This window comes from Numenius arquata, chromosome 1 (assembly GCF_964106895.1).
Source record: "Numenius arquata chromosome 1, bNumArq3.hap1.1, whole genome shotgun sequence".
Taxonomy (NCBI): Eukaryota; Metazoa; Chordata; class Aves; order Charadriiformes; family Scolopacidae; genus Numenius; species Numenius arquata.
Window position 1 is genome coordinate 12,518,495 of NC_133576.1, and position 286,068 is coordinate 12,804,562.

The 286,068-nt window shown below is 42.9% G+C and overlaps 6 protein-coding genes across 8 annotated transcripts in view; 4 read left to right on the forward strand and 2 right to left on the reverse strand.

The window, feature by feature from the left end:
* Window positions 1–2,199, forward strand: part of GPR156 (G protein-coupled receptor 156) — a 14,697-nt gene extending 12,498 nt beyond the window's left edge. The window contains exons 8-9 of the mRNA XM_074155582.1: window positions 214–372; window positions 1,000–2,199. Of these exons, the coding sequence (XP_074011683.1) occupies window positions 214–372; window positions 1,000–2,199 (1,359 nt within the window). The remainder of the gene's footprint in view (window positions 1–213; window positions 373–999) is intronic.
* Window positions 2,200–24,177: 21,978 nt separating this feature from the next.
* Window positions 24,178–177,513, forward strand: GSK3B (glycogen synthase kinase 3 beta). Of its 2 annotated transcripts, XM_074159722.1 has the most exons (12): window positions 24,178–24,523; window positions 80,928–81,121; window positions 108,295–108,378; window positions 122,274–122,384; window positions 125,706–125,836; window positions 127,636–127,742; window positions 137,053–137,150; window positions 148,381–148,476; window positions 159,602–159,640; window positions 161,993–162,179; window positions 168,183–168,281; window positions 175,240–175,385. In XM_074159722.1, exons 1-12 carry the CDS (start codon window positions 24,436–24,438, stop codon window positions 175,305–175,307), a joined length of 1,302 nt encoding a protein of 433 aa, XP_074015823.1. In that variant the 5' UTR covers window positions 24,178–24,435; the 3' UTR covers window positions 175,308–175,385. The 2 variants fall into 2 exon arrangements, with proteins under 2 accessions (XP_074015823.1, XP_074015831.1); XM_074159730.1 differs by lacking the exon at window positions 159,602–159,640 and having other exon boundaries at window positions 175,240–177,513.
* A 12,620-nt stretch (window positions 177,514–190,133) lies between these two features.
* CFAP91 (cilia and flagella associated protein 91) lies at window positions 190,134–222,909 on the reverse strand. Its single transcript, XM_074159741.1, has 17 exons — window positions 222,816–222,909; window positions 221,913–221,989; window positions 219,592–219,749; window positions 216,739–216,822; window positions 215,384–215,440; window positions 214,287–214,468; window positions 213,363–213,540; window positions 212,854–213,011; window positions 212,413–212,595; window positions 212,141–212,283; window positions 204,373–204,489; window positions 201,247–201,318; window positions 199,640–199,786; window positions 196,372–196,593; window positions 194,942–195,090; window positions 193,634–193,725; window positions 190,134–190,432 (listed from the first exon to the last, which is right to left on the reverse strand). Exons 1-17 carry the CDS (start codon window positions 222,907–222,909, stop codon window positions 190,134–190,136), a joined length of 2,412 nt encoding a protein of 803 aa, XP_074015842.1.
* Window positions 222,910–239,340: 16,431 nt separating this feature from the next.
* COX17 (cytochrome c oxidase copper chaperone COX17) lies at window positions 239,341–242,032 on the forward strand. The gene is made up of 3 exons (XM_074146127.1): window positions 239,341–239,600; window positions 241,287–241,397; window positions 241,817–242,032. The coding sequence occupies exons 1-2, from the start codon at window positions 239,482–239,484 to the stop codon at window positions 241,369–241,371; spliced, it is 204 nt and encodes a 67-aa protein (XP_074002228.1). The 5' UTR covers window positions 239,341–239,481; the 3' UTR covers window positions 241,372–241,397; window positions 241,817–242,032.
* A 5,321-nt stretch (window positions 242,033–247,353) lies between these two features.
* On the forward strand, window positions 247,354–260,134 carry POPDC2 (popeye domain cAMP effector 2). 2 transcript variants are annotated; one of them, XM_074146148.1, is made up of 4 exons: window positions 247,354–248,238; window positions 251,525–251,633; window positions 255,458–255,824; window positions 259,683–260,134. In XM_074146148.1, exons 1-4 carry the CDS (start codon window positions 247,694–247,696, stop codon window positions 259,763–259,765), a joined length of 1,104 nt encoding a protein of 367 aa, XP_074002249.1. In that variant the 5' UTR covers window positions 247,354–247,693; the 3' UTR covers window positions 259,766–260,134. The 2 variants fall into 2 exon arrangements, with proteins under 2 accessions (XP_074002249.1, XP_074002241.1); XM_074146140.1 differs by having other exon boundaries at window positions 255,458–255,962; window positions 259,683–260,132.
* Window positions 260,135–262,354: 2,220 nt separating this feature from the next.
* On the reverse strand, window positions 262,355–281,387 carry PLA1A (phospholipase A1 member A). Its single transcript, XM_074168321.1, has 11 exons — window positions 281,214–281,387; window positions 279,269–279,470; window positions 275,422–275,599; window positions 274,017–274,125; window positions 271,489–271,590; window positions 270,522–270,611; window positions 269,527–269,694; window positions 268,406–268,495; window positions 267,770–267,878; window positions 264,160–264,324; window positions 262,355–262,822 (listed from the first exon to the last, which is right to left on the reverse strand). Exons 1-11 carry the CDS (start codon window positions 281,284–281,286, stop codon window positions 262,738–262,740), a joined length of 1,371 nt encoding a protein of 456 aa, XP_074024422.1. The 5' UTR covers window positions 281,287–281,387; the 3' UTR covers window positions 262,355–262,737.
* Window positions 281,388–286,068: the final 4,681 nt, after the last annotated feature.

Sequence of the window (286,068 nt, forward strand, 5' to 3'; positions counted from 1 at the left end):
TAGGGCTCAGATGGGTGGGAGGCTCCAAGCGATGCTGCTGCAGCCCCTCGCCCAGCCGTCTCTCGCCGCCTGTCTCTGCTCCGCTGTCACACCCTGCCTTTGTCTCCCTTTCTCCGTCCCTTTGTCTCCTTCGCGCTCGAGCTGCGCCGGCCTCCTGCCGCGTCGGCAGGGGCTGTGCGTGCCGCACCGATAACGCCCTCCTCTGCTCCCCAGCTCAAGCAGTGGAAAGCCTTTGAAGAAGAAAGCCAAACTGTGAGCCACATGGCAAAATATTTCACCAGCCCAAGCCGGAGCTGCCGCTCGGTGTACAGCGAGGAGCAGCTCTACCAGCTGATAGGGGAGAAAAACTCCATGAAGCGGCTGCTCACTGAGGTATGGGGCTCTGCTGGCCCCCCGACTTGGCCGCACTGGCTTCTCCCCTTCCCTTTTGTGGGCTGGAGGCTTTGCAGGGTGAGAAGCCCTTCCTTACACACAGGTCCATGCTGGTGCTCCCCCTCTGGCCTCTTCCCTCTGAAGGGGAAGAGCTGCTTTGTTTTGTCACATTACTCTGCACCCCAAAGTGCCGAAATTTAGGCATGATCCAGAGGGTTTCAAAAAAACATGGAGGGAGAAGAGCAGGAAAGCCTGGTTTCCACAGCCCAGTCAAACATGGTTAATTTAGAGGGGAGATGCTCCACCTCAGAAAAGCCCCCCCAGCCTCCTGCTCCTTCACCCACACTGCATGGGCAGGAGCACCCCAGCTCGGAGAGCCACCTGTCCCAGTGCCCCCCTTCCTGTACCCACATTTAGGGGACTCTGCAGGGCTCAAGGGGGAGGAGGAGCAGGTCACAGGCGCTGCTGGTCTGGCTTTTGCAGGCCTGCTGCTGCACTGCCTCGGAGCACCTTTCCACGCAGAGAGGGGTGGCTCATTTTTCCGGCAGCGCCTGCTTCCAAATTGGTGGCATTTTTGTACCGTCTGCCCACCCCGCGCTTGACAAAGCATATTTTGTTTTAATGCAGAAAAACGCCGTGATTGCAAGCCTGCAGGAACAAGTGAGCAGCGCCAAGGAGAAGCTAATGAGGCTGATGTCCACAGAGGGCGGCTGTGACCCCCAGGCACCACCGGCAGCTTCCCACAGCCGGAGCGCGGGGTGGAGCGGGGATGTGCCGGGGGACCGCTGCCCCCGGGATCCACAGCGGGATGGGTGGCAGCCTCCCCGCTTGCTGGGTACACCGCCTCTTTGCAGCGATGCTCAGGAGCTCCAGAAACATGAGACCCAGGAGCACGTGCGGCCAGGAGAGCCTGTTTGCTCTCGGGCACTGCTTTTTGACACGGGAGACAACCTCGAACGTGGCCCAAAAGAAGCCCAGGAGTGCAGGATGCCTGCGGGGCAGGGGCAGCCTCCGGAGCAGCTGCCGGACCATGACATCTCAGCTGGCCTGGCCTGGGAGTCGTCCCCCAAAGTCAGCTACGTGAGCAGCGAGAAGCTGAGGGAAATTTTGCAAGAGCTCAGCCTGGACGGCAAAACCTACAGCCCGCCCTTGCGTGGGGGACCCCCACGTGGCAGCCAGGGCCCCCAAGGCGAGCAAGGAGGAACGTGGGAGGCCCAGGAGGGCTACCTGGGCAACCGCACACCACTCAGCCCCTACCTGGCGAGGCGGCGGCGGAGGATACCCCTGCCTACCACCTCCACCCGCCTCCCCGGGCGTGCGTCCCCTCGTGCCGGCCGTGGGGCGAAGGAGGTGGGTGGCTGGGGCCATGAGGAGTCGGCACAAATCTCCCCGGGGAGGGAAGGGGAGGCGGCTGGTGGAGGGCTCCTTCACCCATCAGCACCATCCCCCCCAGCTATCCCTGGAGAGGCCTGCCTCCAGCTGCAGGGATGGCCGGGATGGCCAGAGTCCCAGGGTGCTTCCCCGTGCCTCCCCCGGGAGCAGCGGCGGCGGCAGGGTGCCCTGAGGGGACCTGCTGAGCCCTCCCTGCGCTCACTGTACTATTACCCAGACTCTGACTCCAGCAGCAGCAGCTCTGAGGAGATGTTTCACGGCTGCCATCGCCCCTGCTGCGAGGTCTGCTTCCAGAGCCCGCGCGGCTCCCTGGGCAGCAGTAGCACGGACACGGACACAGAGCCCAGCGAAGGCGCAGGCCACTGGACAGAGCACCACAGTGGGCTCCAGCCCGTGGTGAATTTCAAAGAAGATCTGAAGCCCACCTTTGTGTGACTGCGAGCACCCCTGCCCCAAAGGCAAGCGCCCCCCGTCCCCGAAACGCTGCGTGTTTTCAGCGATGCTCAAGTCACGCGTCTCTCTGAGGGATGCGTCTTGTTCTGGCATAACCTTGCCCCGCTCTGGGTCACAGTGTCAGCCCCAGCCTGGTCAGCGGTGACTGCGCACCGTGTTTGGCTGAGAGGGGGTTGGCAGCCCTCGGTGAGGTGGCAGTGGTTTTGTCCCAGCTGCTCCAGGCAACTGCCTGCACCCCACAGATAGCTGGCACATCTGTCTGTCCCAGTGCCGGCAGTGGGAAGACTCTGTGGGTGGCCCGCAAGAGCCCAAACTTCATAATCTCAGAGGGCTTCCCCTGCGAGAGCTGGGTGATTGGCGCCAGTGGGGAGCAGCACCGTGCCTCAGAAACACGCGTGGCTTCTTGCACACAGGAGACAGACAGACAGAGGACTCCTTCCCCCGAGGCTGCTGATGCCGAGCCTCCCACCAGCATCCCGCCTAGCTGGAGATGGGAGACAGACGGATGCCAGGAGCAGTTGTGGGCTGCGGCTCCCCTGGGGTGCTGCTCCCCGGCAAAGCAGGGACCTCGGAGTGGGGTGTCAGGGGGAGACTTTCTTTCCAGGGGTTTTTTTGGGGGTAGCATCTGAGTGAGAAAATGGAGTCCAAAGGTGACATCCTTGGAGGTGTCTTTGCATTTTGTGTATTTCAGTTGCATGGTCGTAGGTGAGACTCAGGTCAGAGCTGAAGGGAAAAGCACACTAGCAATCATAAAAGAGGATCTGAAAAGGTTTTTCTTTTTTTTTTTTTTTTGGCCTTTTTTTTTTTTTCTGGGGCTTGTGCCCTTCTGTATGTCTTTGTATGGATGATGTAGTCTGGAATGAGATTTGTTTAAATTAATATGGTCTGTTTAATTTTTATCTTAGAAATATCAAGAACAGTAAATCCAGTGTGCCTGCTTTTTTGGGGGGATATTTGTGAAGGCATTTCAGTGCATCATTGCCTCCACAGGAGAAGTTCAGGATGCTGAGGCCTGACGCCCAGTGCATAAAAAAAAACCCTCTGGAGAAAGGCTTTGTTAAAAGGGCAGGTAACAGAAGAATCCCAAACCCGGTTTTGAACAATGCACATTTGCACTGCCCTTTCTGTTATCCTTTATGATCGTGAAATCCCTCACTGCTGTGTCCCTTCACCGGTGTCACCTTTTTTTCCCCCATCGCCTCTGCAGTTTTCCGAGCTTGCTCAATTTCTAGCCAAATCACCAAAAACAATGATCTTATGGGGAGCAATATTCCCATAGCCCCTCTTCGCTTCTGAAATGGAAACACTCCAGGAGGTAATCCCAACACTTTTTTTTTTTTTCTTTTTTGGTCACATTTTGCTAACAGAAACCCGCTTCCCTTGGCTTTGACTGGGGGTGCCCTACTAGGGCAAATCTACAGGGGGGCCCAGAGACAGAGAAGTCCAGGCAGGGTGCAAGCGTGGAAAGTCTCCTGCGGTCCCAGCAGAGGGGAAGGCTGCCAGCACAGCCCTTGCTGGCAGGGAGGGATGCTGAGTGAGCCAGAGGTGGGTAGGAGCAGGGCAGGCGGGGGGTTGGGGTTTAGAAAGGCATGCCACAGCGTGCCCTTCCCCAGCACCATTTCAGGCACCCCAAAAAAGCAGTTTTTATCGTCTGGATCCACCCTGTGCCTCGTGTAGAGCCAGAAAGTGCCGTACCCCGGGGGTGCAGGAGCACTCTGAGCGTGCAGCGGCCGGTGTTTCATTTATAACCGCCCTGTAGTCGCCAGGCTGGAGCTTGTCAGCGTGACCGGGATGCCGGCGGGGAGACCCCCGGGCGGGGGCCTCCGGCCACCCCTCTCCCGGGGAGTGCGGGTGTCGGTGTCGGTGGGGCTCTGGTGGCTCCACCGCCGCCGCCTCCCCAACCCCGGGGCAGGGGAAAAAACGCCTGCAGTTTTGCAGCGCTCGCAGCAGGGGCTGCTGCTGCCACATCGGGTGCAGCAGCAAACCTCAAGTGCCCCCACGCAGCGCATCCCACGGCATCCCCACGCTAGGATAATGGGTGGGATAAAGGAGGTGGCTGGGACGCTCTAAGGACCCTACCAAATATGAAGCAAAGCCACTTTTCCAAACTGAGGGCTGGTTTCTCCTCCCATCTCTAAAGCACTTTTAGAGTAGCACTTTGCTCTGAGGCTAGGAAATATCACAGAACAGTCAAAGGAAATGATCAACCATGAAGCCACCTGGAAGCAGCTGATATAAAAATTAACTTAAAATCCACTAGTGAATGCAGAAAAATCCTCCAGAGGACTTTGAACCTATGGTTTGTTTGCAAACTCATCGCTGGAATTTGGGGCAGTTGCCTTTCTGCCTGTGACCAGTAGGCACCAAATGAAAACTGCATATCATGTGAATGTACCTACTAAGAAGGCCAACAGCATCCTGGCTTGTATCAGAAACAGTGTGGCCAGCAGGACTAGGGACGTGATTGAACCCTGCACTCGACACTGGTGAGGCTGCACCTCCAGTACTGTGTTCAGTTTTGGGCCCCTCACCACAAGAAAGACATTGAGGTGCTGGAGCGTGTCCAGAGAAGAGCAATGAAACTGGTGAGGGGTCTCTAGCACAAGTCTTACGAGGAGAGGCTGAGGGAACTGGGGTTGTTCAGCCTGGAGAAAAAGAGGCTGAAGGGAGACATTATCGCTCTCTACAACTACCTGAAAGGAGGTTGTAGCAAGGTGGGGGGGTCTCTCTCTTCTGCCAAGTAACAAGTTTTAGGATGAGAGTAAATGGCCTCAAGTTGCACCAAGGGAGGTTTAGATTGGATATTGGGAAGAATTTCTTCTCTGAAAGGGTTGTCAAGCATTGGAACAGGCTGCCCAGGGAAGTGGTTGAGTGGCCATCCCTGGAGGTATTTAAAAGACATGTAGTCATGGCACTTAGGCACATGGTTTAGTGGTGGACTTGGCAGTGGTAGGTTTATGGTTGGACTTGATGATCTTAAGGGTCTTTTCCAACCTAAATGAGTCTATGATTCTACTCTCTACACACATACAGAAGGCTGATGCAGTTTATATCTGCATGTCCATGTGCACAAATACAAACTCACTGGTGCTTTTGATGACTTCCAAATCTGGCCTCCCTCTGTATCTAGCAAGGAATACACATTTGATTCAGGTGGGGAAGAGTCAAAGCATCATACGATGTATTGGGCTGCTTGCACATGAGAGGAAAGGACCATTGCCGTTACTGTTACGGGATCTTTGCATCAGGCTTTGCCCAGGCACACAGCGCAGCACTTCATGCTGCTTAACTTCAGGCACATGGCTTAGGCACTAATTTTGGCGTTTGGTTTCCTCACAGCGCTTCATTCAGTCTTTGGAGCAGCTTGTCTTTCCCTATTAAGCAATTCAGAGCATCTTAATTAGGGCTTTGCCCTGAATCCAAGGTTTCTGAGCAGCTGTAGAAGCAGTGGTGCACATTCTGTGAAGGTGGAGAGGTAGCCCGGGAGAGCTTAGAAGGTGGCTTGTGGCAGCAGCACTGGGAGTGCCCTGATTTACAGCTATTTTTCTTGCCACTGATGATGGATGTAGCCCAAAGAGAGCCGTCTCTCCCCCAGGGGACCTGTAGTATCAATATCCCACATGAGCAATTCCATCTCCAATGTATCTGCTGCCTAAATCTGCTCCCCTTAGGAAAGGCTGTGCCTCTTTCCAGCTCAAGGCAGAAACTTTCATCTTACATAAATTGAAATGAAAGGTAAGTGACTGGAAGGAGGTCCCCTGCCTGCTCCCAGGTGAGTGCTAGGTGCTAGACTCACCGTCCCTACAAATGTCCTCACGGTACTTCAGGGCACGTGAGAAGTTGCTCCTACCCAGAAACTACAGAGCAGCCCTTGGCAACCCATCCTGTACCTCTTATCCCAGCACCCTGTCCCCATCCAAGCTGTATCTGCCAGCAGAGAGGTTGTCTCTTCCTATGACATGCAGAGCAGCCACAGCAGTTAAAGCTGATGAGGTTCTTTGAATGTTTTTAGCTTCCTGAGCTGTGCTTCCCAGCCATCCTTCCCCTGCTAGCAGTGCACATCTGCAGGCTCCAGCTCTCTGACTCCTGTTGCTGTCTGCAAACCATAAGAAGAAACGGTAAGTCCACCTCAGCCAGCATCTTTGAGCCCTGCTATGCAGTGTGACAGGAGATGCTCTGCAGAGCAGAGCCTTTCCCTGCCCATGTGCCCATTTACAGATGCTGCTCTTCTGTTTAAAAGCTCTGCCCTCCCCGTCGACTCCCCCTGACCCCAGCAATGCACCGACACCTCTGTGCCCGGTCCTTGCTGATGGCTGTTTAGGAAGGGTCCTGTCACAGCCCGTGTGTGAGGTCTCTGTATGCCTGCTCGCCAGGCCTTGGAAAGAGCCAGGAAGGCAGGAAGCCTCGAGGCTTGTGCCACAACCGCCTGCCATCGCTCAGTCTGCCTCTGTTACCCTGTCAGCTCACGACTGCTTAGGAAATAACTAAATTGATCTCGATTGTGATTCAGCTGCCTGCTTTAAAAAAAAAAAAATAAAAGGGAAAGAAAAAAAAAAGGGGCTTTGTTAGCCACGGCAGAGGGGGATTAAGGCCGGCTCTCTGGGAGAAGAATGCTGACTGTTGGCATGGAAGTTTCCCACTGCCTTGTGTTGGCATTGGCAGCTGGGCTCTGTAGGAAACCTCTTGATATGAGCTTTGTTACCAGGGGCAGTTGTTAGAAATAATGGGTGTTCAAAAGCACTGCAAGAGGGAAAACCCACAGGTGTCCTCAGCCCAGAGTAACCAGACTGTGCGACCCATGGAGATGGTGGCTGTACAGTGGTGCCACATCTGTGCAGGAACATTCCTGTGGCAAAGTGGGGAGCAGCAGTGGAGGGTCCTAGGTCTCCAAGTAGCCTGGGCTGCAAATTTTGAGGAGGTTATGGAGCACCCACATGTGTACATGACCTCCACGGGTCCAGAAGAAGCTCCAGAAAAGTCTACCTCTGGTCCAACAGCCATGAGGGCTGTGGAAAAGTTCTCTCCTCCTGAGCAATGTTACTCTCCCAAGCCCAGAAACCAGCCCTGTCTCTTATCCAGTTTTTCATGGATGCCTTCTAGTTGGCCTCTTGGAGTGGCGGGAGAATTGTAGGTGTTTTAGCAGTTGATGTTAATCACAGGAACTTTCCGCTACATTATATGATCGTGCCCTGTGAAACGATCCTTGTGCACAGCATGCACCTGGCTGAGCAAGTGCATGGGATACCCCCACATGGTCTCAAGCACTGAGGTTTTTTCCCACATTAAAATTGTGTATCGAGCTGCTGGAGCGTGTTCACCTCAGACTACGTACCTCTCAGTGCATACAGTGAGGTCTCTTGCTTCCGTGCCCATTCCACCACCTTTCCCCTGGGTAGAGGAGCCTGTAGCTGAGCCGTTTTTCTTCTAACTCAGGCATCCATAGCTTTATGCTTTGTGCTGCCAGAGTACAATCATTTATGTAAGGATTTTTTTTAATTTTTTTTTCTGTCCTGGAGGTTCGTGCAGACAGGATGGGTGCAAGGGACTTTGTCCTGCCAGGCAGCTATATAAAGCACTTAGTGATTCAGCATTTACTGCACCCTACACAGATTCCTCTGTTATCATACCAACAGGAATGTGGGGCTAGAAGGGATCTCCTAGTCATCATCATATTTCCCAGCTATGACAAGCACTGAGTCATAAAGTCCCTCTTGTTAATTTATCACAGTCCATCTTAAGACTCATTGGGAATTTTCTTGGCAGGTTATTCCAGAACCTTACTCCGACAGAAGGAAACTTGTTTCTGATTTGCAGCCCACATTTTTTCATAGCCTATTTTTATCTACTTGTTCTCATGCCAGTACTGTCTTCTAGTTAGTAGCTGTTCTTCCTTCTCGTTCTCTAACCTACTCTCTTACATGCTGATGAAGAACATGGCCTTTTCTTCCCAGGATCCCTGGTCTACTCAGAGAAAAGACTATCTATTTTTAGTTCCCTCTAGCAGCTCATACCTGCCCCTCTTTCAGTCTCCAGGGAGGTGTTGAGGGAGAGCCCCGGTTTCATCGCTACCAGGTTATACTCTTCCCGTTGCAACAATGTGAGAATGGTTGTATACACTGCTCCCTGCCTCCAGCTGCAGAGGAGTCTGTAAAGAGTTTGGCAAGATGCTAGAACACGATCACCTTTTGAAAAGTGCATGAGAAGATTACTCATTGGTAGTGAGGACATCAGAAAGGTGGGCCAGAAGCAGGCAAATTTCCTGTGGGTCAGCAGGAACTTGAAATTTTCTCTGCAAGTATGCAAGGAACATGGAGTTCCCAGCACCAGCAGGTGCTAGTTTTACCAGCAGTATTTTAATACACTTACAGATTAAGGCCTGTCCTTCCATGCTTCCTCCCAACACACCTCCTGCTACTGAGAGTACTGAGAGGTGCAACTGTGCCTGGCAGGTGCAGAAACACTGAAAAGTTTTTGCTTCTTGGAGCTTCCCATGGCTTAGAAAATCCATAAGGACTTGGCTCATTAGGAAGCCCCTGGTACCTCTCAAGGGGCCCAGAGGAAGGGAAAATGAAGGCACACCCTGAGCAGTATCCTGATGACATGATCTAACACAGGGATGGCTTTGACATTTTTTTGGACAAGGTGAATATAACTCTCAGGGCACCCTTCTGGAGTTGTGTGCTGGTTTCCAGGCAATTACATCTCGTATCTAACCCAAATGAGTTGGGCGATATTTCAAACCAAAGAGAACTGCAGGAATAATATTAGCTGATGCAATCACACCTTGAATTTACAGCAGTGCTAGGCAGATCCATGAACAGTGGGATACCCTGTACACGATTACAGCAAATTCAAGCCCTTCTTTGAAAGCAGCTGGGTTTTGGTGGTTGGTTGTTTTTTTTTTAACAGTTCCCAAATACAGGTGCTGGATAAAGACTTCCTTTCCTCTGACAGGTGAATCTTTCATTTGATGGTGGATTACGCTTTTGCAAATATCAGCTCATTTTCTCGCTATTACAGCCTTTTTCATACCAGTGACAAAAACACATACAGTGTTCTCCTGCTTCTGCAATCCATTCTTCACAACTCTCTGGCAGCCAGGTCTTTTTCCTAGTTCTCCTGATATCAGCCTGCTGTAGTCAATGGGGAGGCAGGCTCTCCTGTTCCTGGAAGCCCAGCATTACTGAGTACCTGCTGTGCCACAGTAGAACAGTTTTGGGCTAAATTCCACCCTCTGATGAAAAAGCACTCTCGGTCTCTGCTGCCTTCACCAACAGCTCCTTGAGGGCATCTGGATTTAGCCTTTAAAGCAGACAAACACAACAACAAAGAGTACCTGAGGATGACATGGGGTCTAATGTACTCAGGGAGAAGATTCGGGAGTCCAGAGCATTGTCTCTTCTACTGACTCTTGTGCTTATCTCAGAGAGAGAAATCAGTCTCTTTTCTCTCTCACTGGCACCTGTCATTCAAGCAAACACAAGGCCACCTCCCTGAGATGCATCAAGGCTCCTTCACTATATGTTTGCAAAAACAGGCTTTGGGTGCTTTGCCAGGAAGGCTTGAGAGACGGGTTGACCCATCAGAGAACAAGAAAATGAGAGCTGATGCTCCCAGCTGGGCCCTGGTTAACTTCCTCAGCCAGCAAGTCTTGGACCTCAGTGAGAATCCCAAACATTCTCTGGAAAAAGTGAGTGAGAGGCCGGGGAAGGAGTTCAGGCAATAAATTGGGGTATCAACAGTGGGGACCAATGTTTTTGCTGTTGAGTAATCAGTAGTTGCTGTATGTGGATAGTTTGTTCACAGCAGCTGGTTTTAGTGAATCGAATGATATTTCTCTGTGTGTTCCTGCATATATTTGTGTCCTTAGACAAAAGGGAAACTTCCCAGCTTCTCAGGATCATCCCACTGTCCGGAATAATTGGAATTTGACAATCATAGATTAGAAAGAGCCAAGAACCCTGCTCTCCATCAGTAATCCAAGCATCTGCTGAAGCAAGTATGAGATTTCTACCACTAAGTGGAGATTTTTCTAGATAATGACAGCATTAGAAACAACCTCACAAGCACATGGGATACATCTGGTAAAGTGCTTAAATAAAAAAAAAAAACAACTTCTTGAAACTTTTCCCTGGGAAAAATAAGTGCCCTGCTACGCAATCAGACCCTGGGCAGCAGGGGGGCCACAGTCCTATAAGGAGAGACGCCACCTCTATGCTGGACACAGCGGGGGCCTATGTATTTTGCAGAATTGGGCTATCCTCCCCCTGATCCAGACAACATCAATCTTGCAGCAGCAGCGGGAGGTAAGGTAGGTTTTACGGTGACCACCTACCTTCCGGTACAGCTGGAAATCCAGGAACAATATTGTTTCAAACATTATTCATCAGGTTTCAAGATTGGTGCCAAGCTCTGTGCAGCTAACAGCTGAGCAACGAAGATTTTTTTTCTCTCCTTTTCCAGGATTATTATAAAATAATTTCCCTTTGTGACCAGTTTAGGCTGTTCTAATGCACAGTCATAAATGAGACACTGACTTTTAAAAATCTTCCTACCCTTAGGGTGGCAGATGAAAGAACAGGTCATAGCTTTGTTCTGCCGCAACACGTCTGGAAGTGTTGAGAGACATGCTTTCATTACAGGGAAATTTCCACTGTCTCATTGGGGTTTGCAAGTTTGCGACCTACCTGGAGTATAAAGGAAACGCTGGGCTGACCAAAACAGATATAAGACATTGATTGCTCATGCCATTTAGGCAGCAATAACTACCCTACCACCTGTAACATAAACCTTGTGGCATTTTCCAGCAGCTCAGAAAGCATGCCCAAGCCCAGGGTGACATCAATTCATTTAATAAACCTGAATACCACCTTTGCAAAACAAAGTGGCCAGTGTGAGAGAAGTCTATGACACTGTGCTGGGAAGGATGTTGCTCAGACTAATTCAGCTGCTCAAGCCGATTGCTCCTTTAACACTGCCTATGATTTAAGTCTCCAGTTTAATACCACTATTTTAATGACTCTGCAATAACCAACGGAATCAATTAATTCAGGGGATGTTCAAGATAATGAGGAGTTTGTCCTGCAGCAAAAGGATCTCCAGCGAAGAGTTAAGTGTTAGAAGTCCAAAGTATGCAGCAATTAGCAGATTTTGATAATTGGTGAGAATGGAAAGGAGAAAAACAATAATGAAAGCAAGTGAAATACTTTATGACTGTATTACTTAACAGTTAACACCCCTGTGCATAGGGATGCATAATATCCCCTGCATATTAAGGCCACACAGCTTTTCCCATAAAAATATCTTGGACTCACTTTCTTATCATTTTCTTAAAGCTTAAGCATTATACAAAAATCTTCATGCTGAGCATTCTGGAAAGTTAAAATAAAAGTGATTCAGCAGGTCATTTTCAAGAACAAGGCTGACAAAAATGCATTTTTTCCCATTTCAAGCATGTCTGTTAGTTTTTTGTCCGAGACACTTCATCTCATCTCCCTCACATTATACAGATTGGAACTCTAGTTTCTATTGGTCTTGACAAAAGCCATCCAAACTGGACCAGAGTTTATGACTTTGAAAAATCACAGGCCGCACAGATCTGTGGAGGCTTCTTAGCATAGAGTGGACAAAAGGCTATCTGCAAATCATCCCTGGAAACTTCACCCTGACTGAGTATGCTCCATCTCCTTGCAGCTTCTAGAGCACCCTACACCTGGGCTGTCCACAGGTGATGGCCAAGCCCACCTCACCTGCGAGTCATTGCAGTTTCTGTTGTGGGATGGTGCATTGAGCTGAGAGCAAAGCGGGGTTTCTCTCATAAAGATGATGACCACCATCCTGGCAATGAAGAAACATGACAGAAGAAGTGGTTGTGAAAGCCAATTGTGGGAGGAAAGAGGTAAATTTAGTGGAAGAACCTGTTGTGACTGGAATGGCTGGGGGAGGAGGCAGTGGAAGAGGGAAAGATAGTGTGACTGGGGCAGAGGAGTGTGCTTCATTTTCTGAATCAACAAGGAATGAGGATGGAGAGAAGGATTAAACCACCAAGGATTCAGGGTTGGAGAGCAGCTGTTGGGCAAAAATAAGGGAAGGGAGTAGGGGAAAGAGCAGAGGTGAAAAAAATGTGTGATGACAGGACAAGCCAGGTGACTAAGAGTGGGAGGGGGACAGAGGTAGGGTATGGGTGTGACTTGAGGTGGTGTCCTGGTTAGAGGACAAGAGCGGGGAGAGGAGAGAACCTGACTTGACAATCGTGGGGCAGGGAGCAGAGGAGGTAGTGAAGGAGCTGTTTGTTTTCAAGGGTCTGGAAAAAGTGAGACTGGAGAAATCATGGGTGGAAACAAGCAAAAAGCTTCTGGTGGCTTCATGTTACCCTCCAGAGTTTGTGAGGGAACCCAGGTGTCCTGAGACTCTCATCTCATCTGCTGCCAGCATGGGGATTTGAAAGGCAAGCCTCTGATGCTGGCCAGCAGCACAGAGATCTCTTCCTACTGCCACCCATACCTTCATTAGTTGGAGAGGGCAGAGTCACCTGGGTTGCCTCTGCAAGTCCCTGGAAGAGGTCCCTGTGCTGAATCTGTTACAAGGTTGTTAATGAACCTCGTGGATGTGCATATCATGGCATCCTTGCTAGGTTGCGTTGGCTTTAAAACAAACCAACCAGGATCTTAAAAAGCAGCACACTGTAATCTGTGCCAAAAAGGCTCTGAAATGAAGCATTCAGAAGTTAGGGAAGGCCAGAAATAAAATAAGTTATGCAAATTTAATTTGGCTTAATTTTGGCATGTATGACTTTGTGGAAAACAGGCCTGGAAGAGACCTCAAGGAGCCGTCTGGGGACTCCAGTCCATCTCTTTCCCCCAAGGCAGGACCAATTATTCCTAGACCATTCTTGACAAATGTTTCTCTAATCTTCTCTTGCAAGACAGATGCTAATGACATGATTGCATACTTGTTCTTAATGGGATCCTGCCTCAGTGCATAAAATATACCGGGACCATACTGTGGAGGAGACTGGGAACACAGCTGGAAAAAGGATGTGCTCATGGTTCAGCTTGCAGACTGCTGCCCTGGAGAACTGCCTTCACTTCAGAGTTCCTGGGTGGTAATTTAAAACAGACTTCTCCCAGGTGGTCATTAATTGTGTTTTCTCCATTTTCTGGGTGCTCAGCTTGAAAATACTGCCTCTGATTTAACTGTCCCTGCTTGGTGCCCTGTTTTGACACAGTGTTAGGGCTTTAATTTTACCACCACCATACAAATAGCCCAGCCCAAGTTAGATCGATTGCCATAGACTGAGAAATAAAACTGAAATGCTTATGCACTGCGCTCAGCACTGGCTGCCATAAGTCACTTATCTCTCACTTCTTGTCTGACCTGCCCTGTGTGCTCTGTCAGCCTCCATCTCCCCACACCTTGCTTATTATACTAAAAACACGTGTACAGAGCCTCACAGTCATGAATGATGATTCCCAGTTCCTGTATTTTGTGTGTTTACAACTCCTCTGACTATTTTATTAAGTTCAGGTTTTTCCATAACCAACTCATCCTCAGAGGTATATGCATTCAGTGCTATTAATTACACCAGTAATGTCTATGATTACCTCAGGGAAAAATCAGTGAAATGCATAAGAACCGACAGCGTACAGAACACCAGGAACTGCTGTAGTGGATCACAGACTGTGAAGGATGGAAGGAACCTTTGGAGATCATCTTCTCCAACCACTCTTGCTCAAGGAGGGTCAGCTAGAGCTGGTTATTCAGGACCATGTCCAGTCAGGTTTTGTATGTTTCCAGAGACTGAGACTCCATAACCTCTCTGGCCAACCTGCTCCATTCTTTGACCACCCCCAAAGAAAAAAGAGTGTTTTCTTGTGTTCAAGTGGAGTTTCATGTGTTTTAAATAGTGCCTACAGCTTTTTGTCCTCTCAGTGGGCACCTATCTCCCTCTTCTTCCTTCCCTCCTGTCTGCTATTTATACACACTGACGAGATTCCTCCTGAGCCTTTTCTTCTCTAGGCTAAACAGTCCCAGCTCTCTGTGTCTTTCTTCACATGAGAGATGTTCCAGGCCCTTAATAATCTTCATGGGCCTTTGCTGGACTCACTCCAGTAAGTCCAAGTCTTGCTTGTACTGGGGAGCCCAGAACAGGGCACAGAACTCCATATGTGGCCTCACCACTGCTGAGTAGAGGGGAAAGATCACTTCTCTTGACCTGCTGGCGATGCTTTTCCTAATGCAGCCCAGGATGTTGCTGGCTGTCTTTGCTGAGAGAGCACGCTGCTGGCTCATGGCCAGCTTGATGTCCACCAGAATCCCTCAGGTCCTTCTCTGCAGAGCCCCCAGCATGTACTGATGCATGGGGTCATTCCTCCCCAGGTGCAGGACTTTGCATTTAGTTTTGTTGAACTTCATGAGATTCCTCTCTGCCCAATTCCCCAGCCTGTCCAGGTCGCTCTGGACAGCAGCACACCATCTGGTGTATCAGCTCCTCACAGCTTTGTATAATCTGTAAATTTGCCAAAGGTGTACTCTGCCCTGTCATCCAGATCATTAATGAAGATGTTAAACAGTACAAGACCTAGTAACAGGATATAGCACTAGTGACTGGCCTCTAGCTGGACTTTGTGCCACCGATCACGATGCTCTGGGTCCAGCCATTCAGCCATTTTTTGATCCACCTCATTGTCCACTTACCTAACCCATACTTTCTCAGCTTGTCTATGGGGATGCTATGGGAGACAGTGTCAAAAGCCTTACTAAAGTCAAGGCAAACAACATCTATTGCTCTCCTCTCATTCACCAAGCTAGTCATCTTGCTGTGGAAGGCTGCCAGGTTGGTTAAGCCTAATTCCCCCTTTGTAAATCCATGCTGACTATACTCAGCCACCTCCTTGTTCTTCATGTATCTGGAAATGGTTTCCATGATTTCTTGCTTTTTTCAAGATCCTCCTTTGTGAAGATAGGAGTGACCTTTGCTTTCTTCCAGGCCTCAGGAAACTCTCCTGACTGCCATGATCTTTCAAAGAGTGGCCTTGCAATGACAATAGTCAGCTCCCTCAGCACTTTTGGGCCCCTCGCTAAGGGGCCTGGCATTGCCTAAGGACACTCTCACCAGTAAGGCTTCCTCCTGGGTCACCTACCCCTGCTTCCACCTTTTGTACATTTCCTTTTTATCTTAGAGTTTAGTCAGGAGCTCCTTGTTCATCCATGCCATGCCTCCTGCCACCTTTGCTTGATTTTCCTCTTGTCAAGATGAACCACTCTTGAGCTTCGAGGAGATGATCCTTGACTATCAAACAGTTCAGTTCCTGGTTTCTAGTCCAATATCTTGTTCCTGATTGTGGTCAAGGTAAGATGTTTCAGAGTGTTTTATAAACCTTCCCGTACTTCCACACTTAGAGTGTGATTTGAATTCAAACTGCATGTTTCATACCACTTACCAAAAAAAGTTTTAGCACTATCTACTTCAGGGGTCAGTATTATCCAGGTACTTGCCCATCAGTGATGTCCTGCACCAGTGACTTTCGGAGTCCAGTTAGAAATATAACTGTCTTCCTGTCGCCTAGTAGGAGGCTTGTCACCCCAGAGCCCACTTACTAGGCAGGTCTTTCTAGGATCCTTCCATAGGTGTGGAGAAAAGAGAGGCTCCTCTAGGTGAAGTTTAAGAGCAACTCCACTTGAGAGCTAGGATGATCTCCTGGAGAAGTTTCTCACCTTTCAGTGACTAGAAAAAACTCCTACTTTAAGTACCCGACATATAAAATAACTGCTTAATTTAAAAATATTTCCTTCTACTGCTTTTGAAAGTGCCACCTTTCCCGTTAATTGCATTGTCCCCTTGCTCTCATGCTATGAGGCAAAGAGAATATCCTTTTGAACTCAGAACGGCATCATCAGCTTGATATGGCTTAAATCCAGTCCAATTAAAAATAAATAAATGTAGCACTTCCCTTAAGTCAGATGTCCTGAAATGACTCCTTTATAAAAAGGCGTTGTTAATCCTACCAGACTTTTACTGCTCGTAGGCTTTTTTCTTAGGGGTCATTTGGAGTGACTGCTACTCCAATCACGCTAACCTTGTTTCAGCTCACCCATTTCCTTTCCGTGTCCTTACATGCCTACTCATTGTTGCCTGTTGAGTTCAGCTTTGCTCTTGCTGCTGGCTCGCAGCCTCTCCAAGGGCCTGAGAGGAGTGCTCATCCAAGTCTTGCAGAACAGCATGTGAGCGATAGCAGCCGGGCGAGATGGGGAGATAAGCGAGATAAGCCTTGCTGACCATTAGCAAAACAATGGACTGTACGCTCAGTGCTGTTAAATATACAAAATAAACCGGGAGGAAAAAAAAATAAAACAGGTTGCTTGTAACAATCATGGTCACAAAATGTTCAGGAGGAAATGAGATTCTGGAAAAGATTTTTTTTTTATAAAGGAATGCAATTGTTTCCATTGATTTCTAGGGCTTTTTTGGTGCTTTCATGCTACTGGTTTCTTGTCTCCAGCCAGTTAGATCTTGCTGCCAGATCCTGGATCCTGCCTTGTAGAAAGGCTTTTGAATTATGTCTAATACGCTGAAGCAAAAGCAACATGGGCTGTTAGGCTGATCAAATTAGGAGGTGTGCTCTGTTGTGCAGACTGTAAAAGATTTTGCCATGTCAAGCAGTCAACAGGGAATTAGGGGAAATAGGCATTTCTAATGGGAAACACCCAGGACTCGTGTTTTAAAGACATGATCTCATGCTTTAAAGACACAGTCTTTTCTGTTCTGATTCCTATACCTACTTTCAAGCTTTGTGTTTGCAGACCTTCTAGCCTGTCCGCATATTTGCTAAATTTTTATATTAGATAACTTATTTTCAATGCCACATTTTCCCAGATGTTGTAGAGATTTCGGAGAGCACTCTCCTTTTAAAAACAGCTGTCTCTCCATTTCAGGGCAAGGACAGCTGTCAACACCAGATGTACAATGCAATATGCAGCAACAATTAGTAACCGTTTGCAAGCCAAAGATGAAGGAAGTAGTGTACGATGGTGATTAGTGAGCAGCCAGGGACAGGGATCATTAAATCAATTAGAGTGCTTGGCAAAAACTCAATCAGCGAAATGAAAATACTGTTAATGTTTTTGGCCACTTCATAATTAACTGTGTGTTTTCTCCCAGGTTCTGAGGAGAATCGCCACCTTTAATTCCCAGCTGCAAACTAAAGACCCTCAGTTCACAGGTAGGACATACAACAACAGCGCAAGTTCACTGCTGTGGCTGATGCACGCAGAACGACCAAAGTTTCATAACTCTATTCAACCATTTTGCTATACGTTGCTGTACATTGCAGAGCAATCCTGACTCCGTGCAGACCTGAGCGTATTATACTTCCCATAGTTTGCCCTGTGGATATCAGAAATGGCTCTAACCCACCAAGCACTATCGTCTCCTTCCTCCTCCAGGGGAGCTGGCTGTCCTGGGGAGACCTGTACCCATGCAGTTATTTTCAGCCAGGGTAAAAGCAGCTGCGATAGCAAGAGCTTGATGAGCATTTCATTGCAGCTAAGGATGGTAATTTTGGTCTGCAGGGAGCCCTTGCAGCAAGGACTGCATCCCAGGCAGGCCCCACTGGCACGTCACTGCTTTCTTTGCTTCTTTGGTGATGCAGATGTCTATTCCCAATGGCCCTTTCTCCTTCTGTTGGCACCCTGCACCGTATGCAATGCTCTCTTTCCGAAAACTATTTCAATAGGAACTAGCGAATCCTCTTCCTGCATTTGTGAGAAGGCGCAGTAAAACTCAACACCCTGGTGCAACATCCCGCAGCTGTCTGAAGGAGGAAGCGGAGAAAAATCTTCTTTGTTGGCCATTGTGCTTGGCTCCTTGTACAGCTTCTAGGTCACTGTGATGACTTGGAAACCCAGCCCGGGTCTTCTCCCATGCCTCTCCCTCTCTTGGTATGTCTACTAAGACCCAGTTAAAGAGTGGTCCTAATCCCCTGTCTCAAGTTTAAGCTTCCTAGCCCTAGAAGATTTTCTTGAATGGACTGAAGAGCTCAGGGATCAGGCTGGCTTTAACTCTCTTTATTTTGAAAGTCTCCTCAACAGCGAGTTTGGAAGTTGATTGGGGAGGCAGGGAAATAGTGAGCATGGGACATTCATGGGGCCTTCCACCAATACTGTGGTGTAGAGAGAGCCCCAGTAAACTCTGGGCAATGGGATCGTTTTAATTTCTTGCTGTGAGAATGACCCATCTGCTCCCTGGTATCCCCTTTACAGAAACAGACAGAGCTGCTGACAACACGGGAAAACACAAATAGAAAGCAAACGGATGTCATTCTTGGGCTGCTTGACTGAATCTAATGTGAGGGAGGTAATACACACAGACGAGCCAAAAAATTTTCTAGATTTGAACCCTCTAAAACTCCTGAGGAAATGGGCATAATTTTTGCTTTCCAGAAAACGTCTAGAAGACTTGTCAAAGGCTTATTAGACTGACAGAGCTTCTCTGGCTCTGGACATTGGTTTTCCAGGGTTATTTATGAAGAAGGTGAGGTCATACAAATGCTGGAGCAAGGGAAACTGTCCAACTGAACAAGATGTTCTCCTGGCACAGTGGGAAACCTGATGCCTCTTTCAAGAGCCAGTGGATAAGACCAACCTTAAACCTGTATGGAACATCAGCAGGGAGGACTCCCACAGAAAGACACGTTTGCCTGCTTAGTGAGTCACTGATGTTTTCTGTGTGTTGCAATGTTGCTATGAACCTGTATTCGGTGTCTCTGCTTGTTTGACTGTGCTGCAAAACCGGGAAACGGAAGTTCTGCATAGCTCCTGTTACATTAAACTGTTCGGACCACTTGGCTCTATCGGTTTTGGCAAACTTACCTGGAGTCTTGCGAGGCCTCGGTGCACCCACGCACACTCAGATCAGCAAAACATCAGCTGCTCTCTGAAGCAATTGTTGGTGATGACATATTTTGTGACAGGAAATCATTGCAAAATGCCGGGTTCTCAGGATTAAAAACTTCTGTCCTGCTCAGAAAAATAAATTCAACTGGTATGTTCTAAACATAGATTCCTTTAGATTTTGTTCTGGGACAAAAATCAAAAACACTTTTCAGGATTTATTGTCTAATCATTAATGCCTGGGCAGTTGGTAAATTTGTTACTGTTACAATCTCTGATTTTCCACTGGAAAAAAAGAGAAAAGTTAAAGTTCAACCATAACCACTGAGTTTGCTCATGCCAATCAAACAAGAGACAAGCCATTACAATATCTCACTAAATTGTTCTGTGGATAATCCCCTTGGCAATATTAAGGAATTAGACGCAAGATTGGTAGATCCATTAATATCGTTTTGATTCACTAGCGTAACAAAGTTCAAAACAGCCTTGAATGATTGCATCCTTATCAGGCTAGCGGAGGTAGCCCTCTCACTGTGGCTTCTGGTGGAATGACCCAGTAAGAGCTGCAAGGTAAGCAAACAGAAAGTCTTGCTGCTGCTCACCTGACAAGGAAGCGATGGAGAAAGAAAAAGCAGAAGTTCCCTGTGCAGGAACATGTCTACTGGTGCATGTTGGAGCATACCTATTCAGCGTCCGATTAAAGATGATTGAAGTTTGTGGTGATATATGAAATGTAAACAGAAAACTGAAAACCCCTGAACAAACAAAAAAGGCCTCCCCTCCTCTTCTACTGAGCTCCTTAAAGATTTGTTCTACCCAGAAATAGCACCAATTTTCCAATTCACTGCCACCTTATGGCATTTCAGAGAGATAACACTTCAGTAATTTCTATCGGATGCTTTGTATTTTCAGGCAGCCTCCCTGGGAACTTGATGTTACAGAAACACAGCAGCTGTAAAACTGCCCCTTCCATCCAGATTTGGAACAATATTAATGCTTGAGATGCTGGATTATATTTGCTTGTGAAAACTGATCATTAAAACGTCAATTCTATTTATATTTGCAGATTCTAGAGGGAGGTCATTTCATCAGCCAAGGGGCCAAAAATAAATATGAACTTTGCAATGTTGTCAAAAGAGAATCTTTCAGTCTAAAAAAGCAACTATCTCACTCATGACTCTCCCAAATGACTTTAATTATCAGTCCATTTTTGAAATTGAGGACAAAAGCTTAACAGATGCCCTTATCGTGTGTTTAAGGTTTTCTGAGAGTAGTCTTAGCCAAGGAAAGAATCTGTGAAAAGATTAACAGAAATTGGAAATGCTTTATAGTTTCTCATCCCTTCAAAAACATAATAATCCTCCTTTAAGCACACTTGTGTGGTTTCCTGGTAGGTGAGAAGACGCTACGGCTTAAATGGACAGGCTTTGGAGAGCTGGTTGGTTAATTATTACTTGGAAATGTGGACAGGATTGCCTAATAGGAAATAGAGCAGCTGGGATTTTTGTAATGTGCGTTCCCCTAGTGGATGAATTGGCTTGGTAATCAGAAAAGCGAGATTAGCAGTAACTAAGAGTTTTGGGTTTGATATGGATTGTTTTGGTACGGAAGAGGAAACTGGGTGATTTTAGGGCTATACCATATACAGGAGGACAAGCATGAAGTTGTTTTCCTAAGGGAGCCTTGTTCTCCATAAGTGAACGAAGTTGATTTTCCATTTTTATTATCAAGTTGTAGACTCGTTATAAAGCTTTAAGGGACATTTTTCAAATGAACACAGTGTAAATTATGCATTGGCCTGATTTTTATTTACTACCATGATGAGTAGCAACAAATGCTAAAGGAAAGAACTCACCCTCTGCCACCTGCTACTTTTCAGACCACCAACTTTTTCAAGTAACAAAGCTTGGCTGTCTCTTTTAAGTACTGTTTATGAAGTCTTCTGAAAGAACTTCATCAGAAAACAAGAAAATGCAATTTGCGCTGGCATTTTGGTGCCCGAGGCCAAAAAAAATAATTTCAAGCTCATGACTGCAATATCTGGTGGTGCATTTCAGGTAGAGGAGAGCTGGACACTGCCTAGTTGCATATTTACTTTTTCTTTTTATGTAATATCACTCTTCAGAGAACTATTCCAATCTGTAGCCCTAATTTTTGATAAATGGTCGTAGCTGGGGTCAACAGCTCCACCAAAAGTGGAGAGAAATGTCATATTCATGGTTGGCGATTTATTGAGACTGTGTCTCAGCAACGTTTGATACAGTGGTGTCTCAGAGGGGGGCTGGGATGATGAGTATGATAGGGTGGTTTAGGGGTAGCACCACTCCAGTACTGTGATTTCAGACTGCCTCTTATAGTCCTTGTTAGGGCACACCACTCTCAACTGACAGGTTTCCAGCCGTACAGAGCTGCACAGGTAGCTCATGAAGAATCAAGCCTTAAACAACCCCCGGTCCTTCGCAGTAGGTAAAACTATTCACCATTTATCAGGCAGGAAAAAAGGATTTCAGCAAACCGAGCACCCCGGGGCCAGCAAACTGCTGAACAGGACCATTGTGAGAGACCGGGTTTGTTTTCTGCTTTGAAAACGGCTCTTGTAAAGGATAAATTTTAGCTGCCTTTGGCCAGGTCTTTGTTTCCTCACATAGCAACATCGTTCAGAACAGGACTGGAAAAAAAGTAAAAAGTAAATCTGGCAATATTTTGATGCCTTGAAAACAGCAGCTCTTAGCTAGATTTTAACACTGGCAAAAAGTGCTTCTGCTAGTCCAAGTTATTTTGTTTGCGGTATAAACTATTCTGGCAAGAACACTTCTTTTTTTAATGGCATAAGCAAGCGGTGCTCAATTTTTGCTGAGGTCTGCCACGTAATTTTACTGAGGTCACAGCAGGGAGCAGCACTCCAGCGCCTGCTTTGCCAGGGCTGGGAACTGATGCCCCCAGGGATGCTTCAGAGCCCGGAAGAAGTACAAGCTCTTCCAGAACAGTGCCTGGGACTCCGGCCAAGCTCAATCCACTCATGGTGGCACCGAAATGCGGATACAAGGGCCATTTTAGCGGCTCTAATACAAATTGTGTTTCCTATGAGGTCTTGCTGATAACAGATGAATCGGGGGAACTTTCTAAGAGTCTTGATCTTTTTTTGTCCCCATCCCTCGGCTCAGTTTCTGCAAAACGGGTTTACCATCATGCCACGTCCCACCTTGGTGACTTCCAGCGTACACTTATCCTATTCTCTTTTAACAAACCACCTCACCACACCGCTTGCCACCGCATTCCCTGCGGCTGCCAGGTCTTCCCCACCAACCGTACCATAGGCCTCACAGGGTGACAACACCGCACGCTGTCACCGCGGCTGGTTCGATGCCCATCGCCTCCACGCGGGACTGAGACCCTGCCCTCGGGCTCTGACGGTTTTAGGCCAAAACCCCCCATTATTTCGGAGCTTCTTTCCCCGGCGGTGCGACAGGCCTCGGAGCCACCCCCCGCCCTCGCCCCTCAGGCGCGAAGGGCGTGCCCGTGCCCACAGGGCAGCGGCCACCACCCTGTGCCCTCGGGCACGCCCTTCGTGCCGCACTGAGCATGCGCGCCCCCCTCCCCCTACGCCGGCGCCCGGTGAGGTCATAAAGGTGAGCGGCCGTGCCCCAACGGTCCGGGGCTTCGGGATTGGGCGGCGGCGGAGAGCCGGCTTGCGTCTTTGGGCCGCCTCATCGCCGCCAGCCAATCGGAGTGTTCTGGCCGGGGGAAAGCCAATGGCGGCCCGCCCCCGTTCTCCGCCTCGGGCTGCGCTTGAAGCCGTCCCTGGGCGGTGTGACAGGGGCAGCGCAGCCTCCGATTGGCTACCCCGCTTCGTCTCTCTTCGGGTTGGTCCGGCAATATCCGGAAGAGAGGGCTGCCTTCCCATTGGCTCGCCGACCGCGCTGCTAGGGCGGCGGCGGCGCTTTCCGATTGGGCCCTCGTTGCACTTCGGGGAGATTCGGCTGAGCCCGCGATTGGCTACGACCCGTTACGGGCGTTTCCGTAAGGAACACGGGATTGGTCCCGAGGCGGCTCGGGAGTTTCCGTCAGGGTCTCGAGCTGGGGGGGGTGCTGGCGAGTGCGCCGGGCTCTTCGGCTGGCTATTCACAGAAGGTGTTTAGGGCCGTTCCGCAGCGTAGGGCGGCGACGGGCATAGGCGGCTGCGCGGCTTGGGCGCACGCACAGAGCGCAGCGGCAGGAGCCCGGCACGCAGCGGAGAGGCAGCAGCAGGGACAAAGGGACCGATCGAGCAGAAACGGGGAGGGGGGCCCGGCGGGAGGCAGCCGGCGCCGGGAGGGAGCGGCAGGAGGCTTCAGCCGGGCGGGCGAGTCCCATGTTCCTTGGGCGCCCGGGGAAGCAACAGCAACAACCGCCGCCGCCCGCGCTCTGAAGCCGGTTGAGGAGGAGCCGCCGCTGCCGTCATGGCCTGCGCCGCCGCCGCCGGCCGCCGCCCGCAGTGCAGCCTCTCCAGCCTGAGCCGCCGCCAGCTGCCCCTGCGGGCGGAATGAGGAGCCGCGCCGGAGCCGCCGCCTCAGCGCTGTACTGAGAAGCCCTCAGCGAGAGAGAGAGAGAGAGAGAGAGCGCGAGCGAGCGAGGCCGCCCGGACCGCCTCACTCCTACTCCGCCCGCCGCGGATCCCACCGCCTCTGCCGGATCCCCTTGCGAGTGTCCGCATCACCTCCTGTCGGCGGATCCGGGAGCCCCGAGATCCCTCCGCCGGGGGAGGAAAAATAGTCCCGCTCCCTGCCGCCTCCCTCAGAGGCGAGGGGGAAGGAGAGAAGAGGGGAGGGAGAAGGAAGAGGAGGAAGAAAAAGAAGAAAAAAAAAGAACAAGGAGAAAAAAAAAAACGGGCAACGGGATCAGAGGAGCCGGGCCGTCAGCCTCCGCCCCATGTGACTAGCGCCCAGGGAGGGGGCAGCGAGGCCTAGCACACCCCCCGCCATCGCGGCCGGGGGCAGGAGCGGGAGCGGCGCCGGGGCGGGGGGGCTGCGGACGGGGCGGAGGCGGCTCTGGGACCCACCGGCGCTGCCGGGAAGGATGGTTTTGTGAGGAACGGGCGGCGTGAGGAGGAAAGAAGAAGCAGCAGCAGCCGGGCGAAGAGCGCGACAGAGACCGAGAGGGGAGGGGGCTTCCCCGGGGGGGGGGGAGAGGGGGGAGCCCGGCGTTTCATGTGGCGCGTCCCGCCCGTCTCCTCCAGCTGAGGGAGCGGCAGAGGGGCCCGCCGAGGCGGAGCGGGGGGGGGGGGAAGGCCAGAAAGACAGAGAAAGAGAGAGGAGAGAGAAGAGGTGATCGGGGCCAGAGCGGGAGACCATGTCCGGGCGGCCCAGGACCACCTCCTTCGCGGAGAGCTGCAAGCCGGTGCAGCAGCCCTCGGCCTTCGGCAGCATGAAAGTTAGCCGTGAGTATCCTGCCGCCCTGCGCGGGGGTGTCTGCCTGTCTGTCTGGCCCTGCCAGGGGCTTTCCCCCTCCCCGCTCCCTCCACCGAGGCGGCGGGCGGGAGCCCGGCCCCGGCGGAGGCAGCTCCCTTTCTCTCCCCTTCCCTCCCCCCCACCATTAACCTTGAATAGGCGCACGCCGCCGCTTCGTTTGGGGCCTGTTGGACAAAAAAAAAAATGCCGGTTGGTTTGTCCTTTTCCTTAGCCTCTGATCACGGCCTTTTGGCTAATTAAAAAGCCTCCCTTACTTCCTCCCCCTCCCCCCCCCCCCCCTTTTGTGAAGTGGATTGGGAGCTCCCAAAGCCTGTATTTCCTTCTTGTTTCCCCCCTTGAAAGGAGGAAACGAATTGCGGGCACGTAGGTATGGCCGTGACATTCACGTTCATTATGTGTTTTTTTTTTTTTTTTTTGAGCACTCCTGGCGCTGAAGGAGAGAGCTTGGAAGATTTTTTCCATGCACTCGTAGATCGGGTGTGAGCACCTTTTAGTCCAGCCCATTTAAAAAAAAAAAAAAAAAAAAAAAGAAAAAAAAAAAAGGAAAGAAAAGGGAGGGGGAGGGGGGCTTACAAAAGGTGCCTCTCTAATATCCTCCAGGCTCTGGTAAAATGCTCAATAGAGGGGATAAGAAGATGGTTATTTTGACATGTGAGCCTATGGAGTCGTTATTTCAAGCTTGGCGTGCCTTTTCCAGTTTTCTGATCAGAGGAATATTGTTAAGAATGAGGCCTGTGCTTTATTCTGCATAGGCGTGTTGGAAATTGTGTTTAATATGTGCCCATCTTTCGTATTTTATCTTGTGGGATTAGCCAGTTCATGTGAATTAAAAATATGTATTGCATCTGAACAAAATGCACAGTGCGAATGGAAAAAGGCCCTGTTCTGAGTCGCTAAAGATTGGCTATGCGTGTATAATAGGGAATTTTTTAACTTGATTTGAATATGTTTTTATAAACAACTAAATTGTTCTTCCAGATTCATATTAATAGCATAGTTTTCAGAGATATTTTTCTTTTTCTTATGGAAGTGCAGGGTGGTATCTTTATGGGACCTGGAATGCTTGATATGCGTTAACCATTCAATTGATCTATTTGATACTTGCGTACGGCCACACCTGACATGGCTCTGTGTGTACATGCATGCATATATATATATATATCATATCATTTTATGCATTTCATTTCAAAGTGCTATAAGATTGTGAGCTTTTTGACAGATCAGGAATTCTGACGTTTTTCTGCACTGAAATGTCTTCCGCTGCGGTGGAAACCTTGAAGAGAGCATTGGGCTCAGATCCGTAGCCTACCTTGTATCTGCATGATCAGCATGCCTGCAGCACTTCAAAAAACATGGGTGCAGTTAACCCATATTAGCAGCATAAGAATATATATTTGACCAGGTCCAGCAGTAGCATTTATTAAGGATTCTTGATTTGTGTCGAGAAAAACTGTGGGTGACTCCATTTTAATTTATTGGTTTACTTTATGCGCGTGTGGAATAGGAAGCAGGTCTTGTTGATCGGTATTTCTGCAGGTGGCTGTCTAAACCAAGTCAGACCTAAACCTGTCATGCTCAGCAACTAGATTTGTCTTATTCAGGCTGTACAGCTTGATTCTTGAAAGGTCATTGATGCTCTTTTACCGTTTATTTGAGGTCAAAGACTAGACAGATGCTTGCCTGTGAAGAGGGTGCTAACTGATGCAGACTAACAAGTTTGCAAATATGATTCTATCCCAAGTGTACAACACTGAGGGAGAAACAAAGGCTGTAGCATAAAGCACACGTACTTGTGATAACCCCCACAGTCACTCTAGTCATGTGCTCCTGGTCCTTCTGCTGTCTGGAAAAAAAAGTCAGAACAAAGCAAGAGAACCACATACAAGGACTCTGTGGGAAATGCAGTTTATATTTTCAGTTAATCCATCTATGTGAGACAGTCCGGGAAGTTAACTTTTTTTTTTCCTTTGTAAGAGAGGAAAATTTCCATGTGTCAAAAAGGGTTATATTTTTCACGTTCTCATGCATTTTGGTAGCATTTTATGTCATGATGTAGCAAGTTATCGATTACTAGTGTTAAGTGATTTTTTTTTTATTATTATTATTATTATTTTTTCCCCCAAGCACTCGTGGTGAATTTGCTTGGCTCTTTCATTTTGCTATATATTTACAGACTGATACTTAGTTACATTCTGAGCTCTTCTGAGTGAAAGCTGAGACAAAAGAGTCTTTGTGGGGTAGGTGAAAATTGTTGGACTGGTATCCTCTGAGTCACTTGGACATCTTTAGTACCTCTATCTTGGTGCAGATATTTTTCCAAGTCATCAGGGACCAAAACCTGACTTGTTTGATGTCAGCCTTTTTGCTTTTATTTGTAAGCCTGGAGTCGAGGCAAAATTGAATGATGAAGTCACTCTTACTCTGGGGTCTCTGCAGTTATTACTGCTCCTGGCTAAGCACTGCAACAGTTATCTATGAAGGATGGATCCAAGTGATGAGGAAAGGATTGATGAAGTGGGGGAGGAGGGCTTGCTGATCCTTGTGTCACCTGGAAAGAGCAGTACTAGAACCATATGATTGTTGCGCTTCTCCCCAAAGTATATTGGGAGAGAGTGAGCAAGGATTTTTTTTTTTTTCACTTCTTCCCTGCGTAATTTATTAGACTTAATTTATGAGACTGTTCTCAGAAGTTGGTAAGAAAGCCTGAGCCTTGAATGAAAGAATGGGAGATTACCAACAGCTGCCTCTTCTCTCGCTGTTGGGAAAGATGACTTCTCGTGCATGCTGCTCTTGTTGCTCTGTAATAGACGTTACAAGTGTTTTTAACATCTCTGCAAGAGTAGGAACCCTGTGGCCTTCTTGTATCTCTTTCAAGCCATGTCAGCATCAAGAGAACCTTCTGAAATCTATTTTTTGTTTCTCTATTTATATTTTGTTGGTTTTGAAATCACTCCACCATTCTTTCTACCTCACCATATGGATTTCTACATTGAAGTAATTCTCAAGTAGGTTATTCTACGTGGAAGTCTGCATTGCTGCTTTTGTAGGCTTTCCGTGCACAAAAAAAAAAGTGTGTATGCTCCTTGTGTTGAGTCTGTTCCTCAAGAGGAGGGAGCTGAGCTTCCAGTTTTTCACTTGCTGATACTGTCAGTCTGCTGGTTATAGTATAAGAGAAGTGGCATGAGCTTGAAGCTTTCTTTTGTTCTTCACCTAGTTGTTCTTGCATTGCTTCCAGATGTACATTGTTTCTCAAATGGGACAAGAATTATCCTGAAATATAAAGGGTAGTCATGCAACACATGACTAAAAATATCTGTATAAAAATAGAAGTCTCGAAGTTTACGGTTTGAGAATTTTCATCTAATGACAGTGGAATTGATTTTATTGTTATTACTGTTATTATTTTTTCTTCCCTGAGCTTCTGGAAAATAACTGTTTCAAGTAACACCAAGTCCTTGTAGACAGCAGTGCTTATTGTAACTGTAGCCAACTATCTTGTTGGTCTGCAGTAAATAATGTCATGGCTAACGCTTGCCGTGAAGAGTTTTTTGCTCCATGCGTGAGTGTCATGGCTCTGTAATTGTTTATGCAGAATTTGTTAACTTGGAGGGTGAGGAAGGCAGTTTTACTTGCTTTAGCTAATTCTGATGTTGTACTCATACTCTTGGTTGCAAAATCTAAAGGACAATCTTGTAATAATTCATTTTGGACTCTCTGGAAGAATGTTACAGTGGTGCCAAACTTGGTTTTTGGTGAAGTTCTTCTTTTCTTCTTAGATTCACTGGATTTTTTACTGTATAATTTCCCCAAAGCACAATAGCTTGGTAAACATACATTGTTGTGTCCTGTTCACACATGATACTACTGCTGGCACTTGGGCGTGATGCACCTTTTGTTAGTGTAACATCTCTTTACAAAGTGGTTCATGAAGGAATAAAGTCTGGGGGTTTGTTGCTCAGTTAGTAGCCGCTCCACAAGCAAGGACATAAAAGTGACTGCTTTTTAGGTAGCATGTCGCATCTAGGTGACAGTTTAATACTGTGTGACGTCTAGATAGGTGTGTAGGAAGAGCCTTGGAAAAGAGTACCCTGGGCAACTTCAGTGAGAAGGAATGAGCGGGGCTGTTGAAACTGGCAAAACTATAGAGATAATGCCACCTTCTGTTTCTCAACTCAGGGTAGGGCCCTCTCTATTGCTTTGATAGCAGTTTCTGCCTAATTGGTTTCTGAAACTGGAAGCCGCCCATCCTGCTCTCCTTGCTGGAGAGAGGAAGCTCACTCCCTTCCAGAAGCCTGCTGAGTGTTATGTGTCTGGCCGTCGCTGATCCTAGCCCTGTCCAGCTTTCTGACTGCTGCTGGGTGAACAGCTTTCCTTGTGCCTAAACTTGAAAAAAAAATTGCGCTAACGGGGTTAGCTAATGACCATGTGCGCTAGTGAAAAGTGTCTCATGCTGTAGTGCCCCAAAGTCATGCCTTACAGTCTGAAAAGGAATAAAACAGCTGTCTGCTGTACACTGCCAAACTATTTTTTTTCTTTATTCATGCTATTGGGGTAGTTGAGCAGAAAAATAATAAAAGAGTGAGGCCTGCCAATGGAACCTGTCAAATGATAATTTGACTAATTATTTTGCTGTGGCCCCCACATCTTGTTTGTAATTTTTTGGATTTTTTTTTTTTCTTGCGAGACATACTGGGGTTTATTCTGAACCTTTTCTTCTTGTTCCATCACTGTTTACCGCATTTCCTCTTCCCTACACTGCTTCCTGGAGGTGATCCCTATTGTATTATCACTTGATTCACCTTTTGTATTTCTTAGCAATATTGTAACCATCTTGTTTACCTATTTACACAGCTGTGGAAACCCTTATGGGTTATGGAGTATGTTCCTTGCCTGTGTGCATCCTATCCCTGGAAGTTGGTATCACTTCATCTGTTAACTTCGTAGGGCCTTGTAGGTATCACAAAGCAGTGATGGTTTGTGTACTTTGATCTTTTTCGTGGGGAATAGGAAAAGAAGTAGTTCTTTGGCATATATTGCTGAAGACTGCTCCGCAGGCTGAAGGGTTTCCCTCTACCGTCCCAAGAGTTAATTTTGGTGTATTTTATCTTTAAGTGGTATTTGAGAGAGAACGTTAAGGATTTTCCAACACTGGTCCAGTTTACTCATTGCAGGTCTTCATAACGTTACAATTTTATGGGCTATTGCTCTTCTCTTGCCCCATGCTCGTGTTTGAACTGGATGGGTGAATGATGTGAAGAAGACTCAAAGCCTACAGGTTATCTGTGCTTGCAAAAACCCTGCAGTTACAGCTTGTGCTGTGGTCATCTCTGGCATTTTCTGAAGCAATGCTAAACCTCTTAGTTATTTGAACGCATTAGCTAATAATATGCAAGCTGGTTGGGGAACACTTGTAGCCTCTTGGTTCAAGCTGTTGGAGTCCCTTTTGTTTTGAATGACTTGATGAGTCCCGTTTTAAATTGGACGGTCTACTACCTTTGAGTTTCCAGAAATTTCTATAGACTTGAATATTTTTCTGGAGTTCTCTCCCTTTTGTTTTTGTTAAAAAAAAACAACTTTACTCTGAGAACTTTTAGTCACCATAGCTAGTGTGGGAAGTGCTAAAGTGGCTGTCTCCTGCAGAAGCTCTATGGCTGGTGTAGTTACTTGGCTGATTTCTGAATTTAATGAGCATCAGCCCAGTGTAGCCTTGAAAAACGAATAAAACTTTTAATGTCAAGCAGCTACAAAAAGGAGCTTATTGAATGTTTAAATTCCTCCTGAAACACCTCTCCTCATTTTTCTTTGATTTCAGTCCATATAAAATCCAAACTTGTGTTAGCACTTCCTTCAGTAAGCTGCACAAATAGATGTTCCTTTATCTGTGTTGAAAATAAGTAGTAGTTACAGCTTTTACAATGTGGCAAGAAAAGATGCTCCCTCAGACATAAAGGCTCAAACCCATAGAATGCTGTACAGGTCGACCCCCCTCTCTTTTGGTGCAAAACCGGAAACCTCCTTGACACTTCTCATATGATGGAGATTGTTGCCAAAGTGCTGCCATTGGGGAAGATGCAGATTTGCAGTCAGGATGGTCTATGCCACTTTGTTTTTGAATTAACTTAAAGTGTAGCCATATATTGAGTGCACTGCAGCAATCTGGTCTTAAGGTGAGAAAGGTGTGAGACATGGTAGCAAGGTACACCTCTCAGAAATGGCTGCAATATCATAGTGACGCTCAGGCGAGGTGTTCCTGTCAGCACTGCTGTATCTTATTAAACAGAAGACTAAATGAAGCTCTGCATGAAGCTTTTGCAAACTACATCTGGATAACCACTATAGGTAGAACTGCTTTGACCAAATCTTCAAAATCCATCCTACCCCTGTTGGTGCTGGTTTTCCATGCCGTAGAGAGTCAGTTATCTAGGTGTAGTATGTGGGACGGAGCATGTTTGACTCAATCCTACTCTGACACTGCTGCTGTGTGATGTTCTGTCTGCACAGTAGAAATGCTGAGATGATTTCAACAGAAATCCATGTCGGAGACCTTACTGAAAGCATTTCTGTAGCGCCCCCTGAGAATTGTCAAAAACGTGGATGCCCAGAAGTCATACTGCTGTGCCTTTAAAAGAAGTGGACAGATTTTTTTATTTTCTTATATGATCAGTGCTATCAAAGAATCTTTTCATTAGGTGCTCTTGCCACAGATGACTTGTCTGTTGTTCAGTAAAGGAAATAAAGCAAAGCAGTTCATTCTGTACTTTTATCTCTTGCAGACGGGAAGCAGATCTAAGCATTTAAGGCAATTTGTGTTCTCACCCTAGTCTGTCTTACAATGGAAGAAAGGAAAGTGGTAAGATAGCTTGTCAATGTCAAGCAATGAGGGTTTTTTAAACGAAAGCCATACAGTCAGCTTCTTCTGAAGGCATGGCACCAGTCCTTGCCTAGAGTATTACCACTTCTCCATAGCAGTAGACGCAGTATTTTCTAGTTTAGTCTCATCAGCTGATGTGCTGTAAGTTTAGTATCGGTACCAATGCTTCCTACACATGCACTTGACTAGTGAGTTGGTATTAACTGGGTAAAAGTGAGTTTCCAAGTATCTTCTATGTGATTAATTTCTTGATTATTTGGTAGGTTTCTGCATCAGTAATGTGGAGTCATTTAGCTGAAGGAATAACGCTGTGGGGTTGCAGAGGTCCTTGGTGCCTGGCATAGGAAATTCACTTCAGCTTGCTTGTAACTAAGAGCTCACAGCTAGGAAAAATATAGTTTCATAACTCTGTAATAAATCTGAATATGGCTGAGTGTCTGTCACTTTGTAGGTTATAATGACCAATGTATTCACGTTGAAAGTAGTGAATGACTGTTACGCTATTATGATAAGGCTGAGTTGAATTATTTGGAGATAGTTGCTAGTATTTTTCCTTTGTTTAGGTAGCTTCTGTTGGATTGTTAATTTTGAGTCTGGAAAAGTGTCTCTTAAACATAATGTATCACAGGAATGTATGTATGCACAGCAGTAGTTACATTGCTCAATGTGTCTCTTCAGGCAGCAGGGCAGATTTGAAGAAACTGTTAGTAGGCCAAGTGCCTGACAGTAGATGATCATAAGAAGAGACCTGCTGATCTCAAGAGAAAGGGGAGATGTTCCTGATTGATACCAATGGATAAGTAAATGTTGTAGAGGGTGTATGGGATTCGGGAATACTGTGCTGCTGTGCATGCATAAAGATAAGTGTTTGAGTGGAACGGCAAAAGTCACCACAGGCTTTTGGATCAGAGCACTTAGAAGGAGAGAAGTTGGGTGTTGGCTCTGAAGTTGTAACCAGAAGGGAAGCAGCAGCTGAATTTTTCCAACCAAGGCAGACTTTTTACAGCCACAACTGTAGAACGTCGTCTGTTTTGACTTTTTTAGTACGAATATAATTCTTGTCGACTACAAGCCCTGTAGTTCAAAGAAGCATCTTTTGCCAGGAATGCAGGCAATTGTTTAACTTTCAGACAGGCCAAGAATATGTTTTGCAGAAAGATAAACTAAAACGTGACCATTGCTGCAAAGAAGAATTTGATTTTTCTTACAGTATAGAAAAAGGAAAAACTGTTTAGTCACAGTTGATAGCATCAATCTGTTTGATTTTCTTGATTCGCACCCTGCTGCAAACAGTTACGTAGAACCTATATTATTATTTGTATCCCATGTCTCATGTGCTTCATTTGTCTTAAGTATCTATAAAAAAACCCAACATCTAACACAACTAATTGACCTGTATGAGTGGGTTTCCTTGAGGGAGGAAGGGGACACAAATTCATCAGCCTAAATAAGCTGAAGTTTTGGTTGTTGGCCAAGTAAACATGAATCATTTGGCACAGATCTGTATCCCTGTGAATGAAGTCCATAGCCATAAGTGAATTTCCCCACATTTGTGGGAGGGAGCATCATAAATAATGTTTCTTGCCTTGCTGAGAGAATAAAAGCTTTCTGGCAAGGCATGCTTTTGCAGGTGAGTAGATGTAAGGCTTCTGGAATGTTTGGGATTTTTTGTTTGGGTTGTTTTATATATATATACACACACAATTGCTCAGTTGAAACTTAAAGAAGCAGAAAATAATGTTGTCCTTGAGAAGATCTTATCTGTTGACAATTCCCTTTCTAATTTTCCAGTCTTACTCATGATTGTATCTACTGGCTTGGGAGCCACGGGTATGTATAGTGTAATGCAGTGTGGTAGATGCAAGTTAACATTTCTTTTTTTCCTGTGTTCCTCAGAGAACAGAGAAACCTTACTAATCAAATTTCAGTTTTAGAGACTTTGAAATAGGTTTACAAAAATTGCTAATTTTGGATTACACGTTTTAGTAACTGCAACGGACTGCAGAGTTGACTTGAGTCTAGGGGAAATGCTTTAAAGGCCCATGGAAAGCTAGGTGCTTTTTTTTCTGTTTGTCTGCTTTTGGTTTCCAGTGGATGAACTAGTGAATGCACTAGAGACAAAAGCATGAGGTTTGAGTAGGGTAGGAGAACTTTACTACTCAGAAATTTTGGGCCTGAACTTTAGATTATATTTGTCAGTGGAAGGACAGGGAGAGCTTTGATTGCAACTTGCAGAAGGAAAGGTACTCGTGTTTTTAGATTGAGCTCAACTTCGAGCTTGCTGTTCCTTGATCAGTGCAGTAGGCATGCATTTGGGGTTGTTCATAGGTTTTTATTATGCAAGTGACATGGGGATGGCAGTTGAGTATATTTGTTGGACTCTTTACATGCCCGAGTAATGGAGTTCACCAGCAAATTCTCTGAATGTCATTCAATCAGAGTGTGTTTTAGAAATGAAGTTGGCTTAATAGAAGAACTTTATAGGGTAATGGAATACTACCAAATCTGCAAGTCTCTTCTATTTCATGGTAGACTCAACTTCAATGGACTGAAGCTTCTCTTTGGCTGGAGTTACTAGCTTTCAGTTTCCATGGAAGGTGACAAGGACATGGCTGGGACCTGTGGCAGTAGAAGAATGATGGCTGTTTTCCCAAGTAGCACATTTGAAATGCCTGTGGGATTTTGCAGGCAGGTATAGATATTTATGAGGCAACAAACAACATGTTTTGTGTGCTGTCAGTGCTTTGGCTTTACACAATAGCCTGTGGATTCTTTATGTAATACACTAGATTATTTTTTCACTGGTAATGTTTAAGCAGTTCATGATTGACTGTAAATTTTGATTAGAGTGGGTCAACTCTAAAAGGGACTAGTCCAGAGATGTTTATGCTATGTCCACAACTCTTTGTAATTATGATACTTCAGAAATAGCCATATTGAGACAATGATGCTGCCCGCATTTCAAAATACCTGGTGAAAGCTTAATTTTCATTCTTAGTGGCATAATTACAGAATGTAAATTTCTTCTAGAGTTACTTTAGAATGTGTAGTAGTAGCTATATGCCTTTTAGTTTATTCGGATGTTGTGGGAGCATTGTTTTGAGTGGTTTTTTTTTTGTTTATTTTGTCTTTTGGTTTGCGGTTGGTTTTGGTGGGTTTTTCTGGTGGTTTTTCTTTTTTTTGGGGGGGGCGGGGTGTGTGTGTGCGTGCGTCTTTTTTAAGAGCAACTGGGATCAGGAAGGAGTTCCTGACAGACCAGGTCAAAATCAGTAGATTCCAGATAAGAACAAATCATAAATTTTCGTCTAGCAGCTTCTTTTGCTCTACTACTTTTTACATGTATTTTTGTGTAGTGACGCACGCACACATATGCATTGTCAGAAATATGATATGGAGGGGAGGAGATGATCTAGGTTTCTGAGATCTGGAATTTAAACCTAGACCATGTGTGAAGGCTTTGCTTTAGAGCTTCTGCTTTAAAGCCTTTACAGACTGTTTTAAAATGTTCTGCCAGATCTGGGTTGACTTAATTACATTTCTGCAGACCAAACTTGGGACTAATGTTTTAATACTTGAACAATAATTGTTTTGTCAGAAATAGTGAACCTGTTTCTCATTTGACTTCACATGATACATTCTGTGACTTGGTAATGTCCTATCCCACTAGCATTAACATTTAATTTTGATGCTGCTGAGGGAGCTCTGAAAGAAGCTTCATTGCAACCTAATGTGCTGATTCTATCACTCTAAATGCCTTTTTCCTTTTGAGTGTTGTGACTATGGGAGACGTCTCTCCTGGTTGCAGATTTTGCGTTTAGGTTGTTAGCAAGCCAGTTCTTAAAGAGCATACTGGTAAGGCAAGAAATGAGATTTCTGACTTGGATAAATTTTGTGATAAATCAAGATTTTTGTGTGTATGTGGCTATAAAATTAAATATTTTTAAAACTCGTAAGAGATTAGTTTTCAGGTAAGGACATAGTTGCTGTGTGACTATTTTCATTCAATGAGGTTAACAGTTTTTGATATGAGGGGAGGCTTGAGATACATTTACAAGTTTTGCAAGTATTTGCAGCACTAATTAGTGAACCTATAACAATCTGTATTGAATGCTGGGATTCAGTAGCCATGGATTTTTTGGGATGTTATTGCAAAAGCAAAAAAAATGAACACCAAAACCCCCCAAACCAATTTTAACCATACACCTGTTGTAGGTGCACATCTGTCTTTTTTAACGAAATTGTAGTCTGTCACTTTTTTTTGACTAGGTAATTGAAGCATTACATTGAACCATTTTTTACTGTAGCATGGCTATGACTAATATATGGAAAAAGCATGGGGTTTTGACAATACTGTTGATATTTCAAGTTAGTATATACTCCATTAGCAGAAACCTGTCACAGAAATGCTGCAAACCTGTGGCCTTTTCTTGTTCTGAATTTTGGGTATGTTGATTATGTACCTCGATAACGTATGAGTACAAAAGTTTATATTTACTTTCAAAGCTGCTTATGGTATTCCTGTTTGAGTATCTGGAAAGATTGGTAACACATAGGTTTTAAATTGCTTATTTTAGCTGTTCACACTGTGCACCCTGGTGTCTTCTGTACTGTGGCGCTTTCACCTCTCCGAGCATTTTTGTGTACTGCTGTGCTTCCAGTGAAGTCCCAAGGTCCTGGTGCACTGGGCTTTGCTGGTGTATGAATTCATCTGCAGGGGTGAGCAGCCCTCACCCAGTACTTTGCAGGTATGCCTTGAGTCTGTGTGAATGGAGTAAGCAATTCTGGCAGGGGAAAAATAAAAAAGGAGTGGCTTCTCTGTCTGGTGTGCTAGTATGCCAAATATTTTTCTGGGAAATAAAAGGAAGAAGCATATGAAGAATATATTGGTAGTCCATTAAATTGTAGAACAGATGCAGGGTGTTTATGCAGTAAGGAGAACAAAGTCTCAGCGCCGAGGACCAAACTTTCCAGAAGGCTGTTGTATTACAGGGTATTACAGGCTTGCTTTGAGACTATAGATGCAATTTTTTGACTGTAGTATATTTGAAAGACCTGTTATTTCTAAGTATAGTGGAGAACAAAGGCAAGTATTTCTAAAATTTCAGGTAATGTCCAGGATTTTATCAGGAAAAATAGTTAATAAAGGGGTGGGAAATTTGTCTGTAGATGAAGAGGAATAATGAGCTTTCTTCTGACACTGAAGACAGCAAATGCTACTGAACTCCTGGAGATTTGTTTGTTGAAATCCCTTGATTTGCTCTGGGCATTCTTTGTGCTATTTTCCTTTGATTTCTCATTCTGTCTGTATTGATATGAAACCCACTCAAAAAGCATGTATTGAGTCAGGTATTGATTACTGGGCTATTGTTTCTTGCCACTTTCTTCAGTCCTACTGTATGGAATTATTCGATATGTGGAATCAGCTCTGCCATATTTATTACTATTTTTTTGTGCTTCCGTGGGAGGCAAGTCATTAAACATTAAATGTACAACTACCTCGTAGTACCCTTCCTCCATTTTTAAATGAAAATACAAAAAGCTAATGCAATAATACTAGCATTCTACCAGATTTGTAAATTATATGTGAAATGTTCTCCTTTGTAAAATGTACCTCTTTGGATATCCTGAGACAGACTATATAATGTGTAACTCTTCAAATTATGTGAAAAATAGAGCTGAACTATGGAAGTAGGATGATCTGACTTGAGAGTCGGTGCTGCTACTGAAAGTTCAAGAGTGTACTTTTGTAGAATACAGGAAGGTAGGCTGGTGCAGTTATGAATCACTTTTGCTTCATCTTGGCATGGTATTAAGAAAAAAAAATATTCCTTTGTACTACTAAAAGAGAAATAGATGAAATCCTCCAGAATCCTCTGCTGAATCCTCTAGTCAAAACTGCCCTTTTAAAAAATACGGTACTCTTCAGATTCTTGCAAAGTGACTCCCTCCTCCATCCTTGGCTGTTCTTTGAAGAAAAGGATATGTAGACCACATAACTGAAACCTCTTAAAAGGACGTCGGCCACGGAACATGCTGGTAAATGGAGTCAACTGTGTGGCATGCAAGTGCTTGTTTAAAAACACGTCATCCACTAAAAACTTCAAATGTGTACTTTTATGGAATACTGTTATTTTTTTCGTCCAGTAATTCAGTCTCAGCATCATTTTCTTTTTTTTTTGGCTTTATGCACCTGAGATCTCTTTGTTCCCATAAAATGGTGTTGGCCATGGGCAACAAGATGCAGTGCTGGAGAACAATGTAATTTATTGTTAGGTAAAGCTAATGAATGTGCTTAAAACATATGGCATATGCGTATGTATAATTTAAGGCGTATGTCTGTATGCACACCTCCTGTTAGTTGGCTGTGGTGTTTGCTTATGGCTGCTCTCGAAGACAGGAGAATGCATTAGGCAAGGCCTTGATTTCACCCAGTATCTTTGTTATTACAAATGAAATGTCTTTATATTGTCTGTGCTCACTTTCGCACTTTTAAGTATTTTATATATCCTGGCAGAAACTCAGACTTTTGTTTGTCTAAGAGGGGTCTGCAGCCGTTCTAAAATAAATGTTCCTTTGAAGTTAGTGAGTACTCGTGGTCAAACTAGAAGGATGGGTCAAGGGGGTTCTGCAGAGATTTCTTAAGTGTAGTAGTAAGGTTTTTTTGTAGCAGTAAACTCTCTAGACTTGCAGATTGCATTCCTTTCAGAGGTCCTTCAAGGACTAAAGAGCACGTGTTTAAAAATGATCTTGACAAAGCAGTGGTACCGAAGTAGGATGAAATTTAACAGGGGCAGATGTAGTCTATTTGTCTTCATTAAGGCTTGCCTGTGCACATAATATGGCGGGGAATAACTGGGAAGGCAGGAGAACTGGCAGAGGAGAATCTGGAGTTAGATGTTTGCACGGTGGTCATGAATCAACTGATGTTGCAGAACTAGCAAATTTTTTTACTGAATATATTAACAGGAATGTCATGTAAAAATACATGCAGTTAGCCTTGTCACTTCTTGGTGTGCTAAGTCGTCTAACTTAAAAGTGCAGCACCTAGTTTTGGTATTGTAGTAGTGGGAGAAGAGTAGTTGCAGGCAAAGTGGAATGGGCAGAGATCTAGATGGTGTGCTCTAAGGGAAAGCCAAAAACACTTTGGATGATTTATTTTGGGAGTGAAGGGAGATTTCTTTTGATAATGTTCTCTAAGTATGTTAAAGATAGCTGGAAAAAAAAGACTAAGCTGTTGTCTTCTCCACTGGAGATGAAACAATTTATGAATGTAAGTTGCAGCAACATGCTTTAAGATGGTTGAGTCAACTTGTAAGAACAACGAGAGCACTGGAATAGATTAGGAACGCTGTCAGATTCCCAGCAGCGGTTGTTTTAAAAGTGAAGAAGTTTACCAGGTAGGTTATATAGAGAAATTTGGAGAGGTTTTAATTAAGACAGCATGTGGTCCCTTACAGTATTATTTTCTGTCATTCTGGTTATATCTGCGTGGTCTTGGAATGAATTTCAGTTACAGCGCACTGACCCTGTTCCTTTTCTCCTTGGGATGAAGTACCTGTGTGCTACTGGCAGCTTGCTGTCAGTTAGTGGTTGTGAAGATGAGGATCTGTGAAACTGGTCACAGCTTTAACACTTAAAGGCTAGATAGGTTATCTTAGAGAGGTTAGCTTCAGTTTGGAAATTTGGCACATGCAATGGCTTTTCCTAACCTGGGCACGTAACTCTAATTTTGAAAGAATCCTAAAATAGTTTGGGTTGAAATGCACCTTTAAAGGTCATGTGGTCCAACCCCCCTGCAATGAGCAGGGACATCTTCAACTAGGTCAGGTTGCTCAGACCCCCAACCAACCTGACCTTGAATGTTTCCAGGGATGGGGCATCTACCACCTCTCTGGGCAACCTGTTCCAGTGTTTCACCACCCTCATCATAAACAATTTCTTCCTTGTATCTAGTCTGAAAGAACTTCCTTAGCCTTGGAGTTAGGTAAATGTAGTGTATTTGGAAATGCTTAGTATGGTTGAGGAGTCTGTATTTTTAGTTAGAGGTTTAAACTGGCTCTGAATTCTGTTTTTTGACATAAGTGCTGTTCAAATGAAAGCTTGCTCTAGTTTGGTAGTCCTGTACTGCAGTTGAGAACCACAGACTTTCTTTGGGGGTTCTCTACAGTTTGCTTCATGTTGGTCCTGAGAAAAACAATGCTTTCCTTCAGTTTTTGATCTTGCGGTTCTTACTTCAACACAAAAGAATTTGGCGCAAGTGAAGAACTGCTCAAAGCTTCAAGCATAGACCAGGACCATATTGCATTAGCTTATGATAGGGGGTGTCCGCCCAAAAGAACTTACAGTATAAGTAAGTTATTTTGGTCTATAATGCCAGTGCATGAAGAATATTCATTCCTTAATCCATAACTGTCTATTCACAGTAGTTACTTTAGTTTTTATTTAATAAATGGGCAAGTATCTGAAGACTATGTGTAGAAACCCGATGCTGCATAGAATATGAGCCAAGGAAGAAAGTAAATTCTTGGTCTTGTTTATCTATGGAATGTAGATAGATACATGCTTCTCATTTTATTAGTGCTGTGGTTCAAAGGTCAAAAGATTTGATGTGGACTTTGAAAATCAAAGTATTGCCTTCTGTTACTTCCTTATTCTTCAAATTTTTTAGGGATTTTAATTGACTTGTACCTAACTTTTTGACATACAAGTAAGAGGGATGTGTGAAACTGTGAAGTCTAGAGTTCTCACATGAGAAACTATAAAAATACCTTAGAGCAAAAATGATCATCTGTACTGGTACGTGGTTTCCCATTTGGTGCGGAAACTTTGACTAGAAATAAACAAATTCTTTTTCTGTGCCTCTCAAAGCTACAGTTTTACTTAGTGTATATATGAGGTTACTGTGGAAGGCTGGAATCCTAAATTACTGTTAATATAACTTTTAAAATTGTATTTTGGTTTTGTAAAACTCTGTTTATGCCTTGCTTCCATATTCCAAGTGGTGTTGAATATGCAGAAATAGACAGATGTCAAAATAATTTTTTTCCCTTCTAATCTACTGAAATGAGAGAGAAGAAATGATAACCCTGAGGCCTTATGCCAAAGTCCTCCTACGGTACAGTAATAGTCCAGAATGCCTTTTATTTGTTCCCTTTTAAATCTTTGACTGATGAAAGGATTAGACCGCTAGCTGTAAGAGAGACTCTTGTTGGAGACTGTCGTACTTCATTTCTAGGCAGTGCTTTGTTTAAGGCTGTGTGCTTAGTGTTTGCTCTGACTTTGACATGCACAAAATAGTCCATCTCCTAGATGGCTTAGACTGCCGAGGCGTACAGTTCTTTTTTTGTCTGCAGCTGTCATCTGAATGATGGAAGAGTTTACAACTTAGGTATTGTGGAGAACTTGTTTCTCTTCCATGTTGATAGCTCTGAGAGACTGGGGCGCTTCTGTTGACGTTCTTCAACTTCAATGCTGTTACGATGACAAGAAGTCAACAGAATAATCAGGCATCAGAAATAGCTGGTAGGAAAGAAGTAGAGCCTAACCAAGTGGTCTTTTTTGCTTATTGGAATCATTCAGATTAACTGAGTTTTCTGAAAATGGATAAGGCTTTAAAATAAATAATAGCAAACAAAATATAATCCCCTCTTTTCCCTGAGCTTGTTCTTGATTTCAGGTTCTATTGGATAAGTATGAAACAGTTGGTATGCTAACTGAAATGGTAAGTTAATGCAGTTCTTATTATTGAAGTAACTTTCTCATGGAGAAAAAAAAAATAGAGAGAAGTACTTGTTGTTTCTCTTCCATATTTGTCAAAATATTGGTAACTTCTCTTCACATATAAAGATGCTTCTGGTTTAAATGCTCACATCTCACTTTCTTGCTCTGTTACCTTTGTTGTAGTCAGTATATGTGTTTGAAACCACATGGAACCACAGCTCTTGAATGGAGTTATCTCTGGGAACTGTTGTGTTTGTAGTGCTAGAGTTTAGCTGATGTTACACTCACAGGTTTGGGGGGTTTTGGTGGGTTTCAGTTTTATGCAAATATGCTCTACAAATATAAAAGTCTTTTTTGAGGGAAAAGAGTAAGTGGAATGTCAAACTTGAAAATGGGTCTGGTTTAAAGAATGCAGTGATGCACCTTTGGATAAAAAGAAGAAAGCAATGATAATTTGAAATATCAGATCCTACTAATGTCTTAAATGTGTTTTTTAAATGTTTCAGAGCTTTTTTTGATACTGACTTTTGGAGCTCTTTAGGACGTGGTGGTAGAAGCATATGCAAATGGACTAAGTTTCCAGATTTGCACTAAAATTGATGTGCAGATCAGTGTATCCAGCTGGGAAGTTTTTAATTAAGCATGCTAATTAAGTCATGCAGTGTACCCAAAAGCACTGCTTGGTTATAGGGTAGAAGAATATTTGCCTTGGCTGTGAGCGAAGGAGAGATGCTTCAGTGTACCGACCTTCAAACTCCTGCCAGTGGGAAGAGAATGTGAAGTCTAAAGTCATTCAAGAAAATCCGAGTAAAGCAGTAAAATTTTATACTTTTCTTATTTAGGTGCATCTTGCCTTTTCTATTCTTAAGCACTCTTTAATGTGGGACAGATTCTTACTTTCACTGATACAAAAGTAGAATAATGTACAGGAATATTTCAGTGACCATGAATACAAGTGTCTTAGAAGTAGCATGCTGTAATGTGGGGAGCTCGTATTTTGAAAGCCTATCATTTGGGAACGTGCACAGACGAGGTTTTGCATGAGGATGTTGCTGTGACTGGGACATCTGAACAATGTAGCTGTAAATGTTGTAAGTGATTCTGGGTAGTGGAGACAAGGAAATGAGTGGAGTCATCTTCGCTGCTGTTGAGGCCACATGTGGAGTACTGCACACCCATCTGATCACTTGTGCTCCACAAAAGGGGAATTCAGTCTGAAGCACAAGCCAGCATTGTCATGGGAAAGGTGAACCTGGAAGTGAAACTGATGATATTTGTCATAACTTTAGCAAAATAGTCAGGGAGGATGTTAATTGTATTTTTTTCCCCTCTGTAAATACTTGGAGGGCAGGGTGAGAAAATGTGAGTTTAAGTAAAATGCTTGTGTAAAAACAAGGACACTGAAGTTATAAAAGGATGTGTTTTCTGTCTTAAAAATCTTAAATATCTCTATTTTCTGTTCTCCCCACCCAAAGGAAAAGATATTTTTAGAATAGCTTTCCTCAAGAAAAGGTAAGCACCTTAAGGACTTACCTTGGTTGAGTATACACACTCAGGGTAGTACAATATGGTTTCCTTCAGTAGGAAGATGTTGGACTTAGGGACCTAAGATACCCATTTCATTTTTCTGCTTATTATATATTCTGCTTTCTCATATGAAAAGTTAAAGCTGAGAGGCTTTCATGATTTTAAAACACCACCACCAAAACCCTCAAAAAGTAGCTTCAGCCATGCTGAGGGGGACGCTCTGGCATATATGGAGACGTGCTTTGTTGTGGCTTGAAGAGAATGCCTTGGTTGCTCTTGTTAAAGAACAGTTGTGTGCCTTCATCCAGACCATTAAAGTGGCTGGAATAGAGCTAAAATGAATAAATAGAAACATACACGTTCATGAACAGCTAAATTAGTATGGAACGTTTCTTTGTGGCTAGTAGTAACACTAGAACAGCCATGTAGCTTTATCAGATGTTGAGTTGTCTTGACTTGTATTGGGTTTAGGAACTTTCTGTACCAGCAGACTTGTTTTCCAGTTTCCCTCCCACTTAAGATTTGCGACTGGTGCAAAAAAGCATTTTGTCTAGATGGTAACATCAACTTTCTTCCTGAATGTTTTCTGTGAGGAGAAAAGTAGTAAGAGAAACTCTACCCTGTATTGGATTTGTACAATTTGTCCAAGTTTTCTACCATTCTTTAAGTGGCATTAATTTTTTTTTGTTGTTGCCTCTAGCATATGAGGAATGGTCACAGACTATTTAGGGGAATTCCCTTCTCATTTTAAAGTCCCTAACTATTACCATTCTGATTGTAATCCAGGCTTGTGTACTGAATGAACATTACACAATGAATTATGTTTCACTTGAGGTTTGAATTGCTTTTAGCTGTCACCATTTGTGCAGCCTGGTCTGAAGTTGCATTATTTGACATTTAGAGGGGAGTTGGATGTAGTACCTGATATGAGAGAATCTTCTAGCTAGTATTACATGTTAAGATGCAGTGGTAACCAGGTTGATTTGAAAATACTCTAGACATGCCTTACCTTTTGAAACTTGAGGCACAGTTAAATTTCTGTGGAGTTCTTGAGAGGAATGGGGTTATACTGTTAGAACAATCTTCTGTAAGCCATCAACGTAACAGCTTGGATGTTTAAGTGTTTTATAGTATTTATGTGTAACGTGAATATATTGGAGAAGAATGTGGGAGAACTACTTAAAAGTCACATTTAGTTTTGGTTGGTTGTTTTTTTTTTTTAAGCGAGAAAGTACATTGGGTTTTGTGCAGAAGATCCTTGACAAACTTGTAAGCCATATAACGAAGGCAGGTAGATAAACTCACTCAAGTTCGAAGGGCAATTTTATTGCTCCATCCAGTTTTCTCTTCTATTTTTTTTTTAATAATAAATGAAGTGCCTCTTCTTGCTTTTAGTGAAACCATTGTATTTTAGGTGTGCATAGAAGAGTTCGTTCTCTGATCTTCTTGACCTCTTTTCTCAAAGGATTTTATGAAGAAAAAAAAAATTGAAAACAAAACTGTTCTTGTCAGAATGCCACACCTATTTCCACTTACTGTTCTCAAGTCTCTGGCCTTATAACAGCAAAACCTTTCCTTGAGAGCTTTTTATTTCAAGACATTAGGCAAAAATCTTGGACAGGTTAAGACTGTTAGTGTTGAATGTGTTTTGACTGTGAAAATTTGTTTTCTAATGCTTCTGGAAGCGAGGAGGTTCAGAAACATGTATGGCCAAAATCTTCACCATCTTGGCAGGGAGTTAAATCTGATCAAGTAGTTAAACATCAGTACAGTTTGTGCTGTTTCTAGCATAGGTAGCCTTGATGAGCTTTTATTTGGATTATGACTTTCTATATTTTTATTTCAAGTCCTGTTGGACTTCGGTAAAAGTGCATGGAAGTGTCTGCTTGTCATGGTTTATTTATTTTTAAGGTACCATTGAGGTACGCCAGTTTTCTTAAAGTATTTGTTTTTCTCCCTGTTGACTCCCACGTGGTTCTTTTGCCTTGCACATTTTGTCTGAACTCCTGTCCGTTGGAGGAAAAAAAAGCCAACACAACTCTTGAATGGTTAAATACAACTTTAAAGGAATCATTACAGGGAATTTAATTGTTTTTTTATTGGTTGCTGTTACGTTCCTTCAGTAACATGGAGTGCATTGTCCTTGGACAGTTGAGCTTTATTCCTTAACCAGTCTGGTGACAGTGTTAACTTGTTGCTGAAACGGAGGCATGCCTCTGATCCTGCAGCATCCTACCAGATAAACAGCATTGGGAAGACCTACCGTCAGCACGCTGAACTCTAGCTGAAGATGTATGCCTGTTCTGTGAAAATAACATGCTTTCTTGTTCCTATCAAGCAGTCCAGAGCGTGCGTGCACTTTGTTTGTAGCAGATAAAATGAAATTGTGATACTTAAAAATGAAGTACCAGTTTAATATGGTCTTTGAGGGCATTTCTGCTGCTCTTAGTTATTGTCAAGCTGTAATGCAGCAGGCACTGAAATTAATTGTATTTACAAACTAACTGCTTGGTTGTTTGGAGTAACTTCCTTAGTGTTTGGTAGCTTGATCACTTCAGTGTTTAGAAGCAGCACATTCAAGTCTTGGCACAACCCTTCAACAACTTCTTGAAAGCCTGGCAAGTCATGTCTTCTGGCTATGAGGTGCCAGCCTCTTCCAGTGCTGTCACATACATCCAGTTTATAACTGGATGTAAACAGGCTTGTACTTCTAAACCCTGGCTTAGACACTTCTTTGTTTATTGTGGTTTCTTCTTATTATTTTTTTTTGTGAAACCAAAATGCTTAGCTTTTTTGATGTAGAACCACCTGGTTTTGAACTTGAGTTACTTCACCAAATCTGCAGGCGGAATCTGAGGTGCTGAGGCATGTAAGTTGCTCCATATATCTGAGGGTGATGTTCTTACCTTGTAGTGAGGCCATAACCACACTTATAAGAAAGCTGTAAAATGTTGCATATGGATTTTGTGTGTGGCCAACCATGGCTCTCCTTTGTTTTCTGTAACAACTAGCACATTTCCTGCTGGTGGGTCCAGAAAGAGGAACTGAGGTTGTTCTACCTGTATCTGTTTTGAATACATGAATTCAGAAATATTTATTTTGGTGGAAATAGTTATTTTTAAGTAATATTTATTTATACTATAATATTAAACAGTATGATACTGCAATAACAATATTAAATATTGAAAACGTACAATTAAATTACAATATTTTTATAATATTTATTGAATGTAAAACTTAATTTATTTTTGTAAATAAGCTTTGTCCTTTATTTGCTGACCAGGCTCTCAATCAGATTTTTATGTAAAAACTAGTAGTTACAGAAATGTAAACTCTAATATTATTGGCTGATATTTTGAAATAAAATATTAGGTAAACATATTATTTTTTAAATTATTTGCAACAAGAGCTTGCTGCTTTATCTCTGTTGGAAACACTGTAGAGTTCATGGACCATATGTCCCTCTACCTCCAGATCTTGGCTTTCATAGTTCTGTGTGTGTGTGTGTGTTCAAACTCTTTTGTTTTACCTCCATACTTCCCCCAGTACACACCCATGTTACAGTTGTTATTTTTGGCTGTGATCCAGGGCTCAGAATTTATTGTTTTGCAGAGAAATAACTCTAGTCTACATAGAATTCCTTGAAATATAATGTCTGCCATCCATTGTTCTGAATGTGAGGCTGATATTGTACTTAAATAAAAATGGCCACTTTAAAGGCGTCCCATTTTCCTCTCTTCCCAAAGGAAGTACAGTTAGATTGCCATCAGATGCTATGTGTTGGTCCTTGGCATTCTTTGTGATAGACATTAATTTACTGGGAAAAACAGTTATTCTGAAAGTCAATAAATATGTATGGAGTCCCCTACAAAGAGATGTTTGCCTGAAATGTTGATGTCTGAAGTGATGGCTGTAATTACTGCTCTGAGTGTGTGAAGATTTTCAGGTCTTTCAGTGTAACTAGCAAAGAACACAAGTGTATTTGAACTTCATAATCTGTCTTAAACAGCCAAGATAGTTGGGATCTCTGGCTGATGGTGGAGTATTAGGTTTTTTGAGGGCCCTCAGAGGACTCGCTTTCCTATGTATAATATATCCACTTACAAATTCTCAGAACACAGTGTGCATAAGGAAAGCCACTGTTAATTTGTTGAGACAACACTAGTTTATTTACACTGCAGAGTGGTTGAATCCTTGCTTTAATGGTAAAAAATTGGCTGTATGTTTAACTTAAATGTGTGGAATAACAAATGTTGCTTCTCTAAACTTTAAAAATATCTTCAGTATATTTAGCTTGTCCTTAGGAAGCCTTATACCAGCAATAAACATGGTGAGTTTCTGTTATGTTTAGAATATTGAAATAATGACACACTTAATTTTCTACTATGGAAAGAGTTGTGAAAGTATGTATTACTTTTTAAGAGTTGTTTCATTGTGGTAACAGCTCTAAAGATGTTGCCTTTGGAGTTCTCAGATCATTGCACAAGTTTCTTCGAGCCTTTGTATGGCAACCTACATACCGAATCTAATGGTTGATAAAATCTTGACTTCCATTCAAGTTTCTGCCTTGTTGACTCGCTGTCTCGTGATTTATTTAATTCTATGTGGAAGACAGGTCAAAAGAAGGTAAAATACATACATTTTCTTCAAAGAGTTGTCCTATAGCATGATAAGTCTTTAATGCAAAACTTAGTTTTCATCTTTAGGGTTGCTGTACAGTAGCTGCAAGCCTTCGGATGACAGTTGAGTCGAATGTATTGCTCGCTGCCATGGAGCTGGTGGGAATACGCTCTCTTTTGGCAGAAGGTAGTGTTACTTCACTGTTGTAGTACATATTTTGAGGCTGAGAGTAGAGTTTATAAAAGTTGGAAGCTCTGTAGACAGCAAAACACCTTATTCGTAAGCAGTGGAAAGTATTCTCTTTTGAAGAGGCTCTGATCTCCTGTATTTTTTTCGTATAGATGTGCTTTACTTAGGCAGTGACAATGTTACTTCATCTCCATCAAGCCCTGCTACAGGTAGGGGAAAAGTGGTTTGACTTGGAGATGTTTAGTCTAAACTAGTTGTTCCTGAATTCGGGTGGCTAGATGGATTGATCTGTGGTTGGCAGAGCACTGTACACTGGGGAGGTTCCAGCTCCAGTAAACCTCTGCGTGGTTAATCATTTTTTGCCTTGTGGTGATGAGGGGAACCACTATCCAGCGTTTTGCCTGAGTTTGTAGTAAAATCACCGTGTGACGTTGTGATAGCTTTTTACATACTCGAGCTTGGTTTCATTTTATAGATGGGGAACATGTGAGTTTTCAGCTTCTCTGCCTGAGCATATACATTTCTGATGAGCAAGACAGCAAGGTTTTCTGAGACACTGTGTTTTCTACTGTGCTTTCTCTTTTCATGCCAAGCTTTGTATGTTTTTATATTGGTTTTATATGGTGTAACAAAGTGGTGTAGGGTGTATACATCTTATTCCAAGCCCAAGGCATACTGAGGTTGTTACAATGGTCATATTTAGAATTAAAAGATTAGGTGATGGTCTTTTTTTTTTTCCCCTACTTCAATTAAACAAGGCTTTTTTGACTTTAATCTGCAACATGTTGGGTAAAACTGCATCTTTATTTAAAAGCAGATGTTGGTTCCTTTTTTGCTTTATACTATTTCTTTTTTCTCCATCCATTCACGTGTGGTTCTATAAAACAGAAGATGAGATTTTACCACCTTTTGGAATGTTGAGGTTCAAAGTCCCCTGTTACTACAGTTTGTGTTCTGCAACAGGCAGCCATGTACATTGTCTTTAGGTGATGAAGAAACCTACATCTATCTTTTTTCTCAGACACGCAAGGATATGGTGTACCATGTATAATAGGTTCTTCTAATAGAAGTCTTACATGTGATACAGCTGAATGACCAAATCAACTAAGACTTTGATTTGAAGAAGTAATGAGAAGTTCTTTAACAATTTGTTTATGAAATGAGTAGTTGTGATACGTTTAGACAATGTTCTGCTCAACTACTAAGATAAGTTCTTTTAACTGTATAAAGTCAACCTTTTCCTTGTGGAGATAAAGCAATTGCATTGACCTTGGTTGATCAGGTCAAGGTATATTAAAGGTGAGTTGTGCATACCTAATTTGAAGTAAGAATACCTGTGTGAAACACGTCTCACTTTAATCTTATCTAATTTACTCTGTCCTCAGCCGTGTGTAGATAAGCCTTGAGGATGATTTTTGTATTTTACTAGCTCATGTAGCTGGTTATGGTGATAGTATAGGCCAGGGAGCAAATGGGACAGGCTGTCATACCTATTCCACAGAAGCCTCACAAGTAAGGAATACAGAGTGAAAGCATTCAGAGTAAATTATGCAACGTATACAGAGTGTGGTAGATGAAGTGGTTAGGCCTAATGACATAAGAAGTCATTGTTCAGTGTGTGTTTCTACAGAAGTGTGTTTCTACTAGAAGTTAAAGACCAGCAAAGAATTGAAGGGACTACTGGCTATCCTATTAACCTAATTTCCCTAAAAAATTGACATATTTTTTCCTTTTTAAAATTTTTTTTCCTTCTTTCTGTCCTTAAATTACCACTAGAAGTGGGGAAAGGGCACTTTTACATTAATGAACTGACATTCAGCTGTAACCAAGTAGAGCTGTAGCTGCCTTGAGTTGACCCTGACTGGTGACGTTAGCATGCCTGAGCTCATAGGCACCACCACGCACTTCTAAGAATGCGCCACTGTGGAGTCATTCATAGTTCAGAGTCCTCTCTGTTGAATTTCACATCCTCCTACAAAATGTTTACAGGCAGGAGCAGCAGGGTAAGCAGACAGAAATAGAAAACCAAATTGTCAGTTCTGTAGATCTTGAACACTTTAAAACATCTTGGCTTAGCTTTTGTGTGCTTAAAGCAGCAGACTGTTCTAAATGTAAAGGTTAGGAAATTACTTATTCTGCTTGCTGTCCTCGTGATTAGGAGAAACTGATTTTTTTTTTTTTAATTTTTTTTTTTTTTTTTTTTGAGATTTGTTGCTAAAGATTTCCTTCTGTCATTTGGAGCTATTTCCTGTCTGGTGGTGTTCAGTTAGATTGTGTGTGAATGTTAATTTCCCAAGCTGTGTGTAGGTTGGTCCCTGCCTGTCTCTGAAGTATTTTTCCCAGAAAAGCATGAGCATTGGTGGGTTAGTGGCTTTGCTGTTGAAGCCTATTAGAAGGCAGTAACATTAGGAAAATGAAAGTAGTCAGCCCATGGCACCTCAGTTTTGAATTCTCCATAGGGTATAGAATTGAGGTAGATTTATTATGTGTCTTATCATGCTAATGTAGATAGCTCTAGGCTGTTACCAAGTTGTTGCCAAAAATTTTTTTTAAATAGCAAAGACTATTGTATCATGTTACAGGCTATGGTTTGAAAATAAATTCTTATGTCAGAATTACATTTACTCTGCACCTTTGGCCCTCAGAACCAATATTCTGCCTGTTAACAATACTTTTGGGCATTATTTACAGCTTTAGGAGGTTTTGTAATATTTTTATCTATCACCGCTTTTATTATGGCCTTTTCATGCATAGATTCTGTTTAGGTAATAACTGGTGGCAGAGAACACAACAGTGGGTGGCCCACTGGTGTAACAAAAGCATGTGTGGGTTGTGGTTATAGTTCAGTTTGCAGTCTGAATATCCATAGTACAAATAAAGTATCTACTTCACACACAAATACATAGGTGTAAACACAGAGTGACCTTACTCCAAAAGATGTAGCTCTCGCTATTGCAAGTTTCCTAAGGGTGTGTTGTCAAGATTTTAAAGCAGGTTGGGTGAGACAGGGTGGGTAAAGAAATGAGGTCAAATGTAGGTGGAAGCAGAGCCCTGGAATGCTTTAAAGCAAAGGTTGAGAAGTTTGCGGACACGTATGGCACAGACTTCTGAGCAGTGTATCTAATGATGCCTCCTTTCTTACAGATTTGTCCAATTTTATTTATCTGTATGCTGTAACTTGGTGACCTTGGTTTCCTTCTCTCACAGGCAGAGAAGGCATGGATTTTGGCTTGTCTGGAGCAGAGCATGTCTTTGCTGGTGCCTGGTATGTGTATGCTGATCAGTTGGCTTCCTGCTGCCAACCAGTGTAAAAGAGCTGGGGGAGTGTTACCTGGCTTGCTGGTTTGACAGGGGGTACAAATTATCTCTGAGACTTCTGCTCTTTCAGACTAGGCTGATAATGGCCAATGAGGTCCAGGTCTTTTGGTGGTGGAAAGGAAAAACAGATGGGCAAAATAGTAACCACATAAACCTACTTAGCTCAGGGAACCAGTTTAAAAGCAGTGGCAGCCAAGATATAGAATGTACAGAGGAAGCACAAACCAGAGAGAAGTAGAGATGAACTTTGCTTATAATTTGTCCCTTCAGGCAAAAATTTAGGTTTTTTTACCCAACATATCAATTTACAAGGAATACTTTAATCCCTGTCATTACACTGAGTGCCTTGCAAGCAGTGCTTAACAAACTTCTCATGGAGCATTAACCTCCTAAAGAAACTGTCAGCCAGAGAGACTTGCCTACTATATGAGACTTTCAGTTCCATCCCCAGATCTATCCCAGTTTTAGTCTTGTTCTACTTCAGTCATGGGACACTTTTTTGTTAATAGCAGAAAGACAAGAGTCAGCTTGTCACAGTACTCCTGTATTACGATGCCTTTTGTGAAATGAACTCTAAACCAGCACTTGGTTGCAGAGCTGCTGCAAGCTTCTGTAAGTACTGGCAGGGAACAGGATACAGAGAACTGGGTGAAGAGCGTGAGCAGTGTCTTACATGTGAAGGAAATGTGGGTACTGACCAGTCCAGGCTGAGTTGCTGCCTCCTGTTGCTGCTGTCCAGAGACCTTGAGCAAGCTGTGTATGCCTTGCTGCCATTCTGCTAGCTTGGAGTTTTTAAGCAGCAGTGCTTATTCTGTTGAAAACTTTGGTGTGGTGGGATTGTGTCAGTATAGATAAACTTTGTATGAACACATGCAATTCTTACTCCATGTGGAAATAGCTATACGAATGTAAAAATGCCTTTGTAACCTTGTTAGTGTCCATGAAAGTGTTTTTACTGTTCAGTCAATACTGCTGTCTGATGTAGGCAGATATTGCTTTGTCCAGTGCCCCAGCTCAAAAATATGATTAATGGCCTTTTCCTATTTTACCAGATATTCTGAGAGCAGTTACAGATTATGAAGCCCTTGTGTATTACAGCAATAGGCACTCAAGGGTTATGGACACGTGAACAGTCATTGCAGGTCAACTGAGTGAAACTCTACTTTCTGATAGCTGCATGCATGTTTATTCGGAGCCCATATGAGGAAAATAAACTGCAGTGAAACTACCTCAGGGTGAGGTAGTGCAGATGGAAAGCTGCAGCACACTAATTATTCCATGTAAGTTCAGTCACATATTTTCTATGCAGTGGCTTGTTTGCATGTCCATATTCTGAGGGAGAGAGAGTCCCAGTCCACCTGAGATTATTCCTTTGTAAGGCTTTGGGAAGGGAAGTTTAGCAGCAGATTACAAGTGTTTTATACCTACGGACCTAGTTTCAGTGGAAGCAAGTCGGGGGCAAGGAGGGGAGGGGTCTGTTGTACCTAGACAAGAACAGGACACTAGCACTGCTAATATCTCCCAGGCTATACTGCTTTCTGGAGCTGTGCTCAGATTCCTCCCCTTGAGCACAGAGGTATTGGTTGCAACATGCATAGCTGTATAGGACTCCTGTGCAGCCAAGGGAGTGCCAACAAGGGTTGCTTAAAATATATACACATCTACTTTTTCTAAAGGTCATTGTGTAGCTGACAAATAGTTTATAAATAATACAAATGTGGTAACAAAGTTTTTGGTCTTTTAATTAAGTACTGAGACACTGTAACCCAATATGCATTGTTTTATACAAGTTTGAAGTAATTTAGGTAGGAAGAGGTAGGGCAGCTTCATCTCAGTACTTCTGGGAGGTACTGACTAAACATCCTCTTCCTCTCTCTGCTCCCGAATCCCTGCTGAGTACAATTACTTCATATTCTGTGTCTTTGGTCTCCTCCCCTTCTCTCTCCCACATTTGTTAGTTTTAATCTGTTTGTGGAAGAGAAGAAATATTTTGAGTGTACTTCTGAGAAGCTTAGGTGACTTCATTTCAAGCCGAAGGTCCTGCCTATTCAGATTTGCCAACAGAAAGCATCTGAATTGAAAGCATGACTGCTCAGTGCCTTTCATCTGTTCCGTGTTTTCAGTCTTGCCATACATGGTGATTTTATTTATTTTTTTTTTGAGGCAGGAGGGTGCTTTTTGGGATGGCGATTGCTGTGAACCAAAGCATGCAAAAAACATGAATATAGCTGTCCCCAAAAGACGAGATTATAGAACTTTTTGTCTTCCTATTTTCACATGCGATACCCAATTCCTTGTTTAAATGACCCTTTCTTACCAGTTGATTGGAAGTAATTTGATATATGTACTTTTAAACTTTAATAAAGGACATAGCATTTTATTTTTCTCCTTTTCCTTTTGTAACCATCCTTTTATTTTCCTTTTTGGCACATTTACTGTCTTCACTTTGCTTCATTGTTCTCTGCCTGCCTTCCACAAAACGTGTTCTTCTTTCTCCTTCAGGATACATACCACTTTCCTTTATTCAGTATCACTCTTCAGGTATCATGTGCTTCTGTGGCTACTCTGCTTTTGGTCCTTGACTTGTGATCTTGCACATCATGTTATGTTGATACTAATGAAGTTTCCTTTCTTGTTTCGATTTGTAAAGTGTGTGGGATGCCATTCTTTCAGGGCAGTCTGTTTTGTGATACGTTGGCTGTAATTTCTGTTTTTATTGCTACTTGTTTACCACTCCAAGTAAAGATTATGAGAAACGGTGTCTATACTGACTTGAGGATGAGTCATACTCACACCTAACATCAAGACAGTTTTTCATCACTTGATGTAATGAATTTTGGTCATAATAACTGTAACAAAACACTTAATGTGAAACTTCTGACGAAGTCAGTTTTGATGAGCCATATTCCACAGGAATCGGTGAATTATAATGAAATAAGTTAAAACAACAAAATAATTAGCTATTTTTCTCTGTCAGCACCTTGCTCACAAGACAGGAGAGAGCAAGCAGGTTATTCTTCTTAGCCTTTCTTTTTTTGAAAGTGACCAAGTAAATGGATGCCCTCAATAAGACATTGGAATTAGAAGACTGTATTGCCTTAATGTTTTTCTACTCATAGAGTTCATACATCCGGTGTATTTTAGGCCTAGAAATTACTTTTCTAACAGAAATACTCATGTCAGGGCTTATTTGATTTTGCCCCTAAAAGGAAGTCTTCTAAATCAATGAAATTTTATAACAGATATTGAATCATCTTCCCCGTTTTCTGTTTAATGGTTACAGATAATAGTAGCAGTAAGTGGTGCATGAGGTCAAGAATTGCCCTTATATGTTTTGGTGCCCTTTGATGTAAATATTATATTTTTGTATATAGATATAATTATATTTATATCTATGTATAGTGCCCATGCATACGTTCATACACATCTTTGGCAAGGCCTTGATTTTTCCATGGAAGTGCAGTACTAGGTTCTACTCTAATTTGATGCTTCTTTTGAATTTAATTTCTTGAACATAACTTGGGAGTGCATTTAGCTGCTAGTTGAGCAAAAGCGTCTTGTTGCTATCAAAATGGGGTTCCACTACTGGTCATATTCCTGCTACTTCCTATATATGGTCTCCATGGGGCTTACATGACCACACAGTGAGCTGGTTGAATTTGCGTAGTCATCAGAAAGTTAACTCAACATGAGAGTGAACAGTTTTCTGCCAGGGTAGTGAGTTGAATTGGCTTATTTTTGTAGTTATGATGACAAGGGATGGGACAGACTGCATGGCTGGGAGCAAGGGGGGGCAGAAAGGAGTGTCCCTTTTGATGACAGCAAAGTATTAAGTATTAGGTCACCTTAGCAGCCTTGTCTAACCGCACCCGTAACAACATAGTTAAAGACTAAAGGCACTTGCATGTTTGTCCTGGACAGCTGACAGACATCCTTCCTTAAGTAGGAGTTTCCTTCCTTAGGTGGAAACCTACAGTCAGATTTTCAGATGCAGGTCTGTGTGCAGGCAGCTGGCTCTCTCATGAAGTGGAGAGAGTAGGTTGAAACTTTCTGTGCTTAAAACTAAGGTTTATCCTGACAGCGGCTGGAAACACTACTGAAACAGTTTTTCCACTATTCCATTCCTACTGATAGCTGATTGGAAAAAAACCTGAGACAGCAAAGACTGTTTTTTGTGAAAGTGTATAGTTATGACTTGAAAACAGCAAGGTTTGGGCTTCATTCAGTTAAAACTTTTTTTTTATATGCTCTTACCTTCCCTCCCTCCTCCACAAACACAAACATATAAAGGGTGGGGTGCTTATCTCAGGTTCCTGTGAAGCCTGTGCTTGGATTGCAGATTGTGTCAAATATAAGGAAAGGAGGAGAATGGGAGATGAGTGTACTTGCTAAAGAAATACTGGCAGTACCTAAAGATCTTTGTTGGCCTCACCGTTGCTTTTTAAGATAATGGAATAGGTAAACAAGCTTCGGACAAGCCCTGGTGTGTTGGGAGCTGTTCTTGGAAGCTGGTTACTTGTAACTAGAGTTTTCTTGGAAGAAGAGCTATTCTGGTATACCAGTTGACTTGTTGGGTGTAGAAACTTCTGCTCGGGTTCTGTATTTAGGGATTGTCTTAAATGTAGCCTGATGTCTAGTCAGATACTGCTGTCTGTATATATTACATAAGAAAAATACGTTTGTGTTTTATGTATACTTGTGACTAGTTTAAAGGTGAAGTTGACAGCATTTTAAAGTTTGATAGACTTTTGGTGCAGCAATATTAAGTTAATTCTTTTTATGACAGTGCAAATAAATCCTGGGAGTGATGGTTTTTGTTTTTTTTTTTAAGGAGGAAGTGGGTCTGGTGTTCATAGGCATTTTAGATTTCCAACTTTTCGTCTGCAAGGTGGATACCTAACGTAGTGGAGATCAATTGTAAGTTAGCATTTAGAGTAATAGTATGTACATGAGGGGTTCACCTCATCAGCTGAAACTTGTACTTAAAGGGAGGAACTAGGAAGCCTTTCTTAAAGCTCATATTCTTCAGCCCGTGCTAGTAGCGTTTAGCACTCCTTGTAACTACACCCGGCTTTGAAAAATCGATTGAAAAAAGCCAATTTATGAAATTAAACAAGCAGTTCCAAAGATTATGCATGATCAGTTCTGTTGTTTGCCATCATGGAAGTAAATAGCTTCTCTGTTCCAAATTGGCATTTGGAAATGTGGGAATCCAATTAAAAGTGTGAAGTTGTTTCAGTTCAGAGGCAAGCATGAAAGTTAAGTGTTTTTCTCTAAGTAGTAGCATTAGTTCTGTGCGAGTAGCTGAAGAGTTTCTCAATGCAGGTAACACTCTTTCGTAATGGTTTCTTGATGTTGCTTACATAAAACTTCCAGCATGAAATCAGTTAATTTGACTGAGGGTTCTGCACTGCTTGGGCACAGGTCTGAGCGCTCCCCTCACACTGTGCTAGTTTCTGCTTCCACCCTAATAGTTTAAAAAGCTTTTAAAAATACATTCTCCTGATACATTTAGGTGTGTAAAATGCATGTTTATATTTTACATAACGTTGGATGCTGTGATGAGTGGAAAGGATATCTGCAGTTGTGATATGACAGTGTGGTGTTTGAGCCTGTCTTTCTAAAACCTCATCCGTATTATAAAAACATATTAAACAGCCATATGAATTATAGGACAAAGTGGAAAGTGTCTGTTAGTACAGAGGTACTTTAGCTAAATAGTTCTAGAATTCAGTATCCCTTTAGGGGGGAGATAATGTGTTTTGCTATACAAGAATAACATGTTTTGAGTCGCTTTCAGTCTGCTTCTTATGTAGAGAAACGCAGTTTATTCAATGCTTACTAGTCCATCCTTTCAAAAAACATATATGCTGAAGGCAATCAAAACAATGTTTGAAAGCTGCTATAATTGCTTCCATAAATGTGGATTAGGAGCTTTTAAGTGTCCTTTGGGTTCTGGAAACTTTACAAGCACTTGCTTAACCTCTGAAGGAAGAGTAAGTTGCAAAAATAGGTGTTCTCTTGAGCAGTAAACACATGCAAATACTAAAGTGACACAGTGCGTGATGTACCTGGACATACTTCCGTTTGGAGAGGACACCAATCTCACCAGTATGAGTGAGTTGTTGGCTGTCAGGTTGATTGCCTTTGGGGGTTGGAAGCAGCTTTTAAAAGGTAGCCAGAGGCTAAAATGAAATCCATCTCTTTTAAGTGATTTGACTTGGGTTTGAATGTAATGGCAGGCTAATAATTAGTTTTATGAAAGCAGTTTCTGGCTAGCTAGCTGGTTGCCCCCTGTCTGATGCTCACTACAGGGTGGTTATTGCAGGTATGGTTTGTTATCTCTGGCTCTTGCGTTTCAGGAGTGCCAGACCAGGTGAGGGGGCTTGCACATGCATGTGAGAGGGGTGTGTGTGTGTGTGCGTGCGTGTGTGTTCAAGGCTGAGCTGTTTTCAGGGTGAGATGTGAGACAGTTCTTATTATCAGGGTTTGCTCACCCACCTGGGTTTGTCAGTGATTGGAGCCTCTTCAGCCTCCCTTTCATTTTTCCTCTGTAGTGCTCTACAGTTTAGGAACTGTTTTTCCACACCCCAGCCTTAGGTGGGACGAATTTAAAGTCAGGGAGAATTTAAAGCTTGAGATGAGTAATTGGTGTCCCCACGCCACAGGCTATTTGTGATTGCTTGATGAATTTTCAGTAAAGTGGGGTAGATGTTCAGTAACTCTTATAGGAAAAGGATCATTCTTGTTTGCACATCTGTGTGCAGAAGTATGAGAGTATGGGTTGTGGTCGGTTCTTTCCAAGCTGCTGGATAAACACTACGTAGACCAGCATTTTGGTTGTGCGTATACCTGGACAGTGATGATTTGCACACAAACTCAGTTTTGCTCTTAATTACAGGGAGGCTGTATAGCTACAAGGGTGTCTGAGGTAATGCCGATGACAGATGGGTTCAAAGAGACAATTGGGTATGAAGAGAGATACTTCTCCCATTTGAGGGAATTGGAAGAGGGCAAACTAGAGGTTGTTACCGCAAATGTGAGTCATGGACAAGGAAAAAGCAGAAGAACAGCAGAAGAGTTGAAATGAGCAAAGTAAATCTGAAGAGACAATGGGAGTAAACAGCAAAAGGATATGGGAATACAAATTAGGGAAGAGATATAATGAAACTAGGTAAAATAAGGTTCTTACAGATGGAAGTAACTGGTTTGGAACACTGTACAAGTGTGTTTGAAAAATTAATTTTAGTTTAAGTTCAGTAACTCCATCACATTTGTAAAACAAATGTAATGCACTTTTATAAGAATTTGAACTTGTGCTTGCCCTCTGAGTAAACCAAAATGTGCTGAGCTCTAGTTGGCTATGTTTTGCATTAAAACAAACAAAAACTGCCTGTTGTACCTAATTTTGTAATTGTCAACTGTTCGCAAACAGTGCTGCCCAGTATTACGACACTCCCCTAGCGTGAGATGGGAGAAAGCAGTTTTTGTCCTTAGGGTTATGCCTCTTTGTGTTCCCCAGGGTTCCTGCTTAACCTTAACATGAGAAATGTGGGTTGCTTTTAAGGAGGGATGAGTTTATTGCACGATCAAGTGACTCTATAAAAAGAATAGTACCTATTCAAGGTAGCGATAATAAACACATGGCTTGTAGTCTTTTTAACTTTGAGGGATTTTATTATCTTTTTTTAGCTGTGTTAGTCAATTGACACAAACTCAGTGTTTATGTTACTTCCTGGACCTCTCTGCTGTTCTGTCTCTGCCCAATACAATGATAAATAATTGTATTATTTGTATTATATGAAATGAATTCTTAGGTGTTTCCTTTCCATTTTTATTGGTTTGATTTCTGTTTGGGTGTTGGCCCCCACGTTGCCAGCTCCAAAAGTGCCCCCAAAAGACAGTAAACTTTACTAAAATAAGGGCTCTATAGATAGAATGCCACACAACTAAAACAACCATGGTAACCCTTTCTTGCCAGTTCCTCAAGTTCAATATGGGAAGATAGGAAAAACTGCAGAAATAGATTATCTTACTGTTTGCTGGCAAATAACTGAAAGACAACTGTTGGTTCCTCATGTCATGGAACAAACTACTGTTTTATTTGGAGTTGCAATATTTTTGATACTCTATCTCAATTAGAAGAAGTACTTGATTTAAGTGTTGGAGGTAGTCAGAAAAGTTACGCTGTTAAACTGTTAAGGAGTATATGTTCACGCATAAGTAAAACAAGACAAAATGAGCTGAAGTCACGCAAGCAGAAGATGCAAGTGGCCTCTGGGAAAGGGTTCAGCGACTTTAGTATTGAGATATTGTAAACATTATTTTCAGGAAACTGCTTATATTTTAAGAACAAAGATGTGCAGCAGGTGTACTAAACCATGAACAAGTCAGCATTTAGTGTTAGTATATGGAAAATTCTGTGCTAATGTAATACTGAGTTATGTACTTAAAATGACTAGGATATACTGCAAAAAACCATGGTCTTAACGTTGTCCTCCACCCATCCACCAACACATTGAGGTTTTTAACAGCCTGTGAATCTGAAGAGCTGCATGACTTGTAGAGCAAACAAAAATGCATAATTTTTTCATGGTGCTTTTATTGTGACTGGTGATACAGATTTAAATTGTATGCATTTAATGACTACAAATTGGACTTCGAACAGTGTATTCTATTCATTGTTGTCTTCTGCAACATGGTCATTCCCTCTGCATCCTTGTGAAGGACTTGGGAAGGCTGTGTCCTCGTGAGACTTTTAATAAGGCTGAAATTCTTTTCATGCTTGGATTTTAAATACTCTTCAAAAGCGTTTTAAATCTAAATTTTGCAGCAGAGTGTTGCAACATAACAAACAAAAGTGATACCACTTAGTGTATCTTAATTTTAGTGGAGTGTCATTTACAATTTTTCTTGTATAGGGTCGACTTGACTTTTTCTTATTTTTGGTTTGGTTTTGTGTTTTTGTTTTTTTTTTTCCAACCCAAGGACAAGCTGAGAAAACACATTTAAAAGTATATTTGTCTTAGCTATATGTACTGCAATATTTGAGAAGTGTTGTCTTTTAAGGTGTTTTAGTTTAAATACATGGGCAGAAATAACTAATAATTTAAAAAAAACCACACTCAAATTCATTTTAATTAGTGTGTAAAACAAAACTTGTTGCTTTTATACCTGCTTGTTGCAAGCTGTGTGGATGTGTTCTTAACTGCTTTAAAATGGCACTTGAAATGTTTAAGTGTGGATGAAGCCATTCCTCGTCTTAGTGCTTTTTTTAGTACATAGGGTATTCACACTGCTATATACATGATTGACCAAGTACTGTTGTGCCTAAGCATGCTTCAGGTGGTTCTTTGTTATTATAGTGCTTCAGGCTGTGTCCTTCTTTTTGTAGCCACTTAAATGCCACTTTTTTTTTTCATTGGCATCTGAAGACGTGGAAAAGACCCAAATCATTTTTTCTTGCAGTTCCTCTATTGTTGCTATGGATGCTGCTTCCTCACAGCCTGCAAATGGAGGGAGAGATGGCATGGTCTTGCAGGTTCCACTGGTGGCCAGTTTACTCTTCCCACAGCCTCCAAGGGCCCTGGAAGGTGTTGCCGAGCCCCATCTGTAGCGGAGCTCAGGGTGCTGACCCAAGGCAAGAATTGCACTGGTTCCTTTGTTCCTACATGCGCTGCTGTTTCATGTCCAATATGGCTGGTTTGAGCAGATACCAGTTCAGGGTCGGTTTGTGTTGCCACATCTCTGCTCAGTTCAGCTCTCCTGAACTGTTTTGCCTCAGCTGTGATTCAGACTCTGAGCACTGGATAAAAAAGTTTCATTCTATGCAGCTCCTGCCTGAAGGTAAGAAGAGGTTGTGTGCTCTAGGTCTGTCTTACAAGTTGTCCATCACAATACCGCTTAGTGTCAAAAGCTGTTTCCAGACCATCTTGTAAGGAACAAGAGACCGAAGCAATATTAAGGCCTACAAATGCTTAACGTAGCGTTGCCTTTTTTGAAGAAACTTCTGCGACTGAGATACTGGGCAGTGACTCAGTTGTTTTAAGCTTGTTTTTCTGTCCCTCCTAGTTTAAGATTTGCCTGGAGAGGATGGGCCTTCATGGAGAAATAGATGTTGCCTTTTAAAGGTGTGTTTTACTGAGGGTGGAATTCCCTTGAGATGACATCAAGGAGCTGTAACTATGGTTGGTCATGCAGCTGGGGGCAGGCAGCCCACTTCTAACCTGAGCTGCCCTTGCTGACATGGAAGCTTTCAGAGATAGAGCCTGTGACACAGAGGTGTGTAGCTGTTTTGGAAGCAAGCTTTTCTAGACTCTCAGTGCCTGGAGTAGTGTATAATTGAGATAGCTAAGCTTGTCTTCTTCTTATTCATTTTCCTCCATCCCAAAAGCCAAGCTGTTCACCATGTCTGACTAACGATCTGTACTTTTCTTCTCCGAAGTGGGTCTTCTTGTAAGAGTATAATGGAAATTAAATCATTAAATCGTATTTTAGGAAGTTTTGATGGTATTAAGTCAGTTTGAAATACTTCACGTTAATATCTTCCTCTCCAGTTTTGATTTAGATGGTAAGAAATACCAACTGGATCATGTAACCAAATATGTGGTCTTCAACAGTGGCAGTGATACTGCTATTTAGGGAGAACAGGTAAGCATGGCCACTCTGTGACTCACTGTCCCCCCTACTGTTCTAGCATCCCGTCATCAGACTAGCAGCCTTACAGGCTACATCCTTGTCTGTTCCCTTTTGTACCTACTCATGATCCTGAGGTAACAGATTCCCAAAGTTCCTTGCTGGCAATGTTGCTCTTATCTGCTGCCATCAGGTTTTTGTAAGCTTTGAATACATTAAACCCTCCCACCCCTCATCATCTTGCATCCAAATTGAAGAGCCTCAGCCTCTTCAGTCTTTTCTCCCAAGGCAGCTGCTCTGTCTCTTTAATCCTTTAATTGTCCTTTTTGAATTCTGCTCTGCCCTGCTTGCATGCCGTTTTCTCCACATCTGGGTTCTTAAGATTGCAGTGCACTAAGTCTTTACATAGCAGCAAAATTACTTTCTGCCTTGTTCTCAGTTCCTTCCTGTTGATGTCCAATAACTAGATGACATTCTCAGTGAATGTTGCACACTGCGCCAGTAATTTCAGAGGACTGTCAATGATGACTCCAAGATCACTTTTTTGAATTGTAAACTCCAGCTATAAATTCAGCATGGAAGCACAACTTAGATTTAATTACTTTTTCTCATCTGTATTGTCTTAAGAACTCTCTGCATTGAATCTCATCTACTACACTCAGCTTACTCAGTTTAGTGAGGTCCTTCCAGAGTTCCTAGTCATTGCCATTGCAGCTGGCTGACCTAAAAAAGCTTAGCTTCATCTGCAGACTTGAAAAATTTCGCTGTGCACTTCTGTCCAGGTCACTGAAGATGTTGAATAGAATGATTCCTAGCAATGCTACCAGGTCAGCTCCACTATTAACTCTTCTCCATAGTGGGAAGTTGACTATTAAGTCTTACCCTTGCTTCCTAGTCTTTAGCCAGCTTTCTGCCCATAAATGGACCTTTCCCCTATAACCAAGGAACTTGACTTCTTGCCATAGACTGTTAAAGAAGCAGCCTGGGCTTTTTGAAAGGCCAAGTATGTATTTTCCTTGGATCCCTTTTACCTGTTTGCTTGGGGTGCCAGCAGGGTTTCTCTTTGCCAAAGCCATGTTCAACTTATCCTAGCAGGTTGCTTGCTGTGCCCTTATACCCTTAAATCTGCAGTCTTGCCATGGATGGAGATCACGTTTACCAGTGATTACCTTAAGATTCCCACTGGAGTCTTGAGTTTTTGGTGGTGTGGGGGGTTTTTTGTTTGTTTGGTTGGTTGGTTTTGTTTTGTTTTGTTTTGTTTTTTTGCAAGCCCACCAGGCCAATTATGGAAGAACTGGAAAGAACCATATAAGTAATGAGAGGTTTCCTCCCCTGACCCAGTATGCCCAAAAGCACAGGTTTGGGTAGTGTGAAGTGAAAACTCAGTTATAATTATAACTAGAGGCAGTCCTGCAGACTTTAACTGTACTATGTTATATGGCGTATTAGACCCAGATTAGGCACATGACTTCATGTAAATGTGTATGTGGCTTACAGTTTTGTTAATACTGCATAAATGTTTGGTTGTTGGTGGTGTGTTGTTTTGTTGGGGTTTTTTTAGTTGTGTTTTTTTTTTTTTAAACACTGATCTCCTAGCACTTGGCTAAAGGTAAGTGTTCTGATAGTGGCAGTTCCCTGTGTTAAGGCTGACAAACCTCTTACCCCTTGCTGCTTTTTTTTTTTTTGAGTACAGATTTACATTAGTTTTCTCAGTAGCAAGGCTGGTTTCCTTTTCCTGCCTGACTCTGACCTGTTTAGTCCCCAACACTAGTTTCTTAAACAGCTGTGCTGTGAACCCAATCAGTGAGACGATCCAGACTTGCAGGTATGTTTTTTAATAAAAAACATAGCTTGGTTTCCTTCCCAGATTACTTCATTGATGTTTATAGCATAGCTACACAAACAGTTTCATCAGTATGATTTAGTGTGTGATGAATTATGGTAGTAGGGAGAGGAATAAGATGCCACAGTGTGTGGGAGACTTCTTAATCTGATTTAGCTACCAGAGAAAAGCAACGTGCAACTACATATTCAACTGTATGTAAAACCAGTAAGTTAGGAGTCCTAGCAGTATTTTTCATACAAAAGTACTTTGCAGTTTTGACTACCGTGATGATTATGATATTGCTTGCATGAAGCTCACTACTGCCTTTTTGGTACAGTTTTAAGTGCAAATACGTAATACGCGATAAATGTTGACTTGTGGCCACAGGGTATAGCAACAGAATATTGAACTCCTGCAGCATTGCTTTGATCTAGAAAGACTTGTGTTGGTGTCAGTAAGTCATTATTGAATCCTGATAGAAAATAAGGAAGATAGCAAATTGGTTTTCTGTTTGAAATGACCTTTATGTTACATTTAGATTGTCCCCGTTGATGGTAAAACTGAAATAATAGGAAAGTAAGAGAACATGTGCTTGTAAGACTGAAATACGTTGAACCAGCTTGTGCTTATGTGCTTGCAAGGGATGATGTAGTGCTGAAACAGAGCCATCTCGTTGGAGATGGGAATGATGGCTGTAAAACCCTGGAGCTCAGCTTGGCTGTTGGAAGCTTACAAGCATCTGTATTTTAAACAATTCTTGTCGTAAGGGAAAAATCCTGTTAAATGTTTTGTTTCTTATAATCGGACAGGCGTAGGGTGTTTTTTAGATGGCTAGTGTGTTTTGGGTTTTGTTTTTTCAAAGATGAATTGTCTGAGTTAATATTTTGCATTGAACATGGCTTCAGATTTTTCTCTTAGTCTATTTTGCAGGTGATGTTGCACTGGTCTGTCCTGTGTGGCTTCTGTGGGGCAAATAGTAGGAGGATGGTTTGTCAAATAGGAAGGAGTAACTCACAGCTATTAAACCAGTACATACCTAATTTATTTCTTGTGCTTAAAACCACCAAAGTGGTATTCTCAGGATGCCTTTTTCTAATTGTGTGAAAACCTGTTAATTCTGAACCTGTTAATTTTGGCAACAGATGTTTTACCTAGCAATGTTTCTTAGATCAGTGCAAAGAGCTAGATGTCTGTTAGCAAAGCCTCTATTTAGGGAGCCTGTTCTTACCTTAGCCATAGATCTTCTTCTTAAACATATCAAGAAATAATGAACTTCTTGGTTTTAAGAAATGATAGTATAGTTAATTTGACAGTGCTGCTCTTATTGCATAAGCAACTCTATTATTCCAAGTCTTAAAGGCCACAGGTTCCTGTAATGACCAAGAGCATTTTCTCCTCAGGATACTGTTTCTAATGCTGTAATAAAATGCCCTGGCTTTCCACTCTTCGAGTATAATTTTGTGTCCAGGTTTTTTAGTGATGGAGACCTTCTGAAGTACTTGGAATTATGGAGGAAACCAATCTGTATTCATCCTGTACAAGTATGATGCTTCCCATCCATTTCTTCATTTGAATAACATTCTGGGGAATAATTCCGCTGCTTTGGCAAATGAACTAAGGGTGAAGGTAGATGAAGAGCCATCGTTGGGATAAGTAGCAATCAATCATTAAACCAAAACCCCTGCCTTTGAGTAATTTCAGTATCGCCATAATCTTTGGTGTTGGAAAGGGGATGACTGAGTCTGAATATTTCCTAACTGTCTAATTTTGATGGACCCACGTATTAACCTCTTCTAACCCATCTCTATATAAAAATATCTAAATTTTTTTCTTTGTTCCTTCATTTATGATGCAGGCATCATGCATTACTTACAGTAGTTCCTATTTGCTGTATCAGATGTCAGGCTCTTCGGATGTGACAAACTGAAAGGGGCAATAATTGGATTTAAAAGTAGATCGTATTTTCAGGTCATCTTACAGAGGAAATAAGTCTTCTGCAAATGCTATCGCTAATTCCAAAGTTGTGTACCAACTCAAATGCATTTCACTGGTAAAAGAGCTGTTTTTTCTTAATGGCGCACTGAATTGTAGCGCTATTTGATTTATCAAGGATCTAAAGTGAAATACTAGATGTTTCCTTATATGCAAGTGTAAAGGAAAACAGAATCCCGGGTTCATTTTTTGGCAGATAAAGGACAATTACCAATTTGATTGTTAGAAAAACATGTTTATTCAGAAGAAAAGGAAGGAAAAAAGAGTATTTTTTGTAGTAACTATCTAAACTGAAACATGAGCAAATTTTTCTGCTTTTTTGTTGGTTTTTCCCATAGCTTTTTAAGAGGATGAGTCTCATCTTGCCTTTGCTGAAGTCGTTCTGTGATAAGTTTGATTTATGCATTCATTATCACTGTTACAGTGCCAGGCTGTAATGTCTTAATATAATTTCACTGTGGGTTTGTGGGTGAGTGGCTGCTACTGTGGAAAATAACTTCTATTGAAGACTTTACTTCCTGTCTCAGCCAAAATGTGAGCAGTCAAGCATATTCTATATGCTCCTTTCCAATCTTGCTTTAGTGAGAATTACTTTCTTCTTAGCTCTTTAAGTCAAGACTACTTGATCTTTGTCTTACGTTATTGTAGTATTCTCCTGTTCCCAAACTCACGCTAAATATTTCTGATCTTACTTTATTTCATCTGTTTAAAGATGTCAGTCAGTTTTTACATTATATTCTTTCTGTCCAATGCCAAGAGGAGAGATGACTTTCTGAACAAGGTGAAGATTAATCCAATGTTAATCTGGTGCCTGGATGCTGCCTAGTATGCTCACATCTAGCTGTCCTGGACTTTGAACAGAATTGTCAGTACTTGCTACTATAGATGTTTAGGTAAAATTTTAGCTTCCTACCAGATAGTCCTGACAGTGATATGCTTTAGAGATGTCACTACTTCTGCCTGTTCAGAAATGTTTGGTTGGCTTACTGCATGTAGTATCTTTAAGATCTTGGGTTGAGTTTGCAAAGTTGGAAAGAGAAATACAGAGATACTGCCTCTGGCTTGGGAACTTCCCAAGCCATCCATGGCTGGAGGCTGGGAGAATGTGCTGGGATAGCTGTCCCTGCAAGATTGTCCTGTTCTGTACTCTTCCTTAAGTGCAGTAATAGATGAGAAAATGGGATAGATTAACTTGTGCTTTGTCTCTTATGTGCTTCTTGTATCTTGATAGTTACATTTGAGTATCATTCCTCTATCTGAACTTTCTAATAAAGGACCTGTATTCTTCAAAGTGCATTATTTGTTTATTGTAGTTACTGTCTTCTGAGTTAGGTAAATAAAGCCTTGTCTGCAGAAGAACACTAGACTGCTCCTCTGTCTTCACTCTCTTGTGAGGTGGGTGTCTGTATTATTGCATTGAAAGTAGGCTCCTTACCTGAACCAAGATAAAGCATTGCCATTATTCTTCAGTTGTAGCAGCTGTAAAGAAGCAATAGGCTCCGTGATCTCCTTCTAGAAATGGAAATCTTTTGTATGTACCCACAGTCTTGGCTTCATAATGCTTGGTTTATCTTGCTTGGATTCCTAGGATGGTATATGTAAGAAGAGAAGGAAGAGCTAGCAGTGCTGAGACCTCAAAATCCATTTTCTCTTCCCTCAAAGACAATCAAGCTTCTAATTAAGAAAACCTGCTGCACTACTGGCAAGCACTCAGGTGCTTTCAAACCTATACAGGTTTGGGACAGGAGGCCTTGAAAAACCTCCACTTCTGGATAGGTATGCAACTTTTGCAGATGTATATATGTATAACTTATCAAAATTTGCTCTCATGAGATTTTAGGCTTGTCTTCTACTTAATATCACTTATTTTCTCCTTCATCATATCTTCAAAAGTGATACTGTTTTTGTCTGGCATGGAAACTGGCTGGACTGCGGAAAGGGCTGTTTTTGCTAGTTATTTTTCTTCTTGCCTGCATAATTGAGAGGAAGTTTTGTTAAAACAGTGCTGCTCTCCTCTCCATGTTTCCAGATACCTCTCTCTATTATAGGATTTCAAACTCCAGCAGTCTTCCTTAACAAACAATTACAGGAACAGTTTTGAGAATTTCAGCTATATGTGTAGAGATTGTCCCCAAAAGCCTTGGTCTGCTTATGTGCTGGCAGAAGAGAATTGAATCCCCAGATGTCTGGGCTCATTCTTATGAGGAGAAATATTCCTTTTGTTCATGGTTTTTTTTGTGGAGAAAAAGGGATTCCCATTGTGTAGGATTTTGTTTTAGTAAAATCTGTTTATTGCAATAAAATATTTTGAAACATCTTCTGTAGTTTGAATTGCATTATTATCCTTTACTGGGAGGAAAAAAAAGAGTCTTATTGAAGTATGTGTATTGTTTCTGAGAGCAGAAAACCAAACAAACTTATTAATAGGCTTGAGAAGCCTTGGGAGAAATACTTTTGCTGAGCTCAAGTATGTATTTTAAGGTAGGATAGTTACTGCTCAGAATAAATTCCTGAACTGGTGTAATGTAACGCTTCTTGGTTTTGGTTTGGTGGTTGGTTTTTTTTTTTTTAACAATAGTTGATGTATTATTCAGTTGTTTGACAGTCTGAGCCTGTGTTTTGCTTTGAGAAAGCAGGGGATGTTGTGCTAAGGTACTATCACTTTGGTTCACCCAAGCCTACAGTTTGGTGACTACCTCAGCTTGCCCTTGACGCAGGCTGTCGTCAAGAGGAACGGCTCCAGCTTTATTGCCTGGTTCTCTCTCCTTCCTCTGGCAGCCCAAGCACTCCCATTGCTGGGGTGTGAATCAGGGCAGGGAGCCTTGTCCTTCCAGAAGCAGTTCTGACCCAGCTCACTCGCTGGTAGCAGCTGTTTGATAACCTGGTACGGGCGCAAAGCAGTGCCAGGGCAAAAGGAGGGATGGGAGGACCAGCACTGTCCTTCTGACGGCAGCCTCCTTTGCAGGCTGCATCTCCGTCGTGGCGTTGAGTCAAAGGGTGTGGTTTTTACGTTGCACTTACTGCGTGGCTTATCTGGGGGTATGGGCAGTAAGGAACAGTCCTGTTCTCCATTCTTCACCTTGTCAGACCTAACAGCTGTCTGTCTTCAAGATGAGTCGGTTCAACTTGCTGATTTGAGGTTTGTTTTATTTTGGAGGTGGATTATTTTGTCAGATCAGTGAGATAAACTGACTCATCCTTAGGCTACAAGATAGCCTGATCAAAGTGGGTGCTACTGCCCAAAAGGATGGTCTTATTTCTTACCTTCATGCTCCTGCCATAGCAAATTTGGCTATGTGTAATGTGAAAATGAGCTGTAGTTTCTATGTTTACCTTAAATAGTTTTAGAGATGTCCAACACTTAGTTCTCTTCTTGTCCTACTATTTTTATTACTTAAAAAAAACAAAACAAAAATAAATCAATCAAGACATGCCAATGATGAAAAGCTTACGCATCTACCTCCTAAATTGCTGCCTCATCTGTAATAAGAGCTCCTTCACTGAGAGAGCTATTCCTGCCATGGAGAATATCTGCATTGCATTGATGGCATGCCTACAGTTTCTTAATGTTAATTGAGATAATGCTGTCCTTGAATTCAAAACCATCTTTAACCTAAACTGACTTGTTCCATTTCTGTGCAGTTCTGTGGCATAATCTAAAGCAGTAACATGGGCAGATGCAGAGGCTGTGCAGTCTTTTTAGAGCTGGTCTGCATTCTGCATTATGAACTGGACAGTGCAGTGCAACTTGATTTTTATTTTTTATTTTTCCTCTCTGCAGAAATGGCTGTAATGCCCCTTTCACTCTTAGAATAGCGTTCAACACAGGGACTCAGATTAGCTACTACTCACTTTACTTTTTGACTTTTTTTTGCCACTGTATTTCCCACCTGAGATGGATGTTGGTTCTGAACAGCTGGCAATTTTCTTACTCCTCCTCAGCGTTAAAAGATAAGCATTAAATGAATGCCTTTTCATAACTAGCTTCATCTGTCTTTCTCTTTGGATTTTGGCTACTGTATCAGATTGCAGACAATCTGTTTCTTGCTGTGATTTCACTCTCAGTCTAATTCAGTCTCTAGGTTGGGCTCTGGGTCTGTGATGCTGTTTCCTGGTCTTCCTGGGAATAACATGACAAGCACATACTGTATTCCTGCCCTGTGTTCAGTGAACTTGGACAGTAAAATAACATCACAAAGTAGAGTCCTCTGACATCACAGAGAGTAGAAAAATGTATTGGAACACAGCGCTCTGGCTGAGAGGGGGAGAGAGCTTAGTCCTCTGCCCTCCCAGAGAAACTCTACAGGTTGAAGCAGATGTTACTGTTCGTTGCACCTGGGTTTTCAAGGCCACCTGTGGTACTGATAAATACAGAAATTGCTCTTTTTATTAGACAAAAAATTTAAGATCTGAGGGTGCAGCATTGTGATAAAGATCAGATACTGTGGCAGATAACTGCAGTGGGGTAATACAAGGGACCTTGCCAAGGAGATTCTGGCAGATGAGGAACTACACGCTTCTTGCTCTACTCCTTCCTCCAGAGCTCCACAGTCTGGCAGGGGTTGCAGAGACCTCAGGGAACTGCTGGGAAGCTCTGGTGGCCCGGACTGCCTGCAGTGGTGGTGACAGGAAGCACGTTGTTCTCTTGGAGAACTCGTTTGGGGGCTCTCTCTGTCCAGTGTTAATCTGATAATAGTCCTGCTTCAAATTCTCTTCTCTCCTTCAATCTCTGCTCTTGCTTCTGCATCTGTCTACTCTTTCTCTTTTTAGTATAGTTCTGATGATGTTCTTGGTTTTTTTCTGAGTTTTGGGTATTTTGAGGTTTTTTTTCTGTCTCTTTGTTGTTCCTTACCTTCACTATTTTTATTCCTTTTAGCCTATTTCCTTGCAGGTCTTTTCTTCATTCCTTCCTTTCCTCTCAAATAACTGTGGTGCTTGCCTGAAACAACTGGCCATTATACCATTTCCTCTGTGGGCTGTACTGTCTCAGCCTATGTCTGTCTGTCTGCTCTTTAGGCTGGGCTACGGGCGTGCTGGGGCAGGAGTTGTCTCTTACTCCCTCTGCTGTGCCTAGTACAGTGGGGTCCTATTCACACTTGATACTTAAGCACTGCTGTAACAAACACAATTTAAGATTTCTTATTTAAATCCCAATAGAAGAATGGAGACTCCCTCTAAGATGCAATAAGATGTTCTTAATTCGTGCAAGTGTGTCTTGGCAGCTTGCAGCTACTGCAGGTGGCTCTTCTGTGGGTTTTGCTTAATGGTGTGGTCTTGTGCATTAGAGATGTCTTAGTGGATGCAGAGAGATAATGAAAAGGAAAAAACAGTGACGATCTCTGTTCTCAGGGATCAGAGATGTACTTGGCTAGGTGACATGTACATTTAACTGGAAAACTATAACAAATGCAGTTAAAACTGAGTCAGAGAAGCCTCCAGCAAGTAGACAGCCTCCTACTTAAGCAATTTACTGAAAGGTTTACAGGTCATACCAGATACTTTGGTGGGAAGATTGTAGGCCTTCTAGGAGTTCTCCAAATGTGCTGTTTATCATTTGTTAGTCTTGGCTGGGGTGGAAGTTTTGGAGTCTCTAACAGTGCTCTTAAAGTGGGCATGCTAGTAGGTGCCCAGTGATGGATTCACTATAGCAGCCTCAATAGAAGATGCTGACAGACTCGTTGAGGGTCAACTGTTGAATGGCATGAACAAGTGGGTAAATACAGTCTGTTTGTAACTTGGGGCTCTCCAGTGCCCTGTCAGGGCTCAGTTAACAGGGATTTTATAAGTTATTATGTGTCAGCTGAACTGCTATAGTTGTCTTTGGCAAATGTTTGCTAAATCATGTTCCCTGATGATGTAAGAGGGAGGAACAACTAAAGGAAACTTCAGATAAGAAATCCTAGTACAGTATAGGCTGAAATTCTCAGCTGGCAATGAACTCGGCTATATAGCAAAGGGGGATACTGTTGAGACCACAGTCTCATGTTAAAATGATGCTGTTATACTGTTTCTGCTCACTCCCTATCTCTGTCCTTGTCTCTTGTGCTGCTTTTAATCTGTAGGCTCTTTAGGGCAGGAATGACCTGACCTTAAATTATAAAAACAAATGCTGTTATGATCACTTCAGTACTTGCTTCCTAATCTGTGGAATCACCTTATCTAAATTTAAAATTGATTTATATAGCTAAATAACTTTTGTGGGGTGGGTTCATCTGCATGTGGGTGGAGAGAGAGGAGACCAGAAAGAGTGCCTACTAAAAATAACTTGTTAAGGAGCATGAGACTGCTTATGAAACCCTACTGGCAGCCAGTGTTTAGATTACCTTAATTGTATGTTTCTGTATTTTTTTCCAAAACAGAAATTTTAAGTGTAAGCATTCTGGTGGATATTTTGTTTAGTCACAGAAGAAAATGTCTTTTAATGCTGTTCCTTAAGATAATAGGGCAGGGTTTTCCCCCCACCTCAGTGTTAACTGCAGCTTGAGAAAGCTCTCTTGCTTAGAAATTTATTGTGTTTGTCTGTTTGCCATGACAGAGTACTCAAAAGCAAGCTATGTGTTACTGAGAGAGATGATTAACACAAGTCTTAAATGTGCCTCAGAAAGGTGTGGACACCACTTTATGCCGTGGTAGGAAGGAAGGGTTTAGTAAAATGAATCTTCAGAAGCTGCACATAAACATCCCTTCTGGATTCAGCTGCTTGGTTTATAAGTCGGTGAGATGGTAACCTGCTGGGATTTGGCAGCTAGCTTTTGGAATCCTATCTGCCACAGCTGGATCTAGAGGAGGTCACCTGATGGCTGGTGTGATAATAGGCATCTGGGCTAGATCAACAGGGCTCTTCTCATCCTTTTTCCTCTTGCATTTTTGTTTTGTTTTTAAAATTGTTCAGAGTCAAGCTTATGTTGGGGTAGAATAGCACAACTTTCAAGTCCTCAGCACAGGAAGGACGTGGACCTGCTGACGCCTGAGGAGGGCCACAAAGAAGGCTGGAGCACCTTTCCTATGAAGACAGGCTGAGAGACTTGGGGCTGTTCAGCCTGGAGAGAGCTCCAGGGAGACCTTATAGCAGCCTTCCAGTACCTGAAGGGGGCCTACAGGAGACATGGGGAGGGACTCTATGAGGGAGTGGAGCGTTAGGACGGAGGGGTAATGGTTTTAAACTGAAAGAGGGGAGATGTAGATTAGATATTAGGAAGAAATTCTTTGCTGTGAGGGTGGTGAGATGCTGGAACAAGTTGCCCATGGAAGCTGTGGATGGCCCATCCCTGAAAGTGTTCAAAGCCAGGCTGTATGGGGCTTTGAGCAACGTGGTCTAGTGGAAGGTGCCCCTGCTTATGGCAAGGGGTTGGGAACAAGATCATCTTTAAAGGTCCCTTCCAACCCAAACCATTTTAGAATTCTATGAGCTGCATCATCAATATTGTGCAGTGCTTGCTTTGGCTTCTGTAGTTAAGATCTAAAAACCTGTAGAAAGTCAATGCCTTAGAGCTTCATGTGACCTTGTAGTGGACATTTTAACAAGCCTGTCATGTGAATGTTCCAGGACCTGTTAAGTACCCAGTTCATTTTTTAAAGGCTTGTTTATAGTCTTTAGCATTAAGCTTTCAAAGAGAGTGTATTGAATGCCCCGTCCAAAAATCTATGATTACCTCTAAAGGGAGACTTAAAGCTCCAGTAACATTTGGAATGACTGAATTGAGATGCAGTAAATCCAGATGCTGTTTCTTTACTTAAATTTTAGGGTTTTTTTTTTCCAACAGATAAATAATAGGGAAAAAAAAGTCCTTGCATCTTGACGTAATTTTATGTGTTTATTATATCAAATATAGGCATAGGAGACACCTGTCACACTTTCCTGGAACATATTTAGTTTCTCTTTCTTTGTGACATACTGACCTCCAAAAGGCATGAAGACAGAGGTCAGCTGTCTTCAGAGTTACACACTATTTCATTTTTATAATAAAGCTATGTTGCCTTTCTGAGCTGTTACTGCTGTTTTGTGGTGATGGTATAGTTGTTTTACAATAGTAGTGATTGATTTCTGCCTAGTGTTTGCTTTTTACTTCGTTTTCCAGTTGTCTTCTGCATAGATTTAGCCCATAGTACTTTGAATTTGTATTTGCCATTTTAGAAGCTATTGAACAAAATGTAGATGTACCAACATTTTGTGGGTTACAGGTTTTGCTTCCTGGAAAGTTTTGAAATTGGTTGATGTCTAAAAACCATTACTATTGTTTGATGCAAGTGGAATGAATATTTTCTTTTTTTTTCTTCCTTCCTTTGTGTCCAGCAAGAGGCAAAGGCAACTTTGATTTCAGCGTGGAGTATTTTAAAAGCGTTTTACTTTAGTGGTCTTTGGCTTGGCAGTTGTTGCTGAAATTTGTCCTGATTATTTGCCTCTGTATCGAAGTGACAATTAATAGTGACTATCATTTCATTGCTAACAATAAAGCTGAAGAATGACTGCTTTACCTTTTCATCATTTATCACTTTACTATGTTTTTGTTTAAATTGAATGCAGATTTTGACTGTTGTAGAAAGCAGCATATTCGGTGTTGAGCTATGACACCGTTGCATTAGTGTTGGGTAGAAAAAAGTGATTTATGTAGGTATTGAACCTTTCTGACCTTCTTAGACCCAGAGAGTCATTACATTCATCCTGTGCAAGTTCTCTTATTTGAAGCCTAGCAGTTACGGTTCAGCTATATTGTATGCTTCAGAAAAGATTCCAGTCAAAAATAAAAATCTGTGCTGGAAAAATCACCTTAACTTTCAGAGTTTCTTAGAAAAAAAATGGGTTTCCGTATTAATTTTGTCCACCCACAGTTCTGTTCCAAACTTCTGCAAATTCTATTTCTAGTCATTATATGCAATATCTTCTCTGCCTGCAGATCAGAGCCCTCTCTGAAATGTCTGTTCCTTAAACAGGTAGCTTTTAGATATAATCCTCCAGCTTTCTCTCTTTGACTTAAATTGTTTGAGCTCTTAAAGTCTCACTCAAAGCAATGTATTTATCTGACCTTATAATACGTCTGTGGTTTCTTTTTGAATCTCTAGTATTTTAAATCAAATTTTATCTACCAGGAGTGAGCATGCTATTTCAAGTAGCTGTTGCATGGATGCCAAATAGGAATGAACTTTTTTTTTTCTTCTTCCTGGCTGATGTTCCTCTGCTTATGTATCTAAGGATTGCTTTAGGTCTCACTAGCAGGGTAGTGCTTAGGCACTTCTGTCTGTGCCAGGATGCTTTGCAAGTTAAGAGTTGATAACCCCACTCTTTGGGTGGGTTTACTTGGTTTGGCTGTGTGGCCTATCACCTTGGGTCTTGGATCCCCCTGCTTAATTGGTGCCTGGGTTACAAAGGGAGGCCATCTGCTTTTTCTTTGATCTCTAGCCTGTGCTTAACTCTCTAAATCTTGTGTCTGAGAACATCATAGCTTTTCTTTCAGGTTGTTGATAAAAGCAGTAAGCGTAAGGCCAAAATTAATGCTAGAGGGCCCTCCTATTTTGTTATATCATAGTTAAATTGAAATTTATGGGCTAGTGTATTATAATTTGATTAATAATCATGTTTCTTTCTATATATGTGTTACTTCATTAATTTAGGATGTGACAGCAAGTCAGAAACTCTTACGTAAGTCACAGTGCTTTTGGCGTCAATGCTTTTTTCGCTCCTTTTCCAAATGAACCTGTAATCTCATTACAAAATGGAGTCCCAACAATCCAGTCTCTATAAATCACTTTACAATTCTTTATTCATTTTCAAAGTAGCTGGTATGGTACTTAATCTGAAATTATGTCAAATTTACAGTCTCATATGTATCATCCCATCCACCTTTGAATTTCTCTGGGTGTTCCAATTGCTTTCAAAAATCAACATCACTTCTCACACTTCTTAGTTATCTCTTCCAAAATCCTTGGATACAAATTATGAGATTCTTCTGATCTTAAGTAATGTCTGATGACTGCTCTTTTATTGCAATATTCAGTTACAGTCAAGAAGTCAGATGACATTTCCTGTGCTAAAACAAGTGTGTGTGTGTATATATATTTAGTGAATGCTTCTGCCTTCTCTGGGTGATGATTGGCACAATTACAGGTTTTTGTTCAATGTTTGACCTGAGCTATTTTTGAAATTTCAAGGACTCCTCTTGTTTGGGGTAAATTTAAAAACGAAAACTCATTGTAATTTGTTAGACTCCTTCCTTTGATTCCCTGAGTTTTTCTGATGTGATCCTTGAATATTCGTTTCTATCTTCTACTGTCTCCCACTAGGAAACATTCATGCAGTTCACTGATGAAGAAAGGAAACTGTCTAGCAAAACAGTTCATAAATACTGTTTTCATACTTTCTCCCCTGTACTGGCTCATAATTATTAGCTTTTTGTGAAATTGACCTCATAAAAATGTAGTAGGGAAAATAATTAGAAAAATGTCATCTAGGACTGTGATTTCTGCTGCTGACAGTGTATTGCCTCAAGCATGTGTTGCTCACACTGAAGACTCTCAGAGCAGCTGATGACCTCCTTCTTCCTTTACGTGTCATGAACAGATATCTTAGAAGCCAGGTGGTTTCTTTCATAGCCTAATCTGATGGTCGGCATCAGATCCTAGCAGATAACTTTTCTTGTGCTTTCTATTAAGACATTTGTTTCATGAAGTATTCAGATCTTTTGACCTTCTCAATTATCAATGACTGAAAAAAGCCAGTGCAGTTCTGATAGACTTCCATCCCCTTCTCGTCACTCATTTCTCTATAGATAGTTGTGTCAGCTGCTGGTTATAACCTATTCAAGTTGGCAGGGGCTAGATCCAGCAGTGTAGGATTTCTGCGGAAGTGACTTGTTGACTGTATCGAACATTGAGCACATTAAGGTGAAAGAGAGTGGAGAAGCCTTAGACTTGGGAAGAGGAGAAGTAGTCAATATTGACTAAATATTGAGCCATATCTTAATAGGGAGATGACACTAAGAAATGAAAGGGATCAATGAAGGTATTAGAATTACATGGAGGCAAGACAGCTACATGGCCTCAGACATCGTAGAGAGCGTGTTGTAGTTCTGTGAGGTTTTCTCTTAGGACTTGAAAACAACCTAAGCAACATCTAATGGGAGGATCTGTGCACGTGCCAGTGAGGAAGAGTGTAGCAATTGGAGGAGGAGATAGATAAAGTGAAAAGGAGGAGTTTGTAGGCAGTGCAAAGGATTGACGTTGCATTTGAAGTAGGAAGAAAGCAGCTGTAAACATCCTACTAACTCATTGTTTCTTCCCTTCAACTTCAAAACGTAAGAGGAAGAAGAGTGTATATATGTAGTTGAAAGAAAAAAGAATCATAGATCTCTGTCTATATGTGCATTAACGTGTGTTTGTACAGCTCAGTCAGAAGCTAAACAGCTGAAGGGGATGTAGGGCAGACATAATTTTGGACTTTCTCCAGGCTCATTCAATAGAAGGCATGGGGGGAGTTCTGATCAATAGCAAAGGACGTCTTCCATGGGCTGAAGTGAACTTTATTGATTGACAGCTACATGTAGGCACTGGCAAAAAGTATACCTGCAGTACGCTTGTAGGATGATCAGCTTTGAGCTAGCGGTTGGAATCTGTAGCTGGGGGGGTATTTATGTGACAAAATGCTTGTCCAGTAGCAGAAGCCCTTGTCTCACCTGGATACACGTTGCCACAGTTTTTTGGGACTCATACCTCTTGTTCCAAAGCCATATGACTATTTCATTAAAATAATACTGATCCATTCTCATTTTGGTTTAGTTCGTGACTTGTATAAACAAAAGACAGAATTGAATATATTCATCTTTTTTTTGTGTGTACAAAGTTCAATTAATACTCACCTTGAAAGGGTGAGTGGCCATTGCCATTAGGTAAAATGATAACACGAGCTATTCTGAAGTTATACGAAGATACTGGAAAACAGAGCTTGCCCTGATGCTCTAATAAACTGTAGTCTTGTAAGTGGAGTATGTTCTTTTCTTCCCACAAACTGATGAGTATTCTCTGCTTTCAAACCACTGACTTTAATGCTCGTGATTTGTCCCATATGGTCATTGTGTGCTAAAGGTGGAAAGTGAGCTAGAAAGGTCAGAGCATTTGGGAATTAAAATGTCTGGATTTTATTTCAGTTGCACATCAGACTTCTGGAATAACCACTTCATCAAAAAGCACCCCCTAAATACCACATCATGGATGTTAAACACCAAAACAGTGTGGGGAAATGCTTTAAGGGTTTGCATGAAATGTACTAAGTGCAAATACAAGTCTATTGCAGAGTGATAGCTATTTAATTTTACTTATGGTCCTGTCCTGGATGTTCAAAAGGTGTACAGTCACATGAATCAGCTTTTTTGTTACAGTAAAGCTAGGTCATACTGCCATTGGCACCAGAAAGCAGCAGCTTTTGGACAAACGCTAGTGACTCTTCTGATGTGAGCTGTGTTGTAAGAGCTGTTTGCTATTTTGGTGTTTGGTCCCTCCTTCCTTCCTTAGTTTTTCAATTTAATGTTTTGCTTCTATTGTAGACCTACAGTTGAAGGTGTCCAGAGTATTGTGTGTTTGACAATGTGTGCTTAGCCACTGGGGCCACGAAGTCTGACAGTCCAAAACAAAATAAAGAGGTGAAAGGGGTGAGATGAAAACTGTCTAGGCTTCTCATTGAGACTTGCTGTGGTATAATGCTTCTTGGTGTTTGCTTTGAGGGGTCTCAATTTGGAGGTAGTGAAGGTTGCTGGAAAAGGGTGTTTGCTCTCCACTATCTTTTGTCAGGCTGAGGCTAAAACTGGTATTTCCCAGAGCTGTTTAGATAACTCCTTTATATGCTGTTTGGCTGGCAAGTCAACTCTAGCTGTCCAGACAATAAAAACTGGGATAACCATTCTGAACTCTATATGGTCTTCTGAACAATACGTACATCTTTGTAGTTGAACGAGTGGCAAAACAGGCTTGGGGCCCCTGGATGCTGCTGTGTTACAAATATATATTATTTGTATATTTTGAAAAGCAGTGAGATGTTTTACTCTTCGGGATCAAAACTGTCAAAGGTGCAAGGTGAATTTTACCCCTAGAGTCATTCAGGTTCAACTCTTCTGTAATGAAATATAACTGAAACTCTTAACAGGGTTGTTTTTTGGAAGGTTGGAGTCCTTATGGTGTCTTTTGTGAATGGGTTTGCAAAAGCCATTGTTTATTGAAAGAGGGAAACTGGGAGAAACATCTAGGAAGCTCAGTGCTCTGTAAGGTTCTGGTAAAGAAACAAAGTAATTCTTGCTGTAGCTAATTAAAGTGTGGGTGCTTACATTTTTAAGCACTGAAGATTTTAACGAGTTTAGTTAAGAGCTGTTTTTCCATGGACTTAAAAGGAAAGTGTGGAAAGCTGACCAGTTTCTCCTTTGAGGTCTGGAGAAGTTGGCTGGGTCACTGCAGCGCGGTGTTGGGAAGAACAACCTCATGTGGCCTCAAATTGAGGGTTTGCTTTTGCAGTCAAGGAGACCCCTAAGTGAATTGTAGCTCTGAAGAATGTCCTTAGAACAGATTTCTTGACATCAAGTACTTCAGATCTCAACCAGTACTGCCAGAGACACTTTTTTTCTTTTTTAATCCCTAAGATTTCAGTAGTCTTGATTTTTTGGGAAAGCAAGGAACAAACTTCATTAATGGTAATCTCTATTCTTTGGCCTTGTGAGCAAGGCCAAAGAAATCCCCTGAAATACATACAAAATGGTTGGTTATTTTGTTTGAGCTTAACAAGAGGTTAAAGACAAAATTAGGATATTTAATGGGATTTTGCAGAATCTGTAAGCAGTCTCACAGGATTAATGTTTTTTTCACTGATTTGTTAGATACATTTCATGATGCTACATGGGGTTTCTCCTGGTGGCAACTCTGTGCTTGAAAGACATGACAAGCTGGCAAAAGAGTGTTCAGTAACCTTGGATGTGGTTCAGTCAGGACAAATGCAGAATATTAGGCTTTGATAAGAGTAACCAGGTGTGTAAGTGGAAAGTGGTTGAGGATTGGACAGGCAGCAGCTCTGCAGAGGAGAGTTTAGTACACAAACTGATCATGAGTCAACCAGGTTGCAGCATTGCACAAGCTGCAAACAGCGTGCTGGGCTGTACAAACAAGTGTGTTGTAAGTCGGACATGAGAAGTCACCAGCAGGCTGGGCAGAGTTGAGGTAAGCTTCCTCTGCAGGGTCTAGTTTTGGGTACCATTCCTGAGAAATTTTTAGCAATGAGGGGAGAGGTCCCCTAAAGAGAAATAATTTCTCCATCGTGGTAATTTTTTTTTTTTTTTTTTTTTTTTTTTTTTTTGCAACAGCCCTTCACATATTTGAAGGGGGAGGTGGGGAGGACAGGGGGTAGCTGCACCATTTTTCATGCCTTCTGGGAGCAGAACAAGAAGCGATTTGCCTAAACTGCACTAAAGATGATCTGAGTTACCTGTTAGAAAAATCTTTCTAAATGCATGAGTAGTGAAAGACTGGAAGAGACTCCCTGGGGAAGTTCTGGAAGGAATGTTTATTAATAAGCAGATGTGACGATCTCTTGAGTGCAGTTTCTGGAGAGTTGCAGAGTGACTGTTGTGGAAGAGCAGATTCTATTTTTTCTTGCAGCCCTATTTGATTCTGTAACCTGAGCCATTCTAACTGAAGGGCAATAAATGTCCAGTGTGCGCTTGCAAAATGCCTAAAACTTTGCTCCTATTACAAACAAAATCGGACTTTGAACAAGGGGTGCACCACTAGTGATAACAGCGGTGCTGGGACTAGGTAAAAGCGGCTTTGTCTTTTGATGGGAAAGTGGCTGGGAAAGTGCATGTGTGGTTGGCTGCAGATGGCTGAAACCCACAGCTGCTGCATCTGTACCAAAGCACATTCACCTGTGCAGCATCCAACCACGATCTCACATCCTGATTGCATGTCCATGTCTGCATTCTGGTTTCATGTTGAGATGTGAGCTAAGTATGTGCCGTCGTCATCCTTCTTTCCCCTTCCTCTCCCTGCCCCAGTGAGCGCCTCCCTTCTTTGCAAGGAAGTGCAGGTGTGGAATAGGAGAGGAGCAGGACTGCGCCGTACAGTACAGCCTATGTTTAGCTTCAGGTGCACACAGACAGCTTTGACAGAGGTTTTGTTTCTGAATGCATGCAGGCTGGAGCTTTACGTGTAGGTGGGTTTGTAACAAACTTTGTCAGTGCTTCTGTTTTTTAGTTGCTAGATGTATGCCCTGTAAAGGACAGAGTGCTGCTCTGCAGGCTCTACTGACAGTTTGGTTTCTTCAGTTACAGGAAAATATAGGGAAATGCTTAATTTTGGTTGTTTTCATTAAACACCACTGTGTTTAATACCACTTACATAAATCAGGTGTAGGAAATGAGTACTTGTCTTCAGCATGCATCACATTTTATTGCTCAGCTATTCACTCCTGGAAGGGGAGTATTTTTTTGCTAGTAATCATGTAGATGAAAAATTGTAACCACTTAATATATTTCAGTGAAAAATAAGCTCAGTGTTTTCTTAGCATTTTGCCAGGGTTTTTTATTTTTCTCTATAATATTGAAATACACATGCTTATTTAAATCTTTGGTTTACCCTCTTGTGTTTCAGTCTTGTTGGCCTTCTTGTTTACACATGCATTTTGATTATTTGTGTATCTCTTGCTTCCTAGGAGACAAGGATGGCAGCAAAGTGACTACAGTAGTGGCAACTCCTGGACAAGGTCCGGACCGACCACAAGAAGTCAGCTACACAGACACCAAGGTGATTGGAAATGGATCTTTTGGTGTTGTGTATCAAGCCAAACTCTGTGATTCAGGAGAGCTTGTCGCCATTAAGAAAGTCCTGCAGGATAAAAGATTTAAGGTGAGCCTATGCATAAGTTCAGAGTATTTTCATGAATGCTATCTCATTTTGCACGTCTTTGATGGCAATGTTTTTGATTTTTAAAATTTATTTTCATTGGAGCACATAAATGCACATAAAAAATTTCCAGGACTAAAGATTAAACAGATGGTTTATGATAAAGGGATATAGCTTAACTGAAAGTCAATGAGTCACTGTTATGATTATTTGGATTTATGCAAAACAGGAAGCTAAAAATCCTGATTTGACGTTGCAGTTTTGCTTCCACGTTGCAGGCTAGATTTTTCAGACAAGGAGCTGTGGAAACAAGGAAAAAGCTTGTTTTATGCTTACTTTTTTTCTAGCATACACACTTCTCCAGTCATTAGTAATTAAGCTGCTGAAAGGGACAAAAGCCTTTGGGCTTTGTTCTTGGTTGTTGCACCTACAAAGTGGAACGCTATATTTTAATAAATTGGAAAGTCCCTAGGCCAGGCAAGAAGATAACAAATACTGAGCCTGGGGCAGCTTGGGCTGAAGGCGAGTTAATTCCCTTTGTTATCTGATTTATAAACATGATCTATTCTCATGGTTTTAATAGACTGATGTTTCTTTATTCTAAACCAGTAGCCTTCCAAAAAGTGTTATGTTTATCTGGTGATATTTAAACCAAGTAAAAGTTGAAAACCATCAGCAGCCTCATCACTGCTGTTAGTCCTCTGCTTGGTACTTGGTGTGCTTGACTGCTTTCCCTTATAGTAAAGTGGACTGCGGCTAAACTTGTGCAAGCGGTGAATGATAGCAAAGGTACTGGTTTTAGCATCTGAAGGCCACAGCTTTCATTGCTATAGAAGCATAAGACCAATATATAGAGAAAGTGCCATAGATAATACTTGTTGACGTGGTCTAGATACAAAAACTCCTGAGCTTAAAAATAGGAAGTTGAAGCATCTTTAAGGAAAATCAGCAACTTGAAACTTCTTTTTATAATTTGATACTTACTGTTAGTTTCAGAAATACTTCTAAAGGCTATTGGATGATGTTATCTCAGTTTTCTCATTTTCTCAGTAAAATGTGATGCACAGCTAGCTTCGCTGGTAATGTTTGTAATTTGTGATCTGTTTTGGTAGCAAAATCATTCTTTTGTAGTGTTTTGAAGGAACTAGTGTATGCCTTTTCCTTGAGTCTTGAAATTGATGCTGTCATCACCACAGGCATCATCATATCACAGATGCACTGGATTAAGAATGGAAAAGGAAATATATGTTTAAATTAGTGTAATCATGCAGCATTGTTTAACTTCTAATTGAGAAAGGCTTGTAAGGTTCTTACATTGTTCTTACATCTGAGTTATTTCTGGATTGTATTATGTGTTGAAGGCAGTTAGTACTGGGGAAGCATGCAGTATGATGTAAGAGTGGATTATTTTAGAAGAATGGAAGAAGTAGGGGGATAAGAAAAGCTCAACCTAGTCATGGCTAAAGGAGCTTTTTGATCTCTTCCCATTGCATAGGGGGAAGGCCAGAACTTTTCCCTTACCATGCATGCTTGGTGGATGTCAGATAGTGCTTTGGACCAAAATCTTTTATTTTTTAGTATCATGACTTTGAAGACGTGTATGGTGTCAAAATGAAAACTTGGCCAAGCATTTTAGTTCCTGCCCATCAGATACTAATAGTTTGTGATGTCTTTAGTTTTTTTAATAAATCTATACTGAGCATATAGAATAAAATGTAGGTCTTCGATTGTTTTTAAGTAGTTGATTCAGTGGCATTTTGTAATCTGACTGTATCTTTTTATTTTGGAGTGTTTCTTTAAGTGATTCGAAAAAACATGACATCTTTTGAATATTAGCCCTCTTTTTGTTTAAGGAAAAAAGCTAAACTAAAAAGCCAAGTAGGGTGTTTCCAGTTTGGACTCTGAACTAATTGCCTACCTATGATGACATAAGCTGAGAACATCCGGTACCTGGAGGCTTTAATACCCCTAAACTAGGTGGAATTAATGGTGAGTGCATGTGTAGATTTACAGACAGATAGCATTAATTTAAAAATACTTTTTAAAACTTCATAATTTGCCTGGGTCTCATCTGCAGTAGTACCCAAGTTATGCATTTTTTCATGTTCATGTCCCAAACTTGTATCCCAAATGAACGTCATCTACCTTTGGTCTCAGCTCCCTAGTTTTTCCCATCATTCGTCAGTTTTGTCCTCCCTTTCTTTTCACATTCTGATCTGGAAGTGTATGTTCTGTTGGCAGGAGGTGTAAATTCCTGCAGGCTGGATGAAAGCCTCTGCTTGGACAGATTTGGAAGCTAGAGCATGTATCTTATATCAAGAATAGCATACAATTACTTCAGGGTATGCTACTCTTTGGGAACGTCTGATCTAGGTTGTAAATACCGGACTAGATACTTTACCAGTTAAACAGAGAACTTTGAATGTCTGTGGCCATACAGTTTGATTGCAGCATAGGAGCAGACCAGCTCTTCTGTTCAGAGAGCTGAGCTGTGGTGTGCAGCTCAGCTGGGCTATTGCCACCTCCACATGACTGCCTGAGTCCAGATCCAAGCCCTAGTGAGTGGAGTTCCTTAAGAAACCTGCCACGTTTTCCCTCTCATTAATGTACACCCCTGCTTTGGCAATGCTGAGGAAAACCCTACTGTAGACAGCCAAAGATGGCAGTAGCTTGCTTGATTTAAATCAACTTTGCCACCTTCTGAGGGAGGAGAAGGAGCACTTTAGAAATACCTGTCTGCACAGGTCCCAGTGGTGGAGAAGCAACAAGAGGAAAGTAGTGCATGGAAGTTGCTTCCTGAAGTGTAAATCATCCACGAAATTTTCAGCTCTGTGCTTCAAACTGGTGCCTGCTTATCTCTATATCCTGATGGATTTATCTTGGTACACGTGGGATAATTCCTTGTTGTGATTTGGTTCTTAAAAAAAAAAAAAAGGCACTTAAAAAGCTTTTAGAAAAGCCAGCAGGAAGTCTTGAAGCTTAAAGGGCACGATTCAGAAACTTTAGGAAGTCCTAACAGAGTGTAACTTCTAGGCTCCTTCTGCATTTTGTGAATGTAGAGGGAGTTTATTGTGAAGGTCTGGAAAATGCACCACAGTTGCCAATTTTTAGATCTCTGTCAGGAAGTTCAGATATTTTTATCCAGGTTTAAAGCTAGCTTGAAAATTGGAATTACCAGAAGGGGGGTTTGTCTTTTTTCTTTTTCCCTTTTTCGTTATTATGACAAGTTTCTCCGCAGCCTCCACTGAACTGGAAGCAGCATTGGTCTATGCCAGAAAGAAGGGAGTGTAAAATCTTTGCTAAAGAGCTGAATATTGCAATTTCTGTGATGGTAAGGATAGCTTGTAATGTTCCTACTTCTTTCAACTCCCTTGTTACAGTTTAGTGGTTCTTTAACTTGGCAGTGCAGATCCTGCATGGCTGTGTTTTACACAGGGTCTCTGAAAGTGCTCTGGGTTTTCAAATTAGTATGTCTAGAGTTCAGTGTAACCTAGAGCAGTATTACTGGTACACTAGGGATAGATACAAATGGCTGAGGGGAATAAATAAAATAAAATACAGACATTCATGCTTAATATTGGTTTGTACTATCTCCATATTAAGCGTGAGGAATTTGAGTAATTAATTTTGGAAAATTATGTGATACGTAGGTAAGTAGTTCACAAACTACACGCTGTTTATCGTTCATCTGTGGGACCATCAAATTTGTCTCTGGCCAGTGTGGAGGGTCATATTTTCTTTGGGGTTTTTTTAGTTAAAAGTTTAACAAGGGTGAGAGAGATGTTTCTCTTCAGAAAATGGTGTAAGACAGCTATTCACAAGCTTTTGGGGCCAAAAATCCATTCAAATGGCAAAATTTCCTAAAGCCTGTTCCAGCTTTCACAGTTCTGTACTTTGTTTCTGCTTCTGTCCCACAGATGCATAAGAGTAGGTCATTTGCCTCATGCAAAGCATTGATAAAGATAGGTGTAGTTAAATTATTTATAATATTTTCCATTATTTTCATCCGCGTCTGTACAAGCTCATAACTGACACAGCCTAATTGTGATGCTTGAAAAGAAAATACTGGTAATATAAATTTTCTTCCACTGCTTTTGTTGGCGTGTTCATTGGAATATTCTTCAGATAAGAGTCGGTAATGTTGCTGTCTAATTCTGCAAAAAGCAATAATAAGCAAGCAGGTATGTTAGCACAAATAAGAAATTCTTAGTCTAGTTTTTGTTATTTCTGTCATTCCATGCCCATTCTTAAGAAATCCTTTTGGAATAAATGCATGAATTGCTAGAAATATTTTTCAGCTGACTGAAAATAAATGCTTAAATTCTTCATATCTGAATTACAGTTCTTAATGTTTCTGCTTTAGCACTAGGCTGCCACCATCTAAATGATGAAGAGAGTTCATAATAATCCTGCACATTTTCAGACAATCTAGATTGGGCATAACATTTCTTGTTAATGGCTTACATAGACCTGAAGTGTGCAGCAAGAGAAAGCCAAATTCTGTGACGGAAACTATTCATGCCATCCAGACTGTCAAATCATTCAGCGACTGCCTGGGTTTAGCACTCCAACTGTGTGTGCCCATGGCTTAATTGCCTGAATTATTTAAATAGATAGATCTTCTGGAGAGTGAGAGGATGTGAAACCAAGGCTCTGATGGTCCATAAACATGAAGTTCTGCATTGATAAAGCTGAGGTCACTGACTAGTAGGCAGTGCTCTTTCCCATTTTTAGCTATGGGAGGAACATATGTCATGACCTTTTGCATGATTTTTTTTTAAAAATATGTAAAATCTCAGTGTTAGTCTGAGCCTTAAAACCCAATAAAGCAGCAGGGTGGAAAAATAAGTCTATATTGAAGTTCTGGCTTCTCTCTGCTGGGTATATATACTTTTGTGAGCTGTTTGAAATGCTTCTGAAAGAGCAACAGCTTTCCTTCAGTTCCTGTCTCAAATATATCAAGCTGCTAAGTATGAAAAGATCCTTTTTCAAAGTAGCCCGTATCCACTGTTTGCGTTAACGTAATTACAGCAACTTTGATCATAGCAGCTCACATGAAAAATATAAAACCACAAGGAAGAATTCCTGTTGAAAAATGACTAGGTGTCTTAAGTTCTGTTAACTTTTCTGTTCAAAGCATTCAACAATCTAAAGCTGACCCAGTTTTTTAATGGGTTGTATGTCTCCGCTTGTGGTTGAAGGTGTCATTCTGTAAACATGCATGTACAAAAAGTGTGAACCTGTTGACTAATGAGATACATATCTTTTGCTGTCAGAATCTCGGTGGTTAACAGACCACTGTGAGCATCCAACTTCAAATTGTGTTTATTTCTATTCTTGGCTGATCCTTCGTGGCTTATTTCTTGGCTCTCAGTTATCCTTTGCCATTTAAGATACAGCAGATAGTAGCATTATATTGAAAAAAGGTTACACATTCAGGGGGCTTCAGTCTACTAAGGTCACTGTTAGTGTAGCTAATCTGTTTTGATGAGGGATGTACCTAGTAACCTGACAGAAATAAGAGTTAAAACAAGTCTTTTTTTGCAGTCTGTAAGCTTGGGTTATAGATAGTCATGTCTATAGACAGACAAACAAATGGGAGTTTGACCTGTTTGTCAAAACTTGGCCCTTTGATACATGTTGGGGAATCCTCAGTCGGAAAGCTTTAAGGAAAAGAGTTACTGCTGTCTCTTCAGTGCAAGTTTGGTCTCCCTTTGCTGGGTTCAGATGGGGTGCATGAAGCATCTTGCCTTTTAATGTTTTTAGCAAATCCATCTTCCCAGCTCCTATTCCTATGTATTGTAACTTTGCCATGAGAATGTCAAATGTGTAACTGAAGAGAAGCCATCATTACAGCTGCAAATTGAGACAGGCACGTAGAACTCTGATGACTTTTGTCTGTGTGTGCCCGAGTTGTAGACCCTTTCAAGCACACAGTGTCCAAGTAAAGTACTTTACCCCTTTCTAGAGAAGGAATTGGAAGTTATCACAGCAGTTTAGAATGAACACTGTCTTCATCTTAAGTCAGGGTTTTAAGTCTTGAATACAATGTAGAGGTTGGACCTGCTCTGGTGATCATCCTTCCCTGTGACCTCTTGTCAACTGCACAGGTTTCCACTGAAGTAAGGACAGACTTTATTTGTTAATTTAATCTCTGTGTGTGAGCTAGCTGAGTTCTTTCATATCTTCATCTAAGGATCATTGAATATTCAAACATTAATCTGTAAGGCCTTCTCTAAAAAGAATGTCTCTTTTATTTACCCTATCTCAGCTGAGTTGGAAGCACCCATGGGATAAAAAGTCACAAAGGAAAGACATGGCAATGAGAAATAATAACATTTAAGCACCTTCCTTTTAAGTCTTTGAGGACTTGAACATCTTAGCTACTTTGAAGATCTGAGGAATAGTGAGTCACTGTTCATAAGACTATTATGGAGGTGGCACTCTTAAAAGGATGCCTTAATTTTATTATTAAGTAGCTAGAAGGAGCACACAGAACAACAGATCTGAATTCTGGCTACTTTAATGTGATGACTGCATTTGTATCACAAGTGGGGAAGGAAGGCTGAAAATATTTTCCAGTGCCATTAGCAAATATTACAAACTTTTGTAAAACCAGCAGAAGGATAATTGAGCCTGACTCAAAGCCTTTTCAAAACTATTCCCATCTGAGGGGATGCAGCCTCTCTTAGAGACTGGGGCTATCAGATACAATTTGCAGAATGGGAGATGCCTGGGCATGTGTTCAGGATATTTTTCCATCTTCTAAATAGCTGGAGGGCTATGTTCAGTTCCAGAAAGTTTCTTCAAGTCTGTGCTTTAACTCTTGTACAGAGGCCAAATTTGTAGCTCTGGTCCAGCTTAGTTTAGCCATATTATCAGAGATGTTTACCAAGATAATAGCATTTCTTACAGCAGTACTTGATCTGTCTGTCTCCTGAAAGCTAACTTACTGGAGCCAATTCTGTCATTTGTCTGTAATTGCAGTTGCAGTGCCTGTCTCTTCATGGCACACTGAAGAGGCTGGGTAGATATCTGAATTCTCACTCACAACCTTGTATTACATTCCATTTTCCAGTTTTCACAAAAGCTGAGTTTTGCTAGCAAACCAAAAATCTGTGTGTGCCCTTGCTTTTGGCAGTCTTTGAAGTAAGCAGCGTATTGTTCATTGTGTCAGCTGAAACCTCCCTGGAAGTACTTTTGTGGCCTAGAAGAGATCTAAGAGGGCTAACAAGTATCTTCTTCCCTTTGTATTGTTAAGTCTATATAATTTCTATATTTGTATGTTAAAGTCTATATAATAAAATTGTAGTTGTGTTATGGCTGTTTCCACAGATGTTTTCTAATCTGATGAATTGGATGCATAATAGGTGTTAATGCAAAATAGGTCTTCACTTTGGCACCGGGAGATGAATTGGAATTTGTATTAAGGGCATTGATTTCAGTTTTCTTTTTTAGCTGGGTAGTTGGACTGAAAACCACTGCCCAGGGAATGCAGCGTCATCCAGCTGCAATTGGCCTGGGGAAGAGGAAGAAGTGTTCTTCATCTGCAGATGTGCCTGTGTGTGCATGTAGAAATGTGTTTCCACATGATGCTGTGTGGAAACCCACGTTAGGGAAATGCCTGCCATAAGACTGTGTTCTTTGAAAAGGAGGGAGTCAAAAGAGCCCTTGAGAGCTTTTTTCCCCCTACCCCGTGGATGCTAGCATGAGGCTTTTGTGTAGGTACGTGCTGCACTTCTAGTGGTGCGTTTATTTTGGATTTTGAGCTTTTCTATTTCCACGAGTGTTTCTGTGGTACTCCCTAGACTAGGACTAAAGATAGGATTTTAAAACAAGGTATCTGTGGTCAACTTTCTCTCTTCTCATCCACTTAAAGTGTATAATTTGAGACTAAAATTAAACCTATCTGTTCTACTGACCAACAAAAAGAACCTTAAGATACATTAAATTTACAAAACGTCTTTTGCCCCACTGGTCCAGATAATTCACATAGCTACTGTAATAATGCTTTAATTTATTTCCTGTTATGTCTCATGTCCGCTAAAGGAAGTGAGTTCTTATGTCTGATGTTCATGAAATACATATATTTGTATGCAGTACATGAAATATATATTCCATATATATATTCTTAAATTAAGCTGGAGGCTGCTTTGAGACACAGAAGTTAAAGAACAAAATTGTAGGGATACTATTCTGAAAAAAATGACATTCAGAATGAAGTTTAAAAGAATTCCAAACCCATTAAGGTATGGAAATATGTATTTTAAACCACATGCATAGGTGTAACTGCCACATACTGACAGCAGACTATAGCTGTGTGACTATAGTTGAAGATGCTGCAGAATTCCTGATCCTGGTCAAATTAAGTTCCATTTTTAAAAGACACTTTCCTTTCCTTTGACTTTTCAACTTTGCTGCCTAAGTGCCTGAGAAGGACTGGCATAGAAAAACAACAGTTCTGCATGCACTAGGGATAACCTCTTTACTGCTCACGTTTGCAAATCAAAGTTTTACTTTTGGGTTGCAGCTTCTGCTTAGAGGGAGCCTTGTTTATGGCACATATTCATAGGTCTGTGTAAATAAGGTGAAAGCTGACCTTAACCTTCTTTATTTTCGGGGTGCCATGCTGGTGTTCAAAAGCAGTTGTGAAATGTGTAGATGTGGTGATTTATGAAAACATCTGTGGTAGCTTTTCAGGAGCACTACCATGAAGACTCTTTTTGCTTGCCTGAGAATATGTCCTAGCATTGGATATGCATCTCTGAGATTGGTGAATTACAGGATGGTGAAGCAGATCTTGGGTTTCTCATTCTCATTTAAAAATAAAGTATTTAATGGCTGCCACTGGTACTCTCTTAGCGTGGCAATGGAGTAGCCTTCCGAAGTGCGCAACTGGTTGGAAGTGGAGAATTGAGGGCTGCTCTTTGTTTTGTGAATGCAGCCTGAGCTTGGTCTTCTAAAAAGAGAAAAGTTACAGTAAAATTCCTGAAGTCTTTCTGAAGCTCAGGGATTTAGTGATACACTGCTGCATGAGGTTGAACATAAATTCTAAGATCGATTTATTTTCTTACTCTTTCAGTTCTAGCTAAGATGAACAGGCAGAGAGCAGGCACATCTAATGCTCTTGAGAACTAGGTAATGCTGCTGATGCATAGAGCTTGGGTATTAAAGTGGATGTTGGGTGGAAATGATGTCCCAGTGGGAGCCTTTCACACCTGTCTCTCAGTTAGGGAGATAAGTATTGTGTAAGGTAGAAAAAGAAGATTAGCTGATACTTGTTGACATAAAAACGATGCTTTTGAGACTACTTGGATATTTAGAGCATGCAGTTACTGTGAGGCTTTTTTTGTACCACTGTGCATTCTCTTTTAGAAGCCCCACAGCATGAGATTACCTGGCTACGGAAGACTTAGCATAAACACTTTTTGCATCTAGCAACATTATGTACCTGTGGTTCTCACTTGCTTACTTCATTCTTACTGGGTTAAATTATTTTTGGTCCAACGCGCACTTCTTAGAGCATGATTGGAATATGTCATCAAATAATTTGGCTTCAATTTTTTGCCAGTGAACACAGATTTTTATCTTTAAAATACTTGGCCTCTAAATCAGAAGGTGGCAAACTGTGTGTCCTTTTTGAACTCAGTATTTGTTATTGATTCTAATATTCTGCTGTGGTAACAATGCATTTGAGGGGAAAGAAGGGATAACTGATGAAATGCAAGACATGAGAAGGACAGAAGAGATCCATCTGCCTCTCAATAGAGGCTTCCTGAAGCAAAGAGGGGGGACAGATCTTTTTATTCATGTGTCACCAAGACAGCTGTGCTGTGCCCTCAGGCACTGTCTTGTAGTTCAGCCCTTTCGGCTTTGTTTAAAACCTTGTAAATGAGCTGCTTTTTTTTTTTTATTTCTGGTTCCTCCTTGGATAGGGGTAACTCAAATTCAGAAAATGACATGAGGGAGGTTTAAGGAAATGGGAATAATTTTTGAACTGTCACTTTGTTTTCAGGAGTAGACCTAACATTTTAGAACCAGCTGGCATGGTCATTCTGGGAAGTTTTCAAAGCTTTGAGAGCCATATAATTGATGATTGTTTCCTTTGTTACTAAAAGCAATATGCACTGCCCACTGATGCTCTGAAAAGTGGTACCAAGACATATAAAAATAACGAAAGGAAGCTACTTTAAATGTTTTGTCAAGCATCTGTAGTACAGAGACAGAGGCACTTCAGACTGTCAGGCATATTCTAGAATTAGCAACACTGCCGGTTTCTCCTGTGACTTGGATACTTCCTGGTCCCTGGGATGACTGAGAAGGTGAGACATGAGTGACAAACAGAACTATTTTTAGCCTACACAATACAAGGAATTACTATTCTGCTACTTTATGTTGTACTTTTTTGAGAAAAGCTTGTTTTTTCTTTGTCCTGCTTGGGTTATTCTCTCACATTTTCTGTCTGCATTATGCATTGAAGTTTAGCGTATGGCATCCAAGACAAAGGATGGTGGAGACAGTGAGGTTTTATTGGATTACCTTGTCTGTTGTAAGATCTGCTGCAGGAAGTAAAGATGAATCTGATTTACTTTGGGGAGATTGTAAGAGTTGTATCATGTAATAACCCAAAATAAGAAATATTTCTGGAAAGATGATGAGAAACTTATTCCACTAAAGAAAATTCTAATAATGTTGCTTGGTGCTTTGGTATTGTGTTGATACTTGTTTTGACATCACTCTCTATATTTTAAAACAAAGTCCTTGTGCATTTTTACTGGTTTTTGGACAGGAGCAAGGAAGGGACCCACTCAAAATCCAGTTCTGCCTCTTCAGGGTGAGATGTGAGGTGTGGTGTTTATCATATTTTAAAATATATGTTACAAACTTTTAACTAAATAGAATGCAGTCTACTTTCTTCAGGGTGGGTTTTTGTTTATGTAGTGCCTGGTATAGCGAACCGAGATGAGTAATTGAGACTCCTATATGTGTCATAATGCAAATACCCAGACTATACATCATCTATATTCTGTAGTTCTTCTAAAATTTGAAGCCTGGTCTAATCATTGCAGGCGCAACAAAGGTGCTCATTTCACCTCTTTGTGATGTTCCTTTGAACATCCTTTGTGATTAGACTGCTTAGTCCTGAGCTAAATAGTCAAAATACAAACATCCAGTCTGAATCATTGAAGTATAACAATGGACATGTTAAAGAACAGCTGGATCTAATTTTAATTATTTTTTTTTTAATTCAAAAGGCACTCTGTCACAGAGAGCTCGAGTGTATTTCCCTCCTTGCCCCCCCCTAAATGATATCAAACGAGGATGAAGACAGAATATCTGACTTGGTGCCTTTTAAAGATTCATCTGCTTCTGTTTCTTCATTTGAAGATTTGTCTGAGGTCTTGCTTATCAGACCGCATTTGCACGCCCTTGTGCATTCGTCTTCGTTTGTCACCAGAAAAATAAGTCATAAAGGTTGTACCAAGTCTTTTTGGGCTTGATAGCAGGCATCTCATTTATACCAGATGAGTGAAACAGTGCAAGCATGTTGACTGATTGTAAATGAAATAATTTGTTGCAGGCTACTTAGTCCTTGAAATGGGGCAGTGCAATTTACCTGGGTGTTGTGGCAGGGCATGCAGACTTCTTCCTGAGCTGTCAGCCACACCGTTCACCAGTTGCATTGCTCTCACTGCTGGTGTACAGAGGAGGATTCCCCCCTCCCTTTCCTAGTGCATGTTCATGTTGCATGTGTGAACCCAGTAAGACACCTTAGTGGAAAAGTTTGTGTTTAGTGGTAAATAATAGAGGAAAGTTTGAAAAGATGTGTTGCTGACTAACATAGAATTTAGTAGGAACCAACTTTTTTCTGTTCAGTAATTTTACAGCTTAGCTAGGCCTCTTGCTCTCTGAAACTAACAGCATATTGTAGAGAAAACTGTTCGCTTTTAGAGTGGTAAGACCAATGTTTGTACTTCATGCCAAGGAACAGTTTGCAGAGGGGCTCTTGTTTATACTTATTGCTGTAACAACCAAGGTCAGCTAATTTCATTATTTGCCCTGTTAGAGGGTTGGAAGCTGAAAAGCGTAGAGGGGTCCCACCTGCAGGGAGGAGTGGAAAGGACAGGTGACCCAAACCTGACCAGCAGGTTATTCCATCCCATCTGCCTCATGCTCAGTATAAAAGCTGAGGGATCAAAGGGTCAGCTCTCTTTCTTCAATGGTCCGAGGAGGACTTTGTTCATCTGCCTTTGATCCCGCTCTGTGTGTTCCTGACTCCAGAGCTGGAATCCAGTTCCCAGCCATGGCTGAGTCCAGTTTGGGACTTCCCCAGTGCCTGCCAGTGACGTCATCCTGGGAGCTTAATATGGTTTTGTATATATTGTATCTATTTCATTATTTCCTTTTAATTTTATTATTACTATTTCATTAAAGTAGTTTAGTTCCTTCTAAACTCGTAAATCTCTTTATGTCTCCTCCTTTTCTCCTGGGAGCGAGAAGCAGGGGGAGAGCATCTGTCGCCATCATAGCCCAATTTGGCCTAAACCACAACAAGTAGTAAGTGTGCAAATGTGGAAATGAGCACTTCTGAATTTGCTGTTCCAAAATGTAGTGAATGGGCTAGGGGAACAGTATGAAGATTCAATTCAGCATCTTACAAGGATGCACTCACTTTGCTTTCTGATCTCAAGCAACTGTGTGAGCACATTGCAGATGAAATCTGACAGGGAGCAACAGAATGTAGAGCAGGAGATCTGAGGTGAGCACAGATTTCTAAAGAAATCCTAAAAATCAGGATAAATACTTTCTTTGTGGACATACTTTATAAATAGTGAGCAATTCTGAGTTGCAAAATTAGAAAGTGATAAGAGCCGGTAATTTTTAGTTGAGGCGATGACATTGAAAGCTCTGTAGTTTTTTGTTTTTTAAGGTAGTGCTATATTCATTCTAGATTAGATAATTCTGTTAGGGCAGCATCACAGTAAACTCTACTAGAATTTCCTGCCTGTGAGACCTGGGGCTTCCTTGATTATACTGGGTTTATTAGCACTATTCACTTGTGATTTAGATACCTGCAAAAGCAGCAGCATGAAAGCGTATGTGGTAGAAATGCTCTTTGCCCAGTGTGCTAGAAACCACAGTAGGTGGTTGGAGTCAGCATTTGAAGAGCCAGAGCAAATAGTCAAGAACTTGGTGTAATGCATACTTCTGTTTTTTCCTGAAAAGTCAACATAACTTGAGAAAGGGCAAAAAAGGATATAGTTTGCAGATAATATAATAGATTTTCCTGATAGGCAGTGACTCTGCTTCTGTAACCGTGCATAACAGACATAAAGGTTATCTACTTTCACATAGGGCTAACAGATCTAGTAGGACAGGAAAGTAGTATGAGACATAGGAAAACTAGGGCATGTTGAGGATTGCCTGGAGTGGTGGAGGCATAACCGAGTCAGAGTACTCATTGAGCAATTTCTGTGGTAGCACGAAGGCCACCAATTAGCAGGAAGGATAAACAGTGCAAGGACTCTTGTTTGGAGCTAACCTGCTGAGTATTGTTTGGAAAGGGTCCGCCTTGCAAGTGGGAGCAGCCTATATCCAGCATAAATGCACAGTGCTGTGTGCAGGTGGTAATAGAAAGTCCCTTTCTGGTGGAGCACTGGGCCATGGCATCCTGTCCTACTGGCTTGTCTGCATGGATCAGCTTGTGGGTAATGAATCTGTAGGTGACTTCTTGAGTCATGGGCTTTCAAAGGGAATGAAATTCAGTTGAGACCCTTGTGAATTCAGCTGTCCAACTGAATGCTGTTGGAAGTTTTAATTGATTCACCTTTAAAATTTATTTGAATTGAATTTTCCTGAATGTAAATAAAGCTCAAGATACAGTGGCTCTGTCTTAACCCAACCTTGTGTGCAGTAAACACTAGGATATGTAGGGAGTGATACTGTCTTGCCTACATAAGCAGGCAGTGCCACGTCTTCAGTGGGAAGTAACTCTCCATTATTTCATGGTGTTGGGGTTTTGAATGCAAAAGGGTCTCAGCACCCTTTGCATAGAGATTGATTTCAACAAAATGTGGAAGAGCATTGTTCACTGGTCAGGGGTGGGGTGAGGAAATGAATTCAACTCAGAAGGCACAATTCTGTGGAAATACAAGGCAGCTGATAGTATTTCTTTGCATTTTCACTGACTATGTTGCTGCTTAATGCTCCTGTCAGTAGGGGCTATTCTGAGAACTTTCCTGCTTGAAGCTGTGTCAGCCCTGGCGATATTGCAAACCTTGGTCTTATGACTGTTGATCTTCATCTGCAGAGACTAACTCTGCTAGTTAAGACACATGAAGCTGTTGGCATTCGATCGTTGGTCTCTTCACTTCTGATTACCAGAGACTTTTATAACCTGCTTGTTCTTGAACACCAACCTTTAGCAATTACAGTTCCCGTGACAATAAGGTGCTGTGAAGTTGCTTAAAACGGGATTAAATTACTGGGATAACAAGTTTCATATCTTGCTTCCCTGCTTCTAGAATACACAATTATAAATATTCCATGAAATATAATAGATCATTAAAGGGATATTGAGATAAGTTACGTTTCCATTGGCTTGTAGTCATTTTCGGGGAATCAATTCTGCAATTTTTTTTTTCAATGTGAAGAATTGTGTTTTAAAATGTTCAGGAGGAATACACATGAAACATTATGGACCAAGTTTAGTTTTTCAAGCTCATGAAACTGGCAGTAGCAAGCATTCTATATGGAAATGGGTAGTACAGCACCTGTATTTAATTTTATCTTTAAGAAGTCTTGAGGGAAAAAGCTTTAGCATAGAGATAGGCTATTGTATTTAGCTCTGGAAACTTATTTTTGAATAGCTTGATTGCTTTAGGTAGCAGTAGGTTGGTGGTTCAAAAACTTGGTGTTTAGTCTTTCAAGTCCTCCATCTTTGTGAATAAATTTTGTCGAAGGTATACCTTAACATTGCTATGACAGCAAGGGCTTCCTTGTGGAGTGAATCACTGTTCCTTCCTTGTGGAGCATCATGAACTTGAAGGTTGAACAGTCCTTAAACGGTTTTTTGTTTCACTGGAAGTTACCAAGTGTTCCAAGAGTTACTCGATAACTTTTTCATGGGCTTAGTCAAGGTCCTCAGAAACTTCATCTGGGGGTAGCAATGCGCCTAGCTTTTCTGGCAGCTGGATGTTACCAATTTTCATCTTCCTTGTACCTCTGAATATATCTAGCATTTTGAACACAGAGCAGAAATACTTAACAACTTCTTCCATCTAGTCAAAGCTGCACGTTTTCTGCCTAATTGTACATAGTTTGAATTTGGTGCAAAATAAAATTCACGCTCAGGGAGGACAAGCAAGGTGACTGGTGAGAAATAGGCCAGCATGCAGGGGACTCTTGGCTTGCCTGGACAAGCCAATCTCATCTCACTACCGGTGGTGTTTGCGAGATACCTTGGACCAGGACAGGTGTCTTGTCTGTCTTGGTTATCTCACATTCTATCTCCTGATGTGACTTCTAAAATGCAGATGTTGGGAATTTTTTTTTTCCATCTGCTTATGTAGTGGATATAACACGGAAGAGGCCAATTTTGGCTTTTTGATGGTTGGTGTGCATGTCAGTGGTCCTATTGATCTTTGATGTATATTTGATCACTCAATACTTCAGAATACTGAGCTGGGTGGAGTAAAACAGATGTAATGGCTTCCTGGATGAACCTGTTAATGTGGATTATTCTATGTACTAGTGGTAGATACAATTCCATTTTTCCACAATACAACATTTTAAAGTGCTATGACTGAGAGAAGACCATTCCTGCCTTTTTCATAGTTCCTCACCTTATCCACTGCAGAGCTTTCCCTTCTTGTAACAGAAGAGGGAAGGGTCCTAAAACGAAATCTCCTTACATTACTCAACTCTAGGTCAGCCCCAAAGCATGTCTGTTCTACATGAAAGACCTCCTTAAACCGTGGAAAATAATGTCTTGTAGTGGAAACTATATGAAATGTTTTGCAACTTGCACTACTTGTAACAAGGGATGTTTTAATGAAGCTACTTACGAGAATCTCCTCTAGTACTATAGGTTAAAAACAAAAGAATGTGTAGTCCATTGAAAACATGGCAGGTGACATGGGAAACGGTTTCTGACAATTTATGTAATCGACTTGCACACAAAGTCATTGAATCTATTACATCTTACAAATGCATTTTTAAAAATTGTTTACAAGCTCAGTAAGAGAAGTTATTAAACTTCCATATCTTTAGGTTTTAGTGTTCCAGATGACTAGTGTCCAGATGACTTAGTTCCTAACGAAGCTTTTTTGAGCCTTCCTTGGAAGCATCTCGTGATGGCTGCTGTTGAACTATCGGGTGACGTGGTGCCAAGATGATCGGTACAGTCAAGACATCTTTGTTCCCTCAGTCCCTTGGTTTCGCCAGTTCTCCTTCTGTTTGCTTGCTACAGGGTTATGTGCAAGTTCTGATTTTATTGTGGAAGCCAGGATGCTCCCAAAGCTACCCCTCTCTTATACAGTGGCATTGCCACTGCTGTCCAAGTTTCCAGCTATAACTTCAGCTTTTTGTTTTTCCTTTTCTGAAAACTTGCTGGTCTAGCATCACCTCTGTAGTTATGCCCAGATACCTGACAGGGAGGCCAGTGAGTGGATGCTTGAAACAGCTGAAGAGAGAGGACTTGCAGGCAGTGGCAGATGGGATGAATATCAAGCTCACTGCCCCTGCGGCAAAAACTTCAACTGTGGATCAGCTCTTGAACCAACACAGTGTGCAACCTAGTGATGTGTTGAACTCAGTTCCTGTGCTTTGGGTGGCAAGCCATTGAATCAGGTGGTGTCTGATGAGACACCCGGGTGTCTTAGCTGCAGGGACAGCAACACCTTGGAAGGAGAAGGGTGGGGTGGGCAGCTGGGTGTGGAGGGCTACCTCTGCCCCTGGGAGTTTAAGCTGCTGCTGCTCACGAATCAGGGCCTGGAGGCTGACTCATGTTGCAACATAATCCTAAGACATTGGTTGTGACACTTACCCTGGGGTAGACTTAAATTTAGAACTGTCTTAGCCCAGTCAGAAACGGGAACAACTGAGTAAATAACATTCGTAGATCTTTGCAGATACTGGGTAAAGAAGGGCTGAGCTTCACAGGGGTTAGGTTGCCCATGTGTTGGTCCATTTGGACCTGGCCCTTGTGAAATTCTTGATCTTGGAAGTCCATCAGGTGGGAGTGCAGCCTTTTGAAATGTGGTTAACGTGTGCCACTTTAAATTCATGGTGCTCACCTGACTTAGGAAATAATTTCTCTCTGTTCCTTTCTTTTGGGGATCCCTATTAGTTTTTAGTGTGACGAAGTGCTGAATCTAACCATAGTGCTGTGTCTCTGCTTTTAAAATTTGTCATAAAAACTGTGCTTTGCTATGCAAATAGTTACTAAAACTTACGCTTCCTCTCTTTACTCTTTCTTTTGGGGCAATTTAGGCTAGAAGTAAATGTGAAGATTCCCTAATCTTTTCATTTCAATGCTGTGGCATCCTTTAGTCTAAGGAATGATTTCTTGAAAAACAGGACGGTGTTTGAAAAGCACTAGTGCTCACTAAGGAAAAAAACCTTGAGCAAGAAGTCTGATAACCTGTTTTATCAAACTCGAACACCAACTCTTCTAGTAGCTTATAGTGGACTTGTACTTTGACATAGTTGGCTTGTCCTTTCAAGTGTATGATAGATTTCTTGTATCTAGCAAAGGTCAACTGGTGAAATTGTTTTGCAGCTACCAGAAGAATGTGCTGCTGCCTGTTATCTATGAAGATGTGTATTTGGGGAAGCTTGAATTGTTTTTATGTATGAAGAACGAGTGTTTAAATGTTCTTCTACACATGTGGCTATCACACGAAGTTTGGTAGGGTATTTATTATTCTAGGCTTATCTCAGACCTGGTACTTACATGTGGTGATTTTCAATTATAGCAGTAACTAATAAATACTGATAGTTGCTCATGATAAACTTACCAAACAAGGACGTGGGGAACCTGACAGGAATATGGGGAGAAGGGCTTATTGTGTATGTGAATAAGGTAAGGAGTGTAAGTCCATATTTTAACTTCACTGCTGGAGTTAAGCCAATTTTCTCTCCCATTCCTCCACCTCCAAAGGAGGAGCTGCCCAGACTCCCTCTGAATTCAGTGGGGAACGTTTAACCTTTTAAAAGGCCGGTCATCTGGGAGATGATTATTAAGACTCGTACTTCTGAAAGATTTAATTCTGCCTGGCAAATAATCATCTGCAGGCAGCTAATTCCTCTTGCCAGTTCGACTCCCCGTTTGCTCCCTGCTCAGTCTTCACCTGTCGTTTCCCTTTCTTGTGCCTTCTACTAAGGTCTTAGGGAGTCAGAAATTTTCATTTGGATTGAAATTGAAGCCCCTAATGACTACTAGCATCAGACATAGCATCTAGCAATAGTCCTGACAAAATAAACATTGGAGGCAGCACTTACCTGTTCCCTAAATAAATACATTTTTTTGGAGGGTGAGGAGAAACTATTTTTGTTTTGCAAGTCCTTTGAAATCTGTCTGCATGAAACATCTGCTGCATCATATGTAAGGAGAGAAGGCCAAGAGTAATAAAGCATTTCATTAATGTTTAATAACATAGTGATTAGCAACCCAGCAAATGTCTTATGCCCATGGGAGATTGGAACTTATTTGATTAATAGATTAATTGCAACCTGTTCCGGTTGTGATTGCAGGTGTAAGTTTCTATGGATGTTGCAGACTCCCTGAGGAATGATGTTATAGGCATACTTACACTTACTTTCTTCTTCTTAGTTGAAGAGTTAAAAATCAAAAACATGAGGGAAACCCGTCTGCTGTTTCTATGAAAGGAAGATGTTTTTTTTACTGTACAAGTTTTTCAACAGAGATCCTCTGTGCTACTTCTGAAAAAGAATGGCTTTTATCTCTGAAAGCATAGGGCTGCCTTTTAGAAAATACTTTTCCTTTCAATTATTCTCCTTCCTGCACTTTATTTCAATGTTACAATGGACTTGAACCATCTCTCTGAGTTTCCAACTTAGTTCTGTTTTTCTGACTTCTATCTTGGGTCCGCTGTAATAATTCCTACTGCATCTAGACTTGCTGCTGGCAGAGCACAGTAGATGCTGTAGACTTGAAATGTAGACCTGAGCTGTTCATCAGGTCACAATGTTTGAAACAACCACTTGAAAATGATTAAGTGAATTTCAGGTTGTGGTCTAGAAGTGACATGATGCTGGGAATCAGTTTGCGTTCCAAGTTTATTTTCAAGCTTCCTGAGCTGACAGGAATTTAGAGATGGCATTAAGTCTCTGAGAGACTCTCAAACTTCGCTTCCATTCAAAGAGGCAGCAATGAGCTAACGAAGAATTTGGCTTCCACCTTTCAATTAACTGCAGAGATACAGGGAGGAAATAGAAGAAAAATTCGGTCTCTTCTTTCGTTTTCCCAGTGGGTTGAGGCTTGTATGTTCTCTTAAGAACACAAATAAGCCATTTCTGTCTCCAGTTACAGGAAACTATGTGTAATAGCTGTACGAGGCTCAAGTGTTCTGCCTAGGGACTGTCCCCTGCATTGGCAAGAGCAAGCTGGAGATGACATAATATGGCACTTGCCGTTGCTGGCTGCGTAGGGGAAGAGTTAGGAAGTTCAAAGCAATGCGGTCCCTTTGCAAGAAGGGATGTAATGCCTGAGTTTATTGGGGGCAGTAACACAATAAAGAGAATTAGCAGGGTGGAAACCAGATATGTGTTGGTATCACAGATTTTCATTCAGTATGCCTTCCTGTCAAGTCGCTCATTACTGTGTTCAAATCTATCTAGTTCGTAAGGGGTTAATGAAGTCTTAGCCCACATCTGCAGTGGCTGTGTGACATTTTACTTCACTCATTATTCTAGAGCTTTAGTTTCAAGCACGTTTTTTCCTCTTGCTGCCCTGTCTGCTCTTTAATTTCAGTCGAGCTGTAATAAATCATGGGTTTTCAGGTTGGGACTGGGCTGGTGGCCCCACCTACGCTTGCCTGAACCCTGTGCCTTTGGCTTGCCCTGGCCTGGCCCCAGCTCCAGCCCAGCACGCTCTACCCACTGGCCTCTTCAGGCAGGTCCTGCCTGCTGCCGTGTTCAGAGCTGACGCTTTTTGCCCTGATCTGTACCCGTGCCAGGGCTGAAGGTCGCTGTGCTCAGTAATAAATTTTGGCTAGAATACAGCTGACGCACACGTTTTGCACCTCTGACTCTTCTGTAGGCCAGTGTTTCAGAAACATTTTGCGGCGCAACCCTGCTGTGTGTCTCCATCGTTGGTTGCTTCAGGATCTTAATTATCAGATTTTTACATGAGGACAAAGAGTGGAAAGTTTGGCAGCGTTGTGGAACTTGGTAGCAAAATGAAGCTAGGTTTGGAGCATTTGCATTGCTTTTACTTATGTAGTAAAACAGAGCATGATGCAGCTGCAATTCACCAGGTTGCACAGAAGCACAGGCACAAGCATTCTGTATCTTGGCGCCCACTGTCAGCTTCCTTCACTTATCCCACTGATGTGGCACAGTGCACGTGAACTCATTATTCTCATGTTACATAGGCACTTAGCATTTGGTTTTTTTTTCCCTTGTAGGAGGGTTGGGAATCCTATGAATGGCAGGCAGGAAGAAGTGCAAGGAAGGGGTAGGGGGTGTGAGTATTTAAAGCACCAATTTTATGTTTGTACTGCAAACTGCTGAGGGCTATCACAGATTTCTTTTTCTTTCTTTTTTTTTTTTTTTTTTTTCCCAAGGGAAGCCCTAAATGCTAACAAGGTACTAATTAGTATTGTGTCTATGTCTCTAGGACTTTTTGGATGGTAGAAGTCAAAGTGCTTTTACAAATGCTAAACCTCAAAGCTGCTTCTGTGCACATGCATGTGTTACACATTTGTAGAGGTTGGAGCAGGACACGGTATCTGGACCTTCTGACCTGTGCGTTAGGCCTGCTGGGCGGCAAGTATTTAACAGTTGTCAATGGACCAGCACTAACTGGGGGGGGGAGAGTTGTTGTGGCATTACAGCTCTTGGTATGTCATTGATAGGGATATTTAATAAACAATATTCCTTTGTTGGTATAGTCCTGTATTTCTGGATTAAAGGTCATGATTATATGAGTTTGAGATTTAGCAGGTGTGCTAAAAATGGAGACCTTCCCAACTTGGATCTGCTGGTATTGGAAATACACTGTGACTGGCAGGAGAGGGAGACTGTGGCTTTGTCTTAATCCATGCCTCAAATGTAAATGAGGAAAACTGTGATCCCTGTTGACATTTATCTCTGCTTGAAATTGCTTGCCTACAAAATGGACTTTTCATGGGTGGCTAGCTATTGATGACTGGCATGGGCAGATTCCCAGCCCAGGCCTCTGTAGTTAAGCCCCTTTTGTACTTCTTTTTCCTCCAAGCGCTGATTTGTTTCAGTAATAGCTTGGGGCAAATACAGAAGAATGTAGGAATTAGCCTTTATTCTGTAAAATGCCTGAATTATCATGTATCTGTGAAAGGCAGTTCTGTGAGCCATAGGATAATTTCTTTTGCTGACAGCAAGACAGTCTTAAAGTAGCCTTGCAATTGATGGTGTTTGAAATCCACCTTTGGAGGAATGGGTCAGGCAGCCTTAGGAATTTTTAGAGAAGGTGCGGTACAGCTTTTATTTTGCAGTCTGTCCTACTAAGTTTAGGATAAACCAGACATACTAGGATTGGAGCTTTGGTAATGATATTAGTGAAAATATGCTGATCTTGGTGATCCCACTACCACTTGGTAACCTGTCAGGTGGTATTTCTGTACCACAGGCAGCTTATGGTGAGTACAGTGGTTTCCTCTGTGGTCTGGAGTGTTCTGTCTCAGTACGTTTTACAAAGCTGAGCCTAGGAGGTATGACTGAAATGTTGTGCAAGCAGCTGTCTCTGCAAGGCATCGAGCGTAGCTGGCTGGGATCACATTGGAAGATCTTTGTCAGCATGTGCCTGCTGCCCTGTGCTAGGACTCCAGTGTTTTTCTTGTGGTGGGAGATGGTCAGGATAGAGTCTTCTTCCTGCTGTGTGAAAATGCTTTAAATCTCTCAGGGTCTCAGCCTGAGCCTGTTCTCTGGGCAGGCTCAGCAGTGCAGCGGGTGAAGGTGAGTGGAGGTGACTAGTCATTCAGGCTGCTCAAGTGGAAGGAAGCAGGGGAAAAAAAAAGGCAAGCCCTGCTGCTTGATCATTGCCTTCATGCCTTCTCCTGGGAACTAGTTTCTTCCCCAGCTTTGCCTGTAGCTCCTGCTCTGGCTCTTCACTGTGGGAAAACCTTTACTGAAGAATAAGAAATGTGGTAGAATTGAGAGAATTGTGATGAAAGCAGGAGAAAGGAGGAATCAGTGGAAATGACGTGCAAGAGGAGGAGGATTGTGTATACTGAGAAATTTGGATCTATCTGTGCTGCTTCCATCCATCTTATAATGCCAGAATTCATGTGAATACCCTCTGTTTTCTGTTTTTCAAATCTGATAGAATGTAAGATACTGAGCTTCAGCATTTGAAGGTTTTACCCCAAGAAGAATAAAAATTAGCTCAAAAAGTGGGGAAAAAAGAGAATTAACTTTAGTTGCTGGCCTTACTTGTTTTAACCAAGAAGACTGTTGCTGAGGTTGTGTCGTAGTTTGGGCTGGGCTGGCCACTAAAACTTGTTGAAATAGGTTGGTAGCTTACCCCTGCCTTTCCATCAAAAAGATACCCTCTCTTAAAAGGACAAGATGTACGCAGTCTTACCCGTTCACAAGAACCAGGTCACGTCCTTGGTGTGAGACAAGGCAAAAATACAAATTTGTAATTCCTCCCATTTCATCTGCTTTGAACGTAATCCTCAACCTTGTTGAGACTTTAAACAGGCGTTTTGAAAGAAAAATAAAAAAAAAAAGAGCAAAGCCAATTTTTGCTAATGCAAAAAGCATTATCATATGCTTTAGCTAAGCAAGCTTGGAGGAATTCGCTTCTGAACTGAGTCCAGGTGGTACTGCTACACTTCATTTGGTAGATATTGATAATGTTGTGCTGACATGAGCTGTAGAAGACCTTCCACCTTTGTTTGCTCTGGTCCAGTTCAGGAATATATATATATACGGCATTATCTCTGATGATCCACTCATTTTATCCTCTGCTGTAAAAAGGTGGCAGGGATTGGGGATGGGTGGGGGGTAAGGAGGGGGGAGGAGGAAGAAGGAGGGGAGGAGGGGGAAAAAAGAAAAAGCAAAGATCCAGGTTAGAGGCAGTGAATGCAAACTGGCATAGCTCCAGAATCTCTGAATGGGGAGGGGAGGGGGGGAGGGGAGGGAGGGAGGGGGGGGGGGTGGTGTGATGGTTATCCTAGTCTGTAATAAAAGATTACTGTAGTGAGGCAGAAGTGATCTTGGGTTTATATCAGCTGCAGCATTAGCACAGTTAGGAGGAACTGGGGTTGTAACTTTGGAGAGAAGGCGCGAGTCTCCGTGCATGAGCTTTATTGGCTATGATTTGAAGTTATAATTCTGATGTTGTCTTGGCAATCTTTAACCAAATCTTTAACCTTGATGAGAACCCAGATTTCTTTAATATAAAGAACAGGTACAGGCAGTGTGGGCTACAAAAGCTGTCTTCAGAAGTGATGAACAGGGTTTTATCATGTTGGGTTTGCTTCAGTAGTTAGTGAAGGGCTGAAGTGCAGTGGTTGTAAAGCAGTCCTATGGAGTTGTGTGTCAGCAGCCTTGTGGCTTGTGGATAAAAAAAAATCTATTTTTGATAAAGAAATGAAACTGCAACAGAAATTTGCTGAGTAATCTGTTCATAGTCCTGTTGGTTTGTGGCTTCTCAGAAGAATGTGTGCTGCAGGAGCTGTGTTTCTGTGAGAACAGAAGTCTGCTGGGTCTTCTCTTGTGGCGAGGCTGGCGCTGAAGGGTTTTGCTTTCTTCAGTGCTTACCAGACCTGGTACTCACATTCAGTAAGAAAGCTGAACTCTCCTCTTCATGGGAAAGGGTGAGAGAGTGGGAAAGAAGAGTAACTTCCTCTTTGAGTCTTTGACTTAACATCTACATCTCTTGGGAAATAAAAATGATGAGTTAAGGATAAGCATGAGCTTTATGTTTTCATCCACCCTGTATTTTGATCATCCACTGTCAGCCCTTCTCATCAACATGTTTTGAAATGGTTTTAGTTTGCATTATATTTAGACATGTGCTTTTCTCTCATGTTCTCAGTATAGGACATCTGTCACTGTTCACTTCACTACAGGTTCCCTGCTTATAATCTGGGGGTCTTTTTTCCCCCAGTGTATTTGTGCACTGGTTATTAATAGCCCACATTATAATTTGAAAAAGCTGTTACTTATTTAAGATGGATACAGGGAAATATGTGGTAAAGTAAGAATACTTTGAGTATTTGGCTGAGAAAAAATTAGTTCTTTAAAGCATCAGTCTGTTATGTGAATATCAGTAGCTGTTCCCCCACCACATCCAATTTGAGCTTTGCAACTGTTCAAGTATTTCCAGTTTGAACTCCACCAGGGAGTGGTGATGAGAAGTCAGCTTGGTTTTAAGATGGCTGAGGTGACTATTTGACTAAGATGATAGTTTAAATTTGTTTTCTTCTGTCTAGTCACAGGATGTGAGATATAGGTTACTGTGTAACTGGTTTATGAGTTATCCCTGATATTAGCACCTCTTGAAGCGCTGTTTGTGCAGCTGCAGCAGATGGTCAGGATGAGAGCCGAAGGAGATGGATCAGAGTGGAAGGCATCAAGTGGGCACAGACTGTGCTTGTGCTAGGATGAGATACCAGAGTATAAATATAACTTCAGCCTAGCATCAGAATAACTTCTGCTGATTTTTTTTTCCAGTGTATCCGACCAGCATATACCTACTATCTAAAGAACATGAAGCGATAACCTGACTTATAGTATATGTGGGTATTTTAAGGAGCTAGTAGAAGTATTGCCAAAATAATAATTGCACATTCATGATTAGCGCATTCATGTTTCTTCCAGTAATTCCATGAGATAAAAGGTATTATTCCCATCTCAAAGCCAGTGGGAGAAAGGGAGGAAGAAATTACTTGCCTTATGTTGTGCTATGAATTGCTGGTGGAATTTGGTTGAGGTGCTAGAATTTGCAGTGTTAGGTTCAGTCCTGTAGTAACACTGTTCAGTGCTGCAAAAGCCAAATGGAGAAATTAATCTTGTGTTGTAGTTGGTGTTTTAGTGACCGATGGGATCTGGAGCCATCTCTGCTTTTACTCACTAGTTGAAATCTGCCCCAGGTTGTAAGGTCCAGGGAGATGCCACTGAGCCAGCAGTGGCGTGCGGTTCAGACATGATGAGAGGATGGTCTTTCTGTTGGTGCCATGCATCACAGGAACCCCAGCCATGACTCTCAAAATTGACTTATTGTCAATAGCGTTTACTGAAGAATGACTAAGTGGAGAATATTTGAGTTTCCGTTCTACCAGAACGCTTTTCTCTGTGAGATGAGGCATGTTGACGAGGTTATGTGATGAAGCCTGTATACAGCTTTCACAGATTCACTCTGTGGGATTTCAGGAGACACTTGAAAGCTCTCTCTCTGCTTTCTCTTACTTTCTCTCTTGACTCTTCAGGATAGAATAGGCCTGTGTTGGTGTGCACCTAACAGACTTATGCTTTAATCGGTTCAGAAGTCAGGCAGGCTCAGGGAAGGACTTGCTTTCTCCCTTAACTACTAGCTGGATAATTGCCAACTGATAATTGTGTGAGATATCACTCGTGTTTGTAAAGAGCTGGCTAATACCAAAGTATTTTTTCAGTCAGTGGGTGGCAGGGATGATAGGATTAATGATACTGCATCCTATCTAACACCTCTTTTTTTAAGACTACATGGCTTAGAGGAATTAAAAGCAGGGTTCGTAGCCATGTTCACATTAGAAGCTGTGAGTGGTTCTTGCGGACTTTCTTAAGCTTTAAGTATAGTGATAGGCACCGTATATGACCCTCTGATACATAGAATATGAAATCCTTATTTTGACAGTAGCATCGCACAAAGTAGTTGTTAGCGTTGTGTGTTTGACAATGAGCAGTGGCTAAAGAATTTTCTTCCCAAATATTCCTTAAGTTAGGCCAGAGTTAATGGTGCTAGTAGGACGAGTGTATTAGTCTAGCGTATTGGTCCTAGCTAGTTAGGATGCATGATTAGCAACTCCATGATCCAAGTAAAAATTGGAATACCTTGTATTTTTGAAGCTGCAGATTGTATAGTAATTGAGGAAGGAAAAACAGTGATGTGACCATAGGAGAAAGGAATATTGTAGCAGTGGAATGAAATACGACAAACATAGCTGTGCTAACTTTACTTGCTTGTTTTTATTCATACCTCCAATTCAACCTTTCACTCATTTTTATCTGTTAGGTTATAAGATCCCTCATTTGTTTAGGGTTAAGTTACAATGGATATTGCACTAAAATCCCCAGTTTATCCTGCATGTAATGAACTGATTTTAACAGGTTTTTCAGGTTGGTATAAAATGGGAAAATAACGCTCTTATTCTCTCTGCCTAAACCTGGTTAAACCTTGGTTGAACAAAAGTGGAACGGAATTGCCTACTCAATTTCAGGTGCTTTTTGTTGGTATTGTGAAGAGAATGGTATGGGAAGTGATCTTCCATTACAAACCTCTTTTGCAGTGTGGAGGAAGGCAGGCATGTAGGTGGAAATGTTATGTTTGCTTTTACATTGTTTACATTATTTTTACAGTATTCAAGCAGGATAAACTTCCAGCCATTCTGGCTGATAGAATGTATTTTTGTAAGATCAGAAAATAAAAACAGAAAGATAATGCCTTACTGCCTTTTACCACTGAATCTTCGGTAATTTAAGTAGGTAATTCTTGGATTTTATGAGGGATTTGTGGACCTTTATTTTAGAGGGAAAATGTACTCAAAGTTGTCAATATTCTCAGTGATAAAGTAATTGGAAGAAAGACTAATAAATGTGTGGAAGCTGTTGCCTCTTTCCAACTTAATTTGTTCTTTGGTTCCTTAGTTTTGTCAGTTCCTGTATCTGTATATTATGTATATCATTACAGTACTGTAACTTCATGAGAAGAGTTTTTCTAATTGTTTTCTTTTCTATTGTTTCAGAACCGAGAGCTCCAGATTATGAGAAAGTTGGATCATTGTAACATTGTCCGATTGCGTTATTTCTTCTACTCGAGTGGAGAGAAGGTAAGGATAAAAAACAAGGCAATGCCTTCTGGTAACCACCTGGGGTATAGCTGAACTGTTTGAATTTCTATAGACGGGAGTGTGAAGATAGTTGTGATAAAATTGAGAAAATGCTATAGTGGTGCCCAACAGATCATGTTGGAGCAGATCTTTTTTAGTATGGAAGTGTGTGGTCCATGAAGAGTAGTGTTATTAGTATAGCACAACAATAGCATAACAGATGTGGATACGCACTGACTCTTTTTTAATTTAGAGGAGCACAGCTGGGCTTCATTTGCACATTCTAACACTACCTTTCCATATGCGCAGTTATGTTTTCTGGGATTCAGCGTTAAGCACTCTAGATTTAAAGCACTTAAGTGACTTTTCCCAGACTCAGTCTCTGTGTGCTTCTGTCCCCCTTCCTTGTGCATTTATTCCATATACAGGCTGAGTTTCAAAGCCCAGAGGAAAGAATAATGTATGATCACATGACTGTAGTATTTGTTAGAATGCTTATGCTCCAGAAGAAAGATCAAATAGCTGGAATTAATAAATCTCAAGAAGTAGACACTACCATTTACATTTTCTTTCAGTATAGGTATAAAAGCTCCTTGGGTTTTTTAAAAATGGATTACAAGGTTTTGTTTTAATGTGAAGTTATAACAGCTTACTTGTCTATGTATGTGTCAGCATTTTAGGAATCATAGGAGAATTCTCGATGAAATGGACCTCAAGATGACATCTGGTCCAACCTCATGCTTAAAGCAGGGTCATCCATAATGTCAAAAAAGAAATAATAATAATTTAAAAATTTCTGGCCCACGTGGGAGTTTATGTAAGCTGTGAGGTCAGGAAATGGGGTAAATGACCTTCAGAACTTCCTATAATGTTTTTATATATAATTATAAATATTTATATAAATTATATATTTATATAAATGTTACAATTTTTCATTTTTAAAGCAGATTGTGGTGTTAGTTGTCTTCAGCTGCTAGTACACACATCTACAATGCTGTAAAAGACTAGCTGATAGCTACAGGAATGCTATTAAATGGCTGTTGCCATGAAGTAGGTCAGCAGAATGGGAGATGTGACCCACTGACTTCATGGTCTTTGGAGCTAGGGAAGGAGCTGACATCTCCAGGATGAGTTGGTGGTGGCAGGTCACTGTGGTCTTGTGCAGTGCACCGAGGGGATAATGGGAGGAGCTCTGTTGTTACCTCTCTAGAAGGTGCTTCTAGGGGCCACATGCCTTGCCCGTGCCTATGGAAAGCTTGCAAAACCACTTTTTGCAGGAATCAAGGAGAAATGTGATTTAATTTTTCCTATTTTTTTTTTTATCATCCCTTTCCCTTCCTTCCTTCCTTCTCTTTGCCTGGTGATAGCAAGCATTTCCAGTGTTATATGGCCATTGCTATTTTGTTGATAGTGCAGTGTAGTTTTTTTAAACTATATTGTGCTCATTTAGCATATTACCAGAAATTCCTCAAGCAGCATTGAGGACAAGAAGGGAAATACTGTGAAGGAGGGCTTGGTTTTGGATTTTTTTTGTTTGCTTTTTTAACCAGCTTTTAACTTGGCTGAAGTGAAGCAGAATTTCATGAGACAAGCAGAAGACAACTGCCTTATCTAATAGCATGCAGAAGTCTGTGAACAGTGGAAGTGTTAAAACTTCTCAGAACACTGTTCCTTGAGCCTTTGTATAACAATAACTTGAGTAAAACTCTTTTGGAAATCTTTAACTTGATGTTGAGTTTGAGACTGGATTTTTCCACTTTGCTATTTCAACTCCACATGACTGATTCTTGGCAATGCTAGTTTTGTTTTTAAAAATGACCATGACCAGTGAATCTTAATGCTTCAGTGAGAAGTTTTCTTTCAAGTTCCTTTCTGCTCTTCTCTATATGTACCTCTGCTCGTGCTTTTGAGATTTCCACTGCTCTCCTGTCACAAAATGGGGTAAATGTGAGCCTGTCCCTAAGGCAAAGGAGCACCCAGGAGAACATCAGCAGGGTAATGTTGCAGTTCAGGTTGCAAACTCTCTTTGCAGTTCTGTACAAAATGATATGTGATTGGCTTGCAAGTATTTCCATGTAGGTGGCAGCATGTGACAGTAACCATGTATAAATTTGTTGGCTGCTATTTGGGAAAAACTCTGGAGAGCAGCAACTTGGTGTTCTGAAGCTCACCCGGGAAGGAAGAATAACACTTCCCGAATGACAAAAACACAAGAAGTAACAGTAACATTTTTTCCTTCATGTTACCCTCATGATTAAGCTGGCTTTTTGGAGAGTGGAGGAAAAGGGACAAAAGTGATTTCATAACCAAGAACGTAGGAAACAGTTGCACGTTTAGATGCTAGGTATGCAGGAAGCCAAGTCCAATAGAAAGAGTAATGTAAAAATCCAAGGAATGTATAGCAGAAAATGCAGTAGCATAGTGATGAGTGGGACTTGCAGTTGTGGTCTGTCTTCGTGAAGAACTTAGCATAAACACAGATTAAAGGTAGTGGACTGTCAATTAACTCAAGTCTAGCAGTGATGAGAATTTCAGAGGTAACTATTATACTGCTGATCCCTTTAAAGAAATACTTCACCAAAGAAATTTTGATACCTATATGTCAAACATTCTCTTGCATAAATGTTTCCATGCTGCTGTGATCACTTCACCTTTTGTTGCGGCTGAAGTGTTCCTTGGACTTCCCCTTCTTCCCTGGTGCTTGACACCAGGGTCTCTAAGCCCAGAGACTTTCCTTCTTTGTGTTTTTTTTGTGTTTTGGGGGGTTTTTTGGCCAATATCTGAGAAGCTTAAATCTGTCTTGATATAGGGGTACCTCAAAGGATTTCTCTAAATCCAGTCAGACTGGCTGTCTGTGAAAGCCATGTGCCTAATAGTTACTTTAGTTCATTTTAATTGCTAGGCAGTTTTAGGCACTGGGCAATCTTAAAATTGGCTTTTTTCTAGGAAAACAAGGGGTTTAATTCATGATTAGAAAACTGGAAACAACGGACAACAGCACCAAATTGGAAAACAGTTCTAAATAACACTTGCCAGTAAGACTATTCCTTAGCTAGTGTGTAGAGATTTGGAGCTCTCTGTTAGCCCCTAGGAAAAAAAAAAAGTTATCCGTGGAACTGGTTGAAGTGTTTGAGCTCCCTACCTTTTTCCTTGTGATGAACTCTCCTTTTTGTGTCTCCCATTCACTTAACCTTCCTTCCTGCTTTTGCCAAAAGCCATCTAGCATTAACAGTGTGGAAATCTTGTATCAAGTGTGGCTTTGACTGATTTCTTCTCCCTTGTTTACTGTGACTGGGTGCCTCCCTCTTGTCTGAGCATCTTTGAATTTTTATTGCCTTTACATAGGTATACTCTGTATAGGGAGGGGTGTGTGTGTGTATATGCACATACATGCATGCACACACATGTATTTATACCTTTATATATATATAAAAGTTGTTTTGAGTACTGACTACATATTAATCATGTTTGACTAATGATTTCTAGTTTGAGAGCTGAAAGAGGGCGTGTAATATATATATTAATATGACAGTTGACAGCGTTGGCATTCAGGTTGCTTCTATAAACTATTTCCTCCTCGCTTCTTTTTTTGTAAGCTCACAGATGTTTGTCAGACCTGTTGGCTAACCCAGTTCTTTCAAAGGACTCTTCCATAATGAATTTGCCAGAGTAGATTCTGATTTCCCTTTTTTTTCTGAGGCTGTATGAGATACCTGATAGCAGGGCGCTGACTTTCATAGCTGTAATGTGCTTTTCAGTAGTCCAAACCCTGTAATTATAACCAGAGGGGAAGAAACAACAACCAAATAATGGCTGGGTTTTGTATGGAAGATTCTCTTGATGGAAGTAGTCACGAGTCTCTTCCACACCGTATTTCTGTGACTTGTGGTTTTCTAGGCAATCTTTGGAAAAAATGGGCAGGATTGTAGGGCTAGCCAACTCCAGTGTGCTATAGTTTTGGTATTCTGCCTTTGGATAAAGTCTTAAACAAGATCCCTGGTTTGCCTGTCAGTTTGCCACTGGGAGATCAGACCATATTAGGAAGGCATACATTTCTGGTTTGGTTTTTGCTACTTTTCCTTATTTTCAGGGACTGCCTTGCATTTAGCATGATATATACACGTAAATGTTCATTTACTGAAACAGAGGTGGATGGTCTTGCTGCCTGTCCTTTTTAGCCTGATTCTGCTGAGAACCTTTTGAGCCATGGTCCAGTGGAGGGTGGACATGGACGTACCAAGTAATCACTCTGGCTCCTTTGCTGAGAGTATTCTCTGATGTTTTATAGCATGACCTAACTTCTTAAATCAGTGGCTGCTGAGTAAAATTATTCAGCTGTGTAAAACCTGAAATGAGTTCCTAATCTCCCTTTTTCCCACCCCCCACCCCTGTGATTTAGGTCTTTGTGGTATTTCATAACTGTTGGGGGTTTCTTGTGTGGGTATTTTTGAGTGTATAGTGTAGTCTGATCGATCCGTATCTGTGCCCAAAAGAGGAAGAGAAGTCACCGGTTGGAGGTGTTTGTTCCTACATCAAATCACATAAAACAGTTTTTGTTGAATAATTGTATCTCTGGTTATGTAAACCTTTTTTTTTGTCGTCTTTTTTTCCCCCCTTTCAAGTAGCTTGGTATGCAAAGAGGTCAAAGAAAGCATATATGGAAGCACAGAGAGATCACAAATAAGCAGTATGCTGACTCTCTTTTGGAGGCTGAGCTGGCCCTTCTGCATGCTCTAATTGATTTCCAGTCTTATTTAACCTTAGCTGTAAGGGCACGCAGCCAAAAGTCTATGAGGACTCAGGACGGAAATTTACTCCCATAGACTTAGGCTGAGGTTTAAAATAAACGTGCATAAGATCATGCACAGCAGCTTATAGATGCAGCTCAGCATGTATCTCGCATGCGCTTTGGCAGCAGTGTACTAAACTACAATGAAGAATTTTGGAAGAAGGGAACAACTGGCTGATTTGCAAGTTTGGACCTTGCTGAACAGTTGGGCTTTCTCCAGATTCATATTCCTGTTAGGAATAGATATATCCCCTCCACCTTCAAAGCAGCATGAACATCACCATCCTGTCTTGTGGGAGTGTTCAGGGTTGTCTTCACGTAAGGACCATCAGTTCTGTTCTCTGTTAAAATGGAGTACTTGTACAATTTGATTTCTTTAATGAACTTGTTTGGGAAAAAAAAAAAGTTCTTGCACAAAACCTAAAATTGACAGAGCCTTGAGCCCAATTTCAAATCGACAGAGCCAGTGTGACTGTTTTGCACCAACCTAGTATGTGTGCTGAAGGGCCATCACTAGAGATGAATTTAGTCACTGTGATCCATTTAATCTTTGGCAGATCTGCTGTGCTGTCAACAAAGGAGCAATTAATGCCAATTATGAGGAGTTTTGTGATGCTAGTATCTCTAGTCCTTGCCTGAGGCCTGCCAAGCTGATTTCAAAAAGGGCACCAGTCATCAGATAATGTTTATCAGTTACTGCTGTTAGGGCTCACAACATGCAGGGAATTTCCTTAGTTGTAGTTAGGAGCAGTTTCTGGTTTTGAGTAGGTTGCATTAATAGAAATAGCAGTTTTGTGTGCCTGTGGTAGGGCTTTGCAAGAGTGGAGCAGGCAGCAGCGGCTAGATCCTTAGTGTGGTAAATGGTGCAGTAGAAATGGGGAAGCTCTGTGATTTTCACTAAACCAGTGAACTGTCTAGTATATCCAGTTAGACACTCTTCTGTTCTCAAGTCATTCATCTACCAGTTCTAGCCACTGCTCTCATCTTCCCACATTCGATGGCTGTTAGGAAAGCAGCTTATATTGTTTGTCCTGAGGCAGGTATATAGTTTCAACCGTTACTGTGTATTATATTGCCTGGTTTGCTGTCACGGATATATCCCAATTCAGAAACTTCCAGTCAGTCTGGAAGGTAGCGAACAGGTGAGAAAATAGTGGATCTCCAAAGACTCTGCTTTTCATTTTCATGGTAAGGAATGCAGGACAGCCCAGTGACCTCAACGTTATCTGTTAATTTTCATCTTCCAGCAGTTATTGCCAGCTTATGTCACAGTCCCTTATTGGGAGCTGTGGTTCAAATACCCACAGATCACAAATCAATCCCACCTTTCAGATGTTGGGTGGCTGTTTCCAACTTCATAGAAGTATTTCTTCTTGGAAGTAGAGCTAAAAGCTTAAGGACTTGGGGTGGCCTACACAGCACCAATCTTGGTGGCGTCACATGGGGTTCACCTTTCTGAACAGGGGAAGAGGGTCTTTGCTCTGAAGAATAGCCACTAGCAGGTTGAAAGCTTATGGGTAAGAAGAAGAGACCAGGGCAACAAAGGGAGTTTTGTGGTTGGTGTTAGGCCACCTGATCAAGGGGAGCCTATTGACAAAGCTTTCCTACTCCAGCTACAGGAGGCATCATGCTCACAGGCTCTCATCCTGGTGGGGGGCTTCAACCCACCCCAACAACTGCTGGAAAGGTGCCTGGGAAGATCATGGAACAGATCTTCCTTGAAGCTATGCTAAAGCACACGGAGGACAGGGAGATGATTCAAGACAGCCAGCATGGTTTCACCAAGGGTTAATTCCTGCCTGACCAACCCAGTGGCCTTCTATGATGGAGTGACTACATCAATGGACAAGGGAAGAGCTATGGATGTTGTCTATCTGGACTCCTGTAAGGCCTTTGACAGGGTCCCCCACAACATTCTTCTCTCTAAATTGGAGAGATATGGATTTTCGGGGTGGACTATTCAGCGGATGAGGAATTGATTGGCTGGTCACATCCAGGGGGTAGTGCTCAACAGCTCAATGTCCAGATGGAAACTGGTGACAAGTGGTGTCCCTCGGGGGTCTGTAGTGGGACCAGTACTGTTAATATCTTCATCAATGACATAGGCAGTGGGATTAAGTGCACCCTCAGCAAGTTTGCAGACAACACCAAGCTGAGTGGTGCAGTTGGCAGGTCTGACGTGGGATGCCATCCAAGGGACCTAGACAAGCTTGAGAAGTGGGCCCATGTGAACTTCATGAGGTTCAACAAGGCCAAGTGCACAGTCATGCACTTGGTTGGGGCAACCCCCAGTATCAATATAGGCTGTATCAGTATAGGCTTGGAGGTACAGGTGGATGAAAAGCTGGACATGAGTTGACAAAAATGATCAGAGGGCTGGAGCACCTCTCCTATGAAGAAAGGCTGAGAGAATTAGGGTTGTTCAGCCTGGAGAAGGGAAGGATCTGTGGACACTTTATTGCAGCCTTTCAGTACTTGAAGGGGATTGTAAGAAAGAAGAAAGAAAGAAGAAAGAAGCTTGTAAGAAAGAAGCTTTTTATCAGGGCCTGTTGCAATAGGACGAGGGGTAATGGCTTCAAACAGGAAGAGCGTAGATTTAGACTAGATATAAGGAAGAGATTTTTTACAATGAGGGTGGTGAAACACTGGAACAGGTTGCCCAAAGAGGTGGTAGATGCCTTGTGCCTGGAAACATTCAAGGTCAGGTTGGACGGGGCTCTGAGCAACCTAATCTAGTTGAAGATATCCCTCCTCATTGCAGGGGCATTGGACTAGATGATCTTTAAAGGTTTCTTCCAACCCAAACTTTTCTATGACTTTATGGGGCACAAAATAAGAATTGGTAGGGGTTCCCAAATTCTCTGCATGAGTGACCTTTTTCTTTACTATAGTCTCTTTAGAGGGTAAAATTATGACAGAAAATGTCAGTGGTTTTGTTTTGTGTGTGTTTGTTTTTGTTTTTTAAATGAAGTGCATCACCTAAGAAACTTTTAGTCTTTCACTGATCAAAGGTGGACAAGGCAAACCAAGTGTCTTAGGACAAGACTCAGGAAAATTCTTAAATCTGACATATGTTGGGAGGCTTGACTTCTGCCCTAATGCTACCATCACAGCTGACCCAGTTGGCAGTTCCTACCTACATCAGACTGTGTTATGTTGAAGAGTAATGAGCATTACAGACAAATTTGATAAGTTTTGACAAGTAGGTACAGGAACAGAAGTCTTGGGACAGATCTTGGTTTTCAGACCCAGTCATGAACAGTGAGGGAACAGGAAAGGACATTCTTTGCCCAACATTTGCAGTACTAGTAGAAAGTATTGGTATCTTTCTGAACACTGAAGTTGAGTCTTCCAACTGCTCTTAGTCCCCTGGAGTTATCTGTGTGAAACTGCAGCTATGCATTGAGGCTTATGGTTCCTTTACTTCTGTGGAAGCCACAGCTGTTTTGAAATAAAGTGGTTGTAAACTGCAAGTAAAAACAGGCACATGTGGCCACTGGATGTCACCATTCTTTCATAAAATAACATCAACTACAATATTTTTTTGCATTTTCAAACTTTTCCAGTGTATCGTGGCTACTCAGTAGTTAGAATAGGAAGGCTGTGAATTCTCTCTTTGTCTTTGAAAGCGGTTCCATAGTCTCTGTATCTTTAATGTATTATGTCAGCCTTCAAGATAAGAGAAGGAGGGTGGGTGTCTCATGGTACTTGATAAGGGTATGTGAAGTGCATGCTGGTTGTAGCTTCAAGAAAAAGTAAAATAACCTTTTTTTGAATCGAAGGCAAAAGCTGTGTGACTGAACCTTGTATGTTGTCTAAATCTAGATGGCTAAGCCAGGGTGAAGGGCATATCTTACCTTGTAATGACACTCCGATGTTTAAATAATGCATTCTCAAAGAAGGCATAATCCACGTGAAATGCTAAAATCCATTTTCTTGCTTTCCAAGTCCAAGTTAAATCCTTCAGCACTTTTTGACAACCCTTGTGTAGACACCATCCTGTCAGTAAACAGCTTTGTGTATAGCACCTACCTCTAAAACATCATTGGTGGGGTGCTGTCACACAGTAAAGAAAACACGATCCCCTTGAGTATACCGACTGGCTTATTTATTTCGTGTAGCCCCCATACTGGTGCCTTGGGGATAATTTCAATAAGAAGTGCATTCTTCCTTAATTGTAAGAGGCATATTCCTTATTTTTAAACTTATCGCTTATGTGTGTGCTTTTAGCTTGAAAAGGCAGGTAAGGTGAGTTTCTTCAGAATGCTGTTCCACATTTATTTCTCCAAATGTGAAGTTAGTTTAAGAAACTACTGTATTGTTCATCTTCTCTCAGTTGTGCTCATACAGCTGGTCACATGGAGTCCATGTGAAAATTAGCTTAATTAAATGATCTGGCATTGGGACACCAGAACCACCACCACATGGTTACTTACCTGCCCGAAGATCAAAACTGAAACGAGCATGTTCATCACTCTTTCCAAATGCTGACCAATAAATTTAGTTAACCTAGAAGAAAGAACAGCCAGTATAGTTTCTTAACCTTTTTATCCTGTTACTTGATGCTCAGAGAATTTTTCTGTAGGTTCTAGGTAGGACTTTGAGTTCAGGAGAACTTCTAACATGTTACTAGATGCTTACCTGTTCTTCAGAGTGTGCCTGTGATCTTCTCTTCTTTTGCCCTCAGTCTGCTGTTTGGCATGTATGAGCTCCCTGGCTTCTGTCATCATGTTGGTAAATAGGGGAAATAGCGGGACTGTGACTGACTAATGTTGATTGCAGTTTTATACATGCACTTTTAAATGTAGTGTGAGATACATGGAAAAAAAAAATAATGAAAGCTGGTAGAAGCCACTCAGGATTAATTTGGGGGGTGTTTGAGGCCAGGGAGGATCATAGAGAAGGAATATTTGTACTTTCCCTGCAAGAAACAATCCAGAAGAGCAAATCTTTGAATTCAATAGCTATTGCTTTATATTGGCCACAGTTACGCTCAACTGGATGGTGCTCAAAACAGGTTAGTTGTGTGGATTAAAGGAGAGAAGAGTTTAAAAGTGGAGTTTGAGACCTTCATGCAGCCATGTAACATGTAATGCTCATGTGCTAGGGTAGTTGTATTTGCAGCCTGTTTTATCTCCAATTTCTGATACAAAGAAAAATATTAAGTTGCTAGAAAGTTTTGGCTCTTGTGTCCTTGCCTTTCTCATGCCTCTTGTTATGGCATTGTCTGTATTAGAATTTACTTATATGAAGTGTTTCCAACCAAGGTGAAGTGGTCCTTGAATTGTCAGTTCTTGAGAGGTGCAGAGCAGTTCAGTGGCAAGGCTGTGGTTATTTTGCTCTGGCTCATAACAGAGCAGTGTTTGTCAACTGAGGATTTATCTGCCAAGTGACAAAAAAGTGGCTTCTAACATCTGAGGCAATTGCAGTTACATGACCTGTATTGCTAAAATCAAAATCCTTATGAAATACATTGATCCTGTAATTCAGAACCTGTCTCCCTGCCCTCCCCACGTTTTTCATTTTAAAGAGTACATGGTCACAACCTTAGCAGCAAGCACAGGAGAACATGGATGCATAGAAACATTTGACCTGCCAAGGAAAGCTAATAATCTATTTAATTCCAATGTCTGCAAGGGGGGAGTGAGTAATTAAATGACATCTTGTGTTTGTTTTCTGTTGTTTATACGATGCAGTCTCTTCTGGACCTTCCTGTCTCTGTAGAGGCATTTCAGAGGTTCTCCTGATGGTTAGGTTACCTTGGTTGGTTACCAGCTCAGCTTTTTTTTTTTTTTTTTTTTTTTTAAACAGCAGTGTGGAAACAAGTCACGTGTAGAATACGTGGTGAGGTTTGAAAAAGGCTTCCTGTAATGGAAAGATAAGCCGTGATCCTCCTGCTTGATCCTCAAGCAGTTGCCCTCATTTGGCAAGCTCTTTGAGCTAACCCTGTTTCCTATTGCAATACATCTGGGTCACTGGAAAAATATGTGTTTAGGAGGAATGCATGAGGTAGGCAAACCAGGTTACATCATCCTCAGAGCTTGTCAGGCCATGACTGCTTTCTGGCTCGTACTGAATCTTGTTCAGGGGAATCCAGGTGACTTGGATGTTATTTTCATCCAGTTCATGCTCACAGAGAAGGGTGAGGGCTCTTAAAAACTGTATTCTGAGCGTTTATCAGATTTGTGCCAGGTTATATCAGGAGGAGGTAGGTCAGAACACTTGAATCATCTTTAATTCATTAAAGTAGTCATTTAGGGCACTTGTGAAGTGTCAGTTGCTTGTGGTAGGAGTGGAGTATGCTGCTATTTATATAGCCAACATCGTAAGTCTTGCCTTTGTAGTTGCATGTTAAGGTTCTGGTACATCAAATGGTACATCAAAACTTGTTTGTTGATTGGGGTAAAGGTGTTCATGTGCCTTTGTGTATTCTAGGTGATAATGTGTGATACACATTTACACAGGAGCAATACCATGAGAAATCCAAGTAGTTTGTTCAAGTACTGTATGTAGCATAAAAACTTGTAAGGAGTGGTGGGTGGGTGCAAAACCAGCCTCTTCAGATGACTTGATCTCTCTGTGCTGGTGTTGTACCGTGCCATTGAATTAGTCCCTTTACCAACAGAACATAAAATAAAAATCAAAATGGAGGAGAAAAAAAATAAAGTAAAAGTGGTGTGAACTGAACAGAGTTCTGTAATTCTCAAAACTCGTTGTTGTGTAATAGTGTAGATGGTTTAATGATCACATATATTACTGGTTTACATGTCTTTTACTTGTACGATGAGAGGATAATAAAATTGTTGTAATTCCATTTCTACTCATTTTTTTTCTGTCTCTCTAATCTCTCATGTAAATCTTTTTGATACACGGAACGTGAATCCCCTGAATAGAAGTAATCAACCAGTAACAGAGTACTTTGTGCAGTGAATTGTTTCCAGTAAGACTCTCCAAGAGGAGGCAAACATTAGACATATTCATCAGGTTGTATCTACACTGAAAACAGAATTCATGAGACTGTTTTTTCTCTTGGTATACAGGTTGCATTACCAGGCACAACTTAACTTAAGGATTTTTCAGGACATTTATTTTCTGTATTTTATTATTAATACCTTGGAAGTTCTGACGTAAGAAAAGGTGGTGGTGGATTTTTATTGGCTTGAAATGAGAGTCAGGGAAGGAGGAACGTCTCTTGTTGCAGAGGAAAAGTGCTAAAATACAAGGAAGTAATTTACTTGATACATTTGCACATCCATGGAGTTCCAGAGTCATCTGGTATTTCCTCTGCACTGCTGGTAGTTGTCCCTCCTCATCCGTTTCAAAAAGTTTGTTCTCCAGCCTGGTCGCAGATTCCTTCATGTTGTTACCCTGTTCCTTGGGTGGTACCAGGAGAGGCACCAGCGTTGGCATGGTTTCAGAGGCTGCTGCTTCTTGTCTGTGTTGTGGATAAGAGCAGGTACAAGTTAGTGGGCCACTGGCATGTGCTTAGTGTTGTTGCTATTACCATGGTCATTTAAGCAATGATACTAAAAAAGAGCATCTTTTTGCAGGGAAGAGTGATGTAGGCAGGGCCTTGCAAGGTGGCTCGGTCTGTTAGGAAGTAGTAGCAGGAGCTGTTCAAATGTCCTGAAAATACAAGCTTTTGTTATCAAATAATGGTGAACAGAGATCTTGAATTCTGAGTTTTTAACGATACTGAAGACCAGCAGTTCTTTGTATATTGTATATTCAGGGTGTGTATTTCTGTGTGTGTTACCACATAACATTTCTTTCCTCACTGGAGACTGCTGCTCTCTGCTGAGGCAGGATTGAGACAAGAGAACAGAGCACTGTGAGAGTAACACACCACACTCCATGCTTGAAATGATCTGCTAAGTCACAGTAATATTATTAAATTGCTATAGCTAAATGAGGCTTGCTTTTGGAAATTAAGATACGTAGCCAGTGGACCTGCTGTCAAGGGAAGGTCCTGGGATTTGAAGGATTTGAAGACCTGGTAGTTCTTTACTGTTTCCATCCACATAAAGTCTCTATGTATTGTCTTTCTCTATAGAAAGATCTAGCTGTTAGTGCAGCAAGCACAGGAGAGATTACTTCTAATGAATTCAGTTAGCTTTCAAAAATATTTTTTCAGGTTGATATAGTTAATTATACCTACCCCTTCAGCCCCAATATTAAATGTATTCATAGTCTTGATAGGATTTGCACAGAAGACTGCATTAAAATATCAGAATTCTTTTTAAGACCTGTTTTACTGCTGAAAATTCTCAGTTCCACAGTTAGACACTACGTGATTATAGTACTTTGTCATGTAATTCCTCTTTGTTCCTTCTTTCCTTTGCTAATGTATTCTGTAATGAAGTACCTTATTATACAGCTACGTTTGTTGTTTCTCTGTGTTACGTTCACACAGACCTCTAAACTGATCCTAAATATTAAAAGCCATACTTGAGTTTTTGTTTCTGTTGTGTTCTGTTTTGCCATGTTCTGTTCGTATGTGTAAGCTGGAGATAACTGGGACATCAAAATGCGTATAAACAAATGGTTACAAATGTTAAAACTGGCTTATTATATATGAATGGTCAATATGTATTATTAAACCCTTAATAGAAATTCAGTGAGATCAAAGTGATATTTCTAAAAGATGCAGAATTTTTAAACCTTTTTTTTGATGTGTAGTTTGTGGGATGTGAGTTTGGGACTTTTAAATTTGCACTTGTTGGGTTTTGGCAGGGAAGGGACTAATGAGTTAATAGACTGCTTTAAATAATGATGCAGGTGTCACCTTGAAATATCTCCTAATGAAAATATTGAATGGGCAGAACAATTATATCCTTGTCTGCATTTATAATCAGAAAATGACTTATGTTGGAGACCATATTAACTAATGCGACCTTAAACGTAAGTTTGACTTATACATTAGTGCACAAGTGCAAAGCCCTAAAAGAAAAACAGTTTGGCAGCAGCTCACACACCCACTAAAGACATGTGCTTAAAATGTCCACAGCTTTCTCATCCTGTTGGCTTCTCTGAATGTTTCAATTGTGTTTCATGCTTCAGATCTATTGCTGATTTTTTTTAATTATTTTTTTTTCTTCTCTTTCAGAAAGATGAGGTGTACCTCAACTTGGTGCTGGACTATGTTCCTGAAACAGTATACAGAGTTGCCAGACATTATAGTCGGGCCAAACAGACACTCCCTATGATTTATGTCAAGGTAGGTAACTGATAGATGTGGTTAGATGAAGAAGGATATCATAGGAATAGACTCTATGGATACCTCTTTTCTGACATAATTAGTTTTCTGAAATTTTTAGGAGCGCATACATCTTGAGGCAAGAAAAGGAAAAGATTACAATGATTATTTGTTACTGCGAAGGAAGAATAGAGGCAAGAGTCTTAAACCAGGCACTCCTGATTTCTCACTTTACAAAAGTCTTGGAATGGGTAGGGGAGACCGAGTGTGGGAGGAATATTTTGGTTTTTAAGCAGCTTAGATAGAGACTGGCACCAGCCAGATCAGCAGCTTCAGTTTCCTGAGATGATGAAGACACAATAGTACAAAGGTCAGGAACTGAAAAAGGATGTCAGGAAGAATAATATTCTCTTATCTGTTATCTTCCCCCTTTTCTGGCATATGACTAAGAGTTCATGTGCTTCTGTTGTGGGCACGAAAGGCATATTTTCGTCCCCTTTACCTGCACTTGGATCTCTTGTCCTGAAGAGCTACATGGGGTAAGAAGTTTGTATTGCACATTGTAGCCCCAAAACCTCACTTAAGTTGTCTGCATCTTTTGTCGTCTTTTACAAAGTGATTAAAATGAATAAAATTTCTCTTTTTTTGGTCAAACATGGGACCCATCTGGGTCTCATAGTTCCATTTCATATATTGTCTTGACCACAATCCACATGCCAGTGAATGATCACGTTTTCACATGGCATTAACTTTTTAACATGGTATCCAGGTAGCATTAAATGGAAATTAGCAACAAATATTCCTGATTTGTATTGATTTCTCCAGACTCCTCTTCAAAAGTGTAATGCTTTTAACATTGCTGAAGAACGAAATTCAATTTGATTGAAAGGAGATTAAGTTTACAAAGATGAAAGTTATAAATAGTAATTATTCCAATAACAAAGTGTTGTGCCGTAATGGTATATGCATAAACTATAAATGGCATGTCTCCACAATAACTAGCACTGGGACCTGTTCTTAAGAAAGCACAGAATTTTATCATCCAGCAGTAAGAATTTATACTGTAAGGTCACTCTGCTTGGTCTGTTGGTAGAGTAGCATGTCTTCAGGTCATATGCTGCCCAAAATTTGTTAGCCTAGGTTTTGATAAACTGTTTATATAGCTTTTGTCAGTACTCTTGCCCTAATTGCTTTTCATTATGGAGACTTACGAAAAATTGTCCTTACTTATCCTGTGAGAGAAAATTCTGCTTCAGCTCTTTCATCTTGCTGTGTACTGGGGACTTCCTGTTCTATGTAGCCTGAAAGGCTGTTTTTATTTTTCTGGCAAGGCAAGCCTTTCTCATAATCCTGTATTTAAAAAGATCATGTTACCTTGATGTCATTAAAGCTTTTGCAATTTTCCAGACATCTTGGCTACACAAAGGTCAGATCATATGTATTTTTTCGTCTTTTAATTGATACCTAGGCAGCTCTTCCCTGGGTAACAAAGAAACTGTTAAAAAACTGCAGGAAAGCTTTCCTAGTAATCTTTCTGTTAATTTTCATTTGTCGCTTTTAACATGCTGTAAGAAATTCTTGGAAATTTTGTTTGCTCTGCAGAGATGAAAGGCATACTTTCTAAATTCTGCATGTGGTAACTTGACTCCTCAAGTTAGAGCAATCTTTTGGATTATTTTGCAATACACTTGCACAATACATACTTAACGTGTCTAGAACAGGCAATTCAGAAAACATGTTTGTTTGCTTTTCTTTGTGCGGAGTTGTGGTTTTGAAAAACAAATATGAAAACTAAAGACCTAGAGACAAAATTAAGGCGATTCTCTTCCCAGTCCTACCTTCCCCACCAAATGAACAACAAAAAACAAGGGAGAGAGAGTGAAAGACAAAGGTAGTGGTGAAAGTGAGGCAAATATGACCTGATAGCAATATCTAGCAATTGCACGCCGTTTTACAGACCATTAAAGGTGAACTGTGGACAATGAGCTTAGAAAAGGAAAGCGTGGAGATGCTACTCTAGTATGATGTCCTGCCTGTAGCTTTCTTGATTTTTTTTTTTATTTTTTTTTTAATGGAACCTGTGAGGAGACATAACAAAGATGACAACCTGGCTGCCTGTTGTCAACCTTGAAACAGGGCTTCCCATGCCTTTGTAACTGTGTGTGCTATACAGCCCTAATTGTGCAACAGCTATTCTCCATAGCCGTTCTTCATAGTGTGTGGCTCCAGCATGTGGACATGATCCCCTTGCCCTGTAAGAATCATAGAATTGTCTAGGTTGGAAGGGACCTTTAAGATCACCTAGTCCAACCATCAACCTAACTCTGATTAAAAAAAAAAAAAAAAAGACAAAACAACAACAACAAAAACCCAAAAAATCAACAACATCACTAAACCATGTCACTAAGCACTATGTCAGCCTGTCTTCTTAATACCTCCAGGGACGGTGCCTCAACGACTTCCCTGGGCAGCCCATTCCAATGCTTAATAATGCTTTCAGTGTAAATATTTTTCCTGATATCCAATCTGAACCTCCCCTGGCGCAACTTGAGGCTGTTTCCTCTAGACCTATCGCATGTGATTTGGGAGAAGAGACCAGCCCCCGCCTCTCTACAACTTCCAGATCTTGCCCTGAGAAGCTCTTGGCTACATAACACCTCCTTTTGCTGTATTCCTCCTTGCTATGGGGCTGGTTAGCCTTGGATAGGGGCAGAGCAAACCCTCCCTCAGCATACTTGTTTCTGTGCCTTGCATAAAATTACTCTGAACAGTTGTTTTTATCTGCCCTTTCTTTTTGCCCAGAGATTTGAAATTAAAATGAATCTTGCTCACCAAGAGCAACTGGGAGATTCACTCAAGTGACAGGCTGAGACGCTACCATAGTCCTTGGGCAATATTTATTATGTTGTTAATAACTTCAACTAAAGGGTCGTCTTTGTTGGTTGTTCTCCCCACCCCGCCCCACCCTTGCATAACCTGGAATACTTCATTTCTATGAAGAGGCTGATTTATAAATCAAACTGAAACTCCTTTATTTTGTATATGTTTTTTATGACTACCATTATTTATAAATGTTGGGAAGCTGGCACAATTATTTTTTTGAAATTGTGCTCATTTTTGAAAGGACAAATGAACAAATCTGAACTGCATGTGGGGTATGTGGCAGAGGGTGGGCGGCGAAGGTAGGCGAATATCTTGTCCACCTTCATAGCACTAATAGGCATTCAGTGGGGTCTTTTTTGAGTGATTTTGGCTTTCTTCTAGTAAGAGTTTGTGTTAAATTAATTGTTTACCCTGTTTTGACTGAGAAAGCATGCCTTACGCAATGTTTCTGTGTTCTAGTTGTACATGTATCAGCTGTTCCGGAGTTTAGCCTATATCCATTCCTTTGGGATCTGCCACCGGGATATAAAACCACAAAACCTCTTGCTGGACCCTGATACAGCTGTTCTAAAACTCTGCGACTTTGGAAGGTAAGCGCATCTGCGGCCTGAAGCCTGGTGAAAACAGCTTCTTTTAAAGTGTACCTGGGTGCAGTTTTGCAAAGAAACCCTCTGAGTTCCTCAGAAGGTCTTCACTTGTAGTTATGATAAAGAAATTACCGATACTCCGTTTTCCTTTTCAAACGATTTCAGGAGGTGGGAGAGCTAGAGTGAATCAAGATGGGGGGAATTAAAAATCAAGCCTGTTATTATGCAGGTATTAAAAAGTAAAATAAATACACCATCACACAGGGAAAATACTGCAACATGGAAAAATACAACCAATTCTTAGGGTGAAATATGTTTGGCAAAGAGATGACAGGTGCAGTAGCATAGTAACCTAAAAAGGCTAGTGTTACACTTTATTAGTCTACTTGTATGTATACCAATTCACTTAATACTTCAAATACTGTAGAGGCTGAAAATCAAAAGCAGCACTTCTAATTGAAGCTGTTAGATAGTGAACGTCTGTATCATAGTTTCCAGTGGCACATTTATTTCCAGTATCCGCTCAAGTGAATCACCTTTAGAGTCCATCCCCCATCTTAGCACTGATACAGAAATTCTAGGAATCTACACTGAGACAGGAGACAGATTTCTCTCTGGGAAAGTTGAGTCTTTAGATTGTGCTATAACTTTGCAGACTGAAATAGTTAGGGCTTATGCGCGAGAGGTCACAGAAGCTGCTGTTGCTAAATTCTGCTTGCCCGTAGTGAGTGGGAATGTCAGATGGTGGTTATTCAAGCAGTGCATCGTCATGCCTGGTGGCTCGGAAATCTCCTCCTCAGCTCTACCTCACCAGTGTTGGAGCAAAATAGGAATCACACTGAAACTTAAAAGTAACAGTGCATAAAAAGGTGGTACTTCCTCTGTGTTAACAGTGGGGATTTGTTAATGGTAGTTTCTATATAGAAAACAGAAAACTTGAGACTTTTTAAAACAAGTTAAATGGGTGGTGGGAGTCCTTCTTCCCTCAAGACTGAGAAGACTTTGTGAAATGTTGGATTTGATTGGCTTGCCACTCAGCTGGGTTTGGTGCTACTTAGTTGTATGTCATATTTCTGAAAGGGCAGCTTTGTCTTCCGTGTCCTTTCTGTTCGTGTTAATTAAGAAAAAAGTACAGTATGTTTGTGGACTCATATTCCAAAAGTAATGTGCTCTCATGTTCCTTTATTTCCTTAGATTCTTCCAAATGTAGTGGTTGGGGCAATACTGTAGGTTAGATCCTTTGGCTGATCTCTTGCAGTATAAATGAAGCCTTCATGTTAATCGTGCACCATTAACATATGACTACAATGGCAAAGGTTTTTTCCTTTGTCTCCTTATACTACGCTCCCTTAAACAGCAAAGAGCCAGAATGTTCTGATGGAAAATAAAATTAAATTAAAATTAAAAAAAAACCCTCTCTGTTCTGGTGAGTGTCCAGAGCTTTTGAACTTTAAAAGGTAACTACATTTGACTGAACTGTATTCTGTCCTCTTTTTCTTTGTAAACAAACCTTTGTACCTGGCAAAAGACAACTGCCAGCCAAAAATCTGACTCCATATATCACCTAGATTGTAGTCAGAGTTTCTTTTGCTATGCCCAGTGTAAGGTAGAAGCTTGATGGATTGGACTGATTTCACAATAAGTCATTGAGCCTGTGGCTTGTATCAGCTTAGAAGAACATGGTACTTCAGCATTTAGGAATTGGAGGGTGGGTGAAGAGTGCCAAAGCTTAATGTTGGTCTGCACTGCAATATTGTAAAAATATTCATTGCTAAAATGCTATTATTTTGTTCTCTTTTCAGTGCAAAACAGCTGGTTCGTGGAGAACCTAATGTCTCATACATCTGCTCTCGGTACTACAGGGCACCAGAGTTGATCTTTGGAGCCACCGATTATACCTCCAGTATAGGTATGTATGTGTATTTGTGGAAATCTATACCAACTGCCTGAGTTTTTATTCTGTAATTAAGTGTAAAGGTTTCCAGAGATCTTGGATATAATCCCCAGAGGCAGAATTTTACTGTAAATGGTCAGGTATGACTTCTTAATGAAATACACACATTTTGTAGTTGGCTGCTGTGGTTGCTATGCCTTTTGAGATTTCAGTGTCAATTCCATTAGGAAAGGGGCTTTTTTTTTAAGGTATGGGGGGAAATCTGATTTCAAGCAAAAAAAAAAAATCCAGGTAATTTTGCCATTTAATTTAAAACTTAGGTATGAAATCTCAAGCCAGAAAAGCATTTTGATGACTTAAAATAAATGTAAAGAATAACTGTAGAAATATCAACTACTGCTTCTGATACGCTGTGACTTAGACACAAATAATTCTGTAGCTTGCTTTTAGTAAAGAATATTTTTTTTTGTGGGAGGGAAAATGTGGCCTAATGATTGGCTTTAAACTCTCTTGACAGTTTTAATATATTGTGTACAGCAGTCTTTCTGATTCAACTTATTCTGTTACCTTATGCTGTCCTGAAGTCATTAATTTTGAACACGAAGAAGAGACTTTTTTCTAATACCTGGCACATAGCTGTGTCATGGAAATGTTAGGGAAGCTGGAGGTTTTGGGAGAGGACAGGGAACAGCCGGCTTTTCTTACAGTGGAGTCCTAAAAATGAACAGCAAAGTGAAAAATCATAAAAATGAACAGCAATGGGTCAGCTGGTTGTGGGCAGCTTCTTCAGTTTTTTAGTTAGGATGTTCCCTGGGCCTCCTCCTGAGTGCTAGTGCTAGAAAGACGGGATTTACCTCTTGGGTTCCCCAGTATTGTGCTAAGCTTTTAGCTTGCTTATGGACTTGAGTTGCTTAGGCAAGGTTTAATACGTCCAAAAGGATTTGGAGATCATGATCACCTCTTGGCAGAATATAACCAGTTAAAGTATGTTTAAAGTTAGTATGTTTTAGCTATGGTTAAACCCAATGGCTGTCTGGCTCATTTCAACTCTGCAGTTTTTTGAAAACGGAAGCATTCCTGAAGACTTACTTGCTCTCACTAATATTTTTTCCATTAGTTATTTTTCAGTAAGTATTATAGCAACACTTGGGTATCTACCTGGTACAAAAAAGAGGCAGAACCATAAGAAGTCTGGGGAAAGTAATGGCACAACAAAGATAAAGGGGCAGAACTTATCTAATGGTTGGCTGCTGCCAGAATTGGCAGCCCCAATGCTGCTCTTTCTTGCCCCTGGATACCCTAGCTCTCATGGTTTACTGTTTAATACGTTGATTCAGCTTCAGCTGACAAGAGACTTTGGGTTGGGTTAGCTTCCTGCTATATTAATGAGTTGAATCAGCATTACTTTGTAGTCTGATAAGCAGCAGAGCCCAGGTAAAAGCAAAGTGGCAGGAGCTCATGAGTGAGAGGAAGGCGGCTGATCCTGGCTAATTTTGCCAGCTGAAAGCTAATAGATTGGCTGAGCCGTGTTATCAGAATGCACTGAGACACCTTGTTTCAGAGGATAACTGTATAAAACAAATATTTTAGGTGTCACCAGAAGAGACTGCTTTACAGATAAGCCTGTGAAACGTCTCTTGCTCCGACTGTATAATGACTTTAATCTTGCACTTTTTTGCAGAACCTTTTTAAAGTTGCTCTTTCCATTTTGTTTCCTTATCTGCTGGTCTCTGAAGTAGTTCTGATAAAAATACCATTCTAAAGTGAGGAGTCTTATTTTCCATTTGCAAAAATATCCTTAACTTGAATTGTTGTGGTTCAGACTTTCTTGTGCCCCCTCAAAAAACCTTGTTTCTCCAAGCCCTTTCTCTGAAACTTGCACAGAATAGCTTGAAAATGAATTTCAGCAAATATTCCTTCCTTCCTATCCTTTCTTCCTTCCACTTCCTTCTCAACAGAATCTTTGTGTTAGGGAGCTGAGAAGTAATAAAGTGATTTTACAAACTTTGCAGTTTCACAGTGTTCTGTAATAGGTTAGAAATGCTAGCAGTTTGTTTTTGTGATGCTGCTGTTTCCAGTGGTGATAAATACCATGATATTTCTTAGTTCTTGCTAGATAGGCAGCAACAGCATTTAGTGAGAACTCTTCCCTATTTCTCGTAGGATTGCTCATCTAAACTCAGCATTATTTGTACACCAACCAACAAGCACAGGTAGGTTTCTTAACAGAGAGGGAAAGGAAGGGACATTTAATTATCAGTACTTTATCCAGAGCTCAAGGTATAGGGAACTGTGGAATGTTTCAGTATTTTAATATAGCATTTTAAACCTTTTGTTTTTAATGTGCATGTGCTTGTGGGTTTTAGTTCCTGTTTTCTTCTGTTTTGTTAGCACAGCAGACTTTTCCTGCTGTAGAGTTTTTTTCTCTTCTATAAAATTTCACTTGTGTGTGTGGTAACAAAAACTGAACTTAAATGTCAGGTAGGGATCTCCACTCTTCTATTTAAATACACTATCTTAAAACTACAATAAAAATAAAATCAGTGAGGAATATGAAGCCAAAAAGTGTTCAAAGTATAACTTTTCTGTACGTTGTCTGCAAGTATCCAGCTGTCTTCCTAAGGTTTTTGTTGTTTGCTAACATTACTGCAGGGCTTATAATTGTAACATGGTGTGATACAGTAATTATTGGAAGTATTTCTGAGCAGGAAGTGCTTTTTAAACCTAGGAAGTGACACTGTGGTGGCCCAAGACGGACAGTGCAGCCAGCCTGCATTGTGACCATTTCAGTAGTTAGCCATCTGGTTTAGCACTGTAACTGGGAGTTGCATTAGGCTTTCTGGCTTCAACTAGTTTGTCTTTTAACGCATGAATTTGTCCTTGTGACATTACTTGCTTTCAGCGTAGCAGAAGCTAAAGTTAATTCCAGGCTGTGTCTTGCCACCCTGCACGTCACAATAGAACTATAAACTGGCTTTTAACTTCTAGGATCTTGATTATTTCATCAAAGTGCCTGACTTAAATTCTAGCGCAGAAGGTCCCATTTGAAAATAACTCACAGCCAGGGGTTGTGTTTGTTGCACTTTTGTGAAGTACATTTGTGCATTAGTGCTGTATATAAATATATATGATAGTAAAAGTAGCATCAAAAAACATTTACTGCTGTTAATGCCTCTGTGTGTGTCATCCAGCAGACCTGGGACTACTATTAAAATAATGACCTGGGAAATGACCTATTCAAGTTTTTAAATAATCCTTGTTGCCAAATAGCTGCAAAGCAGCGCCATTATAGTTCTGGTTTTCCTGCGTTACAACTTTAAGGAATTTTTTTCAATGGTCAGACACAAGCATTCATGTTACTTGGGTGCCTTTGTAGCTTTTACAGTTTGGACCTTCATGCACCTTTGACTATGAATTCTGCAAGTGTGTGCATGTCCCTAAGGCTTCCTGGGGATGGCATGTAGTTTTGTTCCTGCAGCTGACTTGTAGGAGGTTTAGTTTTTTTGCGAACCAAGCCCTTCAGCTATACCTTGACAGCATTTTGGCCAGAGCTTCTGCCTTGCAGGTCTGAGTGTGTTACGCCATCCCGGAGTATGTTGCTGGCATGCTGCTGGCTGCGCTGGTCATCTGGGTGCTGCTGCCTGCTGAAAAACCATGGGATAGCTGCCCACATTCCCCTACAATGTCCTGGAACAAACAGGGGCTGGAGCTGGGGTGGGTGCAGATGTCTCTGTTGCCATGTGATCCTCTTGTATAGAAAGAAGCTGTGCAAATAAGTTTTACCCCCAGAATGTTTGGGTTTTTTTACTGGGTTAAGTGATGGGGCAACGGAGGGCTCACCAGAACATGGTGGTGCTTCTGGATAACAAGGGTCTGATGGTGTGTTTTCTTCGTCACTACGCTGGCAGGAATTGACAGTGTTCCAGAGGGAGCATTTATAGCCACTGGCAGGGAAAGATTGATCTGTGTGGCTGTATCGCTGGCTTCTCTTGGGGTGTCCAAAAATAAGTATCACAAAGTTAGTCATTCACTTTCCTAGCAAGCACTAGGACTGAGGGATAGAGTATTTCACCTCAGCAGTCTGGAGCAGAAGCTCCTCTGGAGGTGTGTGTAGTTGGGCTGTCTCAGTTTCCTGGGGAAGAACAATCACAAAGCGTGCCCCAAACCTGTTGCCAAACAGTGAAAAGTATTTGCCTCTATATCTCGTATGGCAGCTTCAAATGCTGAAAATAAGCCCAGGCGTTCATTTACTGGACTAATCTATCACGTGTCATTGCAGTTTCAGCTCTTCATTGCAGAAAAGTAGAGAACTGTGTCTAGCTTTTGTGCCAAGTACCAGAACAAACATGGCTTTCCAAGCGTTTTCAGGTTTCAGCCTTATTTTGTCTCCATTACCTGTGGATCTGCAGTGGTTTGATGTGCAAAACTTGCACTGATGGAGCATGCATGCCTGTAATCCAGAATTTTGCTCTTGTTCTGACATCCCAAGAAGTGTTCCAAACCAGCATCAATGAAAAGCACTTTGTGTTCTGGCATTTGGCAACGAGAAGCTGCTGATTTTACGACCTCTTAGGGCTGCTTTTCTGACTCCTGGTTTCTTCCCTGCTAGTTTGTTTCCACAGTTTCTAGGGCAGCAACTTTGAGCCACCTCCAAGATGGAGGAAGTCCATCAAGATCAACAGATAGTGGGGCAGAGATGAATAGATGGTGGAGCAACTTAGAAATGTAAATGTGCCACATAAAGTGTCAGAGAAAGGAAAAGTCGTAATTTGTACTAAATAGATGAGAGCAGGCTCATCTTTTCTTTTTTCTTTTTTTTAAATTTTCCTTTCCTCATGTCCTCCGAATAAGTAGTTAGAGGAGCTGGAGCGTAATACAATCAGTGGTGCTCAGGCTATGAAGAAGAGTTTCTCAGCTTGGAAAGGCAGAATTTGTGAGGTTGCAAAAATGAGATATGTATACATGGTATTCTGTCACAGACAACTAAAAATGGTCATTGCCCACTTGTAGAATTAAACCTAAGGAGTGTATTTTGCAGGTTTCCTGCAAGATGCCTCTTCCTGAAGTAAAGAGAATTTTTCCTTTTCTTACATTCTGTAATGCTGGAATGGCATTCAAAAGCAACGGAATTATACAGATGGTATTTTTAGACAAGTTAATGTCCACCGAACAACTGTGAAGATCAATAAAGTAATAGAAACTTAAATTAATTTAAGAAAAGTTTTGTAGTATAAGAGGCTATATGAATTTTTGTGTGCTTAAATTGTTGCAAGTATTTCACATGATAATGGTATTTGTCTAAAGTGTTCTTCAGTCTACAACAGGTATGGCATTAGCTAATGTTACAATGTGTGAAAGCAATCTGCAGTAAGCTTATTGGAGAGTTGCTTTTGGCTGGCACTTGCATTTACTGCCCATATTGTTTAGACTACATTTCTCTAAAGGTATGAAGAAGGTAGCCTTGCCTACTTTCTTCTACTTAAAATTAATAGTTTTCAGTATTCTCTCCTAAAACTTCACATTTTCCTAACTAGTTTGGCATAAGGATCATTTGTTGACTTGATTCATGTTTTCTGTTAAGGTTCTCACTTATCTTGTTTATTAACTACTTTAAAGCATGTGAATGATAGTCATATTTTGCGTTACTGCTCATATTAAAAAGAAGTTCAGAAAATGCTTCTCCTCCCATGGGAATGGGTAGTTACACCGTAAGCTTGCTCTGAAAGACTATTAGCCAGTAATAGTTAGTTCTGACTGTGCTAAGGAAGAGAACGGGCTAGAAAGAAGCTATCAAAACCTAATATTAACTACCTTCTCACTTCTTTTAAGTATCGTCTTTGAATATGGAATGCGGTACATTGTTTACTTCAGGCTTGAGAAAAATGTTACCATTCAAATGCGGAAGACAAATTTCAAAATGCCAGATTCAAAAGAAAAAAGAAAGGGGGGGGGGGCAAACTATACTGGAATTTTAGTCCTGTTAAAGTCAATGGCATAAATTCCATCAAGTATCAGCACAACTGAAAATTACCAGTTTCTTCCTTTTTGTACATTGCTCACCAGAATTGTATAAACACCCACGTAAATTGTGTTTTGTTGCCATCCCTGCTTGGAGCTGCTGAAATTACCTTCTGCTCTCTGGCTTCTGTTGAGGATGCTTCAAGGGTTCGTTCACTTCCTTGCCCAGGGAACATGGCCCAAGTCCTAATTTGGAAGTTGGTCAAATTACACACCTGGAAAAAAAGTTGGGGATTTTGGAATCCCTGTAGCTTATTTCAGTGTGTGTTTAAAGTGTTAGCAAGTAAAATCAAGGAAAAATAAATTGACTTTTAACAAGGCATTAAATCACCCGATTTGGAAGATTTCACTGCACGAGGACCAACTACATACGTTTCCAATAAATTTGTTATATGTTTGATGGATTAAACCCATCACAAATACAGCAAGCATTCCTCAGACTTCCCCATCTATTTCCTCATTGTCTACATCCTTTCTTTTTCTCCTCTCTCCCCCTGCGATGCCCTCAGCTTTCTTGTGCACCCTCTGCTGTTTCTGCTTGGCCTTCTCCCTTGAGCAAAGACCTGCACATCCTTCAACTTCTTTGCAGCTGCAGTTTGACAGGGTGGGGGCAAGCCTGGCGTGTCCCACGGGGCCTGAGCCCTTCTCTCCCCAGCAGCAGCACGGATGCACACTCTCCCCACTGTTTTTACAAAACTTCTGCAACGCATTCATACTTCTGCCTTTCAGACTTGGCTGAAATTGAGTGGTGGAGCGCGAAGGTATTTAGAGAGACTGGGAAAGGATAAAACAGTACAAAGCCAACTTCATGGAGCAGCCAGACCAGAACAGTTTTAAAAAGCCACAGTCTAATTTGAAAAAAATCACGCTAGCGTTGTTTCAGAATTTTTAAAGGAAGCGAGTTGTGACTGCTGACTTACTCTTATGTCAGCTTTGGGTTTGCATATGTACTGACAGATACTTTTCCTTCCTGTACATTGTTTCTTTTTCAGTGCAAAGTAAGGATTGAAGTTGTAAATAATGACTACAGCTTTGGGGTACCACTTGTTTTATATACTCAGTCTAAAGGACTCAGCTTTTTCAAAACCCTTTAAGATGCCTTTTAAGTTAAAGTATTCTGACTGCTTAGTATATTTATCTGTTCCTTCAATACTTCTGAAGAAATCTGTGTGAACTGTTGTGTAATTTCCTATAAACCCAACATGCATGGGGTGACATATAAAGTGATTCTTTGCATCATCTTTTGCTGTACATGTTGGTCCAGCAGCAGGAGCTATCAGACAGATGTTGTTTAGCAGTCGGATGCAATTAAATGTTCTTTACGTGATGTCGCCTCCATTTGTTGTCCAAAAGAGATCTTAGCCCTTGGTGGCCATACCAGCTTTTATTATATCTGACTAAAAGATCAAAAAGCATAATCTGGTTTGTTTGCATGTTCGAATTCAAGACTCAAACTTTAGATTATTTCTGGTTGCTGTTTGTATTGTAAGTAGTTACTTTTTTAGGATAAACCCTGATGTGTTGTTTGTACTAAGGCATTATGTAAAAATGCATCCATTTGACTTGGAGGTGAATAATTTTGAAAGCTGCAGTAATGAGCAGCTGTCTACTGTGTGTTACAATTGGGGCAAGTCTTTCTTGAAAAGAGGGGGAATAATCCCTCTATCTTTCATTTTAGAAATAGGCTAAGGAAAAGTCTGTTCTAACTTGCAGATTATTTTGTTAGCAGTCTTGAATTCCTGAAAGGGTTTTTAAATTATTTTCTGCGTCTGTCTTTTAGAGATTGTGACAAAGTGATAAGAAACTGTTTAGAGAATTGTCAGGGACATCTTCCTTACACAGACCTCTAGCCATAGCTGACACTGTTGTGTGCATCCTGCTTCCTAGTGGCATAGTTTAAATATAGTAGGGGAATGAGGATTTCTGTTATAGTGTGAGTTGTCTCAGGTTGGAACAGGCCTCAGGAGGTAAATTCTCTGGAATTTGAGTTGTTGTGGTCCTGCTGTTATTTTACGGGGAAGGTCAGGTTGTAGAAATAGGCAAGAGTTCAAAGAAAGATGGACGGAGGGAGACTGGTTTGATCCTTTTCCTTTTTAGGGCATTACAGTATTGTACAGTTTACAAATATTCTGTTGTTGATTGCATGTTTCAGGTTAGATTTCAGTGTAAGGTTTCACAATATACATTGAAAAAATTATGGCTTTCTAGAAAACTATATAGTCAATCTGGGTTTTTTTGAGAAACAGTACTCTGCATCTAGATGCAATACTTTTAGTGTGTTGAGTGGCCTAAACTTCAGTATTTGGTGTGCAGTTACAGCAAATTCTGACAAACATCTGCTATGCAGTGTTTACTGCATTATTAATTAGATTTTTCATTCAAATTAACTATTTATACAAATTTATACTATTTTATATATATACTATATATTATTTATACTATATATACAAAAATAAAATGCTATATGCTGTAGTATGCTTAGATACATTCATAGGTTGCTGTTGTAGTATTGAATTGTCGTCTTTATAAGTAAGAAGATATACCTATAATAGGTTATGAAGATTTTCTTTGTGTAAAGGAGTAGCTGCTAGTGACTATTCATGGCTTTTGGCATATGTATGAAAATTGGTTGATGGCTATTTCTATGAATGCTGTTGACCTCATCTATGACTTGCAGTTCTGTTGTCCAGCCAAGTTTGCAAATGGAATTGAGATAAAGATTAGGTCTTGATGTGACTGAGTTAGTGAAGCTGTCTACCAGATCCCTTAATCATCGTGTACTTCAGGATACAAGTAATACTTGCAGTACTGGTTCATCTGCTAGTGTATATATGTATGTATATATGGATAAAAAAATTAGTCTATTCAACATTCAGAAACAGTAAAAACATCAGCCACTATGGTAGATGATACCTATGCATAATTCATAACCGATGTGATTTAAAAGCAACACAGGGTTTAAGGAAATTTAATTTTCAGATGGCAAATGTTCTCGGGTCTTTTCCCTACATGTGTAAGTTTTAATGTCAATTTATTACAGCATTTAACATTATCTTTGGGTTCTGATTGTCTTATGGTTTGACTTCTGAGACTGTCTGCTTGCCATTGCTTTATGCCAGGTATCTGTGTTTTCTAGATTAACATTTAGGAAAGGAATGTTTTTTATTTTTGGCCGTGTTACACACAGTATTAAACATGGCAAAGAAGAAAGTAAGTAGCTTAAAACTGCTTGGTTTTTATATAAATGGCCTAATATGTACCTTTTACTGATACCTTTCCCTGTCCTCCACTTCTTTCCTCTTTTTAGATGTGTGGTCAGCAGGCTGTGTATTGGCTGAACTGTTACTAGGACAACCAATCTTTCCAGGTGACAGTGGTGTGGATCAGTTGGTGGAAATAATCAAGGTATGGAATTTTAAGTGGTTTTTTTGTCTGCATTATTCCTTGGCAATCAGCGTGAAAACATGCATTATTATAACCTTGTCAACATATATATTCTGTTACCATTGTACAGGGTGTTGCGTGTAAGCCGTGTTTGAAAACACTTCTTGTGCTTTTTGACAACTTGGTGATCTTTATTTGCCCCTCTTGCAGTCATGCATATGATATATCATCTTTTAATTGCATAATTTTTTTCCCTCTTAAAGGATTGCACTTTCAGTGTGCTTGGAAATAGTGCTTACATACTGAGCCAATATTTATTAATGTGTGATTTTCATTCTTTAAGAATATGGCTCTTTTTCCTTTGTTGCATGCAATTAGTACTTGGCTTTGAAAACAGTGTTATTAAATTTCCTTTTGCCAGATTCTTCGCATATGTAGCCTTCTTCTCTTCCCTCCTCCCAGCTCTTTGAGGTGAAAGGAGAAAAGGCACTCCTTTTTGCAGATGGAGAATCGGGAAATGTAGGGGCAAAGATGCCTTCTGCCTTTGAGTCTTGTTTTTCAAGTGAAAAAGACCTAATGTTTCAGAATACATAACACTTATATATCACTTATGTCCAAACACATCTTGATGGATTTCATTGGGTAAGCTCTGAATATTCTGTGATTCTCAAATTAGAGGCATGGAAGAATAATTCATAGCTTAAAAGTTTGGTGTCTGACTTCCCAGCACCCTAGTCTCCCCCGCGTCCTTCAACTTCTGCAGTGAAGGAAGCAAGATGTCTAGAGAGAGCGAGCAGTGTAGTTTTCCTCTGAACCTATACTATGCACTTAATAGGATGGGAGTATTACAGAGGATGAGATGTGTGCACATGCTGTTCGGCTTTACTGATTTCATCACCACGAGGGGACTGTATTAAGAGAATTTCCTCCTTGGTTTTGTCACTGAACTGCTACCTTGATGCATATATATTTGTGTGGCACGCTGTGAAAACCCCCTTAAAGCCAAAATGTGTGGGTAGAAGAGTAGAACTTCCTACTTGCATCTATGTTAATCACTAGAATTGCTGCTGGTGTCTTTGTACCGGTCCTAACAGAGTGTATGACACCAACCAGTGCCCAGTGGTCATTCTCCTGCATGGAGGGCATGGGCTGGTGAGGCTCAGTATTTCTGTGCCCTGCTCTATGGTCTCAGTGGGGTGTTCTCTGACCTTTCTAGGCTCTCACCATGTCTACTCCAGCCTTTGACCATGTAACCCTAGTTTCTATTACAGTGAATTTCTGTCTGTCCTGCTGGAAATCTTCCAGTCAACAACTTTCCTCTGGAGGCTCCATGTCTTGCATCTACTTCTCTTTTAACTTTATTGATTTCTTATTATCTTTCTGCCCAGTGTATTTCAAGTTCAGCATATCCAAGCTGGGTCAGTTTACATAGGAAATACTAGTGGAAAACTAGAGTTGCTGTCAGAAGTAAAGCTGATGATGGCACAAGTGACAATTTTTCCCTTGTGAGAAGTGTCTTGGAGCGGTGTGCTTTCTGCTACACTGCTTTTGTGAGGTGCGGTCTCTGTGAACACTTCAGATGGCCAGAGTTCCACAGGAGTTTGTGCGAATAACCTGTACAGTTTGCCTTTGGACTTTTTTGAAAAAGTCCTGCTTTGTTTCTTGATTAATGTCTGCAGTCCTGAGAAACTATGTCTAATGAGGTTTTTTTGTAAATACAGCTGTTTGTCACGGTGACAGTCCTGTAAGTCCTTCTGTGGCTCAATCAGAAATCTGAGAGTAGAGAGGCCTGATCAGCAAAACCATAGTGCTCTGCCTTGCCATTTCTTTGATTTTCACAATGTGAAAGTAAAATAATCAAGAAATAGATGTCCTCTCATTATTGACATGTTTGCCAAGCAGAGATTGTGGTGTGGTTCAAAGTTTGCTAGGAGCTGTTACCATCAGTTGGATATTTTCAGTTCTGCATTAATGGAAGTAAACGTCTGTGAACTAATAATTGTATAGCAGGTACGTGCTCCGATTGTGAGGATTCTGCTCTGTTTACACCCGAGTTAAGCTGTACTGAAGAAGAGGGCTACTTTAATAAAATTGCTGATAGCCTGTATACTATCTGTGGTTTCTTTAAATGACACTACCATGAGTGGTGTGATAACTTTTATTCACCAATTCATAGCTAAATACATAGTACTGGCAACTAAGGTCATTTCTCACAACAACCAAAGGGGTATCCAGTGTAAAGGCTTGAACTTCAGTAAATTATAGCTTGAGATGTTGATTTTCATCTTTTGCAGAAACAAATTTCTGAACAATTTATTTAAAAGTAGAAAGGGGGATACTGAATGATCATCCACACCTGTATTGTGTTGGGGTTTTCTCATCTTCTGTGAGATATGTAGCCCCTACACATAGAAATTAAGTGAAACAAATGTGGGGATAACTCCATTTTATAGTAAGCCTGGTCTCTTCAATTAAAAAGTTACAATACTGAGGATGTTTTAGGAAGATCTGAGAGAATAAATGCTGTAGATCTTACAGTAGTAGTCACAAAAAAGGATGTTCACTGACTAGTTAAGGAAGTATGATGGAAAATGTGAGCCTGAATGGGTGGGTGCCATGAATATTTTTCTGCCTGTATATTTACTAAGGCAGCATATGTTCTCAAGGCAACACTGGAAGAGAGAATGAGCACAAACTGCAGAAACGGACTGTTTTACAATGCCCTTGTCTACCAAATCTTGTATTGTGAAGTTCTGTATGAACTATTCAGAAAAGCCCTGGCAGAAGGCTTAAGGTGAGAATACAGAGAAAGTTATGCTTTAGAATATTGCATTCAAAATCAACAGCTGTGAGAAATTGTCCAGGAAAGTATTTCTCATAGTGGAAGTAGAGGGAGAAGAGCACTCTTACCTCAAATTTCAACCTTTTTGAGGATGAAGAAAAAGTGGAAAGTGAGGTCCTTAGTTTTCCATTCTGCCAGTTGTTGGCAGGGGTCTGTCCTATCTACTGTGTAACCCTTAAAAGTGACTGATAATGAAATTAAGCAGGTTTGTTTCTCAAATCTATAAAGAAGTCATGAAACATTCTGTTCTTCTCCACTCTCAGTATGGTGCTTAAATTCCACTTAGATTTGAAAGTTCCTCTTCCATTTGCTGCCATAGAATACAACTATTAAAGCTTTCATTGTAACTCAGACTTATTTTAATGTGAAATGGCCATAGGAGAAGCAGAGCTGTTGGATCTACCAGTTCTAGAACAGCAATGAACTTTGCAGAAGATTGCGGGCTGAGACCTGTGAGCTGCTGTTGACCTATCTTGGAGTCATGCTTTTCAGATAGCTTCCTTGGAACTGTATGTCTGAAACTTCAGGGCAGAGAGAGTAGAGTCTTTTAAAATCCCCAAAAAGGCTATAGTAAAAAAATATTTACCCACACACTTGGAAACATACCTGACTTTCATCCCTTAAATTTACTTGATTCCACTGCAAGAGAGGTCAGGTATGAAACTTTTCTGCTGGTTCCTGTCAGTTTGGGATGACTGAGTCACAGTCACTCCTGTAGCATTTTTTGAGCCAACATAATTTTTTCAGTTGTCTCTTCAGTTGCTTACTCAGCTTTGATTGAATTCATTTGATTGAGTTCATTTTGCAACACAGCAATTGGATGCTACACCTGGATATGAAGTTTTTGCATTAGACTGGAGAATGACTTCAAAATATCATCACATTAAACTAGTCCTCCCCTCTCATGCAGTTCTCGATGACATCCCTTCAGTAGCTGTGTTCATGAAGATAGAGTGTCTGTGATATGTCAGTCAGCACAGCTTGTCCTTCCTGGGGGCTGTGCAGGAAGCCCAGCATCCTTAGTCCCTTGCTGCATCAGAAGCATTTTTGGCTTTTGTCAGATTTTGATTCAGCAGTCTTCACGTAATTTCATTTCAAGCAGCCTTGCAAGATCTCCATCCAGTTGCGCTTGGACTTTCTCCAGGCCTATTGCATATTTGCAAACTGCTCCAAAAAAACTGTGCCCCTGTAGAACCCATGGCATCATGTTCGTATGAATCAAAAGACAGACCCCTTCTTTTTAGCTGCTTTTTCTCTTGTTCCTATTTCTTTAAAGACAGCCTTTCCATATGTTCTTAATCTGGCTGGGAAAGAGAGATCTTTGACCACTTATTCCCTTACAAAATGATATTCGATATGGAGAAATACTGTCTTGGAGCTCCATCTGAAGAAATAGTTTAACCCAAGTACATTCTTCTTGAATATTTACACTGTTACAGGAGAGAAATCATGTGCTGTGCTTTTTCCAAAGTTTGATCTTGAATGGTGACTCTTGCTCCTTATTTTTAGCTCTTGCTAGCTATTCTCATAGGTTATCCCATCGCTGGGAATATCTCAAGTGGGTAACCCAATATATTCATTAAAATTCATGCCCCTACTGGCTTTCGAGTGACACCTTCAGAAATGTGCTCAGTTTCTGAAGTAGGCACACTGGCAGTGTGGGTTTCATCAGTGGTCACATAAAGAAATTATGTATGAGTAAATGCTATGCCTCAGAGCAGTCATGCAGTCCCGTCCCCGATGGAAGGGTGAAACCCCTCCTTTCAGCAGCCCAGGGGAGTTGCAGTTGCCACTTCCCTATTTAAAATCCACTGTGCAAGTGGGATAGTGCTGAATACAGCTTGGAAGAAAAGAGTTCTTAGACCTCAAGAGGGATTTTTTTGAGATGCGGTCAGGGCAGACTCCTTCATAAATCTCTGGCCTTGTGCACAGAACTTGCAGTGTCTGCAGGACTGCCATGCCCCCTGTGAAATCTTGGGAGGCTGGGGGCATTCCCTGGCTCCCCTAGATCTTCAGCGCCCTGAAACTATCAAGGGAAAAACTGGCTGGGATATCCCCACCAAACTCAAACATCTTCAATCACAGTTTCCACGGACAGTGGTTACTCTTTATTCCCCTTGCAAAAACGAAATCTTGAAAGCGTAGTGGTTTTGTTTCTAAGATAATCATTATCTTCTGAAAGGTTCTGTTTAGTACCTTCACCCTACTCCCCTCAAAAATGAAGAAGAAAAAGAAATCATCTCTGTCAGAAGAAGGAGGCAGCAATAATTGTCTGAGCAGCCCTGAGACATGGGGAGGACAGCATCTGCCAATCTGTCTTGCATTGTCTACCAGAAATATTTTTTCCGTATGCTGCAATCTAGAGTATGAGGTGTATCAGCTAACTTGTGAAAACTGCAGGAAAGGGTTGTGGGGGAGGAGGTTGCTTGGTCTGGATTTTTTGGTTCCTACTGGACTATGTGATTATTGATTGCACCAAAGCCAGCATTTCATGGTAATTTGGAAGAAGTAATGAAATCTTCTTCCTATAGTTCTCTGGATTGGGGATGGCAAGGGGAAAAAATGTATTAAAAGACAAGCTCAATAGTATCAGGAATCCTATCCATGTGTAACTTTTTGGTCTATGACAGTTTTACTGAGCCAAATGCTAAGTATAGACTGCAATTATAATATATGGCTCATGCTCAAATGTCAAGGTACTATTTTGGGCTCAGTTTTTGAAATAAAATAAATTCAGTCGCCGTAGTTAATGGGGAGAGAGGAGCCGTCTCTTCCGGGAGAATAAGCGGTAGGAGAGCTTGTTTCATTTTATTGGATGTGGTCCTGTGCTGAGGACCTGCCTGCATCTGACAAGGGCTTTCACATGGGTTCTCTCTCCTTGCCCCTAAGGGAAGTCTCCTAGCATTTTTTTTCCCCTGATGTCCCCCCACATCACAACTTGGCTGTTCCTGTGCCTCATGTAATTTGTCACTTCCCAGTGCTTGCAGGCAGGCAGTGTAAAAAAAAAAAGTTGATGAGCAATTATATTCATGTCAGTGGTGACAATGGGTTTTTTCCTATTCCTGAAGTATAGCTGCTCTCATGTTTGTGAATAGAAGAAATCTCTATATTTAGTTGGCTTTCATTTTGTTTGACAGGCAAGTGTTTTTGAAAGAAAGTGTATATGAAATGGGTAATTTTGTTTTATTTTCTACCACAGACCTCTTAAAGTATTATTTCAAAGCTGACCTGTGTTTACTGCTTGAGATGCCTGCACCGTGATTTTTTTAAATAACTATTTGGCATGCCTCTCACAACTTTCTGAAGAGGTGCAGACATGTTTGCAGAAGCATTAATTATGCCATCTAGTAAGCCATACACACCAGACTTTCTGGAGCATGTTTCCTCAAAAAGTTGCACTGTTTTCCAAGGGAAAATCTCTATACCACTGTAACCATGGCTTTCTAGAGGCTTCTGACTTAAATAACCGCCTTCTCCACTCTCTAGTTCAGTTACTACTAGCCGGAGCTTCTGAACCATTGGTGTCCTTATGCTTTTAACTGATTTTTACATTTTGGCAAAGGTTTAGCAGTAATGATGGTTGTCAGAAAGGGCCCTTATTCCACCAGGGTTTGTTGAGACCCTTGCAGTTTCCTCTTCCTCTGGTGTTGCAGCGGTGTGGATTTGGTCATAAATAACTCGCTGCAGTTTTGCACAGTGAAGCCAGGTGTGGACAGCAGCTGTCTTCAGTACTGGGGTATAACTAAGGGGTTTTTTGCAGCTGAATACCATCTATCTTCTCCTACGAAAATTTGATTGAGAGAACATAAAATGAAGATCATTATGCTATTTGTAATAAAATTCAGAGCTTATTTCAGGTTCATAAATCTCCCGTTCTTGTTTGGTAAGGATGACATTATTGGGAGCCTGTAGCTTTTCTGTAATTGCTTGAGATACATACCATTACCATACCTTCATGAACCCGGTTCCTGCAATAAAAATTATATGGTGAGCTTAATCTGTTACAGATTAATGTCAAGGAAAACCTTTCCAAAAAGTACTTGTGAAACCCATTGTGTTCAATTTCTGTCCTAAGAGAATCAGAGCAGTATCTGTCTTCTCAGCAAGTGTATTTTTTAGTTAATAATGTTTCTTTATTTTTATTTGAGAGATGATGATGACAATTAGGAATGAAGAGCAAGACTAGTTGACCTGGTGTCTTCACTTGCAGGAAGACCCCTTGTAGTCCCACATAGACACCTCTCATTCATTCAAAAGTTTAGTCTTCATTCCATATACAGTTGATTCCATCAGACAACTACATTTTTATTATTCTCGTACTTACTCTGGTGTGGTTATCTCTCTTGTTGGTGTTTCTTTTAATTGGGTACTTTAAAATAAAAAGACAACAAACTTTTTCCTTGACAATATCACCTTTCATAAGACTGTCCTCAAGAAGTATAATAGTATGTGCTAGTCTGCATGGAGCTGCAGACTCTCTGACCTTTGCAAGATCAGGGGGGATCTTATCAGTGTACAGAAATATCTGAAGAGAATGTGCAAAGAAGAGGAAGCCAGGCTCTTTTGTCCTGTCACAGGATGCCAAGGAAGAGGCAATGGGCACATATTAAACCACATGAAATTCAATCTGAATGCAGGGAAATGTTTTTTACTGTGAGAGTGGTCAAACACTGGAAAATGTTGCCCAGAGGGGTTGCAGAGTCTCTGTTTCAATGCTCAGAAGTCACCTGGACATGGTCTTGGGCAACCAAGCTCTCGCTGGTGCTGCTTATGCAGGGGGGTTGGATCAGATGACCCACAGAGGTCCCTCCCAACCTCAACCGTTCTGTGAAACCTCTCTCCAGGGAACATCTGCTCCGTAGTATTTTCAGAGTTGGTATAGCAAGAGCAGCTGTTTCATGGAGTAATTCTGCCAAAAATGTGCAAAGTAATTTATGCTTCTCCTTTGCATTTCAAACAGAAAGAGCAGTCACATACATGAGTTTTATAAAAGAAGAGGTTTGCCCAATTTTTGCAATAGCTTAAATGATTGCTGTTACTCATCAAGGTTACTTGAATGTATTCCTAATGTACTGAAAACTTGGTGTGAAGCAGTGAGGTACAACTTCAAGATCGTGTAGCAAACAGTGTTGGTGCGCAGGTGGGTGAGGAGAGGTCCACTACAGGACCTCTTCCAGATATGTTAAGTACAAGTACAATTTTATAGCTTATCACTTTATTCATCCCACACTTTTCTTCTGGACTGTAATTTGGATTTGACAGTCTTTAAAACTTCTGTTGTTCTTCCTATGTACTTTCTTTACCTCTTCGGGTTGTTTGGGGGAGGTTTTTTTGTGTGTTTTTGTTTATTGTTTTGGTTGTGGGGTTTTTTTTTTCTTTAATCAGTCTTCAGTAGAAATCCAAAGCACAATCTGGCTTCACAATCCGTAGAGAAGAAAGTAAAGACACTGAGTGGCTAATATAAGTCACTCTTCCTTTTGTACAGTTATTCTTTGTGTCAAAGGCTGCTGTTATCATGATCCATCTTCAGTACCTTCTTTTCTAAGCACTCACGAGACCTTAAACTTGCTTAGATGCCTGTGCTTGAGTTTAGGAGTTGCTCCCTCCCATCAGCTGGAGTTACAGCTGTGCCTTTAGTGAAATGTATGCGTTTTAGTGAAATGTACGACATTGTGAGTCCTTCCCTGAAACTGCCCTTGCCTGTCTAATCTGAATCCTCACTGATGCTCTAGGCAGTCTTTAAATAAAAGATACTTGCACTGCGTAGGCTCCTGTTCCGAGCAGCCTTGTCAACTGAGCTGTTTTGCTGAATTTTGGCTATATATAAAGAAATTTTACTCTTTACTTCATCTTAGGAAGGCTATTAAAGGATTTTTTTGAGGAGGAGGAGGGTAAAGAAGGTAAACATGCTTTTTAAAAAGTCCTGTTTATACTAGGGAGGCCTGAAAACTGAGCCTTTAGAAATGGAAAGAGAGCAGTACAAGTTACCCATAATTTTTCAGGAAGTTAAACTAATCAAAAAAAACTTCCAAGGTTTTGAAAACGGCTTTTAACCCAAATTGGGATGAAAATAAGATTTGCAGTTGTGAAACCCCTCATCTGTTAGAACTAGAGAGTGTTGAGAGCCATGGTCATCAAAGCTTTGAGAGCGGCACCATCCTGGCAGGCTGGCAGCTGGGTGGCCGGGGCTCTGGGGGAGCCAGACAGAAAACCAGCAGGGAGAGGACACGTTTTCCTGTCAACTCTTTTTTTTTTTTTTTTTTTTTTTTTTCTCCCTTTGAAAGTTGAGCAAAATGTACAGAATCCTGCAGACACCCCCTTTCTACCACCTGAGCAAAACCAGTGTTTTCAGACACACAAAGAAACATCTTCTTTCAGCTCTGAAGGTAACCCTTGGCTTTTAGAGTAGGTGGGATTTAAATCCTGGTTAGTGATGGGAAGGTAGGAGTTACATGATCTGATCACTCATTTTGTACAACCTGTCGCTTCAATGTGTTATCCAAGAAGCAACTGTCTGAACAAGTTGCAGGGTTTATATCCACTGCTGCTGTTTGTTTAAGATTGCTTTGTAGGTAGGTAGTTTGTGTCATACAGCTCATATTTTAAATAATAAAGAGATACCAAGCTCCTTTCATAATGCCTGATGATAGTTGCTCTGTCGCACAAACAAATTGAACAACGATGCTTGCTCTTCTACCCCTTTACCTGACTCTTTAGAACCCATTTGTGTAATTTCCACTCTTCTAACAGAATGAAAATGTTCACAGATACAAGAATATGCAACCAAATATTTCTTTATCAAGTAGTGAGGTAAAGTCCTAACGTCATGTTTTAGATGATCTGTTTCCTGATGGTGACAGTGCAGTCTCGTGAGCTGAGGTGATAACGTTACGCTAATCTGCATGGCGAGACATTTGTCACGGGGCGAGAGTAGTGTGGCTACAGGGTTCCTATAGGAAGATGAATCTGAGCTCAGCATAGAGAAGCAACTCCTCTACCTTCTGCCTTCTCCACTTCTCTCTGCAGAACAAAAGGATACCCAGCAACTGGGCGCAAACAGAAAACAGCGGGATTCTTTGAAGCTGCCTTGCAGTTTTTATATGTAGGCAGTGGCTCTCTAGCATTTGGCGCTAACTGAACAGAAAGCTCTAATGCTGTGTTGTCTGGCTTATTCCCTGAAGGGATTTCCGGAATCCTTTCAAAATCTATCCACCCCTACAAAGACATGTGCGATTGCGTGTTAGTTCTCATAAAACTACTAATCATGTATAAATAAAATTGTGCAGATTCTGGGAATAAGAAACATAAATTTATAAAAGTAAACCAGGGTTGGTATGCTTTTTAGATGCTTCCAGGTTACGTTTAAACCAAGTTTATCTTCTATGTGGAAATACTGGAGTGGGGAACCACCACCAAAACCCACACAGTTTGGCGGGGGGGTGGGGGAGTGGGGTGGGTGGTGTTAAGGAAACCTGTCTGCCTCCCTTCAGCAGTAACTGGCTGATCTTCTAAGCTTGTCAGAGGGCTGCTGTTCATGAATTGGAAAATGCAGTCTGTGCTACTGGTCTGATCCTTAATCAGCCATATGCAGTGAGCTGCAATCCCTGAATGTGTTCGGCGGTACTGCTTTGGCACAGTCTAATTGAAGTGAATTCTCTTCCCCATCGAAATATCACTAAGTTTGAGAAAGATGCTTGAATTTTATGAAAAACTGTGGAAGAGAATTAAATTTTTGACACTGGGCTTGGAACATGAACTGAATTGCCAGCAAGAGACTACTGAAGTTGAAGCAAGGGCCACAAAGATGATTAAGGGACTGGAACATCTGTCATATGAGGAGAGGTTGCAAAAGCTGGGACTGTTCACCCTGAAGCAGAGAAGGTTCAGCAGGGTCTAATCAATGTGTATAAATACCTTGTGGGAGGGAATGAAGAAGCAGCAGCCAGGCTCTTGTGGGTGGTGCCTGCTGACTGGACAAGAGGCAGCAGCACAGAGTAAAATACATGAAACTTCATTTGGATGCAAGAAAACACCTTTTTTTTTTTTTTTTTTTTTTTTTGCTGTTAGGGTGGTCAAAGACTGGAGCAGGTTGCCCAGAGGGGTTGTGAAGTCTCCTTTTGTGGAGATGCTAAAAACGTAGCTGGACATGGTCTCGGACAACCTGCTGCAGCTGACCCTGCTTGAGCAGGGAGGTTGGATCAGAAGCTCCCGGGAGAGGGAAGTCCTGTGCAACTTAAATGTTTCTGCAAAAGTTTTGTTGTTTTGTTCTCAACACTATATTAACTTAGTAGTTACACAGATTGACTTCAGTTGTCTCAATACGTGAGAAGTTATACTGTGCTTTTTGTTACCATATGAATATGAAGCATATCTAAATAATTTGCCTTTTTTTTTTTCTCTCCTATCTAGGTTTTGGGGACGCCTACAAGGGAGCAAATTAGAGAAATGAATCCAAACTATACTGAATTCAAATTCCCTCAGATTAAGGCACATCCATGGACTAAGGTGAGTCTATATGAACTGAATAATAAAGACATGTGGGCTGAAAGTAAAAATTCAAGGAGTTCAGTTTGTTCAGTGGCTTGGTGGCTTTCAGTCTGAAGTGGGTGCCTTTACCTAAGCTGGGGACCTGGTAACTTTTGATGTTGATAAGGAGAAGGAAGTATTGAAGCACTGCACTGTAATATCTATTGGTCTGGGTTTTTTTGAGGTTGCCTACAGGTGTGGGTTTTTTTGTAACAATGGTGTGTATGCTTATAGCAAATTGCAATATATCTAATTCCTGTCATGCTATAAATGGATAGGGACAGAAGTCACCTACAAATGAGAAAGTGTTCCAGTGATACATGTATTTGTACTTCTATAGATGTGCTGTTGAGGGGGATTGGTTTTTCTTGGAGTTACTACTTTAGACTTCTTGTTACCTAGCTTTCACAAGGACACACTATTGCAGTACATACAGACAATATCATAACCTCTGTGATCAAAGAGGAAACTGCTAGGATTGAAACAAATACATCGCCACACAATTAAGCTGTCTTCCACATGTCAAGGAATGATGAATATTTGACCTGGGACAGGATAAAAATCATTCAATTAGCCTCTTAGGTGTGGAATAAGTTAAATATTGAGTCTTAAGCAATTGAAGCCTGGGTAGTTAATGTTTTCTTTCTGCTGCTTGAGAAATGTCTGATATAGTTGCAGTATATTCTCATCGTATCTTAGCTGTTCCGTTTTCCTTCTGCTAAGAAAATACTGTGTCTGCATGGAAGGGCTGCATTCCTAGCTGAGCACGTGTCCAGGTCAGACGCTTTTGGACCAAATGCTCAGTGGTGGTAGAAACTCTGGACAAACTAATTCAAGCTCATTGATAGCAGGCCATGTACCTGATAGGTACATGCCAGGCCAGGAACTGCGAGTCACTGTTTTTGTGATAGATTCTCCACTGAGTTATGCACCACTTTAGTTGCATTTCCATATCATAGTTTCTTTCTGTGTGTTGGTTAAGTGATTTAGAATAGTATGAGAGGTCAATAAATCTTTGAAGCTTTTAAATACCTTATGTTAGCAGGGGGAAAAAATGAGGGCAAGTTAAATTCCTGGGAGTTGGTCTCTTCAGTTTTGAATTGCATCACAGTAAAAGTCGCAAGAATAAGTCCAAAAGCTTTATAGCGCTGAATATCAGGGCTGTATCTGAATTCCTGCAGTGGACGTGTTTGTATTATAGGGGGTTAAGTTAATATGCAACGCAGTAGGAGTGCAGACACGTACTGTAGGACATGTAGTTAAGCATCTAAGCTAGCTATGCAACTCGTGTTCTGCCTGAATAGCCTTAAGAATCATCTGTATGCAATTGATGATCTGTTTAGACCACAACAGAGATCTTTTGGCAAATGGAAAAAACTTCAAGAGAAAAACTGAGACTTCCTTCTATGTATATGAATGATTTTTTTGGTCATTCTAAAGGATCACAAGTGAAACCACGTCAATTATAAAGAATTGAGAGGAGCTTGCCAGAAGATGAAATCTGTGTTTTCCATTAGGGCACAATTAGTTTTGGAGAGCTGTGCTTGCAACGCAGCTTCTTATTCTGCAGTTGTTCTACACACAGCTCTTTCTGACATCAGCTGGGTGTAGAATAGCATTTAAACCAGTTTATTACAACTGAGGTACATGATCCTTCCTTATGAAATCTGTGTTTTTCTTAGTATACAAATGCTAAATTATCAAAATGGATTATCCGGCATGGTGCTGGTAGTGATGCTCGTCTTCTCAATGTACTACTTCTAAAGATACTTTCCTTTCAACACTTTGAGCATGTTGAGCCATGAAAGTTTTAAGTGGTGGCAATATGGAGAATTGGTCTTCCTTATCCAGCTGTGTTGGTGTAATATCTGATGGCATGGCAGTGGGCATGCGTATCCTTTTGGAGCTTCTTAGAATTGAAACGTGTGGGAGGAAAAGCACTTCTGAACTCTGGCTGTCTAATGAGCAGAAAAGGAATGACCTAAGAGGTGAAAGTGCAGGTGGTTTTTTGTTATAATTACGTATGCAATGTAACTAGAGTGCTACAGGTAGTTACCAGCACGACTTGAACTTTAAAAGTTTCAGCCTCAAAAGCACAAAACTTTGACATCTAAGAAGAAGAATTACTGAAGATTACAGTAGTTATATGGTTATTTTTGTGGACTAGTGTCCTGGTTTGAGGTAGAACAGAACCAATTTTCTTTTCAGTAATTTTACTTTTCAGCAATTTTACTTTTCAGCTGAGTCTCTTCTAACTAACTCCACTTTCTGAAATTAACAGTATATTCTTCAGACAGTGTTTGCTTCCAGCCTAATGTTTATAGTGAATATCAAGGAATGTTATGCAGAGAGGCTCCTGTTTATTATTGCTATAATAACCAAGGTCAGCTAACTTTGTGTGCCCCATTGGAGGGGTGGAAGCAGCAGAGCATAGCAGAGTGGAACCTGTGGGGAGGAGCGGACAGGATGGGTGACTCAAAACTGACCAACAGGGTATTCCATCCCATCTGCATCATGCTCAGTATAAAAGCTGAGGGATCAAAGGGGTCAGCCTCTTTCTTCAATGGCCAATGTCCAAGTAGGACTCTGTTCGTCTGCCTTTGATCCCGATCCGTGTACTCCTGAATCCAGATCCAGAATTAGGCTTCCGCCTGTCGCTGAGTCCAGTCTGGGACCTTCCCAGTGTCTGCCACAGATGTGATCATCACCCTGGGAGCTTGATACTGGTTTTGTATATATTGTATATACTTAATTATTTTCTTTTTTATATATATATTATTATCTTTTCTTTTTATTATTAATATTTCATTAAAGTGGTTCTAGTTTTCAACCCCTAAGTCTCTCCCTTCTCTTCTGGGAAGGGAGAGAGAGGGGTAAAGAGAGCATCTGGGGTTTGTTTAGTGGCCAGCCCAGCCCAAACCATGACAACTAGTTATGATCAGAGGACTCAGCAGACAGAAGTTCAGGGGGTTTTGTGTGGAGGAACTTTCAGACAGCTAGTTTTCAGCAGGTTTGAGAGAGAATTACTGAGAATGTATTCACTCTCTGCTGTAAGTTCTTTAACACAAGGACATTCTCCTTGTTGCTTTGTTGTGTTTAATAAAATGTGAGTATTTTTCAAAGTTGAGGGGTTTGTAGGTTCTACTTGGAGGTAGTTTCAGGCAGTCGAGATGCCCAGTGAAGGTGCATGTTTAGCTACTGTCTAGATGTTTAACCTCTTCTATGCAATCTGGAACTGGTTGTATTCAGGCCAATAGTCTACACAAAAGTAAAGTCTATGATTTGCTTTTGTTTTCCAGGAACTTTCTTGGTCTGCAAAAGTGTGTGTAGGTGGCAATTAAGAATTTTCTTTGGAACCTGTAGTACCTATAGGTTGCCTCTGAAATTCTGTGGTATGGACTTCTGTCGGATGTACCTGGTGTTCTGGTCTGCTCTCTAGGTATTTCTGGCAGGCATAGTTACGTTATTTTCCTTCTCAGTATTGCTGTGGTGGTGTAATCTGCTTTATTTGCTGTTACCTACTACGTGAACGAGAATGGTGTTTGGTGCTATAGTAGAATGAAAGAGGTTCAGAGGTTTTTTAAAGAATCAGAGAAACTGTTTGAGGCTGAATAAGGATGAGTCCATGAAGGAATGTTGTTTCTCGGATTCATTCAGTTTCAGGCTTAAATTGGCATTTTGAGTACAAGTTTTATGGAAACTCAAAGTCTACCATAATAGCTGTATCTTAGAATTTTCAGTAAAAATTAATTAGTATCATTCAAATACAGTATTGATATTCAATATGAGGGAGTAGTATGAAGAAAGATAACCTCAAATTAGCAAGGGTCTTTCTTAGATTAGGAGAGCATTCAAGATAACACTCTAAAAATAACTTTTCTATGCTGTAGCAATAGTGTGAGTTTACAGTGCAAACTGTGTTCTCAGACTGATTTTTCAGTGTGTTGACAATTTGAGATTGAAGTACTTTTGTAATTTAAGAGATGGAATCTCTCTGTATAAAACACAGAGGCCCCTCTCTCCCCAATACAGTTCTGTGTTGTCCAAGCACATGCATGTTTTTCTACCAGTTAGGTGCATGGTGCAGATGATGATGGGAGTTCAGTGTGTCCCCTGGCTAGCCAAATAAAAGAAAACCTGAACTTTCCAGGAATCTTTAAAACCTTTCTTCTAAAACAGGACTTCTCTTTTCTTCCCACCTGTTCCCTCCTGCCCCAAGGAGGAATCGGGGACATTTTGGTCCTTTTGGGAAGGTTCCTCTTCAGAATACAGGAGTGTTTAATTTAGTAATGTAGACGTTCTTTTCATCCAGACCTCCCTTTGTTCTCACAGTTTGTGTTCATGGAAGTGCATGCCTTGGTCTGTGAGTAAGTAGCATAAAGTTATAAGAGAAGCAAGGTTTTGCAAGGGTAGGAATATCTTTGACTGATACACTCAGAAAAAAATGGGCACGCTTTTAGACACACAATTATATCTTCAGGTTTATCTAGGGTCAGAAAAGTTGTCCATTTTTTGCAGCTGTATCAGCTGACTGAATGAAAGTTACTGCCCTTTCTGGAGGCTTAACTGCTGTTGTTTTTATTAGGTCAGAACTTCCCTTCTGCCTTTCAACCACTTCAACTCCTTGAACCTTCTTACTTCTTGGAAGTGCAGTCTGATTTCTGCTACTAGTCTTTAAATTTGTTTCTCTTTTTCTGACTAAGCTTCTATACTTTACAACTGTGTGACTGGAAAGCCAAAAAGAAAGTCGGAGATCAAGTGCAAGATTGTACATCACAAGGCTGTTGAACTTCAGCTTTGGTCACTAGCTTTCTCTGAAGCTTTCAGCCCTTTTGGAGGGGGACGGGGCAGTGGGGTGGCTGACGAAAGGTCTAAATGCGTGCTTCATAAGCTTGTGTTAGATAGGAGTTACTTACCATGGCCCCATTATAGCTGACCTTTATCCTAGCGTTACCCAGATGCTACCTTCAGATCTCAGATCCTTTGGGTTATGAAAAACAAAGACCGTGCTGTGATTATTTCCAGAAATATGAAAAATGTCTGTCTGTGACGGCCTGCCTTTCCCCTTGAATCCAGCTAGTAAAGGATCATATTTGAGTAAGACTGCAATAAATGTAATATAATTATGTGGTTTAGGCCTCTTCTGCATGGGGAAGATGACTCGTTTGGATTTTTTTCCCCACCCAAGGATACTTCCACATGTTTGTCAGTAATGGCATTGTAATGAGCTCCCTTATCTACTGAGCTGCGAGCGTGCCCATGGTTCGTGGTGGCAGAACAACAAAACAGGTTATATTGGCAAAGGCTGTTTTCTTTAGTGAGATCATAACCTCTGCCTTGTCTCCATTGTATAGATGTGGAAGCAGTTTCCACTGCAGGCAGCTCTTTAAAATGGACAGTGCATCTCTTCAATGTGCTGCAGTTTAGCGGCCTTTGTTTCTCCTGAAGATACTTGCAAGATTGTTCACACATGCAAGCACTTTTTAAATATGCAGTTGGTGAGATAAGTTTGAGTGTACTCAAAAGAATGGCTTCATTCACCATCCCCAAATCTATAGCTAGCTGGCATCTGAATCATAATTTCCAAGCCAGTGCTGAGGTGGAAAAAGACAGGAGTCGTTTGTTTAACAGTGGAAGGGAGAGAGAGAAAAACTGTCATGTGTAGATTGCTTTTGAGTGTCTCTGCCCTTCTGCAGTGCACTCTTGTGGATGAATACATGAGGACTTCTCTCTGCAGCACTTCGCCATCACAATAAAGTTGCAGCAGATTAGGGCAGGGACCCTTCCAACTTCGTAAGCGCTTCTTTTTTTTATTTCTTTATTTTTACTGTTCAGAGTGCTGTTCTGTCTGTGTCTTCACACAGCCAAATTATTATAGAAGAGAAAAACAGTGTCTTAAGATGAAACTTCAGGCTCTAGCTCATCCCTCTTGGCACTTTTCCAAAGCAATTGGCCATTTCTGGCTGCAGCTGAAGTTGTGCAGAACCACAGCTGGTTGTATTATAAAATAGTTTTGGATATTGACTTTAAGATCCATATTTCTGCCTGTATTATGAAATAATTTCTGCTAATATTATAAAATACTTGGAAAATACTTCAATCTGAGTACCCTATGTGTGTCTGTGTATTCTTTGTACACGTTTTACTATACTAATCACTGTGGCTCTAATGTTGAATTTTTCTGTGCTGTGCAGGCAGTCCTGTCGTCTTCCCCACACCCTGGGACTGGGACATAAAGAGTCTGGTCTCTCTCATGAGCATGTTTTTCCATCCTCCAGAATCAGTTTCATGTCTTCATCCTGCCCTACTCCTGTTCTCCTGGTTCTTGTCTGGTTTTTAAGCAGATTGTTTTGCTTGTAATGCTTCCAAAGTGACTGCTCATACTGTAGATTCGAGGAAGAATACCAAACAGTAAAATGGATAAATAGACAGCTCGTTCTGTCACTTCTAATTATACATGATGACAAAAGAAAGCAAAAATTCTTTTGTCAGAAATCTTGTAAGTGGACTTGCATTTGAGCTAAAGCTGAAAATGCAAACTCTTCTTTCTGAGATTGCGGTCTGATCTTTTGTAGAGCTACAAAGGTACAGTGGAGATGAAACGTTTCTTTGGGTGAAGTTTCATAATTGGCATAAGTTCATCATGGAGCAGGGTCTGCCCTCCACCTCCCACGTGTATATTCCTGATGCCTCCCTTCTGCATTATTGTTTGTACAGTAGCAAAAGCCTCTTGAATGACACAAGCATTCAGAATTTGGATCACCTTTCTTACCTGGCCGACCATTCAGTCCCGACTGCAAGTCTTGGGACAAGGGAACAGGGCAGACGTGCTTGGCCAGGAGAAGGGCAGAACTGTCTTTTCCGGTATGAACTGGAGGTGATTTGTGCCTGTTGTGAAACTGTGCCGTGACCTCTTTCTGAAGAGTACAGTTCTGTTTTTCACTTGATGTGTAATGACTTTCCAAGCAAAGAGTGAAAACAGCTCTGCTGAAGACTAACTTAAAAGAAAAAAAGCAAATTTTTCTGGCAAGTTCATGTTTCTCAGCTCCTTTTGTAGGAGCAATGATTTTTGACAGTGTAAATCTCCATCTAAAGCACGAGAAAAGAAGCCAGGTTTGCTGTGTGGTAAATTAGCCTGCCTCTGCCCAATTTGTATGCAGTAAAGAAAGTACTGCTTAACAATAAATGAGTGAGCACTAATGTAACATTAAGACATGATTTGCATCCGTGCAACTACAGAAATCAAACACTAAGGTTAACATGTCTTTTGTAATGTGTCATCTGTTTAGCTGTCCTGTTGCAACACATCTGTCTAGTCTGTTGATAGCAGCTGTCCCATTGACGCCGAGAGCACTTCCAGAGGTAGATTTTGGGAGTTCTCTCTGAGAAGAAGGGGAGCTGTTGTGTTCTGCTTAGCTTTGTTGCTTTACTTTAGAGCTTGATAGAAGCAGAGCACGTGCACTGGGTAATAAATGCAAGCTCGTTCTGTCTCTGCTGGGTCCTCAATGGAAGGAACTCAGAAACAAGTGTGTGGTCTCAACAAGAAGTAGCTTTGGAGACAGGTTCCTGGTCCTGTTCCCAGTTCTGTGTTGGCTCATTTGTAAGCCACTTAACCCTTCTGGCTTTATTTCATTTTACCTTTACTCTGCTATCTGTGCTAGTGCCATCTGACAGGGATCCTTGAGTAATAAGGCGTTTTCTATTTCCAAACTGCTTTTTAGAAAAAAATGTAGGGGATTTAATTAGAGAAGAAAGTTGGGGGGTTTATATATATTTTAAAGTAACTCCAAACACCAGGGCCTCTTTGGTGGACTTTTTTTTTAACCTCATTTGTACCGCATGAGTTTTATACGCTTCAAAAAAGCCAAATGACGTATTTCAGAAATCCTGTTCTGAAATTCTCAGGCCCTTGTTCCAAGACTGGTCCCAAGGGCAGAGCTTCAGCTACATCTTTGGGTTTCCTTGTGTCAGGTGGAGCTCAGTGCATACGTTGCTGTCTTGCATGTGTCTCATCCCTTTCCTTTTGTGTTTATGAACGTGTCTTATTTATCATAAGGCTTATTAGGTTAAACTTGCCTGACCGAAGTATTGCTTCATGTAGTAAAGTCGTGGTAATTGTATCGTGCTATTGCATTTTTTTAAAAGTTGATTTGAGGGTCCTGTCCTACATTTGATGACACTGCTTGTAAACAGTACAAGCTTGTGGTTGAAGGGAGGAGCTTTCTCTCTTACCTAATGTTCGTGTGCCATCAAAAATGTGCTTACAAACTGAAAAGGAGATGTGCACAGACTGTCAGCCTGAATTGGTGGTGTGGGTGGTTCTTGGCAAAACGTATGAGTCTCTGAAGCTGGTGAGGAAATTTTTAACCGTGGTGTCACAAACTTGATGCGTTAGCAACAGATGTCATTTTCATAAGCCTCTGCTCTCTTAGGGAACACAGCATGCGAGCAGTATTCACAATCTGCATGCAAAACGCACAGTGGTTGATGGCATGAAGTCATGTCTTTTAATGCGCGCTGGCTAGAAGAGCACCTTGGTGTAACATTGCGAAGCTTTGGCTTTGGGGCTTAATTAGACCAAGACGACGGAGCTCCGTGTTGTGCATGGAAAGTCTGTTTGAAGAATGTCAATGAACTGAAAGTCAGAGCAACCATTCTGTTAAAACAATACTTAGCTCTTGCCCCATGTGGTTTTATTTGAGAGCTGAATGCTGATGCGAGTGAAGTGAAATGGAAGAATCCTGTGCTTTCCATCCTTTTTCTTTCGTCCTTCCATGCACACAAAATTAAAAAAAAATGAAAAAAAAAACCAAACCAAAAAAAAACCCAAAAACCTCAGAAGGGGGTGTGAACTCCACTACACTGGTAGGAACTATTTCAAATTAGAACGATAAAAAGTGACCGCTCTGCTAGTACCCAAAGGCTTCATTTAAATTGAAGTCACTTGGGGATGAGGGCTGCATAGTGCACCAAGGGCAGTTTAAACCTGGCAATCATTTTTGAGTTGTTGAAGATGATGGTAGTTCCTAAAAAAATGAAGGGGGAATAGCATTAAAAAAAAAAAAAATTGCATTTATAGCAGCGTAACTTAAGAAGGAGAGAGGAGTGTGTCTGGCCTTGCTGTCTAGCTGTTTATGGTCTGGCAGCATTTGAGCATCACCAGCATGCCTGAACAAAGGAAGAACTTGCACTGGTCCCTCAGCTTTTTGGTGAGGTATAGATTTATTGGGACCTGAGGGAGAGGGGAAAAAAAAAAAAAACAAACCACCAAAAGCACCAAAAGCTGTGGTTTTGGATGACTCAGAATTTCCATTTGACATGATCATTCAGAGATTTTTGTAACTCATCTAAAAAAAAAAAACACCCAACCAAACAAAAAAAATACCGACCTGGGTCTCAGCCCAAAATTCATTCGCTTTGCAGAAACAAGAGGTTTTGAGTTATGCAAGTGCAAATTTTCCTTGAAGAATATCGTATGTAAAGCCTTTTTTTTGCATTTGTTTATCTCCAAAACAGGTTCATTTTTTAAAATGAAAACTTGAGCCTTCGGTCCCTCTGTGGACAAATAGCATTACATAAGGTCTTGTTTCATTTTAGAAAAATGAATTGCTGCGCCGGTGGGGTAGTATTTGATTGCTTTAAAAGTTCCTGTCAGTGTTTTATTTTTGTTTTTCGTTTGTGGAATTGCTGTGCCTTTTGCCCGGCCATATTTAGTCTGCATACTAAATGTTAGTCCGCCCAAACACTTTACTTTGTGCACTTAGCTTTTTTCCTTTTTTTTCCTTTCTCCTTTTTTTTTTTTTCTTTCCTTTTTAATTTTTTTTATTTTTGCTTTCACCCAGATGTGTTTTTAGACCGAGACAGACTTTGCTCCGATGGGCCGGATTTTAGTCCGTGCACTAAATTTTAGTCCGCAGACTAAAAATAATCCGCGGATTATTTACTAAATCGATTCCCTCACTGAGAACTACAGAGACCTTAATCTCCCGCTGAGCCATACGCGTGAGGGGCTTCACGGCTCACGAGTCCCGCCGTCTGTCCGTCCTCCCTCCCGCCCCTTCCCACCACGGAGCGCCGGCCCAGCATCGCCTTGGCGTTGGCGCCCCGTGGCATGGAGGTGCTGGCATTCCCGTTGCCGCTGGCGGCGGCCGCTCGTGTAGTTCTCGGTGGGCGAATTGGGCAGCTTTCCCGGTGGAACTGTGTTGACTGGGAAGAGCTAAAAGACCGCAGGGGTTTTTGCTTTTATTTCTTAGGGGGTTATTCAAAAGGGAGGCGGGAGGGGACAAATTGAGGGGGAAAAAAAATTCCTTAAGTAATGGGTGCGACGGGTATGAGGGGGAATAAACCCGCAATAGAGAGAAATTCAGTCCATACCCGCACTCCTGAGGTGGTACGTCCAGTTCCTGAAGAATCCTAAAGAGATAACGCCAGCAAACAAAATCCAGTGGCGGGGGAAGTCAATCCAAAATGGAGAATAATCCGCGGCGGCCTGAGGCACTCATAGCTCACGCAAATTAAAAGCATCCAAATTCAAAGTACAGATCTCTGATTTCTACTTTCTCTTCAGCACAAATTATAAATTGCTAGGCATTTGGGTTTTTTGGAGGAAAAAAAAAAAGAAACAAACAAACCAAAACAACCCAAAAGCTTACATTGTATCTCTGGGACAGATTTACAAATGGGATGCACCTTTGGGGACAAACTAATCTGGCCCCATTGTCTGTGGACATTTATATCCAGGACCGAGGACTAAAAGTTCTTTATGATGGGAATTTCAATTACCCTTTTAGTTCAAGTTAGAGTTTTGATTTCAATTTTTTTTATTTTTTTAGTAAATGCACTGGCATTGGAACATAAATTTAATATAGAAATGTTTCTATACTATGCCTCACCATTGCACAATCGATTTTTTGGCATACACTGTGGTGAAGTTGGACTTGCTGCTATGGAGACTGATGTTTGAAGTTTCTAATTGTATAAACATTTTATATGTCCCCCACACCATGGATTTCTTATAATATTGGCTATATTTTTCCTTGCTGGACTATTCTCTTTTGGATTGACTCCCCCTGTTTGGATTATTTCACTGCATTATCATCTTTAGGACTCGTCAGGAACAGGACATTTCACCTCAGGAGTACGGGTATGTACTTAAACATTTTTTCAAATTACTAGGTCTAGCCTTGAAAAAAAAGGAGAGAAATGCTAGAAGTGGAATACTTGAGTTCAAAACGCACCCTTGAGGCAGCAGTCAGGTGAATGTTGTAACACAAGGCGATAGAGATGACATGGGCGCAGACCTGTAACTCACTTCATGTGTTAGTTACCACTTCTTGGAGGGGGAGGCCACGTGAGGCCTTCTAATTTCTTTTTGTATTTTTTTTTCATCCCTGGTTTGAAGCAGCTAGGGCAGGCTTGGGAACTGCCTACCCCAAGTAACTAATTTCTTATCCAAAGGCAGGCTGAGCAGTTCTCAACAGGGTTTAGGAAATAATAGAGTTTCACTGAGACTTGAAAATGAGGAGTTTAAGAGTGGACAGTAAGAGTTCTCCTTTTACAGGTGACAGATTTGTGACTGTCTGCCTACTAATTTGCTCAAGATAAGGGCTTTTTGTCTTTGCCTTAAGGGAAAAGATTTATTTATTTATTTTTAAATCTGTATAGTAGCTGGTACTCGAGCTGTCCTGAGGGAAAAACACAGCTAAGAGTGAAGTACTTCAGTTTCAAGCTGTGGTAAACGAAGCCTGTTAAAACATCAGCGCAAAGGTGGATGATGGAGACCTCAGTAGTTTTACCTCATGTTAAATACCAAGCGACTTCACTTCTGTGGATTTACCTCACGACATACTCATTTGTGCTACTTACCGTGGGGTTAAAAAAAAAAAATAAATTTGGTGCTTTTTTGGTTGTTTTGTTTTTAATTGCAGAGAGTCTTAGATTTTGTTCTGGTCAGGCTGTGACTAGGGAGTAACACTTGCATCCACTGTGCCCTGTGATCAGCAACCCGAGCTCTGCAGAGGCAGTGGGTGTAAAGCAGCTTCTGCTGCCCCTCCAAGTGACCGTATGTTCACGGCGCGGTGGTCAGCAGAGGTTCTCTGCTAAAGCCTTTCTTTATGTCATTATAGGCCTCATGCAAAAACTTTTTTGGTTTGTTTTGCAATAACCCGGTAGTAGAAACAAATTCTGCTCTTTTGGTACCTGGCTCTTTGACTTCCTGAATCAGGATTCCCTGCCACACAAGTTAGTTAGTACAGCATGTATGGCACCAAACCCAGGTGCTCCCGAGCCAGCTGGGCACCGAGGGGATAAAATTTCAGTCCCTGGAGGACTCTAGTGTTTGTGTTTGATTCTTATGCAAGAAAGCATCTTTGCTTTAAAACCTGTTTAAGGAATGCCTGTGCAAGTTCCTCATCTGTGATTAATTAGCATGTTATGCACTGGGTTTTTGGGGGGTTTTTATCTCCTTGGTGCTGTGTGGCTTGGGTTCACCTGCACTGGTGCAAAAGCATTTTGGATTAGCTTAATTTTTACTAAAAATGCTGGCATCAGAACTTAACACTTGCACCCACCCCGCTCCCTTTTCCCCAGCCTGCATATCATAGGGAGAGACACGTGCTTGAGGAGGCCATCCAGGTCACAAAGATGATTAGCTCATATTTTGCTTTTGACGTAATGAGAAAGGAGGATGGGGGTGTGATTAGCGGTGGGTAGAACCATTCTTAGAGGTTTAAAACAAAGCTGCAGTGAATTTTTGTAATCACTCAAGGTAAAAATCTGTTAGAATCAAATATTTGGTTTTCTTGATGCAATTTTCAGCTGTCCTTACAAATACCAAATGTGCAGGAATTATCCCAGTAAACTTATGGGAATGACTTGCCAGAATAAGGTCACAGAAGGAGTAACTTGCAAATTAGAGCTAGACGTTTCCTGCACCCCACCCGTGCTTTCCTTGTTGTTCTCCAAAGTTGAACAGCAGCCTCCATAGCAACAATCTGACCTGCCTGCCTGCAAAAGTCCATGTTAGTAAGGCTTCATTCACTAGCCAAAAAGAAAAAAACCCAACCCAAAACCGTAGTGGGGCCTTATTCAATTTTTACATTCAGTGAATCCTGCTCATTTGAACCCTCCTCCCCACCTTCACTCCACCCCATATGCATGGCTGGTAGCACCTGTGTGTGTTTGTCATGATTTTTTGAATGAGTTTCCCCTTCATTCTTAAAGTTGTTTTTCTGAGTGTGCTCTCATGAAGTCTCTTGCTGGCATTGCACCCTTACTCTAGTGCAAGACGTTGCAATTAACCCTTTCTCAACCCCAGGAACTGGATTTTCCCATACTTACTGGAGGACTTTGATTAGCACAAACCACAAGTTTGTTCCAGCTTGTTGGGCAACGAGAGGTTTAATTGCTCTGACTTGCTTCTGGTCAGCAAAGAAAAGAAACGTACCCAGATAACCTATTTCTCCTTGCTTTTTTTGTTTGATTTTTTTTTTTATAGGTCTTCCGGCCCCGCACTCCACCAGAAGCAATTGCGCTATGTAGCCGTCTGTTGGAGTACACCCCCACTGCCCGCCTGACTCCCCTGGAGGCCTGTGCGCACTCTTTCTTCGATGAACTACGGGACCCAAATGTCAAGTTACCAAATGGGCGAGAGAAACCTGCACTCTTCAATTTCACCACTCAAGGTAGCCTGCGAGCGGTTGAAGGATCTCTTCTTTGGGAAGAAGCGCTGGGATAAATGTTCACTGTAATGCAGATGTCACACCCTCAAAAGTAAAAAAATTCTGAGCCAGGACTAAGGTTATTATGTGATTGTGTAACCATCTGTCCATTCCAAAAAGAGTGGAAAGGGACTTGGAGAAACAGGTTACAGGATTTTCAATGTTTGGTGCCTTCAATTCAAATTTAGTGCAGAGGACCCAACGTTGTTATTGGATTGCATTAAGAAAGCTTACATTTGCAGTTCAATGTCTGCAACCTAGTTGATGGTTTTGTGTGAAATATCGCAGTCAGTGGACCGTGAGAGATGAGATTATCATTTTGGAGATGATCCTGCTCCTTCGTACCTGAGACACCATAGCAAGGCGTAACGCATATTAGGTTTGGCAGGAAGGTTTGTAGTGTTGCTACACATTTTGGTTCTGGGTGTGAGATAAATACAGAGGCTCTAGTGTCCAGATTTTATGTGCTATACAGTTCATCTGGCATTACATTGACTTAGTCATTTAGAAATTGTAAAAATTATGGACAACTACCTTTTTTATTTGAAGCCAGACTGGTATCAAATTTTAAAACCATTCATGATTTTTTTTTTTTCCCACAGAAATCAGAAATGTAAAACTGATATCCCCCTCTGGAACAGTTTTGCCTGCCAAGGCAGAGAATGTGAGAAGTATGGCATATAAATATGCTAGTAATTAATTTTGCAGCACTTTTTTTAAAGTGATTAGCTGCCAGTTCTCACCCTTTGAGCAAGACTAGATCTGTGTGCATTTTCTGTTGAAAGTTTAAAACACCTTTTGGCTTAGTTAGCATCAATGTAATTTTTCAAACTCTTTAGTGCATGCAATGCCCATCTGCCAAAACATGAAACAGCCCTCTCCTTGAACATGTGGAGCCCTTCAATTTAAAAAGAAAGGGGGGGGGGAGGGCAAGCTTTGTGTCTGTTCAAAGTAATAATTTTAAACTGCCAGAAGTAAACTTTTAACTTGTTTTGAGTGGCTGTCTTGCAGAAGGCAAATATATTGAATATACCAGAACATTTCCAAAGCATGAACACCTAAAAGAGTTTAAGAAAATAGCTTATGCTTCCAGGTCACTGTCCTCCATGCTGATTCCTGCATCTGTTGTTATGAATTTAGTGGTTGTGTTACAGGTCCTTCCTTGTTGCAATTCATTAATTGTCTTTTTTCATATTCTAAGGTCATGTTCAGTAGCTAAGATAGTTATGATCCCAGTATCTTAATACAGCTTCACTGCTATTCTTTTTTAATTTCTTACTGTTTCTTAATTATGTTGAGACTGGTCTTATCTACTACATGGAAAGAAGGATTTTTAAAAGGGTTGGAAAGCTCTATAGTAAGTCTTTTTTTAAAATTCTTAGGGGAAAACCAAATGTATGTATTGGGAATGTGTTCCTGGTTTCCCCCTAGGCAGTTTGGGAGCTGCTGGGTGTGCTACCCTAAGGCTCAAGCCAATTTAAAGCTCCTTTTTTGCCATCGTAAGGAGCTGATGTACTCTCCCCTTGCACAGTGACTCATGGGAATGGCAAAAGAAATAAGTTCCAGTGGAGTGTTTTCCTTAAAATTCAAAAAAGCAGGTTTCTGTCATCAGCAGGTGCCAGTTTTACCATCTAAAAACGGAAGGCAGGACAGAGGCTAGTCATTAACACATTTCCAAATAAGCTCTGTTGCAGGTGACGAGCCAAACTCAAAAAAAATAACCAGAGTTCTAAAAAATAAGTAAATATATTGCTTAGTGCAGTGATTTTAAGGCCTTTGTAATTAATAAAAGTGCAGCAGTGAGTCTCGTGTGACAGCAGTCCTGATTACAACCTCAAGATACACAACAAGTTTTTGCTTCTCCTGCGACCACTGTGCAGTCCTCAGTCTTTAGCCAGATTGTGCAAGGTTCTGTCGAATTGGCTAGTCCAGAGCAGAAATCCCAACTGGGAAATAGATCAGGTCATTGGAAATCAGATGATGACTCATGTTAAGTCATCTGTACTAATTTAAGAAGTAATGAAAGACAGCCTTTTTGAACGGCATTTCTTTCAACAGCCAATATTAAGTTTTAGAAGAAGTGTTTTATTTGGCTATATCCAGTTGACTGAAACCCATGAAGTAGGAGGTAGCTTCAGAAGCCTTGAAGGCAAAACTGCTAGAAATAACAACATAAATCTGACCGTTAATGCATCGGATTGATTTTTCGGAAAGAACCTAAGCGTCATACCAAATCTGCTGATCTGGGCACTGATGCTGCTCAGATAGTCTAGAAAAAAAACGGTGAGAGTATACGGAAGATAAAGATCGTGGTCTTTGGCTGCCGGCAGTAGTTGTGGGTCATACAGGTGCTTACTTTATGGTAGCAATGAGGTCTGTCAGAGAGCTTTATCTGGTCATTCTTAATGTCTTGCCTGTAAGTTTCTCTTAGTATTTAAACTGATTTTGTATGCTGATTGGGGTTTGCAAAAATTATTTTGACCAAGGAGGTATCTTCACTAGCCACAGAGCTGCAGTTCAGTGGTTGTTAGACCTGCAAGACAGAAGGTCCAGAAAGCAATTTTTCTCTTAGACGTTGAATTTTCAAACAATCTGTGAAATTACTACCATTTCCTAAACTTCTTATAACATGTCGGTGGCTGTGCTGGGTCACAAATGTTACTGTCACTTCATGTTGGTCATTAAAGACTGTAAAATTCTTCTGTGACTGCACCTAGGAATGGTTATTATGATTCTCGATGACAAATTACTTCTCTGCTAAAGTGTGGGGGGTTTGTGTTTTGTTTTTTAAATGAGCCTGGCTTGTGACCTTTAAGAAAAGATTTTATAGTTGATTTTTTTATATATATGTGTATATATATAAAAAAATTTTTATTTTATATTTTTTAATACATATATATGTAAAACCCATTCATTTCTAACCAAACTGTTTCAGTGTGACCATTTGGGTGCTATCTAGGTTTTTTTAGACAGAGTATTTCTGCTCAGGGCATGTGAAGAAGGGGAAGAAAGGAAAACAATGAAACTTGCGGTGTATCCAGCACTCTTCTAGGTTGAGGAGAAACTGCTGAAATAACTTTCATTACATGGAAAGTTTGTTATTGTGACAAAGAAAACATGATACAAGACTGATTTTTCCAGTGCATTTTGTGAGTGTTGATACATCAAACAGAAGGATACGGAAAAAGAGCACTGCACTGTTCTGCAACACCAAGCATATTCTTGTTTGGGGAATGAAGATGATCTGTCTTCTAGTAAAACTGGTCATTTTCATTCCTGCTCCTTATTGGAGACTGACTTATTGGAAACTGACTGCAAATGGCATGATTTGATCAGGAGAAAGCCAAAGGTGTTCTCCCAGCTGATGTGAATGGGAGTTGTGTCTTGTAAATAAATTGGGATAGCTGCTCTGTTCACATCATGGTATGGAAAACTTTGTCTAGATTGCCTTGATCACCATATCTTCTTGCAGCTGTATTGGTTGTAATTAACCCAACCTTGAATTGCAAATTTAATTTAGATAAGCAGGCTACAGTTCAACAGCTTGTCCAAATACTGTGTTGGAAATCACTGAGAACAGAGGTTCTCAATACTTTGTAGATACCACAGGTCAAGCTTTTTCCTCGGTATTGACATGTCTCATCCTTACAGGCAGGATAGCTGCAAAAATATGTTAGAACAAAAATTCAGACAAGTCCTCAAGCAAAGCTTCTGTTAAACTTCAGCCAAAAGAGTTCAATTTACTTTGGTTATTTCTTGTCTGAATTGACCTGCTCCTCTAAGTGAAGCATCAAAACATTCAGAGCTTGCTGAATTTAAGAAACTTCATGCCAAGAAAGATAATGTGGGGTTTGAGAAGAAGGGAACAAGATCGGTCTTGTAGTCTATGTGCAAGATCTTCAAGGTAGCTTCAGATAAATGGTTGCACTTGCCTTGAAAACGAAAAAAGAACAGTATACTTGCCATAATTGGTGCTGTGAAAGGAGGTGTTCTGATGGCATTAGGTGAACGGATGGGAGGAATGAGAATGGGATCGAAGCGCAGTTGCAACAGTGTCGTTCTGTCACATCAGCTGGTTCTTTGGCTACAGCGATGCAGGCAGTGTATAGCTGCATCCTCGAGGCACTGCTTAGCACCAGAAGGTGGCAAATGTCACTTGGTTTCCTTGAGGTTTTAGCTCTGCTTTTGTTTGGGTTATAACCCCATATTGCTGCCACTGATGAGCAGAAAATAATGCAGGGATGATAGAAAGAGCAAGGTAAACAGCAGGTTCCCAGTAATATCAGATTTGAGAAATAGCTTTGGAAAAAGTAGTAAAAGAGCAACATTTTCTAGAACAGAACAGCTAATACCCAAGGTAGTATTAAAGTATAGGTTTATCACTGGTGTTCAGCTTTGACACCTGAGGGTTCATGTTTCTTCAGTTTATTTTTCCATTTAAAATAGAGACTTACGAATTCTGAATTACATTATGAATATATGAGTTCTGAATTATTCCCACGTGAATTTGAGGATTAGTATTTGCACAAATGCTATGAGTATTGAGGCTTTCTAGAAGGACTAGCTAGGTCTGCTTAAACCTGAATGAAGCATTACAGGATAGATTGGATGTGTTGCAGGTAACGTGGCAGCTTCTGTTTGGTTCTAGACTGGAGATTGTGTTCATAAGTGCTGAAAGGCAGTCTCAGAATGTGTAGCAATAAGAGGCTTGTAAGCAGGTGAGAGTCTTCTGCATCTTGCCCTCCCAGCAGTAAAGAAACTTAATGTAACTTAATGGAGAAAAAAAAAATCACCAGGTAGATTACTGATCCATTTAGGCCCTAAGTTTAAAACTTGTGTTAAAGTAAAGCAATAGGCTCTTATAATGAGTCCAAATAATTTAAGACTCTGTACAAAACCACCTTACTGAACCCATGGTGTGATTTGGACTGGTTTCTGTACAGGAGGTCTTATGTAAAAAGCTGTCTAATCTCATTTCTCCTCCAGATGACCTCCTGCAGCTCCAAAAGTCATCAGTCTCCTTCCGTGAGGTGACTGTTCACATCCTTTTAACCGGATGTTGCTTTCTCATGAGACAGTCATTCCTGTTTCTGCAACAAACAGGACCTGTCTTGTCTCAACTCAGTCCTACCTTCTGTGAGGCACTAGATTCTCTTGAAAGGGTGCCAGGAGATTGTCATTTGTTGGCAATGTGTTGCCCGTAATCCTCCTACAGTTGTGGCTGTAAGATGCCTATTCCTCATTCTGATGCACGTTGAAGCTATATTAGATTTGGAGCCTTAAAAGATGTGACTATTTTTTCCTTGGTTAATGTATTCATAAAGAATGGTTGCCTCATTTTGTTGTCTGTTTAAATTGCCCAGGAGACCAATTCCTTTTGCCTTTCCTTGTGCTTTTAAAGATGTCACCTCTTCTTGGCCTCGCTCAAGGAGACTGCTGTGAGAGATTGGTCTTGGGTTCCTGGGTCCTTGAGAAAGTGACGCTTGAGTGAGCCAAAGAACTGAATCCCTGAAGCTCTTAGAGCAACTGTGGCAGCTGCCTGCTTGCTGAATCAGTGCCCAAAGCCTCACCACTGTTATCAGCCTTCTCCTTGAGACTGATTGCAAGTGGGTTTTTGAAGGGAATCCTTCCAGCGCGCTCGGAAGGATACTGATTATCAAGCCGTTGATAAGGAACAGGCTTGGCTGGTTCTTTGCTAACTCCCAAGCAGCTCTCTTTCTCTAAGAAATAATTCCTTTGCACCACTACTTGTAGTTTTGACAATCTTGCTCTGGAGACTGCCTAGCCGAATATGGCTGTGGTTTCCTCTCGCTGGTTGGCAAAGAAGAAAATGTAACATGACCTTTGGCTGTAAGGGCATGTTTTCACCCGAGGTTGCTGTTACAGGAGGTAAACCCACGGTGCTGAGCCTGCATGCGGGGCTTTTCGTGGGCGATGAGCTAACTGTTTGTTCCACCTCCTCTCCAGAACTGTCAAGTAACCCATCTCTGGCTTCGATCCTCATCCCTGCTCATGCCCGGAACCAAGCAGCTGCTTCAACCCCTACAAATGCTACAGCGGCCTCAGGTGAGAATGTGCGCCTGCCTGCCTTCCTCCCCACCCTCGCTCCCCCTACCCAGGCACCTACCCTCTACTATGGTCCATGAGCTACCTCGGCCCTTGGGGTGAATGGGGAGGAGGGGTTTGTTCCAGCATCACCTGAAACTTGCTCTTGGTAGGTGGTCATTTGGGTGCTAGCTGTGGTCACCAACTCAGATCATAACCCAGGGCGCTTAGACTCCCCGTTCAAATGTTTAGTTTGTTGGTCCCTCTCGCTCAGACTTCCACTATTGAAAAAAAAAATCATTACCTCCCCTGTTTTTTAGCAGTCCTTTTGGATTTTGCCCCTAATTTCTGAACTCTCAGTCAGTCTGAAATTAATACTGGTCTGGAGCATGAGTTTGTGATGCCTAGGAAGAGAAGAAACAACTAGCTGCAGTACGTGTGCTCTCCATGGAGCGTGGATGGAGAGGATTTTTCCCCAAAGGCAAATAGCACTTAAAAGCCTGGTTATGGAGTTCAGTCAGTGTGCTCACTGCCTCATCTAAGTAGTTGCACTTGCTTCTTACTGAGTTTGCTTGTGTCATCTTCAGGCACGAGGCAGATGCTTTTGGGTTTTGGCCAGCACTCAGCGAATTTCTTTTTTGCCTCTCTCACGCTCTCTCAAGTTTCTGTCAGAAACCTTTTAAAAGCTTACTGTTGGCCAGTAGCCACTCCATATTGTACTCTGTTTCCAGTGAAAGCTTAAAAGCTGGGTAATATCAGTTGGGCGACTCCCAGAGAAAATCCTAGGTGTGGCAGAGGTGATTCAGTACATGGCACTCTTCCTCTGAGTCAGCCCTGAGTCAGCACAGCAGCCAGCTGTCTCTGGGCTTGGGCAGCCAAAGGCAGGCTGCAAAATGAGTGTGCTTCCATACGTGTCCTGCATGCACGTCAGTCCCATTTGACAAGGGCTGTGACCCCCCTTTGAGGTGCAGGGCTGATAAGATAGCTGATAAGGAGAAGCCGTAATTACAAAAGTATTCTTGAAACATGCAGGAGAGCGTTTGCAGGTTGATGTGCTGGACAGTTACCTCATATCAGATGTGCTTGGTCCAGCCGGTGCTGTATAAAAAGCACTGGAGCTGTATAATACCGGAGTATTTTCATACTCCAGGACAGATGGATGTACTCAGGTTTGAAAGATGAGGGTTCTCTCTGAAAACGTAGATAAAAGATACAGCCTGTACAATTTATGTGGTCTGAATTTAGGAGAAAGCAAAATTGCTAATTTCAAATTTTGTGTTTGTTTCATACACTTGGCAGTATTTTGCAAATAGTCATGTTCTCTGTTTCCCTCTTATGTGCATCTGTTGCTCAACAACGAGTGAGAAAAAAAAAAGCTGATAAAGTAGTAAAAGTGATTGAAAAACTACAAAATACAAACATGGAAAATTATTTTAAGCCCTTCTGAAAAATACTGTTTCACTTAATATCCCTTTCATGCCTTTTAAGGAGTTCTCTTTGCCACAATACAAGTCTTGAGGAATTAATGGGGTTAAGAAGTCTCTTTTCATCTAGCGCTTTCCAAGAGTTGATGGGGGGTGTGAGGGGAATGCATTAGACTGAGTCCTACATGTGAAGTATACTGTAAGAAAAAACAAAATCAACCCCACCTTACTGATGTCAATATTTTTAAACCTCCTGTTTGCAAGCACTGCACTGAGTTGGGATAGGACCTCTTATTCATAGTTCAAAAAACCAAAAAAAATCCTTGCAGCTTGGAAAGAAATTGTGAAATTAAGTTCAGTATTGGGCAACACGCAGCTTTGGGTTTCTGCAGCACAGCTGGCTTGTAGTTTCTTACTCACATGAGGTTCTCACACCAGGCGGTGGGAATGTCATCAGAGTTGTGATTTTTAGGATTAGGTCCTGCATGGCGTTATATTAATCTGTTGTGCTTTGCATGCTGATGCTCTGCTTAGCAAGAGATTTTCATAGAAGAGGACCCTTCTTTCCCTATGCCGCCTGCACATCTCAGATCAGTAAATTTCTAGTTCTTCAGTAACTGCTAAAGTGGCATGGGAGCTACTCTCCCACGTAACCCAGGGTGTCCCCATAGGCTGGAGGCTTTTCTGCTAAATGTTTGCTCATGTGACAAGTCCAGGGACAACGGGTGGTGACATTGCTCCAGAATGTGGCTCTCAAGGCAATTCATCGGGCAAAGCAAGCTATATGTGACTGTAATCCATACGATTAGTGTGTAACTCTTGGCTCTGCTTCCTAGATGGAGACAATACTGAGGTGCAGGTGTCTGCTGTTATGTCCAGTGTACTTGCCTGCTCTGTAAGCTTGAGGCACAGGTGCACATACATGGAAATGCAGTGTGCTGACTCGTTGCTGTAGTTAATCCAGCTGGGCTGCTGTTACCTGCTTGCAGAAAGTTACTCCATTTTCATAGCTGTCGCGTTGGTATGCAGCCATGTCAGAATCTCAGCTTTCTGATCAGGTTTCTGCTTTCTATCATGCACCAAGGCAGGGTCATAGTTAGAGAATAACTAGAAAATTGAGATCTATTTCTCCGAAGTCTAGCAAAGTAGTGTTTGTCAGGAGGCTTAGCAGTGGTGTGGTGTTGAGAGATGGAAAGATTGGCTTTTCAACGTACCATATTAACAGTGCAGGTTTCATCAAGTCAGCAATACTAGCACTTGCGCTAACCAATTTGACACACGTGCCTTTTTTAAAAGTTACCCAAAATGAGTAATTTTTGTTAAAATTACTTCCATAGATTCACAGCAGTGATTTCAACAGCCCAGTGCAATAGTAAGCCTGGGATCATGATCTTAAATGCAGGGGAATTATTGTAGGTAGTTTTTGAGTGTTAAAAGATTGTATTTGTAAGTTTCCTCTTCTCTTGAGACATAAAGCTAGACTCACTCTACTAATGGGACTTGACTTTCCAGTGGCAGTGGGAAGCCTTGCTGCACAAACATTAGTAAATTCACCTAACCCTTTATGAGAAATTCTCTGTGACATTAGTGGCAAACTAAAGCAAAATGGAGGAAAAGGAAGACTGGAATTATTTGCCCCTGCTTGAAATGGTGTACTGACTTCCTGGTGCTGGCCAGAATTACGCTGGACATTGATTAAAAATGCCAGTGTAGCTTTATTCATGTGGATCTAGCTGGAGGAGGAGGAGCAATCACACCAAGCAGAAAGCATATCTGCTTGTGTGACTATATGTTTTTCTTCCTGGATCAGCCAGCAGCAATAGTTACCTCTCTGTTAGTCAGCGTTAAGATGAGAAGAGCATAATTAACCATCTGCAGGGGAGTTGTGCCAGCAGGGATGCTGGGGTCATCGTCTTCGGCATCCTGCTGTGTTGATCCCATGTAATCCCAAATGCGATGGTGTGCCTGAATTTTCAGCAACAAAACAGATTACAGCTGGAGTTACCCGCCAATGTGTGGCAGCAGAAAAAGACCACAGTGGTCCATAAAATAAGATTTAGTGCATGTACAGTATTCCCATTGAAGGAATTCTGGAAAACTTTAATTCCTTAAACAGGAGAAGAGAGGCGAGCAATTTGCTCAGGCTTCTGCAAGCTTAGCACAGGGATGAGTCCATGACAGTCAGAAGAGTAAAAATTGCGTATTTCAGGCTCGCCAGTTTTGCTCTGAGCCCTGGATTTCTACATCCATAGGCACGCACAATAAGAAAACCAGGCTTGTCTCCTCAGCTGTCCTGTGAGGACTTCCAGGCTGGTGGTAGGATTGTTCCTGTATCTTTACAGATGAGCAGCACAGTCTGTCAGCATTACAAATCCAACCAGTTAATGCTGTCATTAGTGTTAATGGGCTTTCTCAGACTGAGTTGGCGTCTCTGTCTTTCTCTGAACTGTAGCCCCGTCTTTCCTTTCCGGGAGGTTTCTAAGGAGCGTCGCATACCCTCCAAGAAAGCTGAGGCATCCCTCAGAGGGAAAAGCTGATTTGGAGGAGGTGCTCTACGTTGATGAGAAGTACTTTTGCCCTCTGTTTAGAAGAAGTTTCGGAAGCAGTTGACACTTAAGCCCTTACGTGGTTTCTTTCCCCACAGAGGCAGAGGTGTCAGGTGGGTAGTTTAGGGAAAAGAGGCTCCCCTGACCACGAGCTGCAGTCTGCGGTGTGGTCATCTGTCCTGTACCAGAAAGCTGCACAGCAGTTCCTAGCTTTGCTTTCCAGCAGGGCTTCCACAGTGGCACAGGCCACTGCTTCACAAAGCAGATGTTTTGACAGCATTGCTGAAGACTAGATATACTTCTCTTACACCCAAATACTGATTCCTCATGGTGAGGAGGAGTAAGTGAATGTCCAGAGACCCTCATACTCCACTTGTGCTCTTTTTCTGGAGCTTCAGCAAAGAGATGCTGGAACAAGCCCCTTTTTGTTCCCCGAATGTCCTGTCAATGCGGAATCAAAGAACAAATTGGAATGTCAAAATACTGCATTTTCTTGCAGTTTTGGAGCCAGTACAGCCTTAAGCAGGCTCTGCACTCTGTCCCAGCCTGGGTAGACTTCCATATATTATGAAAAGCCCCATGTAAAAGGTCTTGGGCTGCATCATCTGTTTTATTTTCTTTTTAACATGTGGCATATATATTTCTCAGGAACTCCCCCATTAGAGTGAAGATAGAAAAGGAGCATATGTTACCTATGTTACATGAAGTAGCTCCATCCCCTCCTCTTTTTTTTCGTTATCTGTGCTCAGTAGCAATGTAATGATAATGATTTCAGCCTCTGTTGTCTTCAGGAATAGGAGATCAAAAGGCACATTTCATTTCAGCAAGTGAAATACAAGGACATTTTTTACACATACAGAGAAATCCTCTGCCAACAGTACAGACTCCAGCTGAACTGCTTGCATCAGGCACGGCAGATGTTGCATTAGCTGGAGTTTATCCATACCTGAAAATTAATCTAGAGCAGGCACAGTGAGAGTTTAAGGTGTGGAAACTATTACCTGTCTGGCTTGGGTCACTTTTGATTTCTGAGACCATCGTTGGTCTGCGTGCACATGGGATTTGGGTAGTTCTCCACGCAAGAGGGCATCTCCCACGTGCAAGGGCAGCTTTCCAAATAACATTGGTACTGTCATCATGCTGCTTTGGTGCTTTAACTGCACGAGCTATTTTTTTTTTATCATGGTGGTCATTCCTTCATGAGGGAGGGGTTGCCATTAATTTGGGGTGAGAGGAAAGGGAACAAGAGACTGCCAGAGCAGTAGTCTGGCATCCTCTGCCCACAGGAGGATTATCCTTCCTTCCCACACACTCCTTGCAGCATTTCCTTTTCAAATAGGCATCATCCTCTCTTCCCACTTGTCCCTTATATTCCTGGATGCTGCTGTTTATTTGATTTCCTGGTTTTGTTGCCGCTGCTTGTGTATGTTACTTAATTTGTTGCTCAGCAAGTGCTGCCCGTCTCTAGACTCTCATTCATTTCATTGCCTTTGCTCATGGCTGCGTTTCCAACTAGGGTCAGGTCCATGTGACAGGAGGGGAGAAGGGTTTCGTTAACAGGTGACTGTAGAGCATTGCCCGGCTGCATTCCCTCGTGAGCTCTCCTGTGCTGGAGAAGTATTCCTGCACCCCCACTGCCCACCAGTTGTATTTTATTGTGTGTGTTATTTATGCTAGTCATACTGTCCTACAGTCTGAGGTCCGTAAATCTCTTTTTCTTTTTGTAAGCCCTTTTCCCCTATGTCTTTCGAAATGCACCACTTGCCCAGTCTGCCCTCTTCTGTATTGAGATAATAAGTATTTTTTTTTCCTGTTGCAGTATTGATAGCTTTGCAGTTAACCTTACTTACATTAAGTGGAAGAAATGCACAATGGTCTCTTGTAGAAAACCTCACTTAATATCTTTTTCCCATCCCATATTTATCGTGTTGAGTATTTTGTGTATTTAACCATTCATCCTCTTTCCTTTTCGTGACTGTGCTAATTAATTAGATACTTCATAGGATGGTGCAAGATGAAGTCGATGCAATTTTTTTTTTTTTTGCTTTCCCTACCAACTCTTCTAAGAACAATTTTTTTAGAGAAAACACCTCATGCATGTGGCCTGTGAAAACACAGTTACAGTGAATTTGCTTGTGGTATTTCTTTGCAAACCCTGTGCTTTCTTGGAACGCACTTTGACATGTGCCCATGATCCTGGGACTTGTCTCTCGGCGGAGCAGTGTCCCTCCCAGAGAATAGAAGGTGTTGCAGACCATTTCCTGCAGAGACTTGATCCCCTGACAATGTCGATCCCCTTGCAATGTCGTGTGCTTGTATAAACCTCGTTACTGGCTTCAGGCCTCGATGTTAATCTGCTTCAGCAGTTCGGAGGGTGGCAGATCCAACTTTGGTTGAGCAACACAGAATAAAGCAGCAGACTTGAAAGACGTTTTCTGGGGCAACAAGTGCATGAATTACACAGGAACACACAAGCTGTTTCTGCTGGGATAGCAGCCTTGTCGCATTCATTGTCTGCGCTCATTCACACAATTAACAGATGCCTTTGTTACAAGCAGGCCAAACAATATGAAACTTCAACACCAATGTGGAACCTTGTAGTGGCCAGGGATACTTGATTCGTTAACTTTGGCGATTCTAGTGCGCCTTGTCTTGCAGTTAGAGCTACTGGAATGTAACGTGGGCGACTTAACTGCTGCGCCAGCAATGTTACGTCCTGCAAAATCTGCTAGAGCCCAGCTGGGTGTTGGCATGCCAGCCTGCAACCCTCAGCCCTTGAGCCTGCCTTTGTCCTGCCTAAAGACCATCTTCCCACCCTCTCCCCAGACCAAGCTGTTCTATCTGCACCCCCTGAAGTCAGGAGAGCATTCTGACCAAACGGCACCTCGGTGGGAGTTGCGGGTTTCCCTGTGTGGAGAATGTCATAGCTGTTGTTCCAAATGTGTCTGTATTTTGGAGGTAATACTGGTTGTTTTTCTCTCTTCCTTTCCTCTCGCCTGTCATTTGCAGATGTTAACGCAGGAGAACGAGTTCAGACCAATAGTGTAGCTACAGCATCAGCCTCCAACTCCACCTGAACCGGTACCAAGCAGCCAGCTGCACAGGAAAAATCACCAGTAATTTGAGTCTTGCTCAGCAACACTGGTCACATTTGGAAAGAAAATTAAAAAGAGGAAAAAAAAAAAAACCAACCAACAAACCAACCAACCTGTTCATTTTAGTGTTCAATTTTTTATTATTATTGTTGTTCTTATTTAACCTTGTAAAATATCTATAAATACAAACCAGTTTCATTGTATTCTCACTCTGCAGGGTGTCCGGGGCAGGGGACTAGGTGGGGGGAGGAGGGAAAGCGGAGCAATACAACACACCAATGTCTCTCCCCTCGACAATCTCTTCATGTTGGAAGTTTGCTGTTGTGTACTTCAGAACCAGGACTCTTGCCTCATGCCCTCTCCCACAACAGAAAGAAGGAAAAAACAAAACAAAAAACAAAATAACCCCCAAACCTCATTCTCTGCTGAAGTTCTTTTTTTAACCTCTTTTTTTATTTTCTTTTTAAGTGAAGTTTCGGACTTTGATGTAGTGCACAGCTTGAATTTGGTCGGGAGCTTAGCAGGGGTCATTCAACAGAGCTCAGCGTTTCTTGTCAGCGAATCCGTATCCCAGGTTGTCTGAAGAACTGCCCCGGCTCGGTATGGGGAGCGGGCGACATGGTAGGAAAATAGGTTGCCGGGGGGGGGGGGGGGGGGGGAGGGGGAGGGTTTGCCGTGTGTCTAAGGCTTGAACCGCTAGTTGGAAGCCTTTCGTTTTAAAAATCAGTACTAGCAATGAAGAAGCCTGCAGCTTCGTTATAGGAAAAGTCTTACCCGAGTGGGTTCTATATAATATAATACACACACATGCACGAGCGCAAGCGGTTAGCTTTACCCAAGCAGCTCCTTCGCCCGGCTGGAGCTCCTGCCCCCCACAGCCGGAGCGGGGCAGAACGGCCGGCGGAGGCGAGCCGTCAGCTCCCATCTTCAGCAGAGAAGAGCGGACGAACAAAATCCTCGGAGGAGGCGGGGGCCCAGCCGGGGATGTTAAGGGACTTTTTTTGGAAAGTGGCCACTGTGAAAGCTTTTTTTTTTTTTTCCCTTTTTTCTTTTTTTTTTTTTCTTTGCCCCCGCCCCCAGGCTCTTGATTTGAACAGGCTTCCCTTTCCCAAGGTGCGTACAGGAAAAAGGACACCAGGGTTTATAATGTGAACTGTAACAGTCTACTGGTTTATTTTGTAATATTTTTTTTAACTGCAGTTTTCACTTGCAGGATGCCACATTCTCCGATAGTTCTGAGTTTAAATCCACAGCTAGACTCTGTATTTAATTTCATCTTTTTTAACCTCTTGCTTTTTTTGATCTCTATTTATTGATGCGTGTTGCCACGTCGCCATTATGTTTTTACATTGGTAGAATATTAATAAAATAAACATCCGAGTGCTCTCGACAGTAATCTGTACCTGCTGACTTGTAGGAAAGCTGGCTTTATATGAGTGTGTGTGTATATATATTATATAAATATATACATGTATACATAGATACAATACTGCTTTTTTTTATTTTGTCTACAATCTCGAAACAGTCTGACTGAAGCGTGAGGTGAATGCTTGTTCAAGTCCATCTGTTCAGGGTCCGGGTTTCCTCCCTGCGACGGCGCGTGGTGTGAGCATCCACGTCTCTCTTCCTGAAGTCAAAGCAATATTCCTCGGGAAAGGGTCAGGTGAGCGGCGGGACGCAGCCGCGGCGTAGAAACGAGGCTTTTGGAGACCTGATCTTGTCGTAGGCTTGCGGTTGGTGTCCGCTCGGGCCTTATCCTCCTTCAGAGAAACTGTAGTCGCCTTTGGTGCTTATCGAGCTGTTATTCGACCCGTTGGATCTCTTAAGGCAAGCGGTTGCTTTTCGGGAACGCGCGGACCTTCGTGTGGCCCGGGGTAGCCGGCGGTAGCGGCTTCGGCAAGCTCGGCCGCCGCAGGGGCGGCAGGGGTTTTGCTCATGAGCTCGGCGCGTTTCCTCTTGTACCTTTTATGCTGTTGACGTGGGATTTTTTTTTTTTATTTTTTTTTCTTTTTGGAAACTGTCTTTTAGCAGCCCCAGAGGTGATAAAAGCCCTGCCCTCTCCCTCCTGCCTGAGACAAAGGGGGGTTTCTGGGAGGCAGGAGCTGTTTCAAGAGGTGAGTGACCACCTACCGTGAAACCGGTAAACCCTCATGTCATACCCCTCGGCGATTTGCTGTCGGGCACACACTAAAAAAAAAAAAAAAAAAAAAAAGCTTTTCGCTGTCATTAAATTCTGGCCGGCTGCAAAGGAAAGCACACCCACGTTTAGAAACGGAAGGCTTTCCAAATCCTTACATGCAACTTTAATAGAAGGGGCTGAAGAGCATCTTAAAGCGAGAGCTCAGCTAGTGGGTGACCCGAAAGGTAAGTGAAGGGGCTCGGTTGACCCAGTGATCCAAATAGATGCAGGAAACTCACAAAGTAGGACAGTGGCAGGGTATGGATCTGCTGTAGAGGCGAGACTGCTGAAATGTTATGTTGGCCACAGACGCTGTTATTTGGAGGCAGTAAATTACTGAGTCTTTAAAAAAAAAAAAAAAAGTAATAAAAATAATGAAGAAAAATTGCTGCTTGTGCCAGAAATGTGGCTTTTTTTTGCTTTTTTTTTTTTTTTATTTTATCTTTTCATTTAAGACTGGCAGAGGGGAGTTAAGAGCTTTTCTCTCTGGTTTTGTGACCGTGCTGGCGTCTGTGTGTGTCGTGTGTGTGTGTGTGTGTGTGTGTGTTAGGCTGGGGGGAGGGTTGGGGGCGCCCCTCTGGTTTTATTTCTTTTTTTTTTTTTTTTTTTTTTTTTTTCAAGGATCATGCCAGGATCACACACTCTTTTATACAAGTTAGATCCAGGTCTTTGAATAACCTTTTTTGTAAATAAGAAGAAAAAAAAAAAACCACAAAAAAAACCAACAACAACAACAACAAAAAAAAAGCTCCTCACCAAATTCAAGCTTGTACATTATTATTTTTGGTTGTTTTTGAATTTTGAGTTTTATTGTTTTGTATGTAAATATGTGGACCCAGGAACTGTTATTAATGAGCAAAAAGTTACCGTTCAGGGCAGTGATTCTGTTTAATAATCAGACAAAATGTAGACGAGCTTTTTAAAGCCATATAGTTTTAACTCTGTACAGTAGGTACCGGCCTGTATTATTGTAACAATAACTCTAGCGATGTATAGTGTATCTATATAGTTTGGAGTGCCTTCGCTTCCATGATTTTTTGAATTTTATTTCCCTTTTTTTTTTTTTTTTCCCCCTCCCCTTTTCCCCCCTCTCCTTTATTAATGACGTCTCCCACCCCAAACCTGCATCTTTGCTTCCCCTTCCCCCCCGCCTCCCGCTTTCTAACTCTTTGAGTGCTGTAAGGTTTCGGTGATACCCTGATCAGTAGCGGAACGAAAGGAAACCGTCTCCACCGTCATTCGTTTCATCGGAGCCGTGGCTTTGTTCTTGGATGTCTCCAAGTTGCCCACCCTGCCCTCTTCCTCCCGCTATAGCAGCGACCGGTTTCGTTGGGACACTTGCCCTAGCAGCTCATTTTAGACTTTGCTCGTCTCTATCCCCCCCCAGCCCCCACCCCGATCCTGCCCCCAGAAGTCGGCTGGGCGGCAGCGGCTTCCAGGAGGCTCGGCCTTTCCACCCTCCCTGCGGCTGTGCCGGGGGCAGCGGCCAGGCCCGGTGGGCGGAAAGGACCCCCGGGGAGGGACACCCCCCATCCCCCCCCCAGCCCCGCAGGGATGCTGCGCTCGGAGCCCGTTCGGCCGCGGTAGGAGCGGGGGCATCGCTGTAGGAGACCGCGGTGGTTTCTTCTGCTGGGGGGACTTTCTGTTCCCTTTTCTTCTCCCTATTTTTTCCCCAGCGCCCCTCCCCGAAGTCGCTTTTGTTTTCTTGAGATGATAAGTTTAACATGACTCTTGATTTCTTGTGCCCAGCACGAAGGCCTTGTTTCTAAAACTAGTTTGCTTGTGTTTTACTACCTTGTTAGTATTCCACATAAGATTGTCTTGAATGGGAAAACACTTAACTCTTTACCAAACCAAAGGTTGCTGTTTTATTTCGAAGCATCTCGTGTTCATTCCAGTGAAGCAGAGGCTGCACTTTCTTTCTGGTGACACGAAGGTCAGTGATGCCGAGCTGTTGGCGACAGTCTGCTCAGAGCTGTCCCTCTCTTCTTTTACTCTCTTTCGGGATTGTTTTTAACCCAGTCTGGTCTTGATCTGTCCTTTGCCTCAGCCCTGACGTGGCGCGGGGTCTCCGAGCCGGACTCGATCGCAGTCCATCTCCCCCGACAGACACCTGATCAAGATGCTGGTGTTCTTTAATATTAAACTTATTTACCTTGCTAGGGAAAAAAAACTAAAAATACCTGAAAAAGACAATTGGCTGGTAGAAGATCCCCGAACACTTTGTCCCCTTATTTCGAAGCCAAGCTTTACCTAAAGTAAGGGCAGGTGCCTGCGACTCGTGACTTAAAATTTCCCCTGGTTTTCAGTACTCGGAAAAGTAGAAGTCCAGCAGCCTCTCAGACTCCTCGTACTCCTGTACTAGGAACCTCGGCCACCGCAGAGAAAAAGGAAAAAGCCGATGAGGAAAAAAAGCACAGTTAGGGTATTCGGTCCGGGCTCTGCCGTTGGGAGACTGCCAGCGGGTACCCCTGGGGTGGCAGCTGATTTCCACGGGGCTCTCAGCCGGTTCTGGTCGTAGTTGGCTTCGTTTTGCAACACCGCAATAACAGCAAAACGACAGGAAAGGAAAACAGTACCTAAGGGGTTAGCTCGAGAAAAGTAGCTTCCTTGTGTTGGTCTTTCTCAATTTATTTTTAATATATATATATATAAAATATATTTATATATATATAATTTGCTTGCCTGTAAAATTTGCGTTCATTAATGTGTTGCTGATGGATCACTTGGGCCTGTACACACCAATTAGCGTGACCACTTCCATCTTAAAAACAGAAATCTAAAAATATATATATATTAAGGACTGTGGGTTGTATACAAACTATTGCATACACTTGTGCAAATCTGTCTTGATTTAAAGGAAAAGCAAAACCTGTATAACATTATTACTACTTGAATGCCTCTGTGACTGATTTTTTTTTTTTTTTCATTTTAAATATAAACTTTTTTTGTGGAAAGTATGCTTAATGTTTTATTATTTCCCCCGCCCCATTCCCCTTGTAAATACGTTTTGTTCTGTGTGACTCGGTTCGGAAATAGTTAACTGGTACTGTAATTTGCATTAAATAAAAAGTAGGTTAGCCTGGAAATGAAATTTAAAAAATACCAAGTGTGTGGTCTTTATTTCAAAAACTTGCCCCTTTCTTCCCTCCTCCTCTCTCCCTTCTCCACCCCTTGTCCCTCGCCCTCACGCCTCTTTCCACTCCGCAAGAATAGGTGGACGTGAATCTTTGTAATAATAATGAAAAGAAAAAAGAAAAAAAAAACACCACAAGAAATAAGCATGTTTTCTTAAATGAGCTGTGTTATTCCATGCTATTTTTGGAGAGATGCCAGCTTGTCTGTGATACCGTTTGATTTGATGGAGAGAGGAACTCTGGGACATAAATACTTCAAATTATAACCAACTGATCTTCCTTTACCGTCCACCTATAGATACGAACTTAAGAACCTGTGTAAACTGCTGGCTTTGAATCCTGCACTCATGGTTGTTTGGGGTTGTTTTTGGTTTTTTTTTCCCAGTCATTTGATCCCATTAGTAATGTTATTTGGTGGTGATCTGTAAAGTTTGTCGAGACCACGTCCAGTGGACCGTTCCTCCAGCAAATCAGCACGTAGCTATCTCTGAGTTGGGTTTCCGGTACTGGATAATGTATGTATTAAACATGACATGTCTATTAGCGCAAAAGAAAAAAGAAAAAGAAAAAAAAAAAAAGTAATAAAATCCTTTTTTGGGCTGGCTGACCTGGCCGAATCCATTCTGTCGCTATCCTAAAGGCTAGATGCGAGGTCATGTGACTGCTGCTTCAATAAAAACAAATTTATATTGCAAAGAGGCTCCTCTTGGTTTGTTCATCCCCCTGAAAACCTCCTCTGCTGGGCTGGAGCCTCTGGTCCGGAGCTGCTCCGGGAGAGGTGGGAAGGGGCGTCCCAGCCATGCCCATGACCGGGGCGCGCTGCCGGGGTGTGGGGGCAGCTGCTGGGGAGAGACCTTGGTCTAGTAGAAAGGCCAGGACTGGAAAAGAAGCTGCTGGTACCAAACTGGTCAGTGTGTTAAAGGACTGGGTGGGTAGAGCCTGGCGCCTCCCATGGAGTGAGTTCTCCCCTGCTCCCCGGACTGGGCAGCCAGCGGTGACTGGAGCATTGAAGCCCTCGGTGGGTCCACACACCGTAAGTGATGCGTTAGGCTCCCTCCAGCCCCCCCTCTGCTGGCTGCTACGTGCTGGCTCCCCCAAACTGAGCCCTTTGGGGGCTGTTCTCACCCTCTGCATGCTGGAGCCCCCCAAAGCAGGTGCCAGCCTGCTCGTGGCCGGGGGAATGAGTCTCGTTATGTTCAGCCTCTGATGATCTGTCAGGAGCTGGGGTACCAGGGCGATGGGGCCAGGCAGCTGGCTACAGCCTCCCCCCCCCGCCCCCCCCTAGAAGCGACACAGGTGACGGGCTGCTGTCTCTTCACTTAACATCAGTCCCACAGCGTCACCAGGATTCGGGCTGTGTGGAACTCCTGTGCCCAGACCTGGGCTGCTCCAATCAACCAGTTCGGCCCTGGCATTAAGGGTGGTGCCAGGTATATCTGCAAAGGCATCGCTGCCTGAAGTACGGCCCCTCGCTGGGTGAGTTTATCCATTTAAAGGTTGCCACCGATGGGGAGTTCATCACAATCCTCGGTAATTTGGGGTGGTGGTTAATTATCCTTGGGCACTTTTCCTTTCTAGATGCACGTGCATTGAGGCCTTCTGTCTCTTCTCAGCTTCTCTCACTGCGAACGCGAGCTGCGGGCTCTGTTTCTGCGCTGTCCTTGCTCAGGAACCCTCTGCTCCAACCTCAGGTCTCTCCTGAACGTCAGAGCTCCTTCACTGGGACCCGGTCACCTTGTAACTTCTTGCTAAGCTGACTGGAAGGGGATCTTCAGCTCCTTCATGTCTTTCTAATCTTTCCCATTTTATCTCATTTACAAGGGTTTTTAACGCTCTCCTTAAGCAGGTGGTACCAAAACCAGCCAGAGATTTCCTGCAGCGGTCTCCCCAGCATCAAATACTGGCACGTCTTGCAGCTGGTGCCTCTCTGTGTCCTTACCTGAGGATTGCGTTCACCCTTCTGTGCAGAGGCTGCAGTTGTGCAGCTTTATCCATCACTTCCTCCCATTGTAATCCCTGCAAACATTATCCATGAGACTTTTATAGTTTCACCCCAGCCACCATTTAAAAAGAAAGAATGAAACACCTTCGCATCAAGAGCCAGTCCCCGCACAACCTTCCAGGGAACAACTCTTCTGTCACCGGTCCCCATGTGAAAATACCCTTCGAGACCTGTCTGTAAACCAGGTTCAAATCCACTTAGTTGTCGGTCACCGACGCATTTGAATGATTTAAAATGCTAATCTAAGCATAAAGTGGTACCGAGCTGAGTGCGGTACAAAAGTCTGCTCCGCTGACGTGCTCTGCCTTTATCGACCAAACTTCCAGCCGTCTGGGTCGGAATTAAAAGTCAGCATCAAGGCTATTGACACCGTTTGTTATCTGGAAGGGCTTTAGGGCGGCTGGTGGTAAGGTCCAAGTCGCTTTCTGTGGGAGAAGAACAAGTGCCACAAAGGGGGAGGGACGCAGGCTGCAAAATGCGGAGGGGAGAGCGGGAGCGCCGAGGCTTGTGTCTGAAGCCACGAGTCCGGTTGCTTGGAGACGGCGAGCCCAGCAGATGGTACACAACCTCATTAGCCAGTCCGGAACCTCGCTTCCCTCCCTTGGCTCTGGGAAGGGCTTGGCCGGGTCCTCGTCCTGTCTTCCCTCCCTACCCTTTGGGGTGGTGTTCCTGGCGAGGACAGGGCTGCTCCATCTTTGTTGGCTTTGCTAAACCACTCTGGCCAAAGGCTGCAGGGTGAGACCCAACCTGCTTCCAAAGCCGAGCTCTGGTGGGAAAGGAAGGTGTGTAGGAAGCAGCAGCAGATGGGGCATGGCAGGAAAGCCAGGCTCACGTCTTGGTGTGAATGTCATACAGCTGCTGAGGCTTTGGAGCAGAGAGTGGTCCCCCAGACAAACTCCTGCTGGTGCTCAAGGCAGGAGACGGTGCAGGTGACAGTGGTCAGGGCTGTAAGGGACAGCTGGACTTTCACAGCAAACACCTGCCTTTGGTTGATGCAGGAATGCAGTCCTGAATCTTGTTGCAGGCCCAGCTGACGCCTGATGTCCTGGCACAGATGCTTTCTCCTTGGTATATCCTACTGCCCCCTGAGAGCCTGCATGCAGCCAGGTAGGTCTCCCATGCCATCAGTGGAGTTAAGACCTTCTCTTTCTGGGATTCCCCGCTCTCTGCATCACCTATCTCTGCTCGCGCTCTGCAGGGCGAGGCTGGGTCCTCCAGGACAAGGTAAGTGGGGAATGAGCAACCTCTTCCCTTGTGGAAGCTTGCGAGTGGCTGCAGCGAAGCGTTTGTGACCGGGGTGCTCTGTTAGGAGAGCCACAGCAGGGCGGCTTGCCCAAGTCCAGGGCAGGCTGCAGAGCCCCCTCGCTTGCCACAGAGTGAGAAAATGTGGCCGTGGGCAAACAAACCCTCATCCCCAGGCAGAGCTGCCCGGCAGAGCACAGCCCCTTCCCAGCAGAGGAGCCACGGGCTGTGCCTACGGTGGCTGGGGTCTGGGTCTGTAAGGGATTGCAAAGTAGAGAGATGGAGTGGTTTGTGCTGGGTTTTTCGGTTGGTTTGGTGGGGTTTTTTTTCCCCTAACAAAAGTTTTTTTAAAAATTGGTGGCATCTAGGAGTTAGAGGAGGACCGTTCATCTTAGTTTGCTGCTTGAACGCCCTGTGCTTTACGCCACCTCCACATGGTGAGCGTCTGTGGGGGTCCAGCCGCCTGCCACTGACACAGGGACACATGGCAGGTCCTGTCAGAGGGAGGCCGGGGCTGCGGGGGGGTGAGGTGGGGAGTGAGGGTGCGGTGGGAACGGCAGGTGAGCTCGAGAGGAAGCAAGAGGTATTCATCCTCCTCTCACCAGCCTGTCAGCTACCCCACCATGGCTCTCTACAAATACCTGAAAGGAGGTTGTAGCGAGGTGGGGTCAGTCTCATATCCCAAGTAACAGGCACTAGGACAAGAGGAAATGGCCTCAGGTTCCGCCAGGAGAGGCTTAGGATGGATATTAGGAAAAAATTCTTCACTGAAAGGGTTGTCAAGCACTGGAAGAGGCTGCCCAGGGAAGTGATGAAGTCACCATCGCTGGAGGTATTTAAAGAACGTGTCGATGTGGCACCCAGGGACATGGGCTAATGGTGGACTTTGCAGTGATAGGTTAACAGTTGGACTCAATGATCTCAAAGGTCCTTTCCAACCTAAACGATTCTATGATTCTGTGTTTCCTATGGCATAAGGGCAGCCACATCCTCTTCCTCCCTTCTGCAGCTCATTCCTGTAACCAAATCCTCTGCCAGGCAAGAGTGCTCGGGAGGCGGATGGTGATTACTGGGAAAACCCAGCTTATTTGAGGGCATTTTTGCTCAAGGAGGTCATTGATGTTATTTGGGATGCTGGTCATTTGTTAGCGGTCTCAGGAAATGAAGGGGACTACCCAGCTGGGGGAGTCTTTGGACCATCTCGGTTACACCTCATTCCTCTTTCAAGACTTGTTTCGTGGCAGCAGGCCTAGGAACGGGTTGGTCAACGGAAGCCGGTTCTGCTGGAGACAACAAATGCGGGGCCTGCACAGCATCGAAAAATGGTTTGCATTAGGCCGGAGGTGGAGGTATTACGTGGGCAGGTGGAGAAAGGCTTCAGTAGGTAAGGACCCAAGGTGGTGTTTGCAAGAGGCTTTAAAGGGAAGGGCTGGCTTTACTGGCGCAGCAGTAAACAAAAGGGGAGATTTGTTCTGAGGATCAGACCTGCAGCAACTTCAAGGCGAGAGGAGCCAATGCAGCTTTTCGGTCTCCATAACGCTGGTGGGAGCGGCTGCTTTCCAGATGCAAGCGATGCAAAAGGGTGAGTGAGAAGCAGCTGCCCGAGAAGGGTGTTTAGGAGGCGGTTTAGTGCACTCTCAGTTTAGGGGCTACGTAAAAGCGCTGGTTAAATGCTCCAGGCTTCTTCCTGCATCTGTATTCAGAGCACTGGCGCGGCTCTCGCTCAGCGCTGACGTTGTCACCAGGAGCAACAGCATCGGGTCCTCGCTGCGCAGCTGCAATTAGCTCACCGCAATTTGCATTGCAGGTAGCGCCGCACGCTCCCCGCCGCTACCCCAAAGAAGAGGATGAACGTCCCCGCGCCCAGCACTGAGCGAGAAGCTCCAGGACGGGCAAGGAGTGCAGGGTACTATGAAAGCTCCCCGTTGGGGGAACTAGATGTGATAAATCTCAGACGGCTGGGCACGGGCTGGGCTGTGCGACAGGTCCAACCAGCCGTGGGCTAGTGGCCAGCCGCGACGGTGAGTGTTTGCAGGGGCAGTCACAGCTCTCAGGCCTGCTGGGGATGGTGTGCTGAGCCAGGCTGGCCGGGGAGGGCTCTGGCCCCGAGTAACAAGTGGATACAGGTGAACAGCCCAGGAAGGAAATGGGACCCTTTCGAGCATCCCTTCCAAGTGCTGTGTGAAGGACTGGGCTTTGGCAGGTGGGAACAGGCCAAGAGAAGCGGCCTGGACTCCAGGCACAGGAGGCAGAGGGAGAGGTGCATGGGGCTGACACGGGATAGAAGGAAGAACGAGAGGGAACGCATGATAGGATCGGAGCAGAGCGCCAGAGCTGCCTCTCCTCCCCGGGTTTCAGCGTACGCCCTTCCCATCCGCCCGCTGGGACCTTCTCTCTTGTGCAAACACTGTCTGTTGCGATGCCTTCCCTGCCAGCCCTGCTCCCGGCAGCGGCTGTGGGGAGAGTTGGGAGCCTCGGTCCAGAGGGGTCCCAGGCAAATTGAATTTACTACTCCAAGTCCAGGTCTGACCCTGGAGAGCACTGAGGTGAGGAGGCTGGTTGGTGGATGTTGAGAAGACACCGACTCGCCAGTCAGAAAAAAGCAGGACAAGCTGCATGGACAGGATTTTGGTGGAAGCGGGGAGACAGGACTGGGAGGAGGTGAAGTCAGAATCAGTGCAGTCGGACCTTGCTAAAAGCCTTTGGCACGTGAGGACCACACTTGTAGGGTTTTTTTCCCCCTGCAAAGTTGTGCAAGGGCTGAACGGAGCCCCACAAAATAGAAGGCAGATCCTGAAGGAACAGAGGAAACAGCAGAGCTCGGAAAGCGGCAGGAACTCTTTTAACAGCACCACAGCCAGGTCTACAGCAGCAACTTTTGTGGTGGTCGTGTTGCTTTTCAGGGAGGTGGGAGAGATGGGGCAGCATGGGTTTGTTGTGGTTTTATGTTGACAAAAATGTAGACAAAGTAAGCGTCCGGCAAAAAAGGTGCGTTGGCTTCCGTTTGCCCTTTTTGCTGGCCTGAACCATAATTATCGCCATAGGATTTCCTTCTTCCCCACTGAAAGAGCCGCGTTGGCAGGGAAGACCTGAGACAATTTGCATTCATTCATTTACTGCAAACAGACGGATTTTTCACCATTCTCACAACGCAGTGACCCCGGAGGCTCGTTTGGTTCAGCCGGTCTCCCGCACCTGCCGGGATGCAGAAGCGGCACAGCCAGGCTCCCTCCCAGCGGGCAGCTGCTGAAAGAAAAGCAGGACAAGCAGCATTTTCCCCAGTGTTCCCACTGTATCGGTGCAGCCCTGGAGGCATCTGCTGCGTTTGTTTCGAGCAGGGGCTCCTCCCCAGGGCTGTTCTGGCTCCTGCTAGGAGAGGGAATGGTGCATTCTTACGCTGTTGATTTATGATCCCAATTCCCTCTCACTGGGCTCATTTTCTTTCTCAAAGCGAATTCTGCAAAGCTTGGAAAAAAACACCCCAAAGAACTCCGCACATGACAATTGAAAGCAGTTTTCTAGAGCGGAGTTTCCTGCAGAAATCCTGCTGTGGCCTTCAGCTTACATGCTAGGCGATGTCATGTGGAAAAGATGGCTTTACCCTGACGGTGTCCCTTAAATCATAACAGAAGCCAAGACATTTATAGCACAGCCTGTGCATAGCATCTGGAGTCCCCTGCCCCCTCGTTGCCGTGCAGAGGGCTGTATCCCTGCAGAAGACCAGAGCGCTGCAACCTACGTCCCTTCCCACTCCTGTTGGAATACTTATCTTTTTAACACCACGTCAAATCGTACAATGAGCCGCACGGAGAATGTTTGTTTTGACATACCAGCTCAGAAATACAGAAATACAGCCTCAATGGATCGGTCTTCCTCTTCTACTGTTCTGCTGCATCAAGTTTTCCATGGTCTCTCTTATTACATTGGATCTTGTCATTCATGTTATCCCTCCTCTTTCAACCAGGCTAAATTTGTCCAAGGTGGCCTGAGGCAAAAGAGCCGATCCCTGCACAGCTTCTCCTCCCACACTGCGCAGAGTGTTTCTTTCCATGTTTTTGCATTTGCTACCTTCCCTTTTAGTGATTACCTACACGTGCTATGAGAATTTTCCCAAATCCCCAAACCCTAATGGGATCACCCCCCCCAGAGTCCTAACCAAAACTCATCGCTCATCTCTGATTCCTGCCAGATTTTTCAGTATCTGCCTGACTCCACCAGTCACCTAGGGCTACAAAGATGATTAGGGGCCTGGAGCATCTCCCCTATGAGGAGAGGCTGAGGGATTTGGGTCTCAGCCTCTTGGCTGAGAGACCCTCTTGGGTCTTTAGAGAAGGCTGAGGTGGGGTCTGATCAATGCTTATAAATACTTAAAGGGTGGGTGTCAAGAGGATGGGGACGGTCTTTTTTCAGTGGTGCCCAGGGATAGAACAAGAGGAAATGGGTGCAAACTTGAATATAAGAAGTTCCACCTAAACACGAGGAGGAACTTCTTTACTTTGAGGGTGGCAGAGCACTGGAATAGGCTGCCCAGGGAGGTGGTGGAGTCTCCGTCTCTGGAGACATTCAAAACCCACCTGGACAAGTTCCTGTGCAACCTGCTCTAGGCGGACTTGCTTTGGTAGTGGGGTTGGACTAGATGATCTCCGGAGGTTCCTTCCAACCCCATGTGATTCTGTGATTCTGTGGTGCCCCTGGTTCAGTGGCCTACAGACCAGCAGTGGTTTCTTGGTGCAGCTCTTGGTTCCCTCTCTCCAGTTCTTATTTATACCTCGGTGGAATATGGGGGTATTCGGACCTTTCTTCTCCTCTCTCTCTCCCCTCCCTGCCGCTCTCACTCCCCCCCAGCCCAATCCACAAAACAGAAAACTGACACAAAATTCTTCCAGGAATGCATTAACGAGACTGAATTTTTGCCCAGCTGCTGGTTTGTGTTTCGAAGGAGCAGCGCTATGTCCAGGATTAGTTAGCCGGACCATACCTGGAGCTTTACAGACCTAGCACAAAGAACGGACCACGAGTTACAGAGAAACGATGGAAGAACGCAGAGATCAGCCCATTGTTATCACGTCAGGACCGAGAGCTAATACTGCTATCTGTTGCATAAGTTGTAGCCATCAATGAGTAAGCATTTTGGGCGTGGTGCTGTGGCTGTGCCTGCTTCTCCAAAAGCTGCTGCGTTTGGTGCCGGTATGGGTATAAACGTAACCTTTCAGATGCTAAACCCACAGACCTCAGGCGTTTTGACAGGTGGGTGCTGGAGAGCTGAGCGTGTCCCTGACAGCTCTCTGATCAGATGCGCTGCGCCTGTCTGCAGCCTGCTGATTTCTGACATCCTGAGCTGGAGCACCCCCGTGCTTGCAAACAAGGCAAAGCCAGCATCCTTTCTGCACGGTCCCCTGGAGCTGGAAAGCCAGAGTGACTAACGCTGTTCTAAGAAAAATAAGATCCTTTCCAGAATTGTTCTCCTTTGGGACGCTAAAAAGCAAGAAGAGGTCAGCCCAAAGAGTAACATTTCTGGAAAAGTCGTAAGCGCTGCCTAATGGGTTCTTTGCACAAGCTACATCAGCCCCCGCCACGTCACTCTGCTATCACCTAGCCTTAGTTATTAGTGCCAGACACTGCTTGGTTGGCAGGAACCACTCTGCTGAGGTCAAAGGCGCCTTTTCTTTATGCAAGGACTAATTATGTGAAAAGATGATGCAAGATCTGGCCATTTTCGTTCAACTTCAATGCTTTATTAATAGCAGTGCTAATGCAGGAAGCCACTCTGCTTTATTCCACTAAGGAAATCAGTGGGACATGCTTGAGAAAAGACTGTGTATGGCCTCAACCCAAAATTTCCCTCTGCTGGAACACTTTTCCATTTAATGTTACTGATGCAAGGAAATACCATCAAAAGCCCAGGTGCAGGTCTTTATTGGTCTATGCCAAGAAAACAAACAAGGAATGCTAACACTGCTTTCTCATTCAAGCTTCTCAATAATTAGAAGAGGAAAATTAGCTAATGAGGTCCAAAGGTAGTTGGGGAGGGAGCTGGACTGGGGCTGCCACACCAAATTGTGTACAGAGTGGTTCCAGGACAACATTGCTGGCAGGCAGCAGGAGGGACAGCCAGAGGGAAAGAGAGAGCGTTTTCCATTCTGGGTGCCCTGAAAAAAGCAAATATAATGTGCTTCCCTCTCCTTTACCGTGCTCCAAGCTCAGATCACAGAGGGGAAGGGAAACTCACCTGGCTCATCTTCTGTCTCTTAGGAGGCTGCAGGATCCTTGTCTGATCCATCAGAAGGTTTCGCTGCTGTCTCTCCCAGGCTTTCTTCACACAGTTTAGCTAGTTGGCGTGCAACCGGGACAGAGGGAGTGCTGTCAGCTGCACTTGGTCCAGCAGCTGTCCCACTCAAAGCGGCGCTAGCTGTCCCAGCAGGAGGATCTCCCTTTGTCTTGCTGGCAGATGTCTCCCGATGTAGTGCCAGATCAGCCACTACCCCCTCTGTGCCCTCGTGGATGATCTGATGAGCAGCATAGATGTGTTTTCTTTGGGACTGCCTCACTGTGCATAAACAGAGGTAAGGCTTTTACTTGGAAATGTACAGCAAAATATTCTCCGCAGGGGAGAAGGGAGGGATAGCTTTTAGCCTTCCTGCAGCTGTGGAAAAGCCTACCTCAGGAAAAAAAAAAAAAAAAAATCACGCCCTTCTAACTTTGGCTGAAAGTGTTCTACTGCCACCTAATAGCAGCAACCAATTTTGCATTTCACTTTGAAGACTAGCCCCCACAGCGGAAAGCACAGCCAAAGTGTTTTCCTTTCCAGCTTAGGACACAACTGCCCAGGATATGTTATCAGGCTTTAAAATAACTTCTTCAGTGTCTGTTAATTGCAGCAGGCCTCTGCAAGACTGGAGCTGAAATCTGCCCTCTCCTGTGTTATGATTTTGCCTGCGCTGAGAAATTCTTACTGAGGTCAAAGTAAAATTTGGAGACAGTATAGACACATTGTCACCCACCTTATGGTCTCCCCTTTGCTGCTGCAGGATTGCTCTCTGTTGTGTTTTACAGTTTTCATCCAATCTCATTTGTTTATATATTTCCAGCCCACCTCTTAGGAAATAATTACCCAAGCCAGAGCATTCACCCTACCATTCTCTTCATTGCTCTTCACTATTCTTTGTTCCCTCTTTCCTCTCTCTCAACTTAAGATGCCGACAAACAATCACGGGGATTGAAATACCGCATCCTTGTAAGAAGGGTATGGGGAATGTTGCAGGAACGAGCTGTGGCTCTCATCGTGTCACTTCCCTGCAAAAGTCCAAGACTTCTATGTTGCCTTGGGTCTGTTTATGTTGTAAGGCTGAGCTGTATCTTAACTGTGAATCTGACCCACTGGTGCCTTGCAGGCTGTCACACAGTCCTGCATACTGTCACTGACTCAGTTGCCCAACGTCACTAACCCATCCTGTTTATGTTTACCCATCTCCCAGGTCCTTTTTGTTGACAATGAAAGCAACTGGATCACACTTTTTGAAAAGCTGACCTTCACCAGGCAGCTCTCAATTCCCGGGAGAGCTTTCTCTACCCAAGGCATTTTGGCTTCAGTTGTGTATGCATGAACTACATCAACTACACTGGGAATATTCTCCTGGTATTGCTGCAGTCCATTCTTCCATCCACAGTGAATTCCATCAAAAAGAAAGCGGGGTCAAACTGGTGAGTGATTTTCTTCTTAAAAGCAAGGTTTTTTTTCGTATCGGCCCATTGACTTCTACTTCCAATGAGGGAGGGTTCAGAGGGGTTTCAGGATGAGCCAGTATTGGATAATCCCTGCTTTTATGCATAGGAATGTGGCAAAAAGAGAAAAAGAATAAGAAAAGACAAAACTAAGAAAAACAGAGATGTTTAAGGAGAAGCTAAAGGGTAGGCAGGCTGAACTTGCAAGTCTTTGTTATACAAATGGATTTGTTCCTCTGGCAGGACAGACAACTGTGCTCTCAGATCACTTCCTGCTAGTTTCAAGATAGGTGTATGCTCAAGCGTGTGCCAGGTTGCTAACACACAGTTTCGTAGTGAATAATCTGGCTTTCTATAGGGAAAGCTTTAAAAGCTGCCACAGAAATGCAATACACTGATGTGCTCATGAGATCTAATGCCATTCTTTGATACTATTCCCTTTGGATTTACATGGAATAGTTACTGATTCTGCTTCCCTAAAGGTATCACTCTGCAGGTTTATGGCAGGGTGTGTTCACCAGAGCGTACATTTGGTAGAATTCATCTAACTCTTAACTGTACGGAGTCCTTTCCACCCCACGCAGCAATAGCAAAAGAGAGTGTGAGCCAAGTTTCTTCCTGACATTTGATGTCTACTGTCACAAGAATATTGTGGCAAATTTCACCTGATTGTGTTTGAAGGAGCTCTTGTATTTTATCACCTATTGCTCTAGCTCTTCCACCAGCATCCACTTTAATTTTTTTCTGGGTCTATCTCTGCTTTCCAGACAAACCCACTGTAACTATTCACAGATTTTGAAGATTAGGGTTTTTTCCTCTGTTCCTTGGGCATGCTTTGGAGGTGTTTTGTTCAGTATCTGCTGTTGCATTTAAGCCCAGTACATGTTTTCTTCCTTGATGGTACCTCTGTATGTCCAGAATCCTAGCCCGTCTCCAGGTCTTCTCTTTCTGTTCTCGTTTCTGAGACGGACTAACTCGTGTGTGTTAGTGCCTGAGCTGTAGGCTTCATTGACTAAAATTACATCACCTGTTTTGGTAGGCTTGCAGAAGCAGGGCAACGGAGAAGAGAGCCAATTTAAGACTACGCAGAATTGCCAGCTGCTGAATAGATACTGTTGTTGTGACAAATACATGAACTAGGAAGAAAAAAGTTTGCACAACTCGGAGACTGCAAAATGTGTTTGAAGGGTTTGCATTTTCATTCACAAAGCGACAAGAAAAGCAATGAAGGAAGTGCCTTTGTTCTCAAGTCAGAGAAGTACACTGCGGCAAGGACCACTTCAGACTCTACTGTGATACAATTGCTTTTCTTAGGTTATATCCACACACTTTGCATGTGTGACTGGTTTAGTCGGTCTTCTGAGTGTGCTGGTCAGTGGAAACATCCCAGTTAAGAATAACCATTTATTCATGATACTCAATGTAAGACACAGGTTTCCAGGGCCTTCCCCTCAGTATTTTGACAGATATTATTCCGTTTTGGCTAAACAGAAGCATCCTTTACAGCTACAAGATTATCTACTTAAAACATGATGCCACTACAGCCAACCCTAAAACCTTATCTTTGCTTCTAGCTCTCAACCAATTGGGGGCAAGGAGCAAAGCATAGGAAAGCATATAATCTTCTTTCCACATATGGTATATATTTAAGTAATCTGCCTGTTAAAGACTTCTGCAGTTTCTAGAAATTGCCATATAACAGACAATTCACAGCCATGTTATTTAAAGACTTTTCCCAGTTTGTTTTTGAAGGGGCAATGGGTTGATTCTTTTAATGTAGTTTTATTGTTGCAGATGATACACGAAATTTACATCAGATCTGAATTTAGGTCACCATTTTAAAAGACTAAAGCTCATGAGAAATTGGTGAAAAGGAGTCAGAGGGCTTAACTTTCTACCTGCAGAGTGCAAATGAGAAATCTTGGAGAACTGAGGCAACTCTTCTCACTGCATCTTTCCTGTCAGTGAGCTAGAGTGAGGAGATTGAAACAGTTCAAGAAGAGAATAAAGTTACTGGACTCCTTACCTTTTTCTCTCATAGACATTTTCTCAGCTTCTGGAATCAGGAAACTATAAACCAGCTCTGCCACAATCTCTTCTGACTGTAGGCGAGTTCGACTACAGAACAGATGCAGAGTGGTATTAGTATTTTAATTTTCTTTCCAGATCACCTCTGCAAACACAAGATTCCCTTGTAAATATTCTCACTATTTTCAAGGGAGTGTATTGTTATGGCAGTAATTGTCAGCTGGGTCTCTCTTTATCTTACAAATAGATGACAGTGTGACTCTTCCCCTTTGCGCTGCACTGCCAATGTGTTCAATACTGCATTGGAAAGCAGTATTTCCAGGGAGAGATCACTCTAGACTCCTTAGCCTTGAAGGTATTTAGAAGCCCAGTACTCACTGATGACAAACTGAGTTAGACATACGGATACTTCTGAAGATTTGCATCTTTGTCAATCTAGTCTTTGGCCCATTGCTGAGTTTGCTAAATTCTTGCCTTTTGTCACTCTGCATTTGGCTGGTCCCCATGCTCTTTTCCATGCCAGTGTTTGGTGGGTTCCCAACTGGCCCAGGGGCTGCATGCATTATCTAAGCTTCATTCTCCCCAAGGATTTCAACATTCTGGTTGTATTCATCTAGTTACAAAATACACAGCTGCTGTACCATAGGAGAGTCACTGTGTCATTGGGATTTTTATGGCTCAATTCCAAAAAAAGAGCATAGAAACTGAACTGGAGGTTTGGCAGGTCCTAAAAAGTATTCACTGCTGATGCCCCAGCCAAACACAAGACTGTGGTGTTCTCAACAACTTACCCTACCCAAAGTGCCTTGTCAGGCAGCCATCAATATGACTGACCCCCATGGAAATTGGCAGTTTCTTAAAGAACAGCCACCCCAGAATGAAAGGCTCCTGTATAGTTGTATCTTTTAGCATCTCTTTCAAACAGATTTTCTGTAGTAGTGTAAATAAATGAAAAGACCAGTATGAATGGCTATTGCTTTAGGCAGTTCCCAGATTCACTTAAGTTCAGTCACAGCATCACATTGGCATGGAGAAGTCTAAAAAGGGTAATTCACAGATCCCACAAGTGATTTGCAAAGGGAATCTGGCACATAGTGTATAGAAATAAGGTTCTGATGGATTTATATGTGTGTACCAGGTAGTAACAGTGTGGTTCCCATACAGCAGTCACACTAAGGAGGTGATCATGAACAGTATTGCTCTGCCCTTCCCATGTCTTAGATTGTACATGCAACCACAGATGCAGATGATCAGGAAGGTTCTAAACTGCTGTAAACAGCCTCTAATGTGTCGTTTAATAACATACCGACTTTCCATTTCGTAAGCAATGTCATTGATTTCTACAGCCATTCTCTGAATCTCTTCCCTGGCTTGTTCTTCAGCTGTGTTCTCCATGCTACTCAGGATAATGTCTTCCAAGTAGGAGTCAATAGTGCTCTGGTGCATTTTCACCACCTGGAACAAAACACCAAGATATTATTCCTCTGCTTATTGCCCTGCCACGAGCATGGTGGAAGCAGATTTCCAAAGAAGCATGAACAACAGATTTTCATCAGACTCTTAATTTCAGGCAGGCCAGCCTGAGATTTGGTTTCAGAGGTGCTTTCTGGGAAGAATAATATGTAAAAAATTATTTTCGAATAATTCTTTCTGAGAACTAATTGAACAGAAACAAGTGCAGGAAAGAACCAGTGGTGGAAGAAAAACTTATCCACAGCTCCAATTCTGCTGCAGCAGGTTAGTTCTGTGAATGCAATGGCAGTTGCTTCCTCAGTTCTCATGGTCCCCTGAGCAACAACTGCTAAATAGTAATCATCAGTATTGACTTCAGTAAATTAATCAGCTTTCATTCAAGCAAATCCTGAAGGAAAAGGTTTCAAGCCAGTCAAAGTAACGAGTAAAATGAAGATAAAATTATTGGTTTCCTTATAATGGTTGTTGAGCAGAGATTCTAGAAATAGGTGTTTTCCTTCTGCTAATCTGAAGGCCATAAGCTTATGGCGCTTTGACCCTCCTTGCTTCCCACTCAGAGATGCAGAAAAGATATGAGGAGAAGCTAAAATTAAAAGAAAAATAAACATGATGCCAGACTCTCTTGGTATTAACCTCCTCCCACAAAGTTTGAAAATTATTGGTTTAGTCAATTAGGCTCCCACTCATTCCTTTCAACTGGGAGAAATATGCTTCATGCAGTCAGGAGCCAGGGAATAGGAATAGGACTATAGAATAGTTATGGAATATGGTAATTCAGGATTTTTGTTTCTGGATTTCAAGGTTATGTTATCCATTACATTACATCAAAATATTTTTTTTTACCTCTTGTTATTTGCAGTCTACTTTTGGGGGGCAAAATCTTTCCAAAACTTTGCTTAAAGGCATCCTTCCTGGGAAAGCGCCTAACAGTTTTGCCGAACAGACCAAGTGCTGACAAAACATTATTCCTAAAGATGATCTAGGTGCATCTGTTCTCCACAGGTGTTTGTTGTGGATATTTAAGAAACCTACATCCATTCATGATATGCCTAACAGGACTGTCTGTAGGGAGTATTTGGATCATCCATAATTTAATGGGCATGACTCTTTTAGGAAGGAATCACCCTCTCTTCACTAAGCCCTAAATTTCAAAACTAGCCATCACCAAAGTCAGAGCTGAAGCACCTCCCTTCCATCTGGACCTTCCCACAAGGAGGCAGTTCCTACAAGCTGTCCACAGTCCCACCAGTCTCCCTCCCTTGCCTGTTTGAAAATCTCATCTTCTTCCTTACGCCGCCTCTCTTCCACCTGACGACGTCCGCTCTCTTCCGCTTCCCTCATCCGCCTCTGCCTCTCGGCCAGCATGACAAAAGCATGGATCTTCCGTTCTTCTTGCAGCCTCACCAGCTCTTTGGACAGGAAATCAAACATGTTCGCCAGTACCCTTCCTTCTTCCCTGGCCAAGTGTTTTTCCACTGATGATAGCTTTTAAAAAAAAATGCAAAGAATTATGTTACAAACCCCAGGAATGTTGTTCAAAGTCCCAGGACTACCACAGGCATGTGAAACAGCTCTGCAACATCCACTCAGACCAGCCACGGAGTTTCGCATTCTTCTTCTTTTACATGCACTGGCCTGGATTCTGCATAATGTAATGTCCCTGTATATAGGCTCTGATGGCATCAAGAGGCTAAAAGACAGTAAATCTAGCCAGGCTGGGAATAATCCCAATACTGTCACACTAGGACAAGCAGCCCCTATGCTTGAGTGGGTGGGAGGAGATAACGCACTAGACATGCTGTATTCCAGTTATTACGAACTGCTTTTGTGGCTGTGAGTATAACTAGAATAGTTGCTGTGGCCATCTGCTCATTACTGGGGAATGCTCCACTGCCCAGACCAAGAAAGGGTGAGGTATAAAAGTGACAATGAAATTACTTTAGCTGCATACCCTCCTAAGCTTAGCTAGACCAGAACAGAAAAAATAGCATCAAAAGTTGCAAATGAAGCTTCTTTCTAGCATTTGGAAAGTAAACCCTCAATCTTTGTGAGTAGGAAGCTTGAGTAAAGGTTTAGGAAGCTCTGCAATTGTGAGTACAGCCACATTTCTGTCCTTTCCTAAGGACACGAAATGTTTGTTAACAGTTCAAAGCCACCACAGTGAAACGGCATGTCTGTGGTTGGACATTCACGATGTGACCAAAGTGATTCAACTTGCTGAGATAACACAGCAACCATGAGTCCCTGCAGTTTTAGGTATTGAGTTATTACCTAAAACTGTACAAATTATTAACTTCTAACAAATTCAAATCAACAGTAAATATATTGAGTTTGCAGAAGTGCAAACGAGACCTCAAAATTCCAGGTAACGGAAAATGAGAAAGTCTGTGACATAGCAGAGACTAGATTCCAGGTGTTCAGTGTTACTGTGCCATTCACTCCTTGTTCTAAGCACATCATGTTTTATGGGTTGGGTATGTGTGACTGCACTTTGGAAAGGGACAAAATCTAAGATAAGTTCATTATCTCCAGCGCAGACTATGAAGCCACAGTCCTTGGCAGGAGGGAATGTCTGGAACTGGCTGGGATGCCAGTGTTGGAATAAATAGGCAATAACACAGTAGACCTGAACATAAAACTCAAAATGGATCTGAAATATCCCAGACAAGTAGTAATAGACCAGATTTCTTATACTGCTGTGCTCACGCAGTGTTTCAAAGAAAGTGGGAGTGTCGGTGTTGCACACATCTAGAGGTGACAGTGCTTAGCTCATGGTGTTTCAGATAGAAGATGGCAATGCAGTAACTGCACCAGCCCGCAGGGACGGATAACATCAAACTAACATGTTGCTTCCTCGTTATTGCTCCAGGTGCTGTGTCTAAAACTTGTGTGAAATGGAGGGAAACAACGCAGGAACACTCTTGTCTTAGACTTTCACTATATACAAGGTTGGAAATTTTCAACCACTCATCTTTCACCATTTTATCTGGAGCTTCCATCCTCTTTCTGCAGGAAGCATTTCTTGAAAAATGCCTCTTTTTATACTGGAAAGGCCAAAAACCTGAAAAAACCTGTGACCACCAAAACTAAAGACCTGTGAGTCATCAGTGACTTTCTAAAATAGCCACACAGATAGAAAACTCCTGCATACACATTCCAGAATCTTGTAAAGTTCAAAATGTTTGAAGACCCGACCCTTGAACTGTTTGCATTCAGAGATATAGTTAAAAAAAATGCTAGAGTAGAGGAGGTAGATACCAGCAGAGGGGGATAGTGGCTCTCCCAAAAGGAAATTCTGAGATCAGAGGTCAGCATCTTTACCGTTTTCTCTCTCTCCTTCTGTATGAATGTCATTATAGTGTCTGAACTGCTGTCTCCTTCACTCTTACCTGGGCTTCCAGAAGAGAAGGAGAATTTCAAGTTCCTAATGTCTAAGACTTTTATTTTTCTCTTAATTCCTCAGTAGAAAAATTCTGTATTCCTGCATTCCACACCTGGGCTCCCTGTGTATGAGGGAGCAGCTGGAAATGATGAACAGTAAAACACAGTCAATTGGTTCAATTTTTACTGAGATCTGAGGGGAAATTTTGTTGCTGCCCACCCAGCAGGAAGCAGTGGTCTGGCTTCATCTTCACCAGGCCAGCTGGCCAGCGGATGCTGTTACCATAATCTGGAACCTGCAGAATTGCCTCACAGCTGGTCACTGAGAAAACAGGGGAGTAGTAAACACTATAAGAAAACCTGCAGGAATGTGGGAGTTACTGTATGTCTGAGATGCAGTGAAGTCTGGACAAAATTTCTTTATGATCCGCTTTAGACCAGTATCTGCCTGCAAGGGAACAGGATGGGAATTTGCATCCTCAGCTCTCACTAGATCCTTGGCAGATGATGGAGCCCAACATTTCTCTGCTCTCCATAACAGCGGCAAGTACAACAATGGGACACTATTGCTAAGGTCCTAGAAGTATCAAGCCCAGCAAGATTTACAAAGTAAGTCTGCTTTGGCTTCTTTTGTGATGCTTTATGCCCGAGGAGGAGCCTGAGAGAGTGCCAAGCTAGGAAAGGAACAGGGAAATGACAGAGCAGTTGTACACATTCAGTGAAACATCTGACAGATGTGAGTGACAAGCATGTATTGTGATGCCAGGTCACAGCACTAGTCAAATGGATTGAAATGTGGGAAAACTGAGGTTCATCTGACAGTGCAGTTTGTTCAAAGCCCTGTAAATATAAATAAGTGCTCTGTCTGCAAACAAAGCAAGCGCAGCCTGGGTAGCAGCTGTGGTAAGGGCGCCTCAGTCTGTTTCTGAGATTCCCCAGAGCCCCCACTGCAGTGAAAGCAATTTTAGCCCCTCAGGCATTCAATGCTTGGCCTGTGCTAGGAGAGCATTTTTGTTACTTGGGGTGCTTTCTGTACTGTGGACAATAGAAAACATAAAGAAATTAAATGCGAGAGTATTCGTGGTACTGCAAGAGCAGAGTGCCCGTTCAGGACTGTCGTGAATCAGCTTTCCCATCTATACGGGCAAACCTTGTGCATTTGCAAGTTGTACTGTTGCTGCAGGGCCAGTGTCATTTGCTCCTCTGCCTTCAAAAGAAGCTCTCTGTCCTCCTGGAGTGCGTGAGTGGTGTGCAGCTCTTGGATCAGTTCCAGCCGCTTCTCCTTCCCTTCAAACATCTTTAAAATAAAGTTAAACAACCAAGCATATTAAATGGAGAATACAGAGCAACATGGACCTAGTTTTCGGTAACAAATTTGTGGCTGCATTTAGGCAAACACTATTGCTGTCAGGTAAATCTTGCCTAAACCCTCCTGCTTAGAAGATGAAAGTTGAGACCTTGTGCTGTGGAGTATAGATGATCCCTTGCTACCTTATTATAAAATAAATTATTTTTTTCATTGTGTTTGGCTTCACCCAGAACTCAAACCATGGGAATGCAGAGCAGCAACACCAATGTTAAGTGAAAAGGGCAATAGCCTTCTGAATGTCCTGTTATATCAGCCTCAATGTCAACGCTTCCCAGTGTGAGCATTGCCCCTTTTCCTCAGTCCAGGGTTTTTAGGGAACCCAGCAACAATTCAAAGCAATGAATTGGTGGGGAGGTTGTTGAAGCTGCTCCTGTCCCTATTATGGGGTTATGTGGCCCATCCCTTCCCTGACACTCTCTTATTATTTTCATTTCCCCTCTCTTTCAACAGGACTTCCAACAGCCACAAAGGATCACTCAACCCTACTCACATCATTCTCCAACTGAGTCACGTATTTCTGATCCAGTAGTAGCTGGAAGGAGATTCCTAAAATGGTGGGACATTTCATGATAAGAAAATCAACAGTCCTGCAATGGCATCCAACATCCTTCTCACAGATCACCACAGACCCGGAGAAGGCTTGGAAAGACTATATTCCACCTCAAGCCACCTTCACAGTATTGCATTGTTTGCTAAAGCTCAGGTCAGCTTTGGGACCCTCTTGGGAACACTTCACAAACATTAAATAGTTAGTGCAAGAGAGAATATCAATTATATTCTCAGTAGGCATGTAAACAAACCTTCCGGATGGCTCTGATCAAAAGTGATAGACTCGCTTAACGTAAAGCCTATGAGGCATGGCTACTCAATTAATTTTTACCTAGACCCACTTCTGCTCCACTGAAAGCAGAATGATGGGCCCTGCACTTGCTGGAAATCACGGTGGTATGCTTCAGTTGCTTCTCATCTAAGGTTCAGCTCACCATCACAGGAAACTGGAAAGATGGCATGAAATACAAGCTGCCCTGCTGGCTTGTGGGAGGTTTCTTTTGCCTAGGATCTTGGCACAATCAAGGCAAAATGTACTTATGGTTCCGATCTAGTCTAGAATTTGCCATTTGAGTAACTCCATATGAAGCTGAGTGTAGGGGATGGCAGGAGCAGGGAGACACTCACAGACATGTATAGGAACCTAGAAGTTCCTGTAAGAAATTTGGGCTGGAGACCAAAAACTTCAGCCTTGAAGGACTCCAGATAACATACAGGAGGATATGCTGCAGAAGCCTCATTACCCTTGATTAGTGCTGTGGAAGAAAGATTGCAAACACACTTTCAATCATTCGCACCATCATTCTGAAGAGACACATAAACAAAGAGACACTGAATACCATGTTCTGAATAGCCCTGCCTCGGAGCAACTTCTGCAGATAGATCACTGCCAGTTCTCTTTCCTCTTCCTCCTGCCAAAACACAACAAATATCCACACAATAATTAATTATTCCTTTGGAGACTGGGATTTCTATAGATTATCCATCTAACTATCAAAAAGTCTAACTCATATCCAGCTTTTTCTCAGTTGTTTCTGAACAACATTCTTCTAATTTCTAGAGAAAGGAAGGTGAGTCAGAATAATACATACTTCCATGTTTTACAAGAGATGGGGGAGAAAGACTGTATAATCAGATTCTATTTGAGATTTTAGAGGCTCTTTAGAGACGAGTACCTAATGATAAGGAGATGTTGATGGAGAAAATGACTGTATGCGTTAGAAGTACTATTTGTAGCTTGACCGAATCTGAGTTTGCAAAATGAGCATCAGCTACATTAATTTAACAGGTCAATTATTATTGAAGGAGGTGCAAGAGAGCTGGGAAGCATAAATAAAGGGATTAAATTAAAAGGGAACATACACAATTTTTCTTTTGATATTTATTCCAGTGGTGACCAGTAAATTTAAGACTCAGAAAGTGATAGATTGGAAATAAAATTAATTACATTATATTGTGATTCATCTCTTTGAGAACTTTACTGGCCTGGCATTGTGTGGCTGATACCAACTTGGAAGAATAATGGAGCATAACAGGAAAGGGAACATGACCATAGGAGAAAAAGAATTTAAAAAGGCTTATTTTAAATGAAGGAAGCACAACTGGCAGTGTTTTTTCTTGCTGAGAGGTCTTCTAGTCTGGAGTTGACAGTAGCAGAAGGACAAAGCCCATTGGGTGCCTTGGAAAGATAAAAAGCAATCTAAAAATTGCAAGGAAGTTTTTTTTAATAAAGAGCCTATGAAGTCTGCATCAAAATGAGGTGTTTTAGAAGTGCTGGAAAAATAGGGAAGAGCGTGGGATGAGAGATGTGGTGTGGGCTTGAATCTTAGTCTCTGTTTTTTCTTATGTGTTGAAGATTAAGTTTTCCAAATGCAAAAGGAAGCATTCCTGCCTTCCATGCCACCACCCAAGAGGAGCAAAGCAGAACTAGCCAAAGGACTGCCTTATGATTTGGTATGTTCTTTTTTTCTGGAAAGAAGGGATGAATTTCCAGTCCAGTCAGAGAGCTAAGCTGTACTGTATCACCTGGCTACAGTGTGCTCTTCAGGACAGAGTTTTGGAAACGGGGATGGCACATATACTGGGCAGGTAAGCCAAACTGCTTGGTTTCATGTAAACTAAGGTTTGGATTAGATTTTTGTGGGTTGTATTTTTCTGTATTCCTGTTGTCCAGTGCTGCAAATGATCCCTTAGCAAGAGTAATCATCAGCTTCTCCACCTGCCTGCTACAGACCAGCAGGAAAGAATGAGGGCAGATGGAAAGAGATGGAAAGTCTATCATACCCTGCAGGGGAAAAAAAAAAAAAAAAAAAAGAATTAAGGATATAGAAGGATCTAGGAGCAGGGTGAAAACTAGAGGGGGCTGGGAGAAAGTGATAAACCAGTGAAGGAATTCAGAGGTGCTCTGTGAGCTTGTTATGGCCAGTGAGTGTGTAAGAAATGACTAGGGGAGAGGAGCTGAGGAGGCCTGCAGTAGTGCCTCCGCTGTCTCCACTTTCTTTTATATCCCTTGTGGTCAATGCCATCTGCCTGTCACTCTGGCCTGCGTTCCTTTTGAGATCTTCAACTCTAGCGGGAAGAGGCTGGTGCATTTTGCAGTTGGTACTTGTGTCTGTATGGCAGGAAGAGAAGCATTAATGACAGAGAAGAGCTTTGCTTTCAGTGCTCCTTGCAGCCAGCTGCTGGTAGGAGAAACCTTACACGGATTCTGCAAAGCAAGAGATGTTAGTGCTGCTCTTCAGTGGCTGAAGTGGCCTAATTTTACAGATGGAGCTTCACTGGAGAGCTCCAGTCTTTTATGTGTTCACACATAAAGACACTTGAAAATAAACCAAAAGTTGACAGAATCAATTTAGGTGGTATTCTAATATATTGGAACTCTTTAAAAAAATTATAATCTGTAAACACGCTCAAGAATGACTGCAACTGGGGGATAAATCTTTCTGATTTCTTTCCATGTTACCTGGAATTACTTTAAAATCTGCTAAACTGATAAATCTAAAGACTGTAAATCTACTGCTGCAATACAATATCTAATACCTAGTTAATAAAGCTGTGGAAAGCTGGAAAGCTCTTCCCAAGGAGATATTCTTGTTTCAGTCATCTTGCAATAGACTGTATAAAACATAGGACATCATACTGCACAAAGGAAGACAGCATGGATGATCTAGTAAGTCTTTCTCTCTCCCACTTTCATGGTTGTGTGATTCTCTTAAATTCACAAGTTTAAATGGTAATCATGACTGCTTCTTACTACATCATGAAAATGATGTTAATAAGCAGACAAAGAAATCCACTGGGGCAACCACCTCTCAAGTACATTACCTCAAGAAAGGAAAAGAATTTGCAGCTTGACTAAAAAGTTGTTTTTTCCTACAGCATATCACATCCCCCATGACACATCATTACTGCTATTTCAATCTCTGCAGAAGAATCATTTTCTGTGAACTGGAGCATGTTCATCAAAGACTGCATCCTGTGTGATGACAAGAGCTTCACTCCAGCAAATTAATGAAGGGCATGCTCGGTGCTAAGCACCCAAAGTCTCATTGACTTCAATGGGACTAAATTTAATTGCTCTGCTGGATTATGATAGTGTTGTCAGATCAGAAGGTTGGAAAACACATAATAATAATAATAATAACCATCATCATCATCATCTGCCTTTTTGTTCCCCAAGAACAAGGGAATAACATGTCTACTAATTTATAAGTTTAGAAATAAAGTTTAGTTAAAGACTTGGCCAATAGATATTGTAAAAGATTTTCAATTTTTTGGCTGCTAGTATCTTTATAGAATAAACAGAGACTAAGAGAGTCTTAAGAAATAGTGATGGCTATTTCTAACACGAATACACACAAAAAAGATGAAGCTCATTTCTTTCCTTCTCTTGTCATTCCTTTAACAACCATGTAGGAAACAATCAGGGATCAACAGAAAAAAAGGGCTAAACCCAGCCCACTTACAATTGATGGTTTTTCCAGGATTGGAGTGGGTGGCCGAGGAACAGGCTTTTCTACTTTTTCAAGCAAACGGAGGGGCTTCTTTGGCTCCTTGACTTTATTCTTCTTCTCCAGTAGCACCTGGAATAGACATACAATTTAATGAGAAATGGGCTAGTGTTAAAGAAGTGTCCGGGAATACCATTCTGCTGAGTCACGAGGTTCAGACTGGACCCCTTTGCTTTCTAAACTCCTTCTCAAAGAGGAGTCTTAGCCTCCAACTGGAAAGAAGAGTTCAGACCCTAGGCTCTGTCACTGAGTCGGTTTAAATACAGCTTGAGCTGGGTGCCTCCGAGACGAGGGACACCTTTGGTTATTTTCAAATGAGGCTTTAAAAAGCACAATCTATGACATAAGCTGTCCATGCACCTGTTCACACAACAAGCGCATGTCTTTTCTCCAATCAAATTGTTCAATGGTTACGTGTCCTCTTTGATGACTGGAGTTTTGGTGCAGGTGCTTTTACCTTCTTACACATTTTCATGATCTTTGTCCCATCTGCACCTGGATCTAATTAATTATTTTCCTACAAGATAGAGGTAAGATTCTTTCAAAACATGAAAAATGGGTAGGTTTATCACAATTTAATTACAGTTTACATATTACTACAGAATGGTTATAACTCTCTGCCTTTAACTATAGGTATAATGCTGCCAGTTAGAAATGTTATGTGGTCAGGAGATCTTATGAAGGGGGTCACTTGAAGAGTGTATTGTCACTGTTCTGTGGCCCTTCCTCATTGAATTGTCTTCGTATGATATGCTGTTACTGTGGAGGTTGAGCCGAATGACCCAGGACCCCTTTCTTGCAAAATATGTTTTTTGCAAGCTAAGGCTGCCCCTCATGAACCTCTGGCCTTGGAGGCCAGGGGGAGGGTATGGAGAGAGGAAGTTTTTCCTCCAGTAGAGGAGGACCAGGTTTGGGACCACTTGGCCAAACTGGACATTCATAAGTCCATGGGCCCAGATGGGATGCACCCGCGAGTGCTGAGAGAGCTGGCAGAAGTTATCGCTGGGCCACTCTCTATCATATTTGAAAAGTCATGGAGAACAGGAGAGGTGCCAGAAGACTGGAGGAAGGCCAACATCACACCAGTCTTCAAAAAGGGCAAGAAGGAGGACCCTGGGAACTACAGACCAGTTAGTCTCACCTCTGTCCCTGGGAAGGTAATGGAGAGACTCATTCTAGATGTCATCTCCAAACAAGTTGAAGAGCAGGGGGTTATTGGAAGTGGGCAACATGGGTTTACCAAGGGTAAATCATGCTTGACCGATCTGATAGCTTTCTATGATGCCATAACTGGTTGGCTGGATGAGGGGAGGGCAGCAGATATCATCTACCTTGACTTCAGCAAGGCTTTTGACACTGTCTCCCATAACATCCTCATTGGAAAACTAAGGAAGTGTGGGCTGGATGAGGGGACAGTGAGGTGGATTGAGAACTGGCTATGTGACAGGACCCAAAGGGTAATGGTTAATGGAACAGGCTCAAGCTGGAGGCCTGTAACCAGTGGTGTCCCCCAGGGGTCAATACTTGGTCCAGTCCTGTTCAACATATTCATCAGTGACCTGGACGAGGGGACAGAGTGTATCCTCAGCAAGTTTGCTGATGATACCAAGTTGGGTGGGGTGGCTGACACCCCGGAGGGCCGTGCTGCCATCCAGAGAGACCTGGACAGGCTGGAGAGCTGGGCAAGGAAGAACCTCATGAGGTTCAACAGGGAAAAGTGTAAGGTGCTACACCTGGGCAAGAAGAATGTCAGGCACCAATACAGGTTAGGCGTGGACCTGCTGGAGCCAAGCTCGGAAGAGAAAGATCTGGGAGTCCTGGTAGACAGCAAAATGACAATGAGCAAGCAATGTGCTCTTGTGGCCAGGAAGGCCAACGGAATCCTGGGCTGCATAGGGAAGAGTGTGGCTAGTAGGTCCAGGGAAGTCATTCTCCCCCTCTACTCTGCACTGGTGAGGCCACAACTGGAGTATTGCATCCAGTTCTGGGCTCCCCAATTCAAGAGGGATAGGGAACTACTGGAAAGAGTCCAGCGAAGGGCAACAAAGATGATTAAGGGATTGGAGCATCTCCCTTATGAGGAAAGGCTAAGAGAGCTGGGACTCTTTAGTCTGGAGAAGAGAAGGCTGAGGGGAGACCTTATTAACGCCTATAAGTATCTCAAGGGTGGGTTGAAGGAGGAGGGAGCCAGACTCTTTTCAGTGGTTCCCAGTGACAGGACAAGGGGCAACGGGCACAAGTTGGAACATAGGAGGTTCCACTCGAATATGAGGAAGAATTTCTTCACGGTGAGGGTGACGGAGCCCTGGAACGGGCTGCCCAGGGAGGTTGTGGAGTCCCCTTCTTTGGAGATTTTCAAGACCCGCCTGGATGCAGTCCTGAGTAGCATTCTCTAAGCAATCCTGCTTCAGCAGGGGAGTTGGACCAGATGATCTATATGGTCCCTTCCAACTCTAAAAAAAAATTCAGTGAAAATTCAGTGAAATTCAGTGAAACTCTTCTTTGCCCATCTGCAACTGCGCAGCAGCGCGCTGGCCCACAGGAACTGTAGAGTGGACTAAGGGCAAAAGGGAAACTAACTTGCCTGACAACTTCCTTCTACCAAGAAAATCCAAAAGCCCATTAAGTGTGGGTTTTATCTTTCTCATAGCTGTTTAGTGGCAGGTGCCAAACCTTGTCAGCAAAGCAGGCTAGGAGTGGAAATGCACCACAGCCTCTACTCTTTCAAGACACTTTCAAACTATTTAGAGAGCCAAAGTCCTGCCAACTTCCCATCACAAGCTACAAGATATTCAGATAATCATTTCAACTGTACAGCAACACTTGCCTGCTGTAGGACATCACACTTCGGCTCGCAAAGAAAAGGGAAAAGAGCACGTACATTTAAAGCTCCTTCCAAATTATAACCCTACTACTGTATGGGTTGAATCTATAGTGTTTATTACTGAAAGAACAGACGTACTCCAGCAAGGAAAAGTGTGCCTTTTCCTTTTCTCACTTGCTGTCTTTCAAATGTTCAAATACAACATTTCACTAGTGAGGGAAAACAAAGAAAAACTTAAGAAAAAACATCCCATGCTGAATTTCTCTCTCCAGTATCAGGAAATTGATGGCACTTGCACAGAATATAATTGTGAAATTAACGAAGTTTTGAAACTCCAGTGATCATTGTACAAAACTCTTCTTGCATATTGGATCTGATCTTTCAGGCCAGGATAATTAATTGCTCCAGAAAAGGAAAGAGATTTCTAGTTAGGGAGTAAAATGCTTTATTATTGAAAACTTCAGAAATGGACCATGTTAATAATGCAAGAATCAAAGCCTATAAACTGCTTATACGCCACGTGAAATGGTTTTAGCTCAAAAATGTTGAGAGATTTTCTGAACTGTTTCTTGTATTTGATGACCTTAGAGCTCTCTGGCATGAAGATTATAACAGTGCTTGCTATGATTTATAAGGTGTTTTGCATGATGGGGGAAGAAATTGAAAGAAAAAAGCTGCTGTAATTGTGATCCTTTTGAAAACAATGGCTCCTATGTTTATTAGTACAATGTTGCATTCATGAGATTTTTTTCTAATAAAACCTTAGCCTCAAAAAGTATTTCTTGCTAGCCAGAATAAAAAAAAAAAACCCCAACAAAACAAAAAAACCAGAATAGCAAGTTTTAAAGACAGAAAAAATCTATAAGCACTTCTGACAAGAAGGAATTCTTATTAATGTAGATTTCAGAAATATTGCAGTTCCCAGAAGTGGTCTTATGTTTTCATGTCAGCCCAGTCTATGCCTGCTTTGCTATCTTTACTAAGTCAAAGGTGCTGATAATTTGATTTGTCTAATCTGAGGTTTTAAGTTATTTTAACACTTTAATGAAAGAAAAGAAAATATGGGTTTTTGCATTAACTGGTTCTGCCTAACTTAACAAATTACCATTTTTTGAAATAGGGAGACCAGGGCCCAAGAATCAATGTAAAATCCTTTCTTTAAAAGAAAAAAATGCTAAATTTCTGAACAACATACTTCAAATGTTACTGCCTGCACATCACACTCTAATTTTTCTGAGACAGACTACATTACTTTTTTCAGGTAATAGGTTTGGAGTCATGGTATAATCTGTTTGGATTGGACAGTGAAGGATCACCATCTCCTTTTCATTTTCCTGGCAAATGCAGTGAACAGCAAATGGCACCCATGCTTTTGGCCGTACGCTTTAGCTTCTTTGCTAGCTTCTGATAGAAGCAGAACTCTTGACAGGACAGTGGCTTGAGGAACAACTCTCTGTTCAAAAGAAATCATTCTTTAGATTCCTCCCGTATCTTCTCTGCAATCCCCTCCTTTTCACAAGACACTAGATATATGTTATTTTCATGTACAGCACAGAGTACACAGCCATATTTCTCTTTCTTCCTTTTTGCCCGCAAATGAAGGTGAGATCATCAAGGACGGACTGACTACCTACTTTGCAAAGAAGCATGGCTGCTGCACCTTGGTTGATCAAGACTGACATAATAGCTCTTAGAGCTTGTCTGTGCACGAGCCAACTAACACTGTGTTGGAGATCTGTTCTTGGTGAAATAACTGCTCAAACAGGTTTTCCTACACTTTGAAGTTGGCAGAGATTTTCTAGAGACATTCTTGGCCTCCCCTACTTCTCCACCTCCTTCCAGCAACTGGATAAAGGAAAACAGACGTGATGAGAGTTGTACTTAATGCTGAGGTGAAAGACTCTTTTTCTGACATCATCTTGATCCAGCACTTTGCAACTACCTGGCATTTTACCCCTCGAGTCAGCAGAGCATACAGGGCCAGCCTAAAGCCACGCATTGTTCTGCACTGGGATTTCTTCTAGCAGCTCCTCCGTTCCTTGGTGTGTTCAGTTACCTAGTTGTAGCTATATCAGTATGCTATCTCCTTAATGCCTTGGATTTTCACACAAGGCTGTCTATATAATGGCTCACTTATATTCCTCAAAGCACTGTCATCAGCACAGGCTAGGAACTAGATTTCCTTGGCCTTTTACAGATCTAGCTTAAGATACAGATCGTTGTTTTTACTGTAAAACCTGGGTCACTCCTGGTTTTGCCATGGTCTCTTGTTTTAGAGAATTACTCAAAGAATACTGAGTGTACATAACACTCCTGCAAAAGGTTTCAGGGTGGTCCTCAAAAAGTCTGCTTCTAAAATCACTCATTTTTGGCTTAGTTTCAAAGCTGGAAGAAGCTGTTCTTATTCTCAAGAAGATACAGGTCCTTTTTGTAGTTCCTTGGATAATTGCTTATGCCTTCTTACAAGCTTTAAGCTTAGGAAAACCCTCAATATGGCAAACCAAGAGGAACACAATGAGGAGGACTAGTCCATCTTGCCACTTTTTTGGCCAGAGAAGCAAGCCTCGAAACATCCCTTTATTAAAATTAATTACTTCTGAAGTCAAAATCTAACATTCCTGTATTCATTCTATTTGCCACCTCCTTCCACAGACTATCCAGGGAAAATGAAAGAAATTCATTCTAGAGCTAGATCACTTTATTTCTAGGATTATGGAAGAAAATTTACAGATGAAGTGTGCTAGGACCACACTAAAAAGTGGCTTTTGAAGGGAAAATTGGTCTAGCTGCTCAGCTATTGAAATAATGCAAAGCAACACAGTGCCCTTCTGAGCTGATCCCTAATTGCCTGCTTTAAACCTCTTTCATACTGTGTGACAGAGGTTGTTGGCATGACTGGGACTGCTTATGCCAAGTGGTCCGACAGCTGTCCTCTCAAGTGCTAAATTCTGGTAACTCAAGTACTCTGCACCCTTTACTGTCCTGTTCTTGACAGCTCCAGTAGCTGATGAGGCAGAGCTGTCAAAGAGGCTCTGCTAAGCCAAAACATGCTATAGGCACCAAACTTCGGAAGCAAAAGCCTCTGATAGGAGAAGTGACCAGTAACGGCACCACAGAGCTCAAGTGCTAATTAGGGCAGTAATTTCTTGTTGCTCTGAATGAATGTTTAAATCTAATGGTGGCTGAGGCAGCCTTGGTGTTTCACAGTGTCATTACTTTCTGTCTGTCTGGCCCAACCATCTAAAAGCAGCAGCTAAATTTTGCATAGTGGATTTATCCTCTTTGCCTGCAAAGGAAATGCTTTGTGATCCTAAAAGAAAATCCATTTTGCTTTTTTGTGGTGGGTAAATGAGTATTAGTTATGTTAGCCCCTTACTTGGTATAAATCAATGTAGAGCAATGGTCTACACTGATTTAAGAAAGAAAATATGCAGAATTGTCTGCTTTTGTTCTGCATTCCATCTCCCTTTGGCCACCAATTTTTCTATGAATAGAGACACTATTGTGTGAGCAGCCAGCATTAGGGCATACTTCTTCTCTGTGACTACAGTTTAGACACTCCGCTGTAGTCTTTCAAACCATGAGAATTATTTTGAACAAAGAGAATACAATTGCTATAATTGGAATTCAGCTCTGAAAGCTTGGGTTAATGTTCTGCTGCCTATGAGAACCGTGTTATGATCCAGATTATACATAGTCACTACTTGAATTTTATGCGAAAAGCACCCAAACTCAAACCCCTTCAATACTGCTGTCTTCTCTAAAACTGTAGTGAATTGATGTCCTTAGTTCTTGAACAATTCCTGTAGCAGTCAAATTTTCTTTGAAAATTTTCCTTCTGAATAATGATGATGCAATGTTACATCTTTTATAAGATCCAATGGAATTTAAATTTGAGATATGATTGATTTTTCAGAACAAGATTTCAATTTAAAATTCATTAGCAGAAAGTTACTGTCTGCATTGAGAGTATTATTAAATTACATTAAAACAAGAAAACTATATACATAATTTCCAATTATGAAATATTTCTTCACTAAATAAAGCATACGTGAAAGTTGCCAACCTTTACAAATGAAATTCAATATTTTTCAGAGATACAGCAGCCAGCCAAGAATACGCCTGATTTTAAAAAAGATAACCCTCAACAGCATCACAAGAAGTGTACTTAAAAGTACATGTAATTTACAAATATTGTGATTGTAGATGCAAATGAGGCACTTTCCTCAGTGGTTAATTGCATATATGGACACCTCATCTGCATGAACAGTTGCGATAAATTAAGATATGCAAAACACCATTAGCATGTTTGCAAATCAGATGCTGTTGTTAGGGAACAACAGTGATGTGCATCCACCGTTCTGATCCAATTTTATGAGTGGGGTCACGTTAAGAATCCTTTGCTGCAGGTGTTTTTACAATATGTACTTAAAATGTCCGTTTCTAAAAATGTACAGAATTTTTAGAATATTAATTCTGATTTGGTTTATTTAATTATTAGTTTGACAGTGTAACCAGTAGGCTTGCCACTTGCGCATTATAAAAGCAAGGGAGAAATGAGAATGAACAAGCGGCAGGAGAGAATTTTTAACTGACGTAGTACGTTCTGATCCAAATACCTGATCTGCAGGAAGACAGAAACAGCTGTGCTTCTTTTCTATAGGGTTGGAGCAGAAGCCTAGATATTAGGGAGAGAGAGTACTGACAGACTGAGTTCCAGAGCAGTGCTGGTCATGCCTACAACAGTCTGAATGTTTGATCCATTTGAAGTTGTCTTACAGAAAATATGAATTTAGCACAGGAAATTAGGAGAAAGCTTACACGCGTGTCTTCCCAATTGCATTTCTGAGCAGTTCAAATCTAAGAGGAACTGACAAGCTGTTGGATGCAGCTCCATACCTGGTGAACTTGTGCCAGCTCCACCTCTAGCCTTGCTGCTCTTCTAATAAATCCACTCTTAGTGGTAGTGTACTTAGGTGTTGGAGCTTTAATCTCAACCTGGGTGACAGAATCTGGGAGACGTGCTTCCAGTTCACACAGTCCTAAGAAATACAAACAGCAATTAAGTAATGAAGTAAAGGGGGGAATGAAGTAAAGGGGAAAGGAATTTGACTTTTGTTAATATTTTAAGTAAATATCTCATGCAAACTAGGTTTTCCAAAATGTCTTACCTGCAAAGGTCTCAAGATAAAAGCTTTTTACCACATAGCGTTCAGAATGGTTGTCTGGGAAATAACCAATTCTAGACAAAGGAGCATATGTTTGTGATGCAAAGTCAGTATACTCTTTGATGATATCTCTTCTCTCCACCTTCCCCATCACATTCTTCCTCTTAGCTATCAGTTTCCTGAGCACTGAAAAGTAAATACAAATGTGAGGAGGTTCTTCATACAAATAGTTCTAAAAAAGCCGTATTTTTGGAAATTCACAAGGACTTTTGCTAGTTAATATAAAAACATGACCTTTTGACCAGAACAAATGCTGCCCATGCATATCTATATTGTGGATGCAACCTGTTTCATCTCGAATAAAGACTGCAGCCTTCTGAAAATAGAAATAGCTTATCTGAAAACTAAGTCTCATACTGCTCTCTCCCTGTCTTTCCAACTTACTTAGTGCACAGTCATGCTGAATCTTTTTTATTTTCTCTTCTTTAGCCTTCTGATGATTTTGCCAGTGATCATCCAAGCGCTTGGCATCCAGCTCATTCTGATTCTCCACTCGCCTCCGCAGCATCTTCTTTAAGACTTCCAGTCGAACCTCCTGCAACCTAAAAGGAAAGGAAAGGGCAGGTATGACCTACTGTACTCTGCAGTGTTCTGTGCAATGCTGCCATCATGAAATCCTACATACCAACTGACTACTTTACACATAGTTCATACCGCATATCTCTTATTTAATCTTTCATTTTAAAAAGTGAGTTTAGCACTGGTGAAAAGTATTGTGATAGCAGCCTCATATTAAATTTAACAAAAATATTCCTTTCCAAAATCAGGGGATTTTCACAGAAATAAAAGGCTTGTACCCTCCAGACAACCTCCTAAACCTTCTTGTTCATTCTCTATTCAGCCAATAATTTAAAAAAAAAAAAAAAAAAAGAAGAGTATAATTGGATTCCTACTTTTCTATTTCCTGTTCTCTAAAGGCCCACTCCTTCCTCTCCATATCGTCCATCATTTTCCTCCTTTTCGCGATTTGTGAGGCATTGTCCATGGGTGGAAGAGTTGCTTCCCATGCACGTTTTTCGCGGGCACGTTCAATCATCTCCACTTCAGCTAGTCCTGCTGGTAGCTCCCGACCTTACAGGGGCAAGAAGCAGTAGCTTTTTAGGAAAATGGTGAATCTAGCAAATAGCGACCACCAAAAAGTACTAGAGGACTGGATGTACACAAGCCCATATGTTAAACACAAGCAGGACTGTCAACAGCCAGAAGTAAATACTTCTAAGGCCAGTAAAATTCTACAGTATGAGGAATGGCAGGACCTGCAGTTGCTATAGCTTAGTTGACATTAACACTAGCACTTGATTCCTCTACTGCAGGCTGCAAAAGAGGAAAATCTTTTCCAAGAAGACACTTTTTGAGAATAAGCACTTTCTTTGGCATGACCAGTGTCCATCATTATTGCAGGTGGGACACTGGGAGATGAGGATCACAGGTATATCCTGGGGCAGCAGTGTTTGTACTTTTTTTACTGATGTCTAACTCAGAACAGCTGAAGAACATGGAAAATGTTAAATGGTAAACATTCCATAGGTAAATGGAAAAACTGCTCCTAGTTCGTATTTGTAAAACATATGACCTTTTTATATTGAAAGATCTCAAAACTCTTTATGAAATGCTCCAGAACAGCACTATTAACTGCTGTTAAGATTAAGAAAATATCATACCTATTTTAGAAATAGATAAAATAATGTGCCTCTAAGGAAGACAACAAAGGGCTACGAAAGCTGGCAATAGACTTGAGACCTGACACTGAAGAAAACAGAACCTCCTGTTAAAGAGGCAACATGATTATTATAATTTATCTTGATTTCACAACTCACCCCAAGTGAGTGTAGCAAGTGTCAGAAGTTCAGGGATTGAGCCATTGGGCACTACATATTCAGGGGAATAGGGATCGGTCTGGGCTTCACCATCCCTGTAATCTGTCTGTGTGCCCAAAGTTCGTAACTTGGGACCAAAGACGTTGCTGTCTCTTGAGGCTGAATGGACATCGGGCTCTGTCCTAAAAAGAGATGAAAGATGAAAGAACATTTGTCACGTTAATTTAAAAAAACCCAACAAACAAACAAAAAAAACAAACCGGAAACACAACACTAAGTCAAAGGTAGGATATCCAAATGTGTTTTGTTTTATCTTAACATTGTTCCCATTGATGTTAACTCCATTATCTTTAGTAAAAGCAGACTGAGGGCTACTCTGCGTCCTCTGAAACCTTCCTCCTCAGGTAAAGAGTCCAGAAACCTGGTTTCAGCTCTCACAAGTTATTACATGCAAATCTTCCCTATGTATCTATTCTAAAACATTGCTTTTAATGGGCACAAAAAGTAATAGTTGAGCAGAAAATGAAGCAGGACTGCTTCCATTTAGCTTACATGTTTGTCTTTCTAACAATTCCAGAACAAAAATTCAATTCTGATGTAAGCAGACTTCCATTGACTCTACTAGGAACTGAATCTTCTTATGTCCCCTCAAAATTTGATCTCCACTGAAAACCACATTAGACTACTTCAGGGATGCTCTACACTACTGAACAGTACTTCAACTGTCAGAAAGATTGTAATAAAAATGTCATAAGATTTTCCAACAATATTGCTGTATTGGAGGATCTTCTTTGTATTGGTATTTCTTCTAGGATTCAGAGACACATGGCTTTCTGTTTCAGGCCTCACAACACACTTGAGGCACATGTCCTTTACCCACAAAGCACTACTTATATACTTCAAGCAAATTCTGAGTCAGTCAGTCAGTCATCTGTTTCCTCAAGAATTCTCAATGGGGAAGAAACCCTTACCTCTTAATATGCTTTTCTCTGTTGGTTCATTATGATAATATTGGTCACCAGCTAAATAGTTTCCCAATCTTTTTCTGGTGAGATGTGACCCATTACAAAAGTAATGTTCCAGAAGTCACTACTTACTTTGCCATCGCATAAGCAACATTTAGTGGAAGCAGCTTATTATAAGGGATGAGAGGTCTGAAAGGAGAGAATGCAGATGTCAGACAACAATCATAAGCGCAAAAGATCATTATGGTTTAGAAAAACTGCAGTCCACTAATTTCAGTGGAGTTACACTGATTTTCCACAACTCAGGTTCTGTAGTTGTATGTTTAAGAATTGTGCTTGAACATTAAATAATTCTTTTCATACCTAAGGAGTAACAGAGAAAGTTTCAGCAGTAGGAGTGTTATTCTTCTCTCAAAGCAGAAAGTGGAATTGCAAAACAAGACAATAATTAAAAGAAGTTAGTTTTGAGTGTCTCAACATTTCATGTATATTTCACTAATTAGTTTTTACTTTTTTCACTTTAAGCTTTTGAGAGAGGTTTTCTTTTTCAATAACTTCTGGAAATCCTGAAATGAATTCCTACAATCAGCTGGTAAGGTAAGCTGTTTTGGACTTACCTAATTCAATTGTTTCCTTTTTTGCAGTATTTTATGAAGTGATATATCTTGAAAGTGATATGAGCTCAACAACATATTAATAATTCCTTCTTAGGCTTTAATTCTTACAGTTTGCATATCGCAGTTCACTATCAATTTTCCTTAGCCTTTGAGAGACTATAAAGCTTAATTTCAAATTGCAGAAGATAACATCGTCTTTGTCCTTTTTTTTGTTGTTATTAAATAAGCCATAAAGAACTTCAATTCATTAAACGTGGCATATATTTTTGCATATTTAAAGTGGACACATTGACCAATAGATGCTAACTGAAACAGTAAAAGTAATTAAAAATATATGTGAATGTGGCTAAGTTGAGAATGTTTGTACACTAGCTGTTGGCTCAGATCTTGAGTCCATTGCTGACCTGCAGCATCGCGCTGGAAGGAGCAGAGCAGTCCTGCAGTAGGACACATCAATGAAAAGTTAATGAAGGATCCCTTTTGCTCCTTTTCTGCTCGTGGCAGAAACTGGGAGTTCAAAGGTTCCTTCTTAAGGTGGCACCTTTCCAGGAGTCTGGAGAACCACAATGGCTTTCTGAGCATCTTCTTCCTTTGGGTAGGAGGATCTACAGCCCAAAGCTTTCTACAAATATTTATTAAGTACAAAGTGCCTGATGCATTTGCTTATTTGATAACTCATTACCTAAAAATTCTGGCATAAAGTGAATTTAAAAAGCCCTTATGATTTAAGACTTGGTTACCATTTAGGTTTTCTATAACAGTGATCAAAGAATTGTCAGAAAAAATAAGGCTCTGGCATTTATTTAGGTGCTCTTTAAACTGCACAAAAGCAAGCTTCTGAACTCTGTTTCAAATCAGTTCATTCCTTACCGTGCAAAATATTTGTAGCGATTCCTTCCACTAACTTCAGGATCTTCATACACGATTTGAGGTATTTGAAGAGAAGATTGAGCTCTAAAAGCCAAAGTACAGCATATCATTTAAGAAGTACATTCAGAGCAATTCTGATCTTTTTTCTTATGCTCTTTTTTTTTTTTTAACCTCTCTCTCTACTTCTCCGGTTGCAAAATCAAACATCCACATTACAAATTCCACAAAATCCCCATACTTATACAAGCAATTATATTTTGCTTTTTCCATACTTATATATATAGCAAAACAGTTTGACACTTCATGTATATTTCCCACTATGTGTGGGCAAGAAATGGTCATTTGCTCCCTTTAATAAAGCTTTCTTATATGCTTGTCATGAAAAGGACTGGCAACTTGTAAATGCTTGACCTTGTAAAGTAACCTACTTTTATTGGGAACGGGAGGAGCAAGCTCATTTCTTTAAGAGTGAGAAACTTTTCATAACAGAAAATATGTATAAAGGAGAAGAATGAGCAAAGGGGAAGTCCACCACTTTCTACCTTTCAAAAGTAGCTAAAGAGATTTTGAGCGAATGTGGAAAATTTTAGAATCAGCAATTTTACTTTGAATTCTCCAATAAAGGAGAAAAATTAGTATGACCATGTGAATGTTTCAAAACCCATGCTGGAACAAGTGTATCTTTTGGCGTATCTTTTGCAAGAACAGCCTTTCTTCATTTTTTTTCCCATTTTGAATTTAAAGTAGGCAGACTGTTTAAATTTTTCTCTATTATATCTTGGAGGGTTTTCTTTATTTTAAAGCTTTGGAAGACCATGAGGTAGACCTCATTAAGGCAGTCAGTGAAAGAATGGGTAGAATTGAGTCCTTTGAAAGCATCAGGATTGCTATTTGATTTCACAACCACTTTATATTCCAGTCTTACTCTTCTCAACCTGCAAGGTGGTTAAAGACAAGAAACAGAACTTCTTTAAAAAAAAAAAAAGCCCAAATCATGCCATTAAGGTAAGTCATTTTCTTAAGCTAGATATATGGCAAGTCCTGAAGGTCATGTTTTTTGTAAGACCATTTTTGGCAACTTGTAAGAATCCTGACCTCAGATGTATGGGATTGTGGGTGCTGGAGTTGGTTGCTGCTGCCTAATTTTAAATACAGAGGTATATTTACAGAGATACAATTAACAATACATAACATTGCTCGACAGCTGGGATCAAAACAGAGGATTGCATGCTGAGATCAGTTGTCTTCAAAGACCTCATCTAAGCCCTGCGAGATGTACTGTGGAACTCGGGGAGCCACAGTATGGCTACCCACTACTGCAAAGCCTACAGAGAGATGCTTCATTAACCTCTGTGACATAAAATTTACTGCCAAGGTAAGTTTAAAGTCATCTCTTCCCAGTGCTTTCAGTCATATCACATGACAAAAAAAGAGCGGAATGCTTTGAGGTGCAGTGCAGTAACCTGAGATACTTGCTCAGCACTAATCAACCTATTATTGTGAACTTGTGTTTGTAATTCAAATGAGTTAATTGAGCTGATGGCTAGTTCCACTGACTGACTCTTTACATATCAGACTGTTGCTCCATCCAGATGGATTTGTGTTTCATGCAGCACAGGTGGGCAATTATTCTTATGATCTAACTTTATTAGCATAAGCTGTTCATCCTATCATGGTATAGTTATAGGCAGAATGGGAACCCAGTGAAACAGCCCCTTTTATTCCACAGATCCTGCCTCTTGCATGTCCTTGACTTATATTTGCTGACTTTGCTGAAATAAATGAGCTTTTATTCCTGGTAACCTTGCAGAGGCATTGCAACTGCAGAAGACAGCTGGGAAATATTCTATCTTCGGTATCAGCAACACTGTCAATCAGTGCAGGTTGAAACAGAGGGGATGTGTTTCTCATTTTTTGTTAATTTCAAGACATTTTGCAAATACATGTTGTTGAAATGTAAATCAATTTTAAAGCAGCACAGGCATCAAATAAATTCCTATTACAGAGTAGCAGGCAAAATATATGAAGCTACTAAGGTTTTTGTGTACTGGGGACAGTTTGAAATGCTGAAAATAATAAGAAGAAAAAAGGCTCCAAAATTCTTATTTTATTATGGAAATGAAAGAATATGCTTTTGAAACCAGGTGTGAAATCTGCTGTATCACTATTAAACTTCTTTGGTTACCATCTGGCATGTGGTAGAACTCAGTTACCAGCAACCCCAGAGCACCCATCCTCTGAAAAGCCCCTGGTCTAAAGTCAGCTTGTTAACGCAGCAAAAACCTCTGGAAACAACTATCTAGGCTGATGCCTGCAGTCTTGAATACAGCTACAAGAGGACTCCAAAAACCACACGGTGTAGCAAAACACAAATGTTTTTTTAAAATATTTGCTGAATCAGAAGCCAAAACTGTAATGCCAGGAGAAAGTTCAACTAAGAAACCCCTACACTAAAAATGTGGTGCCCTGGTTCGGGCCCCATACGCTCTTGAATGAGCAGCAAAAGGATTCTAACCAGCTGCAACTGCACGGGACTAAAAGGAAACAGCTCCTGCTGAAGTAACACCCGAGTCACTGAAGTCTTCATAACTTATCTGATCTATAAGAGACTGAAATAACTCTTCTTTTTCCCGGCAACCGCTGCAAAGCAGATAGCACAGGGATGAAGGAATGTGCAACATCCACCCTGTAAGAAACAGATGGGCAACCATACTCCACAACAGCTGCAATCTCTTAATTTCAAGCGAAATATAAGTAGGAGCAAATTGCAGTCATCTCCACTTCAATGTGCATGGGTTTTTGTTGGTTTTGTTTGTGTGTTTGTTTTAAATTATCCAACCACAGAACACTTACACAGAAAGCTGCTGAAGAGCCTCCAGACAATGCTGAGCCTTCCCTCTCCATCTTTGGTTGATAAATGGAGGCACTGGATCTTTGCCCTCCAAGAGCAGACTGTAGCCTGGGAAATGGATCAAGGTACTAAACATACTTCTTAACATTGGTGCCTTCACCTAATGTATGCATGGACACAAAGAAGAGAGGCAGTGATTTAGCGATTTCAAACAGAAGTAAAGAGATCAGAATTTCAGCTTGCTGTGATTTACAGGACTGCACATTTGGGATGGGTAAAGAAGTGGCATACGTATGCTAATGATGTCAGCTGGTTAGATGGTGCTTCTCAAGATGTGGAGCATACCAGACTAGCAGCAGATGCACAGATATGTCTTCTGGCTGTTTTCCAGTGTCTAAACTTATACTTAAAATCAAAGGGTCTAACAGTTCGTTACATAAAGAAGTTAGTGTGCAGTAACTGTGAATGTGCAGTAATGTGAACTTCTACCACATTACCCCATGTAATTCCCTCCTATTTCGTGTGCTCTAGAAATGAAGTAACATATTCCACTTACAGAGTAAAGTTATATTATTTTATACTGTAACAATTTTAGCATGCGTTAAAAATATCTCTGCAGGACTTAGCACACAAAAATGATCACATTAAAAATCCACACCTTTCCTTTTAAGCATTAATTTTCCTGGGTAGATATGCCTTAAATCTCTAAATTTATGGTTGCCAATAAATCTTTGCAATCGTGACTCAAGTATAAGTGATGTAGCTGTCTTGGATTGAGCTTCTGTGAAGCCTGAAATCAGATTTGAATTGTGAATCGCCCCTTTCATTTCAGCAGGTGCTAACTCAGATGCATATAGGGTAGTGGTGACATTTCAAGTACACCGACTGACCAGAGTGTAAGAGAATGTCAGATGATGAAGATCTAGGCACCCTACTGTGAGTAGCTGCTTGCTGTGCATGAGACTGCATTTTTGTTTCATTTCTCCTTAAAGGGAATTCAACTTTCAAGAATTTGGAAAACCCTATAAACTATCACAATCCCTGTCCACTCCATTTTGTGATGCTATAGACTAAGAATTCAAAGTCTTATTGATTTGTATTGTACATTATGCACTTGCTGATTCATATGCTTAAAATATGTTTTATGCAAGTCACAGCTTGTCACCATACCCACGTGCAACATTATACCTATGATGTGACAACATCAGTGACAGTATGCCTGCTTACTTTGTCTGACCTGAACTGTTAACACAGCCATGTTGTTGCAAGGATCTCTATGATGACAGGCAATGTTTCCAGCTCCATGTGTATGTCTTTCTATGGAGAGGCAGACAAATAACACAGTTTGTTTTGTTTTTTTTCACGTAGATCTAAGAAAGAGTCTGAGATAATGGGATAAAAGACATCCAGAAACATTCTTCAGAAAAATGTTTCTTGATTCCGTGCGTTGTTGGAAAGCTGCCCAGGGATTTTCTCCTCGCTGTACAGCAATGGAGTTTCAGAGCTCAGAATATCTGCCTTGCAGGCTCAGCCAAGTGCAAAGCTTCAAGAGGACTCTTTGTTTAAAATCCAATTCATTGTGCAGTTGTACTAAGTCTGCTTTGCTTTGGCATTCCACCTATATGCAGCCTGCCCAGCTATCAATAACTGCTGTCTAAAGGTGTGACTGCAACTCCCACAGTCATGTCCTAGCTGCTTTTAAACTAGTTAAGGTGAATTTTGATAGTAAGGGAGCAAATACAGTAGGGAGCCAAGCATGGGCTAGCTACCTAAGGGCTTAGCTAGGAAGTAAAATTGTGCTAACCTAGTACAAAGAATCAGGATGGGTTTGCAATCTTTACAGGCTGCTTAGCTGTTGCTACCTAGTTCAATTTAAACTGTCTAAGTATGCTACCTTGAGCTGTAGTGTAAGTATATTCCCAGGCAAGTGACGAGGCACCACGTGAAATAACATGTTTTAACAGCTCTGCTTGAACAACAGCCCAACAACTGTCCAGTTCTTTTCTTAGATCCTAATAACATATACAAGCTATTCTTAACAGCATTTGGAGGTATTCTATTAAAAATACTGACACACAATTTAGGAAATTACTCAGGACATGATACTGGGCATTTCTAGGCTGCTACAGAGTCACCCTAGGTCAGCAATCATGGTTACTCTTTGTGTTAAATCTTGTTTTAGATAAAACCACTTCCTTTGCTTTGTATTTTGCTGTGTTAAGAAGGCAGCTTAGAACTTAACTGGACAGAGTTTCTACCCATGTGTACGCATACACACAAAAATATAAGGTGTGCATGTGAGCCATCTTTGGCCAACACCTACCACTTTATCACCAACAAGTTGAACATGGACATTTGACTTTGAATGGTCCTTCTCACTTGATGGTGTGTACAGAGGGTCTGAAAGATAAGTGAATAAATGGAACTAGTTACATATTTGAGGAACCAGTGTGAGTCGTCAGGCTCCACTTCCCTCTTTAAAGATCTGTCCATAGAAGAAACTAGGAAAGAAAAAACCCTGAAATACATGTCTCCATATTAAAGAAACTCCACCATCACACAAATGAGCCTCAGAGCTGAAATACTACTGCATGTGGAAGATGAACACGACTGAAGAAAAATCTACTTTTCTTGAAAGCACTGCCAACTTAAACAGAAAATGAAGACATGCAACAGAAAAAAAAGAAAGCACGGTGCAACGGTAATCAGTGGAAATATACTGTACATGATGCTTCCCTCTGGGATATAGAGCTAGTACTGTCTTTCCCCCGGCTCGCACAGGTTTCATAGTCCCAAGCCTCCCCTCGCTCCTGATCACTCTGTTACTGCTGCCGACCCTAAGGCTTTACCACTATGTGGCTCTGCCCTCCTCCTCGGGGGGTGGCATCCAGCTCCAAACCTGCTTCCCCTGCCTAACCCTTTGCCGGTCGCTCAGTGACAGCCCCTCGGCCAACTCCGGCCGTACAACTCCTCTTGCACGGGGGCCAGCCGGCCGGCAGGGGAGGCCCGGGCAGAGGCGGGATGTCTGCTCGGCCAGCCCTACCGCTTCACGACCTGCGCGCCCATCCAGCCAGCACCTAACTCCCCGCCCCGGGCCCGGCCGGCCCAGCCGGACGCGGCCTCCCTCCTCGCGGAGGGATGTCAGGCCTGGCCGCAACAGTCCCCCATCCTCGGGGGCTGCAAGTGCGGCGAGGAGAACGTTGCCCCTCCCGGCCGGGCCCGGTACCGTAGAGGCAGTCGAAGGTCCGGCCGGGAGCCATTCGGCCGCTGCTGTCCCCGAGGAGCGGGGCCCGCACCGCGCCGGTCACCGTGCGGCTCATGGCGCCGCCGTCTGTGTTCCCATGGCGACCGCCGGCAGGGGAGAAGGCCACGCCCCTTACGGCGGGCCGTGACGGGCGGGGCGGGGGGAGCCGCTACCTTCCACCGCAGGGCGGCGGGGCTTTCCTGGGCCTTTCCCCGGGGATGGCCCTGGCCGTCCGTCGGATTCCCCCGCCTCCCCGCTCCCGGCAGGCTGCCGCAGCCTACTCCAAACTCCCCGTAGGCCCCACTTCCCGCAGAGCCCCGGGCCCTCCATTTTGTGCCGCCTGCCTGCTGGGTAGCGGCGGCGGTGGTGGGGGACAAAGCGCTCTCCTGCTGCGGCCTGGAAGACGGGGACGTCAGCAGGTCTTTCATCGGTCCCCACCGCCACCTGCGTGAGGTGGGCGTCAGGGCAGCCCCCCGTGTTCAGCCGCACTCCCTTCCCCGCCGATGACTGCATTCTCCCCGGTGGGGAGCCGCGGAGAGCCCCCGTCGTGGGCTGCTCAGGGGAACAGGCATGGGGACGGCCGGTCGGTGGTTTGGGGAGGACAGGGAACGACTGACCGACCGACATGGAGAGGGAGGGACTAGGTATTTTTGCTTTTCAGCAGTTCTTGCTCTGGTTGTTTTATGTGATGCTCTCCAGTTCCCCTGGACCCTCGCGCAGCGCTAAAGAAAACTGGTTTATTAATTACAGTTGGGGGCTGGATTCAAGCCCGGGTATTCTTACTCCTGGCTCTGCTTGTTACTGCTTAGGACTTCTGCTGCCATAAAGTGGTGGAAATAAATTGGCTTGCTGTCTGCTTCCCAGAGAGGCTGCAGGTATTTTTTGCATTTGTAAAGCATCTGGAGAGACCTGCATGAAGCATTACAAATAAATACTACGCTGTTATTAAGACGCATTGCTGTTTTTGCAAGGAGGAGGCCATCATCTTCTGTAGGGAACAAAGCCTGAGGCTTCTTCATGCTGTTAAAGAGGAAGGGTCAATGCTTTTGTCAGCCTAAGGAGATTTAGAGGCAATGCTGCTGAGACTTTCGGAACAGGATATAAAAAGCAGCAAAATTGCAATTGGGCCCTCTCCTCTGCTCATAGTTTTGAAGCAGGTCCCTTGTGTTAGTTATTTTGTGTGTAGAACTGTGTCTATCAAAGAATTCACAGCTTGTCCTATCTGGCATAAAATTTTGGCACCTCGGTCCTTCATCCCAGGAGAGCAACTCTACGACCGTGACTCCAAATTTCTTTGCTCTGCCAATTCACACATAGCCATTGAATTCAACTTTGAATGCAGGTTTACTTTCTTAAAGGCCCACCGCTTGTTTGAAGCAATGTCCTGGTTTGAGTGACACAGGACTAATTTCTAATGCCTGGGAAAACTGCACTTTTAAAAGACTCTAGTGAATTCATTAAAATATTTACTTTATAGCCAGCTATGGTATTCGGGTTTGAAGGTCTCAGTGTTTTTGAGCCTTGCCAGGTGCGGGGATGAAGAGGAGCGAGAACCAGGCGCTTGACCCAAGCTGGCCAACAGAATTATTTCACACCATGAATGACACACTCAATACAAATTAGAAAGTTTGCTGCGAAGTGCTCTCTCTTCCTTAATGGCTGCAATCTGGAGAACTCCTTGCCCTGGTGCCGGACCCCAGAGGCCTTCCCTTCTTCCTGAAACCATAGTGTTCACAGTGTCCGACGTTTGCTGTCCACAGCTGGGAGGGAACAGCTTCCTGCTGATAGAATTGGCTGAGTATAATCTTTGTATATTTTATGTTGGTATTGGGATCAATATTGGTTCTTTAGTGTTATTGATGTTAATTATCTAGTCTTAGTCTATTAAGTCTGTTTATATTTCAACCCTTGGTTTCCTTGTTTTTTTCTGATTCCCCTTCCTGGGTGGGGAGGGGTCATCGGGTGATAGAATAATTGTCTAAACAACAATAAATTGTTGGGGATTTCTCAAACCGTAACAAGCAGCAATTTCTTTCTTCGGGTAGTTGATCAAAATGGGTTAATTGAAGACTCAGTTGTGAGTCTGAACTAAGAAATGCCATCACAGCTGAGTGACATCTGTAGGATGTTATTTTCCACAATGGCTTGATCATGCCCTAAAGATACCCAACAGGCTGTAAAGGCCTTCCGTTTTATTAAAGACCTTTACAAAGTGATACCTTACTATAATTATTGACAGGTGCAGCAAAAGTCACTTGTTAATAGAGTTGCCCAATGTTTCTCATGATCAAGTTCAGTTTTCCTTTTTTGTATCACATTTCATTAGAACTTTGTAATTTCCATGCTGAAATTTTTCCATGCTGGACATGTGCCTTGAGGTAACAAAGTGTGTGAACTGTACTTTGGCCAAAAATGGTTCTTTGTCAGCTCCACACTCTCACATTTTTCCATTTTAAGGTTTTCAGAGATGTCTGGGTACCAGTGGCCTGGACTTCTGTTTTTCTGATGAGAAAAGGAACCAGGTGGAAACAGATAGAGAAGGAACAATGAAACACGTACATGAGTGGAGGAGCCAGAGTACAATTAAAGCCCAGGACACAGCCTGACAGACAAGTACTCTGGAGTTGTGGAAGATAAAAAAGGTGCAGCCCCACTATAAACTTTAACCACATTAAATTGGTCTAAATGTAATACCAATGTTGCCACCTTCTTCTGTGTTAACCATGAGCTGCCTGGTCCCACTGCTTCTGATCAGTTGGTGTTGGCAGCTGAAAGACTATGTGGTGAACCATCTCAGGAGACTGATGTGGCTGAAAACTAACCTGTCAGAAAATAAAAGATGAAAGTTTTCAGGTCACTGCGTAGCTGCCTGAAGACTAGCACTTGCTCATGGGAGGTGACAGTTATATGTGGCTGAGCTAAAAAGCTCAAGGTTCAAGTTCATGTAGCTTACTTAGATTAGATTAGGGCGTGTGTGTGTAACACAGTAGCTTATTTTTAACTAACATTTCTGAGAAATCTCTGTTAATTACAGATATGGACAGTGAACAGCCTTACAAGTGTTGAAAGTTGTGTTGGTTATTACTATCCTGAATATTCTTTGCTTGAAGTCTTTCGTATTCCTGTGGACCTGCAGCTGGAGTGAAACCTGGCCAGGGCTGTGGAACAGACTGAAAAGGCAAAGGGGTAAAGTTTGGTTTGAACTGGTATCTTTTTTTTTTTTTTTTTTTTTTTTTTTTAAATGCAGATCAGCCATTTCCAAACACAAAAGGACCCACGAACATATTTGATCCCAGGCAGTAAACTCTGAAACTCTGGCAACCTTGTCTCTGACCAGCACTTTGGAAAAAGGACTCAAAGTTTATCTGGCAGGTCTGTCTGTCCACATCAAGGACACATCCTGTTGCTCTGGTGAAAGGGGGCTGAAGGCAACTAAACTGTAAGCAATCAAAAAAAATTGTTTCTTAGGTACAGTTTTCAAAGAACTTGACTAATGGGCTTTCTTCTCAGTGCTGAGCGCTGTAGCATGATTTTTGGGTTGTTTTTTTTTCCAGTAATCGCTTTTCCAGAACAAGACTGAGCTGGGGTGCTGTCTATCTGGTGATTAGTTTTTTTTTATAGTCGTTTGGCTCTGAGGGGACACCAGGTGCTCAGATGTGTGAGTAAACTGTCCACACCTTTGTGAGTTACTGTGCAGTCACTGACTGGACTAAGTCTGTGCCAAGGCTTAGCATGTTGCGAAATTGTAGTAAAATGCACTAGTGTAGCTGCCCATGAAAGAGGCTGATGGACATTTTACCTCATGTTAACCTTAAGATAAAAAGGTGTAATTTGCTGCAGGATGAATTTCTGCTACTCTGTTGATGGACTTGTTATGCTGTGATGACTTGCTGATGTGTTTGAACTGTAAAATCAAACAAAAAGAAGTGGAAAATTTAGTCAAGGTAGTATTAGGCATTAGTTGAGAGCAGAATAGTAGCTGGACAAAGAGAAAATGGATTGGATGTGAAAGTGTGATTTTTTTAGAGGAGAAACTCAGCTGGCTGAGCAAAGAAAAATTAGTAGGAGAGAGTGAGGTGGTAGAGAACCAGGGTGCAGGGGGAGGAGGGAGAGACAGGGTGAGCAGCTGGTAAAGCGGAACTGAAGTGGTCTGGACAAGAAAATGAAAGACCTGGATGAGGAGCTGAAAAAGTGGGAAAGAGTGTGGAAAGGCAGGATTTGCGGGGGGAGAAGGCAAAGAAGTTGAGCTAGATAGATTGAGTCCTTACTCTGTTTTCCGTCTTCCTCCAAAGCCTAGGAGAGTACTGGGTTTCTTGAATGTGACTTTTCCCCTGCAATCCAGGAGGATCTGTGAAACCCCTGGCAAGATGTCATCCATATGACATTAAGCTTAATTATGTAGATGGCCCTCTTTTGCTGTCTGTTAGCTGTTGTCAAATGACAGCACTGTTGTGGCGCTGAGTGCATGTCATGCTGCGTGGTGGCTTTTTTCTAACTATTAAAAAAAAAAATCTAAGTTACAGGCAGAAAAGTTATAGCATTAAAAGCACCGTTGAGGCTTTGATGGCAGGAAATGCCAAAATTAAAGTCATCTGTTTAAAATTAGTAACCGTTAGTGTGCCATTTCCCATTCTTGCCACACGATGTCACAATTTCTCCATGTACGGTCCATCACAGTCTACTCTGGGTGGTGCCAGTTCACCACTTCTGTTAAACGTGAAATGATACAAAATGATTTTGGCCCTTGGACCCATCTAAGGTAAGCCCTAATTTCCATTCCCTGTCCGATGTCTGCATGGTTTACTGTGTATAATAAACACCTTTTTCCAGATGTGTGATTCAGAAGGAGCAGAAAAGCAGCAGCACGAGGCTGCACTCAATGTGGTTGCTAGGTTTTTAATCCACGAGAAGGGATCCTTCCTCCCAGCCTATCTGAAGAGATGGTGAAGGAGAGTGAAGAAAAGAGGAGGAGGAAGATGTGGTCACTATTCTGGCAAGAAGCAGAGGTAAGTCCAAAAAGATGTGAGAAGACAGTTGCTGTGAAATCTGATGTTTTGTGGATCGAGGCCTTGTCTCTCTGCTGGCTTTTGGCTATAGTAAGGCATTATATCCATTGTCAAATACCTCACTTGTAACTTGTGACGTCTTTTGTAAAAATGGCCTTGGAGTACTGATTGTGGTAAATGGAGCTTTGCCAAGGTGAATTCTATGGTTTCTTTGTGCTGTTTTTACTAAGTGTTCTGCTAAGAAAGACATTTTGAGATAAAACTATTGAAATAGGAAAACCAGATGAAGGTTCTGTTCTCCCTTGCTTTGCTTTTTGTAGTACCTCTGTTGGCAGATTTTGTGTACTAGAAGGAATTTACAGATTGTCTAAAAAGTCAAAGTTCAAAGAAAATGTAGTAGTACTTTGTGATCACAGTTAAAGAATTCACCTCAAAGCCTTCTGAAAGACTTCTGTAGTGGTTTTAATTAGCACTTAAAAAAAAAAAAGGAAGGGAGAATTTACATTTTCAGCCCATTGTTCAGAGAAGGCCAATTTGTGACAAACCCTTCAAGTTTACCAATACTTCAGGCATTCTCTGAAGGAGATTCGTATACTTAATTTCACTTGGATGAATTTTGGATGAGATTCTTAATGAACAGGGATGACGTTTGGATGATTTTCTGGGTTGAAGTCAGGAATGTTTTTGTCTCACCTCAGTAGGAAAAGGGTCTTAGTTAACTCCTTAGGGAATGAGTGAATGCCTAGTGTTCTCACTCCTCCCATGCAATACTAAGAGAAATAAATGGCAGTGTCAACATGTTAGCTTTCAAGTTCCAGTGTGTTAAAATGTTTCTTTTCAAAATTAAACATTAGATTCCCTCTGTTCCTTGCTGCCCCAATCAGTGGTTGAATCAGCAGAGGAGATGCTGCATCCTAGTCAGAGCACAAGAGGTAAGAGGAACCGTATGGTGGAATATTTTTTATCCTCTGGTTATAATTATCCTCTGGAAACCAGAGGAACAATTTAATGGGAGTGTTACATTGACTTAACGGACAGGATTTCATCCCATATTTCTGGCTTAGAAATTGGGATGAGCTTGTATCTTCAAAGCAATCCAACTACTTCTTGTTCTGGAGACCTGGATGAGAAATGTGCTTGTAATTGGGTTGTGATCAGATTCCATATCTGCTTTTTGTGAGAGGTTGGCTCCAGCCTTATTGCTTTTTAAATAGACAAACAGACAAATAAATTAACAACTGTGTTTGCTTATAGCTGCCTATTGAGCTGGGGGGAATAGAGGAAACTCACTGACTGGGAAAAGGGAGTCCAAGTGCAGGGAGGAAGGGAAGGCAGGCAAGAGGTAGCTGTAACTAGAAGGTGCTTGAGGAGGGATGAGAGAGATTTCAGGGAGTGGAAGGGGTTCCAGCCACCACTGACTTCTGGTTCTGGTGATATCCATTTCTTTAAAAGGGCAATCCAAAAACCATTTGGAGCCTGTTAATAGTCTGGATGGGATAGATGTGAGTTGCCCTGTTTTACTTGAGCCTGAGGAGAGGCCCTACTGAAGTACTGATCTCCCTAACGCTTGACTGGTGGTACCTGTTCAGCCTGCAGGGATACAGGGAGGGTGCTGTCACCAGCAACGACCATCCTGGCCTGGCCAATCTTCAGTGTTTCTCGACTCTGCTCTCCCCCAGACTAGGCAGGGAGCCGGCATGAATAAGCAGGGTGGTGACTCCCTAAGAATGTCAAGGGTTGTAGACAGAAAGTTGTCTCCTTGAGCCCAGGAGATCTTTCTAGCCAGAAGCTCAGGAGTTCAGTAGCTAGAGTTTTACTGGCTGCTTGATGGATGGTTTGTACTAAAGCCCACAGTAGTGCAGGGTAGCCTAACAGTTCAGCAGACAGGGAGACGCGTAGTATGTATTTTTCTGACATGTCAAAAACTATAAAATGGAGTACCTTGGTGACCTCTGCAGCATTTCTGCACTCCTTGTTCTTTCTCCTATTGCTTGCCAAGGTGCCTGGTCAAGTCTGGCTTCCAACTAGTTGGAAAACTTTTCCAGGGAATGAATGTTTGTGCTTGCCTGATCTGAAGGGGGAGCATCAGGGAATCATCATTTTCTGTGACCATTTTAGCCACTCTTTTAATAGAAATTAAATAGCTGGACAGAAGTGCTATGGAGTCCCATTTCAGCTTGTTATTAGAATACAGTATAACTCTTCCATACACTACGCTCTTTCCTCTTAAACAATTAGTGCAACTCGATCTTAATTCTGTTTATTAAACTGTTCCAAAAAAAAATTTACTTACCATTCTTCAGTTGCAATCCACTGAATGGAGGTCAGCTGAGGGCTAGCACACATCCAAGGGCCTGGGGGAGGCCTGCCAGAAATAAAAGGGTGAGGCAGCAGTGATGGGACACTTGGGCCATGGGAAGAAAAAAGCTAGAATTGGGTGGGGGCTGAACAGAGTCCTTTCAAGGATTGGGGAAGGATGTGTAAGTATCACTTCCCTCATCTAAGTAAACGAAGCCTGTGTTCTCTCCAGTCTTGAAAGTTCCTCTGTCTTTGCCTGGACTCACATAGCCCTTCTCACTTCACTTCCCAGTCTCAAATGGTGGATGCTGAACAGAACACAGTACAGGTTCTAGAGCATGTCATTGGTGTCTTGACAGATCAACTGTGAGAGCACAATAGGAACTCGGCATCTAGCATGTTGACCTGGAAACATCCTCTCTTTGATCCTGAGTAAGTCTTTGGATGGATCCCTAGGAGAATCAAACCTGGAAGAATCCATTCTGGGTTTTAAATAAGGGGCTGGAGTAGTTGGAGTTAGTGATGTGCCAGTCCAGAAAGGATGCATTGAGTAGAATTTAGTATTTTTACACAGCGTAAGTACCAAACCAAGACACTCAGTACTGGAGAAAATACTGCACAGTGTACTGTACAGCATATTGAAGATTGAGGCAAAATAGTCAGGTTATAGGCTTGAGCTGAAAGTTTAGATGAATTTTTTTGCCACTTAGATGACTTGTGTTCCCATGTCAGTTTTTCAAAAATAATTGTATTCAAGCTATATAATGTATTTAGGAAGATGTCAATGTAAATAGGCTCTCTTGAGAATCCCTCCATTTGCATATAGAGATGCCGTAATGCTTCTTAAAATCTGACCCTCAAGCACTTGATAGTCAAGTCCAATTGATTTTTGGTGGGAATAAGGATTCTAAAGATCTTTCAGAAAGTGCAAATAATGCTTATTGGACTCAGAAATTCTTCTCCTGGATCAACGGTAAGAAAAGCAGAAGAAAACAAGTGCAAGAGAATTAACTGTTGAAAGTAAAAGTTTAGCTTGACCACTGATGTAAAAGAATGGCTTAAGAGTGACTGAAATTTCTACATTATTTTGTATCTTTGCCAGTAACAGCTGTGGGGGTTCTAAATGGATTCAGAAGAAAGGCAGTGTTGCAGGCTCTTTACAGGCAGCTTGCAGCACTGTGCAGCATATGTCTTGATGCAATATTTAAAAGGAGTGAGATGCTAGGATGTGAGTACACAGAATTATACAGCTGCAATCAGTGATATCTCAAAAGTGAAATGACTCGTGTATTTGTAAATACTAATGATTCCTTCCAGGCTTCCAGTTAGCTCCCACAGTTGTGAATGTTAAACTCTTTGCTATAGGGGAGCTCCACATTTCATAAAACATGCTCAAGAGAGACTTGGATAGATTGAAACAAGCTGGATTTGCTACCAACACAGACATGAAAAAGGCATGCCACCAAGCAGAATAAAATTCTTAATAGCAACAGCAATTAGGAGGAAAAAAAAGACAACTAGAATGTGTGCTGTGGAAAACAAGTGGACTTACTATATTGCTGCTTCTCAGTTGATGGACAGATCTTACCACCATTCATTGGAGTTGTTACGAAACACTGCCTGGTTTGCAGCAGAACTTGTCAAGGTTAGAAGTTTGTATTACGGAATATTTTATGGAACTACAGTGAGGCATTTTTCTTCAATACATAGGCAAGTGGACTTAGGTTCTGAACGAGGCTTCCTGTAATATATAAGCATAGACCTTAGGCAGCATTTGATTTTTGTGGGGTGACTAAACGGAGGCCATCCATGCGTGCATGTGGTGCTATGTATTAACAGGGGCTCAGCTGTCTCATTGCTTGGGGTCACGTTCTGATCAGTTCTGACAATTCATATTAGGGTTATGCAGAAGTTTGAAAGTCTTACTCTTTCAAGTCGTGAGAAGTGAGAATGAAAGAGGTTTCCTGTTTGGAAAGAACTATATTGGCAGCTGTCTTGGTTAACTCTGCAGTGGAGGAAAAATATTTCTGAGGTTAGCAAAACTTGCCCCTGGCATGTATGTTCTTCATGCGTAAACACTTTTAAACCTGGGCTATTTTTTTCTGACTTTTAAGTGAAAACAAGAGGGTCTTACTGCAGTGGAGGGACAGACCTTTGCAGATTCATGTCTTTTGGAGGATTAGTGATGTTATTTTCCAAATACAGGTTGGGATTTTCTGAGTTTCTAAGCACAGAGACTGTCAAGACAGCACACACTTGCTTTCTTCAGTTGCACTCTTTTGTTGTGTTGGTAGCATATGCAGCCATTTGAGTGCAAACACCTGGCCTTCCCTTCCCACCAGTCTGTGCAATGCGATCTATTCCAGAATGCTTGGATTTTCATGGGTGTTCCCTTCAGGAAGAGTAACAGCTAATAAGTCATCCCAGCAAGCACTGAAGTAAGCCTGACTGGGCTTGAAAGGCACATCCAACATCAACTGCTGCACATCTGCGATGCGGAAAGCTGCCACGTGTCCAAAGGCTCAATTGTTCTTGTCTCCTGACAAGTCATCTCACTTACAGGTTTGAAGTCCTTTTTTTTCCCCTGTGTGTATCTAAGTGTTGACCAGAAACACAGACACCTTTGACAATCAAACACAGCGTATGGTTGACTGAGCCTCTGGAGCAGTGGGTGTCTCAAATACAAAAGACAAAAATATTTCTCTGGACCAATATTGAACAGGTTTCTTTTTTCAAGACAGTAAAGGGTTAGTGGTTCCCATAATAGGCACTATGTGGAAAATACCAAAATATATTTGGCTGTGTTTCACCACACAGATTTTCCACAGCCAAATTTACCCTCTATCATGCATATCAGGAGTGTGAGAGATTTGGAAAACCCCAGACTACCCCAGATTGCTACTTTCAACTGACATTGACAGGGGCTTACCCTACTTAACAGTAACAATGAATGTAAATATATTTTTGAGGTTGCTTGAAAAGTCTGTCTACTTGAGTCTAAGAGAAAAGTACTTCTTTTTTTGGACAACCACTCTTTTAATGGGCTGAAACTGAAGATACAAGAAGCCAACAGTATAGGCTGCAGTGCTACTGTGATGATTATACATCGTTAATCACTGCTATATGTTCTGTAATTCTGATAAAGGGCTATGCAGGGAAAATAATTTGGAACACCAGGGCAACTGGGCAGTCTGCCCCTATTTCACCCATTGCTTCCCTAAACCCAGAGCTGTAAACGTCCGGTGCTATCTGTAGTCCTTGTACTCTCATATGTGGCACGAGGATGCCAAGTGACATGGTAGATTGAGGGAGGGCCTTTTTTCATTATCTCTTTCTGAAGCTCTGAGATTTTCACTGAATCTCCTTTCCTGGGTACTGGATCTGGCAGTTTTCCAGCAGCCTGAGCTTGGTAGCCTGCCCTCAGCCATTCCTCTTTGACTGGTAGATGAATCTGTTCATTCTGACACATACTCTTTAATATAATTATTTTGCCACTGTCAGCAAGCAGAGGACAAGTGGAAAACAAAAAGCACGAAGTTAACAATCAATCTTTATGCACAATGTAATGTCAGAAGAGAAAAGGCTGTAATCTCCCCTTTGCACTGTATTCCAAATTGGTCAGTATGAAAACGTGTTAACTGTGCTTTAATGGCAATTTCCTTCCTTCTCCTCCCTCCCAGCCCTTGCCCCTTCATCCCACCAAGAAGCGATTCCTTCCTCCAGGGTGATTCTGTTACAAACTATGACCCTGCAGGCAGCATGGCCAAAATAGCAGTGCTCCTTCTTAATCTATTTGGAAAGCTGCTAGAGTTAAAATGAGTGCTGCTTGCAGAGGTGTTTAAGTCTCCACAGGCCATACCTTTGTGCAGAGACCCCTTTGAAGTCTTCTCCCAAGATGACTAAATTTTAACCTCCCTCTGCCCTTTGTATTCTGTAACTCCATCAAGATTATAAAATGTGTTCTGTTTTGTCTTTTCCTGGTTTCTACAGGCCAAATCAATCTCATTCAAACTCTTCTTTTAAAATAAAAGATGTTGTTAAATAAAGGATACTGTTCACTTGCCAACTTGGGAAGCCCCCTTTGAGGTTTTTTTTACCACAGGCTTTCCCTCAGAGTTTCTCTTGCTGTCACCAGCTCTGTCTAGGCCTTTGGATAGTAGCCACCAAATAAGGTTTAGGAAGAAAAGATGACGCTAGTTAATTAGAAAGGAAAACATGCTTAATATATTTAAAAAAAAAACAAAACAAAAAAAAACCCAAACAAAAACTAGTAACAAGGCACTACTTTGAATGCATGCTTTTGCTAGGCATTTCAATCTCAGCTCCATCTTGCAGCATGTTTATGTGGATTTGGGAAAAGCACATTCTGATCAACATACGCAACCTGTACATCTTCCAGTTCACCACACCTGGCTGCATGGCCTCACAGTGCGTGTGTGCTGAACCAGGAGGCTGCGTGGGCATAGGGCAGTCTGAACAACCTTCCCAGCCCAATGGGATAGCTGAGGACAGGCTACTGAGCAATTATTCATGGATAATTAAGTAGGTGGCTGATTAGGTGAGTGAGAGTTACATTTCAGAGGCATGATGGCAAGGGATAGGCAATTTCCTCAAGAGCCTGCGTTTCAAGGAGTCGCATTGTCAGGTTGCCACAGAGGTGCCTTGATGGTGAAAACAGGAGAGCCTCATCTACCTGTGCGATGATAATGTGGAGCTTTGGACTTCTGGAAAAGAGTTAGGTTCTACTTCTCATGTCTCTTTGTAAGAATGAGGAGATAAAAAAAAAAAATATTCTCCTATTATTTATTTTTTCAGGTGGCATGAGTCGGCGGTGTTGGCATTCACCTTGGTGATCCAGAGAAACAGAAGAGCAAAATCTCTTAACAGAGAATGATCTCCCTTCTGGCCTGGCTTATTGGAAAGGTAAATACTAAAAATAATGAATAATTCTGTCTTTCCCAGGGCTCTTGAAAACAAGAAATTTGTTTGATATTTCATGCCTATTTCATGTATAGGTCAGAACCCTTTTCAGGCTTTTACCTGACTGGAGTGTTCAGATCCCTAGCAGATATTTTGAGCTCCTGAGTTTTGCTAAGACTGAGAGCGTGTAGCCTGTTTTACAGGAGCTACTGCTACCTACTGTTCATCACAGACCAAAATAAATACCTCTGTGATTGATAAGTATGGGATAATCTGCCCCAAAAAACCTAATCTTAAAAGTAAAAAAATAATTAAATACCTAAAATGCAGGTTTTCTGTCCCTCCAAATGTTCTTGTCAGCATTCCTAGAATTTTGGATCCCCTTACTACTTGCTATAAGCTGCGAATTCTTTGACTCTTGCTTCACCCCGTTAAAAGGCACAGCAGCTGCATCCCGGTGGGCATGTTCTTTCCCCCTTCCAAGCTCTCAGCAGTGTCATACCTGCTGATGTGCAGCCCTTCCCATGTTACCTACGTGGGGTGTCCCTTTGCTCTGCGGCGTGCCTGCCAGTCTGTGTAGGTGCAGAGATAACCCTTTCATCATCAGGACTGGTTGCAGGCACAGGTGTAGCATGCAGTCGTCTCAGAGAGCCGTCTGTGACAAAATATTCAAGTACATAGCAGATTCCTGGAAGGCAAGAGTGGCTGCTGATGCCTAGTTTGGGGCAGACTACAAAGGAAAAGCAGTTCTATATCTTCTCCTTGTCACTGGCCAGGCTGGCCCCCAGCCATGAAACAGCAACATTTCTTGTTGCCGGCGATGGTGGCTATCCTCATACATGCAGTACCTGCACATCTACGTGTTCTCTTCGCTCCATAGATCTCTAGTTTTCTGTGCACAACTGCAATAAAAAACCCTGACATCCCATTTTCTCTACTACTTGAGTAGGACTAAAGGGCAGGAGTAACTATGAGGCAGGAGTAACCATGACTCTCTTAAGATGGGATCATCGTTACTAACTGGGCTCAGCTGCAGAGGTCACACCTCCACGCGGTCCTGCTGGATGCCCTTCCAACTCTGTTGGAAGCAAGGGTAACCAAGTTGACCTCTGCCCCAGTGGGAGTTATGGCTACTTCATCCCTGTCAATAGGCCTCACCACACTATTGATAGTAACTCTCAAAGGTGGAACAAAACATGGGCAATATGATCGGTGCATTGTTGCCTGGGGTCTTGCCCCATGAGGTGTAAAGATGGTCACAGCTGGGCTAGCCCTTGAGGGCAGGCTGCCTGACTTACAACTGCCCTCTCATAGACTAAGACATGGAGGGTTGCAGATGGGGGATGAGGGAGTTGCCCTTCATCGACAGCCGCAATCGCCACCAGTACCTATCCTGGTGAACAGAATAGACCCTCCAGCCATTGGGGCATCTATGGAGTGGATCACGGGTGTGTATCCTGTGGGATCCAGAGAGAGGAAGGAGTGTTGGTGGAGCCTGAGTGGGAACTCCATCACCACTGGAGTCTGTCCTAGTGACTGGAAAAGATTCTCCTGCTACCTGGCATGTAAGGAGAAGATCCAGATGACCATCGTATGGGAACTGGGATGAGGACTGTTGGAGAGGCCGGAACTTCTAAAGCAGTGATTCTGTGTACTTGTACTAAGAATTGCGTGCAGGTATTTAATCAGATTAAATGACACAGAGTGTGCCATCCAAATTAAGAAGCACCACAAGGGAGTCTGCACCGGAGAGGGCAGAAGGACTACCAACTTGGCCACAGAATAGCGATGGTATCCACATGGAAGAGGACCATGGCGTCTGTGCGCTCTGCATGTACCACTTCTGATGCAGCTTCCCAGATGGAGCTCCTGTGGGAACATGCTGCCACTCGGACATCGGGCTGCGGGGTGTGCCCTGCTCTTATGCCAGTGTCAGCTGGCATTGGTGGGCAGGTCTGTGGGAGATGTGCCCAGGTAGAAGATCTCCTCTGATTAGTGATGGAGCTCAGGGAGGAGGTAAGTAAGTTGAGGAAAATCAGGGAATGTGAGAGGGAGAAAGACTGCCAGAGTTGCACCCTGCCTCCCATAGCAGAAACCAAGCAGGCAGACAGAGCCCCTGCTACAGAGAACTCCCTGTCCTCTCTCTGCCAGGCTGAACAAGGTAATGTAGAGGACAGGGGGCTGTTGGAACAAGTTCCTGCCTGACGAAGCAGGCTCGTCTCCCCAGTAACTCCCTCACCTCCCCAGGTACCCTTAAAAAACAAATATGAGGCTCTGCAAAGGGAACCCAATCACAATGAGAAGGTCAATTCAATGTCTACGGAGGTGTCGCCAGGGTTAAGTCAGACTAAACCCAGCATCAAAACATCCTCAGTTAGAAAAAACGGCAGGTCGTTGTTGTAGGCGACTCCATCCTGAAGGGAGCGGAAAGCCCGATACGCAGACCCGACCCACTTCTCAGGGAGGTCTGCTGCTTTCCTGGGGCCTGGGTTAAAGACATGAAAAGAAAACTTCCCTCCCTGGTAAGCCCCACAGATTATTACCCTTTACTCATTTTTCAGGCAGGCAGAGACAAGTTGTTAACAAGAAACCAAAGAGTGATCAAAAGAGATTTCTGGGCCTTGGGACAACTGGTAGAGAAGTACAGGTAGTGTTCTCCTGTGTCATCCCAGTCGCAGGGAAGCACGAGGAACGTAACAAGAAGAGCCAGCAGATCAATACCTGGCTCCGAGCCTGGTGTCAGAGGCACAACTTTGGATTTTTTGAGCACAGGAAGGCTTACATGACACTGAGCCTACTGGAGACAGACAGGGTACACCTGTCTCAAAGGGGAAGAGGGTCTTTGCGCAGGAGTTGGCAGGGCTCATCAAACAATCTTTAAACTAAGTGTGAAGGGGGAAGGGGGGAATCCATCAGCAGAGGCGCAAGGGTCATCGATGGGTTAGGAACTATGACTGTGCCTGGGAATGGTCAGGTTGAAGTTAGGCCTTCCTACACCAAAAAGATGGTGGGACCGGTAGCCCAGCTGAAGTGCTTTTACACTAATGCATGCAGCATGGGCAACAAACAGGAGGATCTGGAAGTCGTGTGGCAGGAAAGCTATGATGTAGTCACCGTCACAGAAATGTGGTGGGATGACTCGCATGACTAGAGTGCTGCTGCAATGGATGGCTACAAACTCTTCAGAAGGGACAGGCGAGGAGGAGGGGTGGCGCTGTGTGTTAGGGAGGGTTACGAATGTCAAGAACTAATTAAGGGTAATAGTAGGGTTGAGTGCCTATGGGTAAGACTCAGGAGGAGGGCCAGCAAGGCTGATATCGTGGTGGAAGTCTGCTACAGACCACCCAACCAGGATGTACAGATAGATGAAATATTCTATAAGCAGCTGGGAGAGGTCTCAAGATCACTTGTCCTTGTCCTGGTGGGAGACTTCAACCTACCAGATATCAGCTGGGCACAAAATACAGCTGAGAAGGAACAGTCTAGGAGGTTCCTGGAGTGTGTCGGGGATGACATAGTGCTTAGTGACATGGTTTAGTGATGGTTTTTTATCAGAGTTAGGTTGGTTGATGGTGTTGGACTAGATGATCTTAAAGGTCCCTTCTAACCTAGACAATTCTGATTCTAAGATCTGTAGTTACAAATTGTTAATTCTAAATTAAGTTCTTACCACAGTTTGTATCTTGCTGGCTATTGTGACTTGTATGACCTGATTATGCCTGTTTTTAATAAAGGGATGTGAGGTAAAAGGGTGGGACACACATGATGCATCACTTGCTTGTTCCGGCTGCCGGCTATGAGGTGGATGGGCCACCTTCATTTAACCCGGAAAAGGTGCATACATCCCATAAATGTGCTCGATAAATAGCTGGCTGCAACCTTCTGATCCTGGAGCCTGGCTCTGGCAGAGCTGAGGTCCTCCCTGTCAGTCGCTGCTCTGGCTAAGCTGCCACAGGTCCCTCAGCTCTTGGCGCTATTTCCCCCCCGCCCCTTTCTCCTTCCTATTTCTTTCTGGCTCGTTAAGTATCGAGCGTTCCTGGAGAATGTCTCTTTCCACGCGTCGATGGATTGACCGTCGCAGAGTGCGGCTCCGGTTGTGGAGACGCTGTCCGTTACAACGCCCCGCCCTGGCGCTGGGATAACGGTGGGCACGGCCAGCCGAGGGAAGGGGACGGGGCCGCGCATGCGCAGCGACCGCGGGGAGGAGAGGCGGGCGCGGGGAGAGGAGGGCTTACCAACTACATCTCCCAGCATGCCGCGGGCCCCGGCGCGCAAGCGCTGACGGGAAGGGAAGCGAGCGGGAGGGCGGTGGGGACGGCGACCCGGAACACACCGAGCCCTCAAGGCCGCGAGCGGTGCCCGTTAGCGGCCGCTGGGCGCCCCGTTCTACCCCGCAGGCTGCGGCCGCCGGGGAGTGGCCCGCCATGTCGACGGTGGCCGCCGCCAGCTGTGACGCCAAGGGCGCGGGGGAGGCGCAGGGCGAGAAGAAGCCGCTGAAGGCCTGCTGCGCCTGCCCCGAGACCAAGAAAGCGCGGGACGCCTGGTGAGGGGCCCAGCCGCCCTGAGGGGTGTGGGGGGGTGGCCTCTGGGGACCCCTGGGGAAGGTGTGCCCCTTCGCAGGCGGGGCCCGTCGTCGGGCTCCTGGGGCGTTTTAACAGCCCTTCGCCTGCTTCCGACCGGGCCCGGTGGGTTTCCTGCTCTGCCACGCTCCTTGCTGCCTTCTAGAAGTTTCTGCCTATACCAACGTGCCGGGGTGGTTTTTGGGAGCCCTCCCCAGGCTGGATAGAGGGTGCTGGAACATCCAAGAGGAGTGGGAGAGGGACAAGGAGAAGAAAATGTCTTAAAAGGATAAATTAGAAATGAAGCAATTAGTATCTAATACCCCTAGTTTAAAACAGGTTTCAGAGATTATCTCTTAATGCTGCTTACAAATCTACTCTTGACTTTCTGAAGCAACAAGTACTAGCAGATAGTAGTAACATTTTTATTGTTTAATTGATTATAAATGCTGTTCTCCTTTAAATAAAATACTTTGTTTTTTAGGTCTCAGAGGATGACGTGTCTCACAGAGGTGCAAAATTTGACAATGATGTGTATAGTTGCATTTGTAATTACAGGCTTAGTCACTATTGTAGGGCCTATCAAGTAGCATGAAATGCACCCCCAAAATAGAGTTCCTTTGTCTATGACAGTAAATTACTTTAGTCCAGCAACTAAACTGTCTTTTATTTGCCTGACAAGTCGTACAGATGTTGTTCAGAGGTGACATAATACTGGACACTGTATTTTTGCCAAAGCTAGGGGTACATGTTACGTGGTAGTGTGAAGGTGAGTCCAGGGCCCCCTGAGAAAAGGGTGGTAGGATGCAAATCTGGGGACCGATGCAGTTGCCCTGGGTGGCCAGCACATCTGTCCATACTTACTGTAATAAAACTTAAAGGATGAAGAAAATATGGTATTTCATTTGTTCACAGTTTGGTAGTCTCTTCCTTTGGCAGCAAGAATAGCATAATATGGCAGATGAGGGTTGATCAGACCTGGGACCTGCGCTCTGCAGCGTGGTGGAATCTCCACCTCTGGGGACAGGAAGCGCTCTGCAAGTCAATAAAGAGCGCATCTGAACTGCTTTTGTGGTATATGTGATATACCAACGATGGTGGGCTCTTTACCGCTATTTGAATATGTATTAGACACTTGGATGGATGAGTAGCATCAAAAGTTATCATATGTGGTAAATCAATTTTTTAAGAGTAGCTGGACAGGTTTTTTTTTTTGTTCAGGTTCCCTAAATACCAACTGAAGCCGGACTAAGCCATCATTTACTGGCCAACCTATTAAGTATTGGTCTTTTATTAGAAATTTTGTTGCTTCCGTACCGAATGATTTGAAACTGGTTGCTGGTGAGATCAGCATACTTGAAGTGATGTGACAGCCTTGCATTGTATAACAAATCCCAGTCTAGACTTGCCCAGAATAGACACTGGCCTGTTAATAGGAAATTCTGTTATGCATTTCATCAGAGTTTTAAGTGCACAGCTCTGGACTTGGCCATCTTTTTGAGATAGTGTTATACTTTCCAAAGCAGTGCTACCCTGGACAGGATGGGCAAAAAGATCTCTGGAGCCTAATAAGCTCCAGATTGTCCCCAACAGCTTGTCAGTTCTGTGGCTTTGAGTGACAGTAAGCAAATGTTTTGTTGTTGAACCTTGGAATTCTTTTTGTTTTGCAGCATCATTGAGAAGGGGGAAGAAAATTGCAGGCACCTAATTGAAGCTCACAAAGAGTGTATGAGAGCTCTGGGCTTCAAGATATGAGTGAGATGAGCAGGAGTGTGAATGTGGTAAGTATAGCCTTCAGGAACGTGTGCGATCTCTGTCTCTGAAGTGCCTTGGCATCATGCCCCTGGCATGTCAGTGGCAGGCCCAGAGTACTGTTCATGATGGAAAAGGGGTCTTCCTTACGAGAGGGAAGGCAAAGTAACCCTCATTGACACTAGAGTAAGTACTGCTGCTCTTGGGAGGGCGGTGAAGCCTTCTGGCAGTGTACAGCCTTTGTGAGTGGTTCTTAAGAGCAGAGTATGGTTCTGCCTCTGTTGTCTTTTAATAGATCTGAACTTCAGCTTAGATTTCTAATGGTAGGACAGTGTGGCCGTTGGTTTCTGTGGGTTTGTTGCTGGGATTTTTTTGTTGATTGTTAACTGTCCCTCAATATCCAGTGGAAATTCATGTTTTGTGAAGCTGTCTTTCCTCTCTTTTCTAGATGAGATCTGTGGTGTGATTGGTATTCTGGAAAGCTGCAAAATAAATTATTTCTGCAAGCTACTTCAAAGAACAAATACAAAGAAAGAAACTATTTATCAAGAGTCTCTAATGATAGACTGTGCATCATGTCTGTGACTTTTCCACTGTTAGTTCTTCACTGCTGCTATAGAAAATATATTTTTTCCTCCTAATAAAAGTCTGAAAATGATCAGTGTTCATGACTTCTGTTTATTTAAGTAAAAAATGACAATGCCCTGTAGCACGCTGTTTTGAATGAGGAGGAATGGAGAGAATGAGAACAGCCTGCTCATTTATTGAAATGAGAACAGTGATTGCTCTGGGGTTGTTTTTGAACAGATGGGCCTTCGGTGGGTTTTCCCTCTGATGCAAACTGAGAAATGGTGCTGGTAACACTCCCATGTTACTGCTTGCAGCAAAGTCATGCGGAAGCTTGTAGTGCTGTCTGTGAGGAGAGGTGTAATTGTATTTGTACAGGGACAGCTGCAGCCTTATGAAATGAACTTTCCTTAAGAGTCAAAACTGGATTTGCTTTCCTCCATTCAAAAAAAGTTGGAAGAATTCTAACAGCTTTACCCTAGGATTCAAGCTTCATTCTTTAGAATGAAGAATTCAGTGCTTCCCATATCAAACTCGAATTCTTGAGCCAGTAGTTTTTCAAGGGAAGGGGAGCAGAGGACTGCAGATGTGTGCACAGGTCACTTGCTTGAAAGAAAAATTTATATTTTTTTTTTTTATGCCCAGTTTTTCTTGTGTTGGTCTTGTGCTAGGTGTGCATGGGCTTTTGTTTTCTAGCTTTTTTTCCCACCTGTGTGACATGAGAGTGGCGGCGTGGTTGTGGCCTTTAATTCCTTACAATCTAGAGCAAAAAAAAAAGTGCAGTTCGTAGTTTTTTACACGTGCAGGACTTTTTCTGGTTTCACATTATGTCTCTTTGCAACCCTAATGTAGTTCCTCCTTTTGTGAGTTGACTTTGCTTAAGACAGCATCACTGGTTACTTCCTCTCTACCTGCTGAGCTTTCTTTTCAGAAACCGAAGATACAAAATCTGTGCTTTGTCATGATTGTTCTCTTGGTTTTGATCCTGTCGGAGTGATGGGTGCTGTCATGATTGTTTCTCTGCCTGCACGTTCTGAGCTAGCAATGAATAGGCTCTGAATGTTTAGTATGTGACACCTGGTGCTGTCTGTGCCGAGACTCACAAGTTCTGTGAGGAGAGTTTAGACTCTGCTTCTGGGAATACTTCACAAAGGTACTGGATTCTGAGCAAACACTCTAGAATGCTTGCAGGGAACAAGCGGGGCTGTTAGACTTAGCTCTATGGTGCTTGTCTACTCTCCTGTCCTGAGATAAGAGTTGTACCCATGTTGGCTTCCAGCCTTAGGGAAGGGAAGCAGCTGTAGTTCTGGCAAAAAGCATTCAAAGCCTTCTGTGGTGCCATAGCTGGCTGGGGAGCAGGACCCGGTGCTTCTCTTGGCATGTATTGTTGTCTTGAGGTAAGAAACCTGAATAAGGTCATTTACTGTTGAATGAATGGACTTGAACTGAAGAGAGTGTTGGTGGATGAGCACCGGCTTTGTGGTAGCATGTCCAGTCTGGGTGAAACTTTGGAAATGGTGCCACGGAGTTAAGAGTGGGGCAGGTGATGACACTGGACAAGAATGGAGTGCTATTTAAACCAGGTCAAGAAAATTAAAAAATGGGTCCCCATACAATTCTACATAAATTCTAGAAGCTTAAGAAATGGAACATCTAGGCCTGCATAAAGATTAAAGCATGGTAGATATTTTAGAAAGTTTTTGGAAGGAAGTTGATGAGTGGGATGCTGTGATACTGGTGTGCAACAGGTACAAAAAGGATACTGGACAGCTATGAACTTAAAGCAACCATGGAAGAACCTTGTAGTCGAATCACATTTCCTGCTGCAGGGCTTCATTTGTTACTACAGGATTCATGTGGAGTGGATTCAGGGGGGTTGGGGTTACTGGCGCTGTGTTGCTGCTTACCGACGGAGCTGGTGACAGACACTACCCTACACAGGGTGTTCAGTGTAGCTGTGAGGGCATGAAAAGTTGGCAGTAGCTGGAAACTTAACTAAACAGCAGTATAACTATATATAAACTATAAGTATAATAATACTATATAATAGTATTATTATATATAATATAATATAATAATTATTATATTATTATATATAATAATAATTATATACTACTATATAATACTATAAGTATAAACTATAGCAGTAGTTCAACTAAATACAGTACCTTGTCCCTTTGCGAGTCACCATTAGCTTGTCTGGAGCAGCTTTAGGCCTCTCCTAACAGTTTTAAACTGAACGTAACTTGAAACACCAAGTGGATATTCTGGAGCTACAGGGTTTATGAGTATGTAAGTAACAGTTTTTCAGCCTAATGTCAGTGATGCACTATGTAATAAATCAAAAAGGAGATGTTTGATTATGCCCTCTCTGACTTTAGGCCATTAAGGTCTTAGTGTCCTCAACAGAGGTGACTGGGCTAGTTTTCAGCTTATGGCATCAGCAGTGAACCTTTAGACTTCCTGAGGATGGGCAGCTAGCCAGTTGTGTAGCTACTGCGAGATCCTTGACTCATAATCTCTCAATACAGGGCTGCTCTCAAGGTCACAGGATTTATTTGCCAAACATAGTGCAGGCTGCACCTGGATTGCATCATCACACGAGGCTGAATATTAAGTGCTGCTGGTTGAGTTAATGGTAAGTGGGGAAATCAGCGGAGTACCTGTTTACACATTGCTAATTTCAGTGCTGAAAAGCTTGATGTGTCTATTTTTCTCCTTCACGAAGTCATTTTGTTGTAATGCTTATGTGCCTTCTTCCAGGGAAGAGTTTTAATGCTGCTCGGGTGTTTTCTATGCACTTGCTTTCTTGATTCCAAATTGCTTTGGGCCTCCCTTTTAATACTTGTGTGGCTTTCCCCTTGAATCAGTATTGGCTTTTGAACACTCCACTTGGATGAACTCCAGCATTGTTGGATGGAATGCATGTATTCCAATTTAAGGCAAGGCATGAAAATAAAATTTCTCTTTGGAAAATTAAGAAAGCCTTTTGAACTCTTGCTAGGTGGAAAACTGGCAGTGCTGTGAAGAGGGTCTGTATGGCCATGGTACTCACGAGGCAGAAAGGAAGGTTTGAGCCTTGGTGCTTCAACCGTTGCACAAGTATTCCTTTTCAAAAACTGGGCCTGAAAACACCTAAATTAATCTCTAATGTGTGCTCAGAGATCTGCCTTTTTAAAAGCTATAGCATTCTCTCTACAATGTCACATTCAGCCCCAGCAGAAAAGTTGTGTAGTTTCCAGTGAGAGCTTTGTGCCGTTATTGCTGTGGGTTTAAAGCTTCCTTTCTGCCTTCCTCAGGGAAGTCACGACGGGCCATCCCCACCCGCGTCGCTGGCCCCGGCAGCCCTGTGACCCCAGCATACACCTCTGGGGTGACTGCAGCGGTGCCTCTGTCCATGTTGTGGGAGATGCTAGACGAAGCACCTTCTTTGTCCTAACAAGTCATTAACATTGTGTTCCAGAGTATCTTCTAGCTCAGGAATTTACCTAACTGAGGAGGGAAATTAATAACTTTTCTTTTTGGTCAATTTCCTCGATGTTGCTGCAAAAGTTTTTTGGTGGTACAGAAAAGGCAGGAGAAATTACAGTGTTGCTTCTCAGAATGCTTCCTCTAATGTAGTTCTACGTTGCTATTCATAGCAGTTCAGTTTTGTCTCACAGGGCTTATGTAAAGTATCTTTCTCGTAAGGGTTCCCAATCTTGATATCCCAACTCCCCATTATATGAAATGTCAGCCTGTCTCGGCAAGAGGCCCCTTACAATACCGGTTTTTTGCAGAGGCCTAAAGGCAGACAAGTTGTTGTTGCGATCATCTAGCAAGTACACGGCAATGGTACGGAAAACAGAACTTGGCTCCTAAGACTTTTACTGTAGTGCTTGGGCTATAAGATCATCCTTCCCTCTTTGCAGCGAAGGTCAAGAGAAATGAAGTTCTTCATTTCCCCATACCTCCTGCAGCGGAGCCTTGTCCTGCTTCAGTCAGTAGGATTTATTTCTTCACTTTAATAAGGGACCACCGGAGAGAAGGTTCCCTGTTTCGCTTAACCCTTAACAGAGAGCATCTTTCTGAGTGGATCGTACTCACCCCCAGTGCAAAGCTGGATTTGTCTTGTTTCCGTCCCACAGGGCAGCCTGCCAAAATGGCACAACCTTTGCCGCTCCTAGGAGTCCTGCTGCTCTGTGGGCTCATCGCTGTGGAGACAGATTGTACTGTCCAAGACCACGATGAATTCTTCTAGGTTGCCATAAAGCATTGCTTCAGCCTCGCCCAGTAGACAGTGTTATTCCAGAGCGCTATTAGTAGAAGAGCCGATTAGTGTGTCTTTAAGTGAATGGTGCCAATGGGAATGGCATGTTAGGCAGGGCAGCTGCAAGCTCGGCCTGAAACATGACCACCCTTGAAACCCTATCTCTACTCCACTGACCCATGCAGGCTGACTTCATACTGTTGACTGACCGTGCGGGTTGTGTCAATGCCTGAAATGTAGCTGCTTCCTGGCAGCAGGGCAGATCCTGCCTGTTTGACTGATAGTGTGTTACTTGAAGCAGGGAAGAAGTTGCGTTTACGCATCTTTTCTGTAGCTGACCACAGAGGACTGAACTCGGAGGGTCCCTCTCGTGACTATGGCCCAGGTTACCCGAGTGGAAAGTGTTTGCTTTCCTCTTTGTGCTAAATGAAGATCTGGAGGTGTTCCAAATAGCTATAAAAAAAAAAATGACAATGTGAGATCACGTTTCCCAAGGATGCTTTCCAGCAGAGCCTGTTATCTGTGGGGTGGGGGAATCCTTCCTCAACTAGGATTTCCCTGCAAAACATGCTTCCACGTGTTACACTCCCAAACTTTTATGCAGGATGGTCTCCACAATAGATGAAGCTGGGTCCCAACGACTCATTACTCTAGCTGTATCCCTTGCACTCACAAACCTGTGCCCCTTGGTCTAAAATGCCCCATGAGATGGAGCTGCCTGATGTGAGGGGAGGCTGTGCTGCAGCGCCTGGAAAACATTTCCTAAGAACCCACCTCTCTTTTTTTACCAAGTCCCTTCTGTTGCTATGAGCCAGAGTGGGAGAAGGGGGTGACCTTTTTCCTTTTTTGTACTGGGTGAAAGTCACTCTCTTGGGGGAGCGCAGAGCGGTGCGGAGCCCCGTGTGCGGCTGGAGCTCGCTGTGATAAGCTGGTTGTTTTCTCCTCTCCTTTCCCCTCCTGGTGCTGTGCTGGGCTTATCTGGGCCGCCTGAGTTATGTTAAGTAGCGAGTGCGTGCCTGCTCTCTGTTCTCCTCGCTGCTTTTGCTCCTTGGATTTCAATTCCAAACATGGTTATCCATTTGGGGTCTCTCTCCTTTCCGCTGCCAAGTGATACACATTCCACATTCAACACCAGCTCCCTCCGCTGCTCCCTTGCAGTCGCTATTTCCAGTGCTGGAGGGCTGGAGAGAAAGGCAGTGCAACGAGATCTCTGTCCTGCCTGCAAGTTTTCCAGCTCATGGCCTCTACTGTTTCTTTGACTGAGCTCTTTTGGCCTCGTATTTGCCAGCTCCCCTTCTCACTGGTGTGGCAAAGGAGGGGGCTAGCTGCCGGTTTGTGAGCCACGAAGAGGAGAAACGAACCCTTTGGGGATTTTTTGGGGCACAAAAGCCTTCGGCGGCACTTTAACATGTCTCTCTGAAGTGCACTGCTGTAGGACCGACCGGCGCTCGAGAGGAGGAACAACTACCCGGCAGCTCTGGTTTCAGACCTCTGCAGCACCCTTTGTGTATGACAATTCGTTTTGAGCGCAGGACAGCCAGGGAGGGTGGGGAGTGGGGAAGGATGAGCGCAAGCAGCCTCTCGTGGGACCAGGCTGTTCTCCAGCCTCCGGTGTGTGATGCCTGGAAGGACTTGATGGAGGGAGCAGCCTACCATCTGGCCAGCTGCATCGTCCTCCTGGGTTACATGGGGGGAAGCGGTATCTTTGGGTCCCTCTATATCTTTGGCCTCCTGGCCCCAGGCTACTTCTGCTATGCTCTGTGGGGCTGGCTGAACGCTTGCGGGCTTGATATCTTCGTCTGGAACATGCTGCTCGTCCTCGTCTGCTTGCTTCAGCTGGCTCACCTGGCTTACCGGCTCCGCAAAGACACCATCCCGGAAGAGTTTGACCTCCTCTACAAGACCGTGTACCTGCCCTTGCAGGTGCCCCTGGAAGTCTACAAAGAAATCGTGAAGTGCTGTGAAGAACAAGTCCAGACACTAGTCAGAGACCAGAATTATGCAGTGGAGGGCAAGACGCCCATTGACCGCCTCTCATTGCTGCTGTCTGGCAGGTAAAGGCTCTCCTGTTTCTGAACAAAGTGCTGTGGCTTCTTGTTGTATTTTCATCCTCCGTAGAAACTGGTTTGACGATTGTTTCCTTCCTCTGAAAGGGCTTTGTGATATGCATCTGTTTGTTGGGGAGGAAGGTAATTTGCTTTTGGGGGTTGTTTTTGTCTTCTTTTGTTTTTCTGAATTAGACTATTTCAGGGAACGATTTGCAGAATCAAGCTATGTGCAGTGAAGCATCCAGCTCAGCCTTGCCTGTGATACTGTTGGGGAATCCTTACCTCTTTCTTAGTCATTTTAAAGTGATCGTATTTCTGATGGGAGCAGACTGGCCGTGGGAGAGCGTTTCTTAATGCAGGAAGGCAGTGTGTCTGGTCCTGTGGTCTCTGAGGGTACCACACAGACCTCTGTGATATGAATGACTGTGCACTGAGTACACCGAGTCCTCAGTTCACCTGCTTCCCACTGGCCAGCGGTGTTCAGGGAGAGGTTCCACTCCTGATCCCAACACCTCAACCCTCAGGGCTCTGAAATTTTTCTCTCTGAGGGTCATTTCATCAAAAGGGAGAGCACTCTTCTGTGGTGGATCCTGCCCCACAAGGCCTCTTTCTTCCCCTGTGCTGTCATGCATTCATGATGTTCCTTCCTCTGGACCACCAAGGAAGACCTCAGGGACCTCCAGATAGTCGAACTGGAGATTTGATTAGTGAGTGAAGTGTGCAATGAAGTGCTGGCATTTGTTCACCTGAGATCTTGTGGCGTGCCTTTGTGTGAATATCTCTTAATGATTTACAAAATCCAAATGCGTACAAATAGTAATGGTAGTGGCTTCTCAGCTGCTGCCAGGCACATGCACTAATGTCAAGTGAGAGTGGGAAAGGAAGGAGATCTGTAAATGGGAGCAGTACTGAGCTGTGGGAGGTGTGCCTCAAGGATTTTCCTTTGGAAAGGCAAATCCAGCATCACCTGGGGCTCGTGTTTCACTGTGGTGGTCCATCCTCTCTGGTGAGAGGGTGTGTGAAGAAGAGCTGTCCTCCTCCTTTTTTGTGTTTGTCCCTTTTCTAGGGTGTGTTAGGAGCCTCTTGGGACCACTGACCAGTGTTGAATGGCAAAGCACTGGGAGGAAATTGGGTATGTGCGTTTCCATTAGGTGTCTTTCCTCTTACCAAATATCTGTGCTGAGCAGCTTGCTCTGAAGTTTACTGTATCTGCAAATAATGTTAGTGGGGAAGAGCCTGTGCTGTCTTGCCCTGCACTGGCTAATCTGGTGCTGCTCCGTAGGCATGGAAGTGCTGCAATGGACAGTAAGCCAGTGCTGGTGGGGTAGTTGCTCACTCTCTTTTGCAGTGGTAAGTATGCATCTTGGCTGGTATAGGATCCTCTGTGGAGATGGGATAGGATTTGCATTTCCTGGTACCCACTCTGTTGCCTTGGGAGGTTCTTGCTGACCCAGCAGAGCGTTGCTGCTGTTATGGTGCCCCCTCTCAAACTGAACAATAGCAAGACAAAGGGCACTTGGAAATGCAGAATGCGCCAGGATCAGGAAACCTGCTTTGTGATCCCTGAACCTTCCAGGCAACACTCCCAGCTGACTGGAAACCGACAGTGAACTGAGCCTCGTAACTCCTGAAAACTAAAATTGCCTTTGTGTATCATACGACAGGGGAATGTGGTGGCAGGGAGGCAAGAGGCCCCAGATCTGGTGGCGTAGAGCTACGGATAGAGCTTCAGAGTGCCCTGCTGTTGCCCCAGGCCTGTGCAGCTCTCCTCCTCTGCTCCCGCAGCCGAGATGGGTGCAAGTTCGACATTGAAATTGGTAGGCAATTGCAGCAAAAGTAGGGGAAAGAGATACTTGGGAAGCCAAGGTAGGTTGAATGAGAACAGGCAGCAAATCATGAGCTTGCAGTGTGATGTTAGGAATGATAGCCAATGCGATTTTGGGGGGTCCTGGGTGTACCAACTTCCCAGCATCAAAGCAGGGAATGCCCTCATGCAACTCTGGGGACAGGAAGATGATGCCACAGGGTGGCTTAGAAGTACCTGAAAAACAGCAGCAGTCTTGTGGGCTGAGAAGTCCTGGTTTAGGACCAAGCATTGCACCTGTGAGGGTTGGCTTTGTAGCAGGAAACAGAAAACAGATGGAATATGGGGAAGTGGCAGCAAATATTGTTTCCCCCAGAGAAAGGGGAGACAGCCCTGTAGTCTGGAGCATCTGCAACTGTCCTGGAGAGGGTATGAGACACATGTGAGATGGGAAGTCCTTTCCAGTCCCTGGTGGGACCAGCTGCCTGCATGTTGTGTGAGCTCATCAGGCTCATTCAGCAATATGGACAGTGGGATTGAAGGCACCCTCAGCAAGTTTGCTGATGACACCAAGCTGTGTGGTGTGGTCGACATGCTGGAGGGAAGGGATGCCATCCAGAGGGTTGTGGACAGGCTTGAGAGGTGGGCCCATGCAAAACTCATGAAGTTTAGCCAGGCCAAGTGCAAGGTCCTGCACCTGGGTCATGGCAATCCCAAGCACAAATACAGGCTGGGCAGACAAGGGATTTAGAGCAGCCCTGAGAAAAAGGACTTGGGAGTGTTGGTGGACAAGAAGCTCGACACGAGCTGGTCACAGCCCAGAAAGCCAACCACATTCTGGGCTACATCAATAGAAGCGTGGCCAGCAGGTCGCGGGAGGTGATTCTACCCCTCTACTCTGCTCTAGTGAGACACCACCTGGAGTACTGCAGCCAGCTCTGGAGTCCTCAGCACAGGAAGGACATGGACTTGTTGGAACGGGTCCAGTGGAGGGCCATGAAGATGATCAGAGGGCTGGAGCACCTCTCCTACGCAGAAAGGCTGAGAGATTTGGGGTTGTTCAGCCTGGAGAAGAGAAGGCTCTGTGGACACCTTATTGCAGCTTTTCAGTACTTAAAGGGGGTTGTAAGAAAGATGAGAAGAAACCTTTTATCAGGGCCTTTTGCAATAGGACAAGGGGTAATGGTTTTAAACTGAAAGAGGGTAGATTTAGATTATATGTTAGGAAGAAATTCTTTATTGTGAGGATGGTGAGACACTGGAACAGGTTGCCCAGAGAAGTTGTGGATGCCCCATCCCTGGAAGTGTTCAAGGCCAGGCTGGATGGGGCTTTGAGCAACTTGGTCTAGTGGGAGGTGTTCCTGCCCGTGGCAGGGGGGTTGAAACAAGATCATCTTTAAGGTGCCTTCCAATCCAAACCATTCTATGATTCTATGTGATGCTTATTTTGTGGCTTAAGCCTGTGCACCTCACCTCTCCCCGCTGCAGGGTCCGAGTGAGCCAGGACGGACAATTCCTTCACTACGTCTTTCCGTACCAGTTCCTGGACTCTCCAGAATGGGAGTCGCTGCGACCCTCTGAGGAAGGAACTTTCCAGGTAACCCTGCATAGCCGGGCAGCAGCCCAGCTTTGCTCCTTGCATGTCTGAAAGGGGATGGAGAGGGCTCATTATGCCATTCAAAGATAACTGGGAATGCTTTCCTCCCCTTCCTCGTGGTGTAGCCAGCACAGGATGGCATGATCAGTCAGCTGTGTTGTCTTTTTTTCCTGCCTTCCTCGAAGACCTCGGTGTGTGCTCCTACTATCAGCTGATAGCAGGGAGGGTGGAGTGTGGTGCTGGGAGATGAGGTATCGGATTGCTGGCTCTCTCCCCTTACAGCGTTCTCTAGTACCTGTATTGATGCGTGTGCCCTGCACGCTGCTAGCAGGGTGCATCGTTCCAGCATCAGGATGGCAGCCATGGCAGTATGCGGCAGTGATGTAAAGCCATAAATATCCCATTCCTCACAGAAGTTTCTGATGGTGATGTGTTTGGGGTAGAGAAGCAGAAAGGATGATTCACACCCGAATATGGTTCTTTCTTAGCAGAAGAATCCCTTGCTGAGAGGCCAGACCAATTCTTATTTGCAGCAACTGAAAGGATTTTGCTCTTGCTGTCAACACTCCACAGTATTTGTTTGGCTTTCCTTCTGGAGGAGATTACTCAAGCCCACATCTCTCTGCCTTTAACTCGCATCCCAGGACAGCCTGATCCCTGTTAGGATGTCAATCTAGAGTATGTCAGTTTGGGCATATGAGGAGGGATTTTGCCAATCCCTTAGGAGCATGGGACAGTCATGAAGGAAGGATGGTGCTTTCTCATGAGGGTGGCCACGTTCAGACTTGGTTAAACCAGGTCAGGTCTCTGAATTTGCTTTCCTCGGGTCTGAATTTGGCCCGTGTACTGTGTAAATAAGTCATGGCAGTTGCTCTGGAAAGCTGTGCCACCACCAGTGACTACAGTCTTGCAAGAGGAACAGTTGCAGGACATGGCTGACTGTGTGACTGTGGCACAGCGCTACAGCTCGTGAGTGGAAATAGGGCTGTCGGGCCAAAATAATGGGGGTAGAAGGGGACAACAGCATGGCTGTGCTAGGGGTGGGGGTATCTCATGTTTTGCACAGGGCTTCAATCTGGCAGCAGGTAGCTGCTAACCCCTGGTCTGTGTTTGCCAAAGAGTTGAGCAGAAAGAACAACGGCTGCTTGGTGCTCCTGGCAGTGAAATGGCCATCTGGATGGCATGCAACCTGCAAAGATGTCTTCAGCATTTTCTGAGCTAATTTCTGTGGAACTGAATGTTCCCAGGCCGCTTGAGTGTCTTTATCTGTGGTGCATGAGACAGCTCGGGATCAAGCTGGTGCCAAGCTGCACCAGCCCTGCCAGCTCCACACTCCTGGCACCACTCCTGCTCTGCGAGAGGGCTGGTCAGGGAGGTCAGCTGTGCCTGGCACCAGGATGAGGAGGTAGAGTCCTAGGGGGGGAAAGGCTGCAGCCACGCGCTGGAAATGCCTAAACTTCACGTCTGCTTTCTGAGGAGCATGAAGAAGTAGCAGACGAGACCTGCATCCAGCAGGTGAGACTTCACAGGTCCTCGTTCCTAGCAGGACATTATTCTTGATGGCCATGCTTAGCCATGGTGATGTGCTGCTTTTGGCAGCTGTTTAACTCACCAGTCCCTTTTACTTGAGTAGCTAATAGAACTCTGTGGCATATCTCAACCTTATTCCCAGCATCACAGTCATTTGGTTAAAAAAGTGCACATTTGACTCTGAGACTTTGCTGCAGGAGAGCATGGAAGGTTTTCCTTACCAAAGTTTTCCCTGCAGTTATCTGTATCGAGCAGTTTCAATCCTGAGCCCACTGAAAAATGGCAGAAGCATAACTCAGTCTACAAGGAGAGCTGTTTTCCTTGAGCTTTCTGCTTTGGCTGTGTCTTCTCCCCACAGACTGCTGGCTCCCAGTCCCTGAAGGACTTGGGTTTCAGGGCTGGCACTTTCCCCCAGAAGGCTGGATTATGGGCTCTGCCGATGCCGGAGCACTTGTGTCGAGGGGATTCATGACTGAAATGTGTCCTGCTGCTCTGGTTAGGAGGCAGGTTTTCTTATTACATCTCACTTAATCCTTCATGAGAAGTAGAGGGTTTCGATTGCCGTGCCAGAAATTGGTTAGGTACGTGAGATTCTGGTCAGTTCAGCTTCCCTGTGACCCTTTCTCTCACTCACCTCAGCCTGGGAAAGTTCTCAGGTTTTCTCTCCTACATTTCTTTCATAAGGCAGCTGCTTGCATGGCAGTGGCATTAAATATCAAACCCAAGGACACACACATGGAGCCAAGCTGTGTTCAGCTTCCCAGTGGCCTTCTGCCATGGTGGCTGGCCAAGGAGACCCCTGGATATAAAGTGAAGGGGAGCCCCCAGGATATTTTGGCTCCAGCACTTGCTCACATACCGGTGTCTTTATTACACTCGGATGTTCTTCTTTGGCCCAAAGCAGTTTGACCCTTCCTGTGTTTCTTACCTTTTATTATTATTATTATTAGATTTATATATTACAATATACATTAATGTATTTTATGATGTTTTTTATTATTAATAGTCTGGTCTTACAGCTAGGTGGAAAAATGGCTCTGTTCGCATTAGCAAAATCCAAAGGAAAGCAAAAGGTTCTCTAAAATCAACCCAGTAAAACCTTGAGTGAATTCCTTACCTACACACAAACACAGAAAACCCCTTTTATTTCCTTTGTCACTGAGCTGTGCCATGCACCCTTCAAGGCTATTCAGCCCTACAGCGCCTGGCAGAGCTGATGAGATGGGATGTCCCTCCTGCAGAGGATGACCTGGCAAGCATTCCAGGTGGCCCTTCCCTTACCCGGGGACTCTCGGAGCAGGGGTTTTGTGACCCAGTGGCAGAACAGGGCAGCAGCCTGCTGCAGGGCTACCCACTGGTGACTTGGGCCAGATTGGCACAAAGAAACATCTCCCTCTGTATCATTTCTGTAGAGGGATAAGGCCATCCATGCCATGCTGCCCATTTCAGTTATGTTGCTCAGGTGTCAACCAGGAGCATCATCTGAAAGCAATAAGGTGAAAGGTAGCTAGTTATGTGGCTAGATTAAGCAAGGGCATGCTGTTAGTTGTATAGGAACACCTGGTCTCCATCTCCTTGCGGAGAGGAAGCAGAGGTGGGTAACTCTACTCTGCGCTCGTGAGACCCCACCTGGAATACTGTGTCCAGCTCTGGAATCGTCAACACAGGAAGGACATGGACCTGTTGGAACAGGTCCAGCGGAGGGCCACGAAGATGATCAGAAGGATGGAGCACCTCCCCTATGAAGACAGGCTGAGAGAGCTGGGGTTGTTCAGCCTGGAGAAGAGAAGGCTCCAGAGAGACCTCATAGCAGCCTTCCAATATCTGAAGGGAGCCTACAGGAGAGCCGGAGAGGGACTCTTTGTCAGGAAGTGTAGTGACAGGACAAGGGGTAATAGTTTTAAATTGGAAGAGGGGAGATTTAGATTAGGTATTAGGAGGAAATTCTTTACTGCGAGGGTGGTGAGACACTGGAACAGGTTGCCCAGGGAAGTTGTGGATGCCCCATCCCTGGAAGTGTTCAAGGCCAGGCTGGATGGGGCTTTGAGCAACCTGCTCTAGTGGAGGTGTCCCTGCGCATGGCAGGGGGGTTGGAACTCAATGATCTTTAAGGTCCCTTCCAACTCTAACCATTCTATGATTCTATGATCGTTTGGCTTGGGTGATCTGCCAGCTCCAAGGAGAACAGATGTCAAAGGGGCTGTGGGCCTTCACTGGAGAGAAGCACGCAGCCCCAAGGCGGGTGACCCCTACCTGAGTTGTAGGACTTACTCTGTTCCCTCCCTGCCCAACAGGTCACACTGACAGCTGAGACCGACTGTAGCTTCATCACCTGGCCAAGGAAGAAGCTTTATCTCCTCCTGAGGAAGGACCGCTACATTGCCCGGCTCTTCTCCTCCTACCTGGGCTACGACATCTCAGAGAAGCTCTACTCCCTCAATGAGAAGCTCTTTGCCAAGTTCGGCCTTCGCTTCGACATCCGCTTGCCCAGCCTCTACCACGTCCTCGGGCCAGCCTCCTCCGAGGGGGAGTCAGAGGACTGCGAGGAGCCACTGCCTGCCTCTGGCCAGGCTGATGCCTCTGAGCCCCCTCCACAGCCACCACCACCACCTCCGCCGGCTCCAGGCCCCCGGGCATCTCGGCCCGACAGTGATGTGCTGGGTGAGGACTCCACCAGTCTTGTCGTGGAAGATTTTGCTGAGTTGCCGGGGTCTTTTATGGACTATGTGAGCGAAGGGGAGTATATGAAGTGAGGGCACTCCTGGCACGGGCACGCCTCACCCTGTGTGGGACCCCCGCGTAAGTACCCTGCTTGTGGAAGCAAGTCCTTCCCGCAATGCAACTGCCCGGGCAGAGCGGTGGCCCCCAGCCTCTTGCCCTCATTTGCCGTGGGTTTGCTACTCCGCAGCATTTTTGTGCCTGTTGCCCCAAGGAATCCCAGGAGGTGGGCTCCAGCTGTGTGACTTTCTTAAGGAAAAGCAGCAGGGTAAAGGCTTGACTCCAGGCACCAGCTGAATCATGGGGTGGAAGGGATGGTAACCCAGCTGTAGGAAGCTCTTCCCTGCCCTGTCCGCTTTACATCCTTCAGGACAGGCTTCAGGACAGGCAGAGAAACCAAAGCAGTGTCCAGGTTGGCGGGTGGTACTCCCTGCAGAGACCCCTCAGGGCTCAATCTGGCTCGCCATGAGGTAGAGCTGTGCCTGGAGATACTCCAGTATTAAGCTGAGGGAGACGTCTGCAGGTGATGAGAGAGCAGACAACCCAGGAGAGGCTGACAGAGGTCGAAACAGCTCCAGGGTTTACGATGGATTGATAGCTGAGAGTTGCTGTACACCCTCCAAATGTTCATTCTGGGCAGGGGGAGAAAGATCAGAGTCCTTCGTCCCCCTGCCCACCGCAGCTCATCCCAGCACTCCATCCGTCCATCTTGTTTCTGCTGAGCTTTGGCTCAGCCAGATCAGTAAGGTATTGAAAAGACTGTTCTGTGTGGTATAGCTCTTGCCCCAAATCACCCTGGATGGACTGACAGGCTAAACATTATTTTAACACACCCCAAACTCTGCTTTCTGGTGAGTGGGAATGAAATCCTCATTTCCAAAATGCCAATTTGTTAATCTGCAAGGGAAAAATTCCTGGGCCTGGTGGATGTTGGGGCAGAGGAGCAACGCAGGTGAACAGAAATAGACAGGGGGGTGACTCATGCTTGAAATTCAGATCCAAGTGTCCAAGAGAGAAATTCCATACTGAATTACTTTTAGCCAGCTGCTGCAACACCTGCTGTTGCACAGCAGCTGCAGACCCCAACATGTGCATTCCTGCCGCTGCTCCACAGTAGCTACTTTCTGGCATCCAGCCACCTGGGATTGGGATTTCTGTCCTAGAAGCAACCACTGCGTGTGTCTCAGTTGGGTCTGTGTGGCAGGGAGGAAGTTGCAGGGCTGGGCAGCAGCTGGGGAGACAGTCTTCCAACAGGCATCTTTGAACATGGTGTACTATTGCACCCCAGTCTTCCCTGCACCTGCTTGGGTCTACTGTTGGGCTGCAGCTGCTCAGGTTGTGGGCTCACTGACATGGAGCATAAAGCAGGACACACTGACTCCTGCCATGAGCCCTGGCTCAGACAGCACTTACTATTTGCAGTAAACCTCTGGTGGAAGAGGCCTTTTTTGCTGTTTCACCCAGTTGCCGTTCTTAGTTTTTGAAAACAGTGGAACTGGAAGATCTTCCTGGTTTGTACACTTCTGCTTTGAGTTGACTCATGTGCCTGTTCCTGTCCTGCTTCCATGCCACCACACTTAAAATCTGGAATATGAAGAAACTAGCCAGGAAAGGAACAACTGTATCTGGTTTTTTTGTTGAATCAGATAAGAAGTCAGCAAGAGTTTTGCTTAGTTTAAATAAATAAAAAGAAAAGGAGGCAGAGAGAGAAAAAGGAAAAAAAAATCCTCATTTGTTTTCTGGCTTAGAAGTCCTAGGAATGTGAAGTCCTTGGTTTTGCTGGTAGATTGTTGAAGATATGAATTTGCAGCTCTTTCAGTCCTTAATTGGAGAGGCAGGTATTGAATCATTTATGAGACAGCCATCCTCCTAACTGTCAGGCATTTCTGTTGAATACATGCAATCAAAAATGAATGCCGTTAGTGTTGTAAACGGGGTGAAGTCACTTTGTGCTTTGCTTGTATTTTGTCTTCTCAGCAGAAGAATATCCAGTCTCAGGTCATTGGCACTAGTTGATCAATCTCAATAAAATCAGAATTTCAAATGCAATTAAAAAAGGAAGGAGACAGGGAACACCGTAGTGCTCTTTGAATCGCTTCCACCCATATGTGGTAATGAGTCAATACTGTGAACATACTTGCAAGATGTGTGTGTGTGTGTTGGGGAAAGCTTGTGCAACATAGCACAAAGCTGTTTTTTTTCTTTCACGCAGTCCTTTTAAAACATGTTGGATGCTGGAAGCTTTTGTCTTTCTAGATCTTGTAAATGAGGCAGTATCAAGGTGTGATGATACTTGAAGTACAGACCTGTGATAAAGGCCCAAATGTTTCAGAGGCCGGTATTAGTGGTGGAAGAGGAGGATGATCTTACTTGTTGGTCACTCTGGAGACAATAGCCAGTGTGGTATTTTAATTTCTAAGGTACTCGAACACAAACTCTGGTTATTGTGTCCATAACAGTGGAACAAGCGCTTCCTTGTTACTCTGTTCACCACTTGGGTATCTTGATCACATCCCACCAGCAGAAGAGCAATTGTTACATCTGGACACTATTCCACAGCAACCTGAGCGCCTAACCACAAAAGTTAGTGCTACAGAGGGGCTGCAGTTTTCCCTTATGGCCAGGTACTTGTCACAGCTCAGTAGATGATCTGAGCCAGTCTGCCATGGCCTGAGGAAAGCCCTTTCATAACTTTTCCCTTAGAAGTGGTGAAAACATACATGGTAAACAGGGATTTTCCCTACAGTGTCATTGTTTGAAGTAAGCAACAGCTTCGGTCCCAGAGATTAGAGCTCCGCTGGGGCTTTCCCCAGGTCTGGGCTCTTGTCTGCTTTCCCAGCAGCTTCCAACCTGGGTAATCACCTTCCAGCTCTCTAAATTCCCCATGCTGATGTGCTTCTATGGATCACTTTCCTTTTTGTTTTCTGTTGCTGCAACGGCCGCCTTGCTATGCCACAGTGCAGGAGGGCAAATCTTGAATGCCCAAAGTACTGCGAAGATCATGAAGAACAAAATATTCCTGGGATGTATATTGGCCTACTATTATTATCATCTAGTTCCTTGAAAGAGTTTCTAGTCAGCTTATGAGCAAGACAGTGATATCCCATTGATGAGCATGTTCTTTTTCTGAGGAGGAGAGATATTTCAATAACGTACATGCTGCCTATTTAAAAGAGGCAGGTTCAAAGGTTCTGTTCAAAACTTGCTTTAACGGTGTGCTGCTGTATAGCTCAATGCTCCATAGCAAACTAAGCTTTATTCCTCGCATGAAAATGCAAACAACCGAAAGTCACCTGCTTTTTCCCCTTTTCATACCGCATTTGCTCTAGTTTGTTGCTATCAAGTGCTTGCAAGATGTGGTGCTGTTGCTACCTAGTTTTGTATAGTTATGTCTTGGGGCTGGCTTTCTCTTTGGTGGGTGAGGTGGATGGATGGATGGGTGCTTGATGGTCTGTAGTTTGGTATCTAAGTTAGTAGGCATTGTTTTACACCCGCTTTGAGAGCAAAATCAAAGCAGCTGTGGGCTTTGTTTCACCAATATCACAGAAGGTGATTCGGAGGGGTTTGGTTTTGCTGTCTCAGGATGGGTGGTTAAGCCCATTTTTTCATTTGTCTTCATTACATAGTTTTGTATGCTAATTTAGGAGGGGAGAAGGACAGTAATGGTGGGCTCCATGAGATTTGTGTCTTGGAAAAGTTTGGAAATAAGAATTATTCCTGTGATAATAATGGTGCTCTCTTTCTTTCTCTCTTTCTTCCCTCCCCCATTTTCCTCCCTCCTCCACTATTTTCCTTCTGCAGCCTCTGGAAACGTCCGGAGTTCTCCCCACCCTCTCTGCAAAGGACGAGCCCCTCTAGCTCCCACTCAGACCCCCGAACTCTAGGGAACAACAGGCTGTTTTGATCCTGAAGGCCCTCCAAGGGAGCGTATGCTCACACAGGTTTCTGGCCAGAGAGACACTCTTTAGCAAGCACTGAGATGTCTGCCTGCAGACATGTACACTCGGGAGCACGTGAAGCACATGCGTGAGACTGCAGTGTGGCACTCCAGCACCTCCCACCCCACAGTTGTTCACCAGAGCTGCCTGTCCTAGTGTACTTTCCCAGTTTGTTTTCTAGTCCTGCCTCTCTGAGTTGTATGGGCAGCTCTGATACCAAGGTACACCGATATCGCTGCAAGTGATACCAGCCTGCTCGCAGAATCTGTGTTCCCTTTGATTTAATAACTCCCATTAAAGTCAGAGATGAAACTACTGGTGTTTGAGGATTTGGAGAGGGAGATAACATTGTTTGAAAGACTTGAGGTGATCTAAAGGCACGAGGGGAAAGGACAGGGGAAAATGGGCTCCCTGACAGCTTTGATAATGGGCTTGTAATGGAGAGCACGATATGGAAATTTGACATCATGCATCTCACTGGGCATCCACTCTAGTAAGACCAGGAATTACTTTTCCAGGGGTTATGATTTCTCATTTATGACAAGCACCACTTCTCAAAGAAGTTACCGACTTCTAGTGAAAGGTCGGTTGTTTGAGTTGATTCATTTGGAATAAAAAAGGGGAGGAATTGGGACTGGGGGCAGCCATAGGCAAGAAGAGCCGGAACACTTTTTTTTTTTGGTGTTCAACGGGAGATGACCTCAGGGTGCACACAGCAAGTGAAGAAATGAGTGAGTACAAAACATCTCTGGGGAGAGCAGCCACAGGTAGGAAGAAGTGCAATATCTTAAGGTATTGTGGAGATGGAAGGCCTCTTCCAAGTTCAGCTGCAACAGGCTTTGGTTGATGAGCTTCCCCAGCTAATTCCTCTGTCAGGGAACTGGAGATTGCAGTACCAGTGGAGGAATCCTCTATCCCACAGAGCCTTGTGCAACTAAGTTGGGAGGTGAAGGTAGGAGCCTCTCCAGGGCAGATATCCAGGGAAGGAGCAAGGAGCATCGGTCCTTCCATCAGCATGCACAGAGCAGGGCGTTCTTCAGTGCCTCTTGGCACAGACACACAGGGGCATGGCCATCCTATGTGCGGGGCTGGCTCTGTCTCAGCCCTGGGCTGGTGGAGGCCTTGTGTTGCTCACACAGGGGCTGTGGCCAAGAGACTGGTTTGGCGTGTCTTGCAAGTCTCAACTGGTTGAGATCTGTGTCCTCAGGATCTGGCACTCTTGTTGAGGTCTGGAGAGGCCTCTGAAGTGGTGGGTCTGTGGGATCCATGGAGTACACCACTCCTCGTGCTGTTTGCCTTTCCTGTTACCCTAGGGCAGGAGAATGGGGCTGCCCCAGGCCTGGGGGCCATCCTGCTAATGGTTGTCACCATGCTCTGTTGCTGCATTCTTGCTTCAGCCTGATCTCATTGCCCTTCACAGCTAGGAAATGTCTCCAGCAAATTTAACACAAGAGCTGCTGGGGTCACTTCTGCAAAGCAATTGAAATGCACAGAACTGCGTCTGTTGTGGTGCTTTATACACCTCCCTGAAGTACTGGACTGGGTTGGGCTGAATTACACACCACAATTCCTAGATGCCTTCTGGGGTTATATTCCAGTCTCCAACAGGAAGCTCCCTGGAAGCTCATCAGTCACAGCACCATTGATCTCTGTCAGGTTGTCAGAGCCCAGGCTAACCTTCTCCTGAGTGTATGCTGGAGATGGTGTTTGTTAGCTGGCCTTCCAAACAGCCACATGGCAGGGCCCAAAAGCTTGGATGTGAGCTGAAAGCAGGAGCTAACTCTGCAGTGACACTGTCTAGTGGAGCACTAGTGACAGCTCATGCAAAATGACTGTGGCTTCCTCATGGCAGAAATGCCTTTAGCATGTACCTCTCGCCTGACCATGGTGTTCCTGGTGCATTTCACCATCCAGTGAAGCCAGTCCAGGGAACCAGAGGAAATGGTCTACAGAAGATGTGGTTTGTGGGCAGAAGTGATGTAAGACTTTTCCCTCTTTAATTTGCATACACATAAAGGTGTTGGGAAAGGTGTGGATGGGTAAGGGCTGTTTCTACATACTTATCTCTCATGTTGTAATCTTTCACCAATTCTTTCCAAATCTCAGCTACTTTTCCAGGTCTGAAAGGCTGTGCTGAAGTTCCCTGGACTAATTTGTGTTAGGTGACCCTGTGACATTGATGCTTCATTTTCTTTCCTATTACCTTCTATTCTGGGCAGTTGTTCAAAGCAGTGCAAAATGGGATGCAACAGCACTGCTGTGCTTCTGGTGTCTGTCTCACTTCATGTGAGCTTCAAAGAGGACAAGGCAACAGCCAGAAGAGCTGCTCCAGGCCTGTCACAGGAAGGACATTAATTCTGATTACATGGCAGTGCTAACGTGAAATCAATAGGGTCTCACTCTGAAAGTGTCTTGTAGATGGAACTAGTGAGTTTCCCATTGGAGCGCTGGCTAAGAATGACTCCTTCCCATGCCAAACCTGAATCGCCCTGTTTCTCCTTGCTGAGGAAAAATAATACCTCTCACCTTTAATATGACGATCTTGGGACACTTTAATATAAACCACAAATGAATCATCCCAATATTCCCGTCGTAGGAAGAATGATATTATCTCCTCCTTCTTTCATACAGATCCAAACCTTGAAATTAAATGACTTGCCCATCTCGCTTTCAGAGCTGGGTATAGAACCCATGAGATAAAAGTCCCAATCCAGTCCTTTAAGAGGTCTTCCTGTAAGCAGTCAACCTTGTACTCACCAATCTGCCACACACTTCTTTTCCTTGACATCCTGTCCCTAATGCGGGAAGTAAATAACCCATCGAGTTTTATGGTGAAAGTATCATCTGTGAGCAGAGAGCAGTGATAGTTTAGGACTCCTTTAGGGTGTTGGGTATGCTTGCATGCTCCGAAGGCAGTGCTAGGCACAAGCAATAGGCGGCTTGTAGGAGATGTCTGCGTTGCCAGGGAGGGTGAGGTTCCAGGGTAGGCACGACATTGTCCTGCTGCGGGAAGAGCACAGGAAAGTCAGGCTGTGCATTGGCAGGTGGAGGTTGCTATACTAACACAGAGGCGAGCAAGCTGCAGATGGACCTTGTGCTACTTTGCAAGGGTATGATTAACAGGGTGCTGTGCCCTGGCTGGGATGAATTGGGTGGAGGAGTGCATATGGGGTTGTGTCCTTCGCGTTTCCACCTCCCCCTCCTAGCAGTACCATTGCTACTCTGAGCACTCTCAGTTTAGTGGTAAGAACATTGTGAACCTGTGGAATTCTACAGTTTTCCACCATCATCACAGCCAGGTCCAGTGCTCACAGGGGTGCAAGCTAGTACACCTTTAAGGCAATGTGCCATGTTGTCCCATTCATAAGTGATAAAAAGCTATGTATCTGCACATCTATCCCAACTTTGCTCTGCAAAGCATGCTAGTAAGTAATAGTACTTATGTTAAGGGAGTGCCTGGTATTTACACAGGAATGCCTCTTTATTTCCCTATCTGAGCCTGCTGGTTATGTTTTTACCATCTTGTGCTCGAGTCCCCTTACTGCCCATCAGAACAGAATTTGAATGTGAGCCCACTCTGCCTTCTGCTTCTGCTTTTCTCTCTTTGGAGTACCTGCTAGCTTGCTTCAGCCTGGAGCCAGCATTGAGAATCAACTCAAAAGAAACGTGGACAGAGTTTAATGTCTCGGTATAGGCCGAGCTATTTTGCCCTGCCTGCAAGAACTTTGGATCTGCAAAACTCCTGGCAAGAATACTGTATTATGGAGAAGACCATTATCTGTTTTGGCAGGAGAAGGACGTGGCTGCTTCTACTCTGGATAAGGTAATTATGGCTGAAGGCATATATGCTACAATGCCTGGCCCAGAAAATGCCAAAATGGTTGTCTTTAGCCTTAGTGCTTTATAAACCCGTGCAGTATAAGAAGCAGAAATGTATTACTGGTTCTTCTGTTGTCTTATCCTGAAAAATGTGCATCTGTCATGTTTCAAATGGGGACCCAGTGTAGGCAGGGGGAAGACGGAGAGATCAAGCAAGGGCAAAAGGAACACATTCTAGTTAATACAAACTTTTGCCATGGTTTTTGACTTAAGCATCTTCAAGGTGATGTGAGTCACAGCCATTTTCCTTCCATGACACAACACTTTTATCCTGGGGGAAGAATCCTAGAAAACTACCTTGGAAGTTTTTCTCTCTCATAGGTAGAAAATGATTTACATAGGGACACAGAGATGGGAGAGACATCTTCTCATGTTTATCTAAATGGGAGAAAGCATTGTTTCAAACCACAGGCTGCATCCATGGGCTCAGTGTATCCCTGTAAGATATTCCTGTGACTTACTTGCTATCAAGAGGCAGCGGGGCTGTACAGAACTTGCCGACAATGAACGACTCATCCTTCCTCCAAAACTTATTCTTGGGGAGATACTTCAGTGTCACACTGTTTATCTGGCAGGGGGGCACTCTGTGGGCCAGAAGCCGTTTGCCCATCACATGGTGCTTAGGTCTGCAAGGCAAGGTGAGAAGTGTGAAGGAGAACATCCGATCAACCTGCAGATGCAGGCCATATGGCGATGTCTAGAAACACTGGAGTAACCAGGGTATTATTGTGAAGCCCTCACATAATGGAGTGAGAAGGCTCATCTGTCAAAACAAGGCATTGCATGAGAGTCTTATTGGCTGTCTCTCCATGTTTTATCTCTATAGGCAGGAATATTCCTGTATAAATATCCTTCCTTCCATCACTTAATTACAACAACTTTTCTTGCTATTGCATATAGATTGAAACAGTGCCCAGATTGCTACAGAGCGTTAAGTGGTAGATAAGATCAACAACTATGAAATCACGAATGGCACAGCTAGGGATTGGTTGTCCACCATTTCTTCTAGTACATGAACTAGGGGTCATCAAAGAAAGCTAAGAGGTGGCAGGCTGAAAAGGATTGCACACTGCACAGAGGACCATTCCTATTAAGCTGTTAAAATCTTTGATATGGGATGTTGTGGATGCTAGAAAGTTTACATGACTGTACAAGTCATGAGAGAGGGACTGGACAAGTTCATGGAAGACAAAAGCATTGGCAGCTAATATGGACACAGATCTCAACTTTGGCTCTGGCAGTCCCCGAGATTTAATTAGTTAGACGCTAGGAAACTATTTGGGGGAAATACTGCTACATGCTTACACTGTGTTTTTATTCTCTTCTCTAGGTATTTGCTTTTGACCATGTTGAAGGTGGGATGCCTGGATAGAAGAATGTCTGTTTGTCCCTGTGCTCTTACCCAGGTGACAAGAACTGAGAAATGCCAGAGACTGGGTAAATGGCTAATGATCAGAGCCCAGTTGGTCATGTGCTATGAAGTGGTACTGCCCAGCCATTTTACATAGGTGGGCTGCCTTCCTTCTGTGGCATCCATCCAATGAGCCTTCTTATGCCTGATCTGCTTGGCATCTCTAGGAGCTTGGAGATCATCAGTTTCTTTGTGCTCATGAAGAACATGTGTGTTGCTGACTCAGCACAATCCCAGAAGCACCTGGGTAACTGCCGGATCAGAAACATCAGAGTAGGGAAAGGGGAGAGATGACAAAATGGTCAGGAAGAGGCTACAATTCTGCTAAACAAAGTTGCTCCTGGTAGTGGGCTGTTGGCTGTACTCAGTGTCCTCCTAGGCCAGAGTGGCCAACCCAAACCAATACATCCTGTCCTCTCCTTTAGACTGTGGTGGTAGATGCTGGAGTTTTTATGTGTCTGACTGTGTGTGACTTGAAGCTGCCAAAAATAGGAAGCATCATGAAATTGTGGCTACCAAGGTGAATAACGGATAGTGAGTGGAAAACAAATAGAGGGGAGACCATCTCTCTACTGCTTATTGTCCATGGGAAGGATCCAGCCTTGCCCTAAGACAGAGGAAGACAGTAAGTTAGGCAGGGTGAAGAAAGTCATTCTTGGGAGTGACATTTGGTCTAGCATGGATGTAGGACTCTAGCTGACTTTAGAGATATGTTTTCTTGGATGTGGGGTATGTCATGTGATATGTAAGCAATGGCAATGGAAGTGTGCTGTGTAACAAGCTCCTTACTCTGTCAGCCCCATGGCAGCTGTGGGGCTTGGGGACATGTGTCTTGAGGCACTCTGAGCAACATGTGTGGGGTAATGGCATCCCGAGGAGTGAGACTGGAATTGATGTTTGGGAGAGGAGAAGTGAAGGGCAGCAGGAGGCAAGACACAACTGTGTGAGTCACTTGCTCAACACTCCCAAGTCCCTGTGCACTTCTGGGGAACTGCAGGATGACGTGCATGTTAGATCACCTGAAGTAAGTCAGTGATCGTTCAGTGTCTGAACTGCAATGTGGGAATCTATGTTTATATGCCTGTTCGACACTGAGTTGACTGCACTGGAGGGCTGAGCTTTGCCTAGAGCGGGGAAGTCTCTTTGCTATAGTGTGAATTAAAAGGGGTATCTTCAATTTTATACTCTCAAATCTGTAGGTTTATTGCTGTAAGCAAATTTTTCAGTTTAGCCTTGTGCTTCTTGGGAAGGCACTTAAATGAAATACAGCTGCTGTTCTCCCAGGGTAAGGTTATCTCTGGATAGGTTACCCTGCTATACCTCTACTGCCTCATTAAAACTTGAGGGTACAGCAAAGCCTCGGGATTGCCTGCCTCTTCTCCTGGCAGCCTTTCCCTCCACTACTCATATGCCTCCTGCTGGACACCTATCAAACCCTGTGTCCGACACTGCAGAAGTGCTGCATGGGTGCTACACTTGACCTAGGTGTTACTATTCCCTCCCTCCTGCATCTCTGGCAAAGGTAGATTTGGTTTTTTGGGGGGTTGAACAGACTGAGCTCCACCAGGCTGGAGTACAAACTCCAAATTGCAGTGCCTGGCTGGAAATCTGTGAGCAAGCAGGTATGCCACGCTGGAGAGAACCCTGAAGTGTGGCTTCCATTTCCCTGGTTCTCACCTCTGCCTCCTGGTGCCCAGGACTGAAGCAGCAACACAATTAGCTTCAGGTCACAATGTTTTGGCTTAGCAGCAAGGACTGTGTGGGAGCCAGCACTGGAACCCTTCTGATTCTCAGAGAGCTGGCTGGGGCTCTTTAGCAGACTGTTTTCCTGCTTCCTGGTGCAGCCAGCACTGTGTGCTAGCGCCGTGTCTACATTGTGGTTCCCAGCCTACAGCACTGGGCAGGATGGTGTAGGAAGAAGAGAGGAAGACTTCTTTTGGGGAATTTCCTTGTGGTGGGGAGATCCCCCTGAGGCAACAGCTGTGGAACAGGAGTCTGAGTCTGGTTCTTTAATTCAGATACAGTTTGGAGGGTGGTGCTTCCAAGACAGATCTATCTACACATGTGGTCTTGGTCCCCTGCCCCCTGGACTTTTCCCTACAATGGGAGCCTGAGCGGTTTGTTGCATTACTGCAGTGGCAGCAAGCTACATTTCTGACTGTGCAGAGATGCACTTGTCTCCTTTTTGCAATTGCTGTCCTATTGGGCATCAAGAGAAATGTCTAAGCCACCAAGTCCATCAGCCTGGAACCTCTGGTGGATGGGATCTTGCTGTAGCCATCTGTCTGGCAGAATGGAACTAATAACTATCTGACAATGGTTGTGGCTTGAATTGGCACCAGGCAAACGTATGTTATAGAAAAGGAACCCACACAGCAACACAAAAGTATGCAAATTTGGGGATCCCAGAATGTATCTACTGCTTTGTGCACTCAGGGAAGAGGTGAACCTAGCCAGGGTTACCAAGTAATGGTAGCACAAGAATCATCTTGAGAGCTTTTAAGGTAAATGTGGAGGTACTCAAGAAGAGGGGTTGTGGTTCATGACACAGTGACTGCACTCAGGGATATATTTTATCTTGTGCCTTTCCTGGACTGATATAAACATCCTTACACACGGAGCTGGGATAAAACAGGCCAGAAGTGTTTACTGTCACTCACATGGTGATCTTCGCTTTGTCCTCGGTGCTGTTGCTGCAGAAAGTGATCTCAATGCTGGTGACTACGTTTCTTTTCTTCTGCAAGTGGAACTCAACCAGGCTGTGATGGACTGAGCAAGAGGCAAGGTATGTGGGAGTGAGGGCAGGTACTATGAGTTGGACTCGTACTCATTCCCTGGCCCCACCAGCAGAAAGAAGATTAAACAGACATAAGAAAGAAACTTGTCTCTGTGGTATGAGAGGCACAGTGAGCAGGTCTGTGTAGTCCAGTCTAAACAGACAGGCATTTTCACTACCCTTTACTTCAGTCCTGAAGCCATGTGGCTGTCTTAATCCAGGGCTGTGCCCACACTAATAAACCTGTTGGAAAGGGATTTATGGGGGAGATGTGCAGGATTATTGCTTTTCAGCTGTGTGTCTCAGACCATCTGAGCCACAGCATCTAATTCTGATGGGGATGGTGGGTTATAACTACCTAGCCTCCCCCCAGAATCTGCCTTATTTTGTCAACACTCTTCTGAGGTGTCCTTGCCCATGGCAGGGTGGTTGGAACTAGATGATCTTTAGGGACCCTTCCAACCCACACCATTCTATTATTCTGTGGTTCTATTACTGTTTTTTTTCTTGTGCTACTTACCACAGAATGGGGCTGAGGGACTGGTCATTAAGTAAACTTTCACTTCCTTGGGCAGATTCTTCATGTTGACACCGGCCTGCTCCAGCAGGCCTGCAGGAAGAAATAAAGCCAGTGCAGGGAAAGACATGAATCACCCAGAACAGAAATATAATTGGTCCTGATTCACTTCCACTCATACTGCCCAACTCCACTGTCTCGGGTGACAGACCCTTTCTGTATACCAGTGCAAATCAGAGCAAGTTTGTGGTGTCTGTTTGACAGGTTAACATCCCCTGAGAAAACCTATTCTAGCTACCCCAGGTAATCATCATCAGAGTACCTCTTGGTGGCTTTGTTTCATTCCTCTGCTAACAAACTGTCATCAGTTGCACCTGTGCAAAATGAGCAAGACTAAACACTACCAAGTCAGGAAACTTCGTGCAGATGTAAATGACTGCAAACACAAGGTGCTGGGAAACTGAACTTATTGGTCAAGCTAGTCATAACTTGACTAGCTGACAATGTGGCTTGATGAGATGGGGGAGGGGTGGCTGATCTGAAAGCACTTGTACCAAAAGAGGCCTCTCATATTCCTCCGGTGCCAGACTGCAAATAGAAGACACCACCAGAAGACACTTCCTCTCCTCATGCCTCAGCCCACTTTCAGAAGCCTAAAAGACACAATTATTACCTTCTTCCAGTTCAGGGAGTTGATCTTTGGGATGGTCATGGCAGTAACTTATGAGAAGGAGGTGACACAGCAATGAGTGGTTTGTAGACAAATGAGACGAGACTTCGGCTAAAATTTCCAGCTACTTCTCTAAACAAGACACTTTTTGAGCTAATTGCCCACTTGTTAGGCAGGTGATTCTGGAGACTCACCTGCAACTAATTTTTGGGCCTTGTGAAACATTTAAAGGTCAGAAATGTTCAAGATTTTGTTGTTCTACCTTGGGCAATATATGAGCTTTTAGAGCTCCTCTACAGAAGCCTGAAAAAGAAACAGCTTCTTGCTATCCCCAAAGAGATCCAAAGCAAATCCTGCTCAGATTGATCTGAACTACTACTACTGTACTCTGCACTGACACCCATTAGGAATGTATTGTCATCTGCTCCAGGAAGGTCTCATGCTGGTACTGTACCTATTCTGGGACAGGAGAACAGGAAGGGGTCAACGCAGTCCAGGCAACGTCCGTTTAAAAAGTCTTGATGACTTGCACAAGGGAATGCCATGATCGGACAGGAATCTTCCAAGGCATTGACATAGAGATGCACTGCCCTCATGTGATCACAGATCAGATACTTATAGCCTGCAAGAAAAAATGCACCCAGAGAAAAGCAGCCGCGAGCCTTTCCCTTGGCTCCAGTCTTTCTGCATGCTCCCAAGGAACTGAGAGTCAAGAAACACTGATCTGCAGCCATCTCCTTCCCACTAGTAACATTTTGCAGAGCACATCTGTGACTACAAGCCCAGATCCCACTTCAAGAGAATTTATGCAGGAAATTAGAAGTTTACCTCCCAGACTAACAGAGTGCCCCAGAAAAGGGGGACTACAAGGCTACCACGTTTCCACCAGTGTACCATTGATGAGGCCCCAAGCTTTCTGCAATGGGGTACAATAACTTTGACTCTCACCTGCACTGGGACCCCAGCTGTGGGAAGTGAGGTATCACAGGTGTCCCTCAAACATACCAAGCATTTCTCCACACTATTTGCTGCGTAAAGTCCTATTCTCTAGAAAGAAAAGGCAGTAATCATAAAAGCTGTCTCTCTGAGTACACAGACACAGCTTGCAGCATGAAAACAAAAAGAAACTTTTGCTAGTAGTACCTAAGAGCCCTTCTAGCAAAAAATGTTTTCTTTGTTGATACAAACTCTACGGATGCCAGGGATTTGGCTGATACAGTGTCAACTGAGGTGCTGCCAAGACACTTGACCTGTCTGTGATTTTAATTTCAGCTGCTTGTTGTACTGCTGAAAGAACGCGTGGGCCATGAATCCCTGCTGCCATGTATCTTTACAAATATATGTATACATGTCTGCCCTGACTGTAGCAGGAACTTGTTGCCAAACGGCATTTTCACAGGCTGCTAAATGGCCATGAAAGTCCTTCGCTTGGCTGCAGAGTGCTCTCACCTGCAGAGATGAATCGGGGGCATCCTGGCTGATCTTTGCCTCCATTGATGAAATAATCGATGTGGCCTACAGGAATCCGGATCCCGAAATCTGAAAGGAAGTGAAATGCCACTTCATTCTTACACTTGGCTCTTCTATAGGCTTTACCCTACATGCTGCTTAACAGGTCCCAATAATCGGTTGAACATTAGTAGTGCAGGACCTAGCTCCAGTGCTGGAGACAGCAAGGACAGATTTCCTACGCGCCTGCATTGTGCAAGTTTGGTGCATGGCACAGAGAGTGCTCCAAGCCCTGCAATAAAAATGACTGGGAACTGCAGCTTAATCACCACCTCTGTGCCTCAGGTTCTTGATTCTGTATAAAGGAGAACAAAACTGCTCACAACCTTAATGGGGGATTATGAGGCATGATTGAGAGTTATGTTGGTAGAGGTTTTTCTCCAGGCAAGAAGTGTGACTCAAAGGCACCACATTATTCTTCAGCATGTGTTCTGCCTATCTAGACTCTGAATGCTTTTGAAAAGTTACTCTGTTGTTGCACCAGCTGTTGGTTTGACTTTGTTACTTTCCACCAGCACTCACAGTGGCACCTTTCTTAACATCAGGTGGGAGAAAGCAAAGTGAGACTAGACATGTAAATTCCTTCCAGGTGGTAAAAGCCATGCTGAGCTGGTTCTGCATAAGATCACTCTGCTGTAGCAGGGTTAAGTAAGAAATAGTTGCTGGAAGATTTCCCTCTGTCTAATCTCCACCTATCTGTTGCTTGAAGCGCTCTAGGGTAGGGATACTGCCAATGAATTCATCATTAATGGCAGAATTAAAGCCTATCTAGTCAAGAAACTTCCTCTGAGTGAATCTGAACTCATGGTAATCTGGAAAAAAAGGGACAATGACCTACAGACTTCTTCACACTAACAATGGCAGGAGGAACAGAAGCACAGGATGAAGAAGACAGAAGTCAGCTTACTGTCAGCATCAGTATGAATGGCCTCCACGAAGAGGGCATCCCCAGGATCCAGGCGTTCCTCAGGACTGGCTCTGGTGTACTTAGGGCCTGCGGGATCCAGGCCTGTAACAAAATCAAGCACCTTAACAAGTGCTCTTCAGCCCCTCTCTTTTTTTTTTTTTTTTCTGGACCAGTTATTTTATCCAAAACTTTAAAAAAGTTCCTAGGCAAAGTGATAAATTTTTCTCAGGTCGCACTGATTATGCTCCAGAAAGGTTTCTGCCCCTGCTAACTTCCACTACAGCTTCCTTACTTCATCCTCCATTGTTCCACTTCCCTTTAGGAGTTTTGTACCTGAAGTCTTTAGGCTGTGAAGCCATGACTGAGCTTCAAATAGCTCTGACAGAGTGGCTGCAGAGTGCCTTTTGGATTTTTGGTGAAAGAGAATCAAACTTATAACACCTCCCCTAATTGTACTGTCACTGTATTAACACTACAGTCTGAGAAATGTAACTGAAGATCATCAGTTACGTGATAAACTCAGCATCACAGGCATTAACCAATACAAGCATTACAAAGGTTTTATACTATCAAACATCCTTAAAACAAAGAGGCTTCTGAGCCCTCTCCCTACAAAAATAGAGTCCTTAAGCAGCCATCTACTTTTTTGCCAGAAACTTGCTCCTAGACCAACTTGTGGAGAGTCAAAGGAATACAGAAAGTTATCCTTGGCAATACCAAGGAACAGCTTAAAGATTTTAGGGGTTTTTTTTGTGTGTTCTGGCTGCGGTCTATCCTGTTCACTTTTCATAGAAAAGTAATCTCACAAGACTTTTTTCACTCCCCAGCCAACAACAATAGTTTAAGAAGCAGCTCTGCTCCACATGCCTCAGAGCTGGCCAGTTTCAGTGCCTTGGACTCTGTCCCATTAATTTCTGCGGAGGAGGCAATATCGACAACATACAAGCTGATGTGTCTGCATTTGTAAGGAGGGAGGGAAGGAGGAAAAGGGAGCAAAGGAAAAAAAATATCTTTCCTATTCTTTCTATAAATAGAAGCTAATAATGGGACAAGTGGTCAGAAGAATTTACTGCTTTAATTTTTCTTCCATGTTCTTTAATCTTGATGCATACAAAAAGCTGAAAAGTTCCCCATCCATTACTACAGACCAAGTTTTAGTTAAAGACTTTAAGAGATACTAGAAAGTGCTATTTGGTATAGCTTAAAGTTCTTCCTGAGGAGGGAGAAATACCTAATATGAACAGCAGTTAATTCTGGTAGAGCTCCGAGGCAAGTGTGTTTCTTTCCTCTATTCTCTATGCCTACCTCCTCCAAGCACAAGCTGCATAAACTCCATTGAGATGTACATCCTCAGCAGCTAAGAAAACTATTCACTGAAACTATACTGTATGCAACTGAATTCCTTCAGGCTTTTTCATTTCCTCTGTCAATATTGAAACAAATTGCTCTTCAGCAATTTTGAATATGGGCTGTTCATTCCAGTTCCTGTACCATTTGCCTTCCTGCACAGGGAGGTATCCACAGGAACAGGCATGAATTAAAGAAAGTCACGTGATCAAAATAAAGGTTGTGCTCTGGGCTCCAAGACTCACTCTGGTTTTGCTCCACAGCTCTTTATAGATGATTGAAAACACTTCAGCAAATTATGGCTCTGGGATCACATTCCTCTCTGTGTGTATGCATGTGTGTGTGGAGGCAGGAGATGAGATCAGATATATCTTGGTTCTAATTCTTCCTCACACCCAGATGCCTGGGTCTCCAGGTCAGCTCTGATTTGGTACAGCTGGGTGGTCTTAGACCAGTCTACTGTGAAAACAGTTGACTTGTAGGAGAGAATAGCAAGAAGGCTCATCTGAGACCTCCTAATATTGGGTTAGGCTCTTGCCTTAGCTATGTTGTAGGGATGCCATGCCCAGCCTTGTGTCTTGCTGGTCCTGCTTTTATCTTGCTGACTTGACTTCCTGGATCAACTTCGGGCTTGCCTTATCACTACAGACTTGTCTGGTGATCACTGGACTGTGGATGACCCTGGTTCCTGTCACTGGATCTGCTCTGCTCTTCTTACCCAGATACAGGTAGGACTGTGACCCTTGTCAGTAAGGGGTGCCCCTGCCTATCTTGCTGTCCCCTTGGCTCTCAGCCTACATTTTCCTGCAGAGTAGCTCACTGTTGCTGCTCCTCCACAAAAAAATGCATTGTGGGCTTTAGTTTTAAGAACCACAGAGATATACATCCTATAAAGTGGAAGTTATAGCATGTGGGTGTTGGAGGTTTTCATTAGTCACAAAGCCTCATATTCTTTTAAGCTGGCACCAATTGAAGAGTGGTGCAGAGGCAGAAGGACCCTTTTGCAAATACATGCATTCTTTTGGTGGTAAGGAGGGGTCTGATGGCTGGAAGAAGCCTATAAGCTTGGATCTAGTGAGCCCTTATGCAATTAAAAGACCACTATAGATTACTCTCCTTCCTTGCTCTTTCATTCTGTCCTTGAAGAGCAGGTGAGGACCCAAGACTCAGTTTTATGATACCTGTTATCCGTCCCAGCTGACCGCCATGGAAGTGTCCCACCAGGCCACCGACATGCGCACCAAGGCTTACCCCAATGATGTGGATGGATGTCGGTGAAACTCCTAGGGCCTGCAGATTGATGATAAAACAAATTAATGTTTCTGTAGCAGAAAGCTGAAATACCTTATCCCAGCCCACACAGCAGCTCTGTAACTCTTCTAATATAAGATTGCTTTTGAGGCGTATGGTGGAGAATCAAATAGCTGTAGGAATTATGGGTATTGCCCTTTCTGTTTTTCAGAGTCTTTCTTCAGGTCCACAGATGCAAACCCAACCCTAACCAGGTCGGTCAGATGCTCCTGTTCATAACTACATAGCCTGTAGCTTCTCTTTCCACAGCTTGCTTCAGACTGAATTTCCCTCTCTCAGCTGAGTGACCGATGTTCACCATGTGAATAATCTTCTCAGTAAAGCAGAGGAAATTTTTTTCCCACTTTTATACCACCATTGTACCAATATCCTGATTAGTATTTTAAGATTATATTTTCAGAGATTAAGGATTTACCCATAGGCTGAACTGCCAGGTAAAGCACAGCCACTTAGACCTGATGTGAGATGACCCCACCCACAGGAATTCGGCTGCCTGCAGGTCAGTCTGCATGATGCACGATGGGAGAGTGTATGGTGCATGAGAGTGTGGGGGCAAAATGAAGGAAATCTGACTTTGAAATGTATGAGGCCATATCCTGGAGCAGCACTGAGATTTATGAGAAGAGAATATAGTCTTCTGTGGTGTAGTGTTGCAGGAAAGGCCGGACAGAAAAAGTCCTTAAGTAGCTGGACTGCGCATGTGGTACATACCAAGGAACTCCCATGCTGTGCAGCCTGGGTCTGCAGTGCAAACATTATACAGAGAGTTTACACATAGTTGGTTAACACAAAGATGTATCACCCTCTTTGCATAAGTGTTCAGCTGTGCCAGAACAAACTGGGACACATCGGGGATTTCCTGCTACTGGGACGTATACCTGAAGCCCAAAGCAAATATAAAATAGCCTCAAATCCCACCCCCTCCAGCTCCCTGGACAAAATTTCTATGCAGAAGATGATGACTGTCCAGTGAAGCATGTAAAACCTGAGAAAACCCAAGGCATCCTTCAGGTTTGTCCCAAGCTGGAGAGGCAGCTGTTTTTCCAGAAAATGTCAAAACTCAAGAGAAAGAAGAAAAACAGTGTCACGCTCAAGCCTGGACTGAGAAAGAGGGAACAAAGAAATCTCTTTAGTGCTCCACAGTGGTTGCTCTGGAATAAAAAGCCTGTCTGTCCAGCTCCTGGTGACAGCAAGTTGGGATCAACTCTCTGGATTGTTTGCATGAATGATTTTCTCTGGCCATGCTCCCCACACTGGAAACGTGCAGTAGCTTACCAGGAGCTTGCTGATGAATTGTGAGATGGAGAGTGCCAGCTGTGTGACATTTTCCACTGCGGAGGGATAGGCTCCTGTCGATCCATAAACCCAGTCTACTGCAATCACATTCACTTGACTTGTGTGCAGTATGGCATGGACAAGCCCTTCAATCCAGGAAGGTTTGGTACCCAAAGCCCTGTGGAATCATTAGAAACAAGTATGTCAGGTGGCTTCCAAAGCAGGGCATGTGCCAATATGTTGTTCACTGGTGCTGGAGTTTTACATGTCTCGGAGGAGGCTGCCAGACAGTTGCTGAAAGTTTTTTCTGGTGCCAGATGCCCTGGCATTTCTTTGCAGTGGTGTAATAACACTTTCCAGAATGGGCAGATTCAGAAGGGAACCAGATATTTTAATGAATGAAGTGACATTTGCAGACCTCAGTCTGAGATGTCAGTTTTGCTGTTGTGCTTCAGTTAGACACTGCAGAGCCCCTCTGGAGTGAGCTTACCAGGAACACCTGCATCCTGCTCTGCTACCAACTGGCAGGAAGTCCTTGGTCAAGTCACCTAGCCTTTCACTCCTATGTTTCCTCATCTGTAGGCAATTAAAAAAGAAATTATATACCCAAGAATTCAAGGAGAAATGAGGAGACTGTGTCCTACTCAGTGTGGGCAACAAACAGGAGGAGTTGGAAGCCACCATGCTGCTAGAAAGCTGTGACCTAGTTACTATTAATTAAAATTGATGGGATGAATCCCATGACTGGAGTGCGGCTATCGATGGTTACAGACTGTTCAGAAGGAACAGGCAAGGAAGGAGGGGTGGAGGCATTGAAATTGAAAAGGAGTGTGAAGAGCTGTCTCTGAATAATAGCCATGAGCAGGTTGAAAGCTTATGGGTAAGAATTAGAGATCAAGGCAACAAAGGGAACCTTGTGACTACAGGCTGCCCGATCAAAGGGAGCTTATTGATGAAGCCTTCTTACTCCAGCTACATAAGGCATCGCACTCACAGGCTCTCGTCCTGCTGGGGCACTTCAACCACCCCAACATTTGCTGGAAAAGTAGTACAGTGAGCTGTAGGCAATCCAGGAGACTTCTAGAATGCATTGAGGGTAGCTTCTGAATCCAGGTCATAGACAGCCCCACCAGAGACGATGTGATACTGGACCTGATGGTCACCAACGCAAGTCAGCTAATCAGTGACATCAAGACTGGAGGCAGCCAGGGCTGCAGCGTTCATGCATTGGTGGAGTTCGCAGTCCTGAGAGATATGGGTCAGGCAAAGAGTAAAGTCAGGATCCTAGATTTTAGGAAAGCAAAATTCCAGCTCTTCAAGTTGTTAGTCAATAGGACCCACTGAGAAACTGCCCTCAGGGACAAGGGAGCAGAACAGAGCTGGCGGATCTTTAAGGATGCCTTCCATAGAGTGCAAGAGCTGTCGATGCCCAAGTGTAAGAAATCAGGAAAGCAAGGCAAGAGACCGATATGGCTGAGTCAAGACCTGCTGGTCAAACTGAAGGACAAGAAAGAGATGAACAGGCAGTGGAAGCAGGGACAGGTATCCTGGGAATAGTATAGGCACACTGCCTGGTTGTGTAGGGATGGGGTCAGGAAGGCCAAGGCGCAGCTGGAGTTGAACGTGGCAAGGAATGCAAAGAACAGTAAGGGCTTCTACAGGTGTGTCAGCCAGAAAAGGTCAAAGAATGCACACGCCCCCCGATGAGCAAGACTGGCAAATTGGTAACAATGGATGAGGAGAAGGCTGAAGTACTTGGCAACCTTTTTGGCTTGGTCTTCACTCACACTTCTTGGGTGGATGGACATCAAGATTGGGGTAGCAAAGCCCCTCCCACTGTAAGGTTCATGACCACCTGAGGAACCCGAACATACAGAAGTCTATGGGACCTGATGAGGCACATCCCAGAGTCCTGAGGGAACTGGCTGATTTAGTGGCCAAGCCACTCTCCATGATATTTGAAAAGTCATGGCAGTCAGGTAAAGTCCCCAGTGACCAGAAAAAGGGAAATATTAAACCCATTTTTAAGAAGGGCAAAAAGGAGCACCCTGGGAACTACGAACCTGCCAGCCTTGCCTCTGTGCCTGGGAAGATCATGGAACAGATCCTCCTTGAAGCTATGCTAAGGCACATGGAGGACAGGGAGATGATTCAAGACAGCCAGCATGGTTTCACCAAGAGTTAAGTCCTGCCTGACCAACCCAGTGGCCTTCTATGATGGAGTGACTACATCAATGGACAAGGGAAGAGCTATGGATGTTGTCTATCTGGACTTCTGTAAGGCCTTTGACAAGGTCCCCCACAACATTCTTCTCTCTAAATTGGAGAGATATAGATTTCCGGGGTGGACTATTCAGTGGATGAGGAACTGATTGGCTGGTCACATCCACAAGGTGTTCAACAGCTCAATGTCCAGATGGAAATTGGTGACAAGTGGTGTCCCTCAGGGGTCCATATTGAGACCAGTACTGTTAATATCTTCATCAGTGACATAGGCAGTGGGATTGAGTGCACCCTCAGCAAGTATGCAGACAACACCAAGCTGAGTGGTGCAGTCGACATGCCTGAAGGGTGGATGCCATCCAGAGGGATCTAGACAAGCCTGAGAAGTGGGCCCACGTGAACTTCATGAGGTTCAACAAGGCCAAGCGCAGGGTCCTGCACTTGGGTCGGGGAAATGCCCAGTATCAATACAGGCTGAGGGATGAAGGGGCTGAGAGCAGCTCTGACGAGAAGGACTTGGGGGTACTGGTGGATTAAAAACTCGACATGAGCCAGCAATGTGTGCTTGCAGCCCAAAAAGCCAACCGTATCCTGGGCTGCATCAAAAGAAGCATGGGCAGCAGGTTGAGGGAGGTGATTCTGCCCCTCTGCTCTGGTGAGACTTCACCTGGAGTACTGCATCCAGCTCTGGGGGCCTCAGCACAGGAAGGACATGGACCTTTTGGAGCGAGTCTACAGCGAGTCTGATCTAGTTGAAGATGTCCCCGCTCATTGCAGGGGAGGTTGGACTAGGCGACCTTTAAAGGCTCCTTCCAACCCAAACTATTCTATGTGTCTATGATTCTATGATACTCACTTCCCCTAATGTCGGCTGGTGGGAGGTGTGCTGTGTCACGAGGGCAACAGCTGGTTTTCTGAAAAGACCCTGCAACATCTTCTGTGGTTTCATCATGATCTTCTATGCGCTTTCCATTCAGGCTTTTGCACATCAAAACAAATGTTATATGGTCACACCTGGCTGAAAAATGGTACAGTAAAACAAGCTTGCAGACTGGTGACAGCTTAAAAAAACCCAGCTCAAATCCCTACAATTTCAAGAATAGAAGTATAATGTGTCTGGCTGGGCTCCTAAATGGCTGACTAATCCAGGCTGTTGATAAACCAGAACATGAGCTCCAATGAGACAATTTAAAAGGACAAGAATCTTGAAGAAAATACATTTTAAATGAAAAGGTTGAAAGAAGGAAAGAGGAGAAGGAGGAGAGAGAGTGAGAGAGAAAGAGAGAAGGAAAGAAAGAGAGAAAGAGAGAAGGAAAGAAAATTTCCTAACTTTTAATAGGCAGCTGGTCACAAACTAAAGGACTTCAAGTTGTGTTGTAATGAGAGTTGTCAGCAGTATTTTCCATGCCAACAGTCTCCCAGACAATTCCCAGGTCTGGTTAGAACTGAGCACTCCAGACTCTCTTCTTAGCAGGTGTTTTGCAGGTAGCCCCTCTGCTAGCGAGACTAAAGAAGGTCACACAAGCAGGGGGTTTCCGTGCCAGCCCCACCTGGTACCTGGAAATGCCCATCAGTATTTAATTTGCCAGTAAAAAGTTAGCCACAGTGCTCTTTTTTCTCTCACCTGAAGCCATGGATTATGATCTTGGTTTCCAGGCTGCTGTTGAAGCTGGAGTTCTTGATGCCATCATCATCTAAAATCAGCTCCCCACAACTGGGGCTTGAGGAGGTGAACAGGAGAAACTGGACTTTAAGTTTACTGCCCCGTAGGAAATTTGCTGTCTGGAAGTCAGTACAGTGATGCCCTGGGATTCTGTCTGTATTCCCTGCAACGAGAGGGAGTGAATAGCATTTTTAGTCTGCATCTGTGCAATGGAACAAAAAACAAGGTAATTCTAATTAATTAGGAAAATGAAGGTAGCAATCTTGCTTCTCTTGATAAAGATTAAAAGGATAGAACACATCAAAATCAGCCTATTCTGGAAACTTTATCTGTGTGATAAAATTGTTTCTGTCCTGTGATAGAATTGCAGCACTGGCTGGGGAAGATAACCGTGGACGTCATGGTAGCTTTTACTTCTAAGGGTTGTTTTACTGAGATGTGAATGACATTCTGTTAGGTTTCTTTTTCCAAATGGGCCACACACGCCAGCAACTAAGTACATTTATGAGCTGGCTATTAGATCTTTAAAAAAATGACTGCCAACAGATAGTCACCACTGAATGGGCGTATTTCTGTTCAAATTCTGGTAGGCTTAGTAGAAGGTACAGGTTTAATTGGCAATTGTATCAAAAATCCAGAAATAAATATAAGAATGCTGATGACAAAATGTGTCAATGATAATTTCACAATTGATTCATTTACTGGAGTAAAATGCTTTATAGGAAGGAAAAGGCAGCTACTGGAAGGCACTTTGATCTAGACAGAAAAAAAAGTAGATCTCAAACCTGTACTAGTTAAAAACTGAGCAAATTTAGGCTAGAAAGCAAGCATAGAAATTTGGCAGTATGCATATCTAGGTTACCCACAGCTGGATTCTCCATCTTTTGTCATTTCAGAGGACTGGCTGCTATTTTGGAAGGCTTGCTAATCATAAGATGTCGGATTTACTGAAGGACTAATGGGGTGAAATTTACTCACTTGCTATGAGCAGGAAGCCAAATAATTGATTAAACAATCCCTTCTGACCTAAAATGTGTTACTTTATGAACTGGCATAGTTGCATCCTGCTGCAGTAACAATGTGTGCACCTTCCCTTTTCTGGGCTGGAGGAAGTGAAACAACCTTGAATCTGCATGTACAATAAAATAAAAATTAAAAAAAAAATCATCAGCCAGCTTCCTAACTGCTGGCTGTTCCCATAGAAGATACTTTACACTAGCTAGACAGAACATGGCCTAAGGGTCAACACAAAGAAGTGAGATTCAACATTCAGATTCCCCCTTGTGGGATGTGACTATCCCTTATTGTTGTTTATTTTGGTCTTCATGTGTGCTGAAGCAACCAGAGAAAGACATTCTCTGAAGATTAATTCAGAAAAAACATAGTTTATGAGCCAGCTTAACTAGCAAGGGCAGGTTGAGTGCAAGCATGGTGCATGTCAGAAATGGTGTTAAGATGAAGGGGAATAAAGGTAAAGCAAGAGGTGCAGCACTGCTATGAAGCTGCAGGTGATGGTGAACTGTAGTGATCGTCATAAAAGCAATTTTCATTGACAGTACAATTAAAGAAAGAAGTGGAAGCGTGGCATCTGTTTATGTTCTCTTGGCTACCGCAGATTATACTTGCTAAGCTTTCAAAGCAAGAGATGCCAGTGCAGAGGTCAAGTGGTCCCTTTTCCGCTTCCTTACCCTTTAGGGTAAACCCAGATCATTCTTTTAAATCAGGTTAGTGGAATTAAATCACTGAGACTGATTGAATCAAAGCATGGGAGAAGAAAGGTCTATTCTTGCACTACCCTTTCTCCTGGCATCTAACTAGATTATAGCAAGGACCTCTTGACACACAGGTTTGGGCTCTTTCTATGTAAAACATTCAGTCCCTTGCCAAGCACTCTTGTCTTTCTTACCTCCTTGTGCTGAGCTGAGCAGCAAGAGGACAGCAATAACAATGAGCAGCTTTCTCTTTGGATCTTCAATCATCTTCCTGTTAGTCCACTACAAGTACAAGGATTGTCCAGGGAAAAACAGCCGTGGTGGGTTGCTCGATCAGCTTGGCCCTGTTAATGATCAACCAGCCTGTGCTGTTTTGGGAAAAAAGGGTAGAGGCAATCACCTCTGCTTTTGTTTGACCATTAGCCAAAGTCTGTGTCAGCAGAGGGCTTCACTGACTTTTCGGTTAAAAAAGATGCTGACACCCCTTTACTCCCTACTTCTCACGTCAGAAATCAGATAGGGAAACCAGTCACAGCAAGAGACAGAGTTATGGTACTTTATCCTTGCCACCTAGGCTTATTTGCCAAATTCTGACTGGGAACACTGATTTGTCACAAGGCTTCCCAGTAAGTCCATGCCAGGAAGATTCATACCATCCTTGCACTGCTTTCTCTTTCCTCTACTTCTGCTTTTGATCAGATTCCCGTAACTGCCAAAGAAGGCAAAGCAACAGGTTGCTTCTGAAATTGAGGGGAAAAGCAAAAATGTAGTGGCCATACAGTGGCCATATTGCTGTGATATGCTCCAACTGTACATTTCTTAGGGTGGGGACACTCTTCCTCTGGAGACTGCATTTCAGATACTACAGGAAATAAAAGCATGAAACAGTATCATAAGCATGCAAATAGTTCAAACAGATCTTTGAATAAAAAAACTTTACTGCTTTGGTGTAAAGAGATGGAGAAACATAAGCACACAACCAAACCTGTAACTAGGAGTCTGTCACACCACATTCATGAGATGGTGGTATCATGTCCCTGGATGCTTTAGACTTTCAGGTAAGGCCGCACCTGTTTCCTAAGTTGCATTGATGTATGTTGGTCCTTCTTGCAGAGGAACAAAGCAACTTTGCCTTTGACTGTGTTAAATGGTAAGAAGGGTAAGAAGTGTAAGGAGCAAAGGAGCGCTCCCTGTCCAGGCGCTATTCTGCAGCTGCTTTATTTGAACAACAAAATGCAGAAATTGCCTCAGTCTGATCAGAAGGATGACTTTCCAAAAGCATCAGACATTATTTTCCTTTACAGTTACTGGCAATGGCAGTCATTTCCTTACCCATTTGCTCCAGCCAAAGGCTTTGGGGCTGCTTTAGTCAAAAGATCTTTATTTCCAAGTCACTCCTGAGAGAAATTTCACCAGTTCTTACAGAGAAGTTAGGCAACATCAGCTGTCTCGCCTGGAGGGTTACTGAGGACCTGCCCCATTCGCATCCTCCTATAGACACATAGACAGATACATTCTGATCCTGAAATACTTGGCTCTGTGATCAAGCTGGCTGATTGACAGGGAAGTAGTTTCTTAGTGTCTGTTCAAATATGTGACTGAGTTGGTCAACTCAATTGATTTTTCCAAGACTGAAAGCTGCAATACAAATAGCCAACTCTCGGCTTCCAGCCCACTTTTCACCTTTCCGACCCTAGCACTAGACTCACGTTGATTCACAGATTGTAAGAGAAAAGCCTGTAGACTGCAACGGGCCCACTCCTTCTTCATTACACTCACAAATTCCACTGATGTGGATAATCTCTCAATCAAGAAAGAAGGAAATAAACTTGTGAAATCATACCAATAGGCAGTGACATTTCGATAAAAGCCTCCAGAGTAACTGTGAAAATGACAAATTTGTTAGATTTAAACAAAGTGGAGCACCTGAAGAAAACTAGTGAACACTTCTTTCCATTTTTTATTTTAGATTACTGTAATAAGCTTTACTCTTTGTAGCAGGATGCAACTGTTAACTCTTTGCAAAGTTCTATGGAAATTTTGAAAAGCCGTGTAATATAAGGCAGGCACTGGTATTACAGCCTTAAAACAAACCTGTGGTCAAGATGTGCAGATTTGATATAGTTTTGCACTGCTCTGTGTATTTGTTAAACAAGATCCTGGTATGCTAAAAAACCCCAATGTCTTCAGGAAATTGAAAATTCTGTTTCCTGAGCATTCTTTTTTCTGTAGTCTCAGATTTAGTAATTACAGGAAATTTTTGGTTATATCAGTACACTGTGGTGGTCCCTCATGCGAACAGCGAAAGCCACGCAGTTCCTCTGTGCTTAAAATGCTTTTACAAGTGAAACTATTTTAGTATGAAAGGTTTTCTTTTTTTTTTTTTTTGTTTATGAATTACTCAGTAATTACAGTTATATTAGTTCAGAAACTCAATGTTGGTGCTACTTATTTTACTTCCCAGTGGGAGTGATTATAATGGGAATAGGAACATGCTTGCAAAGACTTTCAAACCACATTAGATTCCTTTTAACAGTTCCTTTCAGTGTACGATCACGAAGCATAGTGTGATTCATTTGAGAATGAGTCAGGGATAATGAAAGCAAACTAACTCGATTTTATACACAAATTATTTTCATTATAAAAAATGAAAAAAATCACGCTGTCTGCACATTCAGGCAAATGCTGCAAGTGCCCAACTCAGCTGAAAATGTCATCTCCCCACACACAAAGCAACAGCTGGCAGAGGCTGCAAAACCCCAGTAGCCAAGTGGAAATCTGATCAAGGAAAATTGACTTAAACTGGAAAACTATTCATTGATACCGGAAACAGTGCAGTCAGGGTAGCAGTGCGGGACCTTGGGGGAAACCAAGTGTGAGTTAAGCAAATTATGACTATTTAAAAACACCCCCTGTAGTCTTTACATTCTAGGGAGGGCAGGAAATACACGCAGAGCTTAGCTCACTGTACATTAAGGCCTAGCTCCACCCTACTGCACGAATGCTTGGTATCACCACTCCTGTATTTTCTGCTCTTTGCCCATGTAGTGGAAACCATGGCTTTATGTTAAGCACCTAGGCTCCTCTGTATTGTTCCCAGGATTGACAGGGGAACCGGGTTCAGTTCTCACTGCAACAAAAAGTGACTGAAATGCCTGACGTTCAGAAGCGTCCTAACTATGAGATAGTAGGAAGAAAACATTAAATATTAACTTGGCAACTGAGGAAGGAAAAATACAGGCAAATCAGACTGGGTACTCAGTCAGGAAAGCAGGAAAAAGTCATTTTCTTAAGTCTTTCATGAGTACTTTATGGACCTAGTACCTAGTATGACTGTGTAAGTATGCACAAGAAGGAAGAATGCATCCTTGCCACATATTCTTGTAGTCTCTCAAAAATAAAGGAGCCTAGGTGAGGGCACCAGCCACCAGGATCATGTTTCTCTATCACTTTCTCTGCCCCATAAAGCCCTAATCATCCTCTACAACATGGAGCAGCTCAGAAGGAAGAACTTAGGCCTACTTTGAGTGCAGGTGGGTGACCTCCTTGTGGTTCCATCCACCCTAAAATACTCTAAGTGAAAGTGTCAATCCCTTCAGATTTCTCTCTGCTAACCCTGAAGATCTCATAACCTATAGGAAAGTTGTAGCGTGCAAGGTGGGAGGTGGCATCCTCCCAGCAGCAAGGTTCAATCTGAGGTCTGACATCTGGGGAGGACATTTTACTTCACAAAAGGACTAGTCAGCAGCAGAGAACAGCTGCTCCTGCCACCAGAATATGGCAGGAAGATGGCCATGTTGCATTTCTGGTGTAAACAGTGTGACTTGAGGCTTTACAGGGCAGGGAGCTTCTTTTGACACTCGACAGAGATTAAGAACTGAGGCAGAAAGGGAAGAGAGGGACAAAAAAGCTTGTTGTGGGTTTCTTTCACTGAGCAAAAGGAATTTATGGGATGGGCCTGACTCCATTTGAAAGCCAGTTATGTGCCATGTTGTTCCAACATAGCTATGGAGGATGGATCAGTATTATTATTCTGATGTTGTAAGAACTGAACAAGACAGCATTGCTCAGCCCAAGGTGCAGTGCCGTCCTAGCTCATGCTGCAGCCTCCAGTGATGAGATAAGGGAGCTTACAGCGATTCCTAGAAGGAAAGAAAAAAAACACTCAGTGTTGGAACATGTGTGGATTTTGTAAGGTCCTCTGGTTACATTCTCCATGGTTGCGAATTCTAATTTTTTTTCCTGAACTGCTCCAGGCACTGTTAAGTGAAGAGCAGAACAGAGCTGGCCCCAAGTGGTGGTGCACAGCCTGACACAGCTGCTCGGCAGTCAGCGTGTGGGCTGAGCGTGCTGGGAGAGAGCCAGCCAAGCGATACACCTGTGGTGAGAGCCTCCCCATCCATCACTAGTGCCGTGCTGATGCTCCCCGGGACAGTCAGTTAAGCTCCTGGGAACTGAGCATGCTTCGATGCTGTAAGGTCTGCTGCTGAATCTGCCAGCAGCTGGATTCTTCTCAGCCAGGATAATGTACTGTGAGCGGGATGCAGGTGAAGGCAGCTGCAGTGTCCACTTGCAGCAACTCACTGCCGTGGGAGTATTTGGCGGAGTAGCAATTTTTCAACAGCCGCTGAGTGTTTATGTTTCCCGAACTGTGGTGGTCTTTTCCTTTTCTTCCTCAAAAACACTGCAGTGTCAAGAGGCCAGTCATCCATGAAAGGGAATTTAATTTTGTTTTAGTTTTGTGAATGGCCTTCTGAGCAGCTGGTGTCGAAGGAAACCCCTAGAAGTCGGGAGCAGGTTTCTGTTTTATTTTTTCCATCACTCAGGCAGAAGGGCCACCCCCACAGAGGCCAGCCCAGCCTTGGCTGACAGGAGTGAGCGTGGCCAGGCTTAGCCTCAAGCCCACCCCTCAAATGGAGCCACTGCCAGCTGTCCCCCAAATAGAACAGTCGGCATTTTGGCGAGCATCGCTGTCAAACATTAGGCTCCGGGGACTAAAAGGTTTAGACGATCGTTATTTTCTGAGGCAGCACATTACCTGCTGAAATG

What these genes read in the sequence shown, in the direction of transcription:
- GSK3B (XM_074159722.1), top strand. Translation starts at nt 24,436, where the DNA reads ATGTCCGGGCGGCCCAGGACCACCTCCTTCGCGGAGAGCTGCAAGCCG. An exon ending in AGGCACATCCATGGACTAAG is followed by an intron (nt 148,477 to 159,601) that starts GTGAGTCTATAT and finishes TATCATCTTTAG; the next exon opens with GACTCGTCAGGAACAGGACA. An exon ending in AAATGCTACAGCGGCCTCAG is followed by an intron (nt 168,282 to 175,239) that starts GTGAGAATGTGC and finishes TGTCATTTGCAG; the next exon opens with ATGTTAACGCAGGAGAACGA.
- CFAP91 (XM_074159741.1), bottom strand. Translation starts at nt 222,909, where the DNA reads ATGAGCCGCACGGTGACCGGCGCGGTGCGGGCCCCGCTCCTCGGGGAC. An exon ending in AGAGAACAGGAAATAGAAAA is followed by an intron (nt 213,012 to 213,362) that starts GTAGGAATCCAA and finishes CTTTCCTTTTAG; the next exon opens with GTTGCAGGAGGTTCGACTGG. An exon ending in TCCTGGAAAAACCATCAATT is followed by an intron (nt 201,319 to 204,372) that starts GTAAGTGGGCTG and finishes GTGTTTTGGCAG; the next exon opens with GAGGAAGAGGAAAGAGAACT.
- PLA1A (XM_074168321.1), bottom strand. Translation starts at nt 281,286, where the DNA reads ATGATTGAAGATCCAAAGAGAAAGCTGCTCATTGTTATTGCTGTCCTC. An exon ending in GTTCTCCTGTCCCAGAATAG is followed by an intron (nt 268,496 to 269,526) that starts GTACAGTACCAG and finishes TTCTTCCTGCAG; the next exon opens with GCCTGCTGGAGCAGGCCGGT. An exon ending in CCGCTGCCTCTTGATAGCAA is followed by an intron (nt 262,823 to 264,159) that starts GTAAGTCACAGG and finishes CTCTTCCCGCAG; the next exon opens with CAGGACAATGTCGTGCCTAC.
- COX17 (XM_074146127.1), top strand. Translation starts at nt 239,482, where the DNA reads ATGTCGACGGTGGCCGCCGCCAGCTGTGACGCCAAGGGCGCGGGGGAG. An exon ending in AAGAAAGCGCGGGACGCCTG is followed by an intron (nt 239,601 to 241,286) that starts GTGAGGGGCCCA and finishes TTTGTTTTGCAG; the next exon opens with CATCATTGAGAAGGGGGAAG.
- POPDC2 (XM_074146140.1), top strand. Translation starts at nt 247,694, where the DNA reads ATGACAATTCGTTTTGAGCGCAGGACAGCCAGGGAGGGTGGGGAGTGG. An exon ending in TCATTGCTGCTGTCTGGCAG is followed by an intron (nt 248,239 to 251,524) that starts GTAAAGGCTCTC and finishes TCCCCGCTGCAG; the next exon opens with GGTCCGAGTGAGCCAGGACG. An exon ending in CTGAGGAAGGAACTTTCCAG is followed by an intron (nt 251,634 to 255,457) that starts GTAACCCTGCAT and finishes CCTGCCCAACAG; the next exon opens with GTCACACTGACAGCTGAGAC.